The following is a 283763-nucleotide window of genomic DNA, read 5'->3' on the forward strand; positions in this document are numbered from 1 at the left end:
ATGAATCAATCAATAATTTAAGCATCGTCAGTACACCTAAGGACGAGAAATTTCCCTCAGACAAGTTTCTCTTTTAAAATAATTTGGTAATGTCGTCTGAAAAAAAAATCGTTTCAATCAAAACAAACATAAAGTAGGACACTATCGTCATGATTGTAAAACAAAGCTGTACACGGTGCAAGCATCGGACCCAGCAGTAACTGATACGCATTTGGAAGTAACTCTAGATACAAGACGCTTACCGGAATTTCTTATGAGATCCTAGAGCAAGTCGCTGAATGACATTGCATTTTGATGCGTTGAATTAGTAATCCCGTTGGATAAATAAAAAACACTTGTTTGATCTCACTCTGTGGCCTCTAAATGCCACGGGCTTGGTTTTATTAAGCAGTAATTGAAACCATAATATTGAATGGATTTGAACAACGGCGTTTATATCGGCCTAAGTGGAAACTTGGTTGCCAACCTTAGGGATATGATATTCTGTTTGTAAAATGAAGCAGTTCCGTGCATAAAACACCGCTTCTAAGATATATCTTTGTTGCTCCGTATTTTATTTTAGACCAAATTGTGAAAGAATGTAATATCTTTGAGCACTTTCGGATGCTTTCCATACCCTGTGGGGCTCTTCAAATTTGGATCTCCATTAGTTGTAAGTCTTTACAAAGTTTCTAATTCACATACACTTTGTGTAACCATAAAATATAAGTTTAAAAAACATTGTGTAGTCTCACAGAAGCCGAAAAACAACAGATGGCGCTATCGCTACACTAAAATGATTCATATGATCATTTTCAGGCTAGTTATATAATGATTCATATGATATTTTCCTAAGGTAAATAAATAACTTATTACAGGGCTGTTGCTGAATTAGACACAAGGGCAATCAATATTGCTAAAATCCTAGAATACTCAATCGATTCTACATCAGGTATTAGATGGCAAGGGACTTCCCGGGGGACTTCCCGTGAGTTAATTAAGGTTCACCTAGTCACATGGCAAAATGGTGTTCAATTTTCAATATCTTCTGATTTTGGTTAGGCAAAGAGTGTTCCAAAGATTACGAGACTGCAAAAGACTGAAAATCGTAAATGTAACATCATGAAAATCTCAGAAAAAAGAACTAAATGAGTAAAATGATTTTAAGCAGTTTATGAACATTGAGAACCATGCTGCTGTAGTCAGGTAACATACCATTGCCGTTGGAAATTTCAAGCTCTTTATCATCTCGTAATCTTTGATCTTTCCTATTTCTTTCTATCCTCAACTTTTCTCGTCATCATTTTCTGGATATTTTCTGAATGTTATTTAGCACTTCTTTACATTTTAGGCTCTAGTAACTTTGGTTTCCTCCCAATTGAAATTCAATTTACCATGTGACTAGGCTGATTATAAATAATTTCATTGGAAAACATCCATAACGCGTAAGACCCAATTTTATCACCCAATCGGCTCCTAAAACAAATTTTGAACAGAAATCCTCTATAATGTATATGATGCAGTCATGTCTACAGTAGAATTCACCACAACCTTTGCAGGACTTAAACCCAATTATTGAGCTATTAAACCAAGATAACACTCTTTGAAAACAGTTCAACTATGTTAAATCAGATCTTCTCTGGTTAAATCCACACTACACATGTTTCTGTCTTACCTGTGCAAACGCAAACGCAAGGTAACAATACTGTGTGGGGCTTTGTTTACGAAATGAGACAATAGTCTGCATATTGTTAACCAGCATTATTGAAAATGAGAAACATAATTGTTGCAGACTTAACACGGTTTGGAAATATGTTCTTCATATTTTTTGGTGTTATCTGTCGTTTACATATCCTTCCTAACACACCAAAGTGCGAATCTTTCCAAACACCTAAATTAGCTAAAAATTTAGGACATGTTAAAAAACTATATCTTCTAGAATTTCAGAGAGAACTTTAAATATTGGCCGGTTATTTTTCACACAGTGACGTTAGCTATGTCCATATACCTATAACATGCACTGTTTGTAGAGGTCACGCGTCAATGGTGAGAGTACTGTGTATTATGTATAGGAAAATGGACAGTAACTGCAGTATGAGTGCTGCACTCAGTATAACTGTGATACTAAACCCTCATTTTCTAATTATCTGACACTCTCAATTACTCGGGTTGGGTAAAATTCCTGTAATGCTGCCAAATTGGTTGAATTAATGAATGTTCTTTTTACAGATCTTGCGATATGCTTTACATTAAGTTTACACGTACAGAGCACGCTGTACAACTAAACAAGAGACTAAAATTAAACTTTGACATATTTTATTTTACAAAACATCTATCACCTTTATGAATATGTTATCATATACATTATACATAATATATATAATTATTTACAACCTCATAATATGCTGCTTAGTTTTGTCTAAATTTGCAAAATGAACATCATGCATGTTACACAATTTCTTTAGTAAAACCGTGGTCGAAATTAGATTCCTAACCTACACTACCGTTTTCAATTAGGATATGCCACCCTTTATCGTCTGGTTTAATGACCAACGTATCCCCAGTGTATATTACCTCTAACATTAGCGCAAAGAGTAATGTCATAAAAGAGATTGCCAGTGTTCCGTTAAAGGTAGTATACATCATGTAGGAAAATGCCAGGAGTACAATAGCTTCACATTTTAACTCTGGTCCCACAACAATACTGTGCAAACGTCGCTATCTGAGCCTTTAAAAGTCTAAATAAGATAATAATTTATAGGCAATTCTTTGGGATGATCCAATTATTAACGACCCTCACATCAAATTACAGAGGAATCAATAAAACAAATTATTATTTGATCGATGCAATTAAACTTGGTAATGAAGAATGCCCCTATTTTTCTTTATAATACATGTTTCGAAACTACATTACTCTTTACTTTTATTTTGTATACCACCTACTAAAACAAAGTACAAAGTAATTGACATGAAACTCCGTGTATCTGATCACAATATATAAACAGTATATTCAAAGCAAACTAATTATAAAAAACAAACTTAAAGCAACAGAAATATTAACGCAATTATAATAAATTCCATCTTGGAGGTTTGGTCCTCGACCATTGCCCGAAATACGGAGCGGTATTATTGATAATAATAGTACATTTCAGTATCACAATGCTTACCGATAAAAACAAAATGATCTGAAAACTATTTAAACAATATATCTCTTGTAATACGAGTTCTTATTGTTTGTATTATTGCTCTACAACACTGAAAGCCAAACTGGATTCAGGGTGACTCTAAAAACGAGTCTAAACTAACTCCATATTAGGAGTCATTTGACTCCAATGAAGAGTCATAATTTATTGACTCCGCTGAAGGGTCACTGTTGCTGATTCTAATCAGGAGACATTTGACTCCCAATATGGAGTGATTTTAGACATAGACTCGCGCAGTGGTGTACTTTGCTTCTAGAGTAACCCAGACTCAATTTATAGAGTCACCTAGTGAGACGAACACTTCACTGTGTGAACAATGTATCACAGTTACAATAATTTAAGCTTACTATTATTAGTACCCAACCATCAGGTTAACATTCTCATGTGAATTCTAGCTTAAGAACATAAATATATCATAGGACATGGGTGTCAAAATAAAATACCGACACATTGATTTTTTAAATCAGTCAAAACATCTCTATTATATTTTTTTACAGAATTATTTTATTTTATTTTATGTTTTTATCTGTTATTTTGAATGGGGAAACCCCATCAGTGGAAGCACTGTTTTTCAGGGCTGTCCAGGAGTCAAACAAAATACATTAAAATACTTTTAAAACAAAATAAAAATATGAGAAATACAGATAAATAACATAGAATTGCACAAACAATATACTTTATTGGAAACACTATTTATGTATCTAAATCCCAGGTCAGCTGGGATTACATTGGATGCACGACGAAAAATAATTAAATAAAAATGGTATTATGAATATAAAATATGCTTGAATGATTGCTCCGAGACTTACTGGAAGGGGATTTTAAAAGACACCAACCCTCTTGATATAAATTTGCGTTTGTCAGAATTATTTTTGTATGGAGGGGGGACCAGATTTCCCTGAGATTATCATTACAGAGATTTTCTTCCATTATACTGAATACAAATCAATAGAATTACTGCAACTTTCAAATCTTGGGTTACATACATTTAAATGTACGCTGTGACTTCAATATATAGTCAATTGCTACAAATGAGGTGTCAAAATGCGCAGAAATAAATTCTCCTTCCAACACATTTTAAAGATTTGTAATACAATAGTTCAATAGTTTTGGAATAATGGCCCTTATTTAAGGGGGGAGTAGTTACTTTTTTGAGATGTTTATTTAAAATATGCTCAGAGCAGTTCCTCATTTCCAAAATATCCTCATTATATTCCCCCTAAACTGAAGACATCAATGCAAATTTGGTTTGTGTGGTAATGTGAGAACAATGCTTTAAAGGAGGATTTCGTGATCCTAGCATCCTCTTTTTATGACATTTTTCAGTAGATATCCACGAAAAAAGCTTATTTCCAAAAGTTCAGTTGATTCCGATTTTGCGTTTGCGAGTTATGCATGATTATGTGTATTACACTGCTCCATAGACAATGTGTTGTAATTTCGTTCTGGTGTACCAGAATTTGGTGATATTTTTGCTAAACGAATTAATCTGCAAGAAATATTTGGTACATAAACATTATGTAACCAGAGGTATCCAGTGGTGTAAAAATCTCAACTTTTTTTGGGAAAAGTGGGGGGATGAGGCTGTGGATCACGAAATGCCCCTTTAACATCTTTGGGCAATTTTAACGAAAAATGATTGTTTTCTTTTTCTTTGAAATTCCAAATTAGTATTTCATCGATTGATTGATGGATGCTAACAATACGAAAATAAGCAAACGAATCAGGGATCGTCTAAAAAACCCAACACTTCTTTAAGGAACAGTTTGTCTCTTTTTAAAGTATTTAATATAAAATACATTTAATAGATATATAATTTGTCAAGATACTTTATAAAAAAGAATATGCGGTAACCCTTTTAAACATAACATGAATGGTAATATCGTATTTTTAAACACAATTGTCATCCTTATCGAATCACAGATTCTAGAATGATTACTTAGTCACTAACTAGTTACCGTCGGCAATATTGGCCGTTATTTCACTCTCAAATACTCAACAAAACCAAAAGTTAAAGCCATGTTAAAAACTTTTTGTTTTCACTATCAGTCTAATGAGTCTACAGTTTGTCCACTCTGAAGTACAAAGTGCCAACGTCTCTGCTGCAGGTATGCGTGCCTTCAAAGTCGGCACAATGTGCGCGTCCGCGTGTATACTTTGTACTTCAGGGTAGACTGACTCTATCATATGTTCGTACGGTGTACATTATTTTACAAAATAACTGATTGTATACATTTAAAATTGACTTATTCCCCAAGGCCAATTAATATTTCACATAAAAACTCTATAAAAATAGTTTGTTTGTTTGTTTTGTTTTGTAGTTGTTGCTGTTTGTTTGTTTTGTTTGTTTGTTTGTTTTGTTTGTTTGTTTGTTTGTTTGTTTTTGTTGGGTTTTTTTTTGTTTGGTGTGTTTTTTGGGGTTTTTTTTTTTTGGTTTTTGGTGGGTTTTTTTGCTTTTGTTGCCTACTTAATCGTTTCCTTTAGCAACAATCTGGCTTGGTCTTTCATCTATCCCTTTCATTTCTGTTTTTGTCCATTCGTGTACATTTGCAAACATAATAGTTTGTGTTGGGTTTGTGTTGTGTTGGGTTAAATGTAAAAATACTAGCACAAAAGCTGACCGTTGTATGCGCAATCCAGTTACCTAGTTGCCTGTTACTTAATTAATATTGGTTTCCATTCGTGTTCAGCTCTAAGCACAAAACTTGGTGTCGAGTGAGGTAAGTAAATAGTAGCACCTACTTATTACCAGCAGTTTACTTTCCTATTTTACATTTCAGTAAGAATTTAGCATTCCTAGCACCGACTAATTTCAAAAGGTACAAAGATCAAAATTTGATATCCAAATTTCGACCTATATACTTTTCATGAAGCTGCTATTGTCTATTTTTGAAAATTCGCCGGATCCTATATTAATAATGTAGTACATGGCTCTATGGGTTTGGGATTTTATATTCCTACATTAGTGGAGCTAATGTTTTTTGGCATCTTTAAACATGAAATGATAAGAATTTGATTTGTTCCATTTTTTCTATGCCCGTTGTGGTTCCCACGAGGGGTCGAGGGTCACAGAGGGGGAAAAGCTTAAAAATAGTCCCATTATGTTGTAATGTATCTCAAATCGTTCCTCTCATCACAGGGAATAAAAAAGTCAACTGTCATATTTTTCTACGGTGTTTAGTTCAGGAATTATAAGGTCGAATATGCCAAATGTCAAAAAATTTCATACACAGGGGTCAAAATTAAAAAATGGTCCGATTTCATCGAAACTGGTCTCAAATTACTCCAATTAACATTAGAAGTCTCAAACATATACTTTCAAGTGCATTTGTGTATTGCCATGTCCCCCTTCAGAGTTCATGCAGCCAAAATTCAATAGAAATATATATATAGAAGCATAATATTTGACCCAAAATTTCATTTGATTTTGAGGTTATATTTTCTCAAATAAGTTATTTTCATGTTTAGTTTGCCGCGAGTAGTAATTTAAGACATATTTCGATTGAATCGGTGCATTGTGAAACTTTGACTTCTGTGTATAAGATATATTTGACCTTATTTACTCTATAAATCCTTAACTAAGCAGCCTAGTGCAATATGACAATTTTATTCCTAGCAATGAGAGGAACAATTTGAGGTATATTACAGCATGATAGAACGTATGTGACCGTACACCACGAATGAGCCGTAAATGTCCCAAATTGTATTCTGAGTTAATTACAGTGGAAAATGTGCGTAAAGGTCGAATTCATAGGTACCTCAAGTTAGTGCTACATGTATATCATTTTAATAGCACTAGTCAAATACCTTTTAAACCAATCAATAATCCTATTGTTAAAGAGGATAATAACTTCTACTTATGTCTATAGAATTCTTAAATATCTCTAGTCTTTGATTCATTTGGCTAAATCCTGTTTAAGTGTCGGGTTACAAATCATTGTATTTTGTCTAGGTATACATAACCGACAATTAACAATGAGAGGGCATTCCTTAACCTCGTTGACTAGGGGATGATTTGAAATGACCGCTAATTATGACTGTTTGATATTTATTACCAGCAATGTGGGAACCGAAGAACCAAAGAGGATATACCATTTTGTTGAATGAGGAAAGTTCAACAAACCATAACCCCGCTTCTGGATATCGTTTGAAGTCAAATGATATGCCATTTTAAAGCTTATGATATACATTTTCTAAACACGAAATAAAACAAAGTTGATCGGGCGGAATTTACGTCTCATTCGTGTCAGGTGTACGGTCATATATATTAAATATTGGCCCCATTATGACCTTCGACCCCTCGTGGGAAGTATAAGGGGCATAGAAAAAAAATGGAACCAATTCTAGTTTTATCCTTTGAGGTGTAAGGATGCCAAAAAACTTTGGTTCCACTAATGTAGGGAAAATAGATGCTCAAAAAAACACCCAATAGCGCCCTCTATTAATGGTCTTTAGTGAATGTCGAACATAAACACTGGCTTAAAATTGTAATCTATCATGAAGATGACAAATAGTTTCATTGGGTGAAAGCTGATTTAATGATTAAAAGTGAAAGTGTACGAATGATCATTAATTTCAAAACATGATAAGGCGGCTCGATTAGACTAGAAAGCAGTTTGTTTCTGCAATGCTTTGATTTGTATGGATTTCAAATGAGCGCGCTAGAGTACCATGATTTCCAATTTAAATAAGCTCACTAGTATAGTGCTTAACCTAATATAAATCCAAATGGTTCCTTTTTGTTGCTTTACACAACCAAGTCATCATCTTGAGTATATAGTCAAGAATAATAAAATACGAGAGAGAGCTCCATAAGTAGCCATTATGCAAACCTTTGTGGACGTGGCTTACACATTAACTTCAACAGTTTCTCATTAGGCATCAGAGTCAAATTATTCGATAACTGGATCTACCGTGATGCTGGTTCGATGCTTGTTATTACTATCAGCTAATGAATCCAATGCAATACGTACAAAGATTAAATATTACTAGGCGGTTACCCATATTTGGCGGTTCTCGGCTGGGCGCGATTACCTGGCTGATGGTGACTTTACCCACCAAGTTTCCTGCCCATATGACAGCTTTTACTAATTTGACCTCAGATGACCCCTGGTGACCCCAAATGACCTTCCAAAATGTTGACTCTAAATGTTGACTGTACCCACCAAGTTTCATGTCTATACGACAGTTTTTAGTAATTTGACCTCAGATGACCCCTGGGTGACCTCAGATGACCCCAAAATTACCTTCCAAAATGTTGACTATACCTACCAAATTTCATGCCCATACGACAGTTTTTAGTCATTTGACCTCAGATGACCCCTGGGAGGGCCCCAGGGTCAAATGACTTTAAATGAACATAAACTTCTTCTTGCCAGGACAGAACTGCACCCACCCACCAAGTTTGAGCCCCGTACAACCTACGGCGGCCTCACATTAGCAGTTACAGACAGACAGATCTACAGAGAATAGCGTATTATACACTCCTCAAAAGAATTAAAGGATCAGCCTCTGCTAATGTGAGGCCGAATGGCAACAAATTGTGGTAATAAAATTTGCACAAAATGCTACTTGAGCAAGTACAAATATAATTAAAAACTTCTGGAGAGGGGGCTATAGCTAAAACAAAAAATGTCCTATACCTTAGTGGTTATGAAATAAAGGTGTAGGACAACATGAAATGCAAGATAAGATAGAAGGAAGTTAAATTTCAAAACAGATGGTAAACATTTTAGGGCTATATTTAGGCTGATTCAATTATTTTTAACAATAATAATATCCAGGTTTATCTGTGTATAGTGGTCCTGGTAATGTAAGAGTATTATGAAGGATCCTTATCCATTAGAAAAATGTATTCATTCATGATAACATTGGCAGAGTTCTTAATGTTTGCAATCCACTATGCTATAATTTTGTACGTAAGATGAGCCGCTGCTGGAAACCAATTTAATGGCGTCGTTGAGTATTATCATTGGCTGATGTTCTCGTCTGAATGCCTACTTTTCCCAGCTTGTTCTTGCCGACTTCTCTTCATCGAGTTATACAGTAAGAAATAGCAAATAAGTAGAGATTTTGTAAAAATCTGCTGCCTGGGTGAAACACGCTCCAATCTTACTGATATTTCAGCACAGTAGTAGTATGTACCCTAGTAAGAGTTCCAAGTCGATCCGATAAAAAAAAGTGTTTTTCACCACACCCTAGTATACAGCCACTATAAACACGCTCATATGAACACTTTGCAAAACATTCATAACACATAACACATTTCAAATCAACAAAATGACGTGTGTATGAATGATAATCCTCTTTGGTAGTACTTTGATCATGATTATTTGAATTGAATGACTGACATATATCATAGTACATTACATTCGACAAATATTAGTACAAAATCTTCTCCAGTTTTATCTTCCAACCAATTTAGTACACATTATTGAAACAAACAATACCATTAGAGTAAGAGCTAGCGAGTATTGAGTCCTTTGTGGAACACTATTACATAAACTGGTGCTACAGCAAGATTTACATGCGCCACTTCTCCTCATATCTTCACGGTCACAGTTGTCTACTTCGGTACAATTTATTAAGGAATGGCAACCTCGACTAAAACTTGTTATATGTCCTGCTGATGTTTGTTTGGTCACCTGTAGTGAAAATAAAACACACAGAAATTAAAGATAACTACGAACGAAGTCAAATAATATACCATTTTAAAGCTTATGATATATATTTTCTAAACACGAAATAAAACAAAATTGACCCGGCCGACTTTACGGCTGATTTGTGGTGTAAGGTCGCATATTGGTTATTGTAAGTAGTGTTACCTAGTACAGGGTGTCCCAAAAAAAAGGCCCTCATTGCGCCCTCTTTTTCACCTATTTCAGTTTATCAAGTATGTGTTGGTATGTAAAGAAGCAGTTACCCGTTAGCTTTAATAAACCGAAGCAATTACTTCAATCGGCTCATAACTTTTGAAGATATGCCCTTATAAAGAAATGTATTCGTTTTCACTCTGTCCACGGAGGAGGTTTGGCTACTTCAACGATTGAAGAGTGCATATACCGTGCACGAATATAAAACATTCCTTGATGATAACTTTATAACAATAACAACTTTATTTTAGGGAATGGGCTTTACTGGTGGGCTTATGGGTTATGGATTTTGTTAAGTGTCATTAATTTGGGCGAAATTGATGTGGGATGGGACTTCTTTTGCTATACTTTTTTCTCGGTTATTTTATGCCTTTTAGTTTCATTATGTTTCTTACTTTTTTACTTTATTGTTTCTTGCTTTCTTTTTATTGACAACATAAGTCATTTCTCTTTTTGGAATAAAAGGTAGCCCTGAAATGGCTGTTTAGTTTGTCTTTGGTTCTTTTGAGGTGAGTTTACTGTGCTGCTCTGCCCTCTACCTGTTTGCCTCCTTGACGAATACAGGTTTCAGCCCTTATCTACCCATGTCATTAACCGTGTGTTTCGTTTAAATCTTTGATGTAGCCAAACCTTCTCCGTGGACAGAGTGAAAAACGGGTACATTTCTTAAAGAGGGCATATCTTCAAAAATTGTGAGCCGATTGAAATAATTGCAAAAATAGGAGAAAAAGAGAGGGCGAAATGGGGGGGGCTCTTTTGGGGACACCCTGCACGTTGCCTGGTTGAGTCGACATGTTAAGTATGTTACCTACTGAACATTCGAATAGAAACCAGGTATTTTAATTCAATATTTGACAAAGTAGGTGATAAATGTGAAAATGTTGCTAAATATTGTCAAATCCAACAAGCTTTGGACTTCAACTTAACAATGATAAACACTTAATTCTATACAAATTTGGTCGTTTCCCGCGATATTTTTTTAAATAAAAACTGGGGAACGAATGTCCCAGTTATAATAATTAGATGCTCTGAGATAGAGTGTTGTCCGGCAAAATATCAATACTTGCCAGTAATTTGTTGAAACATTTTTTTTATTAAATGTGAAGATGAACTAAGGTTAAAAGTAACAGTATACAAATATTGAATGTTTATGAGTTCAGTGGTAAGATTATGTCCATGATATGAAATATGGACTGTAAAGCCGAGTTGAATGGAACAGCTCATATTTTACCGAATGGAAATATTCTTTTCATTGAACGAAAAAAACGTTCAATATTGTTTTAAATAACTCGTATAAGTTCCCTTTCTTCAAACTTAATTTTATAAATCACCAGGAAAACAAAATAAAACAAGATTTTTAATGGCAATACAAACATAATTCATGTCAAAACTCAATTCCATTATGATTTATCATCAAACAAGACATTTGTTAAACCCTGTTAAAATCATGTGAAAAATATCATGATGGAAACATAAAGTAGAATAGTGTAAAACATTCATGGCTCTTTTGCGAGCACAAAGTAGAACGGTGTAAATCATGTATGACACATATGCGAGCTTAAATCTTCATAAACGTTTCTGTGCGATACAGTTAGGTTTTATTAATGGTATATTAGACAGCACTAGTTGAACAAACTTGAACGTGGTACGTTAACGCGAGATATTACATTTGGAACGATTTAAGAATTTAAGAAACAGTTGCATCACGTGACATCGCGCGCTTACGTACGACGTTCATGTTAGTTCACCTAATCTGTTGTTGAATTGTGTTGGCGTAAACATGCGCCTGGTTCTTGCGAATGTTCGTTTCTTTCTGCCTTGCGTGTGGGGTGCGGCTGTATAACTATTACTTTCGAGGGTATCGGACTAAATCATGCCATTTTTGCATGTGCTCGGAAGCCCGAGGTGATGGTCTAACGGTTTAGGTGAAGCTCCGTAATGTATGCGTGATTTCTGTTTATTCATAGCATTATTCCGGGCATTGCACATTATTCCTGTACAATGTCATTAAAATTATGAGGTTCCTTTTTATTCCCACAACAACAAAAACATCATTGTCGCCCCAAACAAAGACACAAAAATAGAACATTTGTGCAACTGCCCCAAGACTGCCCACTTGAAGGTCAATGCCTTACCAGAAACATCATCTACAAGGCAACCGTAAGCGCTTGGAAACAACTTTTATTTTTTTAAATTTTTGTAAGTAACCATATAGAAAAGTCTAAGTCGATTTTCAATTCAAATTAGTGATTGGAATTTCGCATTTCTTTCCATTGTACCATGTATCGAAATAATCTTACTATCATTGCACCAAACTTTACGCTTGTACGAGGTAGTTGCAACAATTGTTAAGCCTCGTCCTATGAATAGGGGGGAACATAAAACATGTCACAGCAAAAGATGTTATTGTAATTAATTTTTTAGTCCCCTAATTTTAACGGGAAACTATATAAAAGAATGAAATGTATTTCCACTGAAGTCCAAAGTTAGTTGGAGAGTGACTGTAGTCCGGAAAGTGAAAAGTATTTTTTTTCAGGATATTCGCTTAAACAGTATGCTGCGACTATATTTATAAATACGTTTTTTATAAATACGCACGTGACTCATGGGCACGACATACCAAGACTAGCAAGCGTGACCAAATCCTCATGCATTGAAAAGGATAGGAATAGCAAAATTATTACACATGGGGGATTCCGATTTTGTAATATGTTACCAAAAACAACATTTCAAAAGTATTTGACGACGGAAACATTTTTACAATATAATCACAAAGTTTGCTGCATAGTAGTCACATGTTGTTCAACCTTTGCATTCAAATGCATAGGAAGACCACCCGTTATGTAGGTCACTTCGAGACTTACTGTCTACAAACTGTTATGGCAGCGCAGAGGTGGTCACGTGCATATTTATAAAAACGTATTTATAAATATAGTCGAAGCATACTGTTAAACATTGAAATTAAAATGTCAAACATCAAAAACATACATTTAAAGACGCAGCGGGACTAATTTTGAGAGGTAACGATAATAAGAATTCCTTTAATAAAGGGGCGCCCAATGGGAGCTTTGATGTGATATGCGCTGATATGTAGTTGTTTGGATAAACTTTTCTTCTTTAAAACAATTATTGTAACATTCTCAACAAAACGAAATATTGTTGTCAAATAAATGTGCTACGATATTGCAAATTAGGCCCCACAAATAATTGTACCATGTGGACACACGATATAAATTTTAAATGTTTGCATTTAATAGATTACAAATGTGCGGTCGTAAACCGTAATATCATAAAACAGGTTGTCACATGAACGTTTTGTTTGTCACATTATATGTATGAAAAGCATCATGCAAAAAAGAGTCCGTGATATACGAGGGTCATTCAAAAAGTTCTACCTCCATTATCACATCTCTGCTATCTTACGTGCCATGAATTGAAATTACCCATGGGTATACTCTTAAATCTTGGCTCCAAAATAAAAGTTATTTGATTAAAATGTGATTAATGGTTGTTAAGATGTGTGGGTTTAAAGTGAATACAGATTTGGTACGTCGGAAACGGTTTGAAAAGACTAAGGCTAATTTTGATTTAAAAGGTCGCAACATCTATGTGGAAATCATTACAGATTTATATCTGAAAATGATTCAATTACTCTATTTTTGTTAAAATACTTTAATCAATATCTTATGCTTGCAGATAGTACAGTTTTACTGGGTATCGTGAATTTTGCACAACAAACCCAATACATGTTCAGAATATTGACCCTTTTCCATAGGTTGTTGACTTTGATAGGGGTCAGCTTGTTGGTTTAAGTCATATTAATTGGTTCATAAGTTAAAATCAAATAAGTGTTATGCACAGTTTTTGTATTTTGTAATCATATACAAGGTTATTAACAAACTGTTCATCTTATTCCACGTTAGGATGCACCCATTGTTTAAAATAGAACGTAATTACGAATTACTCTTAAACGTGATCTAGTCAAAATCTGGCAAATTTCGCTAACTTTGTGTGTCTGTTTTAACCCATTGATATTTTCTTCTCATATAAAACATGTTTCATTTTGTTTTGAATGATCCCAAAGTATGTCAGAGAGCTCAAACAGGACCAAAATATTTATCCTGAGTAAGCATTTAGACAACCACATCTTGAAAACATTATCCAAAGCTACAATATGATGCTTACTAAACTTTTGGTTCCAGTTTTTAACCGTTTCCGATGTATAAAATCTGTATTCGCTTTAACCGATATATCTTAACAATCAAAAGTCACATTTTCATCAAATAACATTTAATATGTAAAAGTATGACTATAATTTTAATTGGCTGGCACGTAATATAACATAGATGTGATGGTGGAGGTAGAACTTTTTGAATGACCCTCGTATATTGAGTTTGGAAAATTATTCAGATCCCAATTAATTCTTCCGCGAGTGTATGATAAACAAGTACATGGGTGGGTACGACCTGTGATTGTAACTTGAAGATTTAAACATATTCCAATGATGTAGAATCAGGATAACTTATACTGTACACAGCGATTCGTTATGCAGGTACTATATAAATAACCTACACAAAGTCTGTCACAAAAATGTTTATATTCTAAGTATGAAGACAATATCTGGCTATCAAAATAAATAAAACTAAAACTTGATAACAATTTTTGTCAGGTCTCAAACTAAGGTAATATCCCCACATCAGAATAAAACTATACATCAGTCGCACCACTGTACTACTGTACGACGTGAAGGGCATTTTGTTAATGTTAATGTTAACGTTAAACGCCGCCAAAACATGTCGTATTTAATTATAGAAATACACTTTTCTTTTCTGCGTAATGCCCCACCGGAAATCCGTCTAATGGTACTAGCCCATAAAGTTCATCCCTAGATCGGCTTCTCCTGTAATTTGCAATTACGGATGTGGCAAGAAACGTCCCCATACGTTGCATGTATGCCCTCAAGAGCTTGGCATAGTAGAGAGAAGTGTTTCTGTTTTCTTTGTGCAACACTGAAGCGGAAAGGTCATTGTTTCTGAAATTCTTATATAGCTCACGGAAAATGTGAAATTAAAAAGCCTACAGTATAGTAAGAGTAGTCAGAAAGCTGCCGTTTAAAAAAAAATATTTAATAAGGTGGTATTAGCTAACTGCTCATACATAACATTACATACTAAGTTTTGCGGGTATACATTATGAAAAGCATTAATGCATTAATCCTGTTTACTGTACTTTGGCGTTGTTGTTGTTTTTTCCACGATGTCGCCAGTGACAATTTTATAAAGATATGAAAAGTACGTTTGCATTTATTTATAACCCTTTGTATCCATTCAAAATTAGTTAATTTTCAAATTGTTCATTAAATCTAACAAGTTTACATTTTACAATTTTTTAAATATAAGGCTTGGCTCGGCATATTAAATTTAGTAGAGTATCTAAAGCAGCACATAACCTTATATAGATTTCTGTAACACTCTTCAATTAAAGAACTAATCTAGTCTTTATATACTGAATTTTGCCACTAACGTTACTAATCTGTGCATAAGTTTCCCCTTCCATAATGGCTTATTGCTGCTTTTATTCGATACCCTGTTTGTTCAGGCATTGTTAGTATGTTGCTAAGGGTGACAAGTCTCCCATTCTTTGCAATTCCATTAGACTAAAACTCCAAGCATTAGATGCAAATATATTCAATAAAAGGGTAGAAAATGCACTATGTAAGATGTGAAACAAAGCTAAAGCTCGAAGTAGAAAATGCAGCATGTAAACAACAATAGAGTATAGTTTTTGTAAAGTGCCGTATTACAAAGGCATGTATGGATGGGTTTTAATTCAAGAAAGGAATAAAAATACATCAACTTTTTTTTCATAAAGCGAGATTATTTTTGGATTAGGCTAAAACATGCCTATTGTTGAATTTTATTTTTTACATTAGTACTTTTTTTAAATTTTCAAATTTAAAATTATCCGTGGATGATATCTGAGGAGTACTGGAGGTTTGGCACGTGGAAGCAGGGCGAATGAAGAATAGCGATAACTATGACAATATGCCCATAAATATTCATGTATATATACCCCAGGCAAAATTTAGTCGTGATCTATGCCCAAGAACATGCCAAGATCTTGCCAAGAACATGCCAAGATCTTGCCAAAAAACATGCCCTATTTTCGCTATCATTGGGCACGAGTACGTTAATTTCGGAATTTCTGAAGGGTTGTTCATGCTCACACATGAATATTCATGCTTTTGCATGCCTTTTTTGTTTCATGTGATGGTCAGAGCTTGACAAGTTCAGGGTATGTTCATGGGTAACTCTTGAGCATGAATCGGTATTCGCGGTCAATGACAAATTCTCTCTTCTTTCATGCCCATATATTCCTTATTCATGGCTTACTCATGGGCATGAATCTTGCAATGTCAAATTCTCTGAAAAAGAATGAGAAAAAATAAGGGAAGAAAGAAAAGAGAAAAAAGGAAAGAATGGAATTTTACCAAAAAGGGACTCAAACCTGTACACAAGTTTTAAAGTTCAAAAATAGTGTCATTACAGGCTGTTATGATAAACAAGGTCGTCGCCTCTGTAATTTTAACAATTATGTATAAACATACAAAAATAATGTAAAGCAATATCCAACGCACCAACATTTCTCTCACTGATGTATTTAATTGCTGAGAAAACATAATTTTAAAAGCAATTAAGTATATCCTGCAAAAACATAGTCTGGTCGAAAAACCGCACAAAGCTTATAGTGATAAGATATGGCTATTTTGCTGCTATTGATGCTGTTTTATGGATACGGTAAAGGAAAGGGAAACTTCGGTAAAGGAAAAGCATTGTTATAAAAAGCGTCATCAAGACGTGTAGCCCCCCTCCCCCACCCCCTTCCCTCCCGCTTATCGTGGACCTGTTAATAAAATAAGGTCAACATTTCATAATTTCGTGTGTACGGGTTGTCCAGCGCGAAAACCTATACACTAATTACCAGAATCTAACTAACCAGAACTAATATTGCTATATAAATGTTATCCACCCTGCACTATTTTAGATTGGTGAGCGCGCTGGTAAAAAAATATATTTCCATCGGTGCATTCGCAAGTTCGTTCCGAACGCTACTTCAGGAGGTATGTTTGCCTGGTTTTGTATCAATTTCATTTCGAAGGTTAGACACATTTGTATATGCTACTGAAACTTGTCCGAGATGCTGGTATGGGCAACGTAATGCAACATTCAAGAACGTAACTTTGGATTTCCCCATTTTCCTGTTTTATTTTGCAATCGGGTGAAATATACCTATGATAACTATGTCAACATTGCCATTAATCGCCGGCATCTAAAAAGAAGTACCGGATAACCCCTGAAGGCTTGGAGATGAGTAAAACAGGTGAAAAGCTTCGTGATTGAAACTATAGGATTAGTTACGACGATATGCTTGAACGTGAAATATTAGAAGACGGATACTTTTTCAGTCTTTAAATAGACGGGTAAATATGCATTTTGACCCCAAAAAATGCTGCAAAAGGTTTATCATTATTTACTCAACCTAGAGCAGTAAGTTTGATATATATCCCCAGGTTTTAGGATTCAGAAAACCCATTGAGACCAATAAAAATGTTATTAAGTAATTAGGTAACATTCTAATCCAAAATAGAGTCCAAAAAGACCGGCAATACACTAAAATGGTTTTTACCATTCACCTTGCAGGTAAAATTTTGGTATCTATTCCTGGGTTTTAGGGGTCTTGAAACCCACTAAGAACATTTAAACTATCATCATCAAAAAAGCAGGTAATCAATAATTCCAACATCAACCAATAAAGCCGCAAAAAACACTTAAATAACAATTCATTTGCTATTCATTTAAATCTGTAATCGGAAGAATGAACACCCTCATCAGTCTTCTGCTTTTTATTTTCCCATGATAGACATATAAAAGACTTGATTTCTATCCACTTTGGAGCTCCTTTGCAGTTTGGCAATGAAACACAACGTGTCATCAACAGTATCATTTGACCAAAATCCTATATATATTGGACTTCTGCTGAGATCATCATTGATGGACAGCAGAATAGCCCTTGAAATGGATCGTCTTTCTGCTGTATTGTTTCCACATATTCAAGAACTTGCTCGGAGCGGTAGGTACACCGATACAAGGACCATACATCTGCTGGGAGACAAATGTCTTAACAACATGATTGTTGCAATTTCTATATGAGACATAATTAATTGACAGTCCCGAGTTCGAAACACTAGTTGGTCAATCAGGGAAATATTCTATGTGCAGGTATTAAGACGATCGTGGAGAGTATTGTCATATCTGATCAGACCTTGAGAAAAGGAAGGCTGAACTTCAATTTAGGTCAAAGACGAGTCGATTGTGGCTAAATTGTCAGCAGATGTTACAGGTTGCCAGAGCGCTGATCAAGACAGATCGCACCGGATCTTTGGTATACATACTGCTGATGTCTGCCTGCTAATTTTTGCGGTGGCTTAGCATTACATCTACTTGAAACCCACATATTCCAATGTTCAAATAATGAGTGGACTTGATATCAAACATCTAGACGTATTCAGAATTCAGAATTCACAAGTAGTTTCTATGTAATTCGTCCTAGTGTTTAAAGCACAGACGCGAACTCCACGTACAACACGCAGTGCCTTTGGAGGGGTTCATTTTTTGTGTGGATTAATGCATTTAATATAATGTGCATGCATTTTCCAACATATTTAGAGACAGACAATTTTGCTATAAAAACACCAAAAATCATGGCATTGTATCACATTTATATAACAAAAAATATTCTTTAAAAAGGATTCTGCAAAAGGATGAAAAGTGTAAAGAGCATTTGGAATTAAACCAGGTCGACTACAAATTGCTACTAATGGACGTTCCTGCTTCAGGGAGCCTTAATAACAGCATAGTGTTTCATTATTTACTTCGTGAAAACTGTTAGTATCTTGTCACGTCCCTTGACGATTTAGCTTCATTTTTTTTTCATTCTACTAGTAATAAGCGATTTCCTTGTTAGCCAATAAGCTCGGGCATGATATTATAACGATTCATATATCCTTCGCCATTATTCACATAATCGCTCATTTCTAGAAATTGAGTATGCATTCGTACATTTAGCTCTGTCGATTTATTTGAAGTGAATTTTGAAACCTGGGCAGACATTATGTAAGTATCAATTGTGCGAATGTTTTAGAAGGGAGTTCCATCTATGCCTTTGACTAAACAAAAGAAAATCACAATACGTAGTAATATGTCTTGTACAAGTTTTTCAAATAATATTAATTAACTATATACAGACTATAACACTAATACTAATGCCGATAATAATAATAATAATAATTATAATAATAATAATAATAATAATAATAATAATAATAATAATAATAATAATAATAATAATAATAATAATAATAATGATGATGATCAGTCTTTATTTCAAATTAACTAAACATATGCTGTGTAAATTATACAACCGATGATATATTTCCTCACTCTATCTGCTTGTCATTGCCATTGAGCTACTCATAAGAAGAATTACTTTGTTTCTGAATCATTCACTTCGTTCTTCTCTCATGATTTTCTGTTATTTGTGTTTAACCACTCTCATTCTCTCGTATTGCTTGAATTTAACCTAACAAGAAACACCACCACGACAACAACAATAACAACACATACCCCCTACACACACACCCCCACACACCCCCATATAACCACCACCACCACCGACACAAAATGGTAGGGGCCAATCTAATTGGGTTCGGTAACATTTGAGCAATATTATTTATTATTGATTATTTATAATGTTGGTTGTTTTGGTATGCATCAACCTTTTCTATCATCTTATTGGTTCGCGTACAGTCTACGTTGACCTTGTTGACTAAGTGTTCATTGATCTTGGAAAGATCAGAATCCAAAGAAGCCTTTATGTACATACACTCTATTATATTTATAAAGGTTTTGAAAAGTATCCTAAGCATACGGCTTTCAAGTTTGGCCTCAAGTTAGGCTCTCGAACCTTACTACATGAATTCATGAAATGTTTCTGGTTGGGTACGGTATAATTAAAATATAAAGACTTTTTTCTCCCTGACTAACCAGCAAGAGTATTTGATTCCAGAACATGACCACTTGCCCCCTCTTGATCAGAATTAAATGCGGTCCGGTCCTAGGGAATGATTAAAGTATTCTTTATCTGAACTTTATATCGAATGTAAATTGTGATGTTTAGAGTATTTGTGCAGATTCACTGAAATGTTAATTTTATATCGTGAAATTGAATTTAAATCACTCGATCATAATCTGATCATGAATGGCTAAAATGCCGACATATGGATATTTACCTCCAATCGAATGGTACGTAACTTCCGCATTTATAAGGCCTGTAACCATCGTAAATTATTCAGCGTTATAAAGAGCGATCATGGTTGGCTGAAAAACCAATTATACGGATATTTACCTCAAATCAAAATATATGTTACTTTCATGTCCTTTTTTCTGGATCGGTATTGCATGGGTGCGAAATAGAGTGAAAACGCACCTCGTGGGAAACTATTAACTTTTATAACGTTCAACTTACGGGCGGGCAGTGGATATACAACCTGATTTGGGGTAACTAAAAAAGCGTTAAATAAAAAGAACATGTAACTACACCAATTCGGCCATTTTTTTGTTTAAAATGCAATCTATATACACAAATATATCTTTCTATCTATAGTTTTTAACATGTGTCCTGTTAAAATAAATGCATCCCATAGAAACCAGCGAGAGCCGTTTTTTTTCGAAGACCTTGTTCATATTAATTAACCCCGCCCAAAAAGCAATGTGCCCGCACGTATACGGATGTGAGAGCACGCTTAGCCCGCTAGTATGGGCGTGCGAGGCAAAAGCGGATCCAGGTTTTTGAAGGAGGGGCTGCTCATACATATTTGGCGATCAAATGCGACTACGTTGCCTATTCTGGGAGAGTTGAGGTCTAGAGGACGCCTCTTGTCCTCAGAATCGATTTTTTTTCGTCCAAACATATTGTCAAAATTGGCACCTAAAATTGTCATTTATATTCTTTGATCCGCCCTTGGAATGAGCACAACCACCACACCACCCCCACTTCCGGATACATGTGGTATACTTAAATATGGGATGGGTGTATCGGGGTGTGTAAGTACCAGATACCCCTTGTGGAAACCTCATTGTCATTTCCTGAAATCTCCTTGTGGGGTCCTAATATACTTTTTTTGTGAGGTAAGTATAAGCAAGCCCAGACGTATTTTCCTTATGGGGAACAATAATTATTGTTGTGTCTATTTTCACACATATATCATTTCTTTTTCAATAGTTCAAAAAATGTATGTTTCACCGGGGTATGTTTTGGATTTTGGACGGGGTAAGAGATGGTGGCTAGAATTCCGAACAAAGTCAAAATAACATGATATATAGGTTTAACTATTTTCTTATAGAAAGAGAATAGTTTAACAAATATCCGATCAATATAATTATGAGTTATAGTGGGAAAAAGTCTAATGTCAAAATGTGGGTTTCACTGGGGACAAAAATTTAAAAATTCTGATATTGATAAAAATTTGGCTCAGATTGTTATCGCTTGTAAAACAAAATTAAGCAATAGAATAGTTGGTAACATGGCAAATAGATCAAGGCTTATCAAGATCAAAGATCAGAATCTCAAATAAATTCCGTATTCCCACTTATTATTGGGTATACACAATTTATTAAATCTCGTATTAAATTAAAAATTACCGATTACCTATTGCGCACATTCTACATCTTCTGTTCTAAAGGGCATCATTTGACATTACATCCCAATATTCATTTACAGTGTACCAGACACAATCTAGTGCTAAATAAACAAAGTGGTATTTAATATGCTATGGAGCTGAACAAACTGAGTTTAACGAGACTTTGGTCGTCTCTTGACATGAACATTGGTACCTACATACACACATGCATACTGCAGCATTTATATAAATGTCTCAAAAAAGTAACTAACCCCCCTTAAATAATGGTCATTATTCAAAAACGGGCTATTGTATTACAAATCTGTAAATTACTCTAGAAGCAGTTATTTCTGCGCATTTTGACACCTCATTTGATACGATAGCCCAGAAAACACTACAAAAACCGGTCAATTTAATGTAGTGAGGTCCAGATTTGAAAGTTGCACTTGCAACAATATAAAAACACTCAGATATCATTACACAGATTTCCTTTTATTATACTGAATACAAATCAATAGAATTTACTGCAACTTTCAAATCTTGGGTTACATTGATTTAAATGTACGCTGCGGCGTCAATATTTAGACAATTGCTACACAATGCCCAGAAATAAATTCTGCTTCCAACGTATTTTCCAGATTTGTAATACAACCGTCCGTTTTTGAATAATGGCCATTATTTAAGGGGGGTTAGTTACTTTTTTGAGATGTTTATAAACACGTAGAACGCTAGTCAGTCGATGGCTATTGTTAAACAAGACCCACTCAGTCACTTAATTTGGCGCTTGAAACGATTGAATTCGGTATTGAAATTAGCTAAATTATTAGTTACACCTTTTCACTTCATAATTAATTTTCTCGGTCAAATGAATTCAGCAATAATAAATTTCAGAAAAAAAAAAATATAATGCTTGGTACTGTACATTTTAAGACAGTAAGTACTGATTTACAGAACCTGAGCTAATCAATTGCAAATAACCGCAACTCACGGCTACTACGGCACCTAAAATCAGTGGATAAATAGCTGTAAATTTATTTTATAGTTTCATCTAGATTCATAATCTCATCTGAATGTAAAAGCTAGCTATTATGCGACTACGTACAATCTGCGTGTTTCTACTGAGGGTAAAATTCCGGGCCATGCCGTGCCGTGCCGTGCCGTGCCGGGTAACGAGCCCAGTAGAAACGACTTGGGGTAATCGGTTGCCGTGTCATGCCGGGTCATGTGCTCGCCTTTCGTGATCCACCTCTTGAGGTGGATCATGCCGGGTCAAAGCGTGTAATCTGCGCAGTAGAAACGAGCCGTGTCATCGGTTGCCGGGTCGAGGTCATGCGTGTTGCAAAAATAACGCGATTTATATTCTACTTGTATAGTCTAGCTTAGGCCTATGATGTAGTAGGTTCCTTCTTTCCGATATTGGATATGACTTTACAAATAGTCTAGGCCTACTTCTTTATAGTTAATGAGTTGGTTATATCTTTATAATTAATGAGTTGGTTATATATGAGCTGTAAATTAATTATCATAATAGCCAATTACTAGATCCACTGGTAAATTAATGCAATTTGGATTTTACGAAAATACTAAATTGTGATTGTAGGTCATATGCCATGAGCTGACATCCGTAGACATTTAAATTTAGGATATAATTAACCGTCAAATCTGTTTTCCGTACTTCCGGTTTACAGGAAAAAAATGCCGTGCATCGTGCGAGACACGGCTTTCTGGTCTCAGTAGAAACAAGCTGGGTAACGGTGGCCGGATTATGATCGGTATTTTGTGCCCGGAAAATAGCGGGGCAAAAAGCCGTACGCTCAGTATAAACACGCTGAATGTCTTCATTCTATTTCATACCATGTTAATATGTTGAGTTCGTCAAGAAGTGCAGGTGCACATGTCAAAGAGATCAGTAATAATTACCACAGACAGTTCCGCCATGTTTAGTTGGATACATGTTAATTGTGAGTTAATGAACGTCTTGAGTGACATTTAAATAGTTTAATTACCTGATAATGAACGAGTTTAGTTTGAAGTCTAAACATGGGTTCTTTTGCCTTTTGCAGCAACAACGCTAGACAGGTAGACAAGCCATCAGTTCAAATCTCATTCACACAACGACAGCGAGGACCATAATGTATGTCTCGTTCTTATAAAGTAGTTCGAATTTTGAAGTGTTCTATGTTCAGAGATTGTATCTAAATTGAGAGCGGATTGATAAAGTATGATGTATTTAATTTGAAAAGGGGCAGTGTAAATGACGATATCATTGAAGTATATTCAAGGAAAATGTAAATTATATTAAAATCAATCGTCTCTTTGTATCAAAAATATCATACAGGCCTAAGTCAGATCCAATTCAGTGCAATCAGTCTAAAATATCATACAGGCCTAAGTCAGATCCAATTCAGTGCAATCAAAGCATGTTAAAATAGTCTGTCCCAGATTTAAGGTAAAATACATCTTTGTTCATGTAAAGCATTGGCGAGCTAATCAAAAGGTAATCGACATCCTAATCTTAACATTGTATTGCATTTTGCTGAACAACACCCTGCGTTAAGTTAATTGTTTAAGTTTCAATAAAATAACAGTTGTAGATAACAAGTCTATTTCAAATTATGGTTCAAATGTTATGGGCAGATTACCAGGCAGATTTATACATAGATAAATAATTATTATCATCTGTAAAAAGTTTAAATCCTAACCATAAAGTCCAAAATCTTCTGTGGTTGTAGAGTAGTATTCTTCCTGGGATTTTAACGTACAATCACAATAGTTTGCCCAGCCCGTTAGATATAAACATGGCTTCAGTAATGAGGACCGTGTATATAAAGCTGGTCATGCCATCCAAGAAAGTGAAAGTAGGTAAGTAAAATTAACAAAAAAAATAAGGGATTAAGGGATCGGATAGCAACGTTTGCACAGTATTTTTGTGGGACATGAAAGCACATCAGACACAACAAATTTAATTCTGAATACGAGGAAGGTCCTTTTTTGAAATTCGTGATAATAATACAAATTTTATGGCAAATTATTAAAAATTAATATTTTTGATACTTTACAATCCTCGAAGTAAAGTTTATAAATCTAATGATGTATGTATCCAAATTTTTCAAATGGTGGACGGATTTCGTCCTAGCTACATACATTTATAGTTCATATTATGAGATTTATAAAGTTTACTTCAACTACTGTTAAATATCAAAATATAAAAAGTGTCAATTTTTATTACTTTACTGAAGCCATGTTTAAATTTAATGGACAGTGCAAGCTTGTGGTTGTACGTTAAAATCCCGAGAAGAATACTGCTCTACAACCACAAAAGACGTTGAACTTTAGGGTTAGGATTTGAACCCTTTTTCTGACGATAATTTAGTTATGTATAAAACTGCCCGATAGGGCATATCACGTCCTTTATATCCCTTAATATCACTACACACTTTTAACGTACGGGTACCGTTTGTCGCTTACATAAAATGCACTGTTTACTATCCACCCTAAACATATTGAAGGAAGAAAAGTGCATCCATGTTTAATCTTGCATACAGTCCGTGATGTTGCCATGCCAATAATGATTCTTTTAATCAAACTCCAATGAAGATGAGTTATACCACTGACGCATTACCTCTGGGAAGCAGCTGGTTGCCAGGAATGACAAGACATGGCATGACATTACGTGAAAAATTAATTGACTTCTTTGAAACTTTAAGTGAATTACCGCTATACCGCTTTGAACCAATTCATCACATGTCATAATCAGGATGCATCCTGTGGGTGCGCTACACTGCTCTTATAAAAAGTAATTCATTCGTCACATACGTCCGGATACGTAAAAGCTGCCAATAACAGGAACAACCGATCCTGTGCAATTTTCAAATTTGGCATGGTTAAAATGATACGGGCAAAACACAAAATCAGACTAAATTTACAACCCAAATAAACTTAAAACGGAATTGACTTATATTTTACTGGACCACATTATTATCAATGTAATACATTGATCTGCATGCACAACAGCAAGTAAACTCAACTAAACTATGGTTGTTTTTACATAACAGGTACTTCCATGTTCCATCTAATACTTTGAGTAACATAAATAACTGCGTATCATAGATACGATAAGCTGGATCAATACCCGCTGATCAACACCAAGTGATATTGATATCCTAAGGAACCTACCTCATGTCATGTGGGAGGGAAAATAACGAGATGGATTCAATTATTTCTATAATTCAATCCAACCGATGGGGCAAATAAGTTACCATAATCACAAACATGTCCCAGACTCGCCATTTATACGCGCATATTGCTACAGTTCATTACGAAATAGATGTATAATATTTTGCTTAAATTATTATTGTATAATTTGCACATCATAATTCATTTAGATTTAATCAAACCGTGAGCGATACAATGTAAATGTGCATCATTTGTAATCAATGTGCTATATGGAATGTTGAGATGTTTCAGAATTATCGCGAAATCCAATAATAAAAATAAAGCAGATTTAGTGCTAGCGTATTATTTGTAACTACGGATATTGGCATTTTTTGGCGTAATATGCGGGTACATTTAGCTCATTACAAAATACTAAACATTTTTTTTCTTTATGGTTCATCTACGGTGTACAGTGCGTAACAAAATAAATTTGGTAAAATGCTCTTAGTTGAATCAACATCTTGTCATCCCACAATATAAAATAACTGGCGTGTGACCATTGGTAAGGACTCAGTGTGTTATTTTTGTGAGCCGAGTGAAAATGCAGTTACACAAAGTCAATTAAAATCAAAACAACATGAACACACATGTTTCACCACTTCCTTTACAGTAATTGACCGAAGGCCTTGCAGAATGGTTTGGTAATCGTATGATTGCTTTGAATAATTACCAAGTGGAATGGCCACAAGATATCCTGATCTTACACCATTGAATTTGTTTTTGTGCGGCTATCTGTACTCAAAGGTTTGCAGTCGTCCTCATGCAGACTTTGATGAACTCCAGAGGCGCATAATTACACAAGTTGACATCCTCAGACAGGACAGCCTCTCATTAGACATGGTGAATGCCATGTTGAGGAGAGCTGAAATCTACATACAGAGGAATGGTGGCCCTGCTGAAGACTAACAGTGTCATTTACTATAAAGAAAGTAATAAAACATGTGCTGTCCATGTTGTTTTGATTTTAATTAACTTTGCGCAACTGTATTTTTACACTGCTTACAAAAATTAGCCACAGGGTCCTTATAAATGGTCACAGTCCAATGTTGTTACAGTTATAGGAGGACAAGATGGTGATTCAGCTATTAAAACTAGAGCATTGTGACCAAATACTTTTAATCTAGAGGCATGTTTTTAAACTGTTTAGAAAAATAAAAAAATATTTAAGACAAAAAAAATTAAAATAAACGAATGATACGTGAGAGCTACAATTTCTAATGAAACGAAACAAGATAATGGTTTACTAAAATTGGTCCTGTGCACACAGGGATATGATGTTGTGATAAAAAGAAGGAGGGCATTTTTGTCAGGACATTAATATCTCCCTGGGTATTAACTGAAACTGGGGAGTTCCTTATGAAGTTTGAATGTACCCAAAACATTGAAAGTAATTTTGAATTACATTTCTCAACGACGATACATTGATACTAATGCTATGACATTGCACATACTTTATTCACTGTGCCGAATATTGGGGGCTTTTTCGGGAACATTCTGTAACATAGAAAAGTCTCTGCCGCATCTATGTAGACACATATTTTTATTCGCAGCCACCCAGCTAGTTATCATCGGCAGGTCCTACCGCTACAGTTCAGCTATCGACTTTGTTGATCGGCAAACGGAAAAGAGGATGTGTTTCACTCACGCCTCATCGACCAGATTCACATCAGTATTGCTTTACACAATCAATGCTACACATCATGACTTTAGGACATTTGAACGTCGATAATCGCATTAAGGATTTGTGTACTGCTACAGGTTTCATTTTATAACATATGGCAATGTTTGTATTAACTTAAACATTTGAAAGCTTTCCAACCATAGAATAAGTGCACTAACACTTCCAATCATATTCTTATAAAAGGGGTTCCCAAACTTATCCCTTACCCAAATCGCATTTAGCGCGACACGCAGCATAACATAATTGCTGTTAGTTACCCAAACTTATCAGCGGAATACTGGGCGAAATTTCCAAAGGGGGCACAATTTTCAAGTCATCCCCCTGACCGGCTACCAGAATTTGCAATTTTAATGCTAATTTGCGTCAAATATGTAGTTACTTGATCAATATGATGACACTCTGCACTTCAATGCACGCAGATATCTTTCAAATAGTAAAATAAAAATTCGGCAACTCAAGAGACACCCAAAAGAGTCCCGACCCACAATTTGGGAACCTTGTCCTATAAATTTGATCGATATTGCTAATGTATTGCATGGATAGTATTATGTATTTGTATTATTTTAGTTTGTCGATAATCCTTCAACAAATGAGAAAGGAGGGTCCTAAAATCTGTCTTCTATATGGAATCCACAACGGTTTTGTAACAACCAAAACGGGTTTTAAAATCCCAAAATATTTCTACAAAGGATTAAGTAACCGTTTAAAGAACTAAAAGGTATCTTTCAGTATAAAGAACCTTTTGCTTCTTAAGGGTTCCCTATAGAGGACATACAAGGTTTTTAAAGGAATTTTAGAAACTTAATTTCTGAGAGGATATAGAGGTCTTCAGTGGATTTCGCTGAACAGTGATCTTCGTAGGACAACGGAATATACATCAGAACTTTGAAATCAACAACAACAACAAGGCTGCTGGCTAAGTGATATAACAACATATAGCGTATTTGATTGACTCTGACTGGTGGTATGTATTTATGTTCACTTACGAAATTATTGTTAAATCATACTTTACATTTGATTGAAAATTCAGATATTGTTAACTTAATCAAACAGTGTGTTGTGTTGTGCATTCTGAATTTAGTTTGGGTGAAAGGTGTTTTGAGTCATTACAGACTCGTAACGATACGAAGTATTCTTAAAAGGGTGAGGTATTTATGTTTTACTATCTTTGAACACATCCACTTTCAAACATGCAATACTTTTTTAATAGTATGTACAATACTAACAATTACGACTTACCACACAACTTGGACTCAATTTAACACCATTGACTTCTCCGGGGCAGTATTCTACTGATGTCGAAGACGGATTGTTTAAACATGCATGTAATGTCCTGTCAAAATCTGTCTCATATTCCCAAGCACCACATTTAAAGCATTGCAGTTCTGACATTATTGCTGTGAGTGGCAGCTCTTTCACAGTGTTTCCATATGTGAATTTAGGAAGACCTGTAATTGAAAATAACAGAAAAGAAAAGAAAAGAAATGTAAAATTTACATTGTATAATGAGCTTATCATGATTAACCACATTGCGGGTGCGGGAACAATGTATGTAAAATTGTCAGCCTTTTGTCAGATTTGAAAGTGATAGATTCACCACAGCTAATTTTAAATGATGATGATAGAACGTGTGCTGGTTCTGGAAAACATGGCAAAGCGTCTGGGGTGGGGAGAGCATAAGTGCGTTTGGTTCCCTAAAAATACGGTTACATTTGTTTACTAAGTCTGATTCTGGGTGTGATTACTTTTGTCTATACTGTTCACGACTTATTATTTTGTTTAAAATATGTAACAAATAAATATATTTAATATCGGTTCAAGTACAAACAACTAATTTACGGCATTGCCAACTTTACAATATCAAAATAATACTAGATTAAAGTGACCCAGCAAACACAAAACGTTTTTGAAATTATTCGCAAAAGGTTATAAAAGGTTGTCAGAAAACGTTTAACGGGTATATAAAAAGTTTAAAACGTTTTCATAACAGAAAAACAGTTAATTTATAAAAATAATAATGATTTAATTGCAAACATTTTAACATAATAATATTTAAGAGTTGACAAAATATTTGGCAAGAAATGTTTGCAAATATAGTTTAAAATAATATTTTGAAAACATTTTTAAAAAAATGCAGTGTGTTTTCATAACGTTTTAAAACGTTTTCATGACCTTTATACAGCCCGACATTTAATGTTCTTAAAACGATTTTACATAAACCAAAATATATATATATAACTTCTTTAAAACATTTCTAAACCATTCTCGTGTTTGCAGGGGAGAAGTGTATAATTATTCGGCAATAAATGTAAACTTCTTGCATCATGGGGTACTGTCATTTAATTATGTTGGCAGCCACCGTGTTACGCACTATTTACTTTAGCTAAACACATGTCGCTGTAAATGACAGCATATTTTAGTATAATTGAAATGGATATCTGTTTTGACGCATTTCAAAGTTCCGTCGCCTTTGCAAACTGTTAATAACTATAATTGATGGTGTATCATTGTTATGACAGTAATGGTAAACATGGTGTACTTATGGTTATCGTGATGGTGCAGATGCTGTCATATTCGATGATAAAAATAATTGAAATGGGAACTGAAGATCTGTCGCAATTTCAAACTGTTATGAGTCTTGATTGTGACCTTGGATCAAGGGAAGCCTGCAATACAGCTTACAAAATTGAACAGAATGTGCCAACATTATGCAACCATGTTAAACCGATAATGTACAATTTCGGTAGTTTTTTTTTAATTTATCACCAAAAATTACGAAACAGGGTTCGCAGGTTTTTGCCGCAGGTGGAAAATACCACGGTTTTAACGCTTGGCAAAGACAGTTTTGCCCCCTTTTTGCCGGCAAAAATGGCAAAACTAAAAAAGTGATTTATTGTTCAGTTTTTTTTCATCTCAAAACAATTTTTTTAAGTTACAAAAATAATTTCCTGAGTGTAACAAGGCCAGATTTTGTAATAATTTAACCTATATTAAGAAAGTACAGGCATGCGTTTTCATTGCTCAAGTGCATTTAAGCGAAATGTGGCATATATCAAATTCATAACTTGATCATTTTAAGGACTTGTGAGACAAAAAAATATGTTGAATGATTTATTAAAAGTTGCGTATTACTGTTTATGAGCCTTCTGTGTTACTTTTTAATATTTGAGTGACTATGTGTGAGTTTTTGCCATTTTTGCCGGTTTAAACCGGACAAAAGCTGACAAAAACAGGTTTTTGCGGGCAAAAACCGAACCCTGTTTCGAAATAACATCAGTAACAACTGTCAGTTATTAGTATGGCGGCCTACACTGTGAAGCACTCTTGGGGATCTAATGTCTTATTAAGACATTAATTCAAAATTCAGGCACACGACGTCGTGTCCTAGGCACTTAAGGGATTAGTTTAAGGGTTTCAATAATCACGACCCAATACAATGCAATGTACTTTAATTACAACCATTATCACTGAGTAGTGAGCTTTAATGTTTGTTTGTTTGTTTTTTCTTTGCATTATTTTTTTTTATTTACCCATCATTTTAACGCTGTAGGTAGCTGACGTCTGTAAAAAGTTGTACATTTAGTTGTGCAAATGAAATATTCATTTCTAGAAAGTCCAAAAAGCGGACCCTCGGGCCAAAAGCTAGCAACGTTTGCGAGGGCAATGTATTTCATTAAGCTTAATAACATATTTAGATTATATCTCCGCATCTAAGCAAGCATGCTAAAGTGCATACATTTTCCAGATTTAGTATTATCTTATTCCGCACACCGATATTCAGTTATGCGTTCATATCTTGTAAATACATTGATTTCATTAATATTACATATTTGCCACGCTATAAACCGTAGGGGCATTTACAAAACATCAATAACTTACTTTGGTAGCGACATTGAATTATGATAGGAAGCATGATAATAAGATTTAGCTGAAATACAGACAACGTGATTAATAAATCTAGCGACACGGTTAGGGTTATAGCACTTTTTATTTTCGAGCCTTTTTATTTAATACAACGATAAAGTCGTTAATACTCATTTGCCGATGCTATAGAATTGTTGGTCTTAAGTTATTGTTTATTTTGTTGTACAAAAGTATCGTTTTTACTGTAACTGGAATGACTTTCATTGAATTCATGACTTAAATATACTTTCAATCTATGTACACATATTATACCACATTATCAAGTGTCCCTTTAAAAAAAAGAAGGATTATTTTTAAGGAATGTGTGACTCACGGCAGAAGGGATAATTTCTTTCAATATTCCATTGATTTGATTTTGCTGTAAATCTGCTTCGATCACTCAATACTCACTCTATATTGTACCCTATGGGATATCACTAAACGCTACAAAGTTAGCACGTATAAATTTGAAACGTGTGAAGCTCTCAGGCATTGAGATAAAAAAAATGGTTTTGAATATATTTTACCAACCAATAACGTACAATTTAAATCACGTCACTGGTTGAATCATCAAGTATAAACACTCCAATGAGTTGTGTGAAGTAATATATAGTATACACCTTTTCGTATACAATTTTAGAGAATTTTTTTTGCATAATTTGTCAAATGTAGGGGTGAGTCGAGGAGTGCAAAAAGCACTGCAACAGACATGAATTGGCTAGTACTAGTATTACAGCACCGTGCTTCCTTAGACATGTTAGAGTAAAATAAATATCCATTTCCAAAAAACATGTTTCAAGACGTGCCCTGAATGATATTGTTTCTATGTAAGGTTTAGAACCAGAAGGAATAGATTTTAACATATTTATTTGGTATGACTCTAGGGCTGAAATAAAACTCCTTTGTTGACAGTTTTGCTTCAGTCCTGAAATTGTACACGTGTAAAGTGCTTCCTTAAATTCCATTAATCAGGTAGTATGGTTGCGAATAATTTTCAATGATATCTCCATCAAAATTTGTTATTAGAGGTTATTTACCTCCATAGAGCGACATCTTTTGGAGGTAGACTTTTTTGTCTTCCTTATACTGAAGCATGTGAATGCATGAAGATCATGACACTATGAAGTTACAGAAGGTAATGATATTTGGAGCATGAAAAAACAGTTACATTGTTCAGGAACCATAACTTAGTTCAGTTAAACTTAGCTAAGTGCTTAGATAATAATGTATCGTTTGAGACGAGTTACTTTAAATTAAAAGTGGTTGTGGTGTGGCTTGTTTGTTTGTTTGTCTGTCTGTTTGTTTGTTTGTCTGTTTGTTTGTTTGTTTGTTTGTTTGTTTGTTTGTTTGTTTGTTTAACCGGTCGGTCCGGGCGAACACACACTTTGTTCCTGATGGGACATGGCTCAAGCAAAATGCTTAAGCCAAGCCTGAGAAGCTTATGTGATGCGATCAAGCAAAATCAGTCGGAACTCGGAAATATTAAATGTTCAGTTTCTTATAGAATAGTAAAATTCATTAACAAAGCTGCATTTTGAAGCAAACCCCATTGAAATTGAACAACCAGTTAAAAAGATAAGAGCAATTAAATAATTTCCAAAACAAGAGGAAACAAAACGAAAATATTTCCTTTGCTTAACTATATCTCATAACCAATATTTCCGACTGATTTTTCTTCATCTTATCACATAAGCATACTGGCCTATAAGTATAGAGAAAAGAAAGAATCAGGTTTGAGGCAAAAGAACAAGGAAAACAAAGGCCACTCCCAACAAATCAATTGTACAATTTTAATCTTAGCCGTTAGGTCGAGGAAATAAGAAATAAGAAATTGGGAATTCAATGACCCGATGGTGAAAGTAAAGACAAAATGTCTAACTAAACACAAACCTGTCTATATCTTAACAATCTTTACTAGCCCTCCTAATTATATAAATTACCTTACAATACCAAAATTGGTCTTCTTCTGATAGCTGACTAACGCTCGAAAGTATTAGCTAATATGGTTTAATTGAAGTTTAAATTTGATATCGTTTGTTTATTTTCAGATGAAAACAAAAAGATGCACCTGATTGAAACATTCAAGATAATGTTAATGAAGTCGTCAAAGTGTATGACACAGAACACACAGTGGATTGACAGCTTCTGTACATGCAATAAGTTATGTTGTTGTAGTCATGATAATCTTATTCAACGCAATCGACATTATAACTATACCTGAAGAAAAATTGCAACACAATTTCTTTCACCTGAAGCTACGTTTTATGACATTTTCGGTGTTTCTAATCAATCAATGACAAGGTTTTGACTTTGCTATCGCGCTTTCCTGAAGGGTTAAATGTGGTAACTCGTTTCAATTGTTATTGGAAATTGTATTTGTATTTCTTTCTACTAAAGCCATAGTGTAACAGTTGCCAAGTAGGAGGCCCTCGATGTGCTTCAAAAGTATGATTTTATACGATTGTAATGTACTTTAGTAAACTAACATACAGTGCAAAAATCAGTTGTGACAAAATCCAAGATTTCGAATGAATACGTGGTTTAATTATTATTGTCGATGTTAGTCGAACGTGTACGCGATGCTCGTAAGTACATGGTGTGCTGGAAGGACATAACACATCAAAAGGACCGACTTCATCAGTCATGATCCACAGAGTGACACGCATTGGCGACATATGTGCTGGTTTGCCTCATCTGTTCTGGTCTATTATTTTAAAAACACATAATGACAGTGAAAACTAACATTTTGAGGAAAAGAACTGCAAGACCTGTTTACTGTTTTCTATTGCTGGCCACAGATACCATTGTATTGTTGACAACCCTTTATCTTTAGCATAGTTTATTTAAGAAATAAAGGGTAATGCATTATCCTATACACCTAAATAACGTGTCCGAGGCAGTGGAAATGTAAATAATGGGTGAGGCGCAGCCGACCCATTGTTTAAACGTTTTTACTGCCGAGGACAAATTATTTGCGTGTAAAGGATAATGCTGCACCCTTTATTTCTATTCTATTACCAGAAAATAGTGCGATTTAAAGAGAAAATATCATTTTTTGGCACAAATATCAAGTTGTTTACTTCAAGGTGGAGCGCGTACGCGTAAGTGACAGCTAGTATCGCGGAAATATTGCACGCGTAACCAAGCGTAATGCTGTGCGTAGAATGAGTTGCGGCGCTTGACCCATTATTGCCGAATAATGGGCTCTCACGTGTTTTAACAAATCACAGTGCGCGATTTTGAATAATGGGTCGTAAGAGTAATATAATTGAAGTTATTTGTTTCGAAATGCCCTAATACAGCACCTATGCGAACTTCGTTTAATGTATAATGTAATTTATTGATTACTACAGTAATAAAACCCGATTAATTCTCACATATTACGACGAGTCACAATTTTCGACATTGACCCGATGAGAAGATCTGATCAAATGTGATAAATTGTCACAATGTTTTAAAGTGTTGTAACAAATAAGGTAATTTATCTAAACATTCCGTATGATTTATAACTCCCAGGTAGACGTTACCAGGTTGATTGATGGTATGTTTATTCATCCAGGGACATCAATATTGTAAGAGCACAAACTGCTATTATAGTGATAACGTTAGTAAGCAACTATGAGAGCTCCGTACATGTACACAGGCATCTTCAAATTAATTGTTCTGTTTACGGTGACAACTTCCTTATTATAATTGACGATGTCTGAAAATACGAGCTTCAAACGCAATCCTTAAAGGAATACATTAGAACTCCTGTGGAGTTTAAAACCTTTCTTGACAATATAGTCAAGTACTAAGGGAATACCAAGTGTTTAATTGGATATGTAAATGACTCAGTGAACGATACTACAATAAACACAAACTTGATCCTTGCAACCGCTATATAAGTGAATATAATTATGGTGTATTTATTCAGCGTTTATATTTTAGAAAATAAATAGCGCCCTCAGTTTTCACACAAGTGTGTAGATAAATAATAGGTACCTACAAATAGATGATTAAATGTAGTAATAAAGAAAATTGAGTGCAATGTGGGAAAGCGCTTAAGATAAATTTGAGAAGGCCTTGTGCACCGCACAGTGTCATCGCCCCGAGATCTTCATGGCAGAAATCGCCATGGTAGGTTGAATCCACCGCCACGCATGGCCATTTTGTATCGACCTGTTTTTAGTTTTGAGTCGCATAATGGGCCGAAGGACATCTGACTAAGGCTACTGACAATAGCCCCGATTAGCTCGGTGACTGACCTTGCTAGTGTGTGAGTCGATCATGGTACTCCATAGGTCATATGCCTTTAGCCAAGGGATCACCCCATACAAAGAACCCATGTTCCTGTAGGCTTTTGCTCACGTAACTTACACCACATGAAGGGCCACATTGGTTTCTAGAATATTCTTTATAGTTTACATCTTTATTTCTGCCATCTTACAAAGATTTGTCCAAGATATCAGATGCATAATTAATAACTATGACTGAAGAGTTATAGCTCCCAAAATTTTATTCACGTTACAAGCATTATCATCAGCATACATGTTTCATCCAAGAATGAAAATCTCCAATCTGTCAATAAATGCACAAATATCTTCGTCATTGACAGAAACTAATTACATTGTTTTATATCAGCAAAACAATCCACCTGTTTCTATCATTCAACATGTTCAGTGTATCAAACATACCACATATCGTAAATGCTTTGCACACTAAGTAATATTACTTTGCACTTCAATTCTCAACTAGTTTCAGGAACGACTGCCGCAAATATGCGTCTAATAGCGCATAATGTACATGTATCCTCCTCATTAGAGAAAAGAGGTACATACTCTACGACAAAATTTGCGCATATCCATTCCATTTCAAATTGTGATGTACACCAAGATAGGTAATAATTGAACTTTCATGTTATTATGATTTTGTTACTTACTTTGGAATACCAAAGCCTTTTGAAACCATTTAGAACTAGAAATTAAAAGTTCGAGGCTTCTTTTGGCTCTCACGCAAAGATCCCATTTAAACAATGTCATGTTCTCACCAAATCCTCCTAATTTAGATACGAACGGTCCGCATCTCACCCAATGACCCCCTCTTCTTTTTTTATATTTTGCTCTCACCGAATTCCCTTACTATGAAAGTGTCCGCTCTACACCTATATCAATTTGATATTGAAGTGAACGCCGGTTGTTTCACATCTCGTTCGTTGGAAAGATACGCTTTGTAAAGTGTATCTTTCAAGAACGAGGTGTATAGTATGCTTTATTCTAGAATACTGTTTATAGTGAATTCCAGGCACACGGGATTTCAGACAAAAATGCTAAGTCGGTTGAAACTAAATCTAACTAAACTAAAACAAATCGTTTTTATAAAGTAGGACACTGTGTCGTCATGATTATTTTACTACAACACTGTACACGGTGCAATCATCAGACTCCACAGTAACTGATACGCGGAAGTAACTCTAGATACAAGACGCTTACCGAAATTTCTTACCGAGATCCTAGAGCAAGTTGCTAGATGAAATTACATTTTGATGCGTTGAATTAGGAATCCCATTGGATAAATATAAAGCGTTTGTTTGATCTCACTCGTGACACAGATGGCCTCTAAATGCCACAGGCTCGTTGTCTAAAGAAATAATTGAAAACATAACATCGGATGAATTTGAACAAAGTAGAAACAAGGTTGCCAACTTTAGGAATACAACCTTCTCTTGGTTGTAACATAAAGCAGTTTTGTGTATAACAAAACCACTCCTCATGTATATCATTATTGCTCTGTGTTATATTTCAAACCAGACTCTGCAGGAATATCTTTGAGCACTTTCCAATTACTGTTGCTATTATGTAGTGTAGTATGCTAGACCTTATTATCCGGCCCTAGCTGCTGACTTGCTACGACAATCCAGTTAGAGCTTATATTACTTTGTGATGACAGGCACTGTCAAAAAGTATGTTTAAAAGGAATTTAACTGATCGTGAAAGTGCGATTAGATAACAAATAACTACAGTAATAAGTGAGTTAAGGTAAGTATTGTAGCTATTGATGTGAGTTGTTTTCATATGCAATTCTCGGTGCAATGATACAAGAAGATTTTGGCAGTCGCAATTATAGTTGCTAACTTAAAACTACAATTTTAAGACCATTATTACCCGATATTGGAAAAACTTCTCTCTGTTAGACCCATTTCACTGAAATATTGTAATTTCTAGAGCTTATGTTCTGCAAAGGATTGTTTTTAAAGATAGAGGACAAAAGCTCCCATTTCAGGCATTTTCCCATAAGGCAATGCCAATGAAAGGCGTTATACCGGTGATATCTTACGGAAAGAACTCTATTTGGGACTTGAAATGAATTCTATCTAAGGAGAAATAACTTCTATAAGAGCTAAAAGAGGAAAGGGAGTAGGAGAGTAAGATAAAGAGTGACACTTTCACACCATTACCAACACCCGGAACAGGTGATCGCTTTCCAATAGTTTTATATATTACTAATTCAAATCAAAAAATCACGCGTGCTCTAAATGAATTTCTAATATCGTACCCACCTGCCATGTTCCTGTTTGAAAGCTTTTAGGAATGAAATATGAACTCTCATTTGTGTGATCAAAACTCCCGATGAAGATATTCACAACACGCGCAATGGATGCAGCAGAGCACGACTAAAAGAACATAATAGAAATGTCTGCTTCAATCAGAGGGCATGGGTACAGACACACTCAGGAATATCTTAAAGAGCACAGTAAATACTAATTATACTGCACGAGAATAGTAATTATTCGACTAGACTAGTTCATACCATCCGGTTGACACTGACAAATTTGCATGACAAAATGACCCGTCTCCTCCGCAGCCAATTTGGTTCCGCTCCATCGAAGTCAAGCTGACCGCGGTGGAGAATACCCTCCTTTGTGTTTTGTTCATTTGTGTATGGAGGGCCATTCTTGGAGTCCGTAATGACTTAGGCTACTCTCTCAGCTAGAGTCCGCTGCATTGTACTAGACATTTTTCTGTGCAATGCTAGAGGCAGCCGGGAACACGCATTAAATTAGTAGCACCCTTGTGGCCCCCGTGTAGTGGAAAACAGTACGGCTCAGTAGTTAAAAGTACGTGGCATGAGTTGCTGAACCTAACGAGTATCTAAAAAAGTTGCTGACATTAAATTAGGACGTTTACCAACCTTTTTACCTCAAATTGCGTTATTTTTAGATCTGCGGTGCCTTAACTATAAGGTATAAACTGAAACTCATGATTTAATCCACTGAAACAGTTGTTCACAACATTTCAATTCCATTTCAACAACAAAATGTGTTAAGTTGCAAAACTTTAATTGTATTCTACTTATAGGATATTGAGATGTATATGAACAAAAAGAAGCTTTTAGAGATAATTAGGTCAGAATGTTCAACTTGCACTTAGAAACTACCACATTTAATGGATTATTTCTGAAATAGCATGTAACATAGCACTAAATATCCGAATAGAACTTAGAACTTTTAATGATCCAAATTATGTTCTCCGGGGAATTCGGCACATCATAATTAATGAAATTAGTTATGTTTAGTTCATATTGTTATCGTAATTGCTTCAATTCCGTTGACGTGGTTCCTAACAACTCACGCACGGAAAATCTGTGAAAGTATATTAATAATAAAAATCAAATTAACCATTGTAAGTATGCTTAGTAGAGGTTCTCATAAGCATGATAGTTGAGGAAAAGACCTACTTATTTGATGTAATACTTCCTTCAAATATCATGAATATCTAATTAGTGTAAGCGATCGCTCCACATTTAGAACACTTTTCACTAGATTAGCCTTCCTGTTTTTGATTTGAAATTCAACTTGCAACATAGACTGACCCTCAGTCTCGGTTCGGTTCCATCTCTGGATAATGTGACAATTAATAATTACACAATGCCCTATGAAAAATACCAAAGTCCTGTACCCCCTTTGTTTTCTCCAAATACTCAGTGCCAAAAACCATTCCTCTTCCTCCACAAATCGACTCCACTGATTACACACACAGCCGAACCATGCAGCAATATAGAAAGTCCAGTGAGCGCTGCCATTCGAGACTGAACTAATCTGTAACTAATCTGTAGGCAAGTTGCCTTCCAAATAATCGCTGAACGAAATCGCTGAATCTAACAAGTATAAGGGAAGCTTATGTACACATGGGGGGGGGGACTGACCACTTTGTAACGGTCTGACATAGTGCGGACTGCTGGGGCTTTATATATATATATGTATTTCGTTACATTAAGGACCACGTCGTGCCTATGACGTTATTACCAAAATAACACTTTTTGATTGGTGGGCAAAATAGTATCGCTGCATAAACCACAAGGGGGTAGTAAAAACATCGCTTCAACTTGGTGTGTACATTAGACGGGCCGTTTCTGCCAAAGATGCAAATCGCAACCTTTTTCGTTATACGGACCGATCTTACATACCAATCAATGAACAATAATGCGCTTTTGTGCCGCACGTATAAATGAAGTCAATTTTTGCACCTCACTGCAGCTTTATAATAATGATTACAAAATGGGATCATATTGTTTTTTGTTTAATAGACTTTTCTTCATATCTTCAATATCCTAGGGAGAGCATGAGGGTTCAATTTGCTGGGAAATTGACCAGGGGAAAAATGGGTAGAATTAATATCGGAAACCTCTGTAGATTAATTTCAGACTTCCGCTTTCCCCATGTCTCATTTGAAATTGGGTAAATGAATCATGAAAGTATCCGTCCTTCGGAGGGGAAGTTAAGCCGTCGGCCCCGTGTACAGAGAGCAAAACCTGTACATGTATCTCTCAGCCAGATTCGAAGCGAGTAGACTGTTCCAAACATGTCTCGGTGTTCAAATGGACCCCAATGAAAATAAGCTTCAATAGAGGCTTTCTTGGTTTACTCTAATGAGTGTGTAATCACAACCGTAATATAATACACTGACCATTAAAGGATTGGGCGTTGAAGCCCGGAAATGGAGGGGTATTGCTGTGCTTAAACTATAATGTAAATAAAAACACTGCCGTACTAACTGACCTATATCAGCTAGGTTACCATCGTCATACTGCTAAATCAACAAGGTAAAAGTAATAATATTTGCTGTTCACACTTATCCGCAGAGTGGTTTCTTTGATATCAAAATCAACAGAAAACAAATGTGTTGTGTCCGGAGTCATGCCCACCCTTATGGTAATCTAATCGATCTCAAGAGATAGGTGTTTACACCAGATTATTGTTGGATTTACAAAAGAAGCGGGTTTTCATTTCGTTTTCAATAGTCAGGCTGGTAACAAAATCAAAGGGACAAAGCACAAGACTGGGCATGTAGATATTTGGGTTACTATGATTCATTTTAAAATAAGCTCCAAAATAGTAACCTATAGAACCCATTTGAACCAGGGGTTATATAAGCAAAAAAGTCAAAGGTCAAGCTTTGACTTCCATAGGGTAATATTAGGGTAATCTGTCTGTCGATACTTACACTTATACTTATACAGACAGTACGTCATCCATTTCATACTTTTCACTTTTTTTTATACTTTTTAACCCCCTAATTTCCCTCATTCTTCAGGCCCTGCTCTCTATCGGGTGTTAATTTATATTTTAAGCTTGTTTGCTATTGTTTTTGGAGCAACATCACAAATAACTATACCTTTTCTGAAAGCTTATGACTTGAGGAATAAGTTGGTGTGTTTTTTAACACAAATAAGCACTTTTGTTTGTGCGTATCTGAATGACCTTCGACATTTATGGTTTCCAGAAGTGGGTAATTTTAGATCGTATACCAACATTGATCACTACGAATAACATGTCCAAATTGGTGCTTTTGTCACTCTGTCCCCATCTTAATGAAACCGACCTTTAGCCTGTCTAAGTAACAAAATATCTAAAGAACAAAACGAAATCACTTTGGCGGCATCTATTTCTATGCTCTAAAGTCGATTTAATTTCATTCATCAACAAGCATTTCCTACGACAAATCACGGAGAGATACTATGTAGAAAACAACACAGGATAATATCTACATAGGAAACTGTAATTTTGTCCTATAGCAAATGGTCAGGGTACTATATAGTTACCCTGCTATGCTAATAGCTTATGTCATTTTCTGTAATTTTGAGAACAAAGAACAAAATGTGGTTCAAGCATGCATCAGTTACGTACTCACCCTGACTATTTCGGATTATTCCCTTTCATTTGTATCATTATTATTTGTTCTTGTGTAAAGATTGGTGAATAAATATGTTTAAATGCATGCCTGAACCATATTTTGTACTTCGTTCTCAAAAGTACAAAAAATGACTTAGGCAAAAAGCGTAGCAGGCTGACGATATCGGGCAAAATTAGATGTTGTGCATGTAATTAAATCATATTCGCCCACCAAACCCAAATCTCAGAGCACCACTGCAACATCTTTATGTCTATTTCGTATTTGCCCTATTCAAACCCACATATTATTCATCTTGGCCCCTTTATATATTCTAGATCATGTCTGCTCATAGACCTGTTGATAAAAATACACATCTTTCACTTTCAGTTCGTGCTCTAGCATACAGTAAAGGATATTGCTGTCGGCACTGTTGGATTATTTTAATTTTCTCGTATATGATTGCTTAACAAAGCGATTTTAATGATATCCATAAGCTGTGAAACATGGGATTACTCCATGGTCTGTTTATGATGTTAAGAGAGTTCTCGAATCCAGCGGTGGTATTCAAAAGGACGCCGACCTGGTTAGTTAGCTATTTACACATTGTTTTGTCCAGTTAGAGAATTTCCATTTTCCAAATTATTTTTCAGTTATTTTATTTCAAATTAGAGATATCCTAAGCAAAGGATGATCACGTGAACGATAAAAACATACTAGTTTGGCACGTGACAATATGTATTGTGACATGTGATCACAAACAATGGGCCAAAGATAAGACTAGATCTAGCTATAGATCTGAACTTATACTGTCTGCGAATCTGCTCACGAAACGGTATCTTGATATTATAATTTGACATTATTAATTACAGTTCCCTAATTTACGCCACATCATGCGTAATATTTCGAGTATTAGAGATAATTAATAGACCAAATTGTAATAAGATCCATCAACGTGATTTACTGAATTGGTATCACGCCCTCCCCCCCACCCCCATAGAAAACAATTATTTCACAACCAATGAAATCCTTTTATAAATAAATACTTATCAAGCTTGATGTAAGAAGGTTAACTGTAAAGTATTTATTCCAAAAAATGGCCGCGGTAATTAGTGAAATAACAGTGAGTGTACTGAATCTATGCTTTTATTTCGTTCTGCTTTAATATTATCATGACTATAGAGCGTCGACGACTAACCGAAACAAAAAACAGTTGATTCTTCACTGAGTAATAATATTATTAACTAAGAATTATGTAAATTTATTTAGAATCTAAGTGAATAATAAAGTGAAATCGAATACAAACTGTGCTTAAAACAAATCATGATGTATAAAGGATTATCTTGAAACTTGCTGACTAAGCAAACAATAAATTATAATGGATAACTTAAAGGCCTATCACTGGTATTTACCATGAATAATTCAAACAATGAAGATTTTGACATTATTGGAACAAGCATGTTCAAAGCATGCCAATAATAAACTTTGCAAATGGCAATCATGAAGGCAATCTTCAACTACTAAACCCAGAAATGACAGTGATTGACGTGAATGGGATACTCCTGTTTCTCGATAGTCCTTAACGATGAGATGTCTTTATTGATCATGTCAGAATTCAGATACTACCATGATAAACAAGTTATTGAGGATGAGGACATTTGCTTACAGTACTTCAGCAGTATGCAGACTCCGAGTATTAGACGTACAATATTGTATGCAACATATCTACGTTATTTAATCTATTGCCATTCTATTTCCAGTCATGTTTAAGTTCTAACGAATGTTTGATGACGTAAAATCGATAATATGTTACATATAATATCTAGTAGAAATATATTATCGATTTTACGTCATCAAACATTCGTTAGAACTAAATAGAATAGCAATAGATTAAATACCGTAGATATGTTACATACAATATTGTACGTCTAATAAAAAGTCTGCATACTGCTTTACGCAGAATATTTACCGTAGTAGTGAGGATTAAGATGTAACAACAATTACAATCCAAACTTGCCATTGATAATCCTGATAAGGCTGTAAAAAATCTACTGCACCCCAGCAAACGCAACACGTTTTCGACATCATTCGCAAAAGGTTATAAAAGGTTGTCAGAAAACGTTTAAATGTCGGGTTATATAAAGGGTATAGGGATTTTGTTTTATGCTTTGCTCAAAATTGTTATTTTGCCCTCCCTATCCGACCCCACCCCCAACCCGAACACTAAAGCTGGTTACACCTCGACAACGCCGCGTGACTCGGCTTTCATTTCTTGAATGTAAGTCTACAATATTACGAATGACAGTTTTGCATTAATTGTATAAACTATACTCTCCACAAACATTTTGCATAAACTTATACATTTACTCTTGGTAATTGGTTTTTATTATATATTTATACTTGAATATGCCACAACATCATACATAATCTGCTTGAGATATCTATCTACCAAGATAGCATCACAATGTCTAAGTGAAATTTTGTTGACGTCTTAGACAGAGATAGGTCATGTAATTCTACCGAGTCCCGACAAATCAGTGTACGCTTTAGTGATCTGTCCGAGTAGTGGTCGCCAGTGGGTGTAACAGTAGCCAGTGGTTGTGTTTACCATGCCCTCAAGCATGATTTGTTTCCCGCCTTGATTACTGTAATGCTTTAGCATATCAGACAGTTACCTCATACACTATAGTTGCTGCTTTAGTCACATGGTCTGTTCTGTATTCTTCTGAATAATTTTGTTCTTATGCAAGGAAGGAACAATCATTATGAAAAGTCTTTTATTCTTGTTTGATTTTAAGAAGAAATAAATAAATATAGCATCCTACTAATAATCATAATATATCATTCGATTTCGTGTTTTTTATTTGTTTTTTTATGGCTGCTCTCTTCATAATCCTTTAAATCACATCATTATCATTTCTTGCACGTCGTAATATCAAATTCCTATTAACATCATGTTAAACGCCAAATACTTTTATACTATCTAATGACGTGATAGCAAACTTTGGAATTATTAAAAATACTAAGCTACTACGAAAAGCGTCCCACAATAAGAAGAACAATATTTTTCTCAAGCCTTTTGAAACTCATAAAATGTAAAAACACCCTTGCAAAGAAAGAAAGAAAGAAAGAAAGAAAGAAAGAAAGAAAGAAAGAAGAAAGAAAGAAAGAAAGAAAGAAAGAAAGAAAGAAAGAAAGAAAGAAAGAAAGAAAGAAAGAAAGAAAGAAAGAAAGAAAGAAAGAAAGAAAGAAAGAAAGAAAGAAAGAAAGAAAGAAAGAAAGAAAGAAAGAAAGAAAGAAAGAAAGAAAGAAAGAAAGAAAGAATCTTTCTGCAAAACTATGTTGGCCTGTCTTGTTTGTCTTTGTCCTATTGTGTCAATGTAGATGCCTTTATAGATGCCTTGTAGGTTATAAGTCAAAGTTTAACATTTGTGTACATTTTTGGTATTTTATCTTCATTGTAAAGAATGCATGGCTTTGCCAAGCTTTATTGAGTGTTTTCCAGAGTCAATCTACTAGTCTTTGTTTTATACTGTATTTTAATCTGAAATTAACTCTTTACTAAATGAGATTTCTTTCACAAACAACATCACCTCTACAGGTTATTTTGCTTTCAATACCTATAGCTGAAATATTCCTGTTGCTCGAGTCAATAGCTTTAGCTTTTGTAACGCAATAGTGAAGTAACCTCTTTCTGTAACTTTTCTTTCGCTCTATTACCTATTAACAAACATAGTTGTTGATACTCCACGCACATCATTTACAAGCCAACCCTTTCCCTTTAGCCTGTTTATTACTACTCGCTTTCACTAACTTAAATTTAAATAAGAAACTGACACTTATTTTGTGTGCACAAAGTCTGCACACTTCGAATAAAAGTGGGAAATTTGCCAGTGCGTATTAACTGAATTGTGATTCTATTCCAAGGCTTTCAGGAAATGTGGCATGATCATTAACTGATAATAAGGTGGTTAAAATCGCAGAGATTAAATAGATGTGTCCACCACAGGTGGTGATTCGGGTGTACATTAAAAGCTTTCCCGCTTTTCCAAAAACTGCCCTATGCATATTCCCTTTTGGGCCAAAATAGGGTAAAATTGCGACATTTTGCGTAATTGTAATGCTCCAGCCTTAACTGTCGCTTTTATATCAAAACCAAAACTTGGCTAAATTGAGTGCACATGGCTTCCTGGCGGTAATTTGGGGAGCCACCAAATTTTGGCCTGGCCCAGGGACCCCCAATGGTAAATCCGGCCCTGTACTCCAGATTGGTGTTCCCCAACTGTACAATGTAAGTCGGATAGCTTGCCCTGGCCTCCTTTTGCCATGTGATAAATTATAAAGAACATGATCTTTTGCCTGGCTTACCCACCACCCGCTTGCATTCTTAGTTCGAGGCAGTGAAGTGCTTTATTGTTGGTGAGAGGCTGGGTGTCGATCATAGCATAGGTCCGGGTGCTACTCACGCAGTCAAAGCACTTGATGTCAAGCATTATCCTGTACCATGGTGTGAGGAATGCATTTATCTTCTTTTCCATGACTCCAGAGTTAAGAGAGCATAATTATTATATTGTTCATCCAGACACTCTAGTAAAAACCAATTACAATTGACTCATTTAAAATATTCCTATTCGTTCGTCATATTAATACCATCAAACAAAACAAATATCAGATTCATTGACAAGAGCTGTAGTGTTATAATGGTAGATATTTTACTAAACAATAATTTCAATTTATCAAAATCGGTAACCGTGCGCAATATTGAGTACGAAGTGTATACCCAAGAGATCGATTAGATCGCCTCCAGGTGAGTGCGACTCCAGAAACAGAGCTTGTGTTCTCTGTTAGTTTTGATAACCAAATCTGAATCCACTGAGAGAAATACGTTGATTTTCGACACCATAACATATTTAAAAGTACATGCCCGCTTTGCAGAGTAGTTGAAGCAAGTATGTAGATACTATTGCCGAAGCTAAATTTAGAGCATTTACTTACCTAACTAAGATGTGCAATTTTGAGCACAAATTGATGCCGACATTTTAAGTCAGTAATGTTCTTGACAACATATTGTATTCCATAATAGAATACAATATGTTGAAATTTTCAGTTCCAACCCCAATATGTGTAATGATACAATAACGAGTCTTGGTACTAGATTCTTCATTTTGTTTTAGACGAACATGGAGAACTGAGCTTTAAGATATAAGTAGGTGAGAGTTTTGAACTTGCAGCATTCAAAATCTATTAGTAACAACATAGCACAGAACATCCAGCACGTATCGGTTGTTATGATCCAAATTATGCTCTCCAGGCAATTACGAACATTATACGAAGAACATAAGTTGTACTTTGTGCTTAACTTATCGCTACCTTCCATTACTTTCATTGAGGTAAACGTGTTCATAATAAACCACGTGCGGGAAATCTATGAAAGTATGTTATAATAAATGAAATTAACATTGTTAAGTACACTCAGTTGTGGTGCTAATAAGTGAGGAAAGACCTACATATTTGTTCCATATAATTATTTGTTCCACATATTCGTTCCACATTTTAGAAGTCAACCGACAGTGTATAAATATATTGAAAATTCATGTTTATATTCTTCAAGTTTTAAGAAACTCAGTGGTAAAATAATTTTTATGGTTACATAAAATGGTGAAGGTCGTGGTCCACAAAATATTGAAGGATTCGCCCACGTGTTAATTCTTTCCTTTCTTTTAGTTGAGTGATTTACATCAAAGTCAATACTAATTAAACAGGTCGGTGATTTTGATTTAAACTTTTTGATCCAAACACAAGGAATTAATTCCTACCTCGGAATTTTCAGATGGTACCCCATCTTTCATCAGCGAGTGAGTGACTGTATCAGGTCGTGATTTTCTTGACCTTTGACCTGATAACAGACTCGTAGACTCCTGAAAGCTTGAACCGGCCCCCGTCTTTGTTGAGAGATGGTTGGTTGGCTTTGATGTGAACTGCTTCTTTGACTCCACGTTGGAACCATCTGCTGTCTCTGTCAAGTATGCGGACTTTATCTGAGTCCACAAAATGTCCCGGAGACTCGATGTGGATGTGGTTTGAGACCTCTGATGCTGTACTACTGGGTCTCCTGTGTTCATTATGGATGCACCATTAGACTTCAAGGGGGGTGGAGGAAGTTGGGGTCGGGGCAATTTTTTTTTCGCCGCCGAACGCGGCAAATTTTGTTTTTCGCCGCCAAAGGCGGCAAGGTTTTTATTTTATTTTTTTCATGCATTTATACAGTTAGGTGGGGAAAGGTTTTTTTTTTTTTTTAGTGTTGGTGGGGAAAGTTTTTTGCTCATGTAGTGGGGGAAGTTTTTTTTTTCAAAAACGTCCTCCCCTCCCTTGAAGTCTAATGGTATGTCCCTTAAAACGTGTTTTAGACAGGTCGGTGTTTTATACCAAACGATACTCTCCATTCCAGAAAAATACAGCAATATTTTTTGGGGATTAAAAAAATAAAAAATAGCATCATTTATTTATCCTAACTGGAGAAAAAGTTCACTAATTTACTAATTTCTTGAAATAAGAGCCAAAGTTTAATTTTCATAATATATCTCTTTCTCAGATGGATTTGATGAATTAATAATTAGAAAACTATGGTAAATGTAAGCGGAAGTGAAATATGGCCCAGGGAGGATTAAGAGGAAGTGCAATAATTATGATCCCTGTGGTAAATTTCCAAAAGGCGTGTCAAAATATGATTGCGCCTTTCCAAAGATTGCTTTCCTCCTCTCTGCTTGCCAAAAATTCTGTGCCTTCTACCCTGCACATGGCAAACCTCTGGGAACCAAATGTGCAAACCTTGAATTATTTATATATAGGTATGATGCGATCAGGAGATTTTGCATATTGAATGTTCAAGTACTAAAATCCTAAGCCTTTTAAGATTATTTTTTTAAAGGTGACCCAGACAAATGTGTGCCACCGGAGATGTGTAAAATCGTTAATTCATGATTTTGTACTATTTTCTTTCTCTTAACTTCGTCACTTGAATTCATTTTCAGAAACTGATTTTTCCTTAATGATCAATCAAATATATAAATTTACAATCAAAATCTGATTTCTGATTTTACAATCATTGCTTCAAAGATTACATTGATCCAACTTTCCCGGATAAATACAATACAAATGTTTGGAAAAGAATATGTGGCTGGAACATGCAAGTCAAGAAGCTGACAAAAGGAATATTTCGGCAATGGTCGTGACTTGGAAATAGTGGCCTTCTTAAAATTTGCACTCACACAAATAGTTGAATTATGTGGCCGAGACATGACCAGCAATGATTAAAATTCATGTGTAATCACTTTCATGGTATATGTATCACCTTATGCATGTCAAAGACAGTTGATCATTAAGAATTGGATAATAGTTAAGCTCCAAAATGGAAGTGTCTTGCTGGGTATATAGGCTATAATGAAAAAGCCATATCTAACTGACCTATATCATCTAGGTTACCATCATTATTACTGCTAAAGCAACAAGGTAAAAGCAATATTTGCTGTCAACACTCATCCGCAGAGTGGTTTCTTCCATTTCAAACTTTGATATCAAAATCAACAGAAAACGAACGCGTTGTATCCGGAGTCACGCTCACCGGATGCGACCCTTACGGCGAACTAATCGATCTAGTTAGATAGGTGTTTACACTAGACCGTTGTTTGGCTTCCAAAAGAAACGGGTGATAGAACGGTTGTTTTTCAACATAATGTTTAAAGAACAAAAAGTATAGAATGGATCACTTTGGCAGTATTAGTTCCTACGCTCTGGAATAATTTTAGAAAACAACAAAATATTGACATATTAAATTATCGTATTATCGCCAAACCAAAATCAAAGAGTACTAACCCCAACACTCACTGCTACATTATTGTTCCTATTTATCGCATTCGAACATCATATTTATTCATTTTGGCCTCTAAATCATGTCTGCTCATAGACCTGTTGATAAAAATGGACACATTTAATTGTTAGGTCGTGCTACAGCATAAAGTAACGTATATTGCTGTTGGCACCATTGGATTATTTTGTATTCTGCCGTGTGTGAATCGCTTAGGAAAGAAAAAGGTTTACTTATGCATAATCTGTGAAACATGGATTACTCGCATGGTCTGTTTACTTTACCAAGATATGTCAAATCTAGCGGTGCAATTGTAAGTGACGTTGACCGAGTTACTTATTTTCTCTACATTTTGTTCATCTGAATTGGAACATCTCTGTCTGAAGTATCTCCAACTTATTTCAATTTGTTGTCGCTGTATTTCAAACTTGAGATATTCTAAACAAAGGATAAGTACGTGATATAAATTATAAACACTCTTTTATTGGTATGATAAAATTGTGCTTGTGACATGTATTTGAGCTGTAAAACATTCCACCAAAACAGTAAACAATGCCATAACCGATTTTAGATAAATGAAAATACGTAAATCATGATGAACGCATTCATTTGAACTCGAAATTAAACTGATGTTTATCACAATTAAATTATTCAATAAATGATTATAAAAAGTATATAATTTGTGACAGAAAAGGTAAAGTATATGCATGTTTACACCACAATTCGCCATACTGCATTTTAGAAACGCTGGCTGTTAGAATAAGAAAAATTTTAATTGTAATTATTGCACAGGTCACGGCGACCCTGTGACCTTTCCGGAAAAAGCCGAGTGGTAGGTTTTTCAAATAAATATTTTCTGTGTAAAAACTGCACCATCAGATAGGTAATGGAATATATGAATATTAACTGTACATCTATCACAACAATTTTTGATAACAACTTGCGTCACAATTGATCTAGTATGGAAGGTAGAGAATTTATTTCAATCTTATATACGCCATTTTTTTTTTTTTATTAAGTGAAAATTAATTCTTTAAAAACTTTGTTTTTTTAGGTAATTTTCACATTAGACCCGACAAAAGATTACCGTTTTGTTGTTATGATAATCTAATCTTTTGATTTCGTAAATAAAATTAGGGGTCTAATGTGGATTTAGGATGCAAACTGGAACAATCCAATGCCTTGTCAAAAGCATTTGCCTCAAAATGGAGTTCGGAGCACTTCGTAATACAACTTCCGCCACTGCGGGAAACCACATGCACAGCAGAGCACGTGGCCGATATCAAAATCGATTTTATGTATTGTGTATATAGGCCTATTCATAGGACCCTCCCTCGTATTAATTGTCTCTATGCGCTTGAGAATTCAACAATATAAATAATGGTAGCTTTATTATAATACACATTAATGTTTTATGCAGATGAAATTCCAAAATATGATGTAGTAATGAAGTTGCGATTTATTAATATTATATGTTTAAATTTTCACAATGACACTATCAAGTCCTTCGTGGTCGAGCGGTCTAAGGCGCTGGTCATATGCATGGTATACGTGATAGCGGCGCAATGCAGCGTGGGTTCGAGCCCTGCCTCTGCCTAATTAAATTTCCTTCTTTTTTTAAATTTCATATTTAATATGTTAGGGAAATGTGGCTGGGAGAATGTATGTATGGCGAAGAGTGGTGTGATGCATGTTATTGAATGCAACATATCTTGGCATATTTATAATGAACAATTCTGATTTTATGATCTACCAGTTTGTTGATCGCGAAAGCCCGAGATATACATATCACTTGGGAAGCTTACAACAATAGTTAGTACGTACGGTGACTAAAAAGATCAGACCTGAAAATCTATGAACACATTGTAAATTTGTACACAAATATACACATCTGAGTTTTGTGCTTAAATGTAATAACCCAATGCACAATGGGCAAATGGACTACGTACGAAGAAGTCTCCCAAACAGAGGCCTAGGTAGGACTTTTTCAGCGAGTGGGGGGCAAGGGTAAAGCAGCTATTACATTCAAGGGTGAAGATTTGACAAAAATGCTCAAAAATGGGCTAAAAAAGTACAAAAAATCTAAATAGCTGGGTAGTCCTTGTATACTCGCGACCCAGGATTTTCACTTCCTATGGGTGATATAAGTACATTATGTCGGTAGCACAGACTATGTCAAGGGGGCCAGCATACTCTGAAATTTGCACATATTTGGCTATACAACTTGGTATTTTCAGTGACTTTAAGCACCTGTTTCAGATTTTAGCATTTAAGGATTTAGCGTTGTTCTTTAAAAGACCTACGTTAATAATAATAATAATAATAACAGACTCTTATATAGCGCCCTTAACCCAGAGGGTCTCAAGGCGCTTAACAAACTAAAAACCAAAGTACAGCATAAAAATACCAGTAAACTTAAGTCTACATGTACAATATACAGTCAAATCTTAGAATAAAACTACAGTTTGATTTAAAAACTAATATTATACAACAGGAATAGCATATTAAAACGAAGACAAATAATACACAATAAAAGAGAACAGAGAGCAGAATGTCATGTCGTGGTAGCCTGTATATCAGGCCATCGAATGAGCAAGGAAAAAACAACAACAAAACCAGTCCACGACATCAGGACATTCTTCCTCTGGACATTATTCCGCATGATTGCACAAAAAATACAGTAAATACAGTTTATAAAGTCAATTGAATGAGATTGCACATGACAACATTATTGATTAAATAGGAAAGTCTTGAGTTGTGTTTTGAAGACATTGATAGATGGAGCAAGTCGTACATGTAAAGGCAAATTGTTCCACTCTTTGTATGCAGCTTCTGCAAATGATCTTCTACCATACGCTGTGCGTGGGCGACGGCAAGGAGCTTTGAGGAGGTTTTGCGTCGAAGATCGAAGAGTCCGGTATGGGGTATAAGGTGTAATGAGTTCCGAGATGTATGGTGGTGCTTGTCCATGAAGAGCCTTGAAAGTAAGTAGGCTGATCTTGAATGCTATTCTCTTGCGGATAGGGAGCCAGTGTAAGTCGCGCATGATCTTGGAGATGCTGTCCTGCTTCTTTGCCCGTGTGACAAGCCTTGCTGCTGTGTTTTGCACTCTTTGCATTTTCGCGATCTCCTCGTCAGGCAGTCCGTATAGAAGAGAATTGCACTGGTCCAATCGCGATGTTACGTAGGCGTGAACGAGTTTCTCTGTTGTCGCTTGATCCAGATAGTGTCTTATCCGTCCAATGCATCTGATTGCATGTGTCGCGTTCCGACAAACATTGTTCACATGTTGTGTCAAGTGTTACACAGCGAAATTGTCCAAAAGACGAAGAGCATGTTTCTGTCACTGTCACAGACGATGGGGGTGGGATGGTATTGTCAAGAGAAGATCTGATCTTTTGAATCTTGTGATCGAAAAACTCCACGAACTCATTGGCAAGCTCATCGGAAGAAACGCGTGATGGAAGTACAACAGGTGTCCGTGGAACGGACATCTTGTCAATCACACCAAACAGTCTTGGCGTTGTCAAGTTTCTGCTTATATTCAGAGCAGCTGTGGTGAAAGAGTTGTTTGTCAATCTCTAGTCCCGACTTTTTCCATTTTCTTTCCAGTGCGCGCTTTTCCTGTTTTGCTTCGCGAAGGTTCTTGTCATACCATGGGGCGTGAGGGCGCAACGTGATCTCGCGAGTTTTTTCTGTTGAAAACGTTGAAACTATACAGTGTATTCTAAAACATTTAAAAAAAATTCTTGTGTGCACTTTAGCCTGAATTCGAGGAATAAAAATGAAATTTTCATGAATCAGCAAAACTTGTTCAGACTCATCTCCTTTTTTGATGTTTCATCAAACAATCGACCTATTTACTGGCAGCTTATCCGTAATATATATAACGCCCTCTGGAAATTTCAGCGGTGAGCGCGCGGGACCCATATTAAATATAACAGTATATTTATTATTCTGTTTAAAATGTGCAGTGCCACCTTAAAACCATTGCGTGCTATTTATTTGCTTTCAAATAAGTAAATTCAACAGTATCACACCTAAATGATTTGCCGAATTAGAATAAAAACATATATAAGTGTTATAATTATAAAGCAACCAATGACGGCGCGGTGTTCATGATTCTGTCTGTGAATCTGTTCACGGTACCTTAATATCATCATCTAACTTTACGGTAGCTTGACATTATCATTTAACTTTATTAATAAAGTTGTGTTGCATGATTTCACAATATGACACTGTAATGTCTGGGACTTTATAGCTATCCTATAATTAAGTCACATCATGCGTAATATTTCGTAAACCAAGCGATTAATTAGAGATAATTATTAATAGAACACAGCGCCATAAGATCAATCGGCACATTATTAACCGACTTGTTGCCACTATAAGGTTATGAAATTGATATTAGAGAGTTTGTGAAATACAGTTCAAAAGCAGAAACTCCAACGTCTAGGGGATTATAGGAGCCTCGGGAAGTGGAAGTTCACGCGAAAATCTATAGTGAGCCGAGAATTATGAATGAAAATAAGTCAATTTAAGAACAATAGTTTCCGCAGGATCCGCAGTTCCTCATAGACTACATAATTACCTTTTACGTATTATTTAATTAAAAGACCAAGTATTGGTAATCTAATTTGGATTGCGTAAAAAACATGCCACATGTTGCAGAAAATTACTGATTGAATTAAATTAAGATAATTTTTTGTTCCAAACGTCAAGCTTGGCATAAACTTTTGTGTGTGCTCATGACGTACAAAAATCCGAAGTTCTGTAATGACTTCCACTTCAAGAGGATTAAGTTCCCGTATAAATGGCTTGATTTATAATACATGTTCAGTAATGGCTTGATTTATGTTTTCATACCATTTCTAGGGAGTGCCTTTGAATTTCATTGTGCTTATAATATATGTTTTCGTATTACGCTTGTTCTCTAATGCATTTTATTATGATCTCATGTGCATGTAATTTCCAGAAATGGATTAATAAAGTTTAACTTGACTTGACTTGACTTGACTTGAGCAAGCAGTGTAGAATACTTAACCTGTTTAACTGTTTCCTGATTGGTCAGTGAATGTGGTGCCGGAAGCTGTTCCATATCAGTGTATTTTGCTGTTGTGTCAGTTGGACAACTGTTTGGTTACTGACCAGTGTTTAGATTAGAGTATTGAAGTAATCCTGTGTGCAATTTGTGTTCATTTTTATGGAGAGGATTTTAAGATATGACCTTGTGAAAAATTATAAGAGTCTTTTTGAGGCCAGTTTAGTTCGCTAATGAAAGATTTCCCCAACTTTCTAGGGGGGGGGGCTGTATATTTTTGTCAGAATTTCCGTTTTGATTGCACCATTTTCACTCCCGACTGCCAATTTGTCAAAATCAACGCGCAAAATATAACCAAGGATTAATGATTCCACATGCCACAGTGTAAATATCGAACATTTCTGCTGGTTGCATTCCAAATAAAGTACTGAGTTCGCCATTTTGGCAGTCGGTGCAAAACGATGAAAATCAAAACGGAAATTCTGACAAAATTATTGTATATAGCCCGTATGATGTGGAAAATCTTTCATCAGCGAATTATCGGCTACGGTGTCATGCACAGAATTCCTGAAAATGATATAGGATTTGTGTATTAATGCGAAAACCTTACTTGCCAGTTGTTGTTGTTTTTCCAAAAGCGTTTTTGATTTTTTTCTATATCAAAATCCCATTCAATTACTAAAGTGAAGTTTTTGACACAAAAAAACTACTTTATTTTATTAAAACTTTTTTTTAGGTTTCATTTTACTGCCAATATATCACAGAATAATACGAACTAAGTTTATTTTCTAACTTCGGATCGGATTATTCTATAACTTGTTGAATTAAATGATTGTACAATGAATAATTCATACAAATTTGGAGTTTACATTTCTGGAACAAGCATGTACAATGTATACACTGTACATAGTATTATGCAAAAATAATAAACGTTTCAATTGCTAACGTAAAGGTAATCTAAATGTAACCAATCTAATAAAAATCTAACATTAGCGTCAAAAGTACGTATGAACTTTCACTCTGAAGTTAATTCAGAAACTATGCTATACCATTTTGAGACCGTTGTTTCGCCTGCGTATCTATGCGGCATCTTTGAGCGCATGCTTGTGCACGCCAGCGCTTTGAGCGAACGCTAGCGATTTGATGTTGCCCCTACCGTCTTCACTGCCATAATCATGGTAATTGTGGTATAAATTAAAATTATACATACGAGCAATTAAAGTTGACACCAGGGTATAAATCATCAATATATGTATATGATCAAATTGACCTAATTTATCATTTCATGGAACAAGTAAAAAATCGAAATATATGAAACAACTTTCAAAGGGGAATAACACTAAAAGTATAAACAAAGTTTAAAAAACCAACTAGTTAGGCAGTTCATAAAGCAGTTAGTCATTTTATTATGTTAGTAAAATCTTTGATCAATCATCAAGCAACATATAGCCTAGTTAGCAAGTAACATAATCACACTGGGAACATGAGCAATGTCACTGTGTGCTGATGAGTCTTCGACACTGCATCTAAACCTAGAAATGGCTGTGATTGACATGAATGGGATACTCCTGTTCTCTAATAGTCCTTAACGATGAGATATCTTTATTGATTACGTCAGGATTCAGATACTACCACGATGACAGGCGATTGTAGTAATTTGCTTACAGTATACCAAAATTAGGCACCGTATAGTATGGAATAAGATGTCACGCCAATAACTTTGCCGGAAAGATTGAAAACTGACTTGTATGTAAGATTGATCAAATTGTCCTATACGCAGGAGACCGATACTGTCATACAGATATACCCTTAAATTGTTAAGCTTGTAGAGATGGTACATTTCCAACATGGTAGAAGCCAATCTTGTCACATCATAATCAAGTACTAGTTTGGCACAACGTCCATGACGTCTAGAGAACAATATTCGCCTTCTGGAACAGTACCGTAACAAGGAATAGTAATGTAAAGGTGCATGGGCGTCAATTTCTGGATTAGGGGGACACAAAATCAAATCCTCCCTCCACGTTTCGCTAAATACTTACTTGGTCCAAGTAGGCTTAAGGCAATAGGGGCCTATTCGATATCATACCTTGATTTTTGGCTATAATAGTATTCAGCATTCAAATTCACATTAATTGGGGGCTAAAATAGTATAACAAGTTTGCGTGAACAATCACCCTGCACATCGACATCGCCTGGTAAATAATTACACTGTACAGCAGGGAAACTAAATCAATACCCGGGATCGATACACGTGTATGTGCTATATGATATTCAGACAATAAATCTTTGGATACGGAACAAGACGTAGATACCCATCACGAAGCCGACTCAAATATTAAATCAGCAGGGACTAAGTGTTTCCTTCTTAAAGTTCTTTCTTTGACGCCACCCCACCCATCACCTCAAAGAAAACAATTATTCTTGTTATTAGTTCTGTTAATAGGTCTATGTACACATTTGGTAACCACCTTGATTTGGGTATAAAATAGTGTAAAATTGTAAACTTATGCGCGCTTCGCGCGAATTGAACCCAACTTTCACTTCAAATAGTATACAACTGAAATTTTTGAGGTGATACTTCGCTGTGCTATTTAACAAACTTGAACCACCTCCATCCCCCTCCACCACCACCACGATCAACTTCGGACTGACGCCCTTGCAAGGGGGGATAGAGCATGAGCCTCCAAGTCGGAATCATTGTCAGTTTATATAAAATATATATTAAAAAGAATTTGTTGCTTGATCATGAAATGCGACATTAATAAATGATTACTAGTAATCCTTAAAAGCCGGACCTGTGACATCAGCTTGAGGCTGTCGCGTCGAACACTGAAGAGAAAGACATTTGGTAGTAACTCAGTGTCAGCACCAAGTTTGATTAAGGAGACTTGGGTTTTAAAGCATGTATATAGTATCATTAATACATTTAAATATCATTAAGTCTTTCGCTGTTGCGAATAGAAAATTAATGATACTCCTGAGTACCGTGAGACAAGTGCAATTGAAACACATATTAATCAATTGTATACAATTTAATTAGTTCTTCAAAGACCCTTATAAAAACATTGATTGCGGAACATATATATATTCTGGAATATTTCCTATGTATTCAATTTGTATATTTATAATTAAATATGATACTTAACATCATTTCAGACGACATGTCATGTGCATTATATACTTGATACTTATTATTATATGTTCTAGCAAATATGTCATCTTTATATCTATATCATAATTAAGTAAGATCTCAATTCTGTATTTTACCAAAAATTTACAAATCTAACAATGATTATGGTACTGCCATGATCACAATAATGTGTTGACGTCTGAGACTGAGATAGGTCATGTAATTCTACCGAGTTCTGACAAATCAGTGTACGCTTAAATGATCCATTCAAGAAGTAGTCGCCAGTAGTTGTAACAGTATCCAGGGATTATCCATACCAAATGATTGATTTATGTTCCGCGTTGATTATTATAATCCTTTAACATATCAGACAGCTACCGGACACAATATATCGTCGGTCGCAACACATAGTGGCGTACGTGAAGAACAAAATACGTCTCCGGGCAAAACATTTTTGAAGGATATGCTACTAGTAACAGAGTCGATACTCCTCCACTGTTATCTCTCAGCTACCTGATTCCATTTGAAATTGAAGTTTAAGATTCAAACTATTAAACTGTATCTTTAATAGTTAACAAGGAATAACTATTATAGGATAATAGCTAGCTCTAAACCTATACGCCACTATGTGAAACGGAAAATTTGGAAAATCACTCTACGCCACTATGTGTTGCGACCGACGATATCTACGCTACATGTTGTGTCACCGCCATGGGAAAAGGCATGGACTAGTCTGTAAGCGTGCTCGTGAGTCTAAATAATTAGATGAAATTTCATAAAGTACATATTTGTATGCCCCGTATCTGCGGAAGTTTAAAATCCATAAGAAGGACACACCTCTCCGCCCCGTAGTGGACTATACAGGATTCATAGGATACAATGTGTCAAATTCATTGGTAGATATTATAAGTCATGTTGTCGGTAAACCAACCACCACATGCTTAACTCCAAACAGTTATGCTGGTAAACCAGAGAAAGATGCCATCGCAATAGCAACGCGGTCTGTAAAATGAGGAGTTGCATATTTAACAAACATTTGCATCGTTTTTTGGAGGGCAAAAAAAAAAACAAAAATTGCATATAACCGATGCAAAGTTATTAACCTCATCCATAACAGTCACTTTCATCAATTTTCATTTTCATTTCCATTTCCAAAAATCGAACAGGCTAAAAAAGGACGAACAATAATAAAAAAATGTCAATCACAATCTGTGCAACTAAAGTGGCGCACAATCCAGCGTGCGAGCAGTTTGTTCGACGCACAACACGGCGCGCGCTGAGGTTACTAGTATATATATTTACCCTGGTACATTTACGAATTTTGCGGCTGTCAATTGTGAGATATTAGTGACTTCAATTTGCGTTCGCGTTTTTACAAAATTAATAAAATATGATTGGATCACACGCATCGCGTATCATATTTGCACATTGCCTGATTTCGCCATGCTGTTCAAAAGCCAATATGACTTTTTATCCACAGTACCCTCCAAACAACTAATGCGCAGTTATTAATCTTACATTCATGAATATTCGTTTGCCCCTTCCACCATTCTCAAATGCAAAGTCAATAGAAGTGATTCACATGATTTTACATTAGTCAACACTTACTGAGTAGCGCAGATCGATGGGAAGAGAAATGTGTCAGGATCCTTCATTTGAATGCAAATAAGGGAAATATGATACTCTTACAGCTCAAGCTGACAGTTATAAGTGTTCTAAGATTTATAAACCTGCTCTAAAATGGGAGCGCGTATTATTGCTTATACAGTTTTAATTTGTTTAGGTAATTTTCGTTGCTTTTCTTCTGATCAGATTTCGTCAATATTTAACCCAGAATTTTTAATTTCATGTGGAAAATGTTCTTTGCAAACGTTAGTATATTTCATCCCTGTTGCGATTCCAATACGTCGTGATCGTATACCCATGTGACTATTCAAAACCACTCTCCAAAGATTCTGCACGTACGAAAAGACCGTGCAGACGATGAAGAAAATGCACAAATGTGTCCATTGAAGCCTATTGAACATACGAAGGAAAGTCTAACTATTAATATATTTTGTTTGTTAAAATAAAGCTATAGCGATGTGTAAAAATGTTACTTCATACGTGACGTTGATACGTACAGATTTTCCATTGAAATGTATGTGATACTGGCCGTATATAGAAAGAGATTGCGATTTCAGATTTTGGACATCAACGACGTAAAAACGCCGGAGGACGTCAAAATAACTATGCTGATTTTCACCGCATGTCGCGGTACTAGGAACCGGGAAGAACAAGTAACCCCCCTTAACCCCAAACCCCCACGCCCCTCCCAATAGTTATTGCTGAAATATCATGAGCTTCTTTTCTGGAGATAAAGATAACTTAACATCTATGGGCATGTGAAATCTCCCGGGGTGGGTGTGTGTGGGGGGATGTTTGGCGATGGATGGGGAGAGGGTGGGTAGGGCAGTTGTAATCCGAAAAACGTAAATTCGGATAACAAATCATGATCAGCTGTTTTGCAAAGTAACTATGGCTGCCTGGTCATTTTACTTGGTGTTGTGTTATCACCAATAAGGTTATAATGAACTGTTTTGCCGACAGGTTATCCATAAAAGTGGTTCAATTGTTTCTAACAAAAGGTTCCGCCATTATACTTTGATTAGCTAGTAATCGACGGGAATTATTCGGGTTTTACCACTTCGCCAAAAAAAAGACTCACGCATGGTTCTGCGCATGTCAAAGATGGCGTAAACATCAGCTGTCTTTTCCTGCCACCGAAATTGTTTTTATTTACACCATTATTAGAACCAGAGCAGCATAAACTATTGATATACCTAACAAGTTAAGTAATATCAAGATGCCAAGCAACAAAGGACAGAAAACTTCACAAGAAAAAGAAAGAAAACCAGGTGAGAAATATCGGCGTGTTTCGTCGACAGAAGGAGGTGCTGAATTCGACAACCCAGACACATCGGCGCTGTGCCGTAGTGGAACTAACGCTGACATTATAAATAGACCTATGAATCCCGCTATGAATACTATGAATATGATGGATAGCTCAGCGCAATTTGACATTATAATAAAGAGATTAGATGTGCTTGATTCGATAAATAATCGGTTGACAAATATAGAGAAAGAACTTATTGATATTAAAGCAGATGTTAGTCAAGTTGAAGAGCGACAGCAATCCCTAGAGGATGACATGGCATCTAAAGCCAGTGTAGAAGACTTCAACAGATTAGTCGACCATGTAGATTCTCTTGAAAACAGGCTACGTAGAAATAACCTCATAGTGTTCGGATTGCCAGAAGGTGTAGAGGGTAATCAAGAAGTAGGTAATCAAAACAAGAAATGCAGTGACTTTCTAAAAACCTTTTTCAAAGATCACCTAGAGCTGGAAGTCGAAGAAATAGAAAGGGCGCATCGCACACCAACGTTTGCAAATAAGCAAAAACACAATAAGCCAGACCAATTCATATCGCTTTTTTGCGATACGGAGACAGACAACGGGTGCTGAATGCTGCGGTTAAACTTAAAGACAATCCATTCCCTGACGCAACAGTGATAATAGCAGAAGACTTGAGTAAGAAGTTGCAAGCAGAAAGACAGAAGTTATGGAAGAAGCGGTATGAACTATTACAAGAAAATAAGAACAGGAAAGTGTTTGTGAACTTCCCAGCAGTCCTTCGTATTGTTGAACCGGATGGAACAAGCAGAAAGATAAAATCAAGTGAGATCTAAAAATAAACTTTAGAAATGGCAAACTGCTGCACTCATTCATTTAGTGTTTTTTCGGTGGCATAGGAACTCTATGGACATGTGTTTTTTATTTTACCAACTTACAGAACCACAATTATGACTATGGTTTTTGCTTAAAACTTGGTCTACCCTATGTAGGCAATTATTTCATTTTCATAGCCTACAAATGGAAGTTAATGTTCAAATTTCAATGTCTTTTAATTTCTTCAATGTGGCAGCCAGCAATCGATACCCTTGTAAAAATTATACCATAAAGAACTTTACTAATGACTGACTTTAAAATATGTTCTTTAAATGTCAAAGGTCTACGAGACCGAAATAAAAGACATGAACTCTTTTTATGGTTAAGAGATAAAAATTCTCAATGTATTTTCTTCAAGAAACCCATAGCACTTTAAATGATATTAAGTGTTGGACCAATGAATGGGGCTCAAAAGCCTTGTGGAGCCATGGTACTACGAACAGTAAAGGTACTGGTATTTTGTTTCACAGTAATTTTGCTTACACAATTGAACACAGTGTTATTGACAATGATGGACGGTATATTATTGTTGATGTTAAAATTGCAGATAAAATATTTACATGTGTTAATATATATGCTCCGAATGATGATTGCCCTCAATTTTTCGTGAAATTGATACTAATCTAAACCATTTCCAATGTGATCGAATAATTTACGGTGGCGATTTTAATTTTGTTTTTAATTTGGCTCTTGACAAAAAAGGTGGTAGAAAGCAAACAAATTTTAAGGCAAGATCGGAGGTATTGAAATTTATGGAGAAAAAGATGCCTTATTGATATTTGGCGTGATATGAATCCAAATACAAAATGTTTTACATGGAAATCTAATGGTGACCCACCAATACTTTGTCGTTTGGATTATTTCATAATTACAAAGACACTAAAAGTATGTGTTGAGAATTGTACTATATCCCATGGTTATCGAACAGATCACTCATTAATTTCTACTGTGTTTAATGACAATTATGAAAAGCCAGGTAAAGGGTACTGGAAATTAAATGTTTCGTTATTAAATGATATTAATTATGTAAACATGGTAAAAGCAGACATTGACAATATTGTAAAGGAGAATAGTGAAGCCGATCCTAGTATTTTATGGGAGACTATAAAATGTGTTGTAAGAGGTAATACTATAAGATATTCTGTTAAAAAAAGCTAAAGAGCGAAATAACTTGCAAAAATCTCTTGAGAATGAAATTACAAATTTGGAAATGTTGTATGCACAAAATTCTAACCCAGATGTACTGGCATCTATTGAAGTTAAACAAAGGGAATTGGAATCTATGTATAATTATAGGGCCAAAGGGGCCATGATACGCAGTAGAGCCAGGTGGGTCGAAGAAGGTGAAAAGAATTCCAAATACTTCTTAAATTTAGAAAAACGGCACTTCACAAAGAAGAGTGTTTGTAAGTTAAATGATAAGCATGGTAATGTTATTACTGGTAGTGCTGCAATTCTGGATGAAGAAGTTGATTTCTACTCTGCACTTTATACAAGTACAATTGATAATCAGGATAGTAAAAGTATTCTCAATAAACTAGGCATTACTTTAAATGATATTCCCAAGGTGTCAAATGAACAGGTCAACTCATGTGAGGGAATTATGACAATTGGTGAGTGTCTCAATGCTGTAAAATCTATGCCAAATGGAAAAAGTCCAGGGTCTGATGGCTATCCCGTAGAATTCTTCAAAATTTTCTGGAACCAAATTGGGCCTATTTTGGTGAAATCTTTTAATTATTCCTTCAATAAAGGTTGTTTGTCAGTGAGTCAACGTAGAGGTGTTATTACATTGATTCCCAAAGAAGGGAAAGATGAAGATTTTTTAAAAAACTGGAGGCCGATCTCCCTTTTGAATGTTGACTACAAAATAGCTGCCAAAGTGATTGCCAATCGAATGAAAAAGAATTTGAATTCTATTATATCATGTGATCAAACAGGTTTTTTGCCAAATAGATATATTGGTGAAAATGCTAGGCTAGTACTTGATATCATTGAGTATACTGAAGAGTATAATGTACCGGGTACCCTTTTCTTTATTGACTTTGAAAAAGCATATGACAAACTTGAATGGGATTTTGTGCAAAAGAGTCTAGAATTATTTGGTTTTGGAAGAGATCTGAAAAAATGGGTCAAAGTATTTTATACAGAAATAAGTAGTTGTGTTGTAAATAATGGTTATATGTCAAATTTTTTTTTTTATCTCGCGGCGTGCGTCAAGGCTGCCCTTTAAGTTGTTATATTTTCATATTATGTGCAGAACTTATGGGTATCTCTATTCGTAAAAATAAAAAGGTGAAAGGTATTGTAATTAATGATAACCATGTTAAAATCACTCAATTTGCAGATGATACCACACTTATTTTAGATGGATCCAGAGAATCAATTTTGAATGCAGTTGATATCATACAAAATTTTGGTACAGTTTCTGGTTTGAAGTTAAATATCGATAAATCCACTTTTCTCAAAATTGGCTCTTTAAAAGATAATGTTGATAATCCAATTCCAGAGGAAAATTATCAGTGGTCAAAGGGCCCGGTTAAATTTCTTGGGATAAATGTCTCTTTGGATAAGACTAAGCTGTTTGAGCTAAATTTTGATCCTCAATTAAAGAAGTTAAAAACTGTTTTAGACATCTGGTCGCAGAGGGACCTGACCCCAATAGGCAGAATTACAATTGTTAAATCACTGGCTCTTTCACAATTAACTTATTTATTTTCTGTTTTACTTACCCCCTCCTCAAAATACATGAAACAAGTGGAGCAAATTATTTTCAAATTTATTTGGAATAGTAAACCAGATAAGGTTAAGAGAGATGTAATGTACTGTAACAAAGAAAATGGAGGTGTAAAAATGACAAATATTTCTCATTTTGTAATGCCTTAAAAGTGACATGGGTAAAGAGATATTTAGATGATGATAATAAAGGAAAATGGAAAAGCCTTTTCTACAAGGAACTTTCCAAAGTTGGTGGTGAATGGGTTTGGTATTGTAAACCAAGGTCAGTCAATGATTTTAAGTATAAGAATATTCATAACTCCTTTTTGTGTGAGGTTATGAAGTCATGGTTTAATTTGAGAAACATTTGTGTTGAAAATAATGATGATATTTTATGGCATAATTCTCATGTTAAGATAAACAGAGAAACAATTTATTATACATCATGGTGTGAAAAAGGTGTGAACTTTGTTGGAGACTTAATTTTTGAAAATCATTTTATGACATATGAAGAATTTCAAGCAAAATACAATATTAAGTGTAACTTTTTCAAGTATTTCAGGGTAATTAATGCAGTCTCCAAACATTATAAACATCAGTTGACTCCTACTAGCATGCTAGACCGTGAGATACAGTTGATTAACCAACTCAGAGCTGCCAAAAAGGTTTGCTCATTTGCATATCAATTGCTGTGTCAGCAAAGCACAATCATCCCAACAGCTAAGCATAAGGCTAGCTTCAGACTCCGTATTGTACGTACAATATTGTATGTACAATACTTTTCGTGACGTCAAAAAGTATTACACGTGCAATAAATATACGTGCCACGACGAGTTGAATCAGATTAAATAACGCGCTATAACCCTGACGGTTCATTGTTTGCTAAATCCAGCGAGGTCACCAGAAAATCTATGCAAGAGAAATTTCTACTGCTGCTGATGAAAAATCCTAGAGTGCGTTTGGAGGTTTTTTCTGCACTTTACCAGTAGCCCTAATAAATTCATAAAACAATAAAAATCAAATAAAGATTTAGGGCAAATGTTTTTACTCACTGCTCATCTGATCCACTTTCTCAGGAAACTAAATACCGATACTCCTTAGTTTTTCCCTGACTTTCCAGACATAATTATGAGTAAACATCAAATTGAATGTTTACAAAACAATCAAATAATATATATACATTCTTTTGCATTTTGTACATAAATATTGATATCAATAATGTAGGCCTACAAACATTAAAAAGGGGGCCTAAGAGTATGTCTATTTTAATCATATACTAATTCCGCCATGCCCAAACATATCTTATTATGAAATCGTGTAATGGAACCCAAATTCCAATCAAAAATAAAACAAATTTGTTATCAAATACACTAGGCCTATACATTGTATTATAGATGGTTCATTTTAATAAATAAATAGATTAACACGGGTAATGGACAAGAAATATTTGGCAATACCGGATTTACCAGAGAGCCAGTGGATAAAGAAATTATTAAAATTAAAACAAATTAAATGAGAAAATGAAAGCAAGGTCATTTGGCGAAGTATTGTTTTAGAATTCGAAGGAGTCCTAAATGTTATCCTGGCCCCAGGACACTGATTAATGTAAATTCGACCCATAGTTATTTTATCTACTTTTGCCAGCATTCAACCTGTTCAATGTGATTTATGCCTATTATTTTAATAAAATTCCGAAATCTGACGTATCAACGTTGTATCGTGCACAAATTATGATTCGAGACTATTTCATTTGACACGGTTGTATGGATTTCAGAAGATCGGTCCTATAATAGATATCGATTAGAGAATTACAGCAAGAGGCTTTGAGGATGCCGTAATCCTCTTGACCATCAACCAATCAGAGAGACATATTTCAGAAATATATTCGTAGGGCTGAAACTCTTTCAACTCTGAAATATATATTTCAAGTAATCTCGTTTCACACTTTGGCTTGCAATAAAGCCACGAAGGGGCGGTAATGTTAATATACGATTTCAGTCAAATATTGGTGCAAATATACGATTTCGGTCAACTATTTGGCTATCCTTTGCCCAAAATTATGAAATGTTTATTAGTAATAACAACTCTTAGGAGGGTTTTCGAGTAATTTTAGCGAAATAATGAGGTTAAATAAAAGAAAACCCACTTACAATTTTGGACGCTTAACTGTGACGTTCTACATGTTCTAGGGGAATTAAAATATCACAATTAACGTGTTTAATTCAAAATCGTTGTCCTACAAGCACATGTTCAGATTGTGTGAACATTACAAATACAAACAATAAGGTTGAAAAATAAATAGCCATTTAAAAATGATTTTAAAAGATCGTCTATTTTGTAGCTTTATGACACTGAATAGGCCAAATATCTGCCTCTGACGAAAAAAAAAAAATGTTTTCCATGCTGATTTGTTTTTGTAACAAGTACCGTATGTCATTTAAAAAAAAAAAAAAAAAAGGCGGATATTACTTTTTAAAAACTCAACGCATTACTATTAATACGCCTATAATTAATGAATGAAAAAGTATAGAAGGCGTTGCATCCGGTTCTGATGAGGGGGGAGGGGCACAAGCCGTTTTCGGCAGTTTTCCTATGGGATTTTCCAATATTTCAGATCAATGGGGGGCTTCCGTGCCCCTAACGCTACGGTTACTGCATTAACACGTTTATGGATGTATTGTGATGATCATAAGTAGGCCTATCATAACATGCCTCAACGATATCAATATGTAAAAAGGTGTTGCAAATTCATAACACAGCGTGTTATAATGTAACGAATGCTATGCCAAAACTTTAAAAATTAACAAAAATATCAGTATCAATAAAATCAGAACCAGAATAAATACAAAGGCCTACAAATAATACTTTTAAACTTTCTAAATCAATATATGACTAAATATCAGTATAAATGAATCTCTAAATCAATTAATCAATCAATCAATCAATCAATAAATAAATAAATAAATAAATAAATAAATAAATAAATAAATAAATAAATAAATAGGCCTAAATAGATAAATCTATAAATAAATAAATAAGATCTGAATGTGCCATTTATATTATTATTACAATTTTAATATTATTAATATTAGTATTAATACGACGTACCCCATTATTAACTTTAAAAAGGTGCCCATTGATTATATAATAATTCAAGTACAGTTGAATCATGGTAGGTATTATGATACCTACCATTTTGTACAAGAAGACATTAAAAGATGTTCATCATTCCGTGCACTCACTAAATTTAGAACTCTTAGAAATTTGGCAACTCCGTATCAATTAAGCAACCTATGATTGTAGCAAAATATATATTTTCCCGGTACATACTATTTATTGCACGTGTAATACTTTTTGACGTCACGAAAAGTATTGTACATACAATATTGTACGTACAATACGGAGTCTGAAGCGCGCTTAAATGGGAGATTGAATTTAATTGTGAGAGGGGCATGATGGATGTTGATTGGAAGCAGGTGTTTTCAATGCCATACAGGTGTACAATTGAAACTAAAGATCACTATTTTCAATTTAGGTTCATCCATAGGATTCTTCCAACAAATGAATTCTTGTTTAAAATTGGAAAAATTGAAAGTGACAGATGCTCATTTTGTAAGAAAGCTAAGGAAACAATGAGACATTTAATGTGGGATTGTCACAGTGTATCAAGGTTTTGGGACAATATTATGAAATGGCTGAAAGATGTAAATATCAATGTGCAGCTAACATATTTTGACATTTGTCTTGGATGCTATAAAGATGATATAAATATGGTTTTCATAAATATGATTATACTTTTTGTAAAAAGATACATTTACAAGTGTAGAGTTCAAGAATTAAAACTGAATTTCTCTGATTTCAAGGCGTGGTTATACTTTATGGAAAAAGTTGAGAAAAATATTGCCTTCAGTAAAGATAAATATGGTGTTCATGTCAAGAAATGGGAACCAATGTATTGATAATACCATTTTAGAAAAGTTTTTGTCATATATTATGTAAAAATCATTGCTGGCTGATGTAATTTTTGTGTGTTTTTTTTGTTAATATACATGTTTGTATATTGTTGTTTTTTGTGTCACTTTAATAAAGACCCTCACGGGCTAGAAAGATAAAAAAAAAAGACTCACTTTAAGGGTCATATAGCTGATCCGCATGGTCTATATTTTGCGTGTTAAAGAAAGTAGACATGGTATAAGACTTCAATTAATAATTTTAATACTTATGGCGAGATGTCACATGACAATTGTCCAAAAGAATTTATTGATATTAATCCGCGATGTTATAAGGCCCGCCGATTGCGAACTGATCAAACTATAAATTGTTAACTTATTAACGCTTTACATGACAGGTGACTGTCAGTAAGTGATGAAAAGACACTATAAGCACTTCACTTGAGAAAGTGGTACCATTGGTTTCGCGTATCCGAAAGGTGTGTTTGCGCGGGTCTCAAGTCTAAAAAGTAGACTTTAGCTGTCGATGTCAATAGACACTTCTGTATCACCCACCTGATATTGAACATCCTTGCTGATCGATTATATACAAATCAGAATGTATTAAGGCTGGCAGGTATATAATACTGTACAGTTATTGGTACGTCTGCATGTAACATAAGAATTGACCTATAGAAGTATTTTCACGAATTTCCATCCTATTTGATTTTTTTTTAAGACGAAATCAGGTCACGCGGTTGGTTGAGTATGCGGCCTTACGTGATATTTACGCACACATCATGGTGCGGCCTTGGCGCACGGCGTATGTAACATCACAACCTATCTATTATGTTTTAAAACCTTGCTTATAAATGAACTGCAAATATCAAAAACAAAATAATAGTATTACTGAGTACTGTTCTAAGCGAACTAGTTGAATTGACTCCTGAACTTTCTACATTTGCATTATATAATCTACCATGTTGTTCTCATGCATGAAAGGTGTAATTCTGTAAGTATCGAACAACGTTCACCTTCACATATACCTGATTTCAAACCCAAATTGATGATTCTTTTTCTCTCTTAGATCCTATCAAAAGCTTTATATAGTTGTTGTCAAACATGTACCGTTGCAAATCACTTCAAACATAATATGATGGACCATTGATATTTCACAATATCACATTTTTATTAATATCCTATGGCACCAACTTAAACTTCTGGTATTCTCTCTATTGAGAGAAGTAATAAATTGCATGCACAAATACGACATTGGGCGATACATCTCACCAGAAGGAGAACAATATTTTTTTATTGGTCAAGCCTTTAGGAACTCATAAATAAGGCTTTGAAACACCTCTTAACAAACAATCTCACCTAAAAAGGTGTTGTTTTTTTCTTTTTCATACTCGTAGCTGTATATCTCCTCATTTCATTTCCCATGTTATTTTAATCAAATTCTTAGTTCTGTTGACGCACTATCGAAATAACATATGTTTATATTATTTAGCCTTCATCTCAAACATCCCTTTAAAAACAACACCCTTTACATAATCCAGGTAGAAACTACCTTTTCCATTTTGCTGTTTATATCCAATCGCCTACGCTCTCGCTGTATTAAACAAGAAAGAAATGCCTATTTGGTGGGCATAATGTGTGAAAAATTTTGAACGTGAAAGTAGTTGTCCCACATAGAATAGCTGCACCTGCTCCATCATGCCTCGAATAAAAGTGAGAAATTTGCCAGTGTGCATTATTTAAAATGTGCATGAGATTAACACTAGATTCTGCCTAATCTGTCTGGTAATAAGAAATATATACTGTATTTATTCCAAGGCTTACGGGAAATGTGGAATGTGATTTAACGTGTGATTTTGTCAAAGTGCCTATAATCATTGCATTGGAGCAATGATAGCACACTGAAAAATTGAAACAATACGTAATCCTTGGAGACAAGTTAAACAAACAGGCAAATCATTCTGCTGTCTTCTGGATCGGTTCGGGTTTGCTTGCTGTGCTCAATTTTTACAAAACTCGCCTTTTGGAATATGTGACCCGGCAGCACAAATGAGCCGTAAATTCCCTATATTGTATTCTGAGTTACGGTGTAAAATGTGTACGAAGGTCATATTCATCGGTAACTTAAGCTGGCCCGACATCCGTCTCATTTCGAGAGTCAAAAACTAATCAATAATCCTATTGTTGAAGTGGATAAAAAGCTTCTACCTTAAGGCTGGTTCAAAGTGAATATTCGAAGGCGAATATTCGGCTTCGAATACGTTTTGGGCGTCAAAATATATGCGGCTTCGAATATAAAACTATGAACCGGAGAAAGATATATTTCTACAGTTCATAGCGTTGCCCGACTGTTAACAAGTATTGCCCGTTGACCAAGGTAAGCAAAATTTAGAGAATTTCTTTAACGAAGTTAATAAAATCATAATAGGTAAACTCCATTGAACTATTGTTATGATTTAATGTCTGTATAAACATGATAAATGGGTTTAAAAAGGAGCAGTGGCGTAACCAGTGGGGCAGGGGTGCAAGCTGCCCTCCGGACACACAAAAACCTGGAAGAAGAGTCAAAAATTGGGAAGGGGAAAGAGAGAAAAAGAGGAGGGAAGAGAAAGGGGAAAGAAGAGAAAAAATGGGAAGGGAGAAGAGAAAAAAGGGAAAAAAGGGGAAGAGAAAGGGGAAAGAAGAAAAGAAAAAAGAGGGAAGAAAAGGGGGAAGAGAGAAGAGGGGGAAAAAGGGAAAAAAAAAGGAAAGAAAGAGAGAAGAAGATCTATAGGCCTACTACTTTCATTGTGAAATTTGTACTCTGAAACACTGATATTTTCTAATATGCCAAAAACCAGGAGCTTCATGGCGCTCAGCCCCCTTGACCCCCGCCTGGGCTTTGCCCCTGGACCCCTGGACCCCACCGACTCCACCCGTTTAACGCTTCGTGGCAAGCGAGCGTTCTCTCGAATATAAATACTAAAACTTTTGATCAGAAATTGGGAAATTTTTCAATCTTCAAACCGGAAGGTCAGGTCTGGTTACGCCCCTGACCTGAATAGGAGTCAAAAAGATTTGCTTTTCGGGGCATTTACGACCTGCCTGTAACAGGCGCGGAGGTTGACCCATACCTTCTTGTAGGTTTCAACTGCAAAGCAAATCACGAAATGAATGAGTGATAGATAAATAAATAAATAAAAAAATAAATAAATAAATAAATAAATAAATAAATAAATAAATAAATAAATAAATAAATAAATAAATAATTAAATAAATATATAAATAAATAAATAAATAAATAAATAAATAAATAAATAAATAAATAAATAAATAAATAAATAAATAAATAAATAAATAAATAAATAAATAAATAAATATATAAATATCATAAGATATGATTGAAGCTACGACAAATATGACAGCCCTCACAAGTGTTATATATGAGACCACCCACGGTGACCCACCAAATATATATCTGTCGAGTTCAACAAAATTCAACTCCCACAAATATATTTCCGTTGAATACTTTTTTCATTGGCTGATATCCACTTGAGATCGGTATCATCAAAGTAGTATTGCTCTCATTTCATGATTCATTGAGCAATCAATTTTGGCATTTGACCGAAATACGCGTCAAAAGATAAAAAGTCTCGTTCCGAACTTGTGTAGGCCTACATTGCTAGGGCCTAAGTGTGTTTTAATGCCTGATTCACAAATTATAGAAATAAACAAGAATTTATTTTAAAAGAACACGCAATGATAGGGTACCAACGCTCGTGGTTTGGTTGTTCTGCATAGTTTATGAAGAGATTCATTGCAAAGCGCTATCCATTCCTACATATTACTTATTTTGCCCTCTTAATTATTAATTATAATTATGAATTTGACTGATAACAACGCATTACATCTTTATTCGGCCCAAAATAACAAAAATGGGTGAACTTCCATGGCAAACGCATTTTTATATCAATAACCAATGATTTACCACCCGGACCCTCACACGTCCTCTGCCAGGGGCAGATGCATATGGGGACCTAGAACTGGGGCCAAACATTATTTATGTAAAACCGGGGTGGAGGCATACATCTGAATTTGGAGTTAGACTTTTTTTTCTGCATCAGTCGATTTAAATAGAGCTACGTTAATATGGAAACATTCACTTGTACATTTAGGTTATGTTTGTAAGCCTAAATATCATATTATTTGCATAAAACATTACTAATCATATAAAAATGGGTACTCTTGTACCGCACTAATAAGGGCACACCACTAAATCAATGCGCCATTTGTGTAACCCTAATGAGTTCCGGTAAAATACAGAAACTATTTGAGGTATTTTGGGCTGGTCTTTAGACTTATTAATCAAAAAGAGTGGCGAATTATAGCTTAAATAAAAGTGGAAAGCCTATACATAAATTTGAGTCACCAAAAAGTAGCATTTTATAATTATTGAGAAAATAGGTCCGCGAATTAAAAAAATGGCAGAATCGGGTTTGCAGTCTTGAGACTGAGAGCATGTCAAAAACAGTGAGGGCGCTGTTCGCGGCCTCGTAGCGGGAAAACGTAGCGGAAAATACATTGAAACATATGTTAAACTTTCATCGATTTACAATCGACTGGTCATCATAAAAAAATTTTAAACGAGCCCAAAAGGCCTCAAAATGAGCAAAGAAAACCGGTGTTTTTACACGTATTTCAATGGGAAGATTATTTTATCAGACATATCGAATAGGATTCAGAATACGAAGAATGTCCTTCTGATATCAAATAATTTTGATTTTTTGAAATTCGCAATGAAATACACATTTTATGGCAAATGATTAAAAATTGATATTTTTGATATATAACAGTAACGTAATAAATCTGATGATTTATACTTATAGTGTATATAGGTGGGATGAAAAGCCGACAATCAATTGACAATTTTGACCTTTCGTATTGAAGATATGGATTTTTTCCCCAAAACACCACCAAAAAAATAGGTCTTTTTGGGAAAAAAATCCATATCTTCAATATGAAAGGGCAAAATTTTCAATTGATCGCCGGCTTTTCCTTCCAGCTACATACACTTTAAGAAAATATCATTAGATTTATAATATTTACTTCGAGGACTGTTATATCAATAGGCCTATGTGAAAAATATCACATTCTAATAATTTGTCATAAAATTTGTATTATATCGTGAATTTCAAAAAATGAAAATTATTTGATATCAGAAAGACATTCTTCGTATTCATAATGTAATTCGATATGTCTGATGTGCTCTCATGTCCCACAAAATACTGTCGAAACGCTCAAAACGCTCATTCCAGATCCTTTAATTTTCATTAGGGATTTTTGAAATCATCGTTCCTCGAACGATATTCAGGTGACCTCGAGCCTTTCATATAAATCAATAGTATCTCGCTATCAGTTGTGCGATATTTAATCCGGTTCAACTCATATTTTATTCGTTGCCGTATATATTTTGACGTCACAAAAAGTATTCGAAGCCGAATATTCGTCTTCGAATATGCACTATGAACCGACCCTTAGATGGCTATAGAACTTTTAATAGCTCTGGTCTTTGTTTGCTTATATTGCTAAATCCTGTTCAAGTGGTGGGTTACCAGGCATTGTATTTTGTACAGGTATGCATAACCAACAATTAACAATGAGAGAACTTTCTTAAACCTCGTTGACTTGGGGATGATTTAAAATGACCGCCAATTATGACTGTTTGATATTTATTGCCAACAATGTGGAAAAAGAGACACATGTAAAAACGTAAAAGCTATAATTTTGTTGAAGGAGCAAAGTTTAACAAACCATAACCCCGCTTCTGGATATCGTTTGAAGTCAAATGATATACCATTTTTAAGTTTATGATGTTTATTTTTAAACACGAAATAAAACAAAATTGACCGGGGAGGAATTTACGGCTCATTCGCCGTGGACGGTCACATATATGTTTGGCATGTTTATATATGTTTATATGTCTTCCTTTTCAGGACTGTAACTTTGTAAATTGCTGAAAAGCTTCTTAAACAGAATGCATTATACGGTATAAATTGATATCTATGTTGATGCGATTAAAATAAAATAGTACATGTACCTGAAAAATAAATGTGACATCACATAATTACATTAATATAAATCTAACAATATTATTACATACTGTGTCTCCATTTCCCGCCATGCCCGTAATAATTACTCTTTCCTCTAAAATATTTATTATTGGTTATTTAAAAGAATATTTAAAACAACTTTTTGTCAAAAAAGAGAATGCATAATAATTATACAAGTCAGGTTGTTGTCGTATTCAAGAATATTTAAAAATGCAGGTTTTGTCCCTGTCTTCTAATATAGAATTTAAATTTTATTCCTTGTTAAGTCAACTCAAGGATTTATAGGCTTAGGCTAAGCATCCGGCAAAACCAAATATATTTTGATTCTAAAGATTTTAACGCTGTAATTTTTCTGACACCGGGAGTAGCTTTGAATAACAAATCGACTAAAGCTTGTGTTGAATTTCCATGCTCTAGTTACTGCGATTCTATCGCAGGACACAAGAATCGGTTCATTTATGCAACATTTCATTTGTAACGCAATTGGCATTAATGTATAATTAACATTGATGTAATTTAGGTCGATTATGGAAAATTGGTACTTTAGGCTATAACACACGAGTAGCAAACGGGAAGCAAACTGTATGGCGCTGTCTGTTTGGGGTGTTATTTTGCTCCATAAAAAAACAATGAATTTTGGCATCCTTATACCTTACTCACATTTTCATGAAATAACTTTTTTTTTGTAGCCTAGATTTCATAATATACTTATGGGTAATTTCAATATCCTGGCGCGTAAGATAACAGAGATGTGATGATAGAAGTGGAACTTTTTGAATGACAATCGTATATATGAAATTTTAATGTTATTCTCTTCTAAACTGGCCTCAAAAAGAAACTTATAATTTTTCACAAGGTCATATCTTAAAATTCTCTCCATAAAAATGAACAATAATTTCACACAGGACTACTTCAATACTCTACTCTAAACACTGGTCAGTATCCAAACATTTGTCCAACTGACACAACAGCAAAATGCACTGACATGGAACACCTTCCTAGACCAAATTCACAGCCCAACAGATTTCTATTGCTGGGTTCCAATTATTCGCCTGTACATGAACAAAAATTACACACAGGATTACTTCAATACTCTACTCTAAACACTGGTCAGTAACCAAACATTTGTCCAACTGACACAACAGCAAAATGCACTGACATGGAACACCTTCCTAGACCAAATTCACAGCCCAACAGATTTCTATTGCTGGGTTCCAATTATTCGCCTGTAAATAATAGCTCTCTAAGGTGCACCTTTCCAGAAACACAACAGAATGCGCATACATGATTGACACCCGGTAAATCCCTCCCCTCCACACCCACACATACCTTTTCACTGTTCTGGAATGCAAAATCAATAGAAGTGATTCACGTTTTTTTACATTAGTCAACACTTGCTGAGTGGCGCGGATCGATGGGGGAAAAATGTGTCGGGATCCTTCGTTTGAATACAAATGAAAGAAATATGACACTCTTACAGCTCAAGCTGACAATTAGAAGTGTTCTTAGAATTCATAAAGCTGCTCTAAAACGGGGGCACAAATACAAATTGGGGTGATATTTATAGGGTTTCAAATTTTTTTAACCATTTTTTTTCATTGCTTCTTATTAGAATACGTCAATATTTAACCCAGAAATCGTTATTTCATGTGTGGCCAAGTTTTTCATTTACATAACCATGGGTAAATATTTCATACCCTGGGTGAGAGTTATTATTAACAATTATATTCACAAAGCTAGTTTAAGCTTTTCATGTTATTTGGTGTTTGTTTAACGTTCAATATATATTGGTTATAAATGAAATGTATGAATAATTGCGATGATTGTATCACTGAATACCATTTTAATGTTCAAATCAACTAGTTTAATTGACACCTTTTTAATTGACATTTCTGTTTAATTTGCATAGTAAACTCTATGGTGTTCTGAATAAGTTTGTTCTCATGCGTGGAAGGTGCAATTGTAGCACGTATCTAAATCCAGATTAGAATTCACAAAGCTTGTGTTTAATTTCCATGCTCCAGTTACTGCAATTATATGTCGCATGATAACGAACTCTATAATGTTTAACATTTCATTTGAAACGTAATTGACATTAATTTATAATTAACATTGGTGTAATTTAGGTCGATTATGGAAAATCGGTACTTTAGGCTATACCACATGAGTATACTGAAACAAATTAATAATTACTTTCTATTCCAACTGAATGCCCTCGCCGTTTTCTTTATGCTTCCATACTTGATCCTTTCATGCATAAAAGCAATTAATATATACTGATTTGAAATACTGTGCGTTACTATTTAATGAAGCTGATATTTTTTAAACATTTTATTAAATATAAGTATTTAAATATACTGCTCACAGAAAGTATCCGAACTTTTTAAAAGATAATCATGATTTTAAAAATAAACCATATCTCATGCACATTATAACCCTATTAATCCAATACAACCTCTAGAAGCAAAGTCCAATTTAAAAAGTGACACTTTGCCCTATATAATGAGAAAAGATTATAATCGAGAGCATGCGACGACGTTGCACAGCCGCTGTAGACAATAACGGTGGTCAAAATATCGATGCAACTAAAATAACTGAAAGAAACGAAACTAAATAAAAGAGACACAAAAGAACTGAAAATTAAAATGAAAGTTACGAAAAATACAAAAAAAAAAAAATGAAAGAAGAACTACTGCTTCAAATAAAAATGACTGAAGAAAATGTGTTGTCTCTTTGTTGCGCTTGTTGGAATCTTTTCTCCTTGTATGGACCTTGGTCCATTCAAACGCTTAACTTTGCATCTGGAGATCGCATTAGATTCAATACAGTGTCATAATGTGGAGAATGTACATATATTAAATAAATGTACCCAAATATGGTTTAGTTTTTAAAATTATGATTCTGTGCGCAGTATATTTCGCGTTCCTTAAATGTTGGTGTTCTCCCCCTTCCCTTCTTGTCAATTTTTCATCATTTAAACTGTCGTGTATCCTTTTTTTTATAGAAAAGACAGGTTTTCCCATTCCCTCTGGCGTTAATATTGATCGGTCCCTTAACACTTCATCTGAATTTGTATGGATTTTGCACATTGGCAAAAGGACAGAAGGAAAGAATTTCTGATGGCGTTCCAATAGAATAAATCTGTCCCCCGAGCTTTAATTGCTATGCACAGCATTATGAGGTTTTTATGAGATTGTTTTGATGTCAATCTCGTTTTATTCAAACACCATCTCCTATCATCAATTCTAATTGTGTATAGGTTTGATGTTGCTATAAATTATATTCCTGCTATATTATTGCTGCCTTCGAATATTGATGGTGTAATAATAAATTTTATCATACAAAGTGCAGATTAAAATCTGTACTTTGATTCAAATGCATCCAGGTTCAAATTATTTTTGTGTCTGACAAATTTTGTTAAAATAGTCTATCGTGTCAATAAACAGAGGGCGGATTCTGATTTTGAAAAAAGTGAAAAATTAGCGGGTGCTGAGAGAATAATAATTCCTTCCTTCCTCCTTTCATTCTAGGAAGAAAGAATTTTTTTTTCAAATGGAACGTATTCCTGGCGTGCTTCACGACTAGTATACAACATGGTTTTATATCAGAAACTAATTTGCATTTTAATTGAACCAAAACAATTCCTTACACATAAAATATTATTAACGGTCACCAGAGAATGTTCATGAAAGCATTGACGGTAAACAAAATAAAAAGCACCTGTATAAAATACGCCTGGTTGTTAACATGTTGGTATCTATGGAGCATACCTGGCAGCATCAATGTAGCTCTATCGCAATCTTGACATCTGTAAATAAACATTGTAAAGGAATATGGCTTCTTATTTGCAGCCACTTCTATTACTTTCTGCTGAATGGCATCAAAAGCTTTCCTTACTTTAATCTCCAATCGCTGGCGATCAATTGGTTCTTTTTTCTAATTTATTTCTTCTTTCCAAAAGCAACAATGAACAATATAGCGCATTGGTCAGTCTAGTGGTCGCTTTTCGCTAACAATTAGACTATGAGTTCCGCTATAAAAAGCAAGATACACTTCAGAACAGATTGATGCTTATGTTTATCTTGGTACTTGAAGCATGAGTAATTCAAAGGCACTATAGTAACCTCTTGCCTTCCAAGATTGCGAGATATGTCTAAGTTAATATTTTGACACTAATATGACAACATGAGATCACATCTATTTGCCGTTCACTTTATATCCAGCTTCATGATATTGCCAGAATTGGTAAATATATTGATAAGGATGAAATCGGATCTGCTATTACATCAATACATCAAACTCGCTTCGCGGTGGTTTATCTTCCAAGGACACTCGCGAAGTTATTAATACCCATATCCGGACTGTAAGATTGTGTTTCAAAATTAGCAGCCATAAACATATACCTTTAATAATGAACAGTCTGGTCCGCAACTGATCTCTACATTTTACCCGAAATGGCCGGCTGCCATTTCTGAAAAATGACGTGAGTTGAGATATTTGCGTTGAAAATGCAATTTTTTTAAAATTTTTTACCTTTTTCTTCAACAAAATCAACATTTTATTACCTATATTACTTTGAAACTAAATTAAGTAAATTAAGTAAATTTCCTGTGAAGAATATAATTATGTCATATGTATATTACAACAAGTATTATTTCACAGGTGACTATCTTTGGAATTAAGAGTGCTCAAACCCATTACAGGTGGGCGTAGAATACCGTATATTAAATATATATGTTCACAAACAAATTGTACAGGGTGTCCCTATAAAAACAGAAACCTCATTGTGCCCTCTTTTTCTCCTACTTTGAAAAATTGATCAAATGTATTTTAGATGTAAAGAAACCTTAAATCGTTAGCTTAAATAAACCGACTTTTTGCCGTCTTTAAGAAATGTACCCATTTTCACTCTGTCCATGGATGGGGTTTGGCTACATCAAAGATGAAGACGCAACACACTGTTAATGACATGGATAAAATCATTGTGTGGCTTCTGCCATTAAGCGCTTGGTAATTTAAAAAACGAGGTAATACCTTAAAATACCTTCATACATACAAATGAAAAACCCATCTTTACAGTGCTTTAACATAGTTTTTTTTGGAAGGTAAAACATTCCCCTTATCCAATCCAATGATGTCAGATGTTTTCAAATTAAATCTACCAAATAATTTAGGCCTATTGTAATTGGGATCCTATTTAAGTATTCATGCTTCCTTTTTCTTCCTCTGTATATAAATAGCCATTATATTGTAGGTTATATATCAATTGGGACATAAATAAAACGATGAGTTTGAACTGCAAGACAAATAATTGTACGACGGAATCGGGGGAAAGGTGAGGAGATATTTCCTCCAAAATTTGTGTTAAGACCCCCCCAAAAAAAAAAAAAAGGGAAGGAAAAGGCTCTCCATTACCGGGAAGATGTCGACTATAAACATCATTGTGGGGCTAAAATAGCCTGAACTTGAACTTTCGTGCTCTTCGTGCGCTATTGTCCCAATAAAAATGGTTTGAAATATGTTCATCTCACCTACAGTTTAATAATTCCCCAACCATTGGTTATACCATGTCCCACAATTCGTTATGATTCGGACACCATATATATGAAATTTGACCAATAAAACACAAAAATGTTTCTTTTGAATTCTGAAAAATGTAGATATCATTTCGAGAGCGAAATGACCAATGATGAAACTATACATGTTCACAGTAATGCTGTCATTTTGAGGCTAAAAAGCTGCAATAAGTGCTGTTGTTTTTTTTCTTTTTTGAATTGCATTTTTTTCCCGAGAATTCAAGGTCGACAATGATCAGATATATTTAGAGTAACATCAGTCAAAATGGATGGCAAGTAATTACTTTATAATCTGGCAGAATGATTAGTTTTCCATTTAATGTGCGCTTGAAAGGTTCTGAAAGGAAGTAAATTGATAAACCGTAGTGACACACAAGAGAGCAACAAATCATGTAAACAACTCATTATGAATACACCGAAAGACATACACTTTGAAATGATTTCAGTGATGATTATAATGCTTCGCTTTAAAATAAAAGTTCTTTTTTGATCAGAAACCAAAAAAAAAATCAGGGGATTTAAAAGAGGAGTAGAAACATGTCTACAATCTTAACACTCAGGACTCAAGTCACTCGCTGGTTTTTGTTATACATGATACAGGATGTCCCTGAAAGAACTATGTCGTCGGAAACTTTGGGTACCGGGTATTTTGACGCCACAACTAAACATAACTAAATAGCTGGTGTGGTTGAGGAATAAATCAGCTACAACATACTCTTTTAATTTTGACAATTGACCACACTGCTCTTAATATATGAATGTTACGAAACGCTCTCATTTTCAAACCTTTCCACGTATTCAAATATCAATCGATGATCTGTATTCGGAGTGCTACATACTGCGCATCATCAGCGCATGAGGTGTCTATTATCATGAAAATGAGGTACTTTCGTAATATTTCAAAAACAGAGCTGTCAATATTGTCAAAATTCAAACCAAATCATTTATCTAGTTATGTTTGGTTTATGCGTTAAAATACCTAAAAAATAAGTTTCCAACGATACAGTTCGTTTAGTGACACCCTGTACAAGGCGCAAAATTGTGTGAACAACACCTTGTTATTTTTTTCAGTAAATATCAGAAGAAACACACAATGCTTGATACTATATTTTTTTAAATCCTGGTGTTAAACTTTTAAAAATTTAGTTTTCTGGTGTAAGATTTTTGTCAGGCAGAGTCAGTAATAGAGGTTTGCTAATGTAATTGTGTTTTAAAACATTCTAGCTATACATCTTAGTTTTGTCAGAATTTCCGTTTACATGGCACTCATGAGAAATCATGTACCAACTAAATTGATATAAATTAAAGGCGGTGGCTTTTATTAAAGTTGCTCCTTACTTGTTATACAAATGAGACAGTTGATCCGTAGCTTTTACACTAAGATTTCTGGGCTTGCTCATTGTTATTTTCATATTTCACGTGCACCAAGACCGTTTCTATACAGGTGAATAAGCATGAAAAGAGCGCTACGGGTTTGAGATTTTCTTTTGCTACATTTTTTTTGTTTTGCATCCTTAAACATGACATGATAAGAATTTGATTGGTTAAATCCATTTTTTCTATGCCCCTGTGGTTCTAACGAGGGGTCGAAGGTCACAATGAGGCCATAACTTAAAAATAGTCTCATCATGCTATAATGAATCTCAAATTGTTTTTCTTATCACAGAGAATGAAAAAAGTCAAATGTCTTTTAACGTTATTTTCTAATGCTTCGCAAACAAATTACACCAACTATACACCAATATTATCGTATATTGTCTTTCCGTATAATGTCTGAGTGAAAACATAATGTGCTTATACAATCGGACCAGTCTGGTCACACATCTTTAATGTACATGTATCAAAGGTCTCTCGTATGTTTTTCTGAGTACTGATGATCGGTCACAAAGATATATTCCCCATTAATATTAACAGTTATAAGTCATTTAGATGCATCTAAGGTTATGTCAAGGCTGAAATAAGATTCCATTTAGAACATTACTTATATGAATTTACTGGTGAAATTGCGGAACATAATATGAACAAAATCGACTCTGCGCTTTGAATAATTGATACTTGTAATTACCATAGGAATATACTTTTACTAAGGTTGAATTGAATTGCAAATTGTATATATCAATTATTACTTGCTAAGCAGAAGTGAAAGTCTTCAAATGGCAAATAAATGATGGTGATTATATATCTTCAGTACGAAAACAGCTCACAGCGCAGCGTTAATACAAACCTAGTTTATTAGGAAGAAGGGTAGCCTGCACCCTCGGTAATTATTGAGCTTCTAATCGACGTCACTAGATCAGAAAGAAGTATATAGAAAAATATATGCTATGCTTGAAAATATTCAATAAATATCCCAAGAAACAAATAGGGGTCAAATTTCAAAATTGTCAGATTTTGTTAAAAACACAGTAAAAGTATTCCTCTGATCATAACGATACAGAAAAAGTATAGTTTGATCTTTTCTGGTCTAGAGACGTCAATTAGACTATCATGCAGACTACCACCTTCTTCCCAAGGGGCGTAAATCCGAAGTTGATCGTGGGGGACACAAAGTTTGTTACATTATGACCGCGAAGCAAGCCTCTTGTCGCGCTTGCGAGACGCAGGGGGTTGTCTGAGGAAGGATGACGACAGATGGGTGCTAAATGAAGGTATTTAGTAGACACTTTTTACCCTATTATTGTGCAAAATGTTAGTTGAAAAAAAAAAAAAACCATTTAATATGAAGGCCCAATTGAGGCAGTTTGCAGTTCATTTCTAGTGGCGTGCCTGGCCTTTTGGTTAGTTTCATACTATTTGAAGTGAACGTTGATATACACATTGGTTTCATTTCACACGAAGCGCGCACAATTTGCAATGTTACACTATTTCATACCAAAATTAAGGTGTTTACCAAATGTGTACGTAGTTAAGCACACAAGGAATCTGTCCCTACTGATATAATATTTTAATCGGCTTCGTAAAGTGTATCTGGGTCTTGTTTACTTTATTCAATCGTTCTACTTTTTGGCGTACCAGATACCAGGGGTGAGACATCAGCAGGGGAGGCAAAGCTGATTTACTATTTTAGCCCTCAATCAGGGAGCCCGACAAAATCTACGATTTCATACTATTTTAGCCAAAAATCTTGGTATAACGCTTCGGAAAATTGCATGTACTTTTACAGTAATCCTACTTATACCAAGGAAGTATTTGCCGAAACTTGGGGGGGGGGGGGCCTTTGATATTGTGTCCCCATCCCGAAATTACGCGTGCTTATTCCAGCTAGTTAAGCTATTGATTTGATCTTTTAGGGGTACTACACCTTGTGGTAAATTTGTGACTATTTTTGCATTTTTCTCAAAAATAATAACACACTGGTAACAAAAGTTATGTATATTATTGGGGCAAGGGATCCAATTACTACCAATTACTACACTGAAATTTCAGTAACTCAAGACAAGCGGTTCAGCATATATGATAGGAATGAGGTACATCCTAGCGGTACCTTATTTATTATCATAAATAACGAACTGCTTGTCTTGGGTCACTGAAATTCCAGTGTAGTAATTGGATTCCTTGCCCCTATAATACACATAACTTTTGTTACCAGTGTGTTATTAGTTTTTGAGAAAAATGCAAATATAGACACAAATTTATCGAGGGGTGTAGTACCCCCTTAAGCTTAATCTTTTGTATTTTGGTCTATTCTTTGACTGATTGGCTGATTTGGTTGGTTGATTTTAGTAAAAAAAAGTACAATAAACAGTAGAGATAAATATAAAGATAAATATATAGACAGCGATATGCAGATTAGGGAACGCACACTTACACACTTACATATTTCAGACGTGTTTCCTAAGAGGTCCTTGATAAAATTTGAAATAACAACCAAATTCTAGAAAAATACAGAACTAGTGTTTTTTAATTCAACAATAATTATTTGTTGGTCTACATCAGGAGTAATATGTACGATTACGGTTTCATTCCCAAAGATATTGATTAACAATGAAATATGTTTCAATGGCTTGAACACAAAAGTAATAACTTAGTTGTCTACTATTTTGCAATGTGCAATTTGCATCCAATATCCAAACCACATGCAAACTCTAAACTGCATGGGGAATATGAATGTCACATGGTGAGTCTCCATAAAAAAAAGAGTAAAACATCATTTGATAAAATCAAACCACTGACCTTTAAACCAAATATATAAGACACTAAAATGTGAATAATCAAGTTTGTGCAAACTAAGTGAATATCAAATATGTAGTCCTAGGCATATACCAGAAGACAATTAAGTATGACAGATGACAGCCGATTCGTGATGCATGTCAATGTAGATCACCAATTTACCCATGATGGGCGTATTATTTTCAACGTAGACAGTCGGGTGTAATCACTGGCATTAAATAATACGATTAACTTGGAAGTTTAACTCTACAAAGGCTTTCAACGTCTGTAAAAAGTGATATTTATGTAAGACCGCCGATCGTGGTAAGACTTAAAGTAAGTAGGTTGTTCAAAAATTCTGTACAGCGTAACAACCGATGTGGTTCAAGAAAGACATTAGATTGATGCTGAATCCAAAGGCTTTATACTGTGCAAATCAGGAAGCTGTTACGATTATGTTTCATGCTCTCTAGCAATAAATCGTTAGACCAGACTCGCGGTAATAGTCGACATTCTGTAAGCCGCCGCCTTTTCTCTCTGAACCTAATCAGGCAAGCAAACACACAAATTAACAAACACACAAACATACACACCCCACATAATACACCCTCACGTAAACCCACCCCTACATACAAACTGCAATATTGAAGTGTAAAACTCCGTAAACAAATCTTGAATCTCTAACGGTAAATGAACACTCTTATAGTCTAGTCATTGCAATCTAGGAAAAGCAATGGGTTCAACCAGGGCCGTGACACTCGTATTCAATCCTTGTATAAATGGTGAAGTCACTTCACGGCAGTTTGAGTGACAGTTGCTAAGGAGTTTGGTACACCTAGTAACGCTTAGCCTAAAATTAACGTACGTGTGCACGACAACGTTGTGCGTACTGTTTCAATAGTGAAACAGACTTATCCTCTAGTTTGATTAACAGTCGCTGGGCACTGGGCAGTTTGGTACACCAACATTTTTCCAAGATGGCGCACATCGACTGCAATTATTTCGGACACTTTCCAGCAAAAATATGGAATATATATGATAGTAATGGAAAGAAAAGGCCAAATGTTCATCATTTTTCGCCATTTAGATTTTTTTACAGAACGAGAATAATATGCATCACCTCTTCCACAGGTCAATCTCTTACACAGACATACCACCACATGCATGATTGCGCATTGAGTTTGTGACTGACTTCATTTGCGCAAACGTGTGGCTTGTCCTATAGTATATTATTACTCGAGAATCCTTGGTTCAACTTAGTTCCAGTAACTGAAACTCAACAATATCAGTTGCAGCATCAGAAATATACTGCATATTATTCGATAAATCTAAATTGTGAAATTCAGACGTTATTCCAATGAGGTCCTTGATTTCGCATTACAATAACATTTGAGGTGGATAAATTAAAATGTATGGAAATAAAGCCCTTAGTTATTAGTTATATAGTTATTTGATATTATAACCAAATTTCAGCAAAATACACAACTGGTGTTTTCATTTATTTTTAATTCAACAAATTAATTCATTATTAGTCTACATCAGGAGTAATAAGGATGTTGATTAACAATGAGAAATGTTTCAATGGCATGAACTCAAAACTAATAACTTGGTTGTCTTCTATTTTGCGACATGTAATTTGCATACAATTAAATATCTAAACCACTTGTTAACTCTAAACTATATGGGGAATATGAATGTTTACGTCGTGAGTTTCCATAAAGAAGAGTAAACACATTTTTTGGTCAAATCAATTCATACACTCCTAAATAGTGATACCCAATCAGAGCAAACGTTAGTAAAATACAAGGTGTGCATAAATATTGCATAACTGCACGCAGTGATTTCGAACGCGTTAATTTTTATGCATACCCCGGTAGATATTTGCAACTTATTTTATACAATTTCACTCCTAACAAGTGATACGTATTTATTAACCTATAAACCACTAACTTTTATATAAGACACCAAAATGTGAATAATCATGTTTGTGCAAACTAAGTGAATATCAAATATGTAGTCCTAGGCATATACCAGAAGACAATTAAGTATGACAGATGACAACCGATTCGTGATGCATGTCAATGTAGATCACCAATTTACCCATGATGGGCGTATTATTTTCAACGTAGACAGTCGGGTGTAATCACTGGCATTAAATAATACGATTAACTTGGAAATTTAACTCTACAAAGGCTTTCAACGTCTGTAAAAAGTGATATTTATGTAAGACCGCCGATCGTGGTAAGACTTAAAGTAAGTAGGTTGTTCAAAAATTCTGTACAGCGTAACAACCGATGTGGTTCAAGAAAGACATTAGATTGATGCTGAATCCGAAGGCTTTATATCATGAAGCTGTTACGATTATGTTTCATGCTCGCTAGCAATATATCGTTAGACCAGACTCGCGGTAATAGTCGACATTCTGTCAGCCGCCGCCTTTTCTCTCTGAACCTAATCAGGCAAGTAAACACACAAATTAACAAACACACAAACATACACACCCCACATAATACACCCTCACGTAAACCCCTCCTTACATACAAACTGCAATATTGAAGTGCAAAACTCCATAAACAAATCTTGAATCTCTAACGGTAAATGAACACTCTTAGTAGTCTAGTCATTGCAATCTAGGAAAAGCAATGGGTTCAACCAGGGCCGTGACACTCGTATTCAATCCCTGTATAAATGGTGAAGTCACTTCACGGCAGTTTAAGTGACAGTTGCTAAGGAGTTTGGTACACCTAGTAGGGCTTAGCCTAAAATTTACGTATGTGTGCACGAAAACGTTGTGCGTACTGTTTCAATAATGAAACAGACTTATCCTCTAGTTTGATTGACAGTTGCTGGGCAGTTTGGTACACTAAATTTTTCCAAGATACCGCACATCGACTGCCATTATTTCGGACCGTGGGCCCTTTCCGGCAAAAATACAGCTGTTTTAAGCCAAAGTCAACAAAGGAGCATCGGCTTAAATATTGTCCTGAGATATTGAGCTAAAATTTCAGCTACTTGGTTTTTCAAAATATGATAGTAACGGAAAGAAACGGTCAAATGTTCGTCATTTTTCCCCATTCATATTTTCTTACAGAACGAGAATAATATGCATCACCTCTTCCACAGGTAAATCTCTTACACAGACATAACACCACATGCATGAGTGCGCATTGAGTTTGCGACTGACTTCATTTGCGCAAACGTGTGGCTTGTCCTATAGTATATTATTACTCGAGAATCCTTGGTTCAACTTAGTTCCAGTAACTGAAACTCAACAATATCAGTTGCAGCATCAGAAATATACTGCATATTTATTCGATAAATCAAAATTGTGAAATTTAGACGGAATTCCAATGAGGTCCTTGATTTTGCATTACAATAAAATTTGATGTAGATAAATTAAAACGTATGGTAATAAAGCCCTTAGTTATTGGTTATTATAGTTATTTGATACTATAACCAAATTTCAGGAAAATACAGAACTGGTGTTTTTATTTTCTTTTTTAATTAAACAAATTAATTCATTATTAGTCTACATCAGGAGTAATAAGCAGGATTACGGTTTTATTTCCAAGGATGTTGATTAACAATGAGAAATGTTTCAATGGCATGAACTCAAAACTAATATAACTTGGTTGTCGTCTATTTTGCGACATGTTATTTGCATACAATTAAATATCCAAACCACTTGTTAACTCTAAACTATATGGGGAATATGAATGTTTACGTCGTGAGTTTCCATAAAGAAGAGTAAAAACATTTTTTTTTTTGGTAAAATCAATTCATACACTCCTAAATAGTGATAACAAATCAGAGCAAACGTTAGTAAAATACAAGGTGTGCATAAATATTGCATGATTGCACGCAGTGATTTCGGACGCGTTAATTTTTATGCATATACATTTGCCTGCATTTTCCAACTTATTTTATACAATTTCACTCCCAACAAGTGATACGTATTTATTAACCTATAAATCCACTAACTTTTATATGAGACACCAAATGTGAATAATCATGTTTGAGCAAACTAAGTGAATATCAAATCTGTAGTCCTAGGCATATACCAGAAGACAATTAAGTATGACAGATGACAGCCGATTCGTGATGCATGTCAATGTAGATCACCAATTTACCCATGATGGGCGTATTATTTTCAACGTAGACAGTCGTTGGAAATTTAACTACACAAAGGCTTTCAACGTCTGTAAAAGTGACATTCATGTAAGACCACAGATCGTGGTAAGACTTAAAGTAAGTAGGTTGTTTAAAAAGCCTGTACAGGGCAACAGCCGATGTGGCTCAATAAAGACATTAGATTTCTGCTGAATGCGAAGGCTTTATACATTGAACGTGTTTGGTCTATATAAATCAGGAAGCTGTTACGATTCTGTTTCATGCTCGCTGGCATTAAGTCTTTAGACCAGACTCGCGGTAGTAAATGAAAGTCTGTCAGCCGCCGACTTTTCTCTTTCACCCTAATCAGGCAAACTCAGAAACAAACGACACAAGCATACATACCCCACACCACACATACCAAAACAAACAAAAAACTCCATACACAAATCTTAAACCTCTGATGGTATTTTTTTTTTAATATATCGCCCTTCAATAAGTATTGAAATGTTCAAGAGTATGACGTCACCGTCCTCATATCTTACGTGCAATACCTGAATCATCCTTGTTGGGGTGTAGCGGAGCCTTTGCGAATAACACGTAAGACGACTATGCGCAAGAACACACTCATCCCCATAGACATACCACCTAGACCTATTACTGCCCATCCCTTACCACAACATGAGGTGAAGCCACGTATCCAAGGTGATTTTGGTCGGGTGGTCGGACGCGGAGAAATAAGCGTTCATGTCTGGAGAGAAAACGCGCTCGTGTGCGTGATTGTTGCGCCATTATCGCTCGCGTCAAATGCAATAATGCTCCGTAGACGCGAACATGTCTGCTTGCTTGCGTCCGGGTATGCGTCCTTGTCAAAGTCGTTGCTAAGCAGTGTCGGCTTCACTACGCGAACCAAAGTCATAGGTCTAGGTACTTGTTTGTCTGGGCTCAGCCCGCAGTAGTGATCACGCGTCTCGGCGCGATACTTTGCCTTCGCGCGTGTGAATGAGGATTAAGTGGATACGCCTACTTCGTGCATGGGTGTGAACTTAATAAAATGATTACATTATTTGATGTAAATTATATCCAAACATAATACGTTAAGGTTGATCTGTTTAAAGTATTGTTTAGAGACACAGCCAAGTATCTATTGCCTGGTAGAAAACGGTACATGCCATTAGTTTGGCGAGAAAAAGAGAGGTGGGGCCAGAAAGGGCGATGTACCCTCATTGTTCAAATTAAAATATTGCTATCCATCATGTTCTATCAGGCGATAGATACAATACTTTTATTTTCTAACTAATCGTTGGCGTAATTATTAAGCCACCCAACAAAGCAAAGTTATATTGATTCCCGGTATTGATCGTTGCCTTTTTTTAGTATGGAAAGCACACAAAAGGGTATCTAGGGATTTCCACAATACGGTACCCTTTTTTGTGCACTGCATAATAATATGGGTTTAGGTTTTACTGTCTGCCAATGAAATGTGTTAATTTTGAAACGCCTCATGAACATTAAAGGATGATAAAATTTAAAATTACTACTTAAAATTGTTGTTTGCAAGCGTATTTCGTGTGAGTTCAAGTCGGGTATTGAAAATGATAATCTGTATATTTTTTGGGAAAAAATGCCAGAAATATTAGATCTGTGATTTCACGTCAAACACCGTACAGAGAGGGTTGAAAAGACTGAAAACTGATATACGTTTCCAAATTTAACTTTGCCCCAACGCGACTGTAATTGTGTAAACTGGGGCAGAGAGAATTCTGCAGAGCATCCAGCTGATATCACATAAAAATACTTAGCTCTATTTTCACAAAAAAGAACCTCACGCGCTCGTCTCCTTTTCCTCTTATTTTGAACGAATTGTAACGCAAACCCTGGTTTTTAACATTGCACACTGATAACCAATTGCACGTTAACCATTTACATGCATATGTGGCATATGTGTAGCAAGAACCGATCAAGAAGGAAATATGCCAAAAGCAGACAAGCATGTATGTATTATTTGCAATTTAAATACTAGTACGATGGATATCAACGAGTATAAATTTACATCTCGATTTTGATGTGTTTTTTTACAGAGATACCAAATAGGTAATAATCAGACAATTGTTCTGCAATATCAACCCGGACTCTACATTGACAGAGTTAGTAGTCTATAAACTCGTTAAAACATCTCCTCACGTTCTCTTGGCGTCTGCCCTGATTCTAGCTCTACATTGAGTGCTTAGAGAATATAGCCCTAAGTACGCTGAATCAAAACGAGAGAGGGAAAAAGAACAACATAACTAAGTAACACCGTAATTGAGTATTTCACTTTGATTTTGAACCTTGGGACTCGATAGCACCATACGGTTTTTATTTGTCAGCCTATTGTCTGTAATTTTAGTTAAGTTATAGATATAGTCTTTTATATCAAAGTGATTCCTGAATTATATATTTAAAAAAGCGCAAAAGTCACTCCTTATGCGACGCGTGTATATAATGTATTATTTTAGTAATATCAAAACTTCGCGAATAAAACCTACGAATATCTGTACAAATAGTAGTGATACATTACATTTATTTCAAAATAAATTATATATTACAAATGTGATTTGCAGCTCAGTAACTAATGGTGAATAATTTCCATGTAAAATGTATTTGACACATGTCATTTTCAATCAGAATTAGCGACACCAATCGAGAAGTAAAAATACATGTCAAAACATTAATCTATCGTAGGATAAGGTTTATAAACGTTGGTTTAGTAATATGAAATAATAATTGGAAAATGAAATTAAGAAATTGTATGAGTCACGACATTACTGCATTTCTATATACACCGGATCAAATTTAATAGCTGCGCTTACACAAGATCCAGTGTCATCTAAGATTTTCTCTTGAAGAAATATTTGTTTGAGATCGTCTATCATGGTTAGATATCTCCCAGGACCAAGTAACTCAACGATGACCCCTTATTTGACAAGATTATAATGTAACATGAACTTGCTTTATCTCAACCTACTACTGACATGTACATGTACAATCACTAAAAGAGTGCAATGTGGAACTGCTGTTGCTACGAGTCGCAAAATACTGACTTGAAGATCTTTTAGGTTGCTATGTTAACTTCAAACTTGTTAAATTATCCATGTTTTTCACATATTGATTTCTAACCCAACTATGGCAAAGCATTCGAAATTATGTTACGTATTACATATAATACATAGATTTTAAGGTCACTCTTCACAATCTTCACTTATATTGGAAGTGACAGTGACGTAAGGTAAATTGAGCCATTTCTAGACGCTAATCTGCGGAGCACTCCATTTATAAAATAAGCCTAATGAAATATATTACATAAAGGTATTGAAATACATATTAAGAATTGACGTTGTGATCTCGTTATAGGTTTGCGGGATCATCATGATATTTCGTGTACAGATTACTTTCGTCTATATACCACTAAACGATCAAAAACTATGTATATGCTAATTTACAATAATAATCCACTTACACAAAACATTGCATGTGTGATGCGATCAGGCAAAATCAGTCGGAACTCGGAAATATTGATTTTGTGATATAGCCAAACAAAGGAAATATTTCCTTTTGTTACCTCTTGTTTTGGAAACTCTTTAATTGCTCATATCTTTGGAACGGGTTCTTCAACTTCAATGGGGTTTTCAGCAAAATCCAGCTTTGTAAATGCATTTTACTATCCTATAAGACACTGAAAATGTAATATTTCCGAGTTCCGACTGATTTTGCTTGATCGCATCACATAATATGAGTCGTTTGTAAATGTAAATTGCTATTCCCGCTATCAACTGCTAACTTACGTAGATTAACCATGTTTGTTTCACTCTTCTTTTATTTCGATGTCAGATTTGTCTTAGTCATTGCTTTCATCTTTGCCATTTGTTTGATTAATTTATATATCTGTGCTTGTTTCAAAAATGCAAAAACCTGAAATTTGATCAACTAATAGATCACTCGTCTTCCTTGTTTGTGAGTGAAAGAGTGGGTGCAGTAGTACTGCACAGTATAACAAATCCCTGTTTAATCCCCCGCCTCCGTAGGACTACATAGGAAAAAATGCCCCTTTGTAGGAATATAATGTCAGCCAAAAAGAGACAAAAGTAGAAGAATATGATCTGGAACTACCCCCTATCCTTGTAGACTTCACAGTAAAAAATAACCTTCCCTAAGATTACAAATACGTGTTCAAATACAATGTCAAGACACACCCGCCATCAACACCAGAAGCACAAGAAGCAGTTCACGATCATCAGAATAAGAATACCATAGACGTATACAAGAACACCTACTTCCCCTCGCCCTCGACTCTACCAGTATGGAACACCTTCAGTGACCTGCTTCAATAGTAAATTCAACATCAAGCCAAACCTTCAGATCCAAGATCCAGCAGCTAGTCTCCGGTGTTCAATCTGAGCTGTAGATGGGCTCAGTTGTTGCAACAACTAAGTCACTCAACTATATAGTCCTCCACCAGCAGAAGGATATTGGGATGAGATATGTACACTATTAAATTGTGTGCTGTTTTACCAGAAGTAGCAGCCACTTCATGATGATTTGGATGCGCACAGGACATTCCGAACTCTTCTCAGCCCTAAGAGTTATCAAAACAGAAACAACTAGGTTCGTCATGATCACACTGTTGGACGGGTTGTTTATAGCTGGTGCCACAATCTTTTACACATTATACCAGGAGGGTGAAAGTGCATATAGGAACAATGCCAAAAACTACGTCACGCCGGTCACGCTATTGTTCGACTTAAACTACATCATTCGCCATTTTGTAAATATTAACGCATGATCGTTGCTTTGAAGTTTCCACCGGATAGTCTGTGGATAGCGCAAGAGCATGCTTTGACCATGCGCAAAAAATGAATATCATGAAGATGTTTAAGATTGATTCTTAGATGTTTCAAAATTACCGTCATGTTGCATAGATTCATCAAAGAATGGTTTGAAGTACTAACCTTATTTAGTAATTTTAAAAAATCGGGAGAATTTTACAAAATCAATGTTTTTACCTGTCGGTATTACAACTCGTGAAACACATTAGTGATGTGCCTGGGTGACCTAATCTACTAACCTTTAACGTTTCCTCTATGAACTCTAACCCTCCTGCAATATGGCGCCTATTGTTTAGAGTTAAACTACATCTTTCGGTGTGTTACGTAATACTACGATGCCTATCCCATTATATCGATCCCTGATTATACGTGCATTGCAAGTGTGACCTTGGGGTCATTGCAGGTGTACGGTAGTTTTAGTGGGTACATGATTTGTGCGGTAACTATATGCTTCGCTATAAACAGCAAGAGTTGTGCATACAAGTACTATCGTAAACGATGTACTCAAAACTCAGTACATTTACTATAAATACGCTTACGGAATACTGCTAGTCCCTTACAAATCAATACCGTACATTCATTATACTACTGAATGAAGTAATAAATTGGTAATGGCTATTGAGCGTAGATATTACCCAATATACACAGATCATTTTCTGATTGAAAAAACATATGATTGCTATTTATTAAAAAAACATTTCCTCAATAATGTTGATGTTGTATATCCTTGGAAAATAAAACATTATATTTGATCGTATCAGTAGTTTGTCTAAGCATTGATATGTTCATATCAAATTATTTCCAAGTAGAATGGTCTTGAAAAGATGAAATGAAAACAAACACTATCATTTTCGTATGTCTAGTCTCATTATGTATTTGGCCTGCTTGAGTATCTTAATGGCATATAGTATTGTATTCTATTCTATTTCTATAGTCTACTGTGTCACATAAATTGTATAAACAATCAAAAGAAAGAGTTTGTGTGTAACACTGTGGGATTACATTGACAATTTTAGTGGGTAAGTCCCCCGGAATTCTGGGATGGTGAGTTTTTGGGAGCGTAACGGTAACAGGGGGTCTTTCGGAGCTGCAAACGGTCAAAACCAAGGGGCAATTTATGGGTCATTTAAGGGATCTAAAATGAGCGTTTATTGTGTTTCGACAGTATTTTTTGTGGGACATGAGAGCACCTCGGACCTATCGAATTGCATTCTGAATACGAAGCATGTCTTTCTGATATCAAATAATTTTCATTTTTGAAAATCACAATATAATACAAATTTTATGACAAATTATAAAATTTGATATTTGTCAAATTTTGATATATAACAGTCCTCGAAGTAAATTATATAAATCTAATTATATATTCTTAAAGTGTATGTAGCAGGGAGGAAAAGCCGACGGTCAATTGAAATTTTTGACCTTTCATATTGAAGATATTGATTTTTTTCCCAAAAGACCTAATTTTTTTGGTGTTTTGGGAAAAAATCCATATCTTCAATACGAAAGGTCAAAATTTTCAATTGATCGTCGGCTTTTCATCCCACCTACATACACTTTTAAGTATAAATCATCAGATTTATAAAGTTTACTTCAAGAACTGTTAAATATCAAAAATATCAATTTTTAATGATTTGCCATAAAATGTGTATTAAATTGCGAATTTCAAAAAATCAAAATTATTTGATATCAGAATGACATTCTTCGTATTCAGAATGCAATTCGATATGTCTGATGTGCTCTAATGTCCCAAAATAAATACTGTCCAAACGTTCATACCCCAGCCCTTAAAAAAAGGGGAAATTATCAAAACAGTTTTGGTACAATTCAGGGATCTTTCCGAGAGCATACCCGTATGTTTATATGTGTTAAGCACCCCCCCCCCCCCGGTGTATCACTTAATACCACCTCCTGTACCATAGATACCGGACGACACAAATCCTAGGAGTATCCATTCAGAGTCTCTGCTAAGCTGTTCTTTTACATTGTATGAATCAAAATGGCGTACAGGGTGTTTTGAAATAAATATACCGTCCAAAATTCTACTTTTTCAGTATTGAAAAAATATAATTCCATAGCCAAACAAAATTAACACACTTATGCAATTACATAACACGAGAACTTTTAAATAATTTATATAGATGTAATTTAAAACGATGTTACTTAATTTGGAATCCTTTCCATGGAGTCATACAGCAATCAATGACCAGAACCAGTTCTGAAGTACGGATCACTGAGTAGTAGGAATGAATAGTTCAGTGCACATTCATTTTATGTCGTGAAATGGATTAAGAGGGTACTACACCCCTGCCTAATTTTGTGCCTATTTTTGCATTTTTCTCAAAAATTATAGTGCATTGGTGACAAGTAAGATGTGTATATTATAGTCAAAAAAGAGGGAAAACCAATATTTGATCAATAAATCAATAACTACTTGCCTTGAGGTGCCGTATTTTCAGTGCAGTAGTTGTAGTCCTTGCCCATACATATCTTACTTGTCACCAATGCGCTATAATTTTCGAGAAAAATGCAAAAATAGGCACAAAATTGGCCAGGGGTGTAGTACCCCTTAACAATGAGGTATGCTTTTCAAATAGGTATAATCCACGAACAGAGTGGTCATTTCCAAAATTGAATAAATATAAAATAGCTTTTCTTGCGAAATTTAATGATGTTTTAGTCGGAATATATATTAAGCCAAATTTAGTCCAAAGTAGGTTAACCCATTTATATTTTTTACTCTATGTATTCCTTGGGATCTACAAAAGCACATTTTGCCTCTCTTGTCAGAGTCTGACATACTGATATGATTTATGTCAGAAATACATTATATAACATTGCCATGGTTACAACGAGTACAGAGTAGTCGCAAATATAAGACGGCTTATTTATGTTAAGATGGATTGAAATTTTTCAAGAAGAACCAACATTGGCGAATTGTCACTTACTGACACCACTTAAAAGGAGGATTGTCTGATTTCACAATTTTCTGATTCCACCATGATTAAATAACCTTCTTTTCATTTTCCGTATTTTTGCAATTCATCAATCGTAAACATTCTTCTTATATAGAATGTATCGTATTTACGATCCATGCATCGTAACTCTGACAGAAAGCTTTCTATTTTTTTTTTTTAAAATATAAAAGCGAAAACTCTAATCTCATTTTTTTTTATAAAAAAAGTTATTGCTTGAATTATTGCAATAAAATATACCTCGGTATTATCATCATAAATTCTCATGGTTAATCATACTTATAATGTATTCACAAAGTTGTCTTCTCGGTCTATGCTTTAACAAAGTGACAAAAACGGGGAATTTGTGATAATCCAATCAATTCTATTGCCCAATCGGGAGTACATCAATATTTTGTAGCATTATAATCCTCCTCTAGGGAATAACAGTTAAAACTGCGTTATAGCTCCTAGAGGTGTGAATGCTAACAGAAAACGGGTAAATCTATGGCTATGCAAAAGATGGCGTCGAATCTAAAGATACGATTTGTCTGCAATCAAGATCAGAGCAAAAATCCCTCAGGTAAGTTTATACATGTACCTAAGGAAGGTAATTCGTAAGAAAAAACTACCGTTAGTGACATTTTTGGCGAATTTTAGAATTGATGACTTGGTGAAAATTTATGTTGGCTCCTGTACAAAGGTATATAAGAGTAATACTCGGGGAGCTAGGACCACTTTCTGTGCATCCCCCCACAGGACCAAACCAAACGAACTTTTTAGGCTCCTGAGATGACCGTTAAACATAATCAGGATGCTATAAACTGGCCCCAAGGGGAGTGAAAGGTCCGTCATCGAACTTTGCACAAGGTCAAATTTCAAACTTGCTCAAATGTATTTCGCTAGTCACAAGGATTCAGAAAATGTATAGTTTGACCTATCTAGGACGTACCGTTCTTGGGTTATAACCAAAAAGGTCAACGTTTTTGCCTCTATGTGGGTCGAAAACATCAAAGTGCTCTGATTTTGCCAAAAGAGGTGTCAAAATGTTCGTTTTGATGAAACATATCACATAAGGATAGGATTGCACCATATTGGATGTTTCATTACCTAGGTAACACAGCAAAATAGGTCAAGGTCAATACCGGTAGGCCTCAATGGCACATAAGATGTTGAACCAAAAGCTTACATTTTGTGTGGAGAGTTTAGACATGAGGGTTTTTTTTAATTCACTGGTTCAGTAATGACATTTGGTCTAATCGCAGCTTCCCATTGTATTTTGTTAGAAATGTTGACATTAAACCAGGATTCCCTTAACCCTGAAATTATGGCAACATTCGGCCTCATAACTGCTAAATAGTTTGTCTAAAGTATATGAAGGTACACATATTTAGAATGTCAAAGACTTGATAAATTCATCCGTTTGTTTTTGTTATTGTTTTTTTAAACTAGCAAATATTTAGGAGCCGTTTTTTTATTTGTTTTTTTGTTTTGTTTTTTAATTTTGACCAACTTTGAGATATTTGCACCAAAAATGGTCAAAAAAAGTATGAATCCTAATAATGAGAGGAATACAGTTAGATTATTTTTATTCAAATTCCCACAATTTTGAAACTTGAGGCCTGCATTAGCGGTCATTTTGGAAATATTTAGGAGGGTGTCTAGAGTCACTAGCAATCAAAAACATTGATTTTCCATTTTTCTCTAGGTGCGCCCATTTTGGTACTTAAATTAACTCGTCTATAACCTGGTATCTCTTATTACCTTTCACCACTAGTATTGACTGCACCTTCAAGACAATGTTCTATATTCCCGTCCCGAATACCCGTGTACAACTACAGTATAATCGAATCCGGATAATGCTACAAGAAACAAACTATTCCCTCATCGCACCTGTCAGGTGAGAGCCTTGCTAATATGAATTTCATTTACTAAGCAAGAAATTAAATCTGTTCTGGAAAAGAGCCTCAGGTGACCAGGTTGATTCAGTGGTTAGTCTGGCGGGCAGTACTGGACATTGAATGACCTTTCAGACTGGAAACACAAATAAATAGATTAATGGCCGGTATGTGTGTTTGTTTTGATGGCTTTTTTTGTTTGTTTGTTTGTTTGTTTGTTTGTTTGTTTGTTTGTTTGTTGTTGTTTTTGTTTTTGTTTTGCTTTTTTTGTTTGTTACCGGTTATTCTTCCTTTCATCGTTTAGTGACATTTTTGGCGAATTTTAGAATTGATGACTTGGTGAAAATTTATGTTGGCTCCTGTACAAAGGTATATAAGAGTAATACTCGGGGAGCTAGGACCACTTTCTGTGCATCCCCTCCCACAGGACCAAACCAAACGAACTTTTTTAGGCTCCTGAGATGACCGTTAAACATAATCAGGATGCTATAAACTGGCCCCAAGGGGAGTGAAAGGTCCGTCATCGAACTTTGCACAGGGTCAAATTTCAAACTTGCTCAAATGTATTTCGCTAGTCACAAGGATTCAGAAAATGTATAGTTTGACCTATCTAGGACGTACCGTTCTTGGGTTATAACCAAAAAGGTCAACGTTTTTGCCTCTATGTGGGTCGAAAACATCAAAGTGCTCTGATTTTGCCAAAAGAGGTGTCAAAATGTTCGTTTTGATGAAACATATCACATAAGGATAGGATTGCACCATATTGGATGTTTCATTACCTAGGTAACACAGCAAAATAGGTCAAGGTCAATACCGGTAGGCCTCAATGGCACATAAGATGTTGAACCAAAAGCTTACATTTTGTGTGGAGAGTTTAGACATGAGGGTTTTTTTTTTAATTCACTGGTTCAGTAATGACATTTGGTCTAATCGCAGCTTCCCATTGTATTTTGTTAGAAATGTTGACATTAAACCAGGATTCCCTTAACCCTGAAATTATGGCAACATTCGGCCTCATAACTGCTAAATAGTTTGTCTAAAGTATATGAAGGTACACATATTTAGAATGTCAAAGACTTGATAAATTCATCCGTTTGTTTTTGTTATTGTTTTTTAAACTAGCAAATATTTAGGAGCCGTTTTTTATTTGTTTTTTGTTTTGTTTTTAATTTTGACCAACTTTGAGATATTTGCACCAAAAATGGTCAAAAAAGTATGAATCCTAATAATGAGAGGAATACAGTTAGATTATTTTTATTCAAATTCCCACAATTTTGAAACTTGAGGCCTGCATTAGCGGTCATTTTGGAAATATTTAGGAGGGTGTCTAGAGTCACTAGCAATCAAAAACATTGATTTTCCATTTTTCTCTAGGTGCGCCCATTTTGGTACTTAAATTAACTCGTCTATAACCTGGTATCTCTTATTACCTTTCACCACTAGTATTGACTGCACCTTCAAGACAATGTTCTATATTCCCGTCCCGAATACCCGTGTACAACTACAGTATAATCGAATCCGGATAATGCTACAAGAAACAAACTATTCCCTCATCGCACCTGTCAGGTGAGAGCCTTGCTAATATGAATTTCATTTACTAAGCAAGAAATTAAATCTGTTCTGGAAAAGAGCCTCAGGTGACCAGGTTGATTCAGTGGTTAGTCTGGCGGGCAGTACTGGACATTGAATGACCTTTCAGACTGGAAACACAAATAAATAGATTAATGGCCGGTATGTGTGTTTGTTTTGATGGCTTTTTTTGTTTGTTTGTTTGTTTGTTTTGTTTGTTTGTTTGTTTGTTTGTTGTTGTTTTTTGTTTTTGTTTTGCTTTTTTTGTTTGTTACCGGTTATTCTTCCTTTCATCGTGTCTGGAAGTCACGTTTAATATTATCAGAAGACTTCAGAAGACATAACACATGATTATATATTTTTGTAAACGATTATTTGCCCTTTTTCTAAAATGTCTCGATAAAATATTGCAGATTTAGAGAAAATTTACCAAAATGTCTTTACAAATCTGTCATTTTATAGTGAATTTATCAAAAATGTCTTGACAAATGTGTGATTTTAATGTCTGAAAGGTAGCCAGTTGACTACCTTTTGCCTTGCTTCTAAACAGACAGCCAATTGGCTACCTTTTTGATGTTTGAAATTAACTTCAGACACCAAAATACATTGAAATCCCATATTGTCAAGACGTGTTTATAAGGTTTGCTACAAACTGATGATTTTATCAAGACATTTATAAAAAAGGTTAAATAATCGTTTTCAAAAAGATATATAATCACGTGTTACATGTTCTAATCAAATTATACGCTAGTTGTTGCTTTTGCGCCAAATGTGGACAGTATCCGAGACAAAAAAAGTGTCCAAATATAGTAACATATTGAACCACAAGAATTATTACAGTTTATATTGCATGTTTTCTAGCACTAGGCAAGTTTATGAAAATAATTTTCTGACAAAATATTCAGGCATTATTTGCGTCAATGGCTGGGTATTTGACTCAAAATAAAGTTACTGAAAGATATTTTATCCGCGTCAAGATAAAAGCACCTTAGAACACATCAAGGAATTCTAAATAGCATATTTGTTCGGAGCAAGTCGTCTAGAAGGCAAACATTGTCGTTACTAAGTGAGCCGTGGATAAAACTACAGCCTCACATATCCCAATCCTTTAGAAAACTGTCCTTTTACCCCCAATATGTATGTAAACTGATTTAATGACCTTGCGAGTTTGGGGTATAAAAACTCATACTCCGAAAATAAGATCAACTTTTTACATTGTACAGATAAATATAGGTTAGAGAGCTTTGACAGGGTCACTGAGGCTAGATTGGCTATCAGCTTGTTAAGTTAATGATGTTTTTGCGATTGATCGCTGACTGCTATATTAGAAGGCTGTAAAATACGAGTGCATTTCGAATGCACCGGCTCGAGGTTGCAAACACACATACATGGCTTTTAACTTACGTTATATTATTACTTCATACGCGTCTTGGTTTCTTAAATATTCTTTCGTAGACAACCGATTTCGGAGATTTTCTCCTATTTCTTCTCGGTTTATGTGAGCAAGGTGTATGAAATATTTATGAAATAATAAAAGATAGTTGACACTTTTGGGTTAATTTTGTATTCTAAATGTTTACTCCCCGCGCGCGCTCTGAATCACCGTGCACAAACGTCACCTGAAGAGCATAACGAAATGACTGACTGAATTGTGATTGGCAAGGGTTTGGCAAGGTCTATTTCAAACGATCGAAACATAATGACCGCTAGAATTCATACTACTTATTATCTTATCATGTTTATTCTGTTCAACATAAGTCAATTAAAAAAAATTTCCCAAGAGGGTCCGAATTGGAGCCTCAATTGTAGATGTCTGGAGACAAGACACTCGTAAATGTAAGCGTGGAGGACACACTTAAAAGTATACTTGAACATTTATACTTATATAACTCGACTGCTTATTTATTTTGTTATTTAGAGAAAATAAAATGCATCAGTGTAAGAATATAGAACTCTAAGTCACCACCTCAAGTTCTAATTCTTAAATAACTTGTTAAAATGGTCGATGATTTTTCACTACATTAAATGATTCATTGCTACAGCTCTATCATTATACCTGAACTAAATGTAAAGAGTAGCAGTCAACCTAACATATTTTTCTGCTGTATTGTCGATGTCGTGGGTCATTCGATAAAATTAGGGGGTTTCAACAAACCCCTCTTCGTAGTCCGTGTTACAAAATATGGCTCATAATGAGGGTTCTAATAATTGATTGTAATATTATGATGCAGCGTTACTATCAGAAACTTATAATCTATAATATCTACAATGTAAGATGTTGATCTTATTTTTGGAGTATGAGTTTTCATACCCAAATACTCGCAAGTCAATCAATTTACGTACATATCGGGGATAAAAGGAATATTTTCTAAAGGGATTGGGATATACGAGGCTGTTTTATCTATACGGCTCACTTAGTAACGGCAATGTTTGCCGTTTTAGACATTTTGCTCCGGATATATCTGACGAAAATACATCTGAAGATCAAAATGCTTCTGTGGTTAAATAAACATGAATAATCACAATACAATAAATATCATCACAGTCAAATTCTTACCACTGTTTCCATGGTGTTAATCATTCACAGAGTATTCATTAACAAAGTGACAAAAACGGGGAAAATTTGATAAACCAATTGGTTCTTGCCATTGAGATTAAATTGATACATCAAAACATAATATTATTCTCCGGGGAAGAACAACTAAAATTGAATTGAAACACCTAGAGGTGTGAATGATAACATTTAGCTGCTAGCTCTCAAAAGTAATTTGCAATAGGAAAAGATGACGTCAAATAGATAAGATTTATCTGCAATCGTAACAGAAAGCTACTGCGATATAACAGTCTGAGGAGACAAGAAAATATGCATAATGCTATTTTTGTTAATAGAGGATTTCAAATAGGATCGGCAAAGTTAAGAAAACCGGGTACAGTGATCTGCATTTGTTCAATAAGCTATGGTGTTAAAATGGTGGTCAAGAAATGTCATGAAATCACAAATACAGCTTATTTAGGCAATGTCACTAACTTTTCCTCTAATTGGCACTTCACAATAGGGCAATAATGTGCAACAGTCCGGCATTTCCCGGTACTTCAGATTTGGATAAATTGACACTTGGCAACGTCCCGGGCAACGTAAACAATCAAGGCAGACCCTGCAGAAATGCACAGTATCGATGTTACAAACAGATTTGGCTTTTAAATTATTTCACACTCGCTTTTTACATTATTATTTTACAACCGATCAAGAGGATTTGCCCCCTTTTTCTCCTCGGCTTTATGAGATATTTATATCAAAAAATAGTTGGCACTTTTGGGTTAATTCCCATGCTCCAAATTTCTTTTCAAAAGGACTTAACCTAGTAAATGGCTTTTATATTGGCAAGCTAGTTCAAATTACTTTTCTAGATCAAGACATAATGACTTTAGTCTGGTCAACATGCGTTAGTTTTAAAAACTTTCCCAAAAGGGGTCCACATTCAACTTCCAATTGTTAAGTCACTCTGGAGACAATGTATATACGCGTGAAGACCCACTTAAAAGAAAATGGCATCTTCATGCGAACAATGACATTAGTTGGGATCAAGGTGAGAAAATACTACCTTGTTCTTGCTTTATATGACTGTAATCACAATCACAATCACAATCACAATCACAATCACAATCACAATCACAATCACAATCACAAGTACTCACCTTAAGTATAAACATATTTAAAATACATAAAAATACAATATTTAAAAATTGTCGATTATGTACTTGTTAGAGCTTGTTTTACTGATCCAAATAGTTTTAGGTCAAAAATTGGATGGATTTCCTACAACTTAGATTGAAGGGTCTATAATATGGGGTGTGGGAACGTTTACTGATGGTAGAAAGAGCAAGGTTGTTTGTGAAACATGTGTCCCTTAAATCTTAAAGTAAGAATGCTTATAAAACTTCTTATTAAATCTAAAGCTATTATCAAAATGTACTTAGTCATCAAAGTTATATTTACATTATATTCCAGGTGCAATGAAACCCAATACGTACTAGTATTCCTGGTTGACTGTATCAATACACAACTCTGTATCTGGAAATAGTATGGAGATTTGTGAGCATTGCTTAAAGTATTAGCATTTAATCTAATGCAACTTAAATACACCCTCTGGTTTCGCTAAATACTCGCTTGATTCATCTAAAACACTCATGATGATGCTCTTGTAGGAACAATCGGCAACTAATGTGTGCACGACAGCTGCTGGCTTAGTATGTTCAAATGCATGCAAATTTAGTTACACCACTTAACTAATTCGTTTAAAGATTTAACGTCTTTTTGATTTAAGCTGTTACCTGTTCGTGCAGTGCTTGGATATGCTATGGCATTAAACAAAAGGAAATTAGCCACTAGCTACATTTACTGACACGTCCAACCAGTCAATAAACAGTCTGTAGGGCCTTCCTACAACTTACATATATATTTTCATGGCTTGCGTTTCGCGTCCCATCATTAAGATATGTCCTGTTCAGGCGTACTTAATTAATATTGTCGTTTCTGATAGGAGTTGTAAATACGAACTGGTGTAGGTTTGAGAAAATATCACGAACAAGTGTTTTCAGAAGAGCTATGGAGTATTATTCAAGCAAGTAAACTATTGCGTTTAGAATTAATCAAACTGCCTTATTATCTTATACTTCATATTGTCATAAATTCTCCCCATACTTTGTTTTTGTGGATGTTATTCTGTATTGTCCTTTCTTAACATGTTATCAAAACTCTCATAAAGGTGTTGATCAAAAACCTTGCCTTATACAAATATGCTGAATAAAGCTCAATTTCCCTTGTAAAATTTCAGGTTGAATCTTAACAAATATCATCCACAAACAACAGTGTTTTGATACCACTGGGTGAACCATAACACAAAGCGCAAAACGCGATATGTTGTGATATGTCTGAGTGAGACATAAGTGAATCAATACTGAACTGGTACATCCCTAAGGCATGAAAGTGACGTACCTGTGTCTACCGTAGTACGACACTGGGGGTCTATCGGTGGGGAGATTTTTGTCGAAAACAGTGGTCATTCCGTGTGGGATATTAAAAAAAAATGGGGGTCAATATGTGTGAGAACGCTAAAATTTTTGTGTCATTGACCATGAAAAATAACTTTCTGGGCAACAATTTGCAAAATTTGGCGAAAGTTTGCCATTTCGAAAATGTTAAATTTGTTTAAATGCAAGTGAAGCGCAAACAAATTGCAGAGTTGGTGTAAATTTCTAAAAGATAATGGGGATCATGGGTCTAAGCTGGTGAAAAAGAGGGGGGTCATTTGGTCGCAGATTTGCAGAATCAAAATCGTCCTTCGTTGTACTAGTCCTAGTCAATCATTCTTATCGCATTATATTACAACACCGAATTCTTTCATTTCGGATGTAATTAAATCCACTTTTTTTTTAACTTCAAAGAAATTCACTTTGTGTTGGAAATATGATTTTGAATTTCCAAATCATTATCTAAAACAAATTTGTTTTTAAATGGACTGTAAATAGTTCACTTTATTTTTATTTGAGCCTTATCTGGTAGTTGATATTTTTTGTGGCAAGCTAGGCTCGAAGTTTAAAAACGTGATTTAAGAAATGTATTCCTTTGACAATGGTAGTGATGATGATGATTATGGTGATGATGGTGATGATAATGATGATGATGATGATGGTGATAATGTTAATGATGACGACGAATCACTGTCAATTTTTTCATTTATTTTTAAAATGTCATTACCATCGGAAAGGAAATTGTAAACAAAACGCAAAGTACGGAAACTAGTCTTGGGACACTTGAGGACCACGCACCATATTCGACCCCTCCTCGTCCCCGTAACAATGTTGATTTGGGTCTTATGAATAGCCTCCGTGTTCGGACTCTGCAATTTTGAATCCTAATTGTTTGGTCACGGGAGCCTAATAGAACCCAACATTGATTGGTGGGGAGGGGAGGGATGGGGTGTTAGGAAAATGTTTAGGTTTGAGCACTTCATTTGCATTCTTTATAAACAAGTAGTAACCTTCAAATTAAATGACGTTTAGTCAAGTGTTTGCTTAAACATTGATATGGAGGGGGAAGGAATGTGAAACATTAATGTTACATTATTGTTTTGCCTGTCTTGCCCGCGTGTTAAGTACAACCAGACGCACGTTTTTCTCGCTTCATAATATTTTGCAATGTTAGCCTGTTTTAACACACAGATGCATAGCGAAGCATAACTGTCTCTCTCGAGGACAACATTAGAACTTTTACAATGAAACAATTCCCAGTTCATTTCATTAAGATCCACAACATTCTCATCTATCAGGGGAAGTTCTTATACCCCAATACATGTGTACATTCATTGAATGACCTTTGAAGATTTGGGTACAAATTTTGCACTATGATTATGTAATTGAGGTTATTGGACTGTGCCATTGGACGAGGCTCTTGTGGTCCATAGTGTTTGCTTTGAAAGGATACCTTACGTAACCAAATTAAATCGGCATACTCCCCTCAAACATGTTGAAGGACGAGCAAGGTCTGCTGACCTTTTATAACGAGAGGCTAATTATGGACTACGCATGTTTGTGCGTAAGCACACTTGTTTGTCATATACGCGTACTGTGTTCGCACACGTATCGCATTTTGAATAGTATGCGTATAATGGGCAATGCGTTTTGGGCGTTTAAACATTACTAGTAAAATGTACTGGAGATGTTTGTGCGTATGTGTATGATTTGGAAATTCAAAATCATAATTGCCAAACAAAGTGAATTTCTTTGAAGTTTAAAAAAAAAACTGGATAAAATTACATCCGAAATGAAAGAATTCAATGTTTTACATAAAAACTCAGTTAGTAACACGTGATAGATGTATTTTATAACGTCATCGGAAGTATAATTGAAGACCTGAGCGCAAGAAGACCGTAAGTCCACTTGGCCCCTCAACATGTATACACTAATGTTGTGTATAGTTTCTTATAGTTTGGTTATGTTTTATACATGTTCAGGGGCCAAAACAAATCTTTCACAACCTTTCATAATGTTTTTACCCTGGAACATGTATTAAACATTATAAAACCCCCAAGAAACTATAATGTTTCGGGTCTTCAATTATTATTGGGAACAATCATGCAGCCTGAAGAAGAGTAATTAAAAGGCAACGATATTTATAATCGATTCGCAACAAATCCAACAATCCGAGTGTTTGGGGAAAAGTTCTCGATTGGTAATAGAATAAATTAACCTAAGCATTAACAGAGGCCCCCTTCGAATTGGCGCAATATAACGATTGACCAGTCAAATTAAAAAAAATAAGGGGTTAAGCCATCACTAATTGCAACAGAATCCATTTAATCACCATTCATTTCAGAGAAGCTTTTCAAATAAAACATCAAAAGTCCTCGAAAATTCAAGTAGTGGAACAGTACCTAGCTTGCAAAAATCCAAAATGGCCGCTTATGCAAGGGTGAAATTGGTCCTGTTCTGCTAAATGCTCTCATCATTCAGAAAAAGTATAGTTTGACCTGTCTCTGACATACAGTTCTTGAATTATAGGCAAAAAGGTCAAAGGTCCACAAGTGTCCACAATTAAAAATGCTCCAATTTTAATCCAATCGATCTTTGTTCTTTTGGCATAAATAAATTAAAATGAGAACAGTTGAATTGTTTTGAATGTTTTGTTACATAGGTAACATCACAAAATAGGTCAAGGTCAGCATTTTAATATACACCCATGATAAATTTTGTGGCTAATTTTGCATTTTTTGCAAAAAATAAATGCACACTGGTAACAAAAGTTATGTATATTATAGGGGCAAGGAATCCAATTACTTCACTGACATTCCAGTGATTCAAGACACGTGGTTCATTATATATGTTAAGAAATGAGGTACATTCTAGCGGTACCTCTTTTCTTATCATAAATAACGTACCGCTTATCTTGAGTCACTGGCATTCCAGTGAAGTAACTGATTCCTTGCCCTATAATATACATAACTTTGTTACCAGTGTGTTATTATTTTTGAGAAAAATGCAAAAATAGTCTAAATTTATCAAGGGTGTAGTACCACCTTAAAGTACATTTTCGAAGAGAAACATGATCGTTTAACTGACATAGCTGAAAAGCATATAAAGTACATGTATATAAAGTGCGTCTCACAAATAGTAATTACCATCCAAGCGACATATTCCTTCGTATTTTGAAGAGGAGCTTGACCATCAACAGTAGACATTGAAGCACAAAGTTGTAGTGCGATTGTGACGTCTTTGAAAAGGTCGTTGCATCTATCGTTCTTGTTCGTTGTTGATACATTCATCATTCAGCGTGGGTCTTCCGATTGGGGGGGGGGGGCACCGACCATGATGGGGGTCACCGGGTCTGATGTGGGGGGGCACAAGACGTTTTTGGCAGTTTTCCTGTGGGATTTTTTAAATTTTGCGATTGATTGGCCCCTGTGACGCTACGCCACTGAATACATTAAAACACTACATAGGCCTAATTCAAAGAACGATATATCCTCGAATGTATTGTATATCAATAAAAACGTTCTGTATATATCTAGTAATTTATGTGTAGTATAAGAGCGATGGGCTGCTGTTTTCTTCTATATTTAACACTTGCTTTCAACTTTATTATTCACCAGACAAACTAATAACAAACTTATTTTTAGTCTAGTATTGTAATAATTATGATTACTGAAATATGCATACAAACATATTATGTAATGTTTAAATGGGCTTTCTCTCTTTTTCAAAAACGAACCAACAATATGTGTATAATTTAATTTAACTGTGAAGTGTAATTAAATTGTTCCTTTCATCGCTATTACTTTATTCGATCACTTACATTAAATTAAATGAAACGATATATGCCACATTTTTTATAACTTTTAAGTGTCGTTCAAATCCAGAAAATGTTCAATTTTCATTGTAGATTAATAAAATGGTAACAGTAACTGATTTGAAATTTTCACATGAAACCAAAACGTTGATCGCGGTAGCTATGGCGACTCTATCTGAAGCGCACATCCTGGTCGAACCTCAAGCAACCTACGCAGCCAGGATGCGTGGAAATTTTTCTTGTGAAGAGGAGATGGATATTTTAAATATTACACAGGAAATCATCATAGAACCCCAAAGTTTATGTCAGAAATTAAGATTAGCTTACCATAAACACGAAACAGTAGCCTAATCTTTAACGGGTTTAAAGAATTTTTAAATAGATATTTAACGACCTTTTCAGTCTTCGTTTTCACTAAATTAAAAGAAAAATTTGAATAAATATTCTGCTTTTAAAACCAAATCAATTTTGACGCGATTGGATATCACAAATCATTATATATGATGTAGAGTTAATATTCATATATCATTTTATATATCGGATGCTTCCGGTTTTACACCCGATAATATTTCATTGGAAATCCTCCCAATCGGCTATTTCTAATAGGTAATCAGGCTTCCTTAGCATGTGTATAAAATTAACGTTATTTTATTTTATTATAAAAATACTTTAAGAAACTTTTCATTTTTTCATTATCAGATCGTTTGTTCCATTATCACGAGAGATATCTTCACAAAAAGATGTGATGTTGATGTAAAAACGAGTGCTTAACCCTTATGCATATAGTGGTAATTTAGAACGAGTGTGAAACATTAATAAGCTAACGTTTTGGCAACTATTTTGATTTCCTGTACAAAAACTCCTGCGTTGGCCAAAAATGACATATGAGAAGGCGGAGGTCATGTTGGTGCCCTTGTGCTGACAACAATACCGACCCGTTTCTCAAAATAGTATCGATTTTTCAATTACTATTAAAATAATGCATAATATTATATTATAATGATAAACAATGACACAGGCACCGGGCACAGGAACAAGCTATTTTATTTCATCTCACTGGTTATCACATTAACTTTCTAATGAATCGCACAACCACAGGGTGGTGCATGTTTTTCCTATGTTTTACAATGACCCTGATACTATTGAACAAAATGTCATTCACTTTATGAATGTTTATAGTGACTAGTGTCTACGAGTACATGTTAGATGTAATGTAAGATGAATCACATCTTTTGTTACCGTGTATTCTACTTCAAATTGTTTTTCAATTTATTAAGTGCTTGATAAATATTTCAAAGTACATACAAACATCACAAAGAATTTGTTTCTGAAGATTCTAAAGGTTACATTTCATATCTCCCGATTTTATGTTTTTCTTAGGATGCAGCATTTTTCCCATAATGCATCATGGTTCAGGAACATTTCATTTCTGAATGCAAGTAACACGTGCAGTATTGTTATTATTATTATTATTTCAACATTTTGAATAAAGAATAACAATATTAAGGCTTTTAAGAGAATGTATTGTAAAATGTTCGTGTCAAAAATCGGTTTCAGAATATTTAAAAAAATTAAATTATTAGAAATGGAGCAAAGGCCCTTTGTAAGAGTACCCTCCCCATACAATTTCCGTAATCCGGTTAAAGGATATTTTGGCTGCACGAAACAAAATATTCCCTCAACGCACCTGGCAGGTGAAGGCGTCGCTAATATGAATTTAATTTCATAAGCAAGACATTAAATCTGGTCCAAAGAAGCAGAGCCTTAGGTGACAGGGTTGATGCATGTTATTATGGGGGACATGGTACTGGACTTTGGACATGTTGAATGACGGTTTTGAATGTGGAAAAGAAATGGACCCGTAAATTTTGTATTAAATGTGGGTCCACGTTAAGGTGCGGTGGTGCATGGGCGAAGATTTCCCATTGTATTTACACTACGACATAAAACATGTTACTTGAAAGATAATCGCAAGGTTTCTGTATAAACTATTTTGCCTAAACTTTGATCATATAGCTATATGCTTATTTTACAAAATATTAGAAATATTAAAGTTATAGGTCTATTTGTTAGTGTAAATGACAATCCCTTCATTGACTCCTCTAAGCAACATATTAGTGAACTCGTCTCGAAGACATACCTTGGTGATTCGTCGGTTATTCTACCACTCCACGCATTCCAATCCCTACTAAACTAAGAGAAACAGGCACTTGATCCCCTCCCTCTCGGGAGGGGGTCTTCGAATTTTTTACGGGGATGTGACACACAAACTTTCGGATGCTGACTTTCTCTATACCTACTTTTTGCTGATTGTGCCACCCATCAGAATACCAATTTTCCACACAAAAAAACACCCAAACGCACCCAAATGTGCCTTAATTGGGCGCTTTTAGGGGTACTATTGTCCAAATGCTCCCAATTGGGCGAGTTGGTCTCCACTGAAAACCCACCCATCGATATACCAAAATTGCTGAAATGGTACCCCAAAACCGTGGCACACCCCTGTATACCTTCGACTAGGGAGAACCCCCTCCGGGCTTGACCTGAATTACTGGTTAATGACCCTGCGATTATTGTGGGCGAAAACTCTTGCTCCAGTAAATGAGACCGACTTCCCAAAAGGGTACGGATAGATAGAAGTTATAGATTTTTGACAAAAGCATGGAGGCTTGTTTGGATATCCGCGCGATGTGTTAACGATGCTTTTGCAATTGACCGCTGACTTCTATTAGAAGGCTGCAGTGAGTACATTTGAATAGAAAAGCATTTGCTCCGGGTTACAAACACACATGGCTTTTACATGTAGATTTCAGTTATATAGAAAAAAGGAAGGTTTTATTTCAAACTCTAATGGTGACCCACAGGTCAAATTGCTAGAATTGTACATTAAACACACCTAAACATACACAATGCAATTTGCAGGCAGCAGCTTAATCAGCGCCAATATTGCAACATTGAAACAAACAACTGTACAAACATCCAATCCAACCCAACCCCATCCCCCAGTAGGCAATGAGGATAAAGTGCCTTGCCCAAGGACACAACACGTTAGCACGAGCGGGGCTCGAACTCGCAACCTATGGATTATGAGTCGACCGCCTTATCCACTCGGCCACACGTGCTCCCACAATATATCATGCACTTTTTTGTTTCAATATGCCTGCAAATGATCAGTTTTGGGATTTTGTTATAATATTATTTTTATCTTCAGTTCCATCTTTTCAGCAACAGCAAGATAATTGTGTTATTACATATTTTATTAAATTAAACATACTTGGCATTCTTTGGGTTCCTATTATATTCTAAATTCTAATATTCTGTTCGGCTTTACTGATTATAGTAATCAGTTAGATGAGAGCCAGTTTAAATAATTGTATTCTAGATATAGACAAAATGACCACTTAAAAAAAGTTAAATCCTTCCCAAGCCTTTCGGCCCATTGGGCGGCGCCTATCTCCGTTTCGTAACCCTAGGCCACATGTCTGCAAGCAGAAAAGCTACAGCAGGGGGTTAGTCCACTGGTAGCCATGTGTTTAACTTTCCCTACTCCATTCTTTCAATGCCGAACGCCTGGCAAGAAGGCAGTAGGTACAATTTTTAAAGCCTTTGGTATGGCCCGGCCGGGATTCGACGCGACCTCCCGATCCTGAGGCGGACGCTTTAACCACTAGACCACCACGCCGGTTAAATGACCACTTGATTAGTTAGTTCTCTGGTCAACATGGGTTAAGTTAATAGGCTTTCCACAGAAAGGGGCACATGTGATTTCTCTATTGCACAAACTATCATTTTATAGGAGTTAATGCAATGAACCTGATATTAGAATAGTTACAAGAATACATAATGTTTTGTTCTTTCATTACTCGACTGTTATTTTTATTTTGGTATTTAGAGGAAATTCATAACCTCATTAATAAACGCGATGCGTGCGAATCAATAACATTTAGTTATTTGTGAAAACGCGAACGCAAATTGAACGCAAATTATTATCTCACAATTGAGTAATTCAAAAAATTAGTAACATCCGTGAGCGCCGAAATGTGCGTCGAACAAACTGCGCGCAACCTGGCTACTGTATTTGGATACGCACTTTTTTTATTTGTCGTCCTATTTTAGCCTGATCGATTGTTGGAAAGGGAAGATGTATAGATCATCTATCTTTACAAACTTTTGAGCAAACTTGTGTGTTATTTTGTAAAGTGAAGAGATCAATGTGGCGGTTATGAATGAGGTTAATAACTTTGCATCGGTAATATGTCGGGCATATTCCTCGGTTCCAAAGACAAAATGTTTTCACAATACCCTCCAAATAACCGATGCGCAGTTATTAACCTCTAATCAAATGACTGTGTGTACGTGTATAGAGAAGATGTCTTCTACATTACAAGTCACCATCTCAAGAAGGACCCTGAGTTGTATGTAAAGTCAATATAATTAACTTCTTTGAATGCTCGATAATGTTCTTGTTGAAGCTTGTTTTACCTGATCGAAATATTTCAGGTTAAAATTGGATTGAAGGGTCTATGTCCTTTAGGAGGTGTGGGAACGTTGACTGATGGTACTATTGAGAGCAATTACAGGTATTGTGGTTGTTTGCGACGTGAAACGTTATATCTATGCCCTCTGAATTTTAAATAAATGCACGAATCATCTGCTTTGCTTTTCCACAAACTGATGCACTTATGTTAAGTACAAGTTTATGCTGAAACAGAATGTACATGTACTTAGTTACCAAAGTTATATTTACATTCCAGGTGCAACGAAACCTATGATACTAAATGTTGATTCGTATACGGCTAGTGGAATGGCAGTAGCCATAGTTTTCCAGTTTAACTAAGAAACTGTAGTTTACTTCTTAATACTAAATACATTTATAGGCCTTGTGGGTCTTGAATAGAGGTCATACTGCAGTTTATGTCCGTTTTCCTATACACAATACACAGTGCTCTTTCCCATTGACGCGTGACCTCTACAAATAGCCCTACGTTAAAAGTATGGGGATATGACTAGTTAACGTCGCTGTGTGAAAAATAACCGGCCAATATTAAAAGTACTCTTCTAAAGTTCTAGAAAATATAGTTTTTAACATGTCCTAAATTTTTAGCTAATTTAGAAGTTTGGAAATATTCGTACTTTGGTGTTTTAGTTAATGTTATAGGTAATAGTACATTGCCTAGTTAACGTCGCTGTGTGAAAAATAACCGGCCAATATTAAAAGTACTCTTCTAAAATTCTAGACAATATAGTTTTGTAACATGTCCTAAATTTTTAGCTAATTTAGGTGTTTGGAGAGGGTCGTACTTTTGTGTTTTAGGAAGGATATGTAAACGACAGATAACACCAAAAATATGAAGAAATTATTTCCAAACCGTGTTAAGTCAACAATCATTATGTTGCTCATTTTCAAGAATGCTGGTTTACAAAAAGCACGCCATTGTCTCATTTCGTGAACAAAAGTACACATACCATTGTTTCCTTTCGTTTCCTTTATAATCGGTTACCCAACTGAAGCTATAATACGCAAACTTTATTGCGATATCGCACATGAAAACAGTCACATGTGCACAGCCAGAGAAGATCCGATTTAATCAGTTGAGCTGTTTCAATGAGTGTTATCTTGGTTTAATAGCTTTTAATGGGGTTAAGTCCTGCAAAGGTCGAGATGAATTCTACTGTAGACATGACTGCATCATGTAACAAATATATATCAAAACGAGAGATTTGAGCTTTTTCCCCCTCCGGGAAAAAACGTGCTTTTGGGGTGGAAATGACACCCCTAATATCAAATGTTATGATCTTCTTTATAGAACCCATACCATTCCTTTGTGTGTCAGCTTTGTTTGTCTCAATATTTGAGTGCAAGCTCATACTCACCTCTGACTCACCCTAAAGGTCTGACAATTATTTGCTTTAAGCTATTACCTGTTCTTGCAGTGCTAGGATAAATTTTATGGTATAAACAAAAAGAAATAAGCTACTGGCTATATGCACTGGCACTTCCAAGCAATCAATAAACGCTCTGCGCGTACATATATAATGATCATGTTTTACTTTTCCCATTCCGTTTTCATTAAGACATGCCATGTTCAGGCATACTTAATTAATGTTGTCATTTCTGCTAGGAGTAGTAAGCACGAATTGGAGCCAGATTTAAAGAAACAAAAATATGAAAAAGTATTTTCAGAAGAAGTCTGGAGTGTTATTAAAGCAAGTAATCTATTGCGTTGAGAAATAATCAAACCTACCTTATTATCTTATCTTTCACATCATCAGAAAATTCTCCCCGTGCCTAGTTTTTGTTGCCGTTATTCTCTATATTCTCTAAACTTAACAAATTTATAAAGCCTTTGAACAAAAATCTAGCCTTATATAAATATTCAAAATAAATGTGTTTATCTCCCACGATCAATTTGGAGTTGAATCTTTACAAATATTATCCATAAACATCAATGTTTTGATACCTCACTGTGAACCATATTACATAGTATATACAAAGCGATATGTTGTGATATTTCTGAGTGAGACATAAATGAATAAATGAAACTTGTACATCCCCAGGGCATCAACCTCGGCTCTATCCAGAGACGGATGTCCCAAGATGCACCACTGCATCAGCCTTCATCAGATCAGGGACTTTACTAGTCAATCATTATCATCATAATTTCCAATACATTTGCTAGTCATATGCAATGAAACAGTAAATCACTACTTTAGCTTTCGCCGTCTGGTCCGACGGCATTATCACAAGTGACTTGGTCTACTGCTTTTCCAGCGAAACGGCTTGTTGACATTTCCGGGAAGTGATGATGTTTTTTATTTTGAGCAGTGGATCGTATACGTGATCGAGAGAGACGATACCTATAGTCTTGGTTGATTGCTTTGGCCCCTTTTTGCTAATTTGGATTGCTTCCCTTATTCTTTTAGTGAATGCTTTTGAGTCCCTGACAAGAATGTTAGCCTCTTCCCATTCGATGACATGATTTTTTTCCACTGCTCAAAACAAAAACATCATCACTTCCGGGAAATATTTCATGATCCTTTCTAAGCTCACCAAGAAATTCGCGTCCCTCGGTTGCTGAAGTTCTGTATGCACGCCTGGTCATTTAAGATACAGAATAATCTAATATGCTCACCAGGTCCAGGCTAACCACATGACATATCTTTCGCAGAAAGAGGAAAACTTATGTTTTCGAAGATTTAAAAGAACATAAAGCAGAAAGACAATTTGTAAAGAACTTATGGAATGTTTTATTTCAAACTCAAATGGTGACCCGCAGGTCAAATTGCTAGAATTGTACATTCAACACACCTAAACAGACACAATGCAATTTGCAGGCAGCAGCTTAATCAGCGCCAATATTGCAATATTGAAATAAACAACTATACAAACATCCAATCCAACCCTCATCGACCCCCAGTAGGCAATGAGGATAAAGTGCCTTGCCCAAGGACACAACACGTTGGCACGAGCGGGGCTCGAACTCGCAACCTATGGATTATGAGTCGGGCGCCTTATCCACTCGGCCACACTCGGCCACTCGGCCACTCGGCCACTCAGCCACACGTGCTCCTAACTTACATGCTCATGTGTTTTGTTTTTCGTGTGATATTTAACAATTATACACCTCGATGGTCAGGAAATCCCGTGGTTTGTAGGATTAACAATTGCACTCATGCTTGCACATTCGTGTCATGAGGCACTGTTTTTTCCTCAGATGTCCTTTTATATAACCAATAAACCAAAGCCACGTTGAATGTACTATTGCCTAGAACGCTGACCAACAATCGATTTGTTTTAAGATTATGACATTTTATTTTATCGTTATTAGTTCCTTCTTTATTCGATAGCATCTTTCCAAATGTTATTGTACTTTAGTGGCATGTAAAGCATTGGTAAATCAACATTCTGTATTTAAACTACATCTCCAAAAGACTAACAAAGATGGCTCTTATAAGGTAGAGGTGTCACAAATATAGTACCCATGCAGCGGATTCTAAAATACCGCATGCAAAGTTTAGAGGGCGCTGCCAGACGTTTTGCATGTGAAGTCAATTTGATTTTAGGTGAAATATTTTGCTACTAAAGTTAATTGACTGCTTCATGACTCATGTTTTCAATATTGTCTTACAATATTTTGAAAAAAATTCTTTAAATCTTTGCAGATGTAGTGTAGACATTGAAAAGCATTGTCATTATCAGTGCTCTAACTAACGTCTTGACTATTGCCGTTCCGTGTGCCCCAATTCCTTTCATAATGGTATAAACAGTTTCTAAATCTACGTCATGTCGAGTTTCTGGCGGTATAACGAAATTAGAACATCACTTTTTAATGGTTTTCCAAAATTAGCAAACATATCCCATTTACTTAACATGAAAAAGTTCGAACTCCGATAGCACTTTCTACAATTTTGCATGGTTTGTTTTACTAAAAATGAGAAGGTGCTCCGTTAAAAATGTTGAACGTTATATCTGTCAGAATCAGACTATTCCTTAGTTCTTTAAGATTTTCCATGCCCCACAACATTAGACATTGAACCTCATTGTGACGTCTTTTGGCATTTATCATTCATTACAAGCCGTGTGATCATTAAACACTACATAATTCAAAGACCTCTTTATCATATGTTTATCATCGAATGTATTGTATATCAACATAAACGTTCTGCATTATGCTTAGCAATTTATAAGAGTGATGCGTACTTTCCTAAACTGAATTAAATTTCTATTGGCCTTGATTTTGTTTCCTATAACGTAGTTAAATCTACTGATATGTAGCTAATGTTAAAGGCCCATTCAGTGATTTGCTCATCCGGACGATCGTAAAAATTATCAAAATTCAGATGTTGGTACCTTAACTATTGTCATAGATGTGCTAAAATAGCCCGTTAGAGGTTCAGCCGAAATCTGTGTATTTAAGTGTATTTAAGATAAAATAATGCATTTACATGAATCTGTAATTTATATACTGACACTATATAAATTAGCTACATGTAATTGAATGGGGCCTCAACTTTGTCAATACTGCTGTTTCCTCATCTTTTGTTATTTTTTTATTTTTCATTTTAAAAATACATAATGACAATTTTAATGACTTCTCCTTCACTTTTAGGCAATTTATAAACAATTCTAATTTGTGTGCACTTTCACAAGGATCACTGAAAGGTCCTTTAAAGGGGAATAGAGGGAATATTAATCTTTATCAATATTGACGCTGTTTCCGACAACATGTAAATTAGCTTTTAAATTCATTATGCGCTCGACAAATCAGTGAATACCATTTGCTTCGGTCGGGTATGAGGATTGGAGTTTTTGACGCGCAAGAACCAAGAAACATTTTTTGTTATCAAAATGTACAGGTGTTATTGTACTTTAGAAGCATGTAAATAATTGGTAGTTTCTGTATTTAAAGTACATCTCCAAAACGGACACACGTGTCGTTAAACATGCAAAAGAAGATTAACAAAGATAACTCGAAAGAAGTTTGAGCAGTTATGGAATCTCCAAAGTGTTCAAATCCACCGGACCTTGCGACAAATATTAGTCACACCGAAGGATGAAACTGAAATAGGAGATCAGCCTGGTGTAATTTATCACCTCACTTGCAGTGGGTATAAGAAGGTTTACGTAGGATAAGCCAAATAGCCCCTGGCTGAGAAACTCAAAGAACAGATATACAAGACACAGTACTGATCTAGAAGGTGTCACTGTCATCTGTAAAACATACAAATCTCACCCAGTCAACATTTACTACCACTGATGACAGAGAAGGGTTTTTCTGAAATATATGGTACAGAAATGCGAGTATTGAAGACTTGTCTTAAAAGCATTCCATATGTCTAGCATTCATTCCACTCTATAACTTGTTCCAGACACTCGCATGCCATCTATAATTTTACAAAACAATATTGAAAAAAAAAAAAAAGTGAACGTGGCCAAATTTGACTTCTACGTATACTGGTCCGTCGTTGTGACACACACAGTCAGTATGCCTGATTCCAAATCACATACTAGTTTTTCCGATTTCTGTCTTATATAAACATAGGTTACACCCAATCAGATTTATCCTGTGACTAGATTGCTACGGGAGATGACGTGAGAAGGTTAAAAAAGCAATATCTTGTTGAACTGATCATTAACAAATATTCCATCACTGAAACAATGAAATAACGAAATACGAAATAGATTTTCCGTACTAGCACTCCATGCGGAAGTTAGATGCGGTAGGCAGGTTATTTCAATTGAAATAATACTTCTTAATAGTTCTTGAGATAATTCATGTATTGAAATATAGATTAAATTTGAGATTGGGTGCATTTATAATAGCCTTTTATGCAGTAGAAAGCAATGTCCGTTGAAAGGATGCGGGTAAGCAGACTGCAATGCACCAATGTTTGTCGAAGTATTCTTTAAACAAAGTGGCTTTTAAACACGAATTCCTATCAAACATACTTTATTCTGATTATAATAGGTAGTTGACCATCATATAGTCAATATACGCTGCATTTAAGGCTTGTCAAGGGTGGATCACTATTTGTACATTTCCAAAAATAGATTGTCTTTCTACTTTCACCAGGAGGAATTTCTGAAAATTTTATTAAAGCTTTCAAAACCATCACTCAATGTTTTATCCAAACAGGAGATAGACAGGGATGTATTTTCTTCTCCAGTTATTTAACATCATTCTCGAACTGGTCCTCAGTCTAGTTATCAAGAGGTCAATATTGGATTTTAATTTTCAGGAGCAGCTTATCATCAACATGAGATTTGCACATGATATTGTTTTACTGTCTGACAAATTAACTTATTGGTTGACAAAGTTCACAATGAAAGCAAGAAGTTCGGTTTTACCATAAATATTACTAAAACCCAAGTAAGGATTATTTGTAAACAAATAACAAAAGCCACCATAGCCGTTGTAAATTAAAACCTTGATCAGGTCGAATCGTTCATCTACTTACGGGGAATCACTGAAAAGGCAAGCATTATGCAAAAACTCAACCACATCTGGAAATCCAAGAAAATATACACCCCTGCAAAATTTGAATTATACAAAGCATTTCGAACTGCTTTCTATCATAGCAAACTATGTCGTCTCCGAGGCTTGGACAAAAACGTGATGAGCAGCGACTTCTGGTATTTGATATGGCTTGTCTAAGAAAAATCATGGGTGTATTTAATAGAGAGGATTAGAAACACCTCAGAGAGGATTAGAAACGCCTCAACTAGAGATACCCTTGATTATCAAGATCCGTGCAAAAGAGCATTTATGTTATGGATTTGTAAAAAGAATCTTTCATTCAGATCGCCAAAATCACATTGGAAAGAATGCTCATTAACGACCTAAAGAAAGACCCGCGCGTAATGCCCTGAACGTACAACGTCAAAGCAAACTGCAATCCAATGGGTGTCCAATTCATAATGGAAGCCGGTCAGATGGCTCCGTCAGCTTTGATCCGAATATCGTCAAATTCATACGGGAGATCAAGCAAAGTACGAGAAGTGATATATTTTTGGTTGAAATTGGAGGTCAAAGGACAAATTTCAAACTTTGTCCGATTGGGCTTAAACTTTGTGAGTGGGATCCTTGATATGAGGGAAATGCGGAGGTCAAAGGCCATAAGTTAATTTTGAACTTCGTCCGATTAGCCTTGAACTTGGCCAAATTCATACGGGATAAGATCGAGAACAAATACATTTGGTTGAAATCGGGGGTCCAAGGTCCAAGGTCAAAGTCTAAACTTTGTCCGATTGGAACTTGGTGGGTGAAATTCTTGATATAAAGGGAGGGTCAAAGGTCAAATTTTAAACTTGGCTTAAACTTGATTGATGGAATCCTTGATATGAGTAAACTTGGTGGGTGAAATTATCCTTCATGTGAGGGTAATGTGAAGGTCAAAATCAAATTTTAATCTTTGTTCGATTGGCCTTAAACTCGGCCAAATTCACACGGGAGATCGAGAAAAATACGAGGAGTTTTATAAACTACATTTTGTTTGAAATCAGAGTTCAAAGGTCAAATTTTAAACTTGAACCGATTGGGCTTAAACTTGGTGAGTGGAATCATCCGAGATCAAAGGTCATATGAGGTCAAAGATTGGGCATAATATTGGCCAATATTCAGTCTATATCATAGCACCTTCTGTTGGAGTAGAGCGGTTCCCGCACCATAGCTGAACCATGATGTTCTTCAAGGTTACTTTTGCTTTCATACCATGCGGTGCCCTTATATTGGTGTCCTACTTGGAGTGTTTAGTCGTCGTATGGGAGTCGCCGGCCTTGCGGGCTTGATGTTATTTGTTGATACTGGGGACAGTATCAAGGGTAAGGGCTGTCTCTACTGGGTGATGGGCTGTCGATAACCAAAAAAGTACTTAGAGACAGCCCGTGACCCATTTCGTATTTATTACTTTTTTAAAAACTTGTTGGCCCATAGTTTTCCCCATTCTTCAGGCCCTGCCTTCTATCGGGGCTAATATATAGCCCTGTGGGGCAAACTAGTTGGATATCAATATTACGCGGTTAGTGATTCTTGTTTTAACAGATAGATCAAGGTTGTAGATCTTTGACAGGCATGGAGGTTGGTTTGGCTACCCGCGTGATAGTTTAACTATATTTTTGCAATTGATCGACAACTTCTATTAGAATGCTCCAACGTGTGCATTTAAATAGAAAAGAACTGGCTTGAGGTTACAAACACTTTTAGATTTCCGTTACATAATACGCGCCTTATATATTTCAATATTCTTGTAGGCAACTAGTTTATGGAGTGTTCTCTATTTTACTCCTGAGTTTCACATAGTCACAAATAGTGAGATGGGACTATAACAGTATGAATTAAAACATACATGACAATTTTGGCTGAAACTTTTGTATTCTAAATGTAACATTGGTTTCCATGCTTTAGATTCACCATTCAAATTGTCTTTCAAAGAGCTTAAGGGCATTAATGAATGGTTTTGTAATTGTTAAGATGAGAGCTAATTTAAATTTTCATTCTATACATAGACATAATGACTGATCAAACTACTTTGTTCTCTAGTCTGGTCAACATGGGTTAATTAAACAGGCTTTCACCCAGAAGTGACTATATTATTTGTAGCCATACGATGCTCAACGTCGCTTAGAAGACTATGTAATGTACTCGAAACACGTAGATAGAACACTTAAAAGAACACTTCTGTTTGTACGTGAACGCGGATATTTAATTTGTAAGGATCAAGTAGGGACAAAAGGCTTACATGGTCTTATATTACTTGACCGTTTATCTACGTTGTTATTTAAAGAGAATTATTATAATGAGCCAGAGTAAGATGATATGTCCTCCATATTAGAACTTGCAGTCAATAATGTAAAGTCAATATAATTGACTTCTTTAAATGGTCGATGATGTTCAGGTTGGAGCTTGTATTACTGATCGAAATAGTTTTAGGTCAAAATTGGTTGGATTTCCTACAACTCTCCGATACAAATTAGATTGAAAGCCTTTCAAAGGTGCATGTCCTCTACGAGAGCAATATGGCGGTTGCTTGCATTGTGAAATGTTATATATATGCCCCTTGAATCTTAAAGTAAAAATATACAAATAATTAATGTTGCTTTGCTTTTCCATAAAACGGTGATAAAAATTCCTATTAAATATAAAGTTATTATAAGTACATTTACCAAAGTTGTTTTTCCGTTTATTATATTCCAGGTGCAACGAAACCTAATATACAACGTACATAGAAATCTGTGAACATTGCTGATAGTTTTCCCCTTCTAATGCAACATAAATACATATGATTTCGCTAAATACTCGCCTGATGGTGTTACTGTAGGAACAATCGACGACTAATTTGTTCGGCATAGCTGTTGGCTTAGTGCGTTGGATTGCATATAGGAATTTGGTTACACCACTAAATTAATTCGTTTAAAGATTTTAAGACTGTTTGATTTAAGCTGCTACCTGTTCGTGCAGTGCCAGTATATGTTAAAACATTAAACAACAGAATCTAAGCTACTAGCTATATGCACTGTCACGTCCAACCAGTTAATAAACACCCCGTACGTATATAAATAATGTTCATGTCTTACTTTTCGCGTTCCGTTTTCATTAAGACATGTCATGTTCAGGCATACTTAATTAATGTTGTCGTTTCTGCTAGGAGTTGTAAGCACGATTTGGGGAAAGATTTGAAGAAATCGCACGAAAAAGTGTTGTTAGAAGAAGTACAGAATGTTTTTCAAGCAAGTAATCTATTGCGTGGAAAAATAATTAAAATCTGCCTTACTAATTTAAATTACACATCGTCATGAAGTCTCCTCATACGTTGTTTTTGTTGATGTTATTCTGTATTCCCACAACATAACATATAACCACAAATCTTGTAAAATCTAGCGTTATACAAGCATAAGTTTTGTTATATAAATTTTAATCATCCTTGATTAATTTAAACACATTTCAAAATTAAATAATTTGAAGAGAAAAGCACAAGTTATTTAAAATCGGATCACTAATCAAGGTAACTTCCCCAAAACAAAAAATCAAAAGAGTAAAATATAAATTATGTTGCATCTATAAAAAAAACCGAGGAAAAACGGCAGTATTGACGAAGTTGAAGTCCCATTCAAATACATGTAGCTAATTTATATACTGATTTCGGCTGACCACTAGCAGGCTATGTTAGCACATGTATGACAATGACAAAGGTACCAAAATCTGCATTTTGATGATTTATATGATCGTCCGGATGAGCAAATCACTTAATGGATCTTTAATACCTCAATACTCATCTCAAACTGATTACAAGTTCAGAACGGAACCGCTCCTCTCATCTGAAATCCGCGACGCCCGGAGAAAAAAAGGTCACTGATTTTGGATAATACAATGAATTATGCACTATATACTGGCTATGATACTACATCATTAATAATGCATCTGCTATGATACATGTCTTACATGTATGTTATGAAAATTATATTGTAACTAACATATCATCATGAACCCTATCATAACACGTTTTTCCAGAAATTTTATTTAAAAAAAGGAAGTTGAAGAGCGAAGCGTAAAATTTCACAATTTCAACGAAAACATACATTTTTTTTCTTTACCAGTATTGATAATGTTAAATTTGAGGTTTATTTTTCTATGTTGTATTCAGGAAGGATAATGTATCATGTTTGATGTTTGGTATTACAATTATTGCATTCTTTTGATTTCCCCTAGGCCAATCCTTGTGAAAGATATGACGGTTCAAAATTGTAAAGTCACTTTTGGGACACCCTTTAAGTCAAAAAACGTCTACATAATATCCATATTGTCGCACTGATTAATGTGGCTTTGGATACTCTGCATTATATTTCATTTTCATATACTCCTAGATAGTGAGAACCAATCAGAGCAAACGCTAGTAAATTACTAGCCGTGCATAAATATTGTATATTTTTTCTTGCGGGTGGGTGCATATATGGTCGAATCCAACGAAAAGTGTACACGGCATGTTCAGGGCCATAACTTAAAAGTATTAATCAATTGGCATTAATTTTTGTATTGTGTTTATTCGCCTTGATCATACGCTTCGCGCCATATATAATAAGACCCCTTCTGTGAAAAACTTGGACACATAGACCCCAAAACATGCTATTTTTACCCATTTTTTCAAAATATTTCTTAAAGTATTTTTAAAAACGTCTAAATCAGTTATGAAAAGAAGTCATTGGATTGAATCTAAATTGATTTCCTGAAAGACGTGTATTCAAAGATTGCCTGTTCAATTTTTCACATATTTGTACATAATTATGAATTTTTGTGATCATTTTTTTGAGTGGTATTTTTTACATTACCTACGAATACAATTTTCATAGCGCTAGATATATCTTTAAAAAATGGAAATCACTAATAAATGCGCAATTGATACAAGCTTTGATATGTCCAATACTGAAATGCATTGCATTCAGGCATCTTTATTATTGTGTTTAGCTGCCAGAAATTCTAAATGGCACAAAGGTAGGTTTGGTAAAAAATATGCATTACCTCCGAATACATGTTAAAAGCTGTGTCATTTCCACAAAGTGAGAGAATAGTAAACAATAGTTAAGCAATAGGTGCAGGGTAATACACTCTTTATTTCTACCAAGTTTCAATAGCCTGCGTTTAAATATTTCTGAGATGTCAACAATAAAAGCAAGTATTCGTAGGTAAATTTCGGTAACCGAATGTTACCTACGAATACAATATTTGACATCATGACAGTATTGTGAAACACCGCCATTCATGCCAATGCCCATATTGGTACATAACGAAGGTCTGTATGTTTGCTATCAAATCATATGTCAATGAAAGTTACGAATTCACATACATGCCCACCATGCAAAACTGAATACGGCTTAATTGTTGAAAAGTATGTACTGAAATAGACGACGGTCTGCTCATTTGAAAGAAAAATCAGATTCAAAGAAGATTAGAAGGGGATAAAAACTTGGATTTATCAACTGTCATGTGTGCTTCATTTTATATGTTTACCGACCTTCTGGTGTCTGAGTAATTTGTGTCCAAATTGGTTTATTCGAAGGTAACTTTTGACGTTTTCGCTAAGGTTACCTACGAATACCATGGAAAAAACGACTGTTCTCATTGTCTCATGATCTAGACAACATAATGATGGACCCTGGTATAAAGCTAATTGTAGTTGCCCTCAAACGAAAGGCCACAAGACGTAACTGACTCCAAGATGGACTTCACAAGTCTGCAATAACGGTTTTAAGCGAGTTGTGTGCAATTAAGCAAATTAAAGTCACTTTAGTGCCTTTGTTTCTTACTTCAATACTCTTTCAACCGCTGTGAACCGACATTATTAATACATGATAGGGTCTAAAGTATCAATAAACGCACATAAAGAAAATGATACATTCAAAGTGCTTTATAAAATGAAGTTTTGATTGGGATATCCAAAAGTCTAATTCTTACCTACAAATACTGAAATGTTACTTACGAATACAGCATAATACATGACATGTGTAATGAAGTGTCGCTACCAATGGAAATTAATTGTCAAAAACTTTAAGCGGTACCCCAGGACACTATTATTACCCATATACGGATTCATTCAACAATTATTTATTATGTAAAATTGCTGATTAACTACTTGTATATCAAAATGAAGTGGTCAAAATCTTGCTAAAAGCATCAAAAAATTTTGATCTAAGGTAATAGCATTTATTCATTTGGACGTACCATCTGAAAGAGATCTAAAACTACCATTTTATTAATTCACTACCATAATAGCAAACTTTAAACCTCTAAACTCAATATAGATATTGTTAAATCGCTCATGTTACCTACGAATACCCGGGTTTGTTCACCTTTTCACTGTATAAAGCGTTAGGTGTATGCTTATAATTCCTAATATTCTTGAAAACATATATCCTACTCGTTCTTATACAATGTGTAAATTGATTCATACTCATTTGATAAATAAAATACAGAAACTGACCTAAACTTCATTTTCAAAAATAAACTAGCATAAATTGACTAAGATCATATTGATCGCGTTATAAAAATAAAAACAAATATTTTCTGGTTGAGCTAGCATTTTCCTGACACCCTGTGGTCTACATTACACGAAAAAAGCGTTAATGGGAATATTCCATTTGTTTTAGGTTGATTAGTATTGCGATAGTGAAAGCATCCTAGTGGTATTCGTAGGTAACATTGGGTTTTGATATCACATTTACTATCACACGTCCTGGATTTATTTTTCAAGATTAGTAATGGCACTTTTGGTTCCTATAAGGCCAATATGTCATCAATCAATGGGCAAAAGGAAAAAATTGTGGAGACATTTTTATTTCGGACTTTTATTTTTGGCCTGTGGACACTTTTGGTTGGATTCGACCATATATTTGCATGTATTTTCCAACATTTTTAGTGACAATATTGCAGTTATAAAAGTAGCAAAACTTAAGGGATTTTTTAGTCGTGTATGAAATAGGTGAATAAATGCGTATTACTTGTTGCTCTGGAATTGTACAAAATAATACACTTGTACTGAGATGTACGTGTGCATTATATTGTACAATTTCCCTCCAAAAACGTGATACGCATTTATTAACCTACAATTACAAGGGGATATGTGATTCTGAAGCGCAAATCCTAGTTAAACCTCAATTAATGTACGCAGCCGGGATAAGATCTCTGATAAGCTCATACTGAACTAACACAATTATCTATAACCAGTTCGCAAATATGAACATTAATTTCATTTTATTCAATAGAATATATTGCTAACACTCGAACACGAATTGACTTAACTTAATGCTTTGTACACAAAACACGATGGGCTGCAGAAAATAATATTTATACATGTAATATCAGCAGTATGGTGCAATCCCAGAGTTATCATCTCAAAAGATGTGATATTGATTGATGTAATTAAATTCAGATTAGTTGAAACCATCCAAAAGGAAAGTGCTCAACCCGTTAGGGAGCATAAACATAAATAATTTGGATTTGTTTGATACTACATAGCTTTACAGAGCTGTTTCGTAAGGGCCAATAGGCCCTCACTCATCAGAAACTTAATGCAGAATGAGGCATAAACTAAAATATACACAACACCAAGCATAAATGGATTACATAATGTTACATAATGTTACATAAAATCATGTCAAGTGCACAAACCATAGAAGTCAATATGCCATAATTTCAAGTGCGCAATACCATAAAATTCAATACAGATTGTCTGAATAGACAATCTGTATTGGCCTCTTACTATGAAACAGCTCTGTAAAGCTATGTAGTATCAAACAAATCCAAATTATTTATATTGATTGATGTATCTTTTTTCAATAAAAACTTGTGCTTGACCCAGATGCATAAAGTGAAAATCAAATCAGAGCAGGAGTAATTTAGGACGAAAAGTGTAAATCATTACGCCAAGGCGACGAAAAAAAAACCTGTTCTACGGGCGCTCGGACTCTTCACGTAAGGGCGGTCGATCGGGCGTTATTGTTTTTGTTTTCTTTCTTTTTTCTGGAGACTAAGATTACCCTAAATTAATTTATTTTTTACAAACATATTTCCTAAACATGTTCAGCCAAAACTAAATTAATGTTGGTCCCAAAACGGCTGATTTTACATAATTGTAGCTACATTTGCTACAATTGTAGTAAATGTACAATTACGTGAAGAGTCCGAGCGCCCGTAGAACATGTTTTTTTTTCGTCGCCTTGGCGTAATGATTTACACTTTTCGTCCTAAATTACTCCTGCTCTGATTTGATTTTCTCACTTTATGCATCTGGGTCAATTGTAGCTACAATTGTAGCTACAACAGACTACTACTCAACAGAATTCGTCCCTTCCTGGATCCTGTACTACGAATGAACCAAAATGGTTTCCGCCCTGGAAGGTCGACAGTGTCACAAATTCTGGCCTTGAGAAGAATTATTGAAGAGATAAACAACAACAATCTCCAAGCAGCACTGGTCTTCATCGATTTTAAAAAGGCATTTGACACCATCCATCGAAGGAAAATGCTAGACATTCTAAGAGCATATGGAGTACCAGAGAAACTTGTGGCGGCTATTGGAAACACCTATGAGAACACTGTTGCCCATGTTACCACACCAGATGGAATCACTGACGACTTCATAATTCAGGCTGGAGTACTTCAGGGGGACACACTTGCGCCATTTCTATTTGTAACAGTCCTAGACTATGCTCTCAGGAAAGCACTACATGGGAATGAAGATCGTCTAGGGCTCACACTACAAACAAGGAAAAGTCGGAGAATAGGCCCGCAAACAATTACAGACCTCGACTTCGCTGATGACATAGCACTATTGGCCGACAGTCTCAGAGATGCCAAAGAGCTACTGCATCTTGTTGAGACTGCAGCACTAACAGTCGGTCTCAGCATGAACGCCAAGAAAACCAAGGCAATGGTTTGCAATATGGATGCATCCCCAATCCAAACACTTGATGGAAGCGAGCTTGAAGTAGTCGACGATTTCAAATACCTTGGGGCTTGGATTGGCAGCAGTGAAAAGGATTTTAACATCAGGAAAGCCCAGGCATGGAGGGCATGCAACAGCATGAACAAGATATGGAAGAGCAGCCTGCCTAGAAATCTTAAAACCAAGCTTTTCACCACCACAGTCGAATCGGTGCTGATGTATGGCGCAGAAACCTGGACAATTACATCAAGGTTTAGGAAAGCGCTTGATGGCTGTTACACAAGACTACTGAGAAAAGCACTTAATGTTACCTGGCAGTCGCACACCACCAATAAGGAGCTGTACGGCAATCTTTCCCCAATCTCCGAAAGGCTGAAAATAAAAAGGCTGAGATTTGCTGGACACTGTGCCAGAAGTGAAACAGAGGCAGCTTCCAGAGTTTTGCTGTGGCATGGTAAAAGATCAAGAGGACAACCACGGAAGGACTACATCAAGCAACTAACAGAGGATACGGGACTAGAGAGACAAGACATTAGGAACTGCATGCAGAACAGAGTTGTGTGGAGAGCCATCAACGGAGTCCGACTAGACAAGTCGACATAAGCAAGTAAGCAAGCAAGTAAGCAAGCTACATTTTAAAATACAAAATTCTCCAAAGCGCAAATTATGAGTCGTTCGGGTCCGCAGGGGGTGTGTGTGAGGGGTCGTGTATGTGGGTGTATTTTGTTTCGTTGGCTAACTGTTTGACATAAAATGCCTCCTGCCAAGAAGCCACTCACACATTCATATCACACAGACGTCTTTATCCAAGACTAGTGAATGCACATCGTGTGGGTGTTATCAAAAAAGAGACGTATGTGAAGATGCAGAAGTCATGTCGGTGCCCTTGTGCTGACAACAATACCAATGCGCGTATTTGGGGGGGGGGCCTTTGGGGCGCGGGGTAAAAGCAGGGGCAGCCAAAACGAAGGGGCGGCGGAAGAAGATGGGGCGGTAAAAACAGGGGGCGGCAAAAACGAAGGGGCGGCAAAAAGAACTAGTAAAGAAAAAAGGGCGGAAAATGTTAAAGAATGGTACTATACATCAGAATGTGTTGCTTTTTTTTTTTTGCTCTTCACTTTTCAAACCACCGAAAAAAAATTAGGTCAACCTTTTCGGGCTGTTGAGGAAGGGGCAGCAAAATTGAATTTTCTTCAGCCCCCGGGGTAGGAGCGGCCACGGTACGCCACTGATACCGACCCATTTCTGAAAATAGTATCGAATAATATTTTCAATTACTATGCAATATACAATGACACAGGAACAAGCGATTTTATTTCACCTCGCTGGTTATCACATTAACTACCTTTCTTACAAATCGCATAATAACAAAGTGGGTGTATTGTTCCTGGGAACTGTTACTAGGTCTTTCATGTTTTACAATGACAGTGATGATATTGAACAAAATGTCATTAACCTATGTTTATAATAGTGACTAGCTTCTCTATTTACATCTAAGATTACACGTTAGCTCGTACAAGTACAACATGTGCAAGATGAATCGCATCTTTTGTTACAGTGCATTCTACTTCAAATTGGATGTAACAATGTACACGGTTGTTTGATAGCATGTAAAGCTACATTTTTAAGAAAAGGTGAACACTCATGGCGCTATTTATCTTAAATCGTGTTTTCATCTTAACAAGGGTAGAAACTGGTACAATGCCATTAAAACATCAGAAAAAGAGTAACAAATAGTGATGAAATTTTCAAAAAAACTTTTTATCATGTAATGTTAGGAAATAACATATATTATTGGCTAAATTAAATTTAAAATATATGCAAATAGCGCCCTCAATTGGCACACAAATATACAGTTTATGCAGAAAAAGATGAATAAGTTGGAAAAGAAACGAAAATCTGTATTTAAAAGAACCGACAATATATGCATATATTAGTGTGATAGTTGTTGCTACGTATTGTCCAGGTCTAGAACATTATACAATGTTTTGTCTATATGCTAGTATTGTTCAATGAGCTTTGACACAAATGTCATCATACCTTCTTTGTCTCGAATTGCTTATTCAACAAATTCAATAAATACTCTATAACTTGTTTCAGACGCGCGCATGTATCTGTAAATTTTACAAAAACAATGATTAACTTTGACTTCTACCTGAGAGTACTAAATTTAAAGCTTCTAAAGAGAGCTTCTACTATTTTGTCAATTTCCAAAATTTATTAGGTGTTTGGTACTTTAACATACAAATATTATAGAGAATATAAATATATTCTCTGAGGTTGCACCATGCACAATATGCAGTCAATAACCGCGTCATTGGCGGAGTTTTTCGAGTCAAAATAAAGTTACTGAAAAGTATCGTCAAGGCATACAAATCAAGTAACTATATGTTGCATATTTTGATTGGCACCAATCGTCTAGAAGACAAACATTGTTTTTCTTGGCGAGCTTCCAATAACTCTGGCCATTCCAATCCATAATGGATTTGTACAGTATTTTTGTGGGACATGAGAGCACATCATACACATCAGATTGCATTATGAATACGAGGAATGTCCTTCTGATAGTAAATAATTTTGAGTTTTTGAAATTCGCGATAAAATACCAATTTTATGGCAAATTTATATTTTTGAGATTTTTGGTTTAAATATAATTCTACTTACCTGCTCAATGATGATCACAGAGGATTTCCAATGTTGACATGAAAGAAAAAATACAGAAAAACATCACATAAGCTGATCACTCTACAATATTGGACACAATTATGAAGGATATCTAAAAAATAGCAAATATGTATTAATATTTGAAATATTTTCCACTTCAAATTAAGACTTTTCTATTGCCACTAAGCTATATCAATCAATCAAGCAAGCAATCAATCAATCAATTAATCAAGCAATCAATCTTTCAATCAAGCAATCAAGCAATCAAACAATCAAATAAATCACTTAGACCACCAAAAATTTTTGGTTGTCCTCTAAAACTTTTCGGGTGTATTTGTGTGCGGGCGGACAAGTAGAGAAACTATTTTTCATTTGTCTTTTGTTTAGAAATCATCATCAAAACTGCATAATAAACTTACCCATGACGCCTAGTAAGGTTTGAATGAGGATTTTTACTATTATTAACCGCCATTTTTGTTTTAACCAGTTTAGAAGTGTGGACTGTTTAAAAAATACAAGGGCTCGGATAGCAACGTTTGTACACTATTTGTTGTGGGGCATGAGAGCACTCATCAGACATATCAAATTGTATTCTGAATACTAGGAATGTCCTTTCGTATTGAAGATTTGCAAAAAGACTTTAAAATTTTAGGACTTTTTGGGAAAAAATATTTATCTTTAATACGAAAGGTCAAAATTTGTAAATGATGGATGGTTTTTCCTCCCAGCTACATACATTTTACTGTTTGTCATTAGATTTATAAAGTTTACTCCGAGGACTGTTAAATATCAAAAATATCAATTTTAAATAATTTGGTATAACATTTGTATTAATATCAATTTTGAATAATTTAGTATAAAATGTGTATTAACCTTAGAACTACGAAGGGATGCTCCCCCTAATATTCTTTATCCGCCCAAAACAAACGCACGCGTTTGCGCCCAAACGACCTAAGCTAATCGTAGATCCATCCTTTGCGCTCATTTTAGTGATATTTTTTTTACCCCATCACCTTACTCGGGGGTACGACCGGCAATCAAATATGATTATGATCATAGAGGGGGGAGAGGGTGGTTGGTGGTGAGGCCCACCATTGGTTTCTACAGTAAAATCAATGATTTTCATTTCGCTCTTGTAAAATTAATCCAAGAGCTAAAAATACTGTGCAAACATTCGATTCCTGAATGAGCTTACGATTATGGAGTATGAAAACTCGTGCTCCGCAAAACGTCGAGACAACAAGAAGTTATCAGGGTTATAAATCTTTCACAAGGGCATGGAGGCTGGTTTGGATACAATGTATCCGCGTGATGTTAATGTTAACGATACTTACGATTACGATTGATCGCTTACGTCTATCTGAAGGCTGTAACGAGTGCCTTTAAATGGAAAAGCACTGGTTTTTAGATTTCCGTTACATAATACACGCCTTATTTAGATACCATTCTTGTAGAAGACCAGTTATGGATTTTTTTTTCTATTTTCTTCTTCAGTTCCATATTATCATAAATATGAGATGGGACTAGAATATGTATGTATTCTAATGTTGACTTTCTATGCTCGGAATTGCCAATTAAATAATTTGTCGTCGTATTGAACAGCGTGAGGTTATGGGTGACTGTTTTTGTTTTGCTTTTTGCAATTGGAAACATGAGAGCTAATTTAAATTTTCATTTTCGGTAGAGTCGTAATGACCGCTTGATTTCTAACTACTTAGTTCTCTAGGTTGGTCAACATGAGTTAATTAAATTGGCTTTGCCCAGAAGGAAATATAATAACCGTCATGGCATAAGTCGACGAGGTATTGTTGGTCGAAGCAACCAAAAAAATCGATTTTAATTATCTGAATCAATATATTATTGAAAATTGAAAAATAACACTTTGATGTTTTGTAAAAGATCATTCTACAAATCATATTCTTTGAAAACTTGCTTGATTTATTGTTGTAAATGAGTTATGTACGTTTTCCAAAAGTGCTGTTGTTTCAGCCCTCTTTGCAACATAACTCAAGAACCACAGGACCTATAAAAGTATATCTGTAATATTTGAATTCTGCTGCACACTCGCTATGAAATGATCAATGCAATTTTTTTGTCAAAGCTCACTACCATTCGCAAGATGCTGTGAACTACAAAATCGCAACAGTTTAAAATAGTTGGTAACCTTAAAGGAAACAATGGACTTGAGGGTTCACCTCAAGTTTGGTAGTGACGTCAATGCTTAGTCGCGGTTGCGCTGCAAGCGTGTCAACAAAACGCTCATGTACGCGTGCGTGCACACTTAGGACGTTTAACTTTACGCGCGCGATTTGGTGATACTGTGGCATGGGAAATACGCACATACGTCACTGCCAAACTTGAGATGAACTAAATTATAGAGAATGTTTTTGTATTACTATACTGTAATGTAATCTAATTTTCATTTAAAGAAAAAGAAAAAAATAATGAACCCGAGTAAGAATATATGTTCTCTATATTATAACTTCAAGCCACCACCTCAAGCAGTACCCCAAGTTGTGTGTAAAGTCAATATAATTAACTTCTTTCAGTGATCGATGATGTTCATGTTTGAGTTTGTTTTACTGATCGAAATAGTTTTAAGTTAAAATTGGATTTCCTACAACTATCCGATACTAATTAGATAGAAGGGCGTATGACCTCTATGAGGTATGGGAACGTTGAATGATGATAGAGAGAGAGAGAAAGCAATATGGCGGTTGTTTGCGATGCAAAACGTTATCGCAAACCTTAAACCTTAAAAATGCACAAATCTTTCGGTTAGCTTTGCTTTTCCATAACCGATGATAAATTCATCGTATGTTCAAGCTCATACTAAATCTAAAGTTATATATATATATATATATAAATATATATATTTACATTTAATATATTGCAGGTGCATTATAGCCTCTCATACGTATGTCTGATTAACTGTATCGATATAATAACGCAACTCTGAATCTTTGAATAAGATAGATATATGCTTTTCCTTTCTAATGTAACTTAAATACACCCGCTGGTTTCGCTAATACTAGCTTCATTCATCTGAAATGCAGCAAATGCTCATTTTAATGCTAATGTAGGAACAAATTGACGACTAATTTGTGCGCAATACCTGTTGGCGTAGTTCGCTAAATTGAATAAGAATTTAGTTACAGCAATAAATTTCAATTCGGTTAAGGGTTTTACGACGCTGGTACCTTCTTGTGCATTGTTATGATAATAATAAAACATTGAACAAAGGGAACTATCTGCTAGCTATATGCACTGGCACCAGTCAATAACCACTTTGTAAACATCTTAGAAAAGTAACTACCCCCCTTAAATAATGACCATTAATCAAAAACGGGCTATTGTATTACAAATCTGTAAATGCGTTGGAAGTAGAATTTATTTCTGCGCATTTTGACACCTCATTTCATTTGAAGCGCTCTTTTTTAAAAGTCATAGTTCATTGAATTTACAACCGTATGACAAAACAGGCGAAAATAGTAACTTTTTGCACAAGATTTGCAATTTAAAGATAATTGACCATTGCTCATTCTAGTGACTCTAGTATGGACAATATAAGTGTGCTTTTCATTTAATGACATAAAATTTAAAATATATTGTAAGGAACACTTGAGGTTTGGACCTACATTTTTAGTTTTCAACATATTTTCCACATTCGCCTTGCTATAACATTGAATTGTGTTATCTGTTGACCTAGTGACTAAAATGTTTTTAGGGGGAAGTGTTAGCTTTCGTTTGATATAAAATAAATTCTGATTGGAGGAAGGGAACACTTGAGGTTTCGAGAACAACCAATCAAAGAGGCCCATTTTAGCCAGAAGCTTCACAGCTCCCACATTGCTATGCACTCAAACGTGTAGTGTGTAATCAGACTGTGGTGGAGACATTCGCTGCTTGTTGTTCTCTGCTTGGAAGCTCTTGGGACGAAAATGTGTGCTCAGGTGTATCGAGGTGGAAACTGTGCGCATGATGGTTTATAAGAGAATCGTTTTTGTATAGAAACCTTTCCATAATATGGATACGAAAACAATAAAACATCGGTCAATTCAGCATCGAAGTGGTTACGTAATTCTCTTGGTTACCGGATCACGCTATTTTGATATCCTTCGAGTACCATATACTTTGTGTGGTGATTGTTTCGATCGTAGTTCATTACTCTGGCGCGTGATCCCGTTGGCATAGTAACCTTACGTAACTTCGATACTGAATTGAATGTAGTGAGGTCCAGATTTGAAAGTTACACTTATACAAGTTGCACAATACAAAAACATTCGGATATCATTACACAGATTTCCTTCTATTATACTGAATACAAATCACTAGAATTTACTGCAACTTTCAAATCTTGGGTTACATTGATTTAAATATACACTGTGACGTCAATATTTAGACAATTGCTACAAATTATGTGTCAAAATACGAAGAAATAAATTCTGCTTCCAGCCCATTTTACAGATTTGTAATACAACCGGCTGTTGTTGAATAATGGCCATAATTTAAAGGGTTTAGTTACTTTTTTGAGATGTTTATATACATAAATATTGTTATCTATGAATTTCATGACTCATGTGTAAGTGGACACAAGAGCTTTCGGCTTTCGGACATAAAACTGATATTTTTGATGTTAATCATTGTTACATGACGAATTGTTGTCACAACGTCATGTGACAAGACGTTACGTAGACTGGTATCCGGTCGTGTCGTCCTTTTTCTTTGTTTAGGTTGCTGGGGTGTCTATGAATGTGGTGTCTGACACTCCCCCCAAACCACCACCACCAACCCCACCCACCCCACCACGGATGTAAAAAAGCGCAGTGATTTATAGTGCGCTACGCACATGCATAACGCCTAGACGTTGATCCACAAGCCTCAGCACACTTTACAGGTTGTCGCTGACCACTACGGCCCCACATTATTCCATAAACCATTTAACAACAACACAGGGACTTTGCAGCTTCAAGAGCGCACACCTTAGACATTCCACAAATGACCTTCGCAACCAGGATCAGCTCTCCGAGTTTCGTACGGGTTACAACGAGACAATTAGCAGCTAGTTCCTTGTCCAGGGGAATTTCAAGCTAACTCAATTTTTCCACGAGAGTATACTAAGCCACCACCAGGGTTCGAACCCGCAACCTCTCGCATCATAGTCGACCGCCATTTGCCGGTGGTCTGTTTCTGTTCGTTGCTTTCTGAAGATCTCGCTCCAAATGTTATCGCTCACATTGAACACCGATTATTCGTTACCACATTTTTGGAGATTCTTGAATGTGATCATGTTCTTGCTGTTTATCTTCTTCGCGCGTTGTCATAATATTGGCCCGTGTGCTGCAAGGGGTGATGAGATCCTAAGTTTAAATATGGATCCGTTTCCTTGACATCATACACAACAATTATAGGAAAATTTTTCTTCTCTTTCTACGGTGAACTTGATTATGTTATTAACACTATCGGTATGGTCTCTGAACTCATTCACATGATTTTTAATACAGTTAGGGTATTGTCAACATAACGATACCAGATATTTTGCTTGTGAGGAGCGGTATTAATGGTCCGTTGCTCAAAGTCCTCTGTAAATAAATAGAAGACGGTATGAATATATATATTTATATAGAGAGACAATGTAAACATCTTTATATTAGCATTGGATACATGGAATGTAATAGACAATTCCAAACAATTTAAACATAATAGGGACGCGTACTTTTTAAACATACTTAATTAATGGCCTTGTAGCTAATGTTAAAGGAAAATAGAAGGAATCGAGTGATATTAATCTTTATTGGTATTGACACTGTTTCCTTCAATTTTCAAAAGTTGCTTTCAAACTCATTATTTACCAGACACACCAATTTATACCATTTGAATCAGTTAGAGTTCAAACATGGTTTCATTTTTACTCAAGTATAGCATCGATTGTAATTAACTGAAATGTATATATGCTAGATATCATTAAAAAAATGCCGTAACATAATAAATGCAAGACTTTTGGAGAGCGCACTTCATATCCAAGCTTAATTCGATGTTGTACGTATTGTATTTTTGATATGCTGTTTAAATTGGCTTGCTATGTTTTCAAAAACGATATAGGTATGTGATTTAATTTAACTATATATTCTAGCTGTGAAATGGGTTTTTTTTCCTCGTCATTTCTTCATTCCATCACTTTCACCAGGTTTATTTAAATTTTATTTATTAAGATGCAATACACTACATCATTATAAAAATTTATTTGAAGAAATCAAAGAGCCCTTGCATTAAAATTTGCATTGTAATGTTAAACAGACAAAATTTCAATCAATGACAAAAATTAATTTTGAATTTAGCCTAATTCGTAAATATGGGCCCTCTCGCCTTTTTTGGTCAATAACTAACCTGCGCTACACAACCGGAATAAACTCCTTGGGAGTCTTAGTTTAGAGGTACATTGGTACAATTAACTATAAAATTGTCAGGGGTTCAGATAGCTTTATGTGCGCGTGTTTTCAGTAGAACATTTTACTAACACACGAACAACTAACTAAACAGAACTCTTTCTATATTAAACGCGATGGGTTGCAGAAAATAATATTTATACATGTAATATATCGGCAGTATGAGGCAATTGATTGTCACAATATATGTATTGTTATCACTAGAAATATCCTCACAAAGATATCATGTTGATGTATAGTTTGATCAGCTCGTAATCGGCTGGCCGGCATCGCGGATTAATATATCTATATTTTATTTCAAGAATAATTGTATTGTGACATCTCGCCAGAAGCATCACAAACTATTCATTCAAGTCCTATACGTTGTCTATTTTCTTTTACACGCACAATATAGACCAGATAGGTGACAGGTCAACTGTATCACTCTTTAACGTGGATCTACTTTTCGGCGTAGCGGTAAAAGCCTAACAATTCCCGCCGATTACTGTAAGAACCTGTGCATTACATGGCAGCATAATAGTTAGAGAATAAAGGTATTGCCAATACTATTGGTTTTAGCCACTGGAGTACATCTATCGTCTCATATAACACGGGCGACATCATTATTTTAAGTAAAACAACGAGGAGAAGCAGAGTTGTTTTACGCCAAATATAATGGTGTCGCCCGTGTTATATGAGACGATAGATGCACGACAGCGGCTAAAAACTATACCTTTATTCTCATTCTTAAATACTTCAATTCAAATAGAAATATCATAAGTATTACAAATTTTAATCAAATTAAATCCTACATTTTACCAGAAACTACCTAGGGCTTAATCAGTCCCGATCAGTCCCGGTGTTGCTATGCGCCTCCGATTGGTTCAAATAGCGAGCACGCGTATCGTGTTGATGCATACGCGCTGACCCGTGTGATATCGTGTCATATCACACGGGTAAGAACCAATGAAGATTGCAGGAACGTTCTCAAGTGTTTAAGAATTGGAGATGCAAATCAGAGCAAGTGTAGTTTATGGATGGTGAGTGTCAAACATCACTCAGAAAGAAAGAAAGAAAGAAAGAAAGAAAGAAAGAAAGAAAGAAAGAAAGAAAGAAAGAAAGAAAGAAAGAAAGAAAGAAAGAAAGAAAGAAAGAAAGAAAGAAAGAAAGAAAGAAAGAAAGAAAGAAAGAAAGAAAGAAAGAAAGAAAGAAAGAAAGAAAGGAAAAGGAGAATTTATAAATACGTAAATAAATTACAATATAAAAGAAGAAACATTTAAATCAATCAATCAGTCAATCAAACAATCAATCAATCAATCAATCAAGCAATCAAATAATCAATCAATCATCAATCATCAATCAATCAATCGTACAAGTGAGAAACCAGTCAAACTGCGAAATAAAGATCATTTATACAATCCAATTCGTTCACCACTTCCTCTAACACATCCCGTATAGTAATATATAGTAATAGCTTGCAACGTATTTAAAGTTCCTTATCACTTTGCAAAGCACCTAATCGTGAAGAAAAATAAATGATGACGTCGGCAAAGTGCCCATTTTAGTACGTAATATCATTAGTCTTCTCAGCGGAATTTTAATTTTTGGGTTTTTTTCCGGATCCCCCGCACCCCATCAATTGCCATCCCCACCTGGGAAATGCCCATAGATTACACATACATATAGGTTATCTTAATCTCGAGAAATGGGACAGCTGTACAAAAAGCTCAAGGGTGACAATAACACTCGGGGATGCAATTGTTCTGCACGTTTCCTTAGACGTACTCCGTGTGTTTATACGCCGTTTGTATGAAAAAAATGAGAAATCGCAATCTCTTTTTTATTCGTCCAATATCACACACATTTCAATAGATAATCTGCACGCATGAACATCACGTATGAATGAAGTAAAATTTTCACACATTGCTGTATCTTTATTATAAAAAGATAGACTTTCCTTCGTATGTTCAATATGCTTAATTCCATTTAATATTATTGTAAAACGGACACATTTTGAACATTTTCTTCTTTGACCTGCACGGTCATTTCGTACGTGCATAATCTTCAATGTTGGCTAATTACGCGACCTCGCATAGTCACAGGAGAGGAATGACATACGCAGAGCTTTGTGTTCCCTTCTTGAGCGCGGAGCTGCGCTGACCAACGCTTTGACGCGTAATCGTCCAATCAGATTACCGGTCTGTTGTTATGATTGTAAGACGATAGAATTAGCCAATCAGATCCCCCCTTCAATGTTTACGCCGTACACGCTCTCAAAATGTTAACAAGTGCCGTCTATTCTGCCAGCAAGTGTAGCTCGTATCATCACATATACTTACCATTACATACTTACTTCTTGGATTACATGCAAAATGTAATGTAAGATGTATTGCATCTTATCGTATTACCATGAATTCTACTTCAAATTGGATATCAAAATATAATATTTGATATCAATATCATTATCTTACATAAATCACACTGTCTACATGCTAGTATTGTTCGCTTAATGAGCTATGACATAATTGCCAGACACAATTTGTCACACATTGTTTATTCATCAAATTCAATAAACACTCTATAACTTGTTTCAGACGCTCGTATGCCATCTGTAATTTTAGAAAACCAAAATTGATAAAAGTAAAAATGATCAACTTTGACTTCTACCGTCGTGTATCTTATAGCACACGTATTTATTGTACCTGATAATACATCACATGCTATTTCAATTACTGTCTAATATAAACATACGTTCTGCCCATATCGTGTATACATGGTTTTAGAGCATAATATGCAATCAGATTTTTCCCGTGACTAGATTGCTATCGGGAGATGACGGGAAAAGGTTAAAACAGCAATATCTTGTTGAACTGATCATTTTACAAATATGTTCATCACTGAAATAATATAATACAAAAACTCCGTAAATCCTCTACATGCGGAAGTCACATGTGGTGAACAGGTTTAAGTTTGAAATTAAAATATTCAAAATCAATTTGACCTATTTGGTATTTATGAACCAAATGATTTACAACTTTCAATGAGTCAAACATGACTAGCTTTAGGTCTGTGGTTCCTGATGGGTATGTGAATTTTTGCAGTTGTTGATGTCTTAAAATGGGAATTTCGTATTTCACCTCATGAAAATATTCTTACCATGCTTACCATTGTACTAATAAACACCCAATATCTGTATACTGATTAATAATTCAAGATGTTGACAACATGTTTTTTCTTAACTATTCATCACCGTTGTCTGTGTTATCAATACAAGTACATGTACTGGTCACGAATCGAACACGCTCATTTACAAGTAATTGACGATTAATCCGTCAACTGTCAATTCCGCACTTCATGAAGTCAATCAACCGCCATTTTAAATTAAAATGAATGTTCGTAGTAAGCTTGTCAATTTTTTTCACAACATTCATCTCCTAAAAAGGTGATAAATGTGGTGACAATTTTGTCCCATTAAATTACACATTCGTTTTAGAGTTAATAAAAATGTAATTTAAGTAAAAAATAACTTTGAGTATAATTTGGTTCATCTCGAGTTTGGTAGTGACGTCAATGCTATTTCGCGGTTGCGCCACAAGCGTGCTGACAAACCGCTCTTGTGCGAGTGCGTGTACACTCAGGGCGTTTTACTTTACGCGCGCGATTGGATACTGCGGCGAGCTAAATACGCACATACGTCACTACCGAACTTGAGATGAACCAAATTATAGGCTATATGCTTAATGTACAAACCTGTCAAGAATCATTTCCGATTTACGAACATCTTTGTTTCATAACAAAACAGTAATCAATCATCGTTATTAAAGGCCCATGTGGTGATGACAGCCAAAATGTAAAAACTGTGTAAATATTGCTTAAAAGTGAACGATAATTCAATAAAATTGCCATTAGGCATATTTGAAATGAAAAACAAAATCTCAAAAAACAAGGAAAACATCAATATTGACAGAATTGAAGCCCCATTCAAGTAAATGTAGATATTTTCTCTACTTTTAAATGTAGAGATAATACACTTTCATACAAAGTGTCCTATTTTGTCGTCAATATGCAATACACAGTTTTTGGTTAGTACATCTATGTTAAACATCTACCAAAAGTAATTACTGCCCTTTAACGAATGAATATAATTCCACAACGGTTAATTGTATGCCAAATTTGGGATATGCGTTCGAAGTAGAATTCATTATTGCGCAGTATGACCTCATCTGTTGCAATGGTCCCAACATTGATGTCGAAGCGTGCATTTAAATGAATGTACCCCAAGATTGGAAAGTTGCAGTAAAATCCTTGCATTCAGTATCCATTGAATGAAATCTGTTCAGCTCTCATGCTTTGTTTCAAGCTCTTGGATGTGATAATCAATAACAATTGTAATTATTTACATCAGTGATCATTTTAACGTAATGTCGAATTGTAACATGAAGATTTCAATATTTTGTCTGACCAACAAGGTCCTAAATGTTTTTCTTTCAGTGGTAAAGTTAGATTCAAAATTTCCTGATTGGGTGGTGTTACCAACAGATGAAACATCTTGGTCTTCCATTTCTTGTGACCTCAAATTTGGTCCTCAAATGCATTAGACTTGTTATGTTTTAATATGGGATTAAGTAAACAGTGACAACTAATATAATGTGAGTAATCAATAGTGATATTTTTAATTGATTATCACATGTTTTGACCTCCTCCAAATTCAAGAAACAAGAAGACTAATCCAATGACAGCTGACAATATTTCCTGCCATGGACACTGAATACAAGGCAATAGGATTTTGCTGCAACTTTCAAATCTTGGGTTACTTTTATTTAAATGTACGCTGCGACATCAATATAGGGACCATTATAACAAATGAGGTGTTATAATGCGTAGAAATAAATTCTGATTTGAATGTATATCCCACCTTTGTCATACAATTAACTGTTTGGGAATAATGGACATTAATTAATTAATTAAAAGGGGTAATTAATATTTGGTAGATGTTTACTAACGAAGGCGCAAGAAAGAAAAATACGACTGAAGAAGAAAATAACTAATGCATTAACAAATCAAGCACACGTTTACAGAAGAACAAACACGCACACACCTCCACACACAAAAACTAAAATCAATAGCATTTCATGAAATCGTTGATTGATTAATTGATTGATTGATTGATTGATTGGTTGATTGATTGATTGATTGATTGATTGATTGATCATCATCAACAACAACATCATCATCATCTTAATCTCAGTAGTATCTCATATGCTCATGTATTTAACTATAATAATACATCCATATCCATATACATACACGCCAATATGAGGTCCCCATATGAGGTAAACTTTTTTTGAATTAAAACGATAATGAGGTGTGCAAGTGAGGTATCTCACTTGAAATGAGATCATTTGTACCTGTTCTGCACCTGCTTACATGGCTGATTTACACTGCTCGCTTACAGTCAATAACTCATTCTGTAATAAAACCCACACGATTCTCTCAGGGATATTGTCATATTAAATCGTTTTGAGATCTTACTATGTACTTTGTGAGGCCAAAGTACCCTTCGAAACGAACTTTCATTTTTGCAGATCTTCTTCTTTATCAGTATAAGCTTATAGTCTTATGTTATAGTATGAATTTATCTAAGTCAGATTATAAAGTAAAATTGTACTTAAATCGATGTAACGGTGTGAATTAAAATATCCGTTTGACCAACCTAGATTCGGATATTGACGTTTCTAGTGGTCTTAAAATGGAGTAAATGATTGCTCAGTTTATATGACATGTCAGCTACTAACCAGATACGTGTTTCTGATATACGCAACTTCATTGTATTTCAAAGATAGTAACTGCTGAAGTAATGATTGATTTTACTACACTTCTCTTTATCTAATGATGTTACACCCAAGCATCGAGTACAGTATATGTATAATGCCAACTGCAGACATTTTAAGAATATGGGCCAAACAGGTACATGCTTGGACTAGCATTAATGCACCGAGGAAAGGCGCCATAACAATAGTGGGATTAAACGGGGAGACAAAATTAGGATAACTCGATTAAAGTGGCTAGGCTATGGGCTATGGAGTTTGAATTTGTGCACTCTTATTCTGGAACACCCGGTGGTTAGACAAATTATCTTCGAGTGCAGTCAATTAACATGATTCGACATATTACATTATTGTTTAATAAGCAATTGTAAGATAATATTTGAGCGAACACGTTGAGATAAAATATTTATCTTAACGTATTCGCTCAAACATTATCTTATAGTTTCATTTATTTTACAGTGTTTGCTCAAATATATATAACCTACTTAAAATAACTTATAAATACAAGAATAAACAATACTTCATGCAGCATTCAAGTGTGATGAAACACTAGAGTTTCAATTGATACAATTGTTTATATAGAGCAAGTAAACACGAAATAAGGCAATCAAAATAAAATTCAACCAAGTAGTTGGTTAAACTGGTTCACCTAGAGAGAATTTACCCTTACAGAATTTGTGTTGAATTCAACTAGCCAACAAAGTTAGCGCAAGAACAAACAGAAATAACGGTACTAGTAAATGCCGCTAGAATTTGCGGACAGGGCATGTAATATAAGAGAGAGAAAAGTTGAAACGTAACCAGATGTTTAAGGGCAAACAGAATATACATAACATGGCGTCAAAGTATTTTATCTGGTTGGTTCTGTTGTCTCTTTGACTAATTTTTTGGTGCTAATAATAGTGCATGCAACACTAAAAGCAGCAGACAGACGTCTAACAAAATTCTCATACTGCGTTATGTATTGGTGGATGTTTGGCTCTGTGTCATGTGTTTTTTATGTCGGGGTGTACCTGTCTATATCTATTCTGTGGGGATGTGTGTATTCTTGATTTGTGTGGAGCTGTTCGGCCTAGGTTTCATTATCATTGAGGTATATGACTTTTTATTTTTTCGGAGAAGAGCAGGTAGGGTAACTACTTGACTATATTTCTACATCTTCATACTACATACTCTGAAAATTTTAGAAAATTTGCACGAGGCCGTTTTTTTTAAATCACATTTTTGTTCCTAAAATGGGGGTTATAGCGCCCTCAACGGGCACTCTCTCCATAGGCTACATGTAAAGACCAGTTATAGACAAATGGCCCTAAAATAAAACGGCCTCGTTCATTTTTCCTCAAATTTTGCATATGATGTAGATTTAACATCTGGAATGTAATACAAGTGGTGTCGTTGCTGCTCTTCTAAATTCATTTTTAAAATGTCCGCCCCAGACCAAGGTGCAATTCCTATATGTAACTTTAATATGAAGGATTGAAAGGAGGGTAAATACAATGATGTTGATGTGATAAAACTACATTGTCATAATAATGACGTGAAATGTCGCCATCTAACGGTAACATCCGACGGCCCTCAATCCACACTTACCTGGGCACACTTACCAGTCACTCATGCAGGGGCGTAGCAAGCCGGTGGACAGGCTGGACGAAGTCCATGGGCCCCGCGGCTTGGCGACTTCTTTGTAGATCAATATGAATCTGGTGAACTGTTGACCCCGCATATTTGATTTATTAGTTTTTCAAACAAAACCTCATGTACATCCCATTTTTAAGCTTAAACAGCTAAAATCGGTATCGTCCTATTAAATGTATACAGATGCTTTTGAGTCATTTTCAACTTAATTTCCCCTTATTTAATAAATTATTCACTTTCACAGCATTTTTTTTTAAATTTCGGATATAAAATGTATCTATTAATGACAAGATTGGTGGCGCTATTTAGCTACTGGAAATTACTTTTTAAGCTTTTAATACAAATAATTCCTTTTATCTTTATTTTCTTTTGAGTGCTGGAATTGTCAGTTTTACCGAGGTTTGCTGTCATTTTTTACATTTTTGGGCAGTAAATTCAAATGTAATTCAGGCTCTATTGTAGTTTCAACTTTAAAGTAAAGATGTTCATGAGATGTCATATTTTATTGAGCGGTTCTCTGAATTGTAACTACATGCTTCGAAGCTAGTTTTATTAACTCAAATTAAAGTTGAAGTATAATTAGAAATTTCCCAATTTATCAAACATTTCAATTTTTCAATACCCTTTTCACTGTTGGACGTTCGCTAACAACTCTTATTTCTGCGGGCAAATTGGATTGCAAAAAAGTGGCCACTCTTTCCTTTCAATTTTAATCTTCTTAATGTATATAGAGAAACTCTATAATCTCAACATTGCCCAAACACTATCGCTCTATCAAGTAAATTTCTATTGAAATCATAATTCGTGGTCTCTGGTGATTGCATTGTGGCTACATTAATGGCACTGATGCGAATTTCTACTCCCAAGTTCTCCGGGCAAATTTCATCTTCACAATGGAGACTACTGTATTCGGGTTTGTTTTTTGTTTTTTTTTTTTGTTTTGGCTGGCTATGATAGCGATTGGGGTTTTATTTTCTTGCAAATATAGGTTTCACAAGAAGAAGAAAAAATAAACCATGTTTCTGAATGTGTGGAACCTAAATCTTCCTACCATATACCTCTGTCAACTTGCTGAAGTCTGGTATATGTGCACTTCTGAAACAGCCTGTTTCCTGAAGTAAGATAGTGAATGGTGAGAGAAGCATCATTTTCAAAATTATCATCTGTGCAAGGATGTTGTACGCAAAGGATATTACGCAAGTCATCAGTGGTCTCCGCTGGACAAGTTTGAATCAGGGCATACATCAACTTTGTAATCAACAACAAGGAGCAGACTGCCAGATAAGTAATCATTCTAAATTATCATTGTGATTCAGAGATTGCAATTTGATTGCATTTTTATTTATGTGCAAGATCATTGCCCAATCACACTATACATTACATTAAAGATTCTAATTGTGCATTCTAAAGTGAATTTGGGTAAAAGGTGGTTTGGGCCTTGGCTCATAACCTATAACAGGATTAATCTTCAAATATTGTGCATTCTTTTCTTTTCATTTACACATGTACACAGGAAAATATCGCTTGTAAATTACAGAAGGTAGTCGTTTGCTGTGTTTATTTGAATATTGCCAGTGACAATCATTTTTAACATGGTGTTTCCTCTGTATAGTACCAAATGCAAATTGAACTAATATAAATTTTGACAATTCGCGGCCGAGAACTCAAGAAATTTTCATACTTTCATACTTTTCTTTACCTTCATACTTCTATAGATTAGGTCGCGCATATTTGATCTCAAGTTTATCTCAAAATAGTATTGACATTACCTTATATGCGAAATCAAAAAAATGTATACATGAGCTGATTGCGAAGACGAGATGTTGCAATTTAATTTGCAGCGTGAATTACAAAAGAATCAAGCGTCACTGGGTTATAAAGTGCTCAAAGCAAAATATCGCATTAGTAGATCTGGCAGTCACGTTAACGTAATGGTTACACTGGTAAAGAACTCGTATCCATTCAATTCTGATTTCCTTGGCTTGCAATTAAGAGAAACTACTCTATATTCGTCGCTACAATTTAACATTGAAGAAGTTCATTTTAGATTCTCTTATATTCTCTATTAAAAGGAACATTTGATGTAATTAATACGACAATGGCGTAGCTTATTTAGTAATAGTGGGTATGTAGGTATAATATTGTCATCTGGATTCTGCGTAAGTATTATATGAAACCTGCATCCGTTTATTTCATGTTATAGTTCTTCCGAGTGAGTTTGAGGTTTAAAATTGAATTCTGCAAAACGTCTGTTACCCGTAAGTTTCAGTAATCACACTGAGAAATAATAATTATAATAAAGTACCAATTATTGATTAGTTTCCATTTGTAGGATATATATTTTAAGCAACTCTCCGTGAAGAACGCAGATTGCAAAACAGGTAAGAACAGAAAACCACTTCAAAAAATCAATGATCATTTTTCATTTTTACCTTCGGGAAAAGATTGTAGGGAACTACTGATTTAATCTCAAAAGCCCCAAAGCCTCGAGATTATGCTGTCCTCGAGCAAAGAAGATGAGAAACACAGCACAGAAATTGGTTAAGAATACTACCGCCGATGAAGTATAGAAGGACACTGCCCTGGGCCTGAGGTTATTCCAGGAGGAACAGAAAGTTACGTGTGAAATGAAGTTGATAAGAAGTAAATTACTACCATCTTTTTGCTTGCACTATTTTATAATCGTAGCCGAACAGGTAAAATACTTCCTGTGATAATTTGATGTGTTGATCACGTGGTATCGTAATATGTGTGTACGATCGGTTTCAATCGGTTTGGTAACATCGTAAAAAACCTTATCATATTTTTGATCACGTACAAGGACAGTTTTTACCCTATTTGTTTAATTCAATCATTCCGTCCTTTTAAACACGTTAACGAGTACATTATTGCACTTTCTTTCCTATTTCTGTCATGTTGTATATGGCAGAGGCGTTAGTCAATATGTTAGGACAGTGTTTCTGCTGATGACCCATGTTGTATTTTTTTGCTCCAAAGGGTACAAATTGGTGCCGTTTCTGGTCCCTTTTTAATATTTTTTTAAACAAATATTATTTAATAAAAATAATTTCACCTTTTGTTGGGTCATGCAGCAGGCTTACTTACCAGTCATTTTTTTTTTTTCTTACTAAAGTAAACTTCGATGTACGTGTCCGAAAATGCAGCTTATTCATCCAAGCTAATGTCAACATGTGGTTATCAGCAAAAATATTTCTCTTACATATTGAACCTCAGCTATAGGATGTTTCACAATACACATTGATATGACAATAATGGAAAGAAAGAAAAGTACAAAATGTTCGTCATTTTCGTCATTTTTATCGGTACAAAATGATGTTGACAAATTGTCAATCTCAAATGACGTCACGGATGTAAACATCAATTTTCTAATTTGCATATTCCTATATCCAGCTCGTCGTATACAAACTAGCATTTCCCAAAGGTAAGGTGATAGGTCAAAGACGCTTATGACAATTTAGGTCATATAGCGCGCGAAGGATGGACTTACGATTGGCACATCGTGAAAAGACATGATATGGGGAAGTTTGCCCAATAATTTAGACTGTTGAGTCTAAACAAACATTGAGCAAAGCTTACTTTTCAGTATACATTGATTATTCACAAACAAAGCAAAAATTCAAAGGAAACTTTACATCTGCCTGCCATTTGATTCACCACTATTTACAACCAAGTCTGTGTTTATGTGTACTAACTGACTCTTTAATACAGGTACCTCACGCAGTTAAGTACAAGTACATTTGATATGTTATTATGCCCTGAACCGTTTCCTCTTTCAAATGTCTGGCTAGACCGTCCCATGGCAATATCAGAAGGGATGTTGTATGTCAAGGCCAGTTGCCATGACCTTAAGTGTCATAAACGTCTTCTTTTTCATCATTGGTTTTGCTGGAGATTATACGTAGAGCTAAATGTTTTAAAATATTTTGATAATATATTTTCGATTTAAATAATATCAAGTACAATACAGGGGACGAGGCTTTTGGAGAACAGAGAAGTTTTGCAAGATACATTGTGATATGATCATATTTGGAACTTGCATACGATATTATGTAAATAAGTAAAAGACATAGCGTTTTGTCTTCATTTGCCTTCATAGTTATGAGGTAAGTTACTAATCTATTCATTTTGCCTTCGTGACCCAATGGAATCAAAGGCAATGCTATTTCTCGGTGCCTAAAGGCAAACAATCAACAACACAAATTATACATCAAAATTTTGACAATTTTGGAAAATTATTCCTGTTTGCAATATCCGTGCTGTCAAACCCTGACATTTTGCTTAGCCCGTTCTATGAGAGAACTCAAGGCAGATTTCGCATCAAATTTAACAAAATATGTTTGATTTTGTTTAATGATAGTTGTTTATATTTGCATTTGCAACAAGAATACATTCAAGCAAGTGCAGCTATGCCTAGCATTCACTCAACATTTTGAAGAAGATACTTCAAAAAAAGAGATTCTTGACATGCTGTATGATGACGTCTATACATACCGGCAGCCTATATGGCTGCATCACGCGTGAATAGTAACAGAGTCGTGACTACCAGTAGACTGGTATTCCCGGGAGCGAAAAATACACGCTTGACGAACAGTATGACAAGGGGTATACTTGTAAGTGCCAATTGACGTCTCAATTAATATTTTGCACACCGTGGTTGTTTTTGACAGTCAACACGCAATAGACGAAGACAATCCAATGGCTCTAGTTATACCCAAGAGCCAGCTCAAGAACCGCCACACCATACTGGGCTAATATGTATGTACATAATGTATTTAAAGTGCCGACTTTACCTAAGTGCATATGGAATCCTGGTGGGTTTTTTTCATAAATTTTGTGCGATTTATAAAGCTATTATCTGTTTTTCATAGCTGGGTTGTAGAAGGATAATATCAAATTTCCTGATATCCACCCATAAGTATACGAGTGTTTATAAATTATCACAGCTTCGAGAGGTTTATTATATGTTTAAATTGAGCGTGGAAAATCAAGTTCAAAATCTATCATCGGCTTGTTAAATGAATCATTGGCTTAATTGAACGCGGTTGTATGGTCTTCTTCACACCATGAATACGCACAGTCCCATTTCTATGGCTTAGCGTATTAGCTTCCTTTTACAACCCTAGCTGAAAATTTGACCTGAAGTTTTGTAGGATGAGTTTTATACACAACACATTCAAAGGTCATTCTTCTAACTATGAAACAAACTTGACTTTAACAATATTTAAGTCGTGAAGTGTGAAGTTTTTCAGTCGACATCCAAATGTCATTCGGTGTACAAAATATAATTCTCACACTGATGAACATGCTTGAGCTCTTAGTACCAACTTCTTTAGTATTACTTTATCATCATTGTCCCTCACTGGCCTTCGCAGGAGGCCAAATTTGTAAGAAAAAATGGAAAATTATCACTGACGTAAGTAGAACAGGAAACGCTTATAATTATGATATAGATGCTCGGAATTGGTTTGAATGATATCTAATATCTGCTCCATGGGGTCCAAAGGAGGCATTTTTGAAAATTGAGTTACTATAACTATTACATTCATTGAGTTCGGATTTGAAAGAGTTAATTGATCAAATGTCTGTAATGTAAATGATTCTTTTCTCATATATTTATTTTTTTTTGCTTTGTGTGTGTGTGTTCTCGGCCACCGCTCTTGTCATGTCTTGTGTGTATGTTTGTTTGGTTTTTTGAGTGTTTAATTTAATTGTCAGGTGGTGCAACATTTTCTCAGGCTTCTGCTTTTAGTTGCACCTCCTCCATCTTGTTTTTATATAAAGTTGTTGGTGTTATTTTGTATGTGATTTTTGATGGAAATAAATCGAATATGAAATTGAATATGAACCTTGTAGTAACATTATCTATCATATACTGAAAACACCAAAGGTCTAGCATACTTGGCTCTAAAGTTATGAGGTTTTGTGAATTGTATTTTCTTATGTATTCTATTGTTTTTACGCCATATTTTTGCCTTTATCTCAGTTTCAAATTAGCCGCCTTTGGCCCCCATGGACCAGATCGTGTCACAATTAAAATTCATGTTGTAGCATTTTAAACGTTTCTTTTGTTTTAATTTTAGTACTCTTGGATAGTAGTTACCAGTGTTGTAGGTCTCGAGACCGGTCTCGAGACCAGCTAAGCCTGGTCTTGGTCTCGGTCTCGGTCTCGGACCTGCTGGTCTCGGTCTTGGTCTCGGCCTCGGACTGCCTGGTCTCGGTCTCGGTCTTGGTCTCGGATAGGCCGGTCTCGACTACAAAACTGGTAGTTACAATACTGTCCGTCTGCCTGTGAATCTAGTTATAAATGTGCTTAACTAAAAATGATGTCTTCCCGCCAATAGGATATTAATTACAACATTTTTGTCACGTCTTTGACTGTGTCAAAATGTCCACTGCAGTTAGATACTAAACGCTCTGGTGTTAATACAAAAAGGTGTATTATTATCATATTAACCTACCTCGACTCGGAGGTGATAAGGAATCCAACGTGTCTAATCCATAATTCAACAATAATTACACATGTGCCCGTTCAGATGTCAAAACTGCTTATTTTTTAATGTCATTGACTGCTGAAGGGCAGCAGGCGAAACGCAAACACTATCTGAATGTTAAGACTTCATAATTACCGCATTAGATGGTCAGGTACAAGGAAATCCCTAAGTAATTACAACATTGTGGTCGTAAAGGTAATGGAGATAGCAGTCTACCATGCATTTGTAGCTTGATTGTATATTCTTTATTGTCAATACCACTAGTATTTATTTTTAAATTACAATTTTGCTGTTAAATATTTTACAACTCAGACGTATAAAATGACAGATTATAGCCTCCATTATCGTATTCCTAGCTTAGATTAGTTGGGATATTATGTCACATGTTTAGAATCAGAGCACCCTCTATTGTTTCATACAAAGCAAACTAATACACTCTGGGTAATATAATTTGACCATTTACTTTATCTACATTTAAAACTTTTTCATGAGACATGGGAATCCACTCCCATGTAATGAAAATGATTTACAATAACCAGCTCACTCAGATCTATAATTATCTAGGGAATTCCCAGATAACACAATGTAATCACTGAAATGCATCATATGAAAAAATCCCGTTGCTAAATGAGGAGGTTAAATATGAGCTATTGATATAATCTGAACTTTCCGGTTTGTTGTTACTATATACCTCAAATGTAAACATGATTCGGGCAGATTGAATCCAAGTGTTGTATTGAGCTGCTTTAAGTGATTACAGCTACGTACCGTCAAAGAAACGTACTAATCCAACAATAACGAAGTAGATTTGGAGTACGCCAAAGTACGCATATTTTCCTAAAAGGGGATATACTCTTCTGTCGACTTACCAAAGTCAGTATGAAACAACACTTCTCTAAATGTATGTGGAACATAGTAGATGAATAGCTTTTCCTGAAGAAGAAAGCGAGTGGATTGTGATAGCAGCGCCGTTTTGGAAGTTGTCATATGTGCAGGGAGTTTGTACATAAAGGATAACGCAAGCATTCAGCGGTCTTCATGGTATGATACATAAGTTTGGTAATTACGATTATAGTAGATCCATTTTCTATCTATTGAGCACACGAAATCCTTCATGGAGCTGTTTTCAACAATAATATTATCACACCCGCGTGAAAATCTTATGGTGGCTATGTAACAGCGATGTCGAGCCTAAAGGTCAAAAATTAGACTAGCAAGAGCAACCGCTGGTGGCGCATCGTATTGTGAATCGCCAGAATTCCAAACGGGGATACGTCACCCCAGCAAACACAAAAACGTTTTTAAAACGTTTTAAATAAATTATATTTTGGGTTTTGGTTTAGGTAAAAACGTTTTAATAACATTAAAATGTCGGGTTATATAAAATATGTGGACCACTATTATTCTGATTATTTAATTTTAATCGAACGTGTAATAATGACGAAAAAGTACATTTCACTCAAATCCATGGTTTAGAATTGCTAGGCAAACATCCGCAGCTGCATTATTAAAAATGCAATTTACATTTTGCTTGAGTTATGTAAAGGTCATAAAATCGTTTTAAAACGTTTTGTATGAAAACACACTACAACAATATTTTTAAAATGTTTTCGAAATGTCATTGTAAACTATTTTTGCAAACATTTTTGGCTAAATATTTTGTCAACACTTAAATAACATTATGTTAAAATATTTGCACCCAGCAAGCACAGAAATGTTCTTAAAATATTTTTTGCAAAACGTTTTAATAACATTTAAATGTCGGGTTATATAAAGGTCGTGAAAACATTTTTAAAACGTTATTGTAAATATTTTGGGCAAACATTTTTTTTAAAATATTTTTTCAACCCAAAAATAACATTCTGTTTAGAACGATTTGTACCAAGTTTTCAAAATGTTTTTGGAATGTTATTAAAACGTTTTTATACCCTTTATATAACCCGACATTTAAATGTTTTCTGTAAAACATTTGTGTTTGCTGTGCAGTAAATTACCAACAAATGTTATTTAATTTAATGAAAACGTTTTATACCATTAATGAACCCTTTATATAACCCGACATTTAAACGTTTTTTGACAACCTTTTATAACCTTTTGCGAATGATGTCGAAAACGTTTTGTGTTTGCTGGGACATTTATTATGTATTCAACCCATAATCTCGATGTTCTTTGTAAGTCTCATCCACGCCACAATGCAACCGTTTCCCCATCAACACGGCCACTGTAAATTACAGTAATAACTTGGTACACGTATCTCGTTGAATATGAGAAATGTGTTTAGCTTGTATACTAATGGCATATAAACAAAGTGAAGTTAAGAAGGCGTAAAATTAGCCTTAATTAGGTCACAAAAATATGTGGACCACTATTATTCTGATTATTTAATTTTAATCGAACGTGTAATAATGACGAAAAAGTACATTTCACTCAAATCCATGGTTTAGAATTGCTAGGCAAACATCCGCAGCTGCATTATTAAAAATGCAATTTACATTTTGCTTGAGGTTATAAAAGCATTTTAATTAAATTGATTTATATATTTAAATTCTGACTAGATGAATGGATTGTATAAAAAATAAGTAACAGCTAGAGAGACAAATTTTATAAAGTTAATAAAAACCAGAAAGTACCTCATGACACAATAGTCGTCTTTAACTTCTTGAAATACTTGTATAAAACAATAGTATTTATTATACCATTTGTCACAATTATACCCTATACAAAACTTTATTTCAAAATTGTATGTAAACTCACTAAACATGTTGATATAGATGCAACAATATACAGGGTGGTCCAAAAACAACTTTATTCAATTTCAAAGATTAATTTCTCAAAGTTGAAGAGTCTGTTTCAAATTGCTGTTACATATTCTGAAAGACCATCTTGCTAAGAATATTTCGTTCGTGATAACATGATGGAAAAATAATTCAAAATGTGGTGCCAATTTTAAGTCAAATGGTCAAGATTAAAATTGTCCACACGTAATCCTATGTGGGGGTGTGTCATCTGTGTGGTGCTATTTCGATGTACCTTTAGCGAATCAAAATATAATCTCACAAAGTCATCTGGCAAGAATTAAGACAATCCTCTCAAAATTGTCCCTTTGTAATCCGATGGACCATTTAAGTTCCCTTGGAGCATTTTGAAGGGTACACATTATAATTTTAAAGGGGGAGGCAAAGAGGACTTCATGCTATTTAATCTGGAAACATAAATTATGTCTTAAGGGGTTCAACGGGGCGGCATGTGATTGCAATTAACCAGTCACCCTAGCTAATCTCCTAATACTGTTATTCCCTGGGCAGCTATAGATCCCATTTAAATTTAAAGGAGACTCGTTGCGTACCCTTTGAATGTCTGCCAATCTTACCAACCAAAGATATTAACCTCCAATACCACTATTCCCTGGACAGATGAATGTCCCTCTAAAATCAACAGGACCCTTTGAGTTCCCTTTGAACATTGTGAAAATAACTGATCTTATGAACATTACTCTCGATAATCTCCAATAATTGTTACCCATGTGTCTTCTATGCTCAATTACTTTATATATGTTCGTGTTTTGCATATAGTTTTTGAATGTAGATCTATTAGTGAAAGAACTCATGTTTTTATGGTGAGCAAAAGCCAAGTGACCAATGGACATTATAATGGACATTCAATGGGTATAAAGATGATGGTACTATACGATTTATGTTAGAGCAAAAATATACATTGTTCAAAAGCAGTTCCAATAGTACATATATTACCAGTTACTGTCAGTTTCATACCACATCAAATCGTGCTTATAGATATTTCCCCTCAACTTCATTTTTGTCAAGCAATATGCTCGTATTTTGCATTTAATTTTTGAATATAGATTCCATCAGTGAAGGAACTGCCAAAATATTCATTGTTTATGATGATCAAAACATACATTGTTCAACATGTTCAAAAAGTAGATCTAATAATATTATTACACCTCATATATACATATTCATGAGAGAATAACACCACTTGGCATTTTATACTGTATCGTGGTTCTCCGTGTGATTAAACGAGAATTAACCAATTTATTATAGCAACAACAAAAATGTCAGCGTCCATGGAAAGAAGTCCTTGCTCTCCGAAGCAGATATTGCCGAAGTAATTCTTGCAAAAGACTGCAAGTCGTGAAGCTTCAAGACGTACGGGAAGACGTACTAGGTAGGCTAAGCATCAACGTGATGAAGACCGCAAATTGACCTAGCCGGGGGCCTAGCGCCTATTTTCTTATTAATGTTATGAATAAGTGTCATTCTCTCATAAATATGTATGAGGTGTAATAAAACAAATACAACATGGTATTTTCAGGAAAATAGGTTCACTTTTTCCTTCGGTACTGACTACAGGCCTACCACCCCTCACCCTTCTGGTTCGGGGTGGTAGACCCTCGGGAAAATAGTTTCCCCTATTTCCCTTCAAAATCCTACACATATCATTTGACTTCAAACGATATCCAGAAGCGGGGTTATGGTTTGTTAAACTTTGCTCCTTCAACAAAATTATAGCTTTTTACGTTTTTACATGTGTCTCTTTTTCCACATTGTTGGCAATAAATATCAAACAGTCATAATTGGCGGTCATTTCAAATCATCCCCAAGTCAACGAGGTTTAAGAAAGTTCTCTCATTGTTAATTGTTGGTTATGCATACCTGTACAAAATACAATGCCTGGTAACCCACCACTTGAACAGGATTTAGCAATATAAGCAAACAAAGACCAGAGCTATTAAAAGTTCTATAGCCTATAAGTTCTATACTATATTACCAACAGTACTGCGTTAGGCCTATACATTATTTTCTTTTCTTCTAATTTATTTTATGGTGTTGGAAATTTGTAAATTTATTGCAAATGCCGAATTCACTAATACCCGCTAATCGTGCATCATTTATCATATGCCTATATTTTGCCATAAAACATGATTTAGTGTAAGTATTTTAGAAACAAGCAATAAACAAAGAATACAGCGTTATAACATAAATAATGCCAATGGCATAGAAGTTCCTGTGAATATTAATAACTTGCAGTGATGCGTCAAGTTAGGTAATAATGGCATGCAGTGTGAACCAACATGCAATAGAGTTTGAAGTAACACGTGCATGCCTAACTTTACCCCATACTTTTTTCTGCAATCTTTAATTTAGAATTAGGATAGCTGCATTACTGTTTAGCTGTGTTTTAAGTAAATTTGCAGCACTTCTAACAGGCCTCGTAAATTCCTACGCATTTTATGTCCCATTCCTGAATTCCATGTGAAAATACCAACGTGACTACATACCATCACGTCCAAATGATATGATGCAGCAGCCAATTTGCTTACAGGTGGACAAACTTAATTTTGACCATTTGACTTAAAACTAGCACCACATGTTTAATTTAAATTCTTTTTCATTCATATATTCACTGTATGTGCAAAAAGCAATTTGAGCAATTTGAGCAAAGTCAGTCTGAAGTAGGCCCACGTCAATTTTGTGATTCTTACATTTTCATTTTTAGCCTATTTAAACCCTGTGTCTTTGGTTACAAAGTTACAACAATTTTAACACCGGTGCATTAAAAAGAAAGAAACGAAGAAAATCAAGTTTAAAGTTAGAGTGCTTTAATTGAGTCATTATTAGCACACCTAAAAAACATGAAAAATACATAGTGAACTCAGCAACGATACATTTGGTTTAAGATATGGCTACGAAATTTGGCATAACTAAACGCTAAATCCTAGCTTCTTTTGGAATTTCGCGATTTTTGACAATTATCGAAGTTGGATGGGGTTCCAAAAAGTTTTTAACATTTTTCCTTCTGAGTTTCATCAAAAAATATTTTCATGTGATAGAAGAATGTTTTTTCCTTCCATTTTTTGCAAAAAAAGGTCAATTTTGATTTTTCCACCCTACACAGATTATTTGGCCCATTTCTCAAAACTATGATTGCCGAGTTCCGACTGATTTTGCTTGATCGCATCACATATATACCCAACATATCTCTTATTGTAAATTTCCATGCAGAACATTTTTAGTAAATATACATGGCGCGTTGGTACCAATATTAATGACTATTTTGCTAATTTATTACCATCGTTTGCCGCACATGTTCAATTGAATTTTATACTTTATTAATTGAATCGTTTTATCAATATCAACCGTTGAACATGCTAATTATTTGAATAAATCGCTTGCAAATACGAATGCTCTCCATAACTTGTTATCACTTTGATATTTTCGAAAATCCCGATACAATAGTAGCTAGATAATTTCTAGAAGAAGCACGGGAGATGCATAAAGTGTATCTACCTGAAGCCATATACTGGAGTCACTGGAGCTGGAATAGATACTTGTGGTATGACCCTTTTAAGTTTTTCTAGGAAGTGGGTTACTCCTATAATACCGAAGATATGATGGCTCTGAAAAGAATCATGTAAATTGCATTTTTTTTATATAATATCAATATTGTGGCTCTGTATGAAAAAAATTAAGACAACGTATATAGATTACTTGTCAATGAAATGGTGGCCTTTAAACGGTTCAATAATGCTGAGTTTAGACTAACCCTAAAGCTATCCCAAGGTTTAAAAATGACTAGCAGTATGTAGACCTAACACATTATTTTAAAATTTAAAAAAATGCTTGAATTCTTTCTCAAAGCTCCTGGGTGTTTTTCATACAAGGACACATGCATGCTTCTTCGTGCTGGACGCAACGTTCCCGGAACCACCGCTAGGTGGCAGCACACGACGAAAGCTTTGATGGAACACCTTAATTACTTTCATATGGAAAAACCAGGTAATGCTCTGAGATGCCCGAGATATCTATGATGTAGCCACAATTTTGACATTGTAGCGCATGGAATGCCTTAGAATGGTTTCAAAAGGGTTGGAAACGCTGATAAATATACGAAACAGCATGGATCTGGGCCAAAAAGGTGCATTTAATCGACAGATCTAATAGACCCGTGACGTCTGCGTGACGTCACGGATCTATACATGTACAGGTAGCCGGGTATAGCCCTCTTCATCTGGCCAGACGCCACCAACGGCATCTATCTCTAGTTCCGAAAAATTCTGGATGATTAACGAAGGTTAAACGGGATGTGTCACATTTATGGTGCATTCAACTCATAATCATAAATCATGATATTCTGATTAAGCCACGTAGTAGTCCGACCGTTGCCCCATCAACACCGTGATGGCTACTGTGAATTCCAGTAGTAAACTTGGTACACGTATCTTGTTGTCTATGTGGATTGAAAAATGTGTGTTTTGCTTGTATAGTAAGAGAAAAAATGGCATATGGACAAAGTGAAGTTAAAAAGGCGTAAAATTGGGTCATCAACATTATATGGAGCATTATTATTCTGATTATTCAATGTTTATCGAACGTGTAATAATGACGAAAAAGTACATTTCCCTCAAAACTGCTCAAAGTGCTAGGCAAACATCCGCAGCTGCATTATAAAAAATGCACTTTATATTTTGGAACTGCTTGAGGTCATAAAATCATTTTGATTACATTTATTATTATATTTAAATTCTGACTTGAATGGAATTTATTAAAAAGAAAATAACAGGTAGAGCGACAAGTTTTACAAAGTTAATACAAAGTACCACGTGCGATAATGTTCTTTATTAATGTTCTTCTTCTTCTTATTATTATTCCTATTGTTGTTATTCTTCTTCTTCTTCTTCTTCTTCTTCTTCTTATTATTATTATTATTATTATTATTATTATTATTATTATTATTATTATTATTATTTTCTTTGCTTTTTCAACGAAGAGGCCACTCTTAGTTTGTGCCTAAAATTCCAATTATGCCAAGGGAACCTAAATGCGGCATTAAGCGAATCGTTACCAAGTTGCATCACTTTTCAACACCAATATTCAAAAACAAAAACAAAATATTTTGTGATATCAACGTTATTTCGCGAGTTCTTGAAATACATTGGTTCATGACGCACCACGTCTCTAACATCTTTATAATATATCGGTAACAGAGCAAATGGTAAAATTCTTGTAATAACTGCAGCAATACAATTCGTTCCTAAAATACCAGCTTGACAACTTCTTGCAACATCTTGGTTTATCCTTTGTGTAAGAGAACAATGAATTTGGTGAATAGATTACAATGAGGTGATGAGCAAAGTTCAGTGATCTTTTGTTAACCCTCGGCCTACTGAGCCATTTTTGTAACACAAACTACTTTAAACATACCATTATATTTGATACCAATGTTTATATAATATTTACCTAATGTCACTATGACGTCATAATGTGAGAGCGCACTCGCAAACATTTTGGCTATGTACAAAAGTATAGGCAAAATTGGTTCATCTAAAAATTCTACGAACATGCTATTTCACCGGATTCTCTCCTAAATATGAATGGAATTTATTATTTCAACCTAACTTCCAATAACAAACATTATATATCTTGGAATAATTTTACAAGATATTTACATGATATTATTGCAGAAACCTATGGTGGGTCTCAAAAAACCCTCCTCTATTATCATTTTTATCGTTGGTCCTAAAATTAGCGAAAAGGATGGATATACGATTAGATTAAGTCTTTTGGGCATAAATAAACGCGTTTACAACCAGATCAATTCTAAACTAATTCTACTTTATCAACCTTTACACCACTATTTTAATAGCGGTGTAAAGGTTGATAAAGTAGAATTAGTATTAAAATATGGTATCATTATACAAATACTCACCAGAATACATTCACAGCATAAATTTCCACAGAGTTTTGGCAAATAAGTATGGCGCGTTGGTAAGAGTATTAATGAGTATTTAAACAGCTAGTTTATTACCATATTTCGCCGCACGTGTTCAATTGAATATTAGAGTTTTATAAAAGAAAAATATAATTGAATCATTTCTCTTTCAATTAAATCACTTGCATGTACATGTACTAATATTTTATATTCTTTGTCCTAACTTGTTATCCCTTCGATATTTTTAAAAATCGGGATTCAATAATAGTTAGATAATTACTTTATTGTTACATGTTTGATTCTATGGTGATAATTGAAAGGCTGTAGCTGTTCGTAAGCAACCGTCAACAGATTCTACGTGAATTAGCTAAATACAGGCAATAAGGTTTTTTCACTTAATTTTTATAAATTCAATAATGTTAGAATAGCCATTCATTTGAAAGCAACCTTCAAAATGCAGGGGAAAAGGAATTACGCATCGCACACTAGCAGAATTAAACATGAATTTACAAATGGAAACATGACAGTGGCGTAGCGTGGGTCATCATATTTTGGGGGGGGGTGTGCATCGACCATGATTGGGGGGCACAAGCCATTTTTTGGCAATTTTCCTATGGGATTTTCTAAATTAATTTTGAGATCCATTGGGGAGCACGTGCCCCCCGTGCCCCTATGACGCTACGCCACTGACACATGATACAGATCAGAAGAAGTGGATTAATGTTTCAAGTGATTATGTTCTTTAATGTTTAATGTTTGATACTTACTATTTCCAACTAAAACATGACTTTTCAATGTTACATTTAACGACACTAAACATCAAGTAAACATGGTAAAGGCTGATTAAAAGTTTAAAAAATATCATGCCATAACAGTCTTGAAAATTACTTTCAAACGACATTGTCCTGATTTTGCTAGCCTTAGTTAAAATATAGAGAGAGAAATTCACCTCGCTTGAGGGTTTGTGTACGCTATTGATTCCCCAACCCCATGAGTTAAACGAAAATCGCGAATAAAGAAAATCGTTCAGTTAAAAGTACATTTAGAGCAATAAGTAAATTCAAACCAAAGTATTCCAATCAAGTAGCAAGAGGGAAATTGAAAAAGGGCTGATTTTGGAGGCAGCAATTTGCCAGACAATCATATACTTGCGATGGTTTTGGGCTAATACCAGTACATGTCTAACGCCCCGCAATTGGTAAAAGGTTTTTTAAACTGCGAGAATGGCAATAGGTCTTCTTTCCAAATTTATGAAATTAGCACAGGTCTGCTAACGGCGTGTTTGTACTTATCATCGTCGATAAGTACAAACACGCCGTTAGCAGTCAGACCTGTGCTAATTTAGATAAGTTATCGATTACATAAGTGATGGAAATTAAAACAAAATCTAAATATTAACTAAATCCATAACTTTGAAAAAAGGAAATTGTCGACATCATGGCTAAATATTAATGCAAGCTTGCAATATAGAGCGAGACAAATTATGTCGTTTTATCCCTGCTTGAGTTTTAAAGAATATAATAATGTAAAGTAAACATATCTCGATTTAGTTTTAAATTTGCGGGAAGTGTGAACTCTCATTCACAGGTCGAAATATATAGTTTTAATATCTCTCTTAGAATTTGTCCGAGCAAATCCAATAAAGTGGAGGTTCAATTTCCACAAAAGCTTTTGTTTGATGAAATAACGTGATTAAAGCGTGAATATGCGTAGGGTTTATTGTAGAGATTGGCATATCTAGTTTCAATAATGTGGGTGAAAGTGTTATTAGAATATTGCATGGTAAAGATGATTGTGCATCGCTGCTACACTGCATTGAGCTTTTACAGACAGTAAAATTGTTGCCATAGATCACGTACATAGATGATTGACCTATTTTTAAATCTTTTCGCTCTTTTATGAATTTAAGCGGGTTGAACTGATTTCACAATACACGTACTATTAAAATCCATGCACAACCACAGCAATGTTGAGTTATATTTGAGTCGCTCTTGATTGGAAACCATTTAGTTGGGCAAAATGGATATGTAAATTTAAAAGGCCAACGCTGAATTTACCATTCCCAATCCAAGCACTACATAACAAAAACTATCTATCCATCTTGATACGAAGAGTGCACGAAGATGTTTTCTATGCCCAGTTGTTACATAACAGGAAACTGCCTTGTTAAAATGTTAAGCATACATTATTACTACACGTAGCCTATTCCTTGCCATGCGAAACATGGTGGTGATTTTGAGGAACGTTATAAAATCAGCATGAACCCTTGTTTCCCTTATTATAAACAGATTTCCTTTTAGACCAATGAAATGAGTTGTTCTTTCAAGACTTCAATGTAGCAAAGAAACAACCCTAGTCATTGGTCAGATCCAAATCGCCTTTATCGCTCTCGACTTCTAATGCATTTTTCTTTTAAACTTCTGGCCCACATTTCTTTTCACAAAAATATCCTAAGAAGTTTCAAACGTACTTTTAATTGTATATATTTGATAAGCAGCTGTCGTACTAAAAAACGTCAACTGATTGAGGAGTCTAATTTGCATCAATGTGTATCCACGTGCATCCGTTGTGGGTGACGGTGTGGTACAACGATGTAACTTAAATTATCAAATGCCATATTCTCATATAAATCAAAATGAACTACGTACGTGTTCTTAATCAAGTTTTAATATTACGTAAGTCGTTTACTATTAATCATATAATCACAATGATTGTTGTATTAATGGAAAATCTCGTTAAATTAAAGCCGATGTATTTCTCCGTTCGAAAATTAATTTTGTGAACAAATTTGAATGCAGAATTATTGCTCTCTCTCTCTCTCTCTCTCACTCTCAGTAACTCAGTGATATGAAATTGGTTTATAACCTACATACCAACTAATCAGGTTAAAGACCCATTCAGTGATCCCGGCGAAAGTGTTAAAAAATTATAATTGTTTATAAATTGCTGAAAAGTGAAGGATTAGTCATTCAAATTGTTATTTGGTATTTTTGATATGAAAAAATTGGCAAAAATCGAAGAAAACAGCATTATTGACGAAGTTGAAGCTCCATTCAAATATCTGCAGCTAATTTAAATACTGTCAGTATTAAATTACAGATTCATGTAAATTCCTTATTTTTGTCTTAAATGTACGTCTTTCGGCTGAACCACTAGCAAGCTATACGACGCATTAATACATTTATGACAATGACAAAGATATCAAAATCTGATTTTTTAATGATTTTTACGATCGTCCGGATGATCAAATCACTGAATGGAACTGATGTTCAGAACTTTTTTGACATTTTATTATTATTACTCTCGATTCCAGAAAAATGGAATGGGGTCATCTGGGGTACGGATTATGCGTCATGTGCTACAATTTATCGACGGATTATTTATTACTACTGCAATCTTGATTTCTATCCTGTTCCGCCACTATGCCTTGTGTTCCTATAAAGACTAATTCCAAATGTAACATTTTGGTAATTCCTGGCACTTCTCTGTCGGTTTGGCATTCGAGTTAGGGGATATTTGATACAAACTCGGAGTTTCTTGCTGATTCAATCAGCGTGTTTATACTGAGCGTACGGCTTTTTGACCCGCTATTTTCCGGGCACAAAATACCGATCATAATCCGGCCACCGTTACCCAGCTCGTTTCTACTGAGACCAGAAAGCCGTGTCTCGCACGATGCACGGCATTTTTTTCCTGTAAACCGGAAGTACGGAAAACAGATTTGACGGTTAATTATATCCTAAATTTAAATGTCTACGGATGGCAGCTCATGGCATATGACCTACAATCACAATTTAGTATTTTCGTAAAATCCAAATTGCATTAATTTACCAGTGGATCTAGTAATTGGCTATTATGATAATTAATTTACAGCTCATATATAACCAACTCATTAATTATAAAGATATAACCAACTCATTAACTAGGGGGCTATAAAAGAAGTAGGCCTAGACTAAGTAAAGTCATATCCATTTTACTTCATCAAGTTCATGCGAGTCACACATGTGTCCAGTGTATATAATATCGGAAAGAAGGAACCTACTACATCATAGGCCTAAGCTAGACTATACAAGTAGAATATAAATCGCGTTATTTTTGCAACACGCATGACCTCGACCCGGCAACCGATGACACGGCTCGTTTCTACTGCGCAGATTACACGCTTTGACCCGGCATGATCCACCTCAAGAGGTGGATCACGACAGGCGAGCACATGACCCGGCATGACACGGCAACCGATTACCCCAAGTCGTTTCTACTGGGCTCGTTACCCGGCACGGCACGGCACGGCACGGCATGGCCCGGAATTTTACCCTCAGTAGAAACACGCAGACAGTCTCTATTATAGCGACCATGAATACACTATCTTTAAGAACGAACTGTTGTTCGAGCAGCCATCTTTAACACACAGGCACTATATGCTTCAATTCTCGGTATTCGCAATAAGGGCGCCGCCAGCGGTTTGCGATGTATTCGTGATGTATCATGGGAAAAGGTCGACATCCAAGTCCGCGCAATACGAATATTACCCTGCTATTACATAGGAACACGTGATAATATTTTTTAGTTTGCCAATATAACGGTATTACACGCAAATCGATAGAAAAAATTAATTGTGCACATTTCAAATCACATTATTAAGTATTATTGAGTATCGATTCGCGTGTAACACCGTTATATTGACAAACAAAAAATATTGTCACGTGTTCCTATGTAATATGGTAATATTCGTATTATCACGACTTGATGTCGACCTTTTATTCGAATACCGATAATTCTTTTGAACTTTGATTTCCAATCAATATTAGCTGATATTTTTTGTCCATGCATCATGCAATTCTGTGACTTTGTGAATAACACATTTGCTATGTAATGCAAGCGTGCCTTCCTTTTAGTAACAAGACACGGGAATATAGCAAATGAATGAGTTTTCAACTAGTTTAGTCACCTGAATCATGTACCAACTGAATCATGACCATGACGACCCTCTTTGAATTTAGAGCCTTTTAACATTGGATATATCTCATGAACTAGAGCATCGGCTGACATCATGAAATAAACGGTAGTATGAAGCTGAGTTATTAACAGATACAGAATAGTAGTTTGATGGGTTTTTTTTATTCGTTTATCTCTCTAAAGGTAAAAGAGTGAAAAACTCACTCTCCAGAAGAGTGATTCACTTATAAAACCACTCAAAAAGAGTGAAATGTGTTTTTTAACTTTAAAACCACCCACGTTCTTCATTTAACTCCTTTAAAGAGTTAAAATTCACTCTTTTAGAATGGTTTTCACTCTATTTAGAGTTTTTAAAGTTAACAAACACACTTTTTTGAGTGGTCTTATAGGTGAGACTTACTCCCCAACATAGTGACTCACTTATAAGACCACTCAAAAAGAGTGAAATGTGTTTTTCAACTTTAAAACCACTCACGTTCTTTAAAGAATTAAAATTCACTCTTTTAGAGTGATTTTCACTCTATTTAGAGTTTTTAAGGCTTTAGGGCTTACTCCCCAAAATAGTGACTCTCTTATAAGACCACTCTTTTTAACTTTAAAACCACTCACGTTCTTAGAGCTGTTCTTCATATAACGGGAATTTAGCAAATGAATGAGTTTTTTAACTAGTTTAGTCACCTGAATCATGTACCAACTGAATCACGACCCTCTTTGAATTTAGAGCCATTTTAAATTGGATATATCTCATGAAATAGACGGTAGTATGAAGCTGAGTTATTAACAGATACAGAATAGTAGTTTAATGGGGGGTTTTTTTTTTTTTTTTTTCCTAACTGTAAAAGAGTGAAAAACTCACTCCCCAAAAGAGTGATTCACTTATAAAACCACTCACGTTCTTAGAGCTGTTCTTCATTTAACTCCTTTAAAGAGTTAAAATTCACTCTTTTAGAGTGGTTTTCACTCTATTTAGAGTTTTAAAGTTAAAAAACACATTTCACTCTTTTTTAGTGGTCTTATAAGTGAGTCAGTATTTGGGGGAGTAAGTTTTCACTCTTTTACATTTAGATAGTATGTTACATTTGTGAACACGCTGTATTATTTTCACACGCGTGTAATAATAATAATAATAAGTATTACGGCTTTGACGTGGCTTATGAGACTTCTCCGTGTTCTTGTATGTTTTGACAATGAAGACATATATATGTATTGTCATAATGCTTCAAGGGCAACGGCATGAAGCTTATGAAAATGCTACACAACAACAGACAACGATTAAGCTTTTATTCTTCAATACACTTATCAGTTTTAAGTGAGATTAAAATCTCTTTTGTAATGATTATTTTAACACATGACATGTTGTTATTGCCATGGTTATTGAAAGGTTTTAACGTGAATTCGAGTGAATTAAGTGTATTGTACATTACTTTCATTTGATGATAAATTGAAAGATTACATTACAGCTGCGTTTACGTATAGTAAACAATAGCAGACGGTTTTTTAATCTATTGCTTAATATGGTTGGCAATTTGTTTGGTACTCGAAAACTAAAATGTAGTCAAGCAGAGCTTTCTTTAATCATTTTTGCTGAAGGGGTATTTTTAAAAAAAGTTGACCCTTTCAATTGTGATTTTTTCCTTTGAAGGGGTCCAAAACATTGCCCAATTTTTATTTTGGAAGACATTTTTAACAATGTGTGTGTTTATGGAGTACCTGATCTCATCTGGGCAAGCCGGGTAGCACTCCCACTTTGGAGCTGACGTGTTTGTAGGGCCGTTAAGTCCACTCTTTTCAACATCGCTGTCACCCAAAGACCCCATATTTTGAGCACATATTCTGTCACCCAAAGACCCATAATTTTCCATTTGAACAGGAACGAGACATCTATCAGTGATTTATTTACTTCTTTTGAAACAACAAAGCCATTTTGAAGCATTAGAACTAGAAATTTAATTTTTCGATACTACTTGTGGTCGATCTTCACGGCTTCACCCCAAAGTCCACATAAAGGTCATATGTGACGTGTTATATCAAAAAGAAACACTTTTGGGCAGGTTATCAATTTTGAGTGTTTTACATTAAATACAGAGACATTTTGCTCCACAACACCGTTTTCCCCAATAGAATCAGACATTCCTAAGCGAAGATATTGAGTTACAGTAGTAAGTTATGGTATTATAAAATATTGGAAATTGAGATATCGGCCTTTGAAAATATTATTGACAATGTTGAGAGTAGGAATGACCTTGAAAAATGTCTGAAAAATATAAGATGCCAGTTATATTCCGGTCTGAAGCTATCAGACAATATTTTAAACATTATTAACATCACAAATTTGAAACAAACCAAAATTGTGAAAAAAATCACCCCGGGCAGATTTTTTGCTATTTCTCCATCTATGATCCTGCCTAAGAGTGCCTCCTTTTGATATACCACGTCACATATTATAACCCAAATGCCCTCAATTTAGATCCAAACGGTTCATGTTTCGCCCAATTACCCCATATTTTGTACATTTTTCTCTCACCAAATGCCCCTTACTGAGAAAGTGCCCGCCCTACACCTAAGTCCTAAACCCATCCCAAAAAGAAAGTATCCAGTTTAACTTTGGTCCATAAGTTCAAGAAGAGGTGTTTAAAATCAAGACCTACCAAATGTATGTTATAGATAAATTTATTCCGCACAGTTTAATACCTCATTTGTCCAAATCGAATTTATATGAAAAATTACTTTTTGAATGCAATCACCTGCTGCTCAATAATCCCTTTGTTTCACTGACATATTTTGACCTTTTGACCCCAATGTAAACATTGTACAAAGAGGTCACCATCGACTTTTTGTTTTGTCTTACAATGGTCTATCATATGCAACACTAAGATTTGACATATGTTGTTGTTCAAATTTATTTTGTATTGCATACAGGGTCAAAGGACAAGCAATAGTAATTTAAGCTGTGAACACCCTGAATACCCATGCCAGTAGTGACTAATATAAATAAATAAATGTAGGTATTTCTATAGCGCTGCATGCCTTTAAAAGCCTGAAAGCGCTTTACATTTATTCCACCGTTATTAGAATATGTTGGAACCACGTTTGCTGCCTACAAATGGCGCAGGGTTCATCAGCAGAACGACTGCTAAACAGTTTCCCATTGCACCTGGGTGGGGCGAGGCAAAGCGCCTTGCTCAAGGGCGCAACACGGTGGTGGGACGTCGTAAAGCTCGAAGATTATGAGTACAAGGTCGTAACCACTGAGCAACCGTGTCCTCATGAGCCACTGTGTCCATAATAGCTTTAGCGCATTTTGTTTGTAGAAGAAGAGGCGGGAGAAGAGGCATGTTGCCAGAAAGAAGAAAGAAGAATTGCCAAAAGACAGCACTGTGTCTGTGCTGTGTAATAATGTGCGATGAATTTGTTTCTTATAAATAGCAACACTTGTGGTATATATTTAAAACCTGTCGTAAACGATGTGCTCAAAACTCATACACACAGTATCAAAATAATAATAATAATAATAATAAGAGAGACTTAATATAACGCCCAAATACAGAAATACTTAACTTAAACATGATAATAACAAGCATATATCTGACACAAACAAAAACATTATAAAAAGATCAAAGCACATAGTTTCAAATATCAAATCAAAGATATAAAGAGAGCGTGACCAGCACCATGTGAGTTGATTTAATTAACAAATAAAATACCTTAAGCAATATATTAAACACCTTAAGATAAGCAAGATAATACAAAACCAACTTACATTTACGAGTATATTGAGTCAAATATTAATAAATAAATTGGACCCGGGATATATATCAACAATAAACAATAATAAAATATTCAAAAATATAAAATCGTAGTTTTTATGCTACTAACAGAATGGGCATAATGAACTTAATGATCTTCGTTACCTAAAATTCCAAGAGTAGATAAAACTACTATAATATAAAATATTTTAACAATTGAGCCGATACTGGTACATAACATAGTGGGGGGAAGTCTGCAAAAATAAGAAGTCGTAGGTTTCAATCACTTTGATACATCCTGTATACTTTAAACACGCGTTATGGGGTGTGTGTGGAACTTCTTACTCGTGTAATACTTTCAGTTGCTTTATCATTTTTACGAGTCATTCATCATTCAATAGATTGTACTTGTATTTGATTAACATGTTTAGTATAAAGTTTCAATCTTTAATATGCTACAAGTATATCTCTTTCAAGTGGATAGAAACCTTAAGCATGTTAAATAATATATAATAAAATGCATTAGAGGCAACATATTTTCCCTGTAGATCTGGTTAATGTCAAACTCTCTTCTTTCCGTAGTGAATCCCCATCAGTCCCACGACAATTGATAGGATATGAAAGGCTTGAATGTAAAGCGGCATTTTCTTGTCAAAAGTCGTGCAAACGGGCGTCTAAGGAGTTATAGATGAGTAGCGACGAGCGCTCTGTAATTATCCTTGGTTAAGTGAGAGGTGTTGATGTTCATGTAACTTGTCTCATTTCCCGGCCTTACAACACCGCGATTGCTTTTGCCACTTATCCCCGTCTTTAAGGTGTCTGTCTAATACGGTTATGCTACCAACCATATTATTTGCTTCTATAGGAACGAACAAAAAAAAGTACTTCATGACCAATGAGCCATTGCGGTTTTTTAATACACTGAGAAGTACATATTCCATTTCCCGGGTCCACTCCAGGGGTCCAATTCATTGGGCAAATTTGATATCTCATCCAGCGTGTTTAAAGTGGGAACAGATCTACATTACATTGGCGTATAAATTATATCTGGTCAGATATTGTCCGGAAACTTGCTTATCATAAACACTAGCCGTAACGGGTTTGTGCCGTTCATTGATATCCTTTCCAACCGAAGGATATTGGCGCGAGGTATTTGGACTATAAAGACACTTGAGGTTTTGGCAAAAACCAATCACAGATGTCTATTTTCCACTAGATCTAACACGGCTCTTATGATGCTATGCACTCAACCGTGTAGTGTAACAGAGACAGCGTGGAGACCAGAATCGCTGTGCTGGAAATATCTATGTACTTGGGTGTATCGAGGTGGAATCGTAGGACCATAGCCTAATCATTTAAACTAAAAATGAGATGTAACCCCTAACCTTGTGTCACTATTAATATATCTCCAACGATGAGCAACAAAGTATGTCAGCGAGTACGGAGTTACGTACGTGGCATTTGAAGCTAAGTTAACTTAAGTGCAAGGTGTTGATGTATGTAGTTTATGGCTAAGTTCCCTCCCGTATACACCCGATGAATGATTGATAGCAGAAGTATGACCCTATTAAAGTAACACAAAGGCTAGAACATCAGCATCGGATATTTTCTCATAGACGGAATTATGAATAATGAGTGCAACATAACTACAACAAGGTTACGAATATTAAGTTTAATGTATAATTATGTTAAGTTGCATAGCGTTAGATACAAAACGACATTCATTATAACAGCACAGAGTCTGTGTATGTAATGTATAGACTATAATACTCAATAACAGAATAAGTATAGCGCTGTAATGCTTACATGGGATGCTGTACTCCGTTGTTGTTTTTATTTTTGTATGTGTTGTTGTTGTTGTTGTTGTTGTTGTTGTTGTTGTTGATGATGTTGGTCATGTTGGTGGTTGTGGTGGAGGCGGTGGTGATGTGATGGCGCTGTTGTTGATGGTGTTGTTGCCGTGTTAGTGGTGTTTGGAAAAAAGTGTTGAATTCTGGTTGTAGTGATGGTGGCACATATGGTAGTGTATGTGTGTAGGTTTGGTGGTTATGGGTGTTTTATATGTATATGGTAGGTGTAAATGTCGGTGTAATTATTCGTTAATTAACTCAGAGATATCTGAAACAAAGTTAAACACCTGATATAAAGTATTTTGTTCACACCGTTAACTGTTGGCAAAAATCTTGAAATTTGTAGGTTATGCTAAATAAATTGGGTGTATATTGGTGATAAGGGTTGGAATACCCTTTGCGAAAATGGAAGTTTGCAATGATAGTTGCCATTATTTTGTTATTGATTGATTTATTTACAGCAAATGTCGTCGAGCACAACATATTTTCACACCATATATTACACAGATACTGTAAGTTTATCTGAATGAATGCGCGCCTTTTTGGCATAAAGGAAAAATAGTACTAATTCATCACGTTTGACTATAGTATCGACACTCGGAAAAAATGCTAACATTTATACAGCGCATTTCACATGTATCAAAGCGCTTTACATTTATTCCGCTGTCGTTTCAGCTTCCATACAATGCCCAAGGCATGCGCATACCTTTGGGCGGCGCTCAATGGACATTATTCCTAACCGCTTCCCATTTCACTCCTGGGTAGGGAGAGGTAAAGCGCCTTGCCCAAGTGCACAACCCCCGAGGCTCGAACTCGCAATCCTCCGATTGCGAGGTTGAGCCTGTACCGCTGCGCCACCATGCCCCTAATTATTGTCACGAATACGTTTTGGGTGATTTGTTTAAGTTTATTATGATTTTTTACCCATTGATACTTTTTAAATAAAAAGTGAAAGCCGTAAATAATTATAGAAGCTCGAAAATGACATTCTAGTTAAGAAACATACTTCCCATAGTTATCCATTACAAAAATACAAAAGCAAATTTCAAATTCAAGAGTGGTATATCATTTCCAAGAGATTAAAAGAAGTGAATAAACAGAGGAAGATAATAGACTCTTAACTGTACCAAGCATCGCACACGCTTAGCTTAGACAAAAATCCACTGAGATTTATGTCTCATAGCTTGTGATTGTTTGAATGTAGTTATCATAATACATGCAATATATTGTTAGGTTAGAAAGCACAAATGCGTGACTGAAGAATTCATAATGAAAATATCCCAAGAGATAAATATTAATTGATATACGGAGACGCACACATTCGCGAGGCATTCAAGTAGTAATGAATCTTATTCTATAGCAATATAATGGCGACAAAAGGTTATGTAATATTCGCTATTTTCTTATCCATGTGAGATTTATATTATGCATAAGCAAAAGTGCTAGTAATGGATTGGTTTAATGAATCTAAATCTTCTCTTGCTGATTTATAATGTTTATATTCCCTCTGAGGCCTTTATAGAATATTAATGCGATACATTAACACAATGGTTTCCAGTTTAATTAGCCTGTGATAATTACCTGTGGTGCGATTCAATTGAATGCAAATACAGGCTGAACAGGGTTAGTATCATTCCACTTTTATCTGTATTTTTCTTCATACGTGTACGTAGATTGTTGATGAATTCTGAATTAGTATAAAGTATAACAAGCAGCGTAGTTCAGTTCTTGCAATGTCTTTTTATATAATACCCTTATACGCACATCCTTCCCCCTACACACACACACCCCCACGCCCCGCGCACTCGGTTAATTTTTCTGTGTGCAGGAGAAGTAGATGCAATAAACTATAGGCTCCACGTGGGCCAAATTCTGAAGATTTTTCAGCCTTTAAGGGATCAGATAGCAACGTTTGTACAGTATTTTTGTGGGACATGAGACCACATCAGACATATCAAATTGCATTCTGAATACGAGGAATGTCATTCTGATATTAAATAATTTTGATTTTCGAAATTGGCGATATAGAACACATTTTTAGGGCAAGTTATCAAAAATTTATATTTTGTTATTTTTCCTATTTTATAGTCAAATTTTAAATCTACTGATATGTACTAAGTGTATGTAGCTGGGAGGAAGAGCCGACGATCGTTTGACAATTTTGACCTTTCGTATTGAAGATACACACTTTTCCCCAAAAGACGTAAATGTTTGATTTGAGACATGTCTCATTAAAAAGCATTTTGGATTTTTTTGATCCATCCACTTAAACTTACCTCATTACTGACTTTCTAGGTATATGGATGGGGTTGGGGTGTTTGTATATGTGGGGGTGCAGCATGGGTGTGTATGCCTGCTTATGAAATCACCATACTCATCACCCTACACATATGCACAAACAAATATCTACACATTATTTCAAAGAAAAAATAAGGCTATATCATTTAGCAAGGGCGTTAATCCTGGGGCAGGGGGACTTGCCCCACTCTCTTCAAAGAGGATGGAGACAATGTCAAATGATTTCCTCCCCAATTGTGGGACATTTATTCAAAAAGTAGCAACTGTATAAAATATGCCCCAAATTTCTTCAATTTGGACTTAATTTGAAAAATATTTCTATACGGAAACCTTTGTGACAAAATACCAAAAACAACCACAAGCGTTAAATTACAACACAATCTAATCGATGTAAATAAAAAAGTTCCTAACATAGACATTTATCAGCATTTGATCTATATAACATTTTAAAAATCCAAACACACTAAGCCAGGAATATTTTAAAGCTCCGAGAATTAGGTGCAATTTTACAAACATATCTTCGTATAAATATTAAAATTAAAAAAGACATTTTCTATAGTACTTTTTCTTCCCTTGAGACGACTTAATAATTTAAACACCTGATTACGACTGGTGACGATTTCCGTTTAAGAAATTACTGTCGAGTAAAAATGCGCTAAAAATTAATAATGGATGAAAAGTTGATAGCTTTAACACTTTGACGGAACATGTTTTCATCGGAATATGAATTAACTTCTGCATATAATGGGCATGACATTGTGAAAAGTGTGTGCTGACTTCAATTTTATGATCAAAACGGTCGATTGAAGACAAAAACCTCTCCTCTATATCGAAGCGAGGTCGCGTATTTAGCCTGTTTTGTAGATTTTGCGCGTTCGAAATGAACATATGTGGGAAACTATATTAAAATATGATCCTTTTTGTTTGTAAGTAATCATTATAATAAAGCAACAGTGAGTGGTGAACATTTGGCTTCATTCATACGCGCGGTACCTACAGCTTTTTGATACAAACGCATGGTATATACGCACTGTCTACGTTGAATTTTAGATTTTGTACGGGGTTACGACGGTTCATGCAACTCTATACTAATTTCCACCACGAAAACCTATAATTTTGAAAATAAAGTCATGATATGAAGAGCTTATTTCCAATCCGTGTTAAGTCCACAACCACGTGTTTCTCATTTACTTGTGTGATACAATCACAATTGTATCCTATTGTTGAAGTGGATAATAAGCTTCTACCTTAGATGGCTATACGCCGTAGAAGTGACATCATAATCGGGTAAGCTACCATAGCAATAGATGAATACAATTTTTGAATATACCGCCCTGCACTACAAGCAGATTGCACTAATCACCTGTGTATGTCACCAAACATAGATTGAATACAGTACCGCTCTTTTCAAAGATACTTATCTTACAGGTGCGAGTGATCAGCTATTCTTTGACATCTATGGTTCAATGCATCGGTACCGCGTGAACGTTGTAGTGCAGGGCGGTATAGTCAAAATTGTATTCATCTATTGCTATGGTAGTTAATCCGATTAACCACGTCACTTCTACGGCGTATAGAACTTTTAATAGCTCTGGTCTTTGTTTGCTTTTGCTAAATCCTGTTCAAGTGGTGGGTTAACAGGCATTGTATTTTGTATAGGTATGCATAACCAACAATTAACAATGAGAGAACTTTCTTAAACCTCGTTGACTTGGGGATGATTTGAAATGACCGCCAATTATGACTGTTTGATATTTATTGCCAGCAATGTGGAAAAAGAGACACACGTAGAAACGAAAAAAGCTATAATTTTGTTGAAGGAGCAAAGTTTAACAAACCATAACCCCGCTTCTGGATATCGTTTGAAGTCAAATGATATACCATTTTTAAGTTTATGATGTTTATTTTTAAACACAAAATAAAACAAAATTGACCGGGGGAGGAATTTACGGCTCATTCGCCGTGAACGGTCACAATATTTCTTTGACAAATTTGACATTATCAACAATGAGTTGTACCATCAACAAGCCATTATTTACCACAACAATGCTGGTTAACAATATGCAAACTATTGTTCTCATTTGGGAATTAAAGGCCTCACACAATATTGTTATTGTGCATCCATCCAATATCGCTAAGGTAAATCAGAAATATGTGATTGTGAACTTAAAGGCCCATTCAGTGATTTGCTCATCCAGACAATCGTACAAATCATCAAAATTCAGCTTTTGGTACCTTTGTCATTGTCATAGATGTGGTAACATAGCCTGCTAGTGGTTCAGCCGAAAGCGGTGTATTTAATACAAAATAAGGCATTTTACATGAATCTGTAATTTATTTACTGACAGTAAATAAATTAACTACATGTATCTGAATGGGGCTTCAACTTCGTCAATACTGCTGTTTTCTTCGTTTTTTGCCAAATGTTTAATTTCAAAAATACCAACTAACAATTTATATGACCTGTCCTTCACTTTTAAGCAAATTTATAAATATTTTTACACTAGCACTGGGATCACTAAATGGGTCTTTAACACGCTTTGGTAATAAGCTCTTCATATACGCTTGTAGTGGTTCTTAATTTACTAAAAAAGTTGTTTTTTGGCAACCATAATATTTGGGGAGTACTGAAATACAACTAATTTTAAACAGCATGTCAACCTTGGTCTTTAGTCAAAATCGAAAGTATGTCATTAAGGGGTCATTTCTGGTCAAAGTCTAAAGAACTTCAAAAATTCATATCTGCTATGTGTGAAATAGCTACGTGATGTCACTTGCGCACATGCATGGCAATTGCCTAGCAAACACAAAACGTTTTCGACATCATTCGCAAAAGGTTATAAAAGGTTGTCAGAAAACGTTTAAATGTCGGGTTATATAAAAGGTATATTAAGAGTATAAAACGTTTTCATAACCTTAAAAAACATTTTATGATAATCTACTGCTCAGCAAACAGAAAACGTTTAAATGTCGGGTTATATAAAGGGTATAAAAACGTTTTAATAACCATCCAAAAACATTCTTGAAAACTTGATACAAAACATTCTAATCATAATGTTATTTTGGGGTTGAAAAAATATTTTGCGAAAAATGTTTGCCCAAAATATTTTCAATAACGTTTTAAAAAAGTTTTCATGACCTTTATATAACCCGACATTTATATGTTATTAAAAGGTTTTGAAAAAAACATTCTAAGAACATTTCTTTGTTTGGTGGGTTCAAATATTTTAACATAATGTTATTTAGGTATTGACACAATATTTGGCAAAAGTGTTTGCAAAAATAGTTTACAATAACATTTTTTGACAACATTTAAAAATATTGTTGTAGTGTGTTTTCATACAAAACGTTTTAAAACGTTATCATGACCTTTATATAACCCGACATTTAATGTTATTAAAACGTTTTTACCTAAACCAAAAGCCAAAATATAACCGTTTATAAAACGTTTTTAAAACGTTTTTGTGTTTGCTGGGTGACTGATGTTTACTAGGGGATCACAGATTTTAGGTCAAAGGTCATCTAAGGTCTTTCCTGGCATTCGATAAAATGCTTAAAATTTAGCCAAATTGGTTGTATCTCAGCCTATGGAAGCTATGGATATGGCCCGCTATTGCTACAGTGATGCAACATTAATAGTAGGGGAGGTTTATGATAGTCTCGACCCCATAGGTTAAAGTTCAATCAAAATCTACAAACAAGCTCCGATTGAGCTGAAATTCACTACATTGTAGGAATAATCCTTGTGTCATCCTAAACAAGTACAGTTAATCCCATACGTGACCCAGGGCTCACGTTATAGAGGTCAAAGGTTAAATCGCTGACACTCTTGGATTGGACTCAAGTAATAACCATTTTGACACTCTAAACACGAGAAAATGCATTTAATGACATTTATGACCCAGGGTCAAGTTTTAGGGGACAAAGGTCAAATTTTAGAATTGGTCCAATCGAGCTCAACTTCAACAGTAATGATTCTTACGACATTTCAAACATGTTAAAAATATTTATGATCCCAAAGGTCAACGTTTAGGGGTCAAAGGTCAAATTATAAAATTGGTCAAAATTAACCCATTAACGTTATTTTTACTTACAAAACATCATAATGTTCAATTCTAGACCTGAATAATACCAACAGCTATCACAACAATGAACTGTATATACACATATATTTTGTAACAATTTTTAACATACATTTTCGTTTCTATATCAAATTATTCACCTTTTTCTGCTTTTTGTGGTAAATTTTTATTCTATAAACCATACAAATTGTGTAAACTGGGGGCGCTATTTACATATATTTTAAATTTAAATTAGCCAAATAATATGCGTTATACCTTACATTTCATGTTACATGTCCAGAGAATACTCCACAATAGATACACTGTTGAATAGATAGCGACTCGTGTGAAAACTCTGGCATACAAAATACTCTGTTCAGCTTTGCCTGAAGGGTTTGGGCACATAGTTTGATACGTGCAATATACAGAAATCTTACGATCTTGAAGTTCGATGTGCTCATGAGAATCTTTCAAGTGTTTGCATGTTTTGACAATCAAGACATAATTATTGTCACAATGCTTGCAAGGGCACCAGAATGCAATAAGAAACGAGGAGTAAAGCTTTCAGTCTTCAATGTCGCTTGCGAGGATAAATAAAAATCATTATTTTAACACTGCATATATATGTATGTCATTGCATGTTGTTGTTGCAGGATTTTAAAGTAAATTCAATGTATTGTTCATCACTTTCCTTTATGCAGTTTCGGTCAATTAAAAGACTACATTAGTGTCGCATTTACGTACGCAAACATTAGACAAAGCCCTACGCCGTACGGGGATGTGTAACGTCAAATTTGATGTCACTGCAACCGCTGTTATCGTATTGGCACTATTTGGTAATATCAACATTGCTGTCAAGCGTTCACGTACGAACATTTGATCATGTTTGCATGCTTTTAACTGACGACCACCTTTGTTTTTACGTATAGTCTACGATATAAACATGATAAAGGCATGAATGTAAAGCTGCAATTTCTCGTCAAAAGTCGCGCAAAATGGGCATCCAGGGATGTTGATGTATGTCGTAGAAAAAGAAGGTGAATTATGAATAAAATACTGGAATAACTTGCAAATTTCCATCCAATCTCATTGGACTTCATCTGGCAACTGCAAACATGCTCCTGTATTGACCGTAATCGGAGACTGGTCACGTGTCAATTTGAACGGGGGAGTTCGAGAATCGAGAAGCTATTTGGGAACGAGTGGAGAGGCCATCTCTCAACAAACGAGGTTGCCTGAGATTTCAGCTTTCACATGCATGGGATTCATCAATAATCAATATTCCTTGCCGGCTGACACATGACCAGTCTCCGATTACGATCAATACAGGAGCACCTTTGCAGTTGCCAGGTGAAGTCCAATGAGATTGGATGAAAATTTGCAAAATTCGTAAGTTATTCCAGTATTTTATTCATAATTCACCTTCTGGGCATCCAAGGAGTAACAGATGAGTAGCGACGAGCGCTTCATAACTATCGCTGATAAGTGGAAGGTGTTGATTTTCATTTAACTTGTCTCATTTCCCGGCCTTTACATCGCCACAATTGCTCTTACCACTTGTTCCCGTCTTTAAGGTTTCGAATGACAGCTATACTATTAGCCATGTTGCTTCTAGGATCATAAGGAATCTTGATTAACTTTGTTCCATCTAAAGTCCTGAACCAGACTAGTTTGTATTTATTGGAATTACGTGTTCCACTGATTAGTTTCCTCGACTTGTATTATGCACTCGAGCAAGGGCCACAAACAAACAAACAAAAAAAGCACACCATGACCATTAAGACATTGTGTTTCTTCATACACTAAGAAGTACATGTATAATTCCAATTCCAGGATTCAATTCATTGGCCAAAATTAGTATTTCATCGATAGCGATAACTTCTTTTTCAAGTCCTTTATACCCTGATAATAATACATGAGGTGAAAATGAAATGTGAACCCTAACCTTGTGCAAATATTTATTTTGTTTGTAAATAATATCCCCAATCATGAACATTACGGACAATATTTTTAGTGAGTCAGCGGGTATGAAGTACATGACATTTGAAATTAAGTTAAGTGGAAGGTGTTGATGCCTATACTTTATGGTTAAGTTTCCGCCCGTACAAACCCGATGAATGAATGATTTATAAGCTATATTAAAGCACAGCAGTATATTTTCTCATCAATGGAATTGTGAACAACAGGGTTACTTGCCTGTAATGGTGCATGGCCTCTGACACATAACGATATTCATTAGAACAGAGTATACTGCAGTCCATACTCACTAACAGTAAACTCATGAGATACTGCATCTCACTATGACTGTGTGCTGTTGTTGTTGTTGTCTATGTTAGTGGTGGTGGGTGGTGGTGTTGGTGGTGGTGGTGTTGGTGGTGGTGTTGGTGGTGGTGGTGGGTGGTGGTGGTGGTGGTGTTGGTGGTGGTGGTGGTGGTGGGGGGAGGGTGGTGGTGGTGGTGGGGGGGGGGGTGGGGGGGGTGGGGGGGGTGGTGGGGGGGGTGGTGGTGGTGGTGGTGGTGGTGGTGGTGGTGGTGGTGGTGGTGGTGGTGGCAGGGGCGGTGTTGTTGGTGGTGGCAGTGTTGGAGGTGTTGGGTGCACGGTGTTGATGTCTGGTGGTATTGTATGTACGGGGTGTGTGCTTGGGTGTTTCATGGAAGGTGTAAATGACAAGTGTGTGAAGTGAGACTGCTTGTTGTAATGGTTTTGTGGGGAAATATATCATGGTATGTTAGTTAGTGGTAAACTTGTACGACATCGGCTGCATAAAATAGTCATATTCGCTTAGGTTAACATACCTATGCTGAATTTTAATTGCATATTTTCAAATTGTCAAATGACGCTTTTTGTAATGATTACCAAGAATAACAATAAAAATTATATTAGTAACATTGTTACATTAATATAATGGAATGCTTATATACGTGATATGTTGATAGTGAAGAGACAACAGAATCTCTAAATTGATTGTATGACAGCATGTTGAACATTGATACGGCTCGTACTGTATTTGTGATTGATTATCGGCACGATAAGATTTTTTGTTAATGTTAATTATACGGTTATATTCAATCATCTTCAAAGCCTAAACCTGATATTATCTGTGATGTCGGCATGTAGTCCTTAATTAACTCAGATATATATTAAACTTAACCTCTTTGTGATTAATATAGTATGTTATGCACAAAAGCGTTATAAAATAGAACGACAACATACATCAGCCATAACCTTTGGAGTGATTTAAAAAGTTTATTTCTACTAATTTAGATAAAATTTGAAAACCGTAAATATGTGAAGATCAAGTTGCACGAACATATATATTTTAAGTAATACCATTTCCCAGTGATTTTCATTTAAAGCACAGCACGCAAACTAAATAAAACGTAACAAAGACGACACAGATTGAGAAACATTACAAAGGGATGATGTTACAAATGCCTGACATTATAACTATTGCAGCTGTTTAATATTGATCAATCCAACAGAAATTGTTACGTATAGCATTTCAATGAGAAATAAAGTAGTGAACGAACAGAGGCATTTATTATATATAACAGACTCTTAAAAGTGTGCTAAGTATCGCACACACTTAGCTTAGAAAAAGATCCCGCAGAGAATTATGTCTCATAGCTCGTGATTGTTGCATATATATGTGTTATCATTATATACAACCGATAGATTGTTTAGCTACAAATTACAAATGCGTGACTGAAGAATTCATAATGATAATATCCCAAGAGCTAAATATTAATTGACACATGTAGACACACGCATATGCATTTTATGTATCTCATTTATACACATAATGGCTTCAAGTAGTAATGTATATTCTTCTATGTCATTATGGTAGTGCCAAAAAGTTATGTATCTTCGCTATTTTCTTAACCATGCGAGATTTCCATTATGCACAAGCAATAGTGCTAGTAATGGGTTGGTTTAATGAATATAAACTTTCCATGCTGATTTATAATGATTATATTCCCTCTGAAAGCTTTCATAGAATTGTGAATAGTTCATGTTAAAAATTGGTTTCCAGGTTTAATTAACCCCTGTTGTGCGATACAATTGAATGCAATGACGGCAGAAAGGAACTAGTAATTATTGTCTTTCACTTTTCTCAGTTTTTTCTTCGTAGTTTTAATAGTAGTTACATTTATACACCCAGCTGGTATTTAAAATGATGATGATTTTAATATAAATCAGTATATCCTAAAGTAGAAAATATCAAAGTATGCAGCAGTTTTAATTTTTTAGGTCAACAAATTCTTGCAATGCCTTTGTTTAATACACTTATCACCCCACACCCCTATACTCCCCGATCGCGCAAAGTGGATTTGGTAAATTATAGGCTCCAAACAGGTCAAAATCTAAAACATTTACTAGTCTCAAATTTGTCAAACTAAACTGAATATGGCATGGTTTGTACTGTTTAGAGTGCTATTATTGAAAACCGAATTAAAAAGACTAGTTTTCGTATGACGTCCTGGCAACCAGACCAAAATGCTGTACTGCGCAGGTCAGCAACCAATTACGTCGCGCCTAAAATTTGCCCTGACTGCAGACGCAAACTAGTCTTTTTAATTCGGCCTTCAATTATACATCGGTGGGGTAATTGAAAAGGAAGGTCAAACCCCAATTGAAGCCTTTTACCACTATTGACCAAGACATACACCACTAACGAAGCGTTCTATAAAGACATGAACTTGTTAGTCCAAGACATGAACTTGTTAGTCCATGAAATTTAAATACCCTTGGTATATCCCGTTACCGCAAATGACAGTGTTGCTGACATAATTGCAGTATCATCCATCCACACGTTCATGTCGTTTGTCTCTATAGGTATAGCGTGACCACATGAAAGAAATCTCTCCCGTGGAAACGTGAAACTTACATAAATTTAGTGTTTGGGGTTTACAATGAAAGATATGCAATGGTTAGAAAATCCCTCTACAATTACAATGTTGATTTTGTTTACTTTGATTACAGTAGCGTGACCAGGATTTTAGTGTGAGGGGGGCAAAGCCAACTGTCAGTCCCCATTTGTCATGTTTTGTCCCATTTTAGTCATGCTAAAGGGCATAATATATTGCTCGGACAACATCATATCAATGGCAAGCTAATATTATGAGAAACATGAAATGTCTCCTTTTTTGAGACAATATTAAGTCATTTAAAATTGATTTTCCGCAAAAACCAACTGTAAGCGGCGAGTTCCTTCGAACGAGGCAGATTTGACCTAGAAACTACAATGACGTATAAATATGAACATGAGAGAATGGACTGTCAACACTCTCAATGCACAGATATGCACGTATACTGTTTTTGTTATCAGAAAAAAATCTGAATCAAGTATTACAAATTTAACGGTTTTTACGCATAGGGATAAAATCAGGCCACTTCTTTATTATATTATTAGTAAATTGTGATATTACAATTCATATGTATATCAACTTGATGAGAAATACCTGGACTAAATTTCTTTTTAAAGTTTTGGGCCGTGAACTAACCTTTACAAGGTGTACAAGGTCGCGCATTACATACATCAATGAACATCAAAAGAGCTCTCCGAGAGCTTTCATAAATTTACGTCATCAGTCTGCTGCATGGGAAATCAATTTCGCTTCGAACGCTGAAAGGGCCGTATGAGCCAGCATTTTACCAACACAATTTGTCTTTTTTCATGAGAAATAGGAATAAAAAAATTGCAACGAGTGTCAACTTGTAATGTAATAATTATTTTCTTCGAATGGAGTTAAACTTGTTTTTACAATAGACATGCCCTTTAATTTTATTCGTTATCATCCCCATTTTATCACTGAAAATGATCCCCTACCCCCCCCCACCCCCTGCTACACACCTGTTTATGCATCTATAGGTTTACAGCGTACATCACATTGATTCATGTACATTTAGTACATTCTGCAATTCTGAATCTGCAATATGAAGGATCTCTAGAGTTTCTGTGGTGAACTCCTATTACACATCCACACTGTTACAAACTGTATTCTACATAATATTTGCATTGCAAAGTTATCTACTAAGTAATAGCAGCAGTATAATGCGACGTTAGGTATCTTGGTTATACAAAGTTTATCATTGCAACGACTCGAGCAGAGTAATCAAAGATGTATCAAAAAAATGGGTAATTAGTTATTCAGTTCTTTCCCATAGACGTTTAAGGGCTGGGGTATGAACGTTTGGACAGTATTTATTTTGGGACATTAGAGCACATCAGACATATCGAATTGCATTCTGAATACGAAGAATGTCATTTTGATATCAAATAATTTTGATTTTTGAAATTCGCAATTTAATACACATTTTATGGCAAATCATTAAAATTGATATTTTTGATATTTAACAGTACTTGAAGTAAACTTTATAAATCTGATGATTTATACTTAAAGTGTATGTAGGTGGGATGAAAAGCCGACGATCAATTGAAAATGTTGACCTTTCGTATAGAAGATATGGATTTTTTTCCCCAAAACACCAAAAAAAATAGGTCTTTTTGGGTAAAAAAATCATATCTTCAATATGAAAGGTAAAATTTTCAATTGACCGTCGGCTTGTCCTCCCTGCTACATACACTTTAAGAATATATCATTAGATGTATATAATTTACTTCGAGGACTGTTATATATCAAAAATTTGAAAAATATCAAATTTATATAATTTGTCATAAAATTTGTATTATATTATGATTTTCAAAAATGAAAATTATTTGATATCAGAAAGACATGCTTCGTATTCAGAATGCAATTCGATAGGTCTGAGGTGCTCTCATGTCCCACAAAAATACTGTCGAAAAGCAATAAACGCTCATTTTAGATCCCTTAATTAAGCCAATTTGGATTTTGACACAAAATAGGTGTCGTTTTTAATTAGTTATTCAGTTCTTTCCATAAACGTTTGATTAAACCATTTTTTACACAAAGTAGGTGACATTTTAATTTAAAAAAAAGATTTTAAGGGGTACTGCACCCATTGCAATTTTTTTTTTTTTTTTTTAGCATTTCAAGAAGAAATGAGAAAAATTTGGACAAAGTGGTATGCAAAATGAAGGGGCAAACCTTCTCGTACGTTCTAGTGGCGGCATCGGTATCAATGTAGCTTACATGCCAAGAAAAAGGTACATCAGGGATGTATCACTTTTTGGCTTCTACCTTTAACAGCATGTAAGCTACATTGATACCCATGCCACCAATAGAACGAAAAGATTTGCCCCTTCATTTTGTATACCACTTTGTCCATTTCTTTTTCTTATTTCTTCACACAATGTAAAAAGAAAACGCATAAAAATGCAATGGGTGCAGTACCCTCTTAAATGAGACAAACTAATAATCGGTAGTTATGGTGATTAGATCATAAGTCAGAGAAATTTCGGGTGTTTTATTATCTGTCATGTAGTAGGTGTTGAGACAAGGATGTTCTCTTGTTCTAATTAAAAAGCGTGTTTGTTCGTTTGCGTTTGTAACAATAGTCAGAGCAATGAACAATTTGACAAGGTTTGAAAGAATTTATTTTGATCTATTTTATTTTAATATTATTATTTTTTATTGTTTTTGGTAAATAATACAAATTATCAATCAGTAACAATCAGTAACAATTATTTGTTAATGTTCTGAGACTATGTGGGTTTAAGCAGGACATTTATTTAAATAGGTCGCCAGCCTTATTCATACTGCCGCTCCAATAATCGTTCCTTTAGAGGCAGGCGAGCAATCAGCTTGAAGAGTAAAAGTACTGGCAAGTCTTTATTTCAAAGACATATTGTGGATGGACAACTTTGTGTGCACTTTCGTATCAATGTTAGCCTTGAAAATGTATAAAAGCTATGATAAAAAGGTAATTTAAAGCCTGCCAAACCTATAAATATATCGCGAATGAAGAGATTTATACGTGTTGGGAATAGATCTCAAAGATATATTTTAAAACTGGTCAACAACACTCACTTTTTGAACCGACTATTTCAGAGAAACCATTCTCCGTCATTAGCGGTGTAATGCTGTTGGTAGACTGACTGATCATTATCCAGTGTTTCTAGATGTTGTTGACATCCTACAAAAATAAGACATTTGTTGTAGTTCCGTACGTTCAGGGCCTTACGGTGTATCGGTGGTATTTAAACCCCACCAAAAGCTTCGCCAATTACTTGTTGCCCCGAAAGACAAACCTTGCAAGGAAGATAAGTCAGGAATTGTGTACCGCGTACCTTGTGAAGGTTGCGAAAATTGTACGTGGGTGAAACCAAGCGAACCCTCGGCGAGCGCCTGAAAGAATACATTGCCAAGACAACCTCAAATCAATCGGCATTAGCAGAGCTCAGCAAAGACACCGGACAAAAACTGGACATTGGAAATGACAAGTTTTTGCCAAGGAAAGTGAGGGAAGCCATTAAAATCAAACAAGAGACCGGCCCACCCTAAATAGGGACAGGCCCAGAACTTTCTAGAATATATGATTCTCTTCTAAAAAACACCATCACAAAGGACAAAAAGGACATTGTCAACGTCATCTAGAAACACTCGAGAATCATCAGTCAGTCTACCAACAGCATTACACCGCTGATGGACGAAGAATGGTTTCTCTGAAATATTCGGTTCGAAAAGTAAGTGTTGTTGACCAGTTTTAAAATATATCTTTGAGATCTATAGATATATATTCTAATACTGGCATTAACGATTGAGTTTCAGTTTACCCAAATATCAATGCCACTTCCATGTATAACTAAACGAATACTTAGCATGCATGTTTGTACTTGTTTTGATCCTTTGGGTTTCAGAACATCGCACATTTTAGGATAAAATGCCAGCGAATGTTTGTAAAACAAATAGTTTATTCTGTCTTGTGTCGACATCTGAATAACCGAGGTTATCGGCATCGTGAGCAGCCTAAATCGAATACATATATTGCTTGTGGTCATTTGAAACGGAATCTCCTTATTAATGAAAAATAGACGCTGTAGTGCTTTTGCAGTCATGTTTGCATTGCAAAGCTACCTCTAAAGTAACCAGAGCAGTATGGGAAATACCTTAGGTATACAAAGTTTATCATTGCAAAGACTCGCGCAGAGTAATCAAAGATGTATCGAAGAATGGGAGAAAGAGTGAATATAAATATGGTGCCAATATTGAGCCAGGTAGTATAGAATGTAAACTGGTAAAATATTAAACGTGGATTTAAAATGAATCGCCTGACTATGTGGTATTTCTTACACGTAAATTTTTCATAGATGTTTAATTTTAACCCAATTTGGCTCCTTTGACACAGAATATGTGACTTTTTATTTTTTTTAAAGCTCTAAATTTGACAAAATAATATTAAGTAGATAATGGTGATTTGGTCATAAGTTAGTAAAATGCCATCTATGTTTATTAGCTGTCATTATGTTTTGAGAAAAGGATAATGATTATTTTATCTTATATAAATTAACTTGCAACGCTATTATTTTAACGACAGTGCATGAGCATGATGAGAGCGATAAACATCAGAAACATCACACATTATCAAAGTTTGTTTTAATCATATCTATTTAAAATAAGTTCATGTAAATATTATATCGAGGGTAGCCTAAATCAAATGCGTATTTTGCTTGGTCATATGAAACGAAATCTCCTGATAATTACTGTAATACGTTCAAATGCATTTCTATCGAAGATGAGGTTTCTCGGTGAGTGAATGTCGAAGACATTGTTACTACATTTATCAACATTTGATCGGTAACATTTAAAAATCCAAAAACCCTGAGTCGGAAAAATTTCAGAGCTTCAAGAATTTAATTAAGTTACATACATCTCATTATATTAAAAAAAGGAAATTTTCTATCTTTCCTCTCGTTGTGCTTGAGATAGCTTGAATAATCCAGACCCCTGGTTACGAAGTCCAATAACGAAATTGCTCTCAAGTAAAAAAAATGCAGTAAACATGGTAAAAATTAATAATGGATGCAAAATTCATAGCGTTCACAGTTTGACGGAATATGTATTCTTCGGAGTATTCAATTCAATTCTGCATACAATGGGCATGACTTAGTGAAAAGTGTGTGTTGACTTCAATTTGATGATAAAAGCGGTTGATTAATAAAAAATGATGTCTGTGTCGTCGATATTAGATCACAATATTATATTTTATCGTGAAAGAGTCACGGTTACAAAGGTCATAATTTCATCTACAGAACCAATAAAGCCAGCACCTGGGTTTTTATTTTTTTATTTTTTTATTTTTGTTATTTTTTGGTTGTTGTTGTTTTTGTTTTTTGGCCTTTAGATATCAGTCATTTGGGAATTTTAGGGCTTTCTAAATGGAACTGTTGAGTGCCTGTCGCGTCAATTGGGTAAAGATAATGTGACAGAAAATACATTATCAGAGTTATACAATGAAGGAAAAGCGTCAAATTGGTCAGACGATTACTTACACTGAGTAGTATTTTGCCGAATAACTTAATTAGAAGAAATTTCAAGACAGATTTCTATTGACAGTGTGGATCTCTTATATTTTTAAATTAAAAACCTTGAATTCGTTGTAACGTAAGCTCTCAATTTACAGGCATTATTCGGAAGTAGTTTAGTTACATATAATACTCTACGTAATGGCTTTTGAACATATCTGCTCTTGTTCACTGACAATGTATTCAAATAATAAACGTTATATACAGGGTGTCCTAGAATGATTTATATCGTGTTTGAACAAAATATCAAAAATATATATTCAACAGTGTATCTAATTTTAATAAGTGCAATACAATGACACACATGTACATAGCTTGATTCGTTTTGGCGTAACATTGCTATTACTGAAAATGAACGAAAACTCCATGTGTGTAATTTACAGCGAAAAGGCATCATAACACATGGATCCTTTAAAAATTGGAGAAATCCTACATTCTTTTATAGGAAATACACCAAATTTGGCACAGATGTAGAGCTTACAATTCTTGATGTGGGATTAAGTGAAACAATTCAATATGACTTCAGATATTTAGGTTGAAAAACATATTTTTTTATGTTATTTTTACCACAATTTTTAATCAAAAATATCATTGTTACAAAGGATATAACTTCCTCAAGGATTCTCCACAGTAAATTTTAATTTTCTCTTCTGTGACACTAAGGAAGAACCTTCTCTATACTTTTATGACAAATCTATCTCTGCCGGCATTTCAAATGATGAAACTCACACACCGCAATAGCTTTGTGCTGAACGGTTAGTAATTTTACAGGTTATCAAAATAGGTAGTTTTGTCAAAACTTGGACTTCACCATTTTTACGCAATATCTTGTAACTTCTATTCTAAAATTCTTAAGAAAGCTAGATATATGTAATAGTAATGCTCTTCATACCTAAAAAAATTCCAGTTTCCCGGTATAAATCATTCTGGGACACCCTGAAGAATCAAGTAGAAAGTATAGCATAAACCAGAACATCTTGATTTTGTACTGACAATAATGTGCTTTAAAAGACGTTAACAATCGTTCAGTATAATTTTCAATACATATCACATACTAGGATATCGCTTTTAAGGGTTGTGCCATGACCTACCAGACACAAATCAAGTTTGTTGTCGATATTAACAGAATATCATGATATAATTACAATAATCGGCGTAGGTAATTGCTTTATTTGGATATTTGGATTACTATTGGATACTATTGATATGAGAGAAATTACATATTGTAGCTTACCTATTATAATGGCAATTATGAAAACACATTATGATCATTAATATTTCAATTATACGCATCATTTAACCCCAGAGTGCCAGGTGACACTGTTGTAGCTTTGTCCATACACAAGTGTTGTATTGAAAATATGAAATATTGGATGGATAAAAACACATTTTTCTGTGGGTCTTTTAGACATATATCTCTCGAATGCCTAATTAATGAGATGCATGTCAAAATAGGTCAAAGGGTAAAAACAAGTTGAACATGGGTCCAATTTTCATAATGCTCCATCCAATTGCAATGAAAATGGTCTCAAATTATCCAGCGGAACTTCTCAGATATTTCACACCTTTTTTGTATTAATTTGTGAAGACGAATAATTTAATACCCTTTTCATTCAATTTGGAGCATTTTGAAAATTTGACCCATGTACATTGTTTTTAATGCACTTTGACCTATTTTGATCTATACCTCATTAACTAGCCATCTTGGAGATACACGACCTTGGCTTTATTATTCCTTGGGCCCAGAGGAACAACATATGATATTTTATAACTTTATTAAAGCTCGTTATAAAATATTATGACCCTTGTGTGACCTTTGACTTCAATAACTAAATTTGCTGAAGAATGCCCACATGGCTCCCGCCAGAATCTAAAACTACATTAATATTATTTGGACACTTGCTTGAAAGAGCAGCATTAATTATCACAGGTTAAATATCTTTTTTGACTTCGTTAAAGAAAACTAAATTTAAAAATCTCTCAATTAATTGAAACAAAAAATTGCATTGCAATAGTACGCAACTCACGCTTACAGTGGATTTCACAAGGATTTGCACTGGGAGTGATGACCTTGTCTTTACATATCGCAATGTTCTTCTACGTTTGTCTTAACCTTGGTGAGTTGGACACTTCAATTATTTTCACCATAAAAAGTTGAGCTTGTTTTAAGACTTTATGAATAAATCCAGATGTGCTGTTTCCTCTTTAAGTAGCGTTGTAATACTTGCTTGAGTGCTTGCTTCCGATTTTAGCATAACTCAATATGCACTTACATACATACGCGCCAAAAACTGTCACGATTATCAATTTTTGCTTTGATTGTAACGTACAAACATTTTTGTATAAAGAATTACATTTACTTAGATTAATATATACAGGGTCTTATTTCCATACTTTCAAATTAACATATCACGCTTTTTGTATCAATTGCCAAGAATAACAAAGATAGATTTCACAAGACGGTTTCAGTATTGCTGCAAAGTAAGTTTAAACAACCATTCAACACAAAATTATTGAGAACTAACCTCAATATTTCGACGTGTGACACACGTTCTCATCAAGAGAACTCCAAAGATATTGTGAAGGAGTTGACTTCACGATTGACCTGAGATGACCTTAGGTCTAATCAATGAAGTGTGCAGTATCGGGATCTCGAGGCCCTGGTCACGGTTGAGATGCGGCATGTGTCTTCTGATTCGTATGGCTCCCCTTCATGCCTTAATAAGCGTGGGTACTCTCTGTCTTCTCTGTCAATATTTCCATATTTTTAAATTAGCATATCATGCTTTTTTTTATAACAATTGCCAAGAATAATAAAGAGCATTAATAAGAGCATTGCTACATGCTGAATATGATTGAGTGTATATACGTGCGTGATATGTTGATGGTGAAAAGAAAACAGAGCCTCAAGATTGATTACTGATGGTATTACAGCATGCTGAACATTACTGTATTCGTGATTGATTATCGGCACAATAAGAAATTTTGTTAATTAGCCTATACGGTTATATTCAATCATCTTCAAAGCCTACATTTACAACCTGATACATGTATTATATGTGATAGTTTCTGACATGTTGTCGTAATTCAGCGATATCTTACAAATGGGTTAAGCACTTGGTATAAACACTCTAGTTTGGGTCGTGGGCAGATATCTTGAAAATATATATCTTGAGATATTGTGATATTTATAATTGAATATATGAATACAAAAGCCACCTAAGTCCATACTTAAACCAAATTGAGTTAAGCATGGGAAAGTGTTCCTTTACATAGGCCTGTCATATGTATGAAAGAACAACTCAAATTCATCCTCTGTGTCTATTGAGCATGTGAAAAATAGCATGTATGAAAGAATCACCCAATTCCATGATTTGAGTCTTGTAACACATTGATTAAAATCCAGTATGTATAAAAGTCCACTTGTAACACATTCATTGCTAGAGAGTGACTTTTGAAAATAAAATGGGTTTAATAAAGGAAAGTGTGTGGTTTATATTACATGGCAGAATGCTTATCAACATTATACATACCTGTGCGCTTTATTTTGTATTATCTTACTAGTGGTAATCTCATTCTAACATTGTTGTCTTTGTATATGATTCAAAAAGTCCAAAATTTAAAATGAACCCCACGAAGTCCCTGAAATGCTAATCGTCATACCTAATACAGGTTAATCCACTCATTTGCACGTAAAACTTACCATATTGACCAGGTAAATCTAACTGAAGGAATTAAAATGATACACAGGTTTTTCTCTCAAAATCACTTCCCATGGACTTAGGTGGCTTTTGTATTCATGTATTCAATTGGTAATTGTGGTTGTAAATTAAAACACTTGGTCAAATGTGAGCAGGCAAAGGGTGTTGTCCCTATCATTATTGATTGACCAATAGCCCAGAACCTATTCACCTCGTTTGCTTACTCCTCCCGACAACCGAAGCATATCCGGCATAATGTTTTGGGTGAATTATAACAGCATGTAGTCATTAATTAACATTTAAACACAAGTTTTAACTTTTGCTTAAAAGCACTTGCAATAAACAATTGTGTTAAAACCATGAGGAAACATCTTGAAATTTGTAGGAGATGCTAATTAGATTGGATGTATATTGGTGATAGTGGTTTGAAACACTTTGCCAAAATGAAAATAGGCAAACATATTTGCCACTATATGATTATCAATTAACTCTTTCTACGACGAATGTCACCCAGAACCTATTTTCCGGCAAGCATTTAATACACAGACAACGTAATGAATATGTATGTTTTAGGCGTAATGGAAAATTAAGATCAATAAATAAGAAGACTCATGAAAGAGAAACAGTAATTCGTTGTTATAAAATGTTCTCTGTATCACTACTGCTGTTGAATTTTGGCAAATTGAAGAACGATACATCCGCAAGAAAGGTGAAAACCCAATCGAACCCTGTTGACCACGACATTTTTGTGTTGTAATTCTAACTAATCCATTATTCTAGAGAGTGTACACTAATCCAAATTTATGTTGGAAAGAGGGCTGAAACAACAACACTTTTGTAAAACGTACATAACTCAAAGCATTCTATAGACAATAGGGATTCGGGGGGAAAACGTCAAAAACGTTAAAATTGGCCCCTAATCAGACTCCATTCGGGGAACTGAACAACCCCCCCCCACTTTCAATGTGCTGCCCATACCCACGCCACTTAATACAGATCATTATTATTTGGTTTATTTGTTACACAGTTATGATCAATTTGTCAATTTGACAGTTTTTGTTCACGGATTGAACTTTTTCACTGCTTGAACCCATATCTCATATGCACACTTTATCCCTTCCTTAGATAACTATTCTTTCCGTCTTTAAATACTTTTAAAATGTTGTTTTTGATAACATATTACAAATTGGGAATCACCCATTTTTGTAATATTTTTGGTATAATATTTAACTAAAGGGTTCCTGTCCTTTTCAATGAAAAGGGGTTTGGATACGCTTGGTGGTCTTAGGATTTCGTGCCCATGGGTATCGTGCGTATTTATAAATAAAGTCGAAGCATACTATTGTTGCTGACATAATTGCAGTATCATCCATCCACACGTTCATGTCGTATGTCTCTTACAGGTACCGTGACCACATGAAAGAAGTTTCTTCCGTAAAAACTAACATAAATTTAGTGTTTGGGGTTGACAATAAAAGATATGCAATGGTTAGAAAATCCCTCTGCAATTACAATGTTGATACTGTGATGAATATAATGCTTCTGTCACACTACACCGAATAGGTCTTCCGTATAAGAAACGGATGGTATTTTAGTAAATCCGTTGTTGTTCGTCAATGATCGTTTTATGTTCTTTTTATGTCCTGCTATCATCCGCCAAATGCGTTTCGTGTTAGGTGATGTTCGTTAAGTCCGTCGGCATGCACAAAACTTGAAACGGAGTGCACCGAATACGCATGTTCGGTATTTATCCGATGTGTGTTCGTATATGGTGCTGAATATTGCCGGAGTTTGTTCGCTCTCCTTTCGTTCATGTTCGTTCTTGTTCGTTGCACGGGCCCGTGTTCGTTGCAAATACGTTCCTGTGAGGCCTTCACCACCGGATAGCATATTTTTGGATTCGGTGATGTACGTTGACCCAGACCGTGTTAGTGTCACACTACACCGGATCGGTCTTCCGTATAAGAAACGGATGGTATTTTAGCAAATCCGTTAGTGTTCGTCAATGTTCGTTTTATGTTCTTCATATGTCCTGCTATTATCCGCCAAATGCGTTTCGTGTTAGGTGATGTTTGTTTAGTCCGTCGACAATACGTTTCAAGTTTTGTGCATGCACAAAACTTGAAACGGAGTGTGCTGAATACACATGTTCGTACAGTTCTGTATATACCCTGGGTTTGTTCGTTATTCTTTCGTTTATATACCGCAGGTGTTTGCAAGGTTTCGCAGGCGCTTGTGCCGGATGTAGGCCTATGGCGAACATGTGCATCAATCATGGGGGAGGGGGATTTTCTGAAGGGTGTGTGACGCAATATCATATTTCCCCAGTACTTTAGTGACTGACAAGTAGAAAAAAGGGGGAAAGGAGAGAAAAAAGAAAAGAAAGTGAGAAAAATTGAAGAGAGAAGAGAAGAGAAAAAGTCAAATTGCACTTTTTTTAATAGGCCTATGCATGTAAGTAGTATTGAGCATGTTGAGGGAGGGGCACTTTCTGAAGGGTAGAGGACGCAATATCAAATTCCTACCAGTTTTAGTGATTGACCAGAAAGAAAAAGAAGAGAAAACATGGAAAAGGTTAAATTGTATGTTATTGAGTAGGCCCAGGATAGTATATAGTAAGCCTAAGTATAGGCCTGTGATTATTATAGGCAGTGCTTTAAATGTCGTTCCTTGGCCCAAAAGCCTGTGAAAATTACTGCCGGCCCGTCGATATGAAGGGCCCGTGACATTTTGTCAGTATTTAAGACGGACTTAGGTCTATTACTGACTTTAACATATCAATCCATGCATGCTTTACCTGAAATTACGAGTCTGAAGTCTTATATCTTAAAGTGTCAGTGGATCAGTGTAACATTTTAAATTTTGCAAATTCAGTTCGGGCCTTCTTTGTTTTTTGTTTAAGGCAATAAAAGTGTAAAAATGATGCACCAAAAACAAATGTTTACACAATAGGCCCAGGCCTAATAGGCCCTACAGTCCCCATGCAAATGGCTTCATATTGGACCTTCATTTTGAAAAATGGACAAGTCTTCCTTTTGCTTCTGCTATGGACATCCACGTGTTATTTTTAAAACAATTGTTTATATTATACAATAATTGTGAAAACTTTTCAATGGCTTCAATTAGGCTTTCGTTTCACCAATTTGCGGCTGTTTCAAACTAAAATAGTACCCAATAATAGTGCTAAAATTGATCAAAAAATGACAAATGGCTTCAATTGGACCTTCATTGTCCAAAGGTTTCTCACCTCTATTGCCCCCGGACGATGGTTGCCCTGATATATCAGATTTGTAGCCCTTTTGTACTTATTAGCCAATATTTGACCATTTTCGTCAAAGTTTTCCCCCTTAAAAGTTGTCTTTCCCCACTTTGTTCACCCTCTGAAAAAGTGCTTGCTACGTCACTGCCTCTAAGGGGTCAAAAACCCTCTCAAACACCCTCTCCGCCCCCACTTTTCTGATAGTGTAGACGTCCCTGTTGGTGCCACATGCCACGGATTCGCCGGTTATTTGTCGGACGTTGAACGATTGAATATAAAACGCCTGCAGGATTATTAGCGGCCACAACGCATAGCGAGACGAACGGGAATCGGATCCCAAAATCCGGACATTTGTCGGACGTTGACCCCCAAATCCGGTCATTTGTCGGACGTTGAACGATCGAATATAAGGCGCCTGCAGGATTATTAGCGGCCACAACGCATAGAGAAACGAACGGGAATCGGACCCCCAAATCCGGTCATTTGTCGGACGTTGAACGATCGGATATAAGACGCCTGCAGGGTTATTAGCGGCCACAACGCATAGAGAGACGAACGGAATCGGACCCAAAATCCCACCGAATCTTCTGCCGGACTGGTGATTTTCCACCGAATAAAATATTTTTGTATTCGGTGATGTACGTTAATCCAGTCCGTCGTAGTGTGACAGACCTATAATTATTGTGAAACACGTTCTTGGTACTACATTATTTTTGACTTTAAACACAGTAGCGTAGCCAGGATTTTTGTGTGATGGGGCAAAGCCAACTTTTTTGTCCCCGTTTGTCCATTTTGGTCATATTTTAGTCACTTTTTAAAAGGACACTTTATTCCTTGCCGTCCCCATTCAAATTGATTCATGTTTACATTCTGAATCTGCAATATAGTGTACCAATGAAGGACCTATGAAGGATCTCTAGAGTTTATTTGGTGAACTTCTGTTACACATCCACACTGTTATAAACTGTAATATACATTATGTTTGCATTGCAAGGTTATCTACTAAGTAATAACAGCAGTATAATGGGACGTTAGGTATCTTGGTTATACAAAGTTTATCATTGCAACGACTCGAGCAGAGTAATCAAAGATACATATCAAAAAATGGGAGAATGGTGAATTTGGTGCCAATATTGAATCAGGCAATATCGAATGTAAACTGATAAATTATAAACTTGTTCTTAAAATGAATCTCCTCACTAGGTGTTATTTCTTACACGTAATTAGTTATTCAGTTCTTTCCATATACGTTTAATTAAGCCAATCGGTTTTTTGACACAAAATAGGTGTCATTTCACTTTTAAAAAGCTTTTAAATTTGACAAACTAATTATCGGTAGTTATGGTGATTATATAGATCATACGTCAGAGAGATGTCATAATATATGTTTATTAGCTGTCATTTATTAGGTGTTGAGCCAAGGATGTTCTCTTGTTCTAATTAAAAATTATATTGTTTGTTCGTTTGTAACAATAGTCAGATCAACGAACAATTTAACAGAGTCTGAAAGATTTTATTTTTAAAAAAATTTCGTAAAAAATAGAAACTATCTGGGAACAATCAGTGACAATTTGTGAATGTTCCTAAACTATGTGGATTTAAGCAGTACATTTATTGAAATAGGTCGCCAGCCCTATGCAAACTGCCGCTTCAATAATTATTCCTTTAGAGGCAGGCGAGCAATCAGCTTGAGAAGTAAAAGTAATGGCTAGAAAGCCATTAACAGTAAGTCCTTATTTCAACGAACGTAAATGTCTAATATTGTGGATGGACAATTTTGTGTGCATCTTCGTATCAATGTAGCAGAAAAATGAAATAGGGTTCAATTATTGTAATCATTTCTAGCATCGACTTCTTTCTGAAGGGGTTTGATAGCCTTGAGCATGTTTAGAATGTATAAAAGCTGTATGATAAAAAAAGGCAATTTAAGGGTATACGATGTATTGTTGGTTGAAGCAGCAAAAAAAAGTAGTTCACAGCATCTTGCGAATGGTAGTGCGCTTTAGCAAATATTGCATTGCTCAATTCATAGCGAGCGTGTAGAAGAATTCAAATATCACATATATACTTGTGTAGGTCCCGTGGTTCTTGAGTTATGTTGTAAAGAGGGCTGAAACAACAACACATTTGTAAAACGTACATAACTCATTAACAACAATAAATTAAGCAAATTTTCAAAGTATATGATTTGTAGAGTGAACTTGTGCAAAACACCAAAGTGTTATTTTTCAATAATATATTGATTCAGATAATGAAAATCGATTTTTCTTTGGCTGCTTCGACCAATAATACCTCGTATAACCTTAAAGCCTCCCGACCTATATATATTCTGATACTGGCATTAACGATTGGGTTTCAGTTTACCCAAATATCAATGCCTCTTCCGTGTACAACTAAACGAATACTTAGCATGCATGATTGTACTTGTTTTGAATTTGATATATTTTGCTTTGGATTTCAGAACATCGCACATTTTATGATAAAATGCCAGCAAATGTTTGTAAAACAAATCGTTTATTCTGTCTTTCGTCAACATCTGAATAACCAGGTTATTCGCATCGTGAGTAGCTTAAATCGAATACATATTTTGTTTGTGGTCATTTGAAACGGAATCTCCTTATTAATTAAAAATAGACGTTGTAGTGTTTTTGGAGCCTACCTTATGTTTGCATTGCAAGACTATATATATAGAGCAGTATGTGACTTTAAATACCCTAGGTATAGAAAGTTTATCATTGCAAAGACTCGCGCAGAGTAATCAAAGATATATCGAAGGATGGGAGAAAGAGTGAATATAAATTTTGTGCCAATATTGAGCCAGGTAGTATAGAATGTAAACTGGTAAAATATTAAACGTGAATTTAATATGAATATCCTGACTATGTGGTATTTCTTACACGTAAATTTTTCAAAGATGTTTAATTTTAATCTAACTTGGTTCCGTTGACACAGAATATGTGACATTTTATTTTTTGTTAACTCTAAATTTGACAAAATAATAATAAGTAGATATGGTGATTTGATCATAAGTTAGTGAAACTTCATCTGTGTTTATTAGCTGTCATTTATTATGTCTTGAGAAAAGGATAAAAATTATTTTATCTTGTTTAAATTAACTCGCAACGCTATTATTTGTTCATTTTTAACGATAGTGAGAGCGATAAACATCAGAAACATTACAAATTATCAAAGTTTATTTTAATCATATCTATTTAAAATAAGTTCATAATATATCGTGGGTAGCCTAAATCAAATGCGTATTTTGCTTGGTCATTTGAAACGTAGTCTCCTGATAATACGATCTGCTGATTTTCTATCGAAGATGAGTATTACTCTAAAGTAATAAAACAAAATGGTTTCAAATACTAGTTCGGTGAGTGGACTGCTGCAAAAGAAAGAGGAGACAATCATGTCTGTACAGTTTGTGTTATTAATTAAATGCATGTACCTACACCTGCTCTTGAGAGGCAAACTGCTTATTACACAACTGAAGCCTTACAAAATAAAAAGAAAATACCACAAGGTTAAGGTGCCTGTATAAATCCTTTTAGGCAATCTATGTAGGCAACCAAGTTCATATACGATTGACAATTGCAAATTCGAAGGCATTGCTACTATATTTATCAAAATTTAATCGGTAAAATTTATCAATCCAAATACCCTGAGTCAGGAAAATGTCAGAGCTTCAAGTATTTAATTAATTACATACATCTCATTATATTTTTTTTTTAAATTGAAATATTTTTAGCTCTCAAGTTAATTAATTAAAATTAATAATAGATGTAAAATTGATAGCGTTCACAGTTTGGCTGAATATGTATTCATCGGAGTATGAATTCAATTCTGCATACAATGGGCATGACTTTGTGAAAAGTGTGTGTTGAATTCAATTTGATGATGAAAGCAGTTGATTAGTGAAAAATGATGTCTGTGTCGTCGATATTAGAACACAATATTGTATTTTACCGTAAAACAGTCACGGTTATAAAGGTTACCAGTTTATATAAAGAACCAATAAAACCAGCACCGGGTTTTGTTTGTTTGTTTGTTTGTTTTTGTTTGTTTGTTTTTTATTTTCCTTAACCCTAACCGAATAACGCAATTTTAAGAAATTTCAAGACAGATTTATATTGGCTGTGTGAATCTCATATCTTAAATTAAAAACCTTGACGTAAGTCCTCAATTTACTGGAAGTACATTAGTTTAGTTACATATAATACTCAACGTAATGGCTTTTGAACATATCTGCTCTTGTTCACTGACAATGCTACCGCAGCTTCAAGTAATAATCGTTACATACAATCAAGTAGAAACTACATGTATAGCATAAAAATGGCAAAATAATTTGCTTTAAAAGATGTTAACAATCGTTCGGCATATTTTGAACTATACCTCAAAAACTAGTCACCTTGGAGATACACGACCATTAACTTTATTATTCCTTGGGACCAGAGGAACAACATGTGATATTTTATAACTTTATTAAGGAGTTGAGCTTGTTTTAAAAAAGGTTGAGCTTGTTTTAAGATTTTATGAATAAATCCAGATGTGCTGTTTCCTCTTTAAGTAGCGTTGTAATACTTGCTTGAGTGCTTGCTTCCGATTTTAGCATAACTCAATATGCACTTACATACATACGCGCCAAAAACTGTCACGATTATCAATTTTTAGCTTTTGATTGTAACGTAAAAACATTGTTGTATAAAGAATTACATTTACTTAGGTTAATATATACAGGGTCTTATTTCCATACTTTCAAATTAACATATCACGCTTTTTTGTAACAATTGCCAAGAATAACAAAGATAGATTTGACAAGACGGTATGAGTGGATATTAATAAGAGCATTGCCACATGCTGAATATGATTGGATGTTTATACGTGAGTGATACGTTGATGGTGAAAAGAAAACAGAGCCTCAAGATTGATTACTGATGGTATTACAACATGCTGAACATTACTGTATTCGTGATTGATTATCGGTACGATACGAAATTTTGTTAATTATACGGTTATATTCAATCATCTCCATATTATATGTGATATTATCTGGCATGTTGTCGTTGATTAATTCAGCGATATCTTACAAATAGGTTGAGTACTACTTGGTATAAACACTCTAGTTTGGGTCGTGGGCAGACATCTTGCAAATCGTAGGAGATGTTTATAATTGGTGATTGTGGTTGTAATTTAAAACACTTGGCCAAATGTGAGCAGGCATAGAGTATTGTCCTTATATCATTATTGATTGATTCTTTGTACGACCAACAGCCCAGAACCTATTCACTCGAAGCATAATCCGTCTGGTGTAACTTTTTGGGTGAATTATTACAACATGTAGTCGTTAATTAATTCAGAGAATTTTAAACAAACGTTAAGCATTTGGTATAAACTATACTGGCCTTAAAAAGAAACTTATAATTTTTCTCAAGGTCATATCTTAAAATCCTGTCCATAAAAATGAACCAAAATTGCACACAGGGTTACTTCAATACGCTACTCTATTAAACACTGGTCAGTAACCAAACAGTTGTCCAACTGACACAACAGCAAAATGCACTGACATGGAACAGCTTCCTGGACCAATTCACAGCCCAATAATTGGCACCCAACATAAGAAATCTGTGAGTAAGTGGAATAGTGTGGAACAAGACCTGTTTCTAGAAGAAAGTGTGTGAAAGGCAGAAGTAGCCCCGTTCCACACCATTGCACTTACTCTTTCGAAATAATCACCTGTTTAAGGATCTTATACGCATTCTCACAGATTTACTTTGCTGGTTGCCAATTATTCGCCTGTGAATGTGGTCCTGGAAGCTGTTCCGTGTCAGTGCATTTTGCTGGTGTGTCAGTTGGACAACTGCTTGGTTACTGACATGTGTTTAGAGTAGAGTATTGAAGTAATCCTGTGTGTAATTTTAAGATATGACCTTGTGAAAAATTATGAGTTTCTTTTTGAGGCCAGTTTATTTTGTTAAAACCATGAGGAAGCAACTTGAAACGTGTAGGCGACGCTAATAAGATCGGATGTATATTGGTGATAATATATTAGACAGTACAGACCATTCCTTGTCTGGTTTATATGTTATAAAGTTATATTCAGTTTCGTCAAAATTGATGACAGTTTTTTTAGCTTAAATTTACCGATCCACTTCCATCACGCACAGAAAACTGTGTTACTGACTTTCTAGGTGGTGTGACTGTACGTGTACATTGGTTCTGAACTGGCTTTTACTGAATATTACGAGCGCAAAGCGGTGGCGAGCGCATAGCGCATAACGCGACGATATATTACCATACGACAATACACCCACCCCTCCCCACACACAACACATTATTCTAATGAAAATAAGACCCACCTTTAAATGTAAAAAATATGAGGATACTATATCAATTACGAAAGTAGAGACGTGAAAGTTGAGTCAGAAAGATTTGAATGCCTATTGTATAACACCCATTATTGTTGTTGTAGTGTTGCCGACATAAAATATCATCCATCCACACGTGTGTCTATATACGTATCGTGACAACATAAAAGAAATATCTCCTGTAGAAACGTGAAGCTCACATTAATTCGTTGGATGGGTCGGCAATCAAAGTTATACAATGGTTAGAAAATACAGTTATACAATGGTTAGAAAATACCTGATAATTTCAAGGTAGACACAGTGGTGAATACAGTGATTTCTTGCTGTAAAACACGTTCGTGGTACTACATTATTTCTAATAATAAGGTACTATAATATCTTTTACACAGTATATCAAATTGATATGTGATGCGATCAAGCAAAATCAGTCGGAACTCGGAAATATTAAATTTTCAGTTTCTTATAGGATAGTAACAGGCATTTACAAATCTGCATTTTGCAGAAAACACCATAGACATTGAACAACCAGTTCCAAAGATATGAGCAATTTTAAAATAGCTTCCAAAAGAAAAGAAAACAAAAGGAAATATATCCTTTGTTTGGTTATATCTCAAAATTAATACTTCTGAACTCCGACTGATTTTGCTTGATCCCATCACATATAGTTTACACTGGTCTGCCATATAGTGTACCAATTACATTCTTAACATTGCCAAGTACTGTATGATATATGCACTGCGCGTGCATGCATCCCACGTGATGCGATGACGCAATCACTCTTAGCGAAAGACCGTGGCTACCGGTCACCGACCTGGTGCTTGGCACTCGAGGGGTCTCGGGTTCGAATCCAGACCAGAGCAAACACCTTCTTTGTTTGTTTTCTCTCTTTATTCCTTCCTTCTTTTCTCTTTTCTTTTTCTCGGATGACGCTTTTTCAATGGGAAATGAACTTTGCTGCTTGGATGATGTCACGATGAGGTTAGCATTTATTCCGTATTGAAAAGCGTGTTCCGACGGATCTGTACTCGACCGGCCTCCCAACACTAGAGCCCATCTTGGAACCGAAGTCTGAGACCTGGTTGATGGTACTTCCATAGAGCTCAAGTGCTGGTTGGGCATTACAATTTGCAGTCATGTATTCTGTCTTAGGTGCGCTGATGACAAGGCCTAGATCTGCTGTTGCAGTTGCAGTCTTAGTATGACTGTGACTGGGCCAGGCTATGGAAGATTCCAACAGGGCAATATCATCAGCAAAATCCAGGTCATTCAGCAAAGTTTATCATGATCATCAAATTGATGAAACTACTTGAGTAGAGTAATTAAAGATGTATCAAACACGTGGAAAAAGACGAAATATAAATTTGATCAGAATATCGAGTCATATACGATTTAAGTTGAGAAACATAAACTTGTTTTTAAAATGAATGTTATCTTGGCCGGATTTTACAGGTATAAAGATATTCAGTTATTTTCATTTAGACATTTAATGAAGCTAATTCAGTTGCTTTTTATTTTAAAACTGTGTATTCGCTCAATCATCTGTAAAAGGTTTCAAATTCAATTAGGATTAATTTAATCTGGTCAACCATAAATTTAAAGTATTTCCAAAAGCATACTAAAATATATGGTGTAAAGGTATTTTTTGCGGGAAAAGGCCATTGAACTCTATTGACAATGACCTATTTCAATGTAATTAAATATCCTAAACAGTGCAACTATTCTTTAAATTAGTTGTTTTTGCAAGACAAACAATATGATACCATTTTAATTATAATCAGACAATTTTAGTTTAGTTTGTAACCTCTGAGGAGCCCAGCATTTGACCTTTGACCTTTTGGCTTTTACGCGTAGTTTTTCTAAATCCTTATGACTGTAGGAATAATTTGGTATAGTTCATAAAATGATTGGAGCAATTTGGAAATTAGAACCCTGTATGACCTTTTCCCGCCAAAAACTACCTTTCCACCATATATATTTTACTATACTTTTTGTATGCTGTTCAGGGTGGGTCCAAAACACCTTTGAGGACGTACAATTTTTGTGCAAAATTTCATTTGTACGTTCGCAACGATGAAGTAACATCCCATATCAAAAAATGAGACCTTTTCGGATAACTTCCCGATAGTCACCGGGTAGACATCGGCAAATTTCACATGTAAATTAGATAGGTAGTGGGTGACTACCCGATAAATTTTTGGGAAACAATAGTGGATACCTTTCAGGTAATAGGTACCGGATGACTACCCGATGACTGTTTTGGGAAACTAGCGGGTAACCACCCGATGACTTTTTTGGGGAACTAGCGGATAACTACTCGATAACTTTTCGGGGACCTAGCGGATAACTTTTGGTGACGATATACCTGGTGACCTCTTTGGAGACTTCCTGTTGACCTTTTGGGGAATGCAGAAATACAAATTCATGAGTATGCACAAATTTATTAGGTAATTTAGCTTATTATTTGAATTGTAGATTTTGGAGAAATATAACTCTGCAGTCATGGCAGTTGAGCTTGTGCTATCTTGCTTTAAGAAACTTGAAAGTGTACAATGTAATTTTAAATATTCCTGATTTAATATAATTGGTTCACACCTTTATAAGGTGCATGGATACCTTTCAATTAATGTACAACCAAATTGTTATGATATCAGCATATACACATATTACAGTACCTAAATGTGATCACATCACTGACACAGCATAATAATTTTCATATCAAATATTGTAATTTATTTACAACAAATAGCTTAACATACAGCTGATCAGTTAATTGACACATTAGCTGATGATTAGTAATTTAATTGACATTAATTTACTGTCAATATCATGTATGATTTATTAGAAAAGATATAAACTAAAACATTCAAATGTGTCATATGAAGACTGCATCAATACAAATCATTTCATACAAATTTTCCTACCTGCATTGTCATATGAAATCAAGCATTCAATGCTTTATAATTCCTACAACATGTTCCAGATTAATTAGTAAACATCTTGTAATGTCCTATATGTAAATCCATACATTTTGGACCACAAATAACTTGAATATTCTGCACAAATATATTCCAACTGCCAACAGCTAGCTACTCCATTATTTGAATTCATGCAGTGACCTTTGACCATATACCCACCCACGCATTCTTAAGATGCTTAATGCTATTTTCAAGGTCAAATTAAAAGCGGATAACCACCGGGTAACTCCTGCAAAGAATATAAGTTTCTGGGAACCTTCTGGGTAACTCATTTGAAATATTTGAGTTTTTGGGAGACTTCCGGATATCTACCCGAAAACTTTTGGATAACTTCATTAGGTATCCGCAAGGTATCCGGAAAATTGGAAATTGAGATATCGGCCTTTAAAAATATTATTGACAATGTTGAGAGTAGGAATTACCTTGAAAAACATCAATATCAATTATTATAATCAAAGATATTAATATCAATATTAATTAGGCATATTATAATCAAAGATATTAATATCAATATCAATAATAATAAAAAAAATATTTACACATATCAAAAATAAAAAAAAAAATTAATATAAATATCAATAGGAATCAAAATATGAAAATCAATATTAATAATAATCCAAACTATTATATCAATATCAATATATCAATAATGATAAAAAATACTATCATCAATATCAATAATAATCAGAAATATGAATATTTTTTATTATTATTGATATTATTTTATTTTTATATGAACTTTAAAATTGCATCGTGCCGGGTATCCGCTAGCGGGCACTTTCGGATAACTCTGGAAAAGGTACCCGAAAGGTTTCTGATGACCACCGAATGGTCATCGGGTGGTCACCGGGAAACTTTTCTTTTTGCTATGGGATGATTTCTTTATATACTAAACAGCTAAATAAAATTTCATACAGAGAAAGTTAATGTATTTATCAACTTTCAAACTATGCCAACTTTATTTGTGACGTGTCATGTCAAAAGGAGACACTTTTGGGCAGGTTATCAATTTTGAGGTTTTTACATATCTTAAATATAGAGATATTTTGCTCCACAATGCCGTTTTCCACAATGAAATCGGACATTCCTAAGCGAAGATATTTAGGTCGTAAGTTATGGTATTATAAAATTGGAAATTGAGATATCGGCCTTTAAAAATATTATTGACAATGTTGAGAGTAGGAATTACCTTGAAAAATGTCTCAAAAAATACAAGATGCCAGTTACATTCCGGTCTGAAACTATCAGACGATATTTTAAACATTAATAACATCACAAATTCGTGACAAACCCAAATTGTGAAAAAATCACCTAAAGCAGATTTTTGGCTATTTCTCCATTTACAATCCTGCCCAAAAATGTCTCCTTTTGACATGACACGTCACATTTGTCTGAAACAAAACGAAGACTTTAAGCAAGGTGGTTAAAGATGACAGTATTGTGAGTGAATGTCAGCAACAGAGGTCAAAGTTAAGATTGTACAGGGTAAAAAATACAAATTTGCTCTGATTCATGAAATTTGTAGAAAAATTTTCATCTACTCATGGGGATTCTGAAAACGTCAAATATGAGATAAAAACGATTTTCAAATTGTGGCTACTTGGTTCACATAATTATGGAACTGTTCCTCTGATTATAAGTGGGTGAAAAGTATGAAACTTATTGTATATACGAGCGTATATTGTTTTAATTAAATGTAACACTGTTTTTTAGTTGTATCAATTTAGCAAAAAGAGAATTGGGGTAAAATTATTGTAATCATTCTGGTTATTACCGTTTTAAGAAGGGTTAGAAGCCTTCATTATTTTAAAAGCTATTATAATCAAGACATATCAAAATATTAATATCAATGCTTATTACATATCACTGGCATGCATGCATGTTTGCTGAATAACCGGGGTTAGCGGAATAGTGGGTAGCCTTTTGAGCACTTGAAACGGAATCGCCTGATTATTGAAGTTATAGTGCTCTTCTTTCTACGATGAAGATGTCAAGAAAGTTATGAAATAAAAAATGGGTTTCGAAATCTAATTCAGTGAGTTGACTGCTGCAACCAGGGATTGTCTCATATCCCTGCCGCAACAAAGAGAAGAAGATCATGTTCATTTTTTTAAATTTATTTGTTAAATGCCTGTACCTACACCTGCTCTTGAAAGATAAACTGCTTACACAACGGAAACCTTTGTGGAAAAATGTACCAAAATAAAATACCACAAGGTTAAGATGATTATATTAAGCCTTTCATCTAACTATGTATATCCAAGTTCCTACAATCGCGAACTCGAAGGCATGTTTTCTACAGTTATCAACAAAATCCAAACTCACAGAGTCAGGAATATTTTAGAGCTTCAAGAATTTAAAGCAATGTTGCAATCATACCGATATATGAAATATTAAAAAAGACATTTTCGATATTTTCCTCTCGTTTCGCTTGAGATGACTTAAATAATTCAAACACCTGGTTACGACTTCCATTAAAGAAATTGCTCTCAAGTAAAAATGCAGTAAAAATTAATAATGGATGCAAAATTGATAGCGTTCAGTTTGTCGGAATATGTATTCATCGGAGTATATGAATTGACTTCTGCATACAATGGGCATGGCCTTGTGAGAAGTATGTGATGATAAAAGCGGTTGATTAATGTAAAAGGCCGTGTCACATTATATTTTTACCATAGAACAGTCATAATTTATTACTTTTTAACCCAAAAATGGTAAAGCTTATGTAAAGAACTAGACTAGCACCAGGTTTGTTTTTGAATAGTATTATTCTCTTTTTCATTTGCCTTGAAAAATTTGAAATGTTCGCGTTTTCTTAATGGAACTGTTGAGTACCGTTCTCGTGAATTGAATAAATATAATTTGACGGGAAATACATTAGCAAGGTACAATACAATGAAATAAGTCGATTAATTGGTCACATGAATACTTCCGCTAAGTAGTAGAACGAAGAATGGCTTTAATATCTCAATTCTATTTGCGGCATCGAGATCAAAACACATTTCTACAGACGGTGTGAATCTCTCATTTTGAAATTAAAAACCTCGAATTCGAACTATCCAATTTACTGGTATTTGAAATTAATTGAGTTGTATTTATACTCTGATGTATATTCAATGTACATGTAATGGCCTTTGCCTTTGAACTATCTACTCTTGTTCTCTGACAATGCTTTGTTTCAAATAATTATCTTTAATTATTTTACCCTCACGACCCATTATTCAAAATAATGGGTCAAGCGCCGCAACACATTATACGCATATCATTACGCTTGGTTACGCGTACAATATTTCCGCGATACACGCTGTCACTTACTGCGCTCCATCTTGAAGTAAACAACCTAAAAGAGGGTAAAAAAGCTTATATTTTCTCTTTAAATCGCACTATTTTTTGGTAATAGAATAGAAATAAAGGGTGAAGCATTCTAAAAACATTTAAATAATGGGTTCGGCTGCGCCTCGCCCATTTTTGACGTTTTTAGTGCCTCGGACACATTATTAGGATACTACATTGCCCTGAATTTCAATCACAAAAGAGACAAAGACGATGGACAAAGAGAACGTTCACTCTTACAAACAAAACACAAGCACCAGTCTTGTGTCAAACAAGTGCACACATTACTTGGTTACACCCACCTTGATCCTGCCATAATCAGATAATTGAAGAAAAGGACAACAATTTAAGATGCTTCAAGATCAATGGTCCATTTTTTGAAATGGAGCCGCAGTTTACCTTTACTTTCAGCAATTTTATACTCAATTTTCTGCTTCAATTTGACCATATTCAGAAAAGCATTGAAAATTAAGGTTAGTCTGTTTAAATCTCCACTTATGAATGTAAAATTGCCCTGAATTTCTTGATTCAGAATACCTTGATTCAGTACATGTAAATAATAAATGTTTTACTTTTACAAGAGGTTACAAATATTTTCAATTATATATCACTATCCTCGCTTTTAATGGCGTGTCACTTCATTTCAGACATGGTAAATCAAGTTTATTGTCGATATTGACATGTATTACAATACCCGGCGTAGGTAATTGCTTAGAGTGGACATTTTTATCCAGGGTTTTCCTTCCATCATATGAAAGATACTTGCTACAATGACTAATGAGAAAAATGAAATAAAAATATACTTGCTACAATGACTAATGAGATAAATGAATTGCTGCAACTTACCCGTTAGAATGGCAATTATGAAAACACATAACACGTGAGTATTTGTTATAGCTCCTATGGTCCGTGTAATCCTACGATATATTTCCACTGTCATGGCTGTATTCGACTATTTTGCAACGACTCTCAAGAATAACAAAATATTTTTCCAAATTGAAAACACTGTCAAGATTCTGATGATGATTATGGCATAGAAACAAACATGTGTTTGCTTAACATAGGTAATGAGAACAAAACTTTTCAATTGTCAGTTCACGACACAGCAGCAGCTAAACTAGAGTAATCACAGTGATTACACTATTATACCGGGTACTTTTCACGCAGAATATTGAAAGTAGCACAATTAAATGTCCACTTTTATCAGCATTGAATACAGAATTGCAGATATATCCGCATATGTAAATAACTTTCAAATACACTCAATACAGTACTATGGAGCACTGCAACACAATTCAGAATATGTATACAAAAACAAAATCCACCAATACCGAAGCGCTGTTCCCAGGTGACTACGTAACTGCTCCTCCTACTCCTGCCCGTTGTGGTTTTGTTAAGCTACCGTACGTACACGCTGATCAAACTTTGCTTTATTCTGAAAGGCAGAGAAGTAGTAGAGAGCAAAGCGTAGAAACAGAAATCCACATGCAGCTGCTGACTTTTAGTGCAATATAGTATTACTCTCTATATTCTGTAAGAGTGGTTTTCTATTATGTACGCCATATGCACGCCAGATTAACAAATGATACTCTTTTTAAAATTGCCATCTGATCTCTTCATGGAACTAGAACTTACGTTGATTGGGTTTTGAGATGCTGTGGCGTACAGTACACTAGACCACAGTGGCACTAGACGTACTAGAAGTTAAGAGTGTCTATCAATATTACAAAGTCCACACGCGTTAGCAAGTGTTGAATGTCTAATCAATTTTGGCGATGCATACTACTAGATACTTTACTTTTATAGGTAGCTGATTGTATATCGCCTCCTTCTGACGTTGCAAGTGTATGTTTGTATTGTGACGAGGAGTGTGTAGATTTGAAGTATAACTGTTTTGCCTGTAGGTGTGGGTGGTGGGTGGGTGGTCGTTAGTGGGGTGTGTAGGTATGTGGGTAGGGTATGTTAGTCATAGGTCAGGAGGGTTCAACTTTCCGCTACAAAAGAAGGATACCAAATTATTTTGTTACCAAATGTGTGGACATCCCCATTGGGCACTTTCAGTCTCTATTCTGACCCAAGATTTTCTTTATTGTTCGCAGTCGGACATTGCTGGACATCTGGTACATTTCTAGCATGGCATTTTTTAATGCCGCAGCTTTTTTATTGAAAAATTATTACCGGTAATTGAATTCGTACCCTTCACTGTTAGCAAACCCCAGTTGTGTTGCCTGGCCCATGGACTATGTGAGCTGGGATGAATGTGTTCAAGAAAATTGTAACGATGTAGGACATATCGCAAATAGTGGTAAAACTATACCTGCTGCGGTACATACGTTGCTGATGCACACAATGTTTTTTCTTTTTTTTATCTTTGCATTTGGTTGACGTTTTTGTGTTAGTGTGTTATATTTTTGTTTTTTATACATGTGTGGTCTAGTGTCTGTTTTCGTGTGCATGTACAAGTTAGTATGTGGCTACGTAAGGTTTTTTTTTAAATTCATTATAGCTTTATTATGTAAATTTGACCCATTCAACTTAAAGGAGTATTTCGTGATCCCAGCATCCTCTTTTTGGTATGTGCAAGGGGGAGCAAAGATTGAGAGAGGAAGTAATTATGGCAGACACGTTACGTGTATTATACTACTCCTTAATACCATTGTGTTGTAATTTAGTTCGTTCTAGTATACCACAACTTAATTCAAATTTATATTAGTTATTTATCTATATTTTGCTGAACGCATTAATAGCAAGAAATTGTTGTACATAAACATTATGTAGGCAGATGTTTCCAGTGGTATAAAAATCTCAACTTTTTTGAGAAAAGGCGGATGAGGTTGTGGATCACGAAGTTGTGCCCCTTTAATACTTTTTTTTATAAAACTGGCGGAAAGTACTACATCCACTCTAAATGCTAGAATTGCTGAGTGTCCGATGGTAATGAAGTTCTGCTTGTGTACGTATGATAACCATGCGTGTGTGTCAGTAAGTACGGTTTCGGCTTCAACTGTACCTTCCGGCTTCAACGTCGTTGTTAAACAACACCACCATTGCTTGCATTTTCAAAACTTTAAAATTATAAGAATTACATTAACTGTGAATATATGATGTAATCGGCTGGCAATCAATTATTCTTTTATTTCTGTGTAATTTTTTGATCATGTTGATTGTTAATGTCAAAGCTTAATTAGCTAAAAGGTTTGTTTCTTGGTGCAAATACCATGAATATTCAGATATGATATTAACAGCGAACGAAAAAAGATACACAACGGAGAAAAACGATTCTAGCACATCATTTTTGTCGAATGATGGCGCTATAAATGTAGGCATGTTTTGTAAACCTCAATTGAAACTCCGCTTTCCCCTAAAATCTGTATTTCACTAACTTGTTCCGATCTTTTCATCTTCCACCAAGTTGGCTTTAATCGACAGTAAACAAAATATTAATTTTATTGGATTATACTCTAGCAATCACATTTTATACCCTATGTTTAACTTAAGGTTCTTCAAAATTGTCATTTTTATGCATTGTGACTACCTTGATAAACGAATCATTTCCTTTGGTAATATTTTCTACCTTGTTACCAGATCGCAGGGTTGTTCACCTTGAAACACAATGGTTGAGCATTGGAAATTAATCAACATTTATTTCACACTGATTGACGACGAGCATTTGCCTTTAGATAATAATACAATATAATAATTGAATTGCATTTGCTGCGAAAGAAGAAGCGGTATCACTTTAATTAGCAATCATACATAACTGCTAATTAGAACAAAGTAAATCAACATGTTAATATTCTATAAAAACTAATATTAAATTAGTTGTTTTAAATTGTTTAGCCTTAATGGCTATTCAAATGGAGAGCTAAGATGGCATTAATTCAACTATTTAAACCTGATATAAGTGACAACCGGGAGGACATTGGTTGTTAAACCGTCGTTGGAGGGGTAGTTTCTGTCTCTAGAATTATGTACAACGAAGAGTACCCATATCAAAAAATGAGACCTTTTCGGATAACTTCCCGATAGTCACCGGGTAGACACCGGCAAATTTCACATGCAAATTAGATAGGTAGCGGGTGACTACCCGATAAATTTTTGGGAAACAATAGTGGATACCTTTCAGGTAATAGGTACCGGATGACTACCCGATGACTGTTTTGGGAAACTAGCGGGTAACCACCCGATGACTTTTTTTGGGAACTAGCGGATAACTACCCGATAACTTTTCGGGGACCTAGCGGATAACTTTTGGTGACGATATACCTAGTGACCTCTTTGGAGACTTCCTGTTGACCTTTTGGGGAATGCAGAAATACAAATTCATGAGTATGCACAAATTTATTAGGCAATTTAGCTTATTATTTGAATTGTAGATTTTGGAGAAATATAACTCTGCAGTCATGGCAGTTGAGCTTGTGCTATCTTGCTTTTAAGAAACTTGAAAGTGTACAATGTAATTTTAAATATTCCTGATTTAATTTAATTGGTTCACACCTTTATAATGTGCATACCTTTCAATTAATGTACAACCAAATTGTTATGATATCAGCATATGTACATGTATTACAGTACTTAAATGTGATCACATCACTGACACAGCATAATAATATTCATATCAAATATTATAATTTATTTACAACAAATAGCTTAACATAAAGCTGATCAGTTAATTGACACATTAGCTGTTGATTAGTAATTTAATTGACATTAATTTACTGTCAAAATCATGTATGATTTACTAGAAAAGAAAAAAACATTCAAATGTGTCATAGGTACATCAGTGTATATAAAGACTGCATCAATACAAATCATTTCATACAAATTTTCCTACCTGCATTGTCATATGAAATCAAGCATTCATGCTTTATAATTCCTACAGCATGTTCCAGATTAATTAGTAAACACCTTGTGATGTCCAGAGATGTATCGTTCGAGTCCGGACTCGGACTCGAGTCCGACTCGAGTCCACTTTTGTTGGACTCGGACTTGGCTCGACTCGGACACGAAAAGACTCGGCTCGGCTCGGACTCGACACAAAAGGACTCGGACTCGAAGCCGAGTCCGGTCCGAGTCCAGTCCAATTAAATCCATGTAAAATGTGAAATGATAAATCTAAAAATGTCAAAATAGATCTCAAATTTGTTGACTTTACTTATTTGAACATTTTCCAAATTAATTGGGGCTGTCAAATCTGTGATCTGTCATATATCCTACATATCCAGCAAATTATTTAGATTTATCTGTCACTTAGCAGAATCATAATTATTATTGTTATCATTAATTTAGTAATGAAATAATTGATAATTAATTAAATGCATAATTTGAATATTTGGACTATAAAAAATATCTAAGAGTTTTTTCTTGGAACTTTCCAATCCATTAAAATTTAAGAGAGAAACATGCACATGCACTGGACCCTACATCTCAGCTCCCACTCAGTAAATTGGTAGGTCCATGACAGGGCTACGGTGTCTGTAGTTTGTGTGTGCTCACTACTCCCAGCACATTTGTGTGGGACAATTTTGAAAAGATGTTTAGAATTAAAGGTGAATTTCTGTTAGTATGATTATTATTATGATGATGATGATAAAGATGATGACGATGATGATGCAGAGATGCCAACATTAACATCCAGAAAATAGAGAGGATTCAAACAAAAAATAGGGAGACTTTCAAAATTACATGCAACTTCAAGGGCACAAAATTTGCCAGAAATAGGGAGGTTGCCAAATTTGGGTGTCAAAATGGATAAAAATGTTTACAATAATAGGGAGCCTCCCTCTAAAATGTATTTGAATACATTGCAATTCATTTACACATCTTTATGCTTCACACAGCCTAGTGACATTTCTCTAGTCCTGAGTTTACATGTAGTGTGCCACACACACACAAATACCCCCACATGACTGCTGTCTGATACAGGTGGTCTGATACATGTAGTTTTTACCTTCAGGAGTTACATGTAGCTACTCATGGGTATGGGTCTTTGAAGTATTGTACCATGTGTAGCGGTTGGTTGGTTGGTTGGTTGGTTGGTTGACCTGGGTTGAGTCTTTGAAATGTCAACTGTGTGGGGTGGGTGGGGTGGGGTTTGGTAGGGTGGGTGTGTATAGGGAGAGCGGTGTGTGGTGTAGTGAGTGACCTTTGACCAATGACCTTCTCTTTCTGCAATTTTATCATCAAAATGCCTTAAAATTATGCGGAAACTTTGAAATTGTCTTTTTTTCAGCAAATTTGTATTGTAAATTTTCAAATTAGAAACAAAATATAAAATTTTGCTCCAATATTAGGAAAAAAGACCCATTTTTTCAAATTTTTATACAAAATGACCCCCTTCTTTCAAAATTTTATACCCAATTACCCTAGCTTTTTCATTTTGTTATACCCAATGACCCGTTTTTATACAAATTCCTACTAAGCAATGCCAGTAGGCAGATACATGTCACATTCAAGTTGAATGACCCCTCCCCCGCCCCCACCTCCGGTCATGGACTCGAGTCCGGACTCAGGTCTTATTTTTGTTGGACTCGGACTTGGCTCGGACCCGGCACCCCCGGACTTGGACTCGAGTCCGGCCTATGACACAAAAGGATTCGGACTTGGCTCGGACTCGGATACAAATGGACTCGGCTCGGCTCGGACTCGGACAAGCTGGACTCGGGTACAAGTCTGGTGATGTCCTACATGTAAATCCATACATTTTGGACCACAAATAACTTGAATATTCTGCACAAATATATTCCAACTGCCAACAGCTATAGCTACTCCATTATTTGAATTCATTCAGTGACCTTTGACCATATACCCACCCACTCATTCTTAAGATGCTTAATGCTATTTTCAAGGTCAAATTAAAAGCGGATAACCACCGGGTAACTCCTGCAAAGAATATAAGTTTCTGGGAACCTTCTGGGTAACTCGTTTGAAATATTTGAGTTTTTGGGAGACTTCCGGATGTCTACCCGAAAACTTTTGGATAACTTCATTAGGTATCCGCAAGGTATCCGCTAGCGGGCACTTTCGGATAACTCTGGAAAAGGTACCCGAAAGGTTTCTGATGACCACCGAATGGTCATCGGGTGGTCACCGGGAAACTTTTCTTTTTGCTATGGGTAACGAATAGGTTGTAACAAAAACAAACCCTGTCACAATTTTGGCAAAATGGCATCATATTTTCTGTACGAATGCTTTTAGGCGAAGAGCAAATCTAAAACATAAAGTGAGGAAAATGGGATGAGCTGTATGCACGCGGAGTTTCTAATAGTCGCTAGATAACCAGCGGGTAAAAATTTAACAACGATATCAGTGATTCTGGTATACCAGAACGTAGTTCAGATTTGACGATATTTTTGCTAAACGATTTAATATGCGTTGTATATAAACAATTATTTAGGTTTCCAGTGGTATAAAAATCTGAACTTTTTTTTAAAACAGTGGGGTATGAGGTTGTGACTTACGAAGTTGTGCCCCTTTAACATTTTTTCATAAAACTAGTTGAAAGTACTGCCTCCACTTTAAATGTTAAAACTGTTGAGTGTCCGATGGTAATAAAGCTCTGCTTGTGTACGAATGATAACAATGCGTGTGCCAAAAAGTGTAAACAATATGAAACAATTAAAAATTGCAATTTCTTTCGATCATGTAGATTGTTAATATCAAAGTTTAATTATTTAAAAGGTTTGCTTATTGGTGCAAATATTCAGATATGATAAAATAAAATCAAACGAAAAAGATACAATACGCAGAAAAACGATTCTAGCACATCTGGAAATCACACTACTACTAAAATAAAATGCATATTCTGCTTAGAATTGCGTACTTACAAATATAATTTTCCCCTTTTTTCTGTAAAAAATCCCCATCTCTTTTGTCGAATGATGGCGCTTAAGGTTAAAGACCACTAATAGGCCTGGGCGATACATTGAAATATGTTGACGATCATATAGACATGCCACTTTGTTAAATACGATGCTATTTTTTGCTTACATTTCTCAATATTTAACTGTATGTGCCCTGGCAAGAAAACGTGTAACATCTTCGACTATAAGGTATGTTTTTAGAACCCGTTGAGGTAGTAACGGGTTGAGGGGGGGGGGCTTGTGGCATTAGTATTGGGTTTACGGCTGGTTTCTGTGATTTCAGGGCTTCTAAATTCAACAACCTTCGCTTGCCTGCGTATACATGTAGAAAGCTTAATGATGATGACAAATCAATGTTGATGATCATAGAGACATGCCACTTTGTTAATTAGACCCACATGCACATTTTGTTGGTGATTTCCTTGCCCTTAATAACGTACATAGGCCTATACGTGTAAATATAGTATAGGCCTAGGCTAGGCATTTTGCTTAAGCTTTAAGGCGCATGTAAGGCCTATAATCACGTGTAAAATAAAACCTAGTCTTTGTGTACACGTTGTCTATGGGCCTCTACAGCATCCTGTGTGGCCTCACTCTATCCTAACTCAAGCCGGAACCCTAACTTGATCTAAGAACTCTATTTTAAACCCATATCTAATCCTCGGACCTAGCCGTATCTCTATCTCTATCCATGAGCCTAGCCTTATAAAAACCCTATTCCTAATGCGAACCTGACCCTAATCAACAATTCCAACACTAAACAGCAAGCCTAAATCGGAACACTAACCCTAAATCAATCTTAATCTGATCTGATCGTGCTAGGACAGGCTACAGATACGAATCTCCAGATATAGTCCTAGGTTGAAGCAAAAACAGCGAAATAGTCATCATACAGGGTGTCCGAAAATCATTGATATTTTACTCGTCATGCTGTTTTTCTTGAAATTGCTGAAATTTTCTTGTTAAAACATGTATTGCAAATGTCGATGTTTACATTCATGGCATTTTACCCGAGATTGGGGCACCTTTGTGCTTATATAAGTTAAAGACCACTAATAGGCCTGGGGGCGATACATTGAAATACGACGAGTAACTATTTGTTTTCATGGCATTCGAAAAGACTGCATTAAAATCGCTGAAATTGATCAAGTTATATAGCCAAAAAGTACTTTTTAGAGTTTGATGCTTTAAAATGGTACATTTTCTCTCATTATATGACATTTTTGATGTAATAGTACCAAAATTCATACGCACGGCTTCGGTTTTTAGTAAATAGTCGCCCTATCATATTGTAACTTTCAGCTTCGAGGGCGCACTGTCATTTTAAGGTGTTTACGGTTCAGTGCGTTAAAACAAGAAAAGTCTCAGGTCAACCTATGTTGAATTTTTGATCATTTGGCATCTAAATCATATAGTTTCACCTGATATTGGTGGCATTGAACTGTGAGAGTTCTGAATATGAGAAAATTCCACCCGAAATTAGGCATTTTCCCATTGAAACCCGTATAATACATAATTAGTGGTATTTAACCTTAAATGTATACAGTTTTTGTAAAACTTAAAAAACTCCACTTTCTTCCTTAATTTTTATTTCACTCACTTCATCCGATCTCTTCATCTTCCATCAAGTTGGCTTTAATCGACATCGAATAAAATATTTAATTCTATTGGATCATACTCAAGCAATCACATTATACCTTAAGGTTCTTAATGCATTGGGACTGCCTTGATAAACAAACCATTTCCCTAATTGATAATATTTTCTACCTTGTTACGAAATCGCAACAGGGTTGTTCACCTTAAAAACAACGGTTGAGCATTGGAAATGAATCAACATTAATTTCTCACTCTCACTCATTTACGACAAGCATTTGCCTTTAGATAATAATAGAACTTAATAAATAAATTATATTAGCAGCGAAAGAAGAAGCGGTATTACTCTAATTAGCAATCATACATAACTGCTAATTAGAACAAAATAAATCAACTTATTAATCGTGTTAATACATACAAACTAATATTAAATTAGTTGTTTTAAATTGTTTAGCTTTAATGGCTGTTCAAATGGAGAACTAAGATGATATTATTTCTACTGTTTAAACCTGATGTATTTAAAGTGACAACCGGGAGGACCTTGGCAGTTAAATTGTCGTTGGAGGGGTAGTTTCTGTCTCTAGAATTATGTACAACGAAGATTAACAAATAGGCTGTAACAAAAACAAATCCTATCACAATTGTGTAAAAAGCAAAATGGCATGTCCGATTAGCTTAACCGTCTAGTCTTGTTGTATCACATAATATCGATTAGTATTGTTATCGTACATTGCGCATCAAGGAAAAGGCATGAAATTAATCACCCATTTAGAGTTCATGAAAAAACATGTTCATATTGTTACGAGTCGTCAATGACTCAAGGCTAAAAACATCTTTTACCCAAATTCACTTCAGAATACACAGCAAAACACACTATTTTTTATATCTGACTCTTTAAGGGGTATAATACCATGATTTTCATTAGTACCCTTTCTTTTTTGTTGTTGCAAATTTATGAAGTACATAAATATGTTCATCACCTCATGTCCTGAACTTATAAAATATCTACATACAAAGCGCTTTTAAACATATTAGTAAATCATTTAGCCCTATATATTTTTGTTTACTGTATCCTAATAACTCAGATGAGTGTTTTATTTATTCAGCGGTGCATGCTGAATAACACTGAATAAATTAAAAAAACTCTTACACAATGGATGCATAGTCAATTTAATACTATGTACCTTCTATAATGTGTTGTTAGGAAAAGAGATTTAAAAAGGCTATAGGTCATCATAGGTCAGGTTATAAGTCACTTGGTTCAGGTCAAATTTAGGCATCCATTTTGAATACATGTGATAGTCTGTGATATCATAATGAGGCATCAATTTTGATATTTTGTCTTTTACTGCATATATATTGAAAAGTGTGAGGTGGATATACTAAAATACCTTGCGATGTAAGTGGTGAGTACAATTTAGATTGCCTAGTTGAGATGGATTGGACAAATAAATATAAAATAGTTACCAAAATCACAAAACTGAAGCTTACGGAAACTTAATTAAGTTTCAGTGAAATAAAGTTAAAAATACAAAATATAGCTCAACATTGAAAATAGAAGCATTTTAACCAGTTCGTTTTTGGAGCACCAAGTTCATGAAGTCATAAAAGGAATCAGGAACCACTTATTCCCATTTTACATATCAACATTATTTCCCTAATGTGTTAGCAACACATATCCAACGAAATCCGTTGATAGTAAGCTTTCCAAAATGAAGTGAATTTAAAACATCAGTGATGTACCACCTTTTGGCTTCTACCTCTAAAAGCATGTACGCTACATTGATACCGATGCCACCAATAAAACGAGAAGATTTGCCCCTTCATTTTGCATACCACTTTGTCCAATTTGTTTTTAATTTCTTCACAAAATGCAAAAAAAAAAAAAAAAAAATGCAATTGGTGTAGTACCCACTTAATGAAAAGTCAAATATGATTTAGCATTGATCTTTCAAATGAACATAGAATCATTTAGAATCAATAAAATACACTGTTTGGAACTGTTACTTTGACCAGCAGTCTTCTTCATGTTGTTGATTACAAAGTTCTATTTGCACTCATTGTTCGCGATGTATATCCTGGTTCACTTGTCCTGCGAAGATCACTTTTCAGCGAAGTCCACTGAAGACTTGAATTATATATCCTTTGCGTACAAAATCCTCGCACAGATGAAAATCTCCAAAATGGTACTGTTTTCACCAATCACTCACTTTCTTCAGGAAACAGGCTTTTCCTGCACTGATCCACTTTATTGACAGATGTGTTGTTTCATAAAACAAACTTCAACAAGTCCACAGAATTATATATTTATTCATTTCTTGAAAGAGGTACTTTGACGTATTCTAGATATTCACCGTTATTACTGGATAGTAGTGCATTGACTACATAAGAATATGTTTGGTTCACAAGTAACTTTCCTTGAAGGCATATGGCATGTAAGCACATTAACTAGCCTACAACAACACTGTAATGATATTTGCCAAAAAGCATGTTTTACATTTTCTTATAATTATACTAAACACCAAAATGTCCCGTCATACTAATAACCATTACTTCATTCACACTTTCACAACATATGATGTAATCTGGAAATTTCCAAGCCAAATTATATACATTAACCTTTCACATTACAACACTTCCTGTGGGATTTCCCAAATGATGACATATCCATTTTAGGTTCTCGGGAATCTCCAATCCATAAATAGTCCTGACTTTGTTTACAAAGATAAATACTCATATTAAATTACTCAGGGCACATCACCAGGATCGTTCCGACCATTAGGGCAGGTAAGGCGGTTGCCTAGGGCGGCAAACGCAGAGGGGCGTAAAACAAAGGCAAAAAAAGGGGGAAAACGGGAATGGAGAAAGAAAAGGGAAGAAAAAATGAGGGCGGATAAAAAGAAAAATTGAAGGAAAAATAAAAAGGGCGAAAAGAGAAACAGAAAACAGTGCGGAAAAGGAAAAGGGGACCTGAGAAAAACTGATGAGTTTTCAAGGGGTAACCCCTTTAACACTTTTTTGGTATGCTTTGGTGGGGCGGCGGGGAGAGGTTTTGCCTAGGGCGGCAAAATCCCTAGGGACGGCCCTGCACATCACAATATTCCTGATTGAATGTAAAGCACAATCATTGTCTTTAAAGTCAGATTATAACAACGTCAAGTGTGAAAATGATATCGAAAAGAATTTGCTCTTGTTGTGTATGTTAGTGTGGGCGTGGGATGCATCTTTGACATGTGTCACTGACTATGTAGTTTTGGAGTCATTAAAGGGGAAAGGAAGAGCATTCATTATTGGTGTTGCAAGAAGTGGAGAGACAACCCCGGGAGACAACATTGTTCGCAATATTGTAGTATAATGTAATGTGTTCATTGCGTGTGAGGATGCGTGGGATGTTAGTGAGTGTATGAACGAGAGCGATAAAACAATACCAAACAAACATCTTTTAAATTTTAAAGATATGATTCTTAAGCCCAGTTAGTGAAAAACAATATGCCAAAAAATTATTATTGAAATTTAATTACAATACGCATTGCGGCTTGTACGCCATAAAATTAATTTGGCTGTCAATTTTAAAACATCAATATGGCACAAGCCGTATTGGAAAAACACAATTTTTGAATTGTCTACTAGTGTATAAAAGTGTTTTTAATTCCCCAAGTAGAAAAGATGGATGCAAACAGCATCCATTAAATTTCAAACCTTCTAGCCATGTAATATTCATCCAAAGCAATTACATATATGAGTACATCGCACTTACAAATAAGACAAAATAATCAAGATCCAAATTGCGGTTCAGAAGAGGATGAGAGCACCCAGGGGTATCTAAGAAAAAGTTGGTGACAAAACACAGTGTATCGAAAACCATACTAGAGCACTACTTTTCACATTCTCCCGGGGCACTCACAGATTTATGAACAATGACCTTTCCGATTTCCAGTCACTTAAGAGAAAAACAGTTCTAAAATCTTCTTTTGTGAAGTTTTCATCCCTGGAGTACGAATGCTTTTAGGCGAAGAGCAAATCTAAAACATAAAGTGAGGAAAATGGGATGAGCTGTATGCATGCGGAGTTTCTAATAGTCGCTAGGTAACCAGCGGGTAAAAAAATTAATGGTATTACATTAAATGTATTGCACTAATGTGAAGTGGCAAACTGACGATTGATTTATTTTTTACTACTTTTCATTTCACAATAAACACGTTCCATTTAAAAGATTTTCAAGTGATCTGTTAATATTGAAGTAGATTATACTGTTTTGCGATATATCCACTTAAAAGCACGCAACACAAAGACGAATACAGAGATTTTTTCAGTCCGAAGCAACTAAAATAGTGTCGATTTTTTTTGGCGATTTTACCTTCATATTTGTCGAAGTTGATGGATGTCTCGTTCCCCATCCTTCAAGGTACTTCTCCTTTCGCTTCCCCTCCAATGTTTTACCAGCATCGTGGATCTTCTTCCTCCAACTGAATCGGTCACTAGCTTTCGCCTCCCATGTTTCAACATCCATGTCAGCTGTCTTCAGATGACGCTTCACAACATCTCTATACCGAAGTTTCTGCCCACCATGTAGTTGAAGAATATATCAGCTATCACATACGTTTTGAATGTTGACAATACCGCTCCGTTTTTGAAATAAAAGAATTGTATGAAACTACCTAATTTTCAGCCCGTTCCACGTAGTCAAATATCTGTCAATGACAATAGACGCCTCATGCGCGCGCTAATGATGCGCAGTGATTAGCACTCCGAATATAGATCATCGTATAATTCTTATATTTCACAAACGGTGTGGTCAATTGTCAAAATTCAAAAAGTATGTAATAGCCGATTTATTCCTCAACTACACCAGTTATTTAGTCATGTTCAATTGTTGCGTTAAAATACCCAAACAATGTTTGAAACAATTCTTTCAGGGGCACCCTGTACTTGCAACCCGCTCGCTATATGTCGGCTTACTACTATACATGTTCTATGTTCAACGATACTTTCAAATCTTGGACATATTTTTGCATTTATTACATAATAACAGGCAGTCATTGCTAATCGACTTTTTGCCTTTAAGAAACCCCAACATGTAAGCATGTCTAGCTTAAAGGAATCCACTACACTAAATGTGAAAACACACACACTTACTACGACGCTAGATGGAATAACAGTATTTCATGTTGTTTCTGACTCTGCTCTGTTTACTTTACATTGGTACTAATAGCTTATGGGGTCTCATAGCGAACTTTTTCAGGTTAGCCCCCGTTGAAAAGTCATATGAACATGACATACACCAACTATCGTGTGTGAGAAATGCCATGGGTCATGCAGTACATGTCATATGTGTTATTTGTTTACCTGAACTTTTAAACATGGTAAGATTTTGTTGACAAATGAGTGAAAATCGGTATTTTACATATTTTTCATTAAAGAGATAATGTCAGAAAAAATCATCGCAGTTTGATATTAGTTACATACAGACAGTAATTTTCCGTATGATTATAGTACCATTTTACTGGATTTTTATCGGGTTTACATTATTTTGTATTCACAATAAGAATGATTTTTCACAATAAGGGACGCACCATTAGACTTCAAGGGGGTGGGGAGGAAGTTTTTAAAGAAAAAAAAACTTCCCGCACTACATGAGCAAAAAACCAACTTTCCCTACCAACACTAAAAAAAAATTAAAAAAACTTTCCTCACCAAACTGTATAAATGCATGAAGATTTTAAAAAATCTTGCCCTGACCCCAACTTCCTCCACCCCCCTTGAAGTCTAATGGTGCATCCCTAACATGGCTAAAGTTTATGTCTCACGGTCGGCAATTCTTCCCAAAGGTATGCAGATACGATCCGTTTTCGGTCAAGTCACTCTTCCTGTGTATCGGTGTATTTTGGTTGATACTAAAATTTACACTTACCAAATACAGTGTGTTACAACCCAAAATAATAATTATGATAATATCCTGACCAGTGACCATCAATGACCATGCAGTTAAAATGAACGCACGGGACCCCTTTTTTACGGACACCCTGAGGTGTCTTTTCTTTGCTTTTATGGGCCCATCAATGTATGTTCTCTTTATTTTACGGGCCCCCTAGGACCCCGGGTTCGGGGGTAGCGCACCCAACACGGCACTGTGACCATGGCATTTCTCACACATGGTAGTTGGTGTCAGTCACGTTTCCTTTTCAACAGGGGCTAACCTGAAAAGGTCGCTATGCGACCCTTAAGCTAGAAAGGTTATCCGTGTTACTCATGTGTGACTTCTAACTAAAGGCGCTGGTTCCCGTAGTATTCCTTATTCAAACCGATTCGATACACGACCTCAGAGTTACTTGCATGACTTTGGCGGGCTATTTTGAAACAGTTGCAAATCGTTCCACATGAAGGTACTTCTTTTGAAAATCCTAAACATGGTATAGCAGTCACTGCTAGGATATTCAACTTATAGAACACGGATAACCTCTATTATAATCGACACACAAGCACAAGTTAGCGCACATTCAAATTTCACCAAAGCAGATTGCGAATTGATTTCATCTATCATCGGTGAGGTTTATGATTATCCCTCCACGACCATTAATCAAAAGTGCGCACTTAACTGTGATTTGTTGAATCGTGTCACGTGAGAGACCTTAAATTACAATAATATGGCCAAAACAAGGAACTTTATTTCTCACACAACAGCGCACAGTATACGTCCCGTAACACATTCTACGCTTGGTTGATCAATTTGCCAGAAAAAGAGCGCGCAATGAGGGTTATGTTTTTTATGTATATTATTGGATACTTTTGCCCTATTTCAAAATGTCCTTATTGAGTAGTTTTTATGATTATTTTTTTTAATATGTTTATGACTATTTATTCAAAATAATATTTATTCAATATTATCGCAATTCTCGCGGAACTTAATATATTTAACTTAAAAAAAGTGATGTTTTCTCTTTAAATCACACTATTGTGTGGTAATAGAATAGACATGGAAGGTGTAAGCATTTTCCTTCCACACCCAATTAATGCATCATCGGCAGTAAAAACGCCTCACCCATTTTGTTTTTACTGCCTCGACACATTATTTTGGTTATAAAGGATAACGAATTAACTTTATTTCATAATAAATGTTTCAATATCCCAACTAAAAACGCAGTATATGATGTGTTAAGTGCTAGCAGATACTACTTTATACTTTGATCACAGACTTGTTCCAATTGCTTCCCATATCTATAATAAATTACCGAGTTGAAAAACATTTCGCGATAAAAAACTCAAACGGTGGTGATGAATTTGTAAAATGCACTCTTGTAATGCTAAACATACACCGAGTTACGCTGCATATTCACGTCGTTTTTGTTTTCAATCTCAGCGATTAAAGTCCAAAAATGAGTAAAAAATGACTAAAGCACATTATCCAGGGTCCGAAAAATATTGTACGGTTGCTATAATGCTATCGCGTTCATTTAAGCATTGCTGTTTGTGCGTATTTATGCGATGACTACGGGTTGCACAGCTTCGGGTTGCATTGGTTACGCGATATTTCGATACATTTCATATTTTTACCTTCACATGTATTTTGGCAGTTGATGGGGAATTCACGGCTGTTTGATGTATATAGAATTGGCTTCATTATCAACTAAATGCAAACTATAGATGGCGCTATTTATCCTAAATCATATTTCTTTATTTGCAAGGGTTAGGGGATTAATACCGCCATTAAAACAGCTGGAATAGGTGAAACAAGCAACAAGGAAATTTTATAAACATATTTTATCAAACAAATAAAGGAATTATTGTATTAAAAGCTTGAAAGCGCCACCAATTTTGTCATTAATAGATACATTTTATATCCAAAAAAAACTTGACAAAAAGTGAATAATTTTGTAAAAGAGGGGAAATTAAAGTTGAGAACTACTCAAAAGCATCTGTATACATTAGCACGATATCACTTTTAGCTGTTTAAGCCTAAAATTTGGTTATACACGATGTTTTGTTTGAAAAACTAATAAATGATCCCATCAAACAACAGTGGGAAGAAGCCAGTGGACAAATATAAGGGGGAGGAGAGAGGGAAGAGGGAGGCTAAACAGTAAAGCAGATGGAGGTGAGGGGAACAACGAAGAGGAAAATGATTAAAATTAATTGAATAAAATGAGTGATTCATCTTCAAAAAATTATATGATAAACTTTTCGCAATAAAAGCTCGGAAGGGTGTGATGTATTTTGCAAATTATATGATTCCAGTATAAATCATAATAGTTCTATGCGATTTAATAATGTTAGTAGTCATATCACTTTTTCGATCTTAGTAATTAAAATCCGACCACTACATGTACTACAAACGGCCTACCTACGTTATGAATCCAAATCCAGTTTAGTATCATATTTCATTAACATTCACATAATATTATAATGCTTTACAGCAGTATAAAAGTCAGAAATTGGTCTTTTGTAAATCCCAGTCCAACATCATCGCTATATCTTTTACGAATCGCGAAAGTTGGGTGACCGCTAGTACAACAAACAACACAGTACTCGCTATGTAAATTCCTTGTAGAAATTTCGTTTTAACCTTGTGAACAGAAAGATTCAAAACACCTGTTTCCAAAGTAAAAAAGGACATAGTATTTATTTTGTAATTGAGTTTCTACTTTAGTAGGCAAATTTACGTCATATATGTTTATAATGTATTGGATAGTCACATCGATCATGTCGGATTGCCAGTGTAATATACAGCCTTTACTGTCAACAAGAGGGGACCAGTACTAAATTTATACATTTTTAAAATATTTATTTTTTGTAAACAGTGCACAACAAAATATCAGGTAATGTCTTGACCACTTTAATAATATTCAAACACAAACTGTAAATAAGCAATAATGTTTAGCATAGCAAGAAAGAAGAGAACATTATGCAATTCTTCAAACAAACTCATTCAAGACAATTTAACAATTCCTAAACGTTATGAAAAATAAACTTTAGAATGAAAGTTCATCTGTGTTGGTAGTAAAAATAGTTTAGAGGTATAAACATTTGATCACAACACAAAATTTACAGGTACGCAAATATTTGTGTTGTGATCAAAGGTTTAAACCACTAAACTAAAAAATAAACTTGTTATGCCTTTAAGAACGATTACAACCCTGATCTGGATATATGCCTTATTTACCGTCTACGTATTGTTATGTTGTTGATTTTGTGAGATTGTTTGACCCCCAAGGACCTAAACTGAAATTCAGTCTTCATGTAATTTACGCATAGGCTACCCTGGCCTGAATATTTTAATATTTGACGTAGCCAAATCTCATCCGTGGACAGAGTGAAAAACGGGTACATTTCTTAAAAAGTTGTGAGCCGATTGAAAAAATTGTTTTGGTTTATTAAAGCTAATGATTAAGGGCTTCTTTACATACCAAAATATTCTTGAACAATTTGTCATCAATAGGAGAAAAAGAGAGCGCAATGAGGGTTCTGCTTTTTTCTGGGACACCCTGTAGGTAACCAAATTAAACGCGCAAATATACACGAATACGATGCGGAAGAGGATATAGACTTTGACCAGCATGAAATCTATCGAGGCATGTGTGAAACTGTGCAGGAAATTGCAGCATGACAATCATCATGCACGTGGAGTAGGGGAACACGGATATTAGGTGTGGTTATCGTGGTTATAAACAGATCCAATACATGAGATGTTATTACTGAAATGAAGATAACGACGATTATAGGTTTCAAGCTGCACGATTTTTGAAAAAAAAAAAAACGGAGGAGGAGGAAAAAGAAAAAGCATAAGGGTGAAGATAAAGAGAATAATTAGTGTATATAACGGTATCTTTCGGGCTGCTATCTTCATTAGATAGCAAGTTTGGTTATACAGGCATAAATGGCATGCTGCATCTTCTAAGAATATGATATGAATGCCATTTTTGGACAGCGTATCAAATCATCCTCGAACATGTCAAATTAGTCTTACGTCTCATTTTTGACTTGCATAACACATGATTTCATCAAATAATTTCATGCAGATTCCCGCCATGTACACAGGAATAATCAGGATCGCGCAATTAAACAACAACTGTCAAACTGCACTTATAAATTATAAGACAGCTTATAATAATTACTCCACTCTCACATCCCCGGGCTCACATCATCAGAATCATACTATCATACCAAGTTGATACGAGTAGAGCAACAGATTGGTATTAAGGGGAAGCTCCCTGTTCTAAAACCTGGATCGGCGGAATTTGTTTATGATGCGAATCTGAATCCATGCTGTACAGCTGGTAATATTGTTTTGGCATTTATTTGTACAAATTGGTTTCATTTATAACCAGAGAAAATGTAATCTAAGCAAGTTAGAAAAAAAGAAAAAGAGAAATATCTTGAACTTTTATAACGTTTATATAACAGCATGCTTCGACTATATTTATAAATTGACCTTGACCTACCTTGACCTAACCCGTCTACACCATTTTGGGAATGTGTGATGGCTTCTGTTTCAAGATGGCTTGCCAGATCCTCCGATCACGTGATAGACTGGTAGCTTCAGCCAGGGAGCTCAGGTTTCTAGTAGTCTGCCTTTACACAATCTGTCCATTTCTTGGCTGGTCTTCGTGGTCTGTCACCATGGATATTGGAGGTCAGGAGTATATTTAGGTATCTTGATGGTTGCATCCGATTAACATGGCCAAAGTATTTTAGTCTTTTTGTGGTCACTCTGTCTATTACCGGTGTTCTTGATTTTGTCTAGTCTGGTGACACCCATGACTTTCCTGAGGCAGATCATCTCAAAAGTCAGCAGCCTATTTTCGTCAATCTTTTTCATTGTCCATGTTTCTGAGCCATACATAAGGATGGACAGGCCAAGTACTTTGTAGAGTTCGATTTTTGTTGAGCAAGTGATGTCTTTAGCATACCAGATTTTGTTGATTTGTTAATTTTGTGCATATCTATTCGATTACAGAGTCTATAGAGAATATCTATGCCAGTTTCTCCTGATGCTTTCAGTTCTTCCGCTGTTATACTAGCATAACCCGTGCCTTTCCATCTGTTAACTTCTTAACAGCACTAGTCACTTCATCTCTTAGGATGTCTGGTTCATTTTCCAGCTTAGGCATCTGGGGTATTTGAATACGTATTTATAAATACCCACGTGACCCATGGGCACGACATACAAAGACCAGCAAGCGTGACCAAATCCTCATGCCATTGACCACTATACAGAAAATGAAAGGAAATCTTTAGATAAGTATCAATTTTAAGTATAAAATTGAATAGCAAAATTGTTGCATATGGGGGGATTCCGAATTTGTAATATGTTATCAAAAACAACATTTTGAAAGTATTTGCTGACGTTTACAATATACAAAGTTGGAGAAAATACACCATCTCACTGCACAGTAGTCTCGTGTTTTTTTACCGCCTTTGCCATATTTGCTTTCAAATGTACAGGAAGACCACTCACTGTGTAGAAGGTCACTTCGAGACTTACTGTCTACAAGCTATTATGGCAACGCGGAGGTGGTCACGTGCGTATTTATAAGTACGTATAAATATAGTTGAAGCATACTGTATTTGAGTTAATCAAAGCGATTTCAATCCGTTTACCCGATCCTTGAGACGCATTTTCATTATCTTAATTGTGTTTTACTTGCATATGCAGCCATTTTTTTTAATCACTGGGTTAAAAAAAATCAAAATCATAATGTGCGACGACAAATTATTTATTAATATAAATGACACACTCTCTTATTCATAATTGTAATCAAAGGAAATCTCAAAAAATATGTCAAGATAATTGATATCAAATGTGACACAGAAAATTATTATAAAATACATTAATATAGGTATACCTATGTTTTAAACATGTCAAAGAAGTATCGCATATATCCTCCCAAATTAATTCATATACTTTTAATTAGTTACTATTTTATGTCTTATCACAAAACGCCGCACGTTCAGCTCGTCCCATTTTCATCACGGTTTAAAATGTCCCCCTAAAAAGTGTTGGTGCTCGAGGTATTAAAGAGTCTCGAAAGAGGACTTTCTGTTTGTATTTGTTTTTTGTATTAAAGCGACTGGAAATCAGAACTGCAGAAAGGTCAATGCAAATGAATGCTACAAGAAAAAAGCAAAAGAATGTAAAGTGTACTAAAGCTATAGTATTAGATACATTTCCTTTTGCATTCCTTTTTTCTGTTCATTGGATTTCACGTTTTATTTTGTTATTGGTTTGTTCTTTTGTTTGCTTGTTTGCTTGTTTTTGCTTTATTTTTGGATCTCATTTTGTCGATCGTCACGTTAATTGCCTAACTAATGTTTTGTCATTTTCAGAACAAGTACAAAATAAGGTTCTGGCATACACATAAACATATTTATTCATCAATCTGTGCACAAGAACAAACGTTAATGAGACCAATTAAAAGGAATAATCAGACATGAATAGGGTGATTACGTAACTGTATGCATGTTTGAACCATATTTTCTACTTTTTCTCAAAATTACAAAAAATTAGTTGGGCCGTTATCGTAAGTAGGGTGGCGTTATTCAGCTTGTTGGTTGTTAATTTTATGTAGTTTTTGGCTGATGATAAATGGAATGGGAATTGATTGGGTGCAGCTATATATTATAAAGTCTTTGTGGCACTTCTCTGAAGTAAAAAAGCCACAATCGTCCTCCAGCGAATACACCAGCAGTCCAGTACGTTTCCCCAAAATTCAGCTTGTTGGTTGTTAATTTTATGTAGTTTTTGGCTGGTGATAAATGGAATGGGAATTGATTGGGTGCAGCTATGACTAAAAAGCCTTTGTGGCACTTCTCTGATGTAAAAAAAAAAGAAGCTACAATCGTCCTCCGGCGAATACACCAGCACGTTTCCCCAAATTGTGCATTCAAGACCAAGAGGAAGACCACCTGAAAGGTGAGCTGAGAATTGCCTGAAAGTTGGCTGCAGTTCAGGAAGCATCGTCTCCTCATAGAGACTGGCGGACTGCCACATCTCAGGGCAGAATGGCAGCAAATAATCACGATATAGCATCCCAGATCCCCAAAATAGTTGGGACGGCAATGCAGATTTGGAAAGGCCAATGTATATATGGGTGAAGTTGGGTGTGTGTGTGTCAAAACCAGTAGCATGTTGTGAAAACAACATTGGATGACCGTAGCTGCCTGCAACTCGCTTGTTACGTATCGACTTTTAATGCATACGTTGTTGTCATTCACCAATTAATTAGCCATTAGCGTCACAATCAACGATACGTGTTTTTTTAATATAACAGGCAGTCATAACTCAACTTATTTCCTTTAAAAACCACAACAATGAAGGTGTCTATATATTGTAGATTTAAAAACCACACTACAGCTAGCAATAGATGTGAAAACACACACACGCTTACTACGACGCTAGATGATATAACAACATTTTATCTTGTTTCCTTTCTGACTCGGCTCTGTTTACTCAACATTGGCACTAATGGCTCAGCTAACACACATATAAAACGGCAGCTGATAGCATACCGATTCCAGGCACCATCGGTGAGATTTATAATCACATTCTCCGTCGTAGCTGGCTTTATTTTCTCTGCCATGCAACTATAATTTGATTCACCTCGGTAGTGACGTCAATGCTTTTTCGCGGTTGCGCCGCATGCGTGCCGACAAATACGCACGTACGTCACTACCGAACTTGAAGTGAACAAATTTATAGAAACGTGGTATCTGCTGTATAGCTGTTTTTTACCGATTCTTTAAACAATCTATAGTAAATCAATGTTATGCAAATAAGCAAGCACTGCAAGTTGGGAAAATCAACTTCTGTATGCATTTAAGAACAATTTTAAGACTGAACTGAATAAATATGACGTACCGTAAAATTCCGTCTACAAGCATATATATGCCTCTAAACGAGGGGTTTTTTTGATACAAGAGACAAGAGGCAGACACTCTCAACAAAAACGTTATTTGGAGTTTGAACAACTCAACTATATTACTGATAAAGGTGGCTGTACAAACATGTATATTTGTAAGACCAATCTATTACAATGTTTTTGAGAAGGGTATTGGCCTTTCATATCTTTCGTTAAAACAACCCCTCGTTTAGAGGCATATATGCTTCTAGACGGAATTCTACGGTATTTTCCTTCTATACTAATTGTTCATATTTTGTGATTATGGGTACCCAAAGAACAAAATAACAAAATGAATGTAACAGATAGTTAATAAATAATTATGTCGATTAAATAATATTTTGAATAAATTACATGTTTAGACATTTAAACTACTCGATAAGAGAATTTTCTTCAAAATAGGGCAAAGGTTTCCAATAATATAGGTGACAATAATTGTGCATCCAAGTATACACGAACAAGATGCGGAACAGGAAATCGACTTTGACCAGCATGAAATCTCTCAAGGCACTTGTAAACCCGTGGAGGAAATTACAACATCACAATCATCATGCACATGCAGCATTGGAACACGGATATTAAGTCTGGTTATAATGTTTATTACCAGATCCAACACGTGAGATTATTATTGAAATGACGATAGTTTCAAGTCGCACGGTTTATTAAAATGACTATGCAAAAGCTGGAGCTGAACTCCTAAATTTTATGATATTGTAAATGAAATATGTGTAATGTGTAATATGTTAATTATTATAAATGTGCAATATTTCTGTTTTGAGTTCACTTGTCTCGGTGGGTTGGAGGGGTCACACCCATTCATTCATTCATTCATTCACTTTATTTATACACGGTTACATGTTCAAAAATATTTGTTCTTCCACACGTCCGTGGTGTAAAACATTAAACATAAAAACAAGATTAAAAGATAGATATATAAAAGAACATTATTATATACAGGTTATTACAAAACATGATAAGAGATCGTTTTAAAAACAATTATCTTACAGATGTAAAAACTTTAAGAAAAAAAATACATAAATCTTTAAATAATTCAAAGTTAAATTTACAATTTTTCAAAATAATAACACCAAAAAATTACACAAATAATATCTAGTTAAAACATAAAACATATTGAGATGGATTGCATTTAAAAATAATGTTTCTTAAGTAACCTGTTTTGAAATTGCGAAATATTGCACGCTTGTTTAGTCAAATCAGGAAGAGCATTCCAGCATATTGCACCTTTATACGATAATGATCTTTTCTTGAACTCTGTTCTGGGTTTTGGGATGAGAACGTTTTGTGGCCCCTTAGATTGTATCCAGAATCTCTTATAGAAAATCTATTTGTCAGATAGGAAGGCACATGGTTATTCATTATTTTATACATAGTACTTGCAAGGTGATTATCATGCCTTTTTCTTAAATTGTGCCACTTGTGCCACCCCTCGGGTGAAGTGTTCGTGCCCCTGGCTCCTCCTGGCTAGCCTACCGGTACAATATTTTATAATTTTTATTTTATGACATGCTTTGTATGTGTATTTTTGATGTATCTTATCCAGTTATGTAAATAAATAAATAAATAAATAAATAAATGAATAAATAAATAAATAAATAAATATAAAGAAAAGCGGAAGCTGAGTATAACAGATGCACGATGCTGATATTGATGATGATCAAAATGATAATATTAAAGGATTATTATGATGTCGACGACCACAGTGATCAAGAATATGGTGACAATTATGATCATCATCGTCATAATTGAGCAGTGATTATAATTTGTAAGAGGAGATTGCGTATATCGATATCTTTCGGGCTGCTATCTTCGGTAGATAGCAAGTATGCCATGTTGGTACGGATATTCTATCGTCACTCGGATGACAAACGTTTTTGTATCTTTTACCCGTATGTCATACATTACCTCGATGTCCCCTTCTTCCCTCGCTGGCTTACCAGCGAGGAATATTAGACCCAAGCGAACATGAGACTTCAGAGAGATTTCATCAGAAATGAAAGGGAACTTCACGGCGATAGGGAATGATTATATGCTTCTTTATCTGAACTTTATATCGACTTTTAGTTGCGATGTTCCGAATATGGTTTGCAGATTTAGTGAAATGTTAATTTTATTGCTTGTAGGTTTTATATCATGAAATTTGATTTACATCACTCGAACATCGACATTTATTCGATATACGTTAGAGTCTATAGCGTTATAAAGAACGATTCTGATAATTGGCTGGAGCACCAATATATTGATATTTACCTCAAATCGAAATTTATTTTACTTCGATGAGTTCAAGGTCAGTGATTGGAACTTTTTTGCACGTGGTTCCGATATGTTATGATATAGACTTAAATTTCCGTAGCGAATATACAGTTGAATCAGATAGTGTAGTGGTATGATTCTCGCTTGCGGTGCGAGAGGTACCGGTTTCAATTCCCAGTATACTTAAGACATTGTGGTGTGTGTCAATGATACGTCACAAGAGAGATTGCGATTTCCAAACGTACGTATCGAACGTACGTAGAATCTATTCAAAATCACTCTCCTGTGACGGGATTTTTGTGTCAGTTCCTGAGAACTGACACCTTTTAATACAGGTTTGACGATCATGTGACAAATCGAATCTATGACGTCAACATTGATATCGATATCAATTTAAGGTTGTTCCAGTTAAATTACATACCCATTGGCATTGGCAGTTCCATTTGATTTACATACTCCCTCTGAAATAATGGCCCCAAAATATCTGTTCCATTTAATTTACATACTCCCTCTGAAATGGCTGTTCCATTTAATTTACATACTCCTTCTGGAATAGCTTTCCCCTAATCAAATTGCATATTGTGAATTATATTCTATCAAATTGCATAGCTTCACTGTGAATAAGAGAGAATTATTTACCTAGCCGTGACTTTCGTCACGGCTAGGGCTTGAAATGCAGTCCGTTCTTTCTTACCTAGCTGGGGTGTCCTGTTTTTCTATCCGATTCTTCTCTACCTAGCTGGGGGATGTACACCACAGCTAGGTACTCTAATGCTATCCGATTCTGCTTCTTTCTTCTTTTTCTGGCAACAAACTTCAAAATGCTTCTCCTCCTACATGTTACACCCTACAATTACGTCACTTGTACATATGTATCGGCTATATCCAGTACCCATAGCGTGTAAACAAAATTGGGGTCAAAGGTCATTAAAAGGGTACGGGGCTCACACTCTGTGACAACAGACCAGGGGAACACTTAGGAACGCTGTATACAGGGGTCAGGTCAAAGGTTATCTGGGTCAAATTTTCTGGGCATCTGTAAGGAGTATGTGACTCAAACTCGGTGACAACAAACCTTTTTTTTTAAATTTGTTTTGGGGGGTTACTCGTTTAGTGGATGTTGTAATGTTGTAATTATTTCCAGATAAAGTATAAACATTTCAGTTGAAAACCCCTAAGGTTAAATAAGAAATTAAATAAAAAGAAATGAATGCAAACCAGCCCTTCAATACAAATTCTGCAATACATGTATTTCCATTAAAAGTCTGCTTGATATCTCACGCAATTGAATAATAATAATAACCGTGTCAGATTGAACTGACACCAATTTTTTTCAGGAATTTCTTGTTTAAGAAGATTCCACGTACGATCGATGCTACGTCTGGAAATTGCAATCTTAGAGAGATTGCGATATTCCATACGCAGCACGTGGACCGTACGTTTTAACGTACGTATGTTAATACGGTGTTAAATATTGCTAGTCAAACTGGAGTGTGCTCATTCGTCACGAAGGAGAACAAGGCGGCTGGAACAAAGACTATAATACTGATCTGATCTAGGTCGATAGAGGGCCTAGTGATTGAAAAATTAATGGTAACCAAAAAAAGATTTTCATGAAATCAAATCGTTAGTTTGTCGCTATACATTAGTGAAGCTTATGGCCGTTGGATATTTAGCGACTAAGAAAAAATTTATTCGGCTCATCCTATTTTCCTCACTTTCATTTTAGATTCAAATTTTCAAATGTTCCCCCAAAAGCATTAGTGCTCGAGGAATCAAGAATATTTTTTTTCTTCTAAGCAATTGGTAAAATCGGAATTGCGGAAAGGTCATCATGTCATCAGAAATAAATGATACAAATATCGTACAACATTGTAACAAAAGTAGCTTGTTTTCGATACGCTGTGCTTTGTCGCAATTTGTATGTTCCCTATAAGAGTTCTTGGCTTCTTTCAGAACCACAATTTGGATCTTGTTTTGTATTACAGCCCATTAATTACGAATTTGATGTAGTTAAGGTTAGCAACTATGTTAAACTGTTGCGATTTGGCAGTTCACAGCATCGTGCGAATGGTAGTGAGTTTAGGCAAAAATTACATTGATCATTTCATAACGAGTGTGTAGAAGAATTCAAATATCACAGATGTACTTTTGTAGGTCCTGTGGTTCATGAGTTATGGTGTATAGAGGGCTGAAATAACAACTTTTTTGTAATGGTTACATAACTCATTTACAACAATAAATCAAGCAAGTTTTCAAAGTATATGACTTGTAAAATGAACTTTTGCAAAACACCAAAGTGTTATTTTTCAATAATGTATAGATTTAGATAATAAAAATCGCTGCTTCGACCAACAAGTGGATAGAGACGTCCCTGCGTCTCATTTACTTTTATGTAAAATTGTTCCACAATTACGAGTATAGACAGTGTTAATACATCTTTTATACCATCCTCTACACCATTTTTGTCTTCATGAATGGTTCACCGTAATCACTTTATCATGGCACAATAGAAAGTAACTCTTTACATATGGTTGCAACAAAGAATTCGTTTTTACTGATTATAGCCCACATAATTATATTTATGCTCTTTTTTCGATCCTCTGTGGGCAACACTCCCATGTATGCATGCAGATTTATAAGAAGCTATCCTTTAGGGAAGTTATGACATTTTAACTTTCGTGAATGCTAAAGTGCAATGTAATGAATAAACCATGAATGTAATACTTTCAAAGGGAATTCCATGTATTATTGCTGCTAATGAAATCAGCGAGCATTTAAGTAGACGATCATGAGACTATAATGTCGGTATAGATCTCATGTGATTCATAATTTATTTTGTCTGTCTGGAGAAATCTCTAACACATTAAGGTAAAAGCATCTTGTTATATTAACGTTTTCCTTTCAACACATCCATAAGCACCTTGCTCACACTTCATACAGAGTGTCCCAAAAGTCTCGATACCATTTTAAACATTTATAACATCAATATATGTATCAACTTACAACACAAAGAAAACTCGAGCAATTATTTTGACACCAAATTTGACATATTAACCCACTGATATACATGTACATGTAATAAATAATCTAAGTTAGAACAGTTGCCCATATTACATACAAAGCCATACAATAAGTTTAATACAGCACATCTCCGAATCCCAAGTATCCAAGTGTTTTCTCCTCTTAGTCGTAACAGCTAGACCAATTTCCCCCACTCAATTCAATTGCAATATTAAACAGTTATTGTATTATATACTATTCAAGATGATATACAACACTAAGAAATACATACTGCTTTGATTTTATCTAGAAATCAAGCCAGTAAAAGCTATCTTCTGAAGTTGTGTAGCCTAATATTCCACCTTCAATTCTCTGCTCTGTCACAAAACTCCTCCACCAGAACTGTCAGGTACGTTCTTTCAATAATACGCAGTGGATGAGGAAAGACGGGAAGGACAACATTAAACATTGAATATAAGTGTCGTTCTTCTTATTGTCACTGCAAGCCCAGCGAAACCAATCAATTGTTTTCCATTAAAAGTGTTCTAAAGACTAGGCATATTCTAAAGATTAAATGTCAAATTTGATCTTCAGTTGGTGCTTCATCATCAGTATGATCAGAGCCAGGGTTGAAAGTGCTATTTGAATAATTATATAACCATTGAAAATCTATCATCATCCACCTTATCATAACAGAATAAGATGGTGAAGAACGAAGTCTAAAATTCGATTTCACAATTCCCAACGAGAAACACACATTTTTTGTTACCAGTATTGACATGTCGCATTTGAGGCGTATTGTTGATTGTTCATGTTTGCTGTATTTAGGCAAATAATTTATTCTTTCCAAATATGTATTTTGAGTTCCCATCAGCCAATCCTACTCCTAGTGAAAGATATGACGGTTCAAAATGGTATCGAAACTTTTGGGACACCCTGTAGTCAGTATGCTTTATTAAATACGTTTTTATAAATACGCACGTGACCCATGGGCACGAAATTCCAAGACCAGTAAACGTGACCAAATCCTCTCATACATTAACCACTATATAGAATAGGATAGGAACTCTGTAGATAAATATCATCAAATTTAAGTATCACTTGAATAGCAAAATTATGGATTCCGAATTTGTAATATGTCATGAAAACAACATTTTGAAAGTATTTGACGACGGAAAAAATATTCAACGACGGAAACGTTTACAATATAATTTTTTTTTTCGTTTTTTCCAGTGTACATTTTACAATCATAGTTTACTCAGATAAATACAGAAATTTGATTTTTATACACCAGGTATTTTTTAAATATTAAACAATACATAAACAGTACCAGCACACACACACTCTCACATACATATTTATATAGCATTTGATTGTCTAGCTTTTACAATAAGAACAAAATGTTTAGTTGAAAAGGCCCTTCCAAACCTGCCATTTATTTTGATAAACTCGGTATTTTGAATCTTTTAAAAGAATGAATCTTTCCAATTTATGATAATATTCTATTTCCTTCTGAAGAGGGATAAAAGAAAGGGTTGAATTTTGGCATCTTTTTCTGTATATATAAAACTTAGTTAAAATGAGAATTAAATTGATAGCACTATTTAGTTTTCCTAAATCTGTCCCGAAAAGAATATGATTTCGGTTGAATGTGATAGGTATACCGAGTTTTTGTAAACACCAGGTTTCGAGCTGAGACCAAATGTGTTTAACCGTTTTACAATCTGATAAAAGATGAATTATCGTTTCGGGTTCCTCGTTGCAAAAAGTACATATATTATCATTTCTTTTGCCAATTTTAAACATAAATGTATTTGTGGTAAGAATTCCATTTAAAATTCTGTACTGAAACCACCGTAATTTTGTATCCATTGTACATTTAAATGGCAACAAAGAGTATATCTTCCATTCATCATCTGAAAAGCTACTATTTAATTTTACTTCCCATTTTCGTTTTGCTCTTGGTATCTTTGAGGACATAAGTTGTTTACAGATTGATCTGCAACCTTTTTTATCTTTTAAAATAAAACTGAAATGAAATGGGATAAACGGCTTAGGAATTGCAATAAATGTAGCGTTTTCCTGAAATAGATGCTTGAAATTACTCTTAATTGCGCAAATTACACTGTTGTATTCCAAAAAATTTAGCCGTAATCCATAATTTGTTTCAATTTCATGAAGAAAGAGAAAACGGCTTTGGTTAACATGGACAAGGTCAGAGACAAAATCAATACCTGCTGTCCGCCATTTTTTATAATTTATTTCTTTACCACCAATCTTAAACCATTCGTTTTCCCATAAACATGATCTTAACACATCATCAATTGTATTAGAGTGTGTTTTTTCTTTACCTTAGACCAAGATAAAAGAACTTCTTTCCAAAAAACATTTTGGGAATTTTTGCTACTTTTAGTGTATAATTTGCGCCCTTTTCAAGATCATTAATATGTATACCAGTTAAAATAGAAAAAACATCAATCCTTTAGCATCAATACTTCCATTTACAATTCGTCTAATCCATGTACATTTCAGTGCTTCAAAGAATAAATCTACTTTAACCAATCTTAATCCACCTTCAGAATAATCATTTGACAATTGATCTCTACTTATTTTATCTCTTGTACCTTTCCAAATAAAATTATAGATTTTCTTTTGTAAATCTTTTATAAAGTCTTTTGACGGGTTAGGAATTGAAAGAACAAGGTGGTTAAACTTTGGTATCAGTAGGATTTGACTATAGTTATTCTTCCAAAAACTGTTAAGTTTCTTTTAGACCAATGATGCATTACCTTTGTCACCGACTCCATAACCTTATCATAGTTCAAATTTAACCATTTCAACCAAATTGGTTGAAAATTGTACTCCCAATGCAGAGAATTTTCCGTCTTCAACCCACTTTAGATTTTTATTTGTAATGCCAGGGTTTGGTTTTCTACCTCTAAGTGACCCAATATACACAACATTTGTTTTATCTTCATTTTTTTTTTTTTTTTCAAACGCTCAAACAAATCCAGTGTTTTTAACGTTTGTAGTAAACTTTCATTACTTCCATTTAAGATCACAGTCGAGTCATCAGCGTATTGGATGATTTTACAATTAATATTTTCAACTGTAATACCACATATATCAGTATTTTTTCGGATGAGACAGCCCAACATTTCAGCACAAATTAGAAAGATATAAGGGGACAAAGGGTCCCCCTGTCTGCAACCTCACCTAAATCGAATTGTTTTGAGGAATTTCCATTTACCAAAACTGAGGATTGACTTTTATTATAAAAAAAGTTTGATCCATTTTGTAAAAGATGGACCGATATTTAGAAAATCTAATATTTTAAAAATGAATTTATGAGAAACGGAATCAAACGCTTTTTCAAAATCTATAAAGCATACCTGGTTGGTCATGTAATTTTGTGTATAAAATTAAATCATAAAGTAATCTTATATTTTCTCCAATATCCCTTCCTTTTACAATATAATCACAAAGTTGAATAAAATGGACAATTTTGCTGCACAGTAGTCTCATGTTGTTCCGCCCGCCTTTGCATTCAAATGTATAGGAAGACCATCCGCTATGTAGAAGATCACTTCAAGACTCATTGTCTACAAGCTGTGATGGCAGCGCGGAGGTGGTAACGCGCGTATTTATAAAAACGCATTTATAGATATTCTAATAAAGAGCAGTGGCGCAGCTGCCGGGGGGCAGGGGGGCAATTGTCCCCTGGCAAAATTTGCCTATTTGGGCCTGCCCCTACCGCTATTTGGGCCACCGCCCCTAGCGCTATTTGGGCCCCAAAGAGGAAAAAGGAGAGATATAGGAAAAAAGAAGGGGAGAGAGGGAGAGGAGGGGAAAAGAGAGGGGAGAGAGGGAGAGGAGGGGAAAAGAGATGGGGAATCCATACGATATGCATTACCATGCGATTATTGTCAATAAGCCTGGCAAAAATTGTCTATTTGGGCCCCCCCCCCTAGTGCAGGGAAAAAAAGAAAGGAGGGAGAGAGAGGAAAAGATGGGGAGAGAAGGGAAAGAGAAGAGGGAATCCATAGGCCTACGATATGTAGTGCCATACAATATACTTGACTTCTTGAAGACAAAGAAATAGAAATCTTTTGAAATGCTAATTGCACAAAAGCACCTATAGGAGCAGTATATTGACTAAAACAAATAAAACAATAAAATGGCCAACCCAAAAAGAAAAGTCGAAAAAGGTGGTCAAGAAGGCTGTGTCTGACATGTTTCTTGTATTCCATGCCCCAACCGAAAATTTTCAGTATCGATACAAATTTGGCCGATTAAGTCATTTACCATGGAGCTATTTCAAACTTAGGACCGGATTTACCATTAGACCAGATGGGTACGGGTTCAGGCCCCTAAAATAGCCCAAGGTATGTTCCCAAAAACACCATGTTTTGGACCGAAATATGGTAACATTGCAACATTTTGCGCGCTTCATGCGCACTGGCCTTTACGTAAAATTTACCTTCATTTCGGGCTAAAATTATCTGAAATTGGAAATTTTTAACGCGCATGGCGTGCACTTTAACCAGGAAATTAGCAAAAATTATGGCCAAATTTCATTTCTATTAAGACCAAATTAGTAATAAAAAAGCAAATTTTTCTCGTAGGTCGCGCAATTTCTTTGAAAAAGTAATTTACCATTTTCTCTCTTGGGCCACTGTATTGCTAAATTTAAACTTATTTCCTTTGTTTGTTATTTTTCTTTGATATATTTGAAAGTGTACTTTTATTTGAAAGTACACTTTCTTTTCGATGGGGTGCGTCGCACCACCCGCACCTACCCCCATTTTTTTTTTTTGTTTTTAGGGCCCCTCCCCATACAGGCTTGCCCCCCTGGAAAAAATCCCAGCTACGCCACTGATAAAGAGCTTTGGGGAAAAGGACTCGCTAAATATTTTAAACGCCGAGGTTGGTACCAGGATAAATCACACGGCTTGGTAGAAGTGTCTTGGCCCGCTCGTCTAGGCTAGTCACCCAGCAAACACAGGTAAAAACGTTTTAATAATATTAAAATGTCGGATTATATAAAGGTCATGAAAACGTTTTAAAGCGTTTTGTATGAAAACACACTACAACAATATTTTTAGAATGTTTTAGAATGTATTCAAAATGCTATTGTAAACTATTTTTGCAAACATTTTTTGCCAAATATTTTGTCAACACTTAAATAACATGTGAAAATAATTGCACCCAGCAAACACAGAAATGTTCTTAAAACGTTTTTTTTTTCAAAACGTTTTAATAACATTTAAATGTCGGGTTATATAAAGGTTATGACAACGTTTTTAAAACGTTATTGGAAATGTTTTGGGCAAACAAAGTTTTGCAAAATATTTTTTCAACCTCAAAATAACATTCTGTTTAGAATGTTTTGTATCAAGTTTTCAAAAATGTTTTTGGAATGTTATTAAACCGTTTTTATACCCTTTATGTGACCCGACATTTAAACGTTTTTTGTTTAACATTTTGTGTTGCTGGGCAGCAGATTATCAAAAAATGTTTTTAAATGTTATGAAAACGTTTTGTACCCTTTATATAACCCGACATTTAAACGTTTTCTGACAACCTTTTATTACCTTTTGCGAATGATGTCGAAAACGTTTTGTATTTGCTGGGCACTCAGATTGGTAGTTCGGATCACCGGTTCTTCATCATAGATTTGGCATTGGTATGGGCGCTAATAAAAAGCTCTCCAGAGAACTAGAGGTTCGACCAGGGTCTTATCTTAGGCTTTCAGACTCAGCCAAGCACGATCAATTATCACACCAACAACAATACAATCAATACCACAATTTACTGTTAATTTAAGTAATTTATTACCTTACCACATCTTCTTCATTCCGTTCGTAACTTTATAATAAAACTAACAAGTGAACTGGGAGTATAACAAACTCCATTATCAAAGTAATAATTAGCTCTGGACTAACAGGTTGTTACCAAATCTAGACGCACACGGAGATTTTAGAGAGAGGTGATATCTCTCTAAGTGACTGCTACAAGCTATACTGCGCCAATAAAGTATTCTTACACTTGGCAAAATAATCACAATTTCAAAACTGAACAATATTGGGGTAAATTTGTTTTTTTAATATATGCACTATCTAATCCTGCACATTATGACACCACATTGAATCCAATGTACCCTCAAGAAGTAAAGTTACAAGCAATTGAATAGACGAAGGTCAAGTTTTAAAGTTGACAAACTGGCCTATACAAGGCGCAAAAAGATTCCAACAAGGGCAACAAAGAGACAATACAGTTTCTTCAATGAAGCGTTATTTAAAGCAGTTTTATTTAATTTTTTACTTCTCTGTACTTTTCATAACTTGCATTTTATTTGTCAGCTCTTTTGTTTCAGTTTTCTTTTGTTCCTTTGGTTTTAAATTAAAGCCAATCGCATAAATTAGCCATTCACCACTCTCAAACCAGATGTCTAGTCTGTGGCGTTTTGAATAGGCCAGCTTGTCACTTTTAAAACTGGACCTTCGTTTAATCAAATGCTTGTAACTTTGCTTCTTGAAGTCACATTGGATTCAATGTGGTGTCATAATGTGCAGAATTAGAGAGTGCATCTATTAAAAAACAAATTTACCCCAATATCGTTCAGTTTGGAAATTGTGATTATTTTTCCAACTGTAAGGATACTTTATTGGCCCAGTATACAACCAAATCATAGCTCGCGTCTTCCACAAGACCTCTGTTAACAAAAGACCATTGTGACGTTTTCCGATGGTCTAATCGAAATGATACGGGAGAGTGATTTCTTACTCGCGGTGAATGACACCATAAATTTGATTAAATAATAAATGAAAATAGAAGGGCACGAGATATAAAATATATCGCCACAACAATATGTGACCATCCTCCACAACTGAGCCCGGATGTCGCCATCGAACTTAACAATAAACAATAGGAAACAAAGGATTTATTGACTGTTTCATTGATTTTCACTACTTAAATGTCAAGTATTATAGACATGATATACATCATTTTAAAGCTAATTTCAAGCAGAATATTTTGGTTGAATATCTCAAAAATGATGATTGGCGACTTCAGGGCTCAGTTGTGCTGAGGGGTCACATATAGTCGAAGCATAATGGTAGTATTGGTCATAACACTCTTTCCATCACCATTAATAGACTGTAAGACTGTATACACCATTAAGCTGTGTACTCAAGACATTGTTTCTTTTGAGGAATTAAGCTTTTTTGATATGTATGTACTTTGTAATGATTTTTTAAAATATAAATACTAGCAAAGAAAGTCCAGAATTGTAATTGTAATTGTTGACTCCTAGTGTAGTTTTTAGTTAACTCATCTGTGGGCCTTGGAAATGTTAATGTTTGGCTATCGAACTTTACCTATATTCTTCCGTGTCTACATTTCTTGTTCCCCCTCCTCCGCCTGTCTGCATGCCGTGTTATGTTTTACTTGTTTCCCCACATGAAGTTGGTACGTCGATCTTGCTCTTTTTTCTGTAGTTTTGAAGTTTATTAATGAGCTACGAGCTTTGTTTAAGGGCAACCGCATTAGATATTTTCTGTAATGTAATGTAACGTAATGTAATGTAATATAATGTAATGTAATGTAATGTAATGTAATGTAAAGTAATGTAATGTAATGTAATGTAATGTAAAGTAATGTAATGTAATGTAATGTAATGTAATGTAATGTAATGTAATGAGTAAAAAATACAAATATGCCAAAAGATCGGGTTTGAAACAATTATTATTAACCAAATTCATTTCAAAGACCGTTCTTAGCCAACGTCGTAGGCAAAAACAGACAATGTGTCGGCAACACTGCCTGCTCGTTGGACGCAATATTTTCCCCCAAGCAAGCCGAAGCCAGGTGCGCTCTTGACTCTCTTTTGCCCCGTTACAGAAAGAAAATGCACAAAATATATTTCCCAGTGCAGTGTATTATATCTTCACATGAAAATAAACAATTTTGGATTAAAAATGAAAGGTGAAAAAATCTGACGATACTGGGTCTCGAACTCGGGACTCCCGTTTGAAAGGCGAAGCTGCCAATTTTCCTTGATGTACATGTAGTGCACGTTAGACCCCTCACAAATTGATATTGAGTTTAGTTTTAAATTTAGTTCTCCGTTAGTTCATAGCCAAGTTTACCCATTTTCTGGGACCATTTCCACCAATAATCACACTCGACAGTCATAATGTCGGAATAGTGTGCAATAAATTTGCATAATATGTTTACAATTCGACAAGTATAGTATATAAATAGCCCGGGATTATGAGACTGCAAACACCATACATAACGCATTCGTTTACCTATTCAACCAAAGCAATTTTGCATATAAGTACATCGCCTTACAACTAAGACAAAACGAGATTCAAATTGCTGTTCAGGATGACAACACCCAGGGGTATCTAAAAGAAAAATATTGGTGACAAAACACAGTGTATCAAAAACTAGAGTCCTATTTTTTACATTCTCTCGGGGCACTCACAGCATTCCTGCACAATGACCTTTCCGATTTCCAGTCGCAAAAGAAAAAAGAGTTCTAAAATCTTCTTTGGTGAAGTTTTCATCCCTCGAGCATGAATGCTTTTAGGGGACATGTTTAAGTGTGAATCCAAAAACGTTTAAAGTGATGAAAATGGGATGAGCTGAATGCATGCGGCGTTTCTGTTATAGTCTATCCAACCAAACCCGGGATCATTCGCTTGAAAGGAAAGGGTACATCATGCAGTTATTGTTAACTACATGTATGCACACAACACAGGGGCACTCACAATAGGCAATTGAACCCTACTGGTAGCGCTGTATCGTTGCTATTGGGGATGAACTAGTTAGTATCATATATCAAAAGTATAAAAGCTATGATTTTAGTACTTTCTCTGTTTCAATTACTTATTCTTTTCCAAATATCTGAATCTTCAACCCGGTACGAGCTTTAATAACGGGGAACATACATTTTATTAAAAAGAAATCCTATTATCTATCCAAACTCGCCGTGTTATTCCAATGCACATTTTACTTCACCGGGCAGCCATTTTTTGATCGTATTTTGAAGATTGGCGTCATAAAACCGTCATAGGTACAAATTTAGTACTTTCTGTCAATCAATTATGGCTTATTCTCTACATGTCAATCTTTAAATAATTGGCATAGCCCTTATAATAACGGTACTCCGCCTTGATGAGTAAATGACAGCAAACAGCTGCAAACCAGTGAAAAATACCCCAAAACTCGGTCAGTGGGGCTGCGTTCGTACATGTCAATAGAGTCATTATCGATTGGATTACTCGTCCGTAGCGGACAATTCGGTCGCTCATTGGATCAATATTATCAGGTGGTAATAAATTTGCATTGGACAATAGATTACTATATAATGGTTTAGTACTGCATATATCGGTTTAATCTTCAATAAGCGGGTTTATGGCTGGAAAGGTCACGGTGAATTCGCCGTGGACGTAAGTGCACTATGATTTATGTTGAGTTAGACCAGTCCCTTCTTGCAGGAAATGTGTTGCTCAGCAGCTGAATTTTTTGCAAGTTTTACTTGCGCTTGTAACCAATTTTCGTATATCGCAAGTGGGAAAATAACCCGTTGCATTAGTGGCATCTTTCCTATCATCAAAGCTGTATAGATGTTTCTGAGTTAGATTTACTTGATAATTTATTTACTATAGAGTTTTTGGTCAATGAAATGAAATTATAGTATTTCAAACAGAAATGATGAATTTCATTGGTCAAATTGCAAATTGCAAGTGGTAATCGCTAGCGACTTGATTGTGACGCAGTTTTACAGTACATCCTCTCCAAGATGGTGGAATCGTCATCATACATGTTATAGGCGTTTCGCTTTAGCGCCAATATGAAATGTTTTTAAAGTTATAGGCTTATTTATAACGGCAGAGTTACTGAGTTACGTAAATTATGTATATTACATGGGAACAATAATGTTGACACAACAGAACATCATTGAGCCTGACCTAACGGTTTCTTCATTTTCTTGTTTCAGATTTTAACACCATGCTCATATCCCGCCATAGTCAGTATTTTACTACTTCCCTGGTTTTACTCTTGAGTAAATTGACTAAATTCAATACGTATACTTGGGGCTAGTAGTGAGTTTATCTTGTGTCAGAATTGGAAGCTGCTGGCAAATTATTTTATATAAAACGTGTGCTTCGATTGATGGAGGGGACATGACTTGTCTAGTTCCTGAAAGGGTATACTAAGTAGCATAACTGGTGTCGTCTACCTTGTAACTTTGGATTAGGGCTAATGGAGACTACGTCTTGTGAATTTTTCTTATAGAATTAGCGCCTAAAAATAAAGAAATGACTAAATCTTACAGCTAAACAAATCTTGCTATACTACTGTACTCGTTTCAAAGACAATCCTTTGCGTTTTCGTTTCTGAACAAAAGACTTACGAAAACTGAAAATAGAAAAGACCCTAAAAAGGCTCTTTTTATCTTTTTGGTTTCGGTTCCTGTTTCAGTTTTCGATTTCAACTGTCATTGTTGAAGTGTTAGCATTGTACGCGTGAACAATCCTTTTAATCTATATAGTATTTTGTTGCTCATTAAAAAGTTGAACGAAGAGGATTTCTGTTTTCGGTTTGTTGAGTTATGTTCATTTCTGACATGAAAATTTGAGATGAGAGGGTTTGTGCTATAAATCTAGACAAAAGAAGTGTCTAAATTTTACGGTCTTAAATTCGCGATAAGTTGCACGGCTTCAATTGACTTGCGTTTGGTGTAGGTACTTCCGCGCCTTGGCGGGAGTGGCTCGTGAAAATAGCCTAGCATCGAAATAATTATACACTAATCCCAACACTAACCGGTGTTGCCAAGAAGTATTGGGTAGTGTTAGGCATGTAGGTATACTTGTTCGTGCAATCGCGCAAAAATCGGTCATTTGATTATGTAGAGATGAAACTTGCGTATGTGGTAATATGCAACACCAAAGAATTGCATTGAAGCGAAACTGATTGATTTCGTTCATTCAATTGGAATTGCTGATCTGATAATAGGTTGGGCCTATATGCGAGATCCCAGTTTATTTTAAATGTTTATTTTTGCGGAGCTGATTTTTGTCAGTCATTTATCATACTGATAAATTTCGCAAAGAGGGAGGGGGAGATACTTGAGACTGACAGACTGAACAAGTGCGAGTGGGAGGGGCGAGGTGGAAAGAGATCAGAGGGAGAGACGGAAAGACTAAAGGAGAACTCGAGAGGTGAGAGTAGAGACCGAAAAGGGGCGGGGGCTGATTAGGAGGGGAGGAGGCAAAATAGGAAGATATACATTGATCCGATGGAAGGGCGACACTGCGGTCATGCACACTGCGTAGCCAGGATTTATTGGGGTGCGACCGGCTCATAAGCGGACCTTTTGTGATTTAAGGGTTTATTTTCAACGTTTTTACAGAAAAAAGGGGACCTTTTCATTCGGATTGGCATTTGTCACAATAATGTGAGCCAATTTAACACAGTCAAAGACGAGAGGGTCACTAAAAACACCGGTGTTCCATAATCTTGTCTTATCCAGCTTTTACTGCACTCATAGAAATTGTTCGTTGGCATTACTCAGTAAGTTGATGTAAGTCGTTGCGTCAACTTTCCGAGAAATGCCAACGCGTACAATTTTGAGTAACGCTGACTCGATATCATTATGTTGGTCGCACTCATTTGCACTTACTTTATTGAGTTGTTACAACTCAGAAAATGAAACTAGGTTAGCATAATTTTCTAGAGGTGTGCTATAGTATACAAAATTTTGCACTGATTACAAAAATAAATATTTGAATACTGCTAATTGTGCAGAAAATGATCAAATTACGTGAATTAAGTAACAAAGTACCAAATTGGAATAACTCAAAACAATAAGTACCAGTAACTTAATATGAACGAGTTAAATCAACTTACATGTTGAGTTACAATAACTCAACTAATTGGTTCTTTGAACCTTGTTTATTTTTCTAAGTTCCCTGAACTTGAATTCAGAAGTTGGCATTACTTAAAAGTTGACGCAACGACTTACATCAACTTTTTAAGTAATGCCAACAAAGTTGATTAGTTGACGGAACTTTTTGAGCTTTTTCAGCATTTTTAAGTTCGGATAACTAAAATGAATTTTGTTTTGGCAACTTTTACACTATTTTTGAGTTGTCCAAACTTACTCCTTTTGAATTGCGTCAACAAGGCGAACAAGTCATTTATATGAGTGTGAAGACATCCACCTCTATTGAAATAAGCTGATTGGTACTTCAAACTTAACAATTAATTCAAATTACAGAAGTACTGCTCGGACATTATTATTTGGGTATACTACATAAATTGCCCTTTATTTCTTAATTCTAACGCGTTTCAGAATTCACAACCTTGTTCCCGACTTGCAATATTTCTACTATTACCATAATGTATTTACGTAACATTTCTTGCAGATTCGATAGCTTGCTAAATTAATTCTCCATTTTGTCTTTTTTAAATCTGTAAATACAGCGTACATGCAAAACTTAACAGAGCATATGAACTATGAAGAGTTATAATGCAACTCCAACACATCAAATCAGCTAGTAGTTTAAAAATCAGACCTTGTTATTACAAATTAACATCCATTACAAAAACAAGATACTAAAAACACCTTTAGACTCCACTTTTACTTCTCAGGGCCATATCAAACACCCTCCAATCTTCGAGTCCCTGAAAGAGTTGAAAGAGACAAACACAAATAAGAGAAACTAATTTAAATTTGTGAAATAGATGCATTTGTAGGATTGAAAGTTTAAATCAGGTTTGATTTATGATTGCCAAATCCAATAATACTCACATATTTAGACTTTCGCCATCTTGGCTGATGGCTTCTTCGGATTGACCGCTGCTTCCGGCGATTTTCGCATCCCTCGGTTGCTGAGTTCTTATGAGTGGATCGTATACGTGATCAAGAGAGTAACTACCGATGTCCCGGTTGACTGTTTTACCAGCAAACTAGACTCATCCAAATTGCTTCTCTGATGAGTCTAGTTTGCTGGTTTCCATCTTTCTCGAGTAGTTTAGGCTCTTCCCAGTTGATGACATGATTTTCTATGGCAATGTGGTCGGTTATCGCCGATTTGTTAAGTTCGGTTGTTGACACAGATCTATTTTTTCTTGTGTATTTCCTATCAGCGACTTTTTCAGCGTCTTACTGATGTTCTTTGAGTCTCACTCCAAAAGGACGACCCGTCTCGCCGATGTAGGACTTGTCACATCCTTTACACCCAATTTCGTACACTACTCCACTGGTCTTGGTGGTATCAACTTTATCCTTTGGGTGATGATTTCCAAGAAAGACACAACAGAACAACTTACAGAACACCTGAATGGAGTAGACACCACTGGCAACTTCAAGTTCACTTACGAGGAAGAGCAGAATGGCAAGATCCCTTTCTTAGACACTCTCATTGTGAGAAAGGAGGATGGTAGTGTCAAACTTCTGGTCTACAGAAAGAAAACTCATACTGATCAGTATTTGAACTTCGATTCACAGCACCCACTACACCAAAAAATCGGCGTCGTCAGAACTTTACTGGACAGAATGCATACTATCGTCACAGAAGGCAAAGACAAGGAGGAGGAGGAGGAGGAGAGTAGAATTAAGAAGGCAGTGTACAGTTGTGGATACCCTAAGTGGGCGTTTGACAAAGCAAAACAACAGGTGGAAGCGAAAGCAGATTTGGATAAGACCAAAAGAGAGCGTAAGAACACCAAGCAGGACACAGAAACTAAAGGCATGGTAGTCATCCCGTATGTAGAAGGCCTATCAGAGAAACTCCAGAGAATCTTCCGAAAACATAAGATCTCGGTCGCCATGAAGCCGCACAACACGTTGAAAAGGTTACTTGTACACCCATAAAGCTACAGGAAGAATCCTTTATTTCTCATTGGACCCCGCGGAAGTTGGTCCTCCAATGACATACAAGCACCACCAGCACAACCAGTACCCCCTCAAATCATCATACACACACATGCACTTTTCAGTCTCACAAGTTCTGAACTCACTCACATATCACCTATATACATGTATCTAAACCACAACCTCGTCCCCCTTAACCAAAAGCCACGCAAATACCGAGACTCGTGAAAGCCGAGAACCGCTAAAGCGACAATAGCTGTAGTTCATAATTTAGGTTAGAAAAAACTGAACTTATAATTCAAATAAAATTAATAAAAGTGATTGTAATCGATGGAATTAACCGATCCGTGGCATCTTTATTTTGTTCATCTTGTAAATTCAGCTATTGATTAAAATATAAATATTTTTTAGATATTCAATAGTTCCTCTATTTATATGTAATATGTGATTGTACAGCACGAATGAGCCGTAAATGTCCTCAATTGTATTCTGAGTTACAGTGTAAAATGGACATGAAGGTCGTATTCATAGGTACCTCAATTTGGTACTACGTGTCCCTCATTTAATGAGATACACGTAGCACCAAATTGAAATACCTATCAATATGACCTTCATGCCCATTTTACACTGTAACTCAAAATACAATTGAGGACATTTACGGCTCATTCGTGCTGTACGGTCACATATATGCGATAATTTTGACACTGTAATTGTAATTGTAATCAGAGAAAATATCACAAATCTCTATTCAAGTATAATTGATATCAAATCTGAAGTTCAATTATTTAAATTTGAAAATAAATTATCACAGCTATAAACATATTATGTTGCATTTAAACATGTCAAAGAAGGATGAAATATATCCTTAATATATCCCTAATTTTCCTTAATAATCCTCAATTTTTAATTAATCAATCGATGCAAAATTTAAACTGCGGGGTGCTTGCATTATTTCGACGGGGATATGCGGTTCGAGCTTCTGAACCCTTACACATTTCGAAGTGTATTTTGTTCTAAATATAAGGAACCAAATCTAAGGATTTTCCGAAAATTCGCGCAGAAAATTGAAAGAAGGAAACTGTCTAAGGTTTTCTCGTGGAAACCTACCGTTGGAGCGGTACATTCCCGTATGCATTATATACGTCAGTAGTACTCCCAGAAGATATTTAAAGGAAATCAATCATTAGTTTGTCACTTGACTTTAGTATGTTTATGCCCGTTGGTATTTAGCGACTAACACAAAACGTTGCACGAATTCAGTTCATCCCATTTTCCTCATTAACGTTTTAGATTTACACTTTAAAATGATGATCACTGAAAAGGCAAGCAGCGAGAAGGACATCAAAAGGAGAATTGGCTTGGCCATGGGCATTATGCAAAAACTCAACCCCATCTGGAATTCCAAAGAAATACCCACTCTAACAAAATTGAAATTGTACAAATTACTGGTGCTTTCTATAGCAACCCATGACTCCGAAGCTTGGACAATCAAAAAACGTGATAAGCAGCGACTTCTGGTGTTTGAAATGGCTTCCTGGGTGTTACTAGAATTAAGAGACATTGTTAGAGACATCCCAATCGGAGACATCCTCGATTATCAGTGCACAATAATGAACAAGATCTGTGCAAAACAGCTGTGTATATTATCATGTGAAAAGGATGCCTCCATTAGATATCCAAAAATCGTATTGGAAGAAATCATCCCAGGGAAATGGCCTAAATAAAGGAAGAACTCCTAAGCGCTGGGCGGACAACATGAATGCAAACTGAAGTGCAATGGGACTCCAATCCATACTAGACAAATGCTAGAAGCTGGTCGGATGGCAAATAACAGAGCTGCACGACTCGACGAAGCATAGTGGCTATCATAGTCAGCTATCTCTATGACCTATCAGTATCATGGGAGGAAAAGCCTTAAGTCAAAGTAAGTCAAAAAGGTTTTTTAAAGAAAAGAGAAGAGTAAAATTCAAAACATATGTAATAACCTGTTTCCCCCTTGATAATAATAACAACAGTGTTTATTTAAGAGCTTTTAAGGCAACAATTCACAACTTAAAAATTACATTTACAACAGCAAACATTGTGGCTTTTAAAACCTGCCATTATCTTCAGATCATGTTAACTTCAAATCAATACAATTTACTGCAAACATCAAAATGGGCACTTGTTACATTCAAACAATACATTGAGACCACAGCACCATAAGGATTTTTTTCGGCGGACCCATACCCATATCTAAGAATAATTTTTGTCCAAAAATAGACACCCATATCTCATATGGACTTGAGCTTTTAAAAAAAGTTAAAATTATACGTCTTTTACGCGCGTTAATACGCACTATATCTCAATATTTTATAAAGGCGCATTTTTCGTAAAAAACCCTACTAGTAAGAGCGGCACATACCCGTATGCATATGTGAGTACCTCCTCTTCCCCCGGGATGGATTGAAAGAAGATTTAAAGGAAATCATCGTTAGTTTGTCACTTTACATTAGTGCAATATATTTGTATGTTTATGCCCGTTGGGTATTTAGCAACTAACACAGAACGCCGCACAAATTCTGCTCATCCCATTTTCCTCACTTACGTGTTAGATTCACACTTTAAATGTCCCCATAAAAGCATTCGTGCTTGAGGGATTAAAACTTCACTAAGGAAGATTTTCTTTAAAGCTGCTGGAAATCGGAATTGCGGAAAGGTCAATGCACATGAATGCTGTAAGTACCTCAGGAAAATGTGAAATTTAAAAGCACTAAACTAGTTTTCGATACATTGAGTTTTGTCACCAACTTTTTCTCATAAAACCCTTACGTGTTCTCATCTTCATCAGAGCCGCAATTTGGATCTCCTTTGTTTTATTCAGTCTTTTATTTGTATTAGTGTGATCTATATACTTGTATGTAATTATGGTAATTTGTTTGGTTGATTACAAAATTAATGGGCTGGGAAATGACTCATGTACTTGAAATAAGTATAAAATGTGTATTGTACACATTTCATAAACAGTTCAGCATAATCGGCATAATCAATTTATCAGAAAAAAAAGCTCTCTGAGCTTTTCTGCATTATGTTTGGAAATTAATTAGTGTTATTTTTGCTCATTTATCGATTGAGCTTATATATGCCCCACTTGAATCGGAAATGTCGTATTTCAATTGACCCTTGTTGTATTTTTACCCAGGGGCGTCACTAGAGGGGCGGGTGTATGGGGGTGAGACACCCCGCCATTCTTAGTTTTGTCGGCAAAAAGTCACTGTTGTCGGCAAACCCATAGGATTGTCGGCAAATTACAATGAGACAAATATGTAAGAGTTAAATGTGAGGTTATTGCCGACTTGTGATGTTGTTAACATAACGTAATTTAACATAATAGTAGTTACCAATTTAATAAAAGAAAAAACACATAATTATTATCCCTAGTAAACGTGAACATAATGAAGTAAGTTGGCTTGCTCGCTCTAGCCTAACTGCGCGTATCGACCTTATATCCGTGGATTCCGCGCATTTGACTCCAATTCTCACATCTAATCAGAATATATATAAGACATGCGGCATTCTCAAACTTTTCGCCATTTTTTCCACAAATACAAACAAACAATCATTAAGCAATCATATTAGTGATCAATAAGACATATTCCATAATTTTCCAATAGAGTATTGCATGCGGATAACAAGCAATCCCATCCTTATAAGTAATCAATAAGCAATATGGGTGAAATGCTTAAATGGGCTACCTTAGATAAGCAATCGGTTGAAAAAATCCGGTATCTTAAGCAATAAATTGCTTTTAGACATCATTGATATTAAGCAATTGATATCTTATGGAGTCTCGACTGCTTATGAGCAATCAATAAGCAATCGCTAAGGTTACATGAAATTAGCAACTGATTCCTTAATGATTTGATTCATATTAAGGAGGTATTCATTGCTTGTATGAAAAGCTATTATTTTTTAAGCGCAATGATTTATAGTGCGTTACGCACATGCACTACGCCTAGACGTAGATCCACAAGCCTCAGCATACTTCACAGGTTGTCACTGACCACTTCAGTCCCCACATCATTCCATAACAATACAGGGACTTTGCAGCTTCACTGAAGCAGTAAGTTCTTTGTCCATGAGAATAATAAGCTAAGGCCTAAAAAAATTGTTTGACTGGCGTAACCCGATCGACCGACCCTAAAAATAGGCCCAACCCTAGACTTTTTTTCTTATGTTTTTTGCACACAAAAAACTAAATAAATAAAAAAAAACCTAAAATTTAAACAAAGAAGGAAAAAAAGCAAATAAAATGTGTTTAAAAACAATTTTAAACAAAATTGCCGACCGACCGACCCTGTTTTTTTTTAATGTTAAGCCAATCAAACATTTTTTTTAGGCCTAACTCAATTTTTCCATGAGAACGTACAAAACCACTGTCAGGGTTCGAGCCCCGGCTTCGAGTCCGCAATCCCACGCACCATAGTCGAACGCCTTATCGATTGAGCTAACTTGACTGCTATCAACGCCTTAACGATCATTCTACCTCATTGAACTTCAGCATGTACACGCTGAAAATCGCATTCGTGACTCTGTTCTCAAAAACGATGGTATCTCCGCACATCAGTAGTCCCGGCTATTAATTTTTAGGATTCAGGTTAATTATATTAAAAACAATTTTAAAGCTGTCACTCATCACGAATACCAAGAGCTTAGAAATCCGTCTAATTTGAATAAAAATACTTATCCAAAACCATCAATTCACTATTTCGACAGAACATTCAATGACATGATGATAAAAGTAAATACAAAAATAAGAGCTTAACAAATATTTGTGCCGTCACTTACTTAATATTGTCCCATCTCGCTTGCCAAGTGGGAAAGCTCGGGAGCATCTAAACCAGAAATCAAACACACTGTGCTCATAATAACGGCTCATCAAGCATGTCAAGTGTTTACGCACATATTATTACCCAAAAGTGAAGAAAATAATGAAAAGTTTAGAATTCAGAAGACATAATAAAAATACAAAAAAATGTCACGACATTAACATACAAGGCACCTCTGATGAATGCATTTATACATCTCGGTTTTTAAAATAATCATGTGTGATTCGATTAACTTCGGCTATGCATGTAGACTATGCCATATAGTCGATTTTTGATAAATAAAAGCATGTTATTAATCATGATGAAAGCATTCAGTTGAACTCGAAATTATACTGATATTTATTACATCAAAATACTAGTATATTGTTATGAAAAAGTTTATATAATTATATTAGTGACAGTAAAAGTAAAGTGTACTTAGGCTTATATTATTGAATGCAACATATCATAATGTCATAATTATATTGGCACTTCAATACTGAACAATTCTGATTTAAGAATCTACCATACAGTATTAATCGCGAAAGTCCCGAGGTAAAAATCACTTGGGAAGCTAACAAACAGAGGGAGTACGGTGACTGAGAAGTTGTGAAAATCTATCAATTGTGCACACATTAATTAAAGCAGACTTTTTAAGCTTAAATACAATATATCCAGAGTATGCACAATGGGCAAGTGGACACAGAGTGGTCTACTATGCATGGGGAAAATAATGCCTTTTAATCTGTACTCAAGAAATTTGGAAAAGAGTGCTTGTCAGATGATATTTCGATTTCGAATCAAAGTCATCTACTACCATTTCATCATGTTCATGATTCAGGAACTATGATCCTTAAAAGTTCGTCTTTAACTAGATATAAACTCCACAACAAAACTTTGGAAAGTTTCTCCAAGCATCTGTATCTCAAATTATTTGTGACATATTCATATCGTGTTGCATATCAATGGATAGCTACAATACTCCGCTTTACAATGACACCCTATTTGAAACAATAACATTTTTTACGGCTGAGTACACGCCTTGTGAATGTAGTGGGGTCTCAAACAGAATTTGCCAAATTGACCATTATTTTGTGCTCAAACAACTCTAGCCACTAACCTCAATAGCTGGTGGAAAAACCACAACCACGTTGCTGTGGGATGGCATTCCATTCTTCAACAAGGATTCGTCGCAGGTCATTCAATGTGGTTGCATATGGGCTTCTCTGGCACGCACAGCACGATCAAGCTGGTCCCACAAGTGTTCAGACGGGTTGAGGTCTGTCCCCCAGGTCTGGCCTGATGGCAGGCCATTTTAGCTCTACTCCCATGTTCTGAAGGTAGTCGTTGACTACCGTGGATTGTGAAGATATGGGATTGCAGCTTGCGGCATAGAATAATGGTCAATTTGGCAAATTCTGTTTGAAAACCCACTACATTCACAAGAAACCTGAATCCAATTCCTTATACCAAAGGTGATGTTGATGCTGAAGTTGTTTGGTGCAAGATCCATCCTAACCCGAAGATTGAAGTTCTGTGTGGGGTTGTTTACAGACCTGATAGAGGAGGTAAACTAAATCTAGACAAAATTTGTGACTCCATGCGCGCCATTGATACTGACAATGTGATTCTACTTGGAGACTTCCGGGATATAGACTGGAAAGTAAATGTAGCCCACTCTGCCTTGTCCAAGAAGTTTCTTGACTGTGTTGAGGAGAATATGCTGTTTCAATTTGTCAAGGAGCCTACAAGGGGCCCGAACATTCTTGATCTGGTTTTGACAGGTAATCCTGACATTGTTCATGATGTGTATGTGGATGATAAACTCGGGCGAAGTGATCATCGTAGTGTTGTTGCCGAATCGAAGATTCCCCTTCCTCGCATGGCACTTTCTGAGCGCAAGATTTTACTGTATTCCAAGGGAGATTACTAATCCTTCAGCAAGGCTGTCGAAGAAACCAACTGGAATGCTGAATTCTCCAACGCTGCTACAGATGATATGTGGATGGTGATAAATGAGAAGTATAGTAAGTGGGTTGACGAGTTTGTGCCAACCAAAACTGTCAAGTCTGGACAGCGTCTCAAGCCACCGTGGACAAATTTCAAGTCTGTCAAGAGAGCGAAGCGTGCTAGGAGAGCAGCCAAAGTTAATGCTCGTAAGACTGATTTTAATGTTCATCATCTTAAGTATAACCTGGCTAAGACTGAAGTTGACAGTACTATTTATAAAGCCAAGTTGGATTATGAGAATCATCTGATTAACCAGATTCAAACAGAGCCAAAGAAGTTTTATAACTATGCTAGACATTTCAGCAGATCTTCTTCTACAGTAGAAGTCTTGGAGCATGAAGGCAGAAAAGTGACCGAGGATGGTGATAAAGCTGAGATTTTAAATGACTTCTTTGCTAGCTTTCTTAAGGTTGAGCCGCAAGACGACATTTTGAACCTTCCATTGCCTGAGAGGACTTTTACCGCTAATCTATATGACATTTCCATCACCCCAGAGATTGTTAGAGAGAAGCTTCAGAAGTTGTATCCTAACAAAGCATGTGGTACAGATGATTGGCATGTAAATGTAATGAAGAATGTTCTTGATTTTGACGTTCCTTGAGTATCCTCTTCATCGCTGCAGACAGGTGTGGTGCCACAGGATTGGAGAGATGCAAACATTACGCTGCTTTTTAAGAAGGGTCCAGGTTAAGTCCCAACAACTACAGACCTGTTTCGCTGACTAGCCAAGTTGTTAAGATTTTTGAGAAAATTATCTATGACCAGCTCATGGATTTCACTGTCAACCACCAGATTATCTCCTGTGAGCAGCATGGTTTCCAAGAACAGTGCTCCTGCCTCACTCAGCTCCTCGAGTGTCTGTATGATTGGACCAGAGCCTACGATGAAAAAACCGGTGTCGATGCTATTTACCTCGACTTCAGTAAAGCATTCGACTCGGTGCCTCACAAGCGTTTGCTCTACAAACTCCGTCACCTGGGTATTCGTGGCCATGTTCTTTCATGGATTGAAAGTTTTGCGAGTCATAGGAGACAAATGAGTTGTTCTGAGAAAAGAGTGTCACCAGTGGAGTGCCTCAAGGCTCCATCTTGGGACCAGTGTTATTCCTTCTCTATGTTAATGACATTCCAGATTCAGTTGCTACCAGTGGCGGCTGGTCCATTAGGGCACTTGGGGCTGTGACCCTGTGGCCTTATCCCATCAAAAATAAAATTTAAGTAGTTGTAATAATGTTCCATACATCACCTGTTTTATTTCATAAATAACAGTATGTTTACACATCACACCACACTTCACAATGACAATGCATTAAAACCATCTGTAGCAGTGATTTTCTATTCAATAAGGCAACAGTAGCTGTTTTAAAATATGGCAACTCCAAACAGGGCATGCCCCAAATGTACTTTATTTATACCATTAAAATAGCCTCATGCTCACTGCAAATGTGCTTAGAAGCTAGGGTCTCATTGAAAACCACTGCGCCTCTGAAGGTACACACTGGGCTGACCTTTGACTGCCCACTTACCATATAAGGTAAATGACTTAATGTCTCAAACTTGTGATGCTTGTCACCAGTGCTCATTGATACTTTTGTACACAAAAACAGATGAGCTGATAGACTTCAACTAAATCTTTCCTACAAAGTGCAAATTGTTATACACATGCATGTGGTTAGGGGCAGGATAAGTAAAACTTTAAGACTGGTGCAAGTCCATGCAAAGTTTTAGTCTATGCTGAGGTTTATGATTGAATACTTTAGAATTGAAGGTTGTATACAGGGTTTATCATATTCATCATAAGAAGCTGCATGAGTAAATAAAATCATGTGCATTGATCTTCCTTTTGTTGATAAATATGAAGAAAATTTAAATAGCCAAGAAGTATCCAAGATTTAAGAGTTTGTTCATTATGCAGATTATATATCATGCAGATTTAAAAAATCTACTTAGTTAACAATAAACAAAGGAATATGAAAGATTTTCAACTTAATTTCAATTGAAAACATTAAATGCGCGGTATGCACCCAACATCAACTTAATTCACAGGTAGCATTGGACATAAAATTATACTTTCACTGCTATTAACTGAGCATTCAACAAATAAAGTGAATTAACCTAAAAAGTATGCACCAAATCACACCATTTGACATTTTTGAAAAATTTTCCACAGCTGAGGGGGCACAGCAGCCGCCACTGGTTGCTACTACTGCAAAAATGCAGAGAAATGTGTAGTGCTTCGCATCAGATCATCTTTAAGGTACCACTACTCGTTGAATGGAGTCTACTTGCAGGAAGTTGATAGCCAAAAGGACCTTGGTGTTACTGTAACACACCTACCTCAACCAAACACATCCAAGATATTGTGAAAAAGGCTCATTAGAAGATACCTATGTTTCGCAGGTGCTTGACCGGTTTCAATGAAGACAAAGTTTCTGTCTTATACAAGTCTCTCATTCGTCCAGCCCTGGAATACGCATCTTCAGCTTGGAGTCCGTTTACCAAAGAAAATATTTTAGCTTTAGAGAAGGTGCAGAAGAGGTGTTTACGCCTATGCAAGCAAGATATTCAGATGGAATCACTTCAGGAGAGGAGGTTTAAAACCGAACTTATCGACACCTACAAGTATGTCCATGGGCTGTATAAGACTCCAGCTGATAGGTTTTTCTCCCTCCCCCACTTCGAATTAAGAGGTCATTACAAAAAACTCTTTGTCAGGCGCCCAAAAAGTTGGCAAGCCACTTCTTTGCAAACAGAGTGGTTAAGAATTGGAACAATTTGCCTGATAAACTTGTCTCTGCACCAACCGTGGCATCCTTTAAGAAACTTCTGAGAGTCCTGCCCAAGTAAATATTAATCTTATCCAGCACAGTATTGCTGCTTGATCAAATCGTCAAAGTCATCCGCCCAACTTTCGTGCCCTTACATTTGTGATGTAAATGGTGAGAACAACTTATATTGCATAGTTGAAATGGATTGAACATGAACAAAGGTAAAATAGGTAGCTTATGATAAACTATCTAATCTGGTGGTTCAGGTGACGAGAAAGAAATTTGTCAAGATTTCTGTAGCTTGGTTGCGGAATCCTTTTACCTATGATGGCTTAATTAGGTTCAGTGAAATAATGTCGCTAGTTATTAAATTGGAATCATAAAACTAATCAATTGGACTCAACGGTCGCTGGGGAGGGCGGGTTAGTGTAGTGTTTTTAGGGAGGGCAGGTTAGTGAAGTGGTCTCACCACTGCGGCCGGGTTCAATTCCCTTCGATGCCACATGTGAGTTTGGTTGCCGATCCATTCTCGTCCTCGCAGGTTTTTCTCCGGTTTTCCTCCTATATCTAAAATCGGACCTCTTCTCATATCGCTGTTCCGTAAAGTCCGGTTGGAATCCCATGAATTTAGTAGCCTCTGAGCACTATTGGGCTATGCCTGGCTTCGTCCACATGTTATTAAGTTAAAAATACAAAAAATACCTTACCATTGAAAACAGAAGCATTTTAACAAATTTGTGTTTTAGCACTAAAAATCATCAAGTTCATGAAGTCATGAAAGAAATCAGGAACCACTTCCCATTTTACATCATCATTATTTCTCTGCTAGTAAAATTTTAGCTTTCTAAAATGAAATGAATTTAAAAAAGACATGGTGCTTGAATTTAGTAAAAATTTAAACACTAGTAACAAAGATTGACCCTTTGGATCCAGAGGATGATTTTTAAAAGCACTTCCCAGCACTCCACTGGGGTCAACTTGCGGTTAGCAGCTGTGTGAGTGAACATGACACCACTGCCTGGGACCACTGCATAAACGTGTATGGTTAAATTTGAATTTGGACTGATATATTTACAATAAAAACACATTCAAAATGTCGGTCGATTTCACATTTTATGTTATCTACAGAAGGTGTGAATTATCCTTCATGCATACATCACTTTAGATCTGAAATCGACTAAGTAATAATGACACACGGGCAATTCTAAAACAACATCTTTTGCACAGACTTTAATGGGATTTGAGAAGTTAAGTGGCAGTTGAAATTCGCGTGATAACACCTTTTACAGTGCATGATGGGGCTTCCTTAAATCATCCTCTGCTTTGGATCAGAATAAAACGATTATTAAAATAAGAATCATTTACCTTAATATGATGCACCCTGAATTTCTTCATACGATGTCTATTTTCAGAAAAAGTAATTTTGAATGTGGCAACCTGTATCAAATTTGAGGTCAGATTTGGTCAAAATATTAAGTAACCTTAAGGGGATGGGCTACAAGTCTCCTAACCTCATCAGTGTGGTCTTGGAAAAATCATTTTTGGGGTGGTCCAAGAATTTTACATGATCAGTGGCGTATCAGGGTCAGTTGTCGGGGGGGGGGGGGGACAAAGACAAAAATAATTCACGGTGGGCACAATGGCGTAAGTGTGATTTTCGCCTGTACGGGGTGGGCCCAAACCCACCAAAAAGGGGTGATAGGTGCGGGTGGTACATCGCACACGTCCCAATTTATTACAGAAACCAACTGATATTATTATTCTGTGCACTATGTGCCAATTTATTGACTGACATGGTTGAAATACAATATATTTTTCTGTATGAGCATACATTCTATCTTTGAGATGTGAAGTACATGTAAGTGTAAGTCTTGTTTTTGCAATATTTGGATTTTTGTTTTGAATAATAATGATCATTGACATATGTCTCTTATCTGGAATCATATATCTCTAGCAAACTAGCTGACGTAATCCAATGTTACATCTGTGACTATGGTGAACCTTTCTGGAGTAATAAGAAACAAGTGGATTTAATTTGGTCTTCTGGACTATAGTCAGCAAAACCATAAGTCAAAAAGACCAGATGTCTTTGCTTGCTTTAATTTGATGATGCATAGGGTATTGTACATTGCGTCTGTTTTGTTCATAATAAATTTATATGAACGAACCTATTCTTTCAAGGATACAATACTATAAATACTATTATTTCAAACAATTTGACACTACCAAGCAAGTTTTTTACTGGCTGCATTATGCTGAAACTTCCATCCAAATTGTATTTTTGGTTCCTTAGATATGAGTATTTCCATGATACAAACACCACAGTGAAATGAAGTACAAACAAATCTCCAACTTGGTTGATATCATTTGGGTAAAACTGCACGCAATGAGCCTACATGTACCACATAAATTTTCTATTGAAGGATTATACAGCTTTACAATGTAAGCTGCTTAATGCCTCAATGGAGTATTTACACTAGAGTCTAACAATAAAAACACCCAAAATTGATACTTCAATGACTCATCTAGCTCGAACGACGAACGTATCACATACAGCTTTTGTTCCGGAATACAGGATCAGGACAATACTGCGTCACAAGCACTATCAAATTCAAATTGCATTTTGTACTGTTTTGGCAGGCAATATTAAATGTTTTTTTAACCTTCCAATTTGGATAGTCCAACTGCTCACTCCAACTAGTAAGAAATCTATCATCATTCCAGATATGTTGGTCTTTGCTATTTAATCTTGCTATTATATCAGTGTTCATTTGGCACAATTCCTGGATTGGTCCACTTTAGATCTTGTTAAAGGCAACAATGTCTACAGACTGTACATATTCTTCAAAAGCAGTGATGTTGTCTTCTAGATCTTCAGTGCTAACCTGAAAATATAAACAAAACAAAGTCCATAAAAATTAATTTGGCATGGACCATCAAGAGTGTCAAATATAGGACGTAACTTTGTATCCTTATCATACCTAAATATTCTATCATGTACAAACCCCTTATTGAAATCTGATAATAACACACATTTTATAACTCATTTGATTGGCCAATTACTATTGCTTATTTTTGCTATTTTTACATGTAGTGTCAGTTGCAAAGACTTGGCACTAGGCGCAAGTGCAATAGTCAAATTTTCCATTGCAACAAATATGCTACTTCGCAGTGACCACCATGCGAGGTGTGGATAGGTGTGGATGTTTCTTCAAAAAGAAATATATAGTAAAATGGAGTATCTCATGAACCTACATGTAGCGTACAGAAGCAAAAACGAGCCTGTAGCCAGGCTGATCCATTGGACACCTAAGCATGAAAACAGAAAACCTGGTAGACCCCCTCTAACATATGTGAATGTATTGAAACAGGACACTGGACTGGATGTTATGGATTTGGGAACGGCCATGCAGGACAGAAGGATTTGGCATGCTGTTGTAGTTCGACACCACTCATCTTAAGCAAGCAAGTAAGCACACACGATCTGGCCCATGGGGGGCCAAAGGCGGCAAATTTGAAATTGAGATAAAGGCAAAAATGTGGAGTAAACAACAATAAAATACTTAAGAAAATAGACATCACAAAACTTCATAACTTTAGAGCCAAGTATGCTAGACCTTTGGTGTTTTCAGTATATGATAGTTTAATGTTTGTATTAGGTAATAGTTATTAGTAACTCAATTTTCAAAAATGCCTCCTTTGGCCCCCCATGGACCAGATCGTGTCACATGTTTCTATGATAAATATTCGATTTTAGTGAAGCATCTATGACTAAAATAGTATACAAATATATACTGCCATGACAGGTTCTGGTTAAAACTATGGGCCCGAGGTGAGATCAATAGTACTATTTTCCTGTTCTTTGTTCATTGATTGGTTAAAAGAAAATTATTTGACAGCTTCTATCCTGAGTGAACAGCACAACCAATTTAAGCACAACCTATATTTTGCCCTTCAAAAAAATCGAATAGGCTAAAATCGGGCTAACCAATTACAGCAGCGAAATCACGCTATAGCAGTTTCGCGTCGTGAACTGTTCCGTCGCATCCAATGCGCGCACGGGGAAGGCATGGTCAAAAGTACTATTTACGGCTTGGAAGTACCATTCGGGACATTGAAAATACTATTTACGGCTTGGAGGTACTATTTACGGATGGGAGTACTGATGGTAGAACTATTTTTGGTCATGTGATCCACTTTTAACCAATCAATGAACAATATATTAATGAAGTATATAGCATTTATATTAATTTGATGAATGTCTTCTTTGGCCTGGAATGGTTTTCGTTCAACTAGATGGTATATTTGAAGATTACTGAAACAATAAATTTCTCAAAAACTTCAACCCCATTTTGCTCAAAATACACATTTTGCAAATGTGGTACTATGTGGTACGGCCGACTTTTTAATTATTTTGAATTATGGTATACAAAATCCCGCAAAACAGGCACACTCACCTTGTCATCTACCACTACACAAGAAATCTGCAGTTTCTTGATTCCAAAGGCAATTGGCACAAGTTTGGCTGTGGAAAACAAAAGTGTGAAACAATGCAACATCATACAAAATACAAGTATGAAGCAATTGAGGTAATTATTGTGACGTCAACGCCGCCATCTTTAGGGTACGGAGTGTCTTATTGCTATGATCACTGCATTGACGCTTTCCGCGACTTCCGCGTAATCTGAGGTGTAATGTCTAACGCATGACATGCAGAACGTCAGTACCCACAAGATGGCGGATCCAGCGAAAAAGGCTGACGGCCTCTATACTACATCATATACCTAGCCTACTTAAATGATAGACGAGGCTTGCTTACATACAGCACAATACTTCACTGCCAATAGCCCAAATGAGGAAGTCCATAATTGAGTGGTCCCTATAGTGTGATACGTGTATTTTACCAAACTTTCAAAATTGATTGTTAACATTAACTGTTGCATTTTTATACTTTTAATATTCAAATGAAGGTCATGTTTTTATACTGGGCACCTAAAAAGGGTGGCTTTGTTGCATTCTTACTCATCAAGACGTGTTTACATGCATGTAGTTTGTTTATTTGGTATTTATTATGAGTTTGTCTAGTACTATTTTGTTCCTTAGACATTGGCCTTTCAATTTCTGAAACAAAAATTTATGATTTTCATTTGTACTAATTACTGTAACTCATTAAGTCTAATTAGCCAGGGGTGGCTCATGTGGCGGAGGATCACAATGCTGTACAATGGTGATTTATACACTATTGTCTCAATACACTTTATTGATGGATTTCTACTTGTTTCTGTACTTGATCTCAGCCAAGTGATAATAAATTGGCCCCTAATGCGGAATTCAGTTTGATTTTGCTTTATTTATTTTAAGGTAATTTAGACTACATGTATAGAGAGGCTATGTGTGGGTCAACTGGTTTGAATAATCGGCCTAAGATTGTGACAATTTTAAAATCCAATACGAATGCAGTTTTCCCCTCTTTTGGACATAAAATTTGATTCAAACTACTGACAATTTTCAAGCTAAGACAAAGGTGCAGACCCAATGCTTGGAATCAAGTGGGTATGAGTGTACTTACAAGCTCCCCATAGTAGACCATCCATGACGATAGTCCTCACTTCCTTCTCTAGCACGCCAAGATCGGTCTCGTCACTCCACGGCTTGATATCCAGAACGAGGGAGGACTTGGCAATTACTACCTCTGCACAACAAACAAATAAATCACCATGTTATTAAAACTATACTGAAGAGGCCAGTTTTCCATTTTACAGAAGCAAACAAAAACCATGGAATTGGAGTAAAAACAGAAAGCACAGGAAGGGCAATTTTGCAAAAATAAGCTTATTTCTAAGTAAATTATTGGGTATTTTGAATGCACAATGGCTGTTGTCGACAAGACTGTTAACATTGTCGACAAGACCGTTGTCGACAAAGCAATTTTCAACAAGCATGGACTAATTGTCGACGTCGTATCTTGGGATTTGACGATTGTCCACAATGAAAATTCTACTAGACAATGGCCCTAATGTACATTCAGTTAAAGGACGAAACAAACCTCATATTTCACTGACATTTTCTTCTAACTATTACTCTCTTTTACTTGCCTTTAAGGCTAACTAGTGGACATAATTTGGCCATTTTATTCCCAGTTCTGCCAAGGCATTACCACCACGATATCACCATGGGAACAACAGTCGCCATATTGGATGTTTATATAGCGTTTCCTAACCTAAATTCAATTTCCCTACAATCTTTATGTTTTAGAAAACAAAAAAACAAACAGAGAATTTGATATTTAGAAAACAGACAACTTGCCACTCTGGACTAGACACAAATGTACATACATTAGGCCTCAAATATTTCAACACAGATCATAGATGATCCCACAATGCTGTTTGTAACACTTTTCTCAACACCAATTGTGACAACTAATAGCAGGCACTAGAAACCCAAAAAGAAATACAAAAACAACCAGAGTGCCTAATAGCGATTCAGTCAGCCAAATTAGTTCGATCTTTCGATCGACTATCGATGGTTGGTCAGTCCTTATTATTCATAAAAATCAATTAATTGACTATATTTAATTGTGATTACATACAAACAGGGACTGCCTTTTGAGAGGAGTGAGAGCAATCACTCCTCTATAGCTCTTCTTAAGTTGCATTTGCAAGAGCGATTTATAGCTCCTCTAGATGACTTGTTAAATTATTTATGCTTTAATGGTGCAGGTGCAAACAGCTCTTCTAAAGCTCTTCTTAAAAAGACCAGAAGAGCATTCTACAGCTCTTTTCCAATTTTCAAAAGGCAGTCCCTGTACAAATCTGTGCATGTAATGGTATTGACCAATACAAATTTACCAGCAATTCGTTGATAGTTCATTCATTACAAGCATCAAAGCAGCATCGACGGCGATCCAAACATCAAACAGATTGGTTATGGTGCCTTATTCTACATGGTATTAGAATAAACTCAACCCAGAAAGTATCAAAACGATTATAGATGGTCAGATATATCGGGAACTGAAATATATTGTTGCTCTACGATATCACTTGCTTGAGTGGCTTCAAGTCGGATTTTGAAAGTTGCACTTAGCTCCTATTCAAGACTTTAGATGATGAATCCAGGCAGTGATAGACAGTGATGGTGGGCACACCAAGTATTGAGATGTCAGCAGAAAGAGTTCATGAGATAAGTGAGAGATAAGTAAAGGGTAGCAAGTATTGAAGTTGGAAGTCGAAGGAGTAAAATAAAGTTCATGGTTTTAGAAGTAAACAGAGCACATCGGTGTCATTTGTCTTGATTTTGTGTGTGTGTGTGTACACGACGAACGCATTTGACTTGAATAGGAGCTAAGTGCAACTTTCAAAATCCGACTTGAAGCCACTCAAGCGCCCATAACTCGACCAAATGATATCGTAGAGCAACAAAAGAGGTATCAAAATGTGCAGGAGAAAGCTGCGCTTTATATACATTAAACAAGTTTTTGCTATATATTTCAGTTCCCGATATATCTGACCATCTATTATCGTTTCGATACTTTCTGGGTTGAGTTTATTGTGTGAACTTACTCTTTGGTTTCTTCTTTTCCTCTGTAGCTGCCTTTCTCTCTTCCTTCAGTTTTTCAACCTGAAAATTGAGCAAGTAAATGTTTAAGATTTTAAATTTCATACACCCACTCTTGTGAAGACCACAGCAGCGCTACAAAGCGCCACCAGACAGAGAGAGAGAGGTACAATGATATATACTCACTTCATCTGCATCATCATCAGATCCAAAGAGGTCAAAGTCATCATCATCATCACCCCCACCTGCGCCATTCTCTGTCGGGGCCAGGGCAGCTCCACCTGCTGGTCCATACTGGTCTACTGGTTTCTTGATACCGGTTAAACTAGAATATAAATTGATCAATTAAAATCAATATATGTTATACACTGATAGTAAAATGGTAACGTAGGCCAAGTCATACGAATGAGGGGGAGGGTAGCCTAAATGGACGGGGCACCACCAGTAGCCATTTTTCGACAAGTGTTATTAATTTTAGTGACAAAATACCCCACACAAAATATTATCACTTTTGAATAAAGTAGTAAGTTTATAGGGTGCTACTGGAACGTTTCCATTTGGGAGTCAATGGGAATTTTTTCCTTATTTTTGGCAAACCAACAAGTCATTCCAGCCCAATTCAATAATTTTGGCACCATACCTCTTAGATTTTTCTCATTTGGTATGAAGGTGTCTTGATGGGGTTACTGAAATAAGATTGAAAGGAAAAATTCTAATACGCTTGTGGATTTTACTTCTGGCTCGTCAAGACGTCAATGATCGCCCATCAAGGATGAAAATGGGGATTTTTCTAGGTTACAGAAAATGCAAATCCAGTTTGAACAGCTTACTTCTACAGCCTATGAGTGACCTTCTAGTTTTGTGGTTTAGTAAAACTGGTGATACACAATGATGAACACAAAACAATGGACTCTCGTCATTGCTTTTGTTTTTTATTTTACGGGAAGAGGCAAACTTACCCTCTGAAAAATATATGTTTGACATGTCATTTTCAGAGACCCTGGGTGATTAAATAAAGATCAATATGTGACCATCCAGCACAACTGAGCCCTGAAGTCGCCAATCATCATTTTTGAGATATTCAACCAAAATATTCTGCTTGAAATTAGATTTAAAATGATGTATATCATGTGTGTATAATAGTACTTGACATTTAAGTAGCGAAAAATCAATAAAACAGTCAATAAATCCTTTGTTTCCTATTGTTTATTGTTAAGTTCAATGGAGCATATCTCAATAGTGGCACTGGCGACATCCGGGCTCAGTTGTGGTGGATGGTCACATATTAGTTAGTTTTAAAATATTTAATGTAGTTGCACTCTTTGGTTGCCCAGGGATAGAGTTAGACACATTTTAATTTCTTTTGCAACTCTGCTAGTCAGACGGAGCCCCCAATAGCCCTCAGGCTCATTTTTGACCAAAAAATTAACCATTTTCAAGAGGGGGAAATGCCATGTGGTATAGGTGGTATATTTCTTTTTTAAAAACTAGATATTCTTAATCTATGGGAATCAATATTATTGAGTTAAGGAATCAAAAACTTTTCTTGAGTCTTGCATCATTATGATGTGAAATACCACACTCAAAATGGGCTTAGAGACGAAAAAATTGGGCCATTTTGTCATCGGAACATAGGGTCATTCAATTTCAACCACTAGTGACAAGTAAGGGTGACTAGCAGGGCTGGACTTTAACACACTCTCACAGGCCAATGGTGTGTGCTTTTGCTGTTGGGCCTGTAACTTTTTAAAAATACACACCCTCATAAAGGGTTCACAAAAAATAACTCCCCCCCCTAAAATTACAAGACATTTCTTTGCATAACTTGACATACATTTCGTTGATTTGAAAAATCTAAAAACCTGTGAATAAAGGAATCATTTTCCTACCCTCCCAAAGTTCTTTCCTTAAAAAATCTTTTTGTTTTGGCCAAAAATAATCACATTTTCCAATAATGATGCTTTCAGAAAAAGTTGCACTTTCCTACATCCTATACATTTAATGTACAAAAACATTCTCGATATCAATGTTTTGATTTATTTAATGGTGTTTTTGTTTTCTTTCATTTTATGTATTCGATTACCCAGTCACCCATGCAATCATCTTGCAGTATAAAACAATGACTAATTGACATGTATTGGGTTTTTCTAGAAGATTTTATTGAGCCAGTGTTTCAAAAATGGTAAAATCAATTTAGGAGTTACAAAACATTTCTTTGCATAACTTAACATTCATTTTGTTGATTTGAAAAATTAAAAAACTTGTGAATAGAGGCATCTTTTTGCTACCCTACCAAAGTTATCCCTTCTCAAAATCTTTTTGTTTCGGTCAAAAATAATCACATTTTTCAAAAATGATGCTTTAAAAAAGGTTGCGCTTTTCAACATCCCATACATGTAATGTACAAAACTTTCTCGGTATCAATGTAACGATTGATTTAATTGGGGTTTTTTCCTTCACCTTTTTGTCTCCGAACTCTTAGTCACCCATGCAACCATCACGTAGTGCAAAATAATGATTTGTTGAAGCTAATTTTGACATAAATGAGGATGTTGAAAAGTGCAACTTTTTCTGAAAGCATCATTTTTAGAAAAAGTGATTATTTTTGGCCAAAACAAAAGATTTTCAGACGAAAGAACGTTGGGAGGGTAGAAAAACAATTCCTTTATTCACAGGTTTTTTAATTTTCAAATCCACGAAATGTATGTCAAGTTATGAAAAAAAATGTTTTGTAATTTTAGGGGGGAGTTATTTTTTGTGAACCCTTTATTACGTGAACATACATCAGGTAAATCCACAGCCCTTGCAAAGTTTGGCTGAAATCAATTCATAAATTGATATTTAAATAGGATGAAAGAACTTGGAAAAAACCCACATTTCATTACTAATCAGCTAAAACGGTGCCATTCAATCATGAGGTTCTTGTGAGATCAGTGCTTCCAAAGGTTACGCCAGGCATGCAGATAAGCGTTGCGTAGCCGTAACGTATCTGCAAGTTCACAAATTGCACAACTTGATACATTGTTGCGCGTCATGGCCCACGGATTCAACAAATTGAGAGTTGTTTTTGTTTCCTTATAATTGCAAACACCAGTGAATTAGTCAAATAAAATCCACAAAAATGTGCAGTTGGGGTTTATAAATCTGGATTTTCTTTGCTTGAATCTATAAAATACAAAATATGATTAACATCATAAAAGCTCAATTTCTCAAAAGAAACAACATCTATTAATGCACAGCCGCATTAAGTAACAATTAAGTTGCTTTCACAAAACACTCACCTTGCAAATTCTTTGCTATATGATTTGACTTGGTTGTACCATCTGAGTGCATGGAAAAGATCGGCACTTGGGGCTCCAGACATAGCCTGGAAGACTGCCACATCAGCTTGAGATGGCGTGTACCTGAAAATTTGTTTAAAAAACCCACAAAAAAATGTATTACGGATTAAGGCTCTCACCAATTCCCGGGTACCCAAATTCCCGCCCGTCCTTGGCCTACCGGGTCAAAATTCACGGGTCAAAGAACCCGAAAAAAAGTTATAGGTCCTAAATTACTTGTTATTCAAGGTTGGAAACCAGAGAAGTGGTGGATTATTTCCCACAAGGTCAAATGGGGTCACAAACGGGGGGTCTTTTGGCTGAGGAGTCGTCTTTGAGCCCCTGTGAAATTTTTATTAAGCCAACTTTTGAGTGGTCTACCCTGCTATAGTGGGTCACACATGAATCTATATTATTGCCTACTAAAGGCAAAATAGATGATGTCTGACATCTGGTATGAAGAGGAGGGGGGGGGTCAAAAATGTGAATTTGTCATGTGCGTCACCACGAACATGCCTATGGGGTGATATACATTTTTTTTGAGTCCAGAATCTTGTTATTTGGGTCCAAGACACCCTAGATGCCAATTTGTAGCCCTGTAGCTTACCCCTTGGGGAAGATATGGATGTCTAAACTCGGAAGAAAATTAACGTCGCGACACGCATGAGCAAAAGGGGGGGGCTGACCCAATTTTTAATAGGCCGGTTCTCGGAAACGACAAGGAGTAGAGACCTACCGTTTGAAAAGTGGTCATTTGGCACAAAGGGCTATGATAAGTTGTTTTAAACAAAATCTGAGAGGGTGACCAGCCAACCCATTAGGTGATTTGAGATGGACTGACCCCTTTAAAGGTCCACCGTCGTTGGCCTGGTCAACTGGCAGGTTTATGCAGGAAATACCAACAATAACTAAATGTTTATACTAGGATTTGGGCAAGTAACCTTGTCCTTATCACTATGTTCTTTTAGATGGTCAGGACCTTGGCGAGTTGGACAATTTTATTATCATGGATTATGTTATGCTATAAAATGCTAAGCTTATGTAACATTTTATGAATAAATCCAGATGTGCTGGTACCTCTGTAAGCAGGGTTCGGTTTTTGCTGGCAAAAACCTGTTTTTTGTTGTTTTAAAAGTTTTCATACTAGAGATATTCCTCAATCATCCATATTCTGAAATGTTCAGCCTTTTATCATGTGGCGTTAATTTTTAATATAGGGGTAACCTGCCCATAGCAATATACAGGGGTCAACAAACTTTGTATCACATATCACAATTCAATGGAAGCGTCTCTCAAATGGGTACTACGCACAAGTGAAAAAAGTGATTTGATAAAATAAAATGATAAAATTTCAGTAGGGGGGATACGTAACGGTTATTACTAGGCTGAACAGCGCCCTCGCATCATAAATTAGCTCTTAAACTTGCATCAAAACATACGATTTGTGTAAAAATTGCATATACATTTTGCAGACATGCCAACTTTGAAATCCAGATTCCCGTACTCAGAAGAACAAAAATCCGTATTTTGCACCCAAAAACCGTATTTTATAAATATGTACCTTTGCATACCTGCCAACCCCAGAAACCCCAAAAGTAGAACACATAATTGCGAGGGAGCACTTGTGCGACCGAAAGCACGTAACAGCCAGGGGGCCCACCTCACAAATTTGCAATGAAATTTGGCAATACCTAAGAACCATTCCATCAAAGTAATAAATCAATACAGAAAGATGCTTCATTTACGAGTTATCACTCATTGAAAGTGCTACTTTGCTATACTTTACATAGAAAGCGGCCATCTTAAAGTCGTCATATTTCCTTAATTACATGACTGATCAAGCTGATTTTCGAATATGTGATGCACGGTTGAAAATAAATTATTAAAAGATTTGGTGACCTCAGTCGACCTTTGACCTTCTATGTGACCTTTGACCTCACGGAATTGGATAAAGTATGTAGACCAAACAAATTGATATATTTCTGGAAACATTGGGTTTTGTTACTTCCAATGTTGTTAGAAGCATGCTTTGTTAAAACTTTCCAGAAAATAATTGATCATCATCATCATCATCATCATTATAGAAATTATCAGTCGGTAGACCTGGTAGACCTGCCTAACATCGGATTAATGTCAATGTCAATTAGAAGACTGTACTGGGTATAGCAGTTGTCTATGCATGGTTAAAGAAAAATATTAAAATATTACAAATATTAATGTGCCACTGAGTGCACCCTTGAGAAAACAAACTCGGAAAGCATCTTGCAGGCTTATTCTGACCTAAATAGTTAACTAAATATCTCCAGAAGACATAGCATGTGTAGCAGTTAGATGAAGATGCTTAATAAAAAATATTAATGTGCATGAAAAATACGCAAGTCAGGAGAAAATTATTTCAAAAATTCTTGTAGGCCTATAAATATTTCTTTAATGTGCATGCATCGTGCGAAAGTCGGAAGTAAAAGGAGGTCGGAAACCTTCTTGTAGGCTTATTCTTTTGCACCAATAGAGCTAAATAGTTAACTAAATACCTTCAGAAGATAGCATTTAAGGTGGTTACTAAAAATATTAATGTGCATGAACAATCTGCAAGCCAGAAGAAAATTATTTCGGAAACCATCTTTTAGGCCTATTAATTATTTCTTTAATGTGCATGCATGGGGCGAAAGTCGGAAGTAAAAGGAGGTCGGAAACCTTCTTATATGCTTATTCTTTTGCACCAAAAGAGCTAAATAGTTAACTAAATTACCTTCAGAAGACATAGCATTAGGTGGTTAATAAAAAATATTAATGTGCATGAAAAATCTGCAAGTCAGAAGAAAATTATTCTGGAAAGCATCTTGTAGGCCTATTAAATATTTCTTTAATGTGCATGCATGGTGCGAAAGTCGGAAGTAAAAGGAGGTCGGAAACCTTCTTATATGCTTATTCTTTTGCACCAAAGGAGCTAAATAGTTAACTAAATACCTTCAGAAGACATAGCATTAGGTGGTTAATAAAAATATTAATGTGCATGAAAAATCTGCAAGTCAGAAGAAAATTATTTTGGAAAGCATCTTGTAGGCCTTATTAAATATTTCTTTAATGTGCATGCATGGTGCGAAAGTCGGAAGTAAAAGGAGGTCGGAAACCTTCTTATATGCTTATTCGTTTGCACCAAAGGAGCTAAATAGTTAACTAAATACCTTCAGAAGACATAGCATTAGGTGGTTAAAAAAAATAATAATGTGCATAAAAAATCTGCAAGTCAGAAGAAAATTATTTCGGAAAGCATCTTGTAGGTCTATTTAAAAATAATAATTTTTAATGTGCATGCATCATGGAAAGTCGAGAATAACGATGTAGGCAACCACTTTAACAGACCAAGAAAGTGGTCAAATGATACCAGTAATTCAGTCGGTAGACTAATCTTGCAGCTGTTTATCTTTTTAAGACACAACATTTTATTATTTTGGTCAAAATTCTGGAATACCGTATTTTTTGGGGGTTGACCGTACCACCGTATTTTTCACGTTTTACCGTACAAAATACGGTGAAACCGTACTAGTTGGCATGTCTGATTTTGTATATCCAGGGGACCCAAAATCATGTAAATAATCATTAGAATCCAACAAACAGCAAAGAAAATGCCCATAATTATCAAAATAGTAAAAAATAGGGGGGTCCCGAGTCCCGACAATCATGCCCGAGGAGAAAGCCCCTTAGGTAGGCATGATAACAAAATTTTCAAGTAGGTTTTTTCACATGGAAATTATTTTGTTTAAAAATTTTTGTATTTTCCTATGGGGATTACACAGTTAAGCCATTTACTGTGGTCGCAACTTTTTGAGTTGAACGTCGCCCTCTATAATAAACAATTATGTGGACATGCCTACCTTAGGTAGGCATGTCCACATTGCTTATTATAGAGGGCGACGTTCAACTCAAAAAGCTCAAAAAGTTGCGACCACAGTAAATGGCTTAACTGTGTAATCCCCATAGGAAAATACAAAATTTTGAAATTTGGACACCAGAAACTTGGAGACGTAGTCTAAAAAGTGCTGGTCCTTATATAAAATAAAATCGCCTTTGTGTAAAACGGATCATCGTGGTGAAAAATGATGCATTACTGGCTCTTTTGTACAGTAAGTCATTGTAAGGCATTGTCAATGATGGCCGCGGAGCCTGCGCAGAAAAATGAAAAATGTTAAAAACAGACATTTGCCCATAACTTTGTTGATATTTGAGCTACAGACATGGTTGACCCCTCATTTTTTAAGTTAAATGATCACCTTTTTAAACAAAATAATTTCCATGTGAAAAAACCTACTTGAAAATTTTGTGATCATGCCTACCTAGGCTTAGGCATGATGTCAGTTAGGCTTTTTTTTTTGTTCGAGCATATTCTCTAACACGTAATGCTTTAGCATTACTGTTAGAGATGGCTACTATGTCATCCTTGTGCATAGTCCGGTTCATAGAATTGTACCGGAACGTAAACATGCTTCATAGTTCACAAACACACTTCATAATCGTGTCATTATAAGCTTTATTCTATTTCATGTATTACGCCGCACCTTTTTACATTTTGATACTTACGATCCTAAAATTGGAAGCAAATATAAGCTGATTTTTGCTGACTGCACAGCCGACGAAAAGATGGCAGAAATTTAACCTCAACCTGTAGGGGCATTTGACGCAGGTAAATATTCATGAATAATGACTGGGAGGTCATAGGCTAACAGATTCTATAGATGAGAGTATCTTTACCACGTGAGCTTACTTGACGTGACCTGACCTTAGATTGCTGCCCTCAGTTAGGCGGCGGATGACATGCATGATAGAGAGAGACGGCAAAACTGCTAAGCCGTATGCACATGATGGCACTTTCCACATAAGTGCGATGAATTTCGCAGCTGCCGTGATCACTGATACTCGCCATTCAATTTGCACACTGAGTGATCGGAGCCTAACCAACACGGCGAATTACGTCAGAGTGACTCTCATGCAGTAATAATCAAATTTTACAGTATTTAATTAATTTGAAGGTTATTTTTGTAGGGTTCATTATCGAACCCCAACGGTTTCAGCTTGTATTAATATTTATTAACATAGGCCTACTTGTTTGTGATATTTTAAGCGCTTTTAAATTTCAAAATAATCCCATTCAATTACACGGCTGACAAAGCAAATTTACTGAATTTAGAGATTGCACGGCGTTCACCACCTGCATCTCTCTGACCTTTTATGCTGGTTTCATACTACCTGCCGCTTGCCACTGAGCGGCGTGGCGCACGCGCATTGCAGACAAACGGACACAATAAAGGCTTGCCATTGGTTGAAACGCCCTGCCGCTTGCCGCAGCGGCAAGCGGCAGAAAAGTATGCTGGAGGCTTTACTTGAATTACTTCCTGACAAAATGGTGACGCTAGCCGATCGCCAGAAAATATTGGAGCAATTTCTCAAGAAATAGTAATGAAATATTTACCTAAATGCACCTGAAATGACACATAGGACTGAGAATTACGTCAACAACTCGCATAGTAACAAATTGGTAGGTAAAGCTACGTACAATGAGGTATTTAGGGGGTATTTCAGAATTGCCTATTGTTAATGTTATTACAATGACCAATGTCATGACATTACGTAACGGTAAGCTTACGTAATTTGTTTACCGACCGATATTCCGGGCAAAGGAACACTAGCCACGAATGCGAGGGCATCCGTGAGCAAATTCGTGGCTAGTGTTTCTCGAGCAACTTTTTTTATGCGTAGTTTTTTGGCTGGCACCGTCTCATTTTTCAGCCAATTTTTTTTAAAAGGTGTCAAATAATTGCTCACATGCTCAGGAGGGTGAGCTGCTTCAATTCAGCTGGTACATGTACCTAGGAAGCTTTTTGAAACATCATCACCCCTTTTTTTGGGGGGGCTGTACAGCCTATCACTACTACTAGTACTATAGTATATAGACCATCCCTACTACTGACAAATGACTGAAAGGGTTTCTTTTTTTCGTCGCCTAAATACATTTTTAAAAGACACAAAATAATTATAATATTATTAGTTTTTATTACCCATCGATGTAACTGCGGTCTGCCAAAAAGTTGTTCAGGGCACTCAACCCAGCAGCATTTTTCAAATCTCCAAAACCCATGTTTATTTTCAGTTTTTCTGGGAACCGGTTCGGATCGATGTTCACAATGTGGCATGCACAGCAAAAGGGAGAAAAATGCAGGTTGCCACATGGATGAAAGGTCATGCATAATACTGAATTTCTACTACATTGTTGAGCGATAGCGATTGGATTTTAGCTAATAAGGCAGAGCCCTTTTTGTGCGTTGGGAAAAGCGCGCTATTTCATTGGTCAAATACCAATTAATTGTCGCTCAGCGATAAAGTATAAACTCAAATTAATGCGCAGGAATTACCTCCGGTTCAATCAAACCAGCACATGTACACAGGGCTGACATTATTATGTTTGTGAATTTCCGTCACTAATATAAGGGACTGTTCATTATTATTACCGGAGGGGGCAGGAGAATGATGAAATTTTATTTCCTTCAAAATTTACATTTGTTCTTCTGTACTCAAAATACTGAAATAATACTAGTAATAATTGTCGGGAAGCGTTTCTGTCCATTTTTCCATAAGTTACCGGTATGGCGAACTACAAACACAACCAATTTTGGTTGATTCCATTTAGGTGCAAGTTGGGAACAAAATAAACCAATTTCATATTAGGGACCGTTCATTAAGGGGAGGGGTGGGAGAAATGTGGGGGGTTAGCCTATGTGATTTTCACTTTGACAAACAGAGGGGTTATGTTATTTTATTTTTCCTGATAGGGGGTCATGTAAAATCTAATAATTATTCCCTATGCCAAGTACGGTATCCTATCTTGTGTGGACAGGCCTATAGAGTGCGCAGGCTACTTTGTCTTTTTTGCAAAATTTTGGCGCGCTTCGCCTGCACACATCCCAATAATGTCATTTGGTAGCAGATCAGCTGAACGATTTTGCAATTTTGCCCACTTTTGAAATTTGGTCCACTGATGTAAAGTAGGCCCAAGACAATATAGGAGTAGGCCCTACCCGAACAATGATACAAATGTAAAGTCTGCACAAAAAGTAACTCAGCTGTTGTAAATATAGTACGCCTATAGATTCAGAACTAATAATTGTTTTCACAATATTTCAACATAAAAAGAAGGATGATTTATTTACGCACAGGAAAATGTTGTAGGGTATTTTAAAGTTTAGCCGTATTTTTCGTATAATTATAATGTGACAATCAAAGCCAATTGACTTGTAATAATTTTATTGTTATGCGTTCTATTTTTATTTATTTATTTATTTATTTATTTATTTTTTATTTATTTATTTATTTATTTATTTATTTATTTATTTATTTATTTATTTATTATTTATTTATTTATTTATTTATTTTGAAAACACATTTAGGCATATCAAAGTTAAAATAAAAACTAAATTTATTGGCAAATTCATAGCTTGTACTCAAAATTTTGAATCATTACGAGTGGGTTTTAGAAAGAACCTTCTGTTAAATCATGCCTATTCATCTAAACTACTCAATTACAAATCTCTAAATCTCTTTCTTCTTGTCTATTGATATTTTGAATAGTGTTTATCTTTCCCTAATAGATTATGATACTAAATGAACAATCAGCTTGAGCAGTTCGCATCTCATAGGACAATAAGGGAACAAACCAAAAGATCGAAGGGGAGGGGGTAAAAATACTCGATTACGTTTGTACAAAAACATCGGTCTGAAGAATGTGTCATTATTATTATTGTGTCAACATTTTCAACATTTCATTGTTACGTTTCTAGCAGGGAGGGAGGGGGTCGGCTGAGAAACGAAACTAGTTACGTTTATAGGACGTCGTCGATCTTTTGGTTTGTTCCCTAAAGCTAGCGCCCTGATCGATTCTTCCTGAATATCAATATGCTTCATTTACAGAGATCGGACACCGGCTAATCCCAACCATAACAAACCTAGACTACTCCGTAGTCCACTTGCCCATTGTGCATCTGGATATTGCATTTAAGTTTAAAACTCTGATTTAATTAATTTGTGCACAATTGATAGATTTTCACAATTGTTTACAATAGTCCCGTTTAAAATGCAATGTCCATAGTTGATTTTTAACTCGATTAATAAACTGGTAGATTCTAAAATCAGAATTGTTCAGTATTGAAGTGCTAATATAATTATGACATTATGATATGTTGCATTCAATAATATAAGCCTACGTGATATACTTTACTTTTACTGTCACTAATATAATTATATAAACTTTTTCATCACAATTTTATACTAGTATTTTGATGTAATAAATATTAGAATAATCACTGAATGCTTTCATCATGATTAATAACATGTTTTATTTATCAAAAATCGACTATGGCATAGTCTATAACAAACCATTTAAACAATGATCACCTGTTCTATATTACAGGATTAGATTAGTAAACTACAGACTTGACATTTAATATGGAATATTTTTTCGCAAAATTCCAAGACTGGTCTGGAAGGGGTGTGTATAAACCGCACGGGCTAAATAATAATCGAGGTGTGTCTGGAGAAGGTTCAAAATAATTGTTTGACAGGAAATGTGCTTTCCATTAGTTGACATTATGGCTCTCATAATGTAGAGAATTAGCCTAAAATGGCGGATTTAAGGCGACTGAATTTTTATTTTTGTGGGGTAAATTTCTGAATTTTTGCAACTTTATTCTGATATTATCAAATTTATTGAGGTTTTTGGTGATATTTACTGAACCTAAATACCAATAAGCGTTCATCAGAACAGACATGTACTTGTAATCTGCAATTTTTGAAAGTGGGAGGAGCTTTAAAAATATTGCTTTTAAAAGTGGTACGCACTCAAAAATTTCGAATGTCCTCCTGGGGCCAAATGATATAAACTTACTGTACACAAAGAAACATCGTGAGTTCATTGGACAACCAGGAATCCGAGCAGCTTTTTTTTACCATAAGTGTATACCATTTGACCCCATGGGGGCCATTTAAATTTTCTGAGTACGTACCATTTTAAGAGCCATATTTTAAGCTCCTCCCATGTTCAAAAAATTGATACATTGCAAGTGTATTTCAGCTGTGATTAATGCCAATTGCTGACGAAGTTTAGGAAATATCACCTCAAACCCATATAAACTTGATAATAGCAGAATAATGTTGCATAAAGTCCGAAATTGTGTCCCCAACAAAGCTCAAATTCGGCCTCCCTAAATCCGCCATTTTGGCAAATTCACTACATTATGAGCACTATAATCTAAACCGATGGAAAACACGTTTTCTATCAAACAATTATTTTACACCATCTTCCGCCACACCCCAATTAATATTTAGCCCGTGCGGTTTATGAAGACCCCTTCTAGACCAGTCTTGGAATTTTGTAAAAAAATATTCCATATTAAATGTCAAGTCTGTATTTGCAAGTATTATTTTGCTTGAGTAGGAAAGATGTGATACTAGTAGTCTAGTTGCCGGCGTCAGGTATACATAGAATGTTTTTTGGTGTTTTTTTTATGATGATGACATGGACGTATTGATCATTATGTATGATGCAAACTCATAGGTGTTGTGCATTTTACAATTTGGGAGGGGGTGGGGGTTCAAAATGACCCCATAGGATTATACGGGGGTCAAAATTTCAAATTGCTCAAATACCCCTTTCAATTATATCAAATTATTTACATAAATAAACAAATAAATAAACAAATAAATAAATAAATAAATGAATAAATAAATAAATAAATAAATAAATAAATAAATAAATAAATAAATAAATAAATAAATAAATAAATAATAATGAATAAATATATCTAATAAATAAATATATCTAATAAATAAATAAATAAATAAATAAATAAATAAATAAATAAATAAATAAATAAATAAATAAATAAATAAACGAACAAAAATTGAACAAATTGTAGCGTAGCATTAAAATCATAAATATAACCATTGCTGGCAGGCGGACTCGAACCAACGATATTGACATTACCAGTCTGATGCTCTATACCACTGAGCTATGACAGGATCTAGTGATGAGGGTCGAGTTTTTAGCTTATACAGTGTTTGTCTGTGATTGCCGCCTCGTGATAAATATAAAATCTCAATTTTTAATTTAAATTTATTTGATAATTTTCTAACCTATATTTTGAGCAGGGACAATAAATATTTCCCCTCTTATCCAATTTGACCGCTAAACTCTTTTATTACTAATTTAATTCCGCGATTTGTTCCATTAAGCATTCTTAAACACTTGAGAACATGTCACACATGTCACAACTGATATTTAGTTGGCTTAGTGGTCTTGCACAGTGCTTTTTAACCGGGAGGTACCGAGATCGATTATTTCCTAATTCGCAAGCTCAATCGGAAATAAATCATTTCCAATTGCGCCTACTTCTCTAGGATCTATCAACCTGCAAAACAAACACACAATGATACAGTTTATCTTAGCAGGGGAATATTGTTCGTCAGCCGCGAACTACGGACGGACATCGAGACGGTCAAACCCGCCTATAACGGGTGTAACTTCGTAAGAAGCTAGAAGACCTACTGATAGGTCTGCGATTCATAAAGAATAGTATAACAAGACCTATATGCTAGGTCCAATTATCCTTCACTATGCTCTGCTCAAGAAATCGTTTCTTCATTGAAGGCCTAATATAGGCATAGCCTTAAACCATATAACGCCTGTCAACATAGATAATATTTCTATGCAGGAAGCAGAAAACATTTACGTCACATGTGTTTATTATAACATAAACTTAAACATTGTTAAACAAATCAATCTATGCCATGCGAATAAGAATAACAATTCTTTAGCCCTAAGGAACCAAAGTCCTAACAATCAGAGGATTCGAATTATCTGAATTCTGAGCATCAAACATCTCCCATCTACCCAAATTACTGGACGGACTGTGACACGGATCAGACACAACCCAAGCTATCACAATTATCATCAAGCATGTCCCATAGGGCCTAGGCCATACGCCATTGGACATGTTGCACACAATCCAAAAAGAGATAACTGAACACAAGTTTTAATAAGCCTACGGAAAATTAGACGTCCGTAGTCCTCGGTGCTGGCAACAATCAATGCCTTGATCACACCACGCTGTACACAATTCATGCGTACCGCTGAATTGACCATTACGTAATCCTCGATCCGCAGGCCTCCAAAGGAAATGTATATTATTTCCTAATTCGCAAGCTCAATCGGAAATAAATCATTTCCAATTGCGCCTACTTCTCTAGGATCTATCAACCTGCAAAACAAACACACAATGATACAGTTTATCTTAGCAGGGGAATATTGTTCGTCAGCCGCGAACTACCCCTTTTTTTTTTATAAAGAACGGGCGGGCAAACGGTCCACACTGAATAATAGCTATGCTGAGCTCAAACTCAAACTAATCTGGAATAATTTATTCCGAGCTACAAAGCCCTCGATGAATGTGATACTCCTATATAGGCCTATATATAGACATTATGCTACTAGTTCTTATTTCCCCGCTCGCACCAGCCCTCAAACATTGTCAAAACAAAAACAAATCACATTTCCCCTAGTCCTGATCCCAGGACCTCGGGCCCCTCGGCCCTGAATCGCCAAATAAATTGCCACCTCAGTACTGAGACTGTACAAACCAATGCTCTTTTGGCTAAAATAAAAGATGCCTATATATATATTAACTATATACATGAAAATCACCAGCGTTTAGCATGTTTAGTGTAAGCACAGATCTGTGGTGTAAGCATCCAACATATTTATAACATACAACATAGCATTAATGTACAGAGCTTGGACCAATAAAGTCACTTTGACTCTCTGTAAAAATATGTAAATATCTCGTCTAATCAAAGACCCTATGGTCTCATTTAATAAGAACCACTAACACGAAGAAACTCAAACGCTTCTGCCAAACTGACAATTTCAACAGGTTCATGAACTCCGAACGCCACAGATACTTGTGTAACAGCAGAAGGTCTATAACTCAGTACAAGAAGCTATTGCAGCTTTATTACTGCCTTGAGTGTAGTCACAAAGGCAGATGCAACGTCTGATAAATTTTGGCGCATCTCACAAATTTACTTACTGAAATACTAGTTACTGGTGAAACATGAACACATATATGCCTAATATGAAGAGCAGAACCGCAACTAAATATGTGGATATTCAGATCCAAGTGCTTCTATGAATAAAATAAATTCTTCTGACATTTTACTTTCACAAAACACTGCCCTTGTCACATACGATATCCTTAAGATATATATAGAAAATACCTGTAGACCTATATAGTAAACGTAAATCTAGCTCAGTCGTGCATACTACATGTACTATAACTATGCATAAGCAAACAAAAATGGACATCCATGAATAATATAATGAGAATACTCTCCGAAATGCTCACATCTGTCTTCAGGAATAATCCAATTACTGAACCTTGAAAAACAAACCAAAACACCGTACCTATAATGTATTCTTTAAGGAATACGTTAACATCTACTCAGCTAGGAATACCTCGTGAACATGGAGAACGCCTATATAGAAATCTCAAAAAACCAACTTGGTGAAGCTGTACATATCATAAACGTCAAAAAACATGAACAGACTCGAATATCCATCTCCAATACCTCTCTTAACCCATGCACGAAACTTACGAATTTCTACCTTCCATGATCTTCATGATCTTTGATAATAATAAGCAGAAACACAGCATGTCTTCGAAGACACACATATTCACTGCTAACAATACAACATGCATGTATATATCCTAATCATGAAGGTAATGCTGTGGAAATGCGTATCCATATCCCAAATCCATACCGCTGGTAATACAGTATAATCAATTTCATCCGTTTACCCCTACAAGTGATGCACTTCCAAAATCTTTCATGACGACACAATTATGGTATAGAACACATTGCTATAAATGCTTAGCTTGCTCATCTCTATTATGATCATGATGAGGTGTACCCAAGACTACCCGCTACGGAGTAAAGTTCATTAACAGTCACCCAAATATCGAGATATTAGCCCTAGTTTAACCGGCTGAGGGACAAATCAATTGATTTAGTCTATGGTTTATTAGAACCTACATTTACTATTGTCACATTCTTCCAAGTCCACGATCCATGTCATCCAGCTCCAACAGAGATCTTTCATATCCATGAGACTGTCCTTTATCAATATCTGAAGGAATGCTTCCTTCTATACTCTATCATCCATTCTGCTCATTCCGAATGGCCTCATCCATTATGCACAGAAAAAACCAAACCAACCGGAACTTTAATGGGAATGATCAAATTCCATTGAACACATCCTCTGTGTGTATGAACTCAGATATGCCTATACATCCTCCTTTGCTCCATACACCTCAATCGGAAATTCCATACACATCGATGATACTGCTCCTAAATTAAATAGGCCTAGACACATCCATATGGGAATGCTCATATAAAATAATGTTATGTTATACGCAACCTTTGGGACCTTGCTCCCATACACATCTACAGCCAAGATCCATGAGAATACTCCCATCCACGTCCGCGGGAAAAACTCCCATACAAACCCATGTGATGCTCCCATATATGCACCCATGGATGCTCCCATCCACGAGATACTCGATCCCATACACATTCATCCCAATGCTCCAATACACATTCATGGAAAAACTCCCGTACGCATTATGTAAATGCTCCCATGCACGTTCATGGGAATGCTCCCATACAA

General features: G+C 35.4%; 3 protein-coding genes across 3 annotated transcripts; 1 reads left to right on the plus strand and 2 right to left on the minus strand.

Moving 5' to 3' along the window:
* Window positions 1-8440: 8440 nt before the first annotated feature.
* On the minus strand, window positions 8441-208741 carry LOC140151166 (uncharacterized). The gene is made up of 3 exons (XM_072173387.1): window positions 207832-208741; window positions 28927-29135; window positions 8441-9826 (listed from the first exon to the last, which is right to left on the minus strand). The coding sequence occupies exons 1-3, from the start codon at window positions 207923-207925 to the stop codon at window positions 9587-9589; spliced, it is 543 nt and encodes a 180-aa protein (XP_072029488.1). The 5' UTR covers window positions 207926-208741; the 3' UTR covers window positions 8441-9586.
* A 40051-nt stretch (window positions 208742-248792) lies between these two features.
* Window positions 248793-249497, plus strand: LOC140150307 (uncharacterized). Its single transcript, XM_072172315.1, has one exon. The coding sequence runs from the start codon at window positions 248793-248795 to the stop codon at window positions 249495-249497; it is 705 nt and encodes a 234-aa protein (XP_072028416.1).
* Window positions 249498-260873: 11376 nt separating this feature from the next.
* LOC140151165 (elongation factor 1-beta-like) lies at window positions 260874-276206 on the minus strand. The gene is made up of 7 exons (XM_072173386.1): window positions 276049-276206; window positions 269957-270079; window positions 266862-267000; window positions 266681-266738; window positions 264691-264813; window positions 263579-263646; window positions 260874-262006 (listed from the first exon to the last, which is right to left on the minus strand). Exons 1-7 carry the CDS (start codon window positions 276126-276128, stop codon window positions 261920-261922), a joined length of 678 nt encoding a protein of 225 aa, XP_072029487.1. The 5' UTR covers window positions 276129-276206; the 3' UTR covers window positions 260874-261919.
* Between the last annotated feature and the right edge of the window lie 7557 nt (window positions 276207-283763).

This window comes from Amphiura filiformis, chromosome 4 (assembly GCF_039555335.1).
Source record: "Amphiura filiformis chromosome 4, Afil_fr2py, whole genome shotgun sequence".
Lineage (NCBI taxonomy): Eukaryota > Metazoa > Echinodermata > Ophiuroidea > Amphilepidida > Amphiuridae > Amphiura > Amphiura filiformis.

Bases quoted from the DNA above. Each gene is read 5' to 3' on its own strand.
- LOC140151166 (XM_072173387.1), bottom strand. From the start codon at position 207,925: ATGACAGTGGAAATATATCGTAGGATTACACGGACCATAGGAGCTATA. The intron at 29,136-207,831 runs GTAAGTTGCAGC...TTTCAATTACAG, and splicing joins CATAATTGCCATTCTAACGG to GTCTTCCTAAATTCACATAT. The intron at 9,827-28,926 runs GTAAGTCGTAAT...TTTTCACTACAG, and splicing joins AATTGAGTCCAAGTTGTGTG to GTGACCAAACAAACATCAGC.
- LOC140150307 (XM_072172315.1), top strand. From the start codon at position 248,793: ATGTTCTTTGAGTCTCACTCCAAAAGGACGACCCGTCTCGCCGATGTA.
- LOC140151165 (XM_072173386.1), bottom strand. From the start codon at position 276,128: ATGGGTTTTGGAGATTTGAAAAATGCTGCTGGGTTGAGTGCCCTGAAC. The intron at 267,001-269,956 runs GTGAGTGTTTTG...TTTATATTCTAG, and splicing joins TATAGCAAAGAATTTGCAAG to TTTAACCGGTATCAAGAAAC. The intron at 264,814-266,680 runs GTAAGTTCACAC...TTTGTTGTGCAG, and splicing joins GGAAAAGAAGAAACCAAAGA to AGGTAGTAATTGCCAAGTCC.